The 221,009-nt window shown below is 42.2% G+C and overlaps 3 protein-coding genes across 4 annotated transcripts; 2 read left to right on the top strand and 1 right to left on the bottom strand.

The window, feature by feature from the left end:
- Nucleotides 1-18,868: 18,868 nt before the first annotated feature.
- Nucleotides 18,869-130,958, top strand: ccdc186 (coiled-coil domain-containing protein 186). Its single transcript, XM_071346980.1, has 16 exons — nt 18,869-19,245; nt 28,662-29,580; nt 30,344-30,470; nt 37,465-37,593; nt 69,107-69,319; nt 69,734-69,853; nt 76,256-76,360; nt 80,302-80,400; nt 81,298-81,384; nt 82,332-82,474; nt 83,140-83,395; nt 90,494-90,683; nt 106,174-106,254; nt 121,626-121,845; nt 124,580-124,799; nt 128,199-130,958. The coding sequence occupies exons 2-16, from the start codon at nt 28,682-28,684 to the stop codon at nt 128,253-128,255; spliced, it is 2,946 nt and encodes a 981-aa protein (XP_071203081.1). The 5' UTR covers nt 18,869-19,245; nt 28,662-28,681; the 3' UTR covers nt 128,256-130,958.
- Nucleotides 130,959-140,625: 9,667 nt separating this feature from the next.
- dclre1a (DNA cross-link repair 1A (PSO2 homolog, S. cerevisiae)) lies at nt 140,626-170,735 on the bottom strand. Of its 2 annotated transcripts, none has more exons than XM_071346982.1 (9): nt 170,618-170,735; nt 162,783-164,072; nt 158,201-158,334; nt 156,979-157,097; nt 156,571-156,714; nt 156,159-156,304; nt 149,558-149,712; nt 142,502-142,643; nt 140,626-140,959 (listed from the first exon to the last, which is right to left on the bottom strand). In XM_071346982.1, exons 1-9 carry the CDS (start codon nt 170,676-170,678, stop codon nt 140,778-140,780), a joined length of 2,373 nt encoding a protein of 790 aa, XP_071203083.1. In that variant the 5' UTR covers nt 170,679-170,735; the 3' UTR covers nt 140,626-140,777. The 2 variants fall into 2 exon arrangements, with proteins under 2 accessions (XP_071203083.1, XP_071203082.1); XM_071346981.1 differs by lacking the exon at nt 170,618-170,735 and adding an exon at nt 168,755-170,038.
- On the top strand, nt 170,014-209,627 carry nhlrc2 (NHL repeat containing 2). The gene is made up of 12 exons (XM_071346983.1): nt 170,014-170,213; nt 172,973-173,125; nt 180,168-180,217; nt 180,659-181,064; nt 187,583-187,704; nt 187,909-188,038; nt 194,639-194,732; nt 195,294-195,525; nt 203,865-203,987; nt 204,274-204,483; nt 204,759-204,975; nt 208,900-209,627. Exons 1-12 carry the CDS (start codon nt 170,051-170,053, stop codon nt 209,160-209,162), a joined length of 2,163 nt encoding a protein of 720 aa, XP_071203084.1. The 5' UTR covers nt 170,014-170,050; the 3' UTR covers nt 209,163-209,627.
- Nucleotides 209,628-221,009: the final 11,382 nt, after the last annotated feature.

The raw sequence follows: 221,009 nt of genomic DNA on the forward strand, positions 1-221,009 counted from the left end.
ATGCCCAGGGTCCCTGCTCATCTGGGTGAACGTGCCTTAGGCATGCTGCAAGGAGGCATGAGGACTGCAGATGTGGCCAGAGCAATAAATTGCAATTCCCGTACTATGAGACGCCTAAGACAGCGCTACAGGGAGACAGGACGGACAGCTGATGGTCCTCGCAGTGGCAGACCACGTGTAACAACACCTGCACAGGATCGGTACATCCGAACATCACACCTGCGGGACAGGGACTTTCATAAATTAGGTGCATTACCGCCACTGAACTCATTCGTCTTTCAGTAACCTGTGTGCTAGTATTTAAACAGACAGCTCGGTGCTTTCAACATGTCAATACCTCTCATAAATACAAGTAATGATGAAGTCAATCTCTCCTCCACTTTGAGCCAGGAGAGATTGACATGCATATTATTAATGTTAGCTCTCTGTGTACATCCAAGGGCCAGCAGTGCTGCCCTGTTCTGAGCCAATTGTAATTTTCCTAAGTCCCTCTTTGTGGCACCTAACCACACGACTGAACAGTAGTCAAGGTGCGACAAAACTAGGGCCTGTAAGACCTGCCTTGTTGATAGTGTTATTAAGAAGGCAAAGCATCAATATGTATCAATGTTTTGACCATGACAGTTTACAATTTTGGGTAACTCCAAGCAGTTTAGTCATCTCAACTTTCTCAATTTCCACATTATTTATTACAAGATTTAGTTGAGGTCTGGGGTTTAGTGAGTGTTTGTCCCAAATACAATGCTTTTAGTTTTAGAAATATTTAGGACTAACTTATTCCTTGCCACCCACTCTGAAAATAACTGCCGCTCTTTGTTAAGTGTTGCAGTCATTTCAGTCACTGTAGTAGCTGACATGTATAGTGTTGATTCATCCGCATACATAGACAGTAGTCAGTAGTAAAGATTGAAAAAAATAACGGGTCTAGATGTAACAGTTTAACTTTAGTCCGTCCCCTCGCCCCGACCCGGGCGCGAACTAGGGACCCTCTGCACACATCAACAACAGTCACCCACGAAGCATCGTTACCCATCGCTCCACAAAAGCCGCGGCCCTTGCAGAGCAAGGGGAACCACTACTTCAAGGTCTCAGAGCAAGTGACGTCATCGATTGAAAGGCTATTAGCGTGCACCACCGCTAACTAGATAGCCATTTCACATCGGTTACATAGACAGCTGCCCTGGGTAATTCCTGATTTTACCTGGATTATGTTGGAGAGGCTTCCATTAAAGAACACCATCTGTGTTCAATATAGCAGGGAGTGTAAAACCATAACACAAGTTTTGCCAGTATTGAGAATTTTCCAGACCATGTGTGTTAATTATTCATTGTAGAAGAGCTAGTAAGATGGGTGCACTCTATATGTGCTCTGGGTCATTAGACAACATTAGACATGCACCTGTCTGGGGTTGTCACGCCCTGGCCTTAGTTATCTTTGTTCTCTTTATTATTTTGGTTAGGTCAGGGTGTGACGAGGGTGGTTTGTGTGTTTTTGTCTCGTCTAGGGTGTTTGTACTGTCTAGGTTTTTTTTGTAGAGTTATGGGGTTGTGTTCATTATAGGTGTTTATGTAAGTCTATGGTTGCCTAGATTGGTTCTCAATTAGAGGCAGGTGTTTATCGTTGTCTCTGATTGGGAACCATATTTAGGCAGCCATGTTCTTTGGTTATTTTGTGGGTGATTGTTTCCTGTGTCAGTGTTTGTGCCACAGGGGACTGTTACGGTTTGTTCACGTTTATTGTTTTTGTATTGGTGTTCATAGTTCAGTTTTCTATATTAAAACATGGATACCTACCACGCTGCGTATTGGTCCGATCCTTGTTACACCTCTTCAGAGGAAGAGGGGGAAGACAGCCATTACAGAATCACCCACCCAGCTCACGTCCTGACCAACTAAACAAAGACTAAACAAAGGAAATAAGGTCAGGAACGTGACAGGGGTGTGGACATGACTGGTTATTCCTGTAACTGTGTTATGGCCTACTATGTACTGTTGCTATGGTTACACCTCTTAGGTTTTTTCCAGAACATGGGTGTTCCTTTCAGAGGAGTTAGCAGGATGACATGTCTGGTTATTTATGTAAAGTACCTAAGCCTGTTGCTAGGATCCTACATGTATGCACCTGTCCTAGTCGAAAACATGTCTGTCTATTTGAACTATTTCTGTGGCTCTCTAGGTTCCGTGCTCTAATTGTTATGCAGGTGAATGAGGACCCAAAAGCGACTTAAATGAAACAGAGTCTTTATTCCAGTCTTAAACAAAAACCGATACTCCTGGATATTATCTTAGGTAAATCCAAAACAGGAAAACTGAAATCCTCTCGTCAGTAGAGAGGAACGACTGGAGACGCGGCCACAGACTGCAGGTCGCTTCGGGAAGGCACAGGCCGTAGCTGACATAGACACCTGCTCACACGCAGCATCTGAAGAAGGCAAAAACACGACAGGGCGGAACAAGGACACAGAACAGCAAACATCAAACAAGGATCCGACAAGGACAGAAGCGGAATACAGAGGGAGAAATAGGGACTCTAATCAGAGGGCAAAATAGGGGACAGGTGTGAAAGGGTAAATGAGGTAGTTAGGAGAATGAGGAACAGCTGGGAGCAGGAACGGAACGATAGAGAGAGAGAGCGAGAGAGGGAGAGAGGGAGGGGGAGAGAGAGGGATAGAAAGAGGGAAAGAACCTAATAAGACCAGCAGAGGGAAACGAATAGAAGGGAAGCACAGGGACAAGACATGATAATCAATGACAAAACATGACAGTACCCCCCCACTCACCGAGCGCCTCCTGGCGCACTCGAGGAGGAACCCTGGCGGCAACGGAGGAAATCATCAATCAACGAACGGTCCAGCACGTCCCGAGATGGAACCCAACTCCTCTCCTCAGGACCGTAACCCTCCCAATCCACTAAGTACTGGTGACCACGTCCCCGAGAACGCATGTCCATGATCTTCCGTACCTTGTAAATAGGTGCGCCCTCGACAAGGACGGGGGGGGGGGGAGGGAAGACGAACGGGGGCGCGAAGAAAAGGTTTGACACAGGAGACATGGAAGACAGGGTGGACGCGACGAAGGTGTCGCGGAAGAAGCAGTCGCACAGCGACAGGATTGACGACCTGAGAGACACGGAACGGACCAATGAACCGCGGAGTCAACTTGCGAGAAGCTGTCGTAAGGGGAAGGTTACGAGTGGAAAGCCACACTCTCTGACCGCGACAATACCTAGGACTCTTAATCCTACGTTTATTGGCGGCTCTCACAGTCTGCGCCCTGTAACGGCAAAGTGCAGACCTGACCCTCCTCCAGGTGCGCTCACAACGTTGGACAAAAGCCTGAGCGGAGGGAACGCTGGACTCGGCGAGCTGGGACGAGAACAGAGGAGGCTGGTACCCAAGACTACTCTGAAACGGAGATAGCCCGGTAGCAGACGAAGGAAGCGAGTTGTGAGCGTATTCTGCCCAGGGGAGCTGTTCTGCCCAAGACGCAGGGTTTCGAAAAGAAAGGCTGCGTAATATGCGACCAATCGACTGATTGGCCCTTTCTGCTTGACCGTTAGACTGGGGATGAAACCCGGAAGAGAGACTGACGGAAGCACCAATCAAACGACAGAACTCCCTCCAAAACTGTGACGTGAATTGCGGGCCTCTGTCTGAAACGGCGTCTAACGGGAGGCCATGAATTCTGAACACATTCTCAATGATGATTTGTGCCGTCTCCTTAGCGGAAGGAAGCTTAGCGAGGGGAATGAAATGTGCCGCCTTAGAGAACCTATCGACAACCGTAAGAATCACAGTCTTCCCCGCAGACGAAGGCAGACCGGTAATAAAGTCTAAGGCGATGTGAGACCATGGTCGAGAAGGAATGGGAAGCGGTCTGAGACGACCGGCAGGAGGAGAGTTACCTGACAAGCAGCCACGAAACGGCGCGTGTCACGCTCCTGAGTAGGCCACCAAAACCGCTGGCGAATAGAAGCAAGCGTACCCCGAACGCCGGGGTGACCCGCTAACTTGGCAGAGTGAGCCCACTGAAGAACAGCCAGACGAGTAGAGACAGGAACGAACAGAAGGTTACTAGGACAAGCGCGCGGCGACGCAGTGTGAGTGAGTGCTTGCTTTACCTGTCTCTCAATTCCCCAGACAGTCAACCCGACAACACGCCCTTCAGGGAGAATCCCCTCGGGGTCGGTAGAAGCCACAGAAGAACTAAAGAGACGGGATAAGGCATCAGGCTTGGTGTTCTTATTTCCCGGGCGATAAGAAATCACGAACTCGAAACGAGCGAAAAACAACGCCCAACGAGCTTGACGTGCATTAAGTCGTTTGGCAGAACGGATGTACTCAAGGTTCTTATGGTCAGTCCAAACGACAAAAGGAACGGTCGCCCCCTCCAACCACTGTCGCCATTCGTCTATGGCTAAGCGGATGGCGAGCAGTTCGCGGTTACCCACATCATAGTTGCGTTCCGATGGCGACAGGCGATGAGAAAAATAAGCGCAAGGATGGACCTTATCGTCAGAATGGAAGCGCTGGGACAGAATGGCTCCCACGCCCACCTCTGAAGCGTCAACCTCGACAATGAATTGTTTAGTGACGTCAGGAGTAACAAGGATAGGAGCGGATGTAAAACGCTTCTTGAGGAGATCAAAAGCTCCCTGGGCGGAACCGGACCACTAAAAGCACGTCTTGACAGAAGTCAGAGCTGTGAGAGAGGCAGCCACTTGACCGAAATTACGAATGAAACGCCGATAGAAATTAGCGAAACCGAGAAAGCGCTGCAACTCGACACGTGACTTAGGAACGGGCCAATCGCTGACAGCCTGGACCTTAGCGGGATCCATCTGAATGCCCTCAGCGGAAATAACAGAACCGAGAAATGTGACAGAGGAGACATGAAAGGCGCACTTCTCAGCCTTCACGTAGAGACAATTCTCTAAAAGGCGCTGGAGTACACGTCGAACGTGCTGAACATGAATCTCGAGTGACGGTGAAAAAAATCAGGATATCGTCAAGGTAAACGAAAACAAATATGTTCAGCATGTCTCTCAGTACATCATTAACTAATGCCTGAAAGACAGCTGGAGCATTAGCGAGACCGAACGGCAGAACCCGGTATTCAAAATGCCCTAACGGAGTGTTAAACGCCGTTTTCCACTCGTCCCCCTCTCTGATGCGCACGAGATGGTAAGCGTTACGAAGGTCCAACTTAGTAAAGAACCTGGCTCCCTGCAGAATCTCGAAGGCTGACGACATAAGGGGAAGCGGATAACGATTCTTAACCGTTATGTCATTCAGCCCTCGATAATCCACGCAGGGGCGCAGAGTACCGTCCTTCTTCTTAACAAAAAAAAACCCTGCTCCGGCGGGAGAGGAAGAAGGCACCACGGTACCGGCGTCGAGAGAAACAGACAGATAATCCTCGAGAGCCTTACGTTCGGGAGCCGACAGAGAGTATAGTCTACCCCGAGGGGGAGTGGTCCCCGGAAGGAGATCAATACAACAATCATACGACCGGTGAGGAGGAAGAGAGTTGGCTCTGGACCGACTGAAGACCGTGCGCAGATCATGATATTCCTCCGGCACTCCTGTCAAATCACCAGGTTCCTCCTGAGAAGAGGGGACAGAAGAAACAGGAGGGATAGCAGACATTAAACACTTCACATGACAAGAAACGTTCCAGGATAGGATAGAATTACTAGACCAATTAATAGAAGGATTATGACATACTAGCCAGGGATGACCCAAAACAACAGGTGTAAAAGGTGAACGAAAAATCAAAAAGGAAATGGTCTCACTGTGGTTACCAGATACTGTGAGGGTTAAAGGTAGTGTCTCACATCTGATACTGGGGAGAAGACTACCATCTAAGGCGAACATGGGCGTGGGCTTCCCTAACTGTCTGAGAGGAATGTCATGTTTCCGAGCCCATGCTTCGTCCATAAAACAACCCTCAGCCCCAGAGTCTATCAAGGCACTGCAGGAAGCAGCCGAACCGGTCCAGCGTAGATGGACCGACAAGGTAGTACAGGATCTTGATGGAGAGACCTGAGTAGTAGCGCTCACCAGTAGCCCTCCGCTTACTGATGAGCTCTGGCTTTTACTGGACATGACATGACAAAATGTCCAGCAGAACCGCAATAGAGGCAAAGGCGGTTGGTGATTCTCCGTTCCCTCTCCTTAGTCGAGATGCGAATACCTCCCAGCTGCATGGGCTCAGTCTCTGAGCCGGTGAAAGGAGATGGTTGAGATGCGGAGAGGGGGAACACCGTTAACGCGAGCTCTCTTCCACGAGCTCGGTGACGAAGATCTACCCGTCGTTCTATGCGGATGGCGAGTGCAATCAAAGAGTCCACGCTGGAAGGAACCTCCCGGGAGAGAATCTCATCCTTAACCTCAGCGTGGAGTCCCTCCAGAAAACGAGCGAGCAACGCCGGCTCGTTCCAGTCACTGGAGGCAGCAAGAGTGCGAAACTCTATAGAGTAATCCGTTATGGATCGATCACCTTGACATAGGGAAGCCAGGGCCCTGGAAGCCTCCTTCCCAAAAACTGAACGATCAAAAACCCGTATCATCTCCTCTTTAAAGTTCTGATAATCGTTAGAACACTCAGCCCTTGCCTCCCAGATAGCTGTGCCCCACTCCCGAGCCCGACCAGTAAGGAGTGATATGACGTAAGCGATCCGAGCTCTCTCTCTTGAGTATGTGTTGGGCTGGAGAGAGAACACAATATCACACTGGGTGAGAAAGGAGCGACACTCAGTGGGCTGCCCAGAGTAACATGGTGGGTTATTAACCCTAGGTTCCGGAGACTCGGAAGACCAGGAAGTAGCTGGTGGCATGAGACGAAGACTCTGAAACTGTCCTGAGAGGTCGGAGACCTGAGCGGCCAGGTTCTCAACGGCATGACGAGCAGCAGACAATTCCTGCTCGTGTCTGCCGAGCATTGCTCCCTGGAACTCGACGGCAGGGTTGCGAGAATCCGTAGTCGCTGGGTCCATTCTTGGTCGGATCCTTCTGTTATGCAGGTGAATGAGGACCCAAAAGCGACTTAAATGAAACAGAGTCTTTATTCCAGTCTTAAACAAAAACCGATACTCCTGGATATTATCTTAGGTAAATCCAAAACAGGAAAACTGAAATCCTCTCGTCAGTAGAGAGGAACGACTGGAGACGCGGCCACAGACTGCAGGTCGCTTCGGGAAGGCACAGGCCGTAGCTGACATAGACACCTGCTCACACGCAGCATCTGAAGAAGGCAAAAACACGACAGGGCGGAACAAGGACACAGAACAGCAAACATCAAACAAGGATCCGACAAGGACAGAAGCGGAAAACAGAGGGAGAAATAGGGACTCTAATCAGAGGGCAAAATAGGGGACAGGTGTGAAAGGGTAAATGAGGTAGTTAGGAGAATGAGGAACAGCTGGGAGCAGGAACGGAACGATAGAGAGAGAGAGCGAGAGAGGGAGAGAGGGAGGGGGAGAGAGAGGGATAGAAAGAGGGAAAGAACCTAATAAGACCAGCAGAGGGAAACGAATAGAAGGGAAGCACAGGGACAAGACATGATAATCAATGACAAAACATGACACTAATGTGAAACCAAACTAATCTTAGTGCAAGGCAATAAGATAATGGTGTCTAAATGCCAGAGGGGATGAGTCATTAAGAGAAGTTACTATGGGTATGACGTAAGGAGAAAAAATGTATAAGAATTCTGTGCCAAGATTGGAGAGGGAGTTGCTTCATGAATCAGCTCGGCCTTTGTTATATTGTAATAAAAGTCTATTTGAACGTGTCTGTGTCAAGGAGGAGAATCAGGAAAGTGCTGTATAATCAGGTGTTTGATAATGGGACTGCATAGACGGATAGTCATATCCGTGAATACCGCCATATAAATGGATTGATAGAGGTCTGCTCGGACAGGAAATGAAATCTGTAGTTACCACTCTATAAATAGATGAATAGAGGACTGTGCAGACAGGAAAATAAATCTGTGGATACTGCTCTGAAATAAATGTACCCATCGAAGGAATATGATACCAGATGTTTGAATAGTAAGGATAAATTGGAAAAATACATGAACATTATAGTAACTTAGTAATAAATGTTAAAACGACATCAGCGAATGCCCGGTGAGGCCATTAAAAATTGTATACTGTATTGAAAGGTGGAAGAATATACATTATATAGAAATTTGAATATTTAAAGTCAGAATATATTCAGAAAGAGAGAACAATCTAAGTTGATTAGTTATTCTAATAGTTTTTTAAATTTAACTTGTTATTTTTGAATCACGTGTTCACAGGGAAAATGACAAGTTCCCTGGGGGTTATGGTCTTTGGGTAAATATACAGAGGTACTGTGTAAAATATATGGTATTAATGTCACGCCCTGACCATAGTTTGCTTTGTATGTTTCTATGTTTTGTTTGGTCAGGGTGTGATGTGGGTGGGCATTCTATGTTGTCTAGGTTGTCTGTTTCTATGTGTTTGGCCTAGTATGGTTCTCAATCAGAGGCAGGTGTCAGTCGTTGTCTCTGATTGGGAGCCATATTTAGGTAGCCTGTTTTCCTTTGGGTTTTGTGGGTGGTTGTTTCCTGTGTCTGTTTTTTCACCATATGGGACTGTTTCGTTTTCGTTTTGTATTTCACGTTGTTATTTTGTTTCTTAGTGTTCAGTTAATAAATTGAATATGGACACTTACCACGCTGCGCATTGGTCCTCCTCTTCTCATTCCAACGACGAGCGTTACAATTAAGGGATGACAGTTACTTTGAATGGATTGTGGTATATGTATTGATGATTTCATTTTTGTTTTTGTTTCAATATAAAATTCACCAGATTAGGATACTGGAGTGTGGCATTCTGCGAGGGTTAGGTTGATTACTTCATGTTCTGGTAACTCGTCCGAGAAGTCACCAGTAGAATAAGGGAGTTATCATGGAAGGTGACGTCAGATCGTGTCTTAATGCATGGTAGGGATAATTTGTCCACAGATAGTGTGAATGAACCTCAAAACCCTCCCTAACTGGCTGAAGAGTGAGGGACAAATGTGTGTTATGTGACAGTGACTTCTAACACTTCTAACTGTGTCCGTTGGGAAGATGACCTGTGAACTATATCTGAAATAGACATGTTGGAATGATATGTGCCGGGAGAAGGAAGACTAAAGGGGAACGGGGGTCTATTCACTATGAATAAGTAGACTAAGAATGCATAGTGATAACTGGTCTTTTATTTCTAGGCCACTTGCGAAAGGAAACCAGGAACGAAGGGTGGTTGTAACGTGAAGAGTTATGAACGACAATAAAAGGTTCCGTTTACAAATGTACATTCTAACCAGGATGATGTGTGCTAAGTTAAGAAGCAGAAATTTGAGTCATCGTCTCAAAGTAAGCACCGAGGACTGTTATTCTGATTTTGGGTTGGATAATTTATACAATGTTGTAGTTGTGATTCGAATATAAAGAAAGAGTTTCTTTCAAACGGTGAAGGCTCTACTCAAATATATTAGGCTGGGGGAGGCTCCTGATAGATTATTTCTAAGTCCTCCGACAGGGAGGTTGTTAGAGTACTCACAGCTAGGGGTTAACCATGAGGGTGTATGTTATCTTTTGTTTTACAATGTATTCAGACTTTTAATGTTGGTCACATCCATGGGTGATGTGCAGATATATTACATTTTTGTTTTCTCTCTTTTCTTGTTTTGTCAATTTGTTTTTCGTTATGTGGAACATACGTGTCTTTATTGTTCCTGACGAGGGACTGTTATATATTGACTAAATTGATTTGAGAATGTTTTAGTATGTTTCTAACTGTGGTAGTAAATTAGGAGTAGTGACTAATGTGTTATGGGTTAGATGGACTGGGTTAGGGGATCTGAGGGGGGCTCATCAATTAAGGTTGTGGTAGTAGAGGGGTGTCATTTCCAGAGACTATGTATATTGTTACAGGAGATTGCTCATAGGAGAGGGAGGACAGCTGGCTGTGTAAAATATGGGGAAAATTATGAGTAAATGGAATATTACACATACCTAGATTATGGTGAGAGTAAAAGTGATAGTGGTGGCATTTTGAACACTATGGTAAAAGCTTAAGAAACTTATGACTTAGAGTTTTGTTAGGTTAGATATTCTTCCAACTCATTGGTATTTTTCTTAATTTTTAACAGCTGGAAGACACTTGACAGATTACATGCAGTAGTTATTCTTATGGCTGTTGCTGTAGAGACCGTAATTAAAGAAGGCTATAGTTATGTGCAAATGTATCTGTAGCAGGAGGTGAGGTGTTTGAGACAGAATGTTTACATTGGGCTGTTATTTAAATGTAACAAATGAGTGATCTTGCCATAAGAAGAGAGTCTGTTGTCAGGAAATGACCCATGTGTTGCAGTGTGTATGTTCTCAGATGAAAGCAGCACATAAGACGACAGAGATAAGCAAGGGCATGGGCTGAATTCTGGAGATTGAGTGTACATCAAGATACACCAGGCTGGGGGTGTTGGGACAGCGTTGGTCTGGTCCACACACAGTGCTCCATACAGCACCTGCAGCGGTAAAGATCGTCATGTCTCTCTTCGGTGGGTGCATTGTTCTCACGAGAAGTAAGGTCCAGCTGCATAATGGGTGAGCTTGGAGACACCATGACAGAGGAAGTGGAGCTAAAGAGAGAGAGAGACTAGATTCCACTGTAGACATGCAGATGGGTTGGGTCTGGGAGCTACTTTACCATCATAGTTGGGTTGGCTGCTTTATTGGTTAATGCATCATATGGAAGAGGATAGATGTTGGGGTAATTGTACTCAAGAGGATGTAGCGTTGATTAGGGATACGCACTTGCATATCAGGTGATGTCCCTATCAGGTGAAATGGAGGAGATGGGGAACAAAGTGATAATGACATGACTTGGGAACACCTCTCGGAACCTGGGGCCGAAAGGGGAAGACTGGGCGAAGCATGAGGAGGCTTTTTAGGTCCTTAATTTTTGTGGAGTCCAGCAGAAAGTATCCTAGAGGCATAGAGTCAGGTGAAGAGAGGTTGGGAATTGTCATGGTCTCATACTTTGGTTTTCATGCATCTATACTTATAAGCATAACTTATCACATTGTTAATATTGTTATGTTTTGTGTTTTTTGTTGCTTTCCAAGTCTTGTGCTATCAGTCTCTTAGGAACCAGAAGGAGAAAGTGGAGAAACTAAAAGCAGCTCAGCTGAAGTGAAGGAAGTCACCAGCTTCAGCTGGAATGTCATTCTGTTGTGTGATGAGAGATGGAAATAAGATTGTATATGGTGTGATCATCGAACAGAGGCCATAAGTCTCTGAGTTTGAAAGCCTCACGGAAAGAAGGCAAAAACCTGAACCAGGACCAGAGGTTCCAGGTCCGGTGATCCCAGGGGACCAGGTCTACATCCGTGTGTTCCGGGGGAAGTGGAACAAGCCAAGGCGAGAGGGTCCCTACAAGGTGGTCCTAGCAACACAAACAGCCGTCCAGGTGGAAGGAAGCACCACGTGGTACCATCTAAACCACTGCACCAAAGCTCCAAGGGTGATCGAACAACCATTGAGCCCGGAGGGAACGGAAGGAGAGGATGCTGATACTCCAGGCAGGAGTCCGGAGGGAACGGAGGAGAGGATGCTGATACTCCAGGCAGGAGTCTGGTGGGAACGGAGGAGAGGATGCTGATACTCCAGGCAGGAGTCCGGTGGGAATGGAAGGAGAGGATGCTGATACTCCAGGCAGGAGTCCGGTGGGAACAGAGGAGAGGATGCTGATACTCCAGGCAGGAGTCCGGTGGGAACGGAGGAGAGGATGCTGATACTCCAGGCAGGAGTCCGGAGGGAACGGAAGGAGAGGATGCTGATACTCCAGGCAGGAGTCCGGAGGGAACGGAGGAGAGGATGCTGATACTCCAGGCAGGAGTCCGTGTAACGGATGTGAAATGGCTAGCTAGTTAGCGGGTACGCGCTACTAGCGTTTCAATCAGTTACGTCACTTGCTCTGAGACTTAAGTAGGGTTTCCCCTTGCTCTGCAAGGGCCGCGGCTTTTGTGGAGCGATGGGTAACGACGCTTCGTGGGTGTCAGTTGTTGATGTGTGCAGAGGGTCCCTGGTTCGCGCCCGTGTCGGGGCGAGGGGACGACATAAAGTTATACTGTTACATTGATGCTGTTGACCCGGATCACCTGGTTGCTGCGGAAAAGGAGGAGGTTGAAAGGGGGGTGAGTGTAACGGATGTGAAATGGCTAGCTAGTTAGCGGGTACGCGCTACTAGCGTTTCAATCAGTTACGTCACTTGCTCTGAGACTTAAGTAGGGTTTCCCCTTGCTCTGCAAGGGCCGCGGCTTTTGTGGAGCGATGGGTAACGACGCTTCGTGGGTGTCAGCTGTTGATGTGTGCAGAGGGTCCCTGGTTCGCGCCCGTGTCGGGGCGAGGAGACGACATAAAGTTATACTGTTACATCCGGAGGGAACGGAAGAAGAGGATGCTTATACTCCAGGCAGGAGTCCGGAGGGAACGGAAGGAGAGGATGTTGATACTCCAGGCAGGAGTCCGGAGGGAACGGAGGAGAGGATGCTGATACTCCAGGCAGGAGTCCGGAGGGAACGGAAGGAGAGGATGCCGATACTCCAGGCAGGAGTCCGGAGGAAACAGAAGAAGAGAAGAATCACGGCGCAACTCCCAATAGTCAACAGATACACTCGCCTGAAGATCCGGAGAGTTCAGGGATTAGGAGGAGTGACATGCCTGTTGCTCCTGATGACACACCTACTCTGGCAGATACCCCTGACGGAGGCGCTGTCCTCACATGGTCTGTCTGACAGACAGTGGAAATCAAAACAACTGAAGAATGGTAAAATGGCCTTGACAGCAACAGCAGCAAACCTAGGAAACATGGTAATAGATCCACTTATAACTACAGAGTATGTCAGAAGTAGGGTAAGAAAACAAGTTTCAATTAAATCTCCTTTGGATAAAAGTAGGATTAGCATCCCCATTCCATCACAAATAATAACGGATGCAGAAGTTCAGAGGTCCCTCTCAATTAGGAGAATCAGACCTCTACCAGAAATAGCACTCTGTGGATGGACCCATCATCAGACGATGGGAGAAGCCATCTGGGACAAAAGGATGTAATATAAAAATAAACAAAGGAGAAGCTAATTGGCTGATTACCATGGACAAGTGTGTTCAAAAGGAAGGTGAAGAATATATGATAGAAATAGTTAGCACTAAATGGTCTGAAGGGAATAGTGTGTCTATTATCCAGCTTGACCCCAACCTAGAGCCTCTGACAAGACAGACAGCAGTAATGTAGTAAAAACAACAGCAGCAACGGCTGTAGTAAAACAACAGCAGTAACAACCCAGCTACCGCCCACTGCCATTAGAGATAGGTCAGAAACGCCAGTGTCAGTTGGGTACCTCCAAAACATTTGGAACCCTCCAATCAATCCCAGTAGTTTACGTCAAGAAATGGTGACTGTAATTCCAATTGGTGATTCAACCCCAGAACAATACAAGGACAAAATAGTAAAGAAAGTAGCAAGTAATGAATGATATGAATGGGCTCAATATACAGCGTCTAAATTAAGATTGACAAATTGCTTATTGTGTGCACCTTCTCCACGAAAAGAGTTAGTGGTGGTACCTAATCCTTCTGATTATAGGGACTGTGCTGACTTTAATAAAAACTTTTGTTATTTGAGGGAGTCAGAAAGGCCTTATTGTCCAGCTGAATGTTTGTCATATTTAGGAAATCGACACTATCACAGATATTACAACCCAACAGGCTGGGGAAAATGGTGTCAAGACTTGGATGTACGGGTGGAAGCACAGAAGTCAGAGACCCCATATAAATGTTGAATAGATTATAAACAACCATATGAATGTTTTAACAGCACAGAAGGACAGCATGAGATGGGGAAGTTTAGAGGCACATGTGAGACCACATGGCACTAAGAACACCAATTGGAATGCAGACACACCAAAAAGGGCTACGTATCAATCAGCTGGAAGTTGGGTGGGAACAGTAATTACTCCTGATAGTTCAATCGAACTCTAGCACTACCATTAATTGCACCATATGAAGAACAGACAGTGGTAGTGGCAGATTTCTTCTGGATATGTGAAGGGAAGAGATTAAGGGCAGCATTACCAAAAGGATGGACAGGGCTTTGTGCAAGAGTTAGGTTGATTCAACAGATAACTATCATTAAATGGAAACCCAGTAATGCTAAGCCACAAAGTACAAAACATAGAGAAAGGAGAGAATATAAGTCTGACCACAAGGTCTATTTGAATGCAATAGGCCAACCTAGAGCAATACAAAAGGATTACAAAGCCAGAGATGAGTTAAGTCAGGATTTGAATCAATATTTCTTTGGACATCCCCAAACAAAAACCTTGAATGGATAAATGACATTTACTATAACCAACAAAGATTCATTAACTATACAGACTCTGCATTGACCGCTTTGGGAGAACAAGTACAGGCCACTAGCAAAATAACATGGCAGAACAGGCAAGCTTTAAAATGGCTCTTCGCAGAGAAAGGTGGGGTTTGTGTTATGTTTGGAGATGAATGCTGCACCTTAATCCCCAATAACACTGCCCCAGATGGTTCTTTCACAAAAGCAATGATCAAGCTGAAAGGACTACGACAGTAAGTTAAGGACAATGCTGGACATGATCCCCATGCCTGGGACTGGTTGGACTCAATCCTGGGAAAATGGAGTGCAATGTTTACAAAAATGTCAATCATGATAGGCATAGCACTAGTGGTGATGGGTGTTGTATTCTGTTATGTTTGACCTTTACTAAAATCTCTCCTCATTCAAACCACAGTAAAACAGATGACTGTACAAACTGTCATTACCGACCCAGTCGTGGAGGTGTACCCTGTTTTTGGAGCTCCTGGACAATACACTGACTAAAGTGGAAAACCATGCAATACTTAAAGGTGGACCGTTGCACTGTCCATTTGGTAATCCTGAATGCCTATGGGGTGTAGCTACAGGGGGAGGATGGAGTTGTCGTACCTATCAAGAACGACATCAATTGTTATAGAATGTAATAGATGTTGAACTTCCTGACATATATCCAGTTCCGGACTATGTCAGGATAATGAGGATCCTAATCCTGATCACAGGTGTCAACCAATGTAAGTGGTGCTCAAAAGACTGAACAAAAGGGGATGGACATTATCATCATATTGAACCTTTGTGCATTGTATCAAAGGGGTGATTGCCCATTGTGTTGTGGTAAAGAGTGTGTTTAGTAAATATGGATGATACTATAAATGAAGTTTGACCTTCTGTTAATATGATCTCCTAGACATGTGACAGGGTTTTCCGGTTACAAGAGTCCACGGACCATGCCCTTATTCCTTTAACAGGTCTTTTCATTATAGACCAAATAGTTGTTAGAGAGTTGTCTGTGTGGGAGGGCCGTATGTTTAGGTGTCATATTAAGAACAACATTATACGGGTTGATGAGGTTTGGATTAGTATTTTCTATGTTTTTATTGTTTTTATTTTACATAACTAAAACTCTCGGGCAAGGCTGAGAAATGCATGCATATGCTTTTACACTGTATGTTAAAGGATAATGGGCTTGAGGAGGGATCTTATACTTCTTTCTAGCTTTGGGAGGAGATTTGTTTGGTCCTGCCTCCTCTTGTACGAATGAGAAAGGGGGGGCTGAGGTGCTTCCTTTCTCACTTGTACTGGGGTAAATTATAAGGTATGGGGCTTTTTAGCTCCAGAGGAGGGATATATTGAGAATTTTCTGGACCATGTGTGTTAATTATTAATTGTAGAAGAGCTAGTAAGATGGGTGCACTCTATATGTGCTCGGTCATTAGACACCATTAAACATGCACCTGAGTGGGGTGTGGACATGACTGGTTATTCCTGTAACTGTGTTATGGCCTACTATGTATTGTTGCTATGGTTACACCTCTTAGGTTTTTTCAGAACATGGGTGTCCCTTTCAGAGGAGATAACAGGATGACATGTCTGGTTATTTCTGTAAAGTACCTAAGACTGTTGCTAGGATCCTACATGTATGCACCTGTCTTAGTCGAAAACATGTCTGTCTATTTGAACTATTTCTGTGGCTCTCTGGGTTCCGTGCTCTAATGTGAAACCAAACTAATCTTAGTGCAAGGCAATAAGATAATGGTGGCTAAATGCCAGAGGGGATGAGTCATTAAGAGGAGTTACTATAGGTATGACGTAAGGAGGAAAAAATGTATAAGAAGTCTGTGCCAAGATTGGAGAGGGAGTTGCTTCATGAATCAACGCGGCTTTTGTTATATTGTAATAAAAGTCTATTTGAGCGCACATGCTCCGCTATTTGAGAATTATTATTGACTGAATATTTCCACGACACCAGCAGCAGACTATGATCGATAATGTCAAAAGCTTCACTGAAGTCTAACAAAACAGCCCCCCACAATCTTTTTATCATAAATTTCTCTCAGCCAATCATCAGTCATTTGTGTAAGTGCTGTGCTTGTTGAATGTCCTTCTCTATAAGCATGCTGAAAGTTTGTTGTCAATTTGTTTACTGTGAAATAGCATTGTATCTGCTCAAACACCATTTTTTCCAAACGTTTACTAAGGGGTTGGTAAAGGGGGCTTAACTATTCTTAGGTAGAGGATTGACTTTTGCTTCCTTCCAAGCCTGGTGGCACACACATTCTAGTAGGATTAAATTGAAGATATGGCAAATAAGAGTGGCAATATCGTCCCCTATTATCCTCAGTAACATTCCATCTAAGTTGTCAGACCCCGGTGGCTTGTCATTGTTGATAGACAACAATGATTTGCTCACCTCTTTCACACTAACTTTTGGAATTTAAAATTACAATGCTTGTCTTTCATAATTTGGTCCGATATACTTGGATGTGTAGTGTCAGCATTTGTTGCTGGCATGTCATGCCTAAGTTTGCTAATCTTGCCAATGAAAAAATCATTAAAGTAGTTGGAAATATCAGTTGGTTTTGTGATGAATGAGCCATCTGATTCAATGAATGATGGAGCTGAGTTTGCCTTTTTTCCCAGAACTTAATTTAAGGTGTTCCATAGCTTTTTACTAGCATTCTTTATTTAATTTATCTTTGTTTCATAGTGTAGTTTCTTATTTTTTTTATTCAGCTTAGTCAGATGATTTCTCAATTTGCAAAAGGTTGGCCAATCGGTTGAGCAGCCAGACTTATTTGCCATTCATTTTGCCTCATCCCTCAACCATACAATTTTTCAATTCCAGTATTTACAGTCATTTTATTAGTGGGTGCATGCTTATTAGCAACTGGAATAAGCAATTTCATAAATGTGTCAAGTGCAGTGTGTTTGCTCCTCACTACACACCACGGACCAACAGATATTGTTACATATTGTTTACATCAATAACATATTAGATCTGAGTAATCAATTATGTCTTGTACTAATCTGATATTGTTAGAGATATGACTCTGTTTCATCAATGATTGAATCCAGGACTTCTTTATTCTCTTTGCAAGTAGGCTAATATCTTATAGTCATTACTAAGAAGACAAATTGGACAGCAGTTATCAATGAGAAGCATTTATTTTTTAGGCTTAGGGATCAGTGTTACTAAACCCTGATTCATTGTAGACGGGAGAACATTGTTTTTAAGTCTCTCTAAAAATACCTTGCAAATTTCTGATGTAATTCCATCAATACCTGGGTATTTATTGTTCTTTAGATGTTTAATACTCAATAATCACTGCAACGATGATGGGTTCATCACACTGTTCACTTCACATGTGTAGGTATTTGCTCTTTATAAAAAAAACAACAGGACCGACAGACTTTCTTATTTGTCTCCTTTCAACCACCGGGTCAGACACTGGGCACCAACCTCACCAGGAATTATTTTCAGTTATTCAACCCGAACATATGTCGTCAACCCGGAGATGACTAATTTGACGTGTGCAGTGGTGGGAAAAAAGTACCCAATTGTCATACTTGAGGAAATGTAAAGATAGCGTAATAGAAAATGACTCAAGTAAAAGTTTGTCACCCAGTAAATTACTACTCGATTAAAAGTCTAAATGTATTTGGTTTTAAATATACTTAAGTATCAAAATTACAAATAATTTCAAATTCTTTGTATTAAGCAAACCAGACAACACAAATCTTTATAAAAAAAACTAAACATTTACAGATAGCCAGGGGGCACACTCCAACACTCAGACATAATTTACAAACAAAGCATTTGTGTTTAGTCAGTCCGCCAGATCAGATGCAGTAGGGATGACCAGGTAGTTTGTGTTTAAGTGCATGAATTCCTGTCCTGCTAAGCATTCAAAATGTAACTAGTACTTTTGGGTGTCAGGGAAAATGTATGCAGTAGAAAGTACATTATTTTCTTAAGGAATGTAGTGGAGTAAAAGTTGTAAGAAATATAAATAGTAAAGTAAAATACAGATACCCCAAAAAACGACTTAAGTAGTACTTTCAAGTATTTTTACACCACTGGACGGGTGCTCTCTTCCGAAGTTCAAAACACAACTTCTGTTTTCAAGATTCTTTTGCCCAATGCAATCTTCCTCTGTTCTTCATGAATACAGTTAATCAAAATAAGACCACTCCTGGTCACTCTGATAGACTCCACTTTTCCATACTTCACCATTTGACACCTCAAACGGGTTTCCCACATATGCATCCTTACTCAACAAACGCATCGCAACAAGAAGCGATTCAATATCATTTAGACACGTATCCTCTAATCCAATTTTAGACAATTTCCTTTTAGTTCCAGTTTTCGCTACTTCTGTTGGCGATTCACAACATTCGTCTTCACCAAATTCACTCGACGCGCTGCTTAATTCGAACTCAGCATCCACTTCCGCCATCTTCCCGTTCACTTCAATCTAGCAAGGATCTTTCCTGCAGTGGCCATATTTGTTGATGTGTCACCAAAGATGGTGGACTAATGAAGATAGGACCTTCACGTGGTCGTAGTATAGTGGTCAATAGTTCCCTCAGGACTTTTACGATTGTCACTTCCGGGTTGGTCTACTTAGTTCATTGACTTTCATTCAACCAGAAAAAAAACTGGGGGGAAAGCGTGAGGGGTGTCTCGTTATCTTTTCCGTCTCTGGTGCTACTGTCACCTTAGCGACTTGTTGGGGGTAACCAGCTGAGCTGGATCAGCTGTCAAGGAAAGTGTCGATTTTTTTGGAACATCGGAACCTTACAAAATGGATATATCATATAAGGTGGGTATTTGCAATGCAAACTATCAATGTATCTTATTTTCTGTCTACTTAACAGAATACATTTTAGTGGTAGCTAACGCGTTGTTTAGCTAGCTATCGTTAGCTAACGTTAGCTAGGTAACGTAAGCTAACTTGCTAGATGTTTTTAGCTAGCTATTTCTATTGGTCGTTGTATTATTACTAGATATAAAATGACTTCAACATCAATATTCAATAGATATGGCATTCAATATGACTTGCGCTAGCCAGAATACCAGCTATGCATCATATTGCCACATTCAAAACAACTGGGAACTCGGGGAAAAAAAGAACTCCGACTAGGAAAAATCTTTTGAACGTTAACCCAACTCGGGCCAATTTCTAGAGCTCCGACTCTCCGACCTGAAGATCACCGACGTCATGATTTCGTATGTTTCCGAGTTCCCAGTTGTTCTTAACGCAGCATATGAGCTAGCTAACGTAAGCTGTCTATCCACCTGCAGCTTTTTAAGGTAGATAGGCTTGTATACAAACGTTGGTTGTACTTGTTATATAGGGTATGTAGCTAAGTTACGTTATTGACTTTTGACACAGGCAGAGTAATTACAAGAATCCTAGTTATATGGAACTCGTGCCATCTTGAATTAACACTGCCCACATCCTTTTCTAGAGGACCTTCAGTCATGGGGTTCCAAAATACTTATGTTGTGTTCGAATACTCATACTAACCATACTATTTGTGACGTAAATTGAGTATATAGTATGCTTATTGGTCATAGTATGGATATAGTTAGTATACAAAAAGTTCCCGGATGTACTAAATTCGCCAAAATACGAAGTATATCAGCAGTGGACACTTTCCGTGCTTTTAGGGCCCATAATGCAATGCTTAAGAAAATGGGCGTGCCTTCACAACGTTTTCAGATTTGAAGAAAACGGAGGACAATATGCAGCGGAAGTACTACAAGAGGGGACACATTCATTGCTTTAACCTATTATAAGAAATGTTAAGAAAATGTTGAGCAATGTAATAAATTAATGACTTTAACAATAATTTACCTTTCACGTTATATTGGCTGACAATTTGTTAGCTACGCTGTCCTTATGAACAACATAGCGTATCATTACAGCAGTATGTACCGGTATGTTGTTAGCTAAAGTTAGTTGGCTACTTATACATCAAACTTGCCAGTATATTAACTATCTAACTAACTACCCAATGTTTATTGACTTCATTATTCCTGTCATTCTTAGCTGGACACTCGGGTGCTTTCGTAAATTCGCTCTGGCTATCTACTCTGATTTCAGGGCACTCTCGTCTGAGTGTACCAGAGTGCAGAATAATGAATTTACGAGTGCTCAACACCCATTGAATGTGACTGGTGTCAGTAAAATGGTCAGAGTGAGGTGTTCTCTCATTTGTCTGGAAATAGCTAGCCAGCGTTGGCCAGTTAGCTTTGGTGCTGTTGTGAGTATAGGTCGACCGATTATGATTTTTCAACACCGATACCGATTTATTGGAGGACCAAAAAAAGTCGATACCGATTAATCGGCCGATTTTTTTTATTTTTATATTTTTTTATTTTAGTTTTTGTAATAATGACAATTACAACAATACTGAATGAACAGTTATTTTTACTTAATATAATACATCAATAAAATCAATTTAGCCACAAATAAATAATGAAACATGTTCAATTTGGTTTAAATAATGCAAAAACAAAGTGTTGGAGAAGAAAGTAAAAGTGCAATATGTGCCATAAAGTGCAATATGTGCCATGTAAGAAAGCTAACGTTTAAGTTCCTTGCTCAGAACATGAGAACATATGAAAGCTGGTGGTTCCTTTTAACATGAGTCTTCAATATTCCCAGGTAAGAAGTTTTAGGTTGTAGTTATTATAGGAATTATAGGACTATTTCTCTCTATACGATTTGTATTTGATATACCTTTGACTATTGGATGTTCTTATAGGCACTTTAGTATTGCCAGTGTAACAGTATAGCTTCCATCCCTCTCCTCGCCGCTACCTGGGCTCGAACCAGGAACACATCGACAACAGCCACCCTCGAAGCAGCGTTACCCATGCAGAGCAAGGGGAACAACTACTCCAAGTCTCAGAGCGAGTGACGTTTGAAACGCTATTAGCACGCACCCCGCTAACTAGCTAGCCATTTCTCATCGGTTACACCAGCCTAATCTCGGGAGTTGATAGGCTTGAAGTCATAAACAGCGCAATGCTTGAAGCATTGCGAAGAGCTGCTGGCAAACGCAGTAAAGTGCTGTTTGAATGAACGCTTACGAGCCTGCTGGTGCCTACCATCGCTCAGTCAGACTGCTCTATCAAATCATAGACTTAATTATAACATAATAACACACAGAAATACGAGCCTTATGTCATTAATATGGTCGAATCCGGAAACTATCATCTCAAAAACAAAACGTTTATTCTTTCAGTGAAATACGGAACCGTTCCGTATTTTATCTAACGGGTGGCATCCATAAGTCTAAATATTGCTGTTACATTGCACAACCTTCAATGTAATGTCATAATTACGTAAAATTCTGGCAAATTAGTTCGCAATGAGCCAGGCAACCCAAACTGTCGCATATACCCTGACTCTGCGTGCAATGAACGCAAGAGAAGTGACACAATTTCACCTGATTAATATTGCCTGCTAACCTGGATTTCTTTTAGCTAAATATGCAGGTTTAAAAATATATACTTCTGTGTATTGATTTTAAGAAAGGCATTGATGTTTATGGTTAGGTACATGTTGGAGCAACTACAGTCCTTTTTCGCAAATGCGCACTGCATCGATTATTTCCAACGCAGGACACGCTAGATAAACTAGTAATATCATCAACCATGTGTAGTTATAACTAGTGATTATGATTGATTGATTGTTTTTTCTAAAATATAAGTTTAATGCTAGCTAGCAACTTACCTTGGCTTCTTACTGCATTCGCGTAACAGGCGGGCTCCTCGTGAGGCAGGTGGTTAGAGCATTGGAATAGTTAACCGTAATGTTGCAAGATTGAATCCCTGAGCTGACAAGGTAAAAATCTGTCGTTCTGCCCCTGAACAAGGCAGTTAACCCACCGTTCCTAGGCCGTCATTGAAAATAAGAATGTGTTCTTAACTGACTTGCCTAGTTAATTAAAGGTGTAAAAAAATTTAATAATAATAATATTATCGTCAAAATCGGCGTCCAAAATCGGCCCTAATTATTCGGACATTCCGATTAATCGGTCGACCTCTACTTGTAATTATACTTCAGTATTCCATAGTAACATCTGACAAAAATATCTAAAGACACTGAAGCAGCAAACTTTGTGGAAATTAATATTTGTGTCATTCTCAAAACTTTTGGCCACGACTGTAGTAGTGTGGGCTCAATAGCATCTCATTAGTGTGCAAGATCTTGAGAATCAGCTGTACATGAGATGGAAGAATGCACTGTGCATGCAGAGGGTTGCAATTACTTTGAATAGTGGATAGTTTAACCAAAATATGCTAGAAGACCTAGAATTGCCTTGTGTATTCCACAAAAAAGGTTCAATGTTGTAATCTAACTTTTTAAAATGAATTTAAGTAAAATTCCCCAAATTCCCGGGCTTAACTAAAATAATATATAATAATAGAAATATTCAGAAAATTTACCGGAAAGTTTCTGACCCTTTGCAACCCTAGTTGTTATCGATTCGTTGTAGAGACGCCACACTGCTGCTTTTGTCACATGGGATGGCAGCAGCTTTCCACCAAAGTGTTTGTCCTGGGTGGCGTCCTGGTAACATTATTGCATTATCTAATATATAAACTCAGCAAAAAAAGAATTATCCTCTCACTGTCAACTGCGTTTACTGTCAGCAAACTATTTGAACATAACAAGATTCAACAACTGAGACATAAAGTGAACAAGTTCCAAAGACATGTGACTAACAGAAATTGAATGTCTCCCTGAACAAAGGTCAAAAGTAAGTCACTATCTGGTGTGGCCACCAGCTGCATTAAATACTGCAGTACATGTCCTCCTCATGGACTGCACCATATTTTCCAGTTCTTGTAGTGAGATGTACCTGCAAGTTCCCACTAATGCACCTGCAAGTTCCCGGACATTTCTGGGTGGAATGGCCCTAGTCCTCACCCTCCGATCCAACAGGTCCCAGATGTGCTCAATGTGATTGAGATCCGGGGTCTTCGCTGGCCATGGCAGAACACTGTCATTCCTGTCTTGCAGGAATTCACGCACAGAATGAGCAGTATGGCTGGTGGCATTGTCATGCTGGAGATTCACGTCAGGATGAGCCTGCAGGAAGGATTCCACATGAGGGAGGAGGATGTCTTCCCTGTAACGCACAGTGTTGGGATTGCCTGCAATGACAACAAGCTCAGTCCGATGATGCTGTGACACACCGCCCCAGACCATGACGGACCCTCCACCTCCAAATCGATCCCGCTCCAGAGTACAGGCCTCGGTGTAACGTTCATTCCTTCGACGATACACGCAAATCCGACCATTCCTGGTGTAACTCGGGCAGTTGTTGTTGCCATCCTGTACCCGTCCTGCAGGTGTGAATTTCGGATGTACCGATCCTGTGCAGGTGTTTGTTACATGTGGTCTGCCACTGCGAGGACGATCAGCTTCCGTCCTGTCTCCCTGTAGCTCTGTCTTAGGCGTCTCACAATACGGACATGGCAATTTATTGCCCTGGCCACATCTGCAGTCCTCATCTTTCTTTTGGTGTTTTTCAGAGTCAGTAGAAAGGCCTCTTTGGTGTCCTAAGTTTTCATAACTGTGACCTTTTAATTGCCTACCGTCTGTAAGCTGTTTGTGTCTTAATGACCGTTCCACAGGTGCATGTTAATTAATTGTTTCCCATGCTTGTTCAATGAACCATAAACAGTGTTTAAACCCTTTACAATGATTTGTGAAGGTATTAGGATTTTTACAAATTATCTTTGAAAGACAGGGTCCTGAAAAGGGACGTTTCTTTTGTTGCTGAGTTTAGTTGTTTGATGGGAGGCATTAGACCATTCTCCTTGTATGATTTGTGAAGGAGAGTCCGGCGTGTTCTACGGATGCTGAAAGACATTCCAGATCGCTGTAATCACCGTCATACACACCTGGCTAACTTGATGGGTCATGTAATCATCTGGCGAAGTGGAGTCTTTCGTTTAGACATGCTAGCTGAACAATGAACCATAATCCTAATCCATAGAGTACTAGCAATACAAACTGATTGTCATAGCTAGCTAAAGTTAACCAAATAGGTTCAATGTTAGCTAGCTAACATTCCCGCAACAATTTAATTATGCTTTTTTGCCGACGTTTACTGACACACACAATATTCAACTGGTGTTGAGTGTTCTTAAATTCATCAGTTATTCTGTACTCTGGCATACTCAGACAAGAGTGCTCTGAAACAGTTGTTGCAGTGACATTCTATTGAAATGGATACTTGCATAGTGGAGTCTTTTATTTTATTTTTTTACTACGCAATACATTTAAAAAAAAAAGTTGCGTTAGACCGGATTAATTATACATACTGACCAGCTCAAATAGACAGAAGCGCCCTAAATGGCAGACCAATCCAAACTCATCCCTCGGCATTTCCAGCCCACTCATTATCTGAGCCAATCATGGCTAGCGGGAAGATTGTTGTCTTTTTCTGTGGCTTAACCAACTAGGCTCGTAATTTTACAATGTATTTGTATTTTCAGATTGCATACACGTTTGTTATTAAGGCACATGAAAGTTCACATGTTCGAGAAGGTATTTCTGCCCCAAAAAACATTTTGATAAAAATAAAATTTACGTTTCATAAGCCTAGTTTCCTGAATCGGGTCACGTGTTATTTCATAGTTTTGATGTCTTCACTATTATTCTACAATGTAGAAAATAGTACAAATAAAGAAAAACCCTTTAAATAGTAGGTGTGTTTAGTTTTTGACTGGTACTGTATATTCATTATAATGCCATTATTTATTTTGTGTTGAGTTTCACTATTTATCAAGGCCACTTAGTGCTTATAATAATGTTTAAGCTGCTGATGTTTTCATCATTTGACTGCCCGAATTTTGACCGTGGTTGTTTTTTAAAAATGTTATTTTGTCGTTATTAAAAATAAGTTGTTACCATCTTCCAACACATGCTTTCTGTTTCATAGTTGTAACAAAGGCACTCCATGAATAATTTTCCTCATAAAGCCTACAGTAACATAAACTAATAAATGCTGTTGTGTTATTGGAAATAACATACAAATCGTATTCTGTTACTCAAGGCCTTCATAAACGCAACCAAATTATTGTTTTTGCTATAGCATATTTGAAATATATTAATTACACTGTTATAATGTTGCAGTCAGAATGACTGCTCATTAGTTTGACACCCATCGGTTGTAGGGTTAAGTGCTTTAAAGAATATATTGTAAGTGCGTGAATTTGACTTGCAAATGACTGTATGAACCCTGTATAGGCTACTTTCTCAGCCCTCAAATGAAAGACAAAATCACCTGCTATTGAAATGATGAATGCATTATTGGCTTTCCTGTCAGATCTTGACCCGTGTCAGTATTTTTTTTGTCATTTGTGCCAGTAGCTTTCTTTTGGCATTGGCCCGGTGTGCCACTGGCAAATTTACCTGAATGTCAAGCCATGCTGTGTGCGGTGCGTGTAGGGCCTATATGTGACCCGATTCAGGAAACTAGGCGTATGTCGCAAGTCACGACTTCCATGGAGAGCCGTTTGAACGTAAAAACATATTTTTTTAATCAAAATGCAGTTTTTTGTAGAAATGCCTTCTGGAACATGTGAACTTTCAAGTGCCTTAAATACGAATACAATTGATAAATTACGAGCCTTGTTGGTTTAGCCACAGAAAAAGTCAGCAACCTTCCCACTAGCCATGATTGGCTGAGATAATGAGTGGGCTGGACATGCCGAGAGAGGAGTTCGGATTGGTCTGCCGTAGATGGCTTTTGTCTATTTGAGTTTGTCAGTCTGTGTTGGTAATCCTGTCGAACGCGGCTTTAAAAAAGCTGCAGTGAAGCTGCATAAGTGTTGCTTTCCTCTTTCTGGAGAATCAAGTTTTGAAATCAGTGGAATTTCAGTACGATGGCAAAAGAGATGGAGAAAACACCTGTCTCCGGATTACATCTTCAAACTAAGGGCGACCGTGGCATGGCATCCGTGACAGGGAGACACGTCCATCATGCATGATGATGTATACGGTTAAGATAGTCCTGCGTTAGCTAGCTACATTTTCAGACATTTTCAGATATTACACGTTTTCTAATTTTGACAGAAAGTGGTTTCCCATCAAGCTAAAGTGTACTGTTAGCTAGCTAGCTGACATTATTATTTGTTTCCCAGAGCCGTTTGCTGTTCTAGATAGAGCCTAATGTTAGCTAGTTAACATTGAACATGGTTGGTTAGCTCCCAGCACTCTGGCATTGTTGTGGCAATACCAAAAATATTATATTCGCAATGTCACTAAGCAAAAAACAAACAACCAAAACAGCGATAGCCACTACAATGTCAAATCAGATTTTTTTGTCATGAGTAGAGTACCATTCGATTGATTTTGTGGACCCATGACTATGGTGTGTTGACATTAACCTGTTGACGTTAGCTAGCTAGCTATGTATGGAATGCAGGCACATCAGGTTCTGTATGGAATGCAGGCACATCAGGTTCTGTATGGAGTGCAGGCACATTATGGGACACAGGCCAAGTCATTATCAATTGTATTTGTATTTATTTTTTAAATGGTGTGACCAAATCATGTGCTGTGGAAAAAGTTAGTGTAGAACCCCTGATTTGCCCAGCTGGGTTAATGGTAAGAAGGAAATTAAAGTGGCATCATTATCACTGTCTGTTACTGTAAAAGGAAGTGGTGTTAGTCCCATTTAAAGCAAAAGTCCCATTAAAACTATTAGCCTACCTCCTGCCCTGTCAAATTCCAAAGGGTATCCTCTAGAGGTCGACCGATTATGATTTTTCAACGCCGATACCGATTATTGGAGGACAAAAAAAGCCGATAACGATTAATCGGCCGATTTATAAAAAAATGAAAAAAAATAAAAGTTTTATATATATATCATACACACACACACATTTTTGTAATAATGACAATTGCAACAATACTCAATGAACACTTATTTTAACTTAATTTAATACACACACACACACACACACAGCTCTGAAGTGACAATGATACTGAAGAGTCTGCTTAGGAGACAAATACTCTCAACTGTTTGAATAAAAATAGAGTTTAAGTTACCTGTGATGAATGTTGAAAACAAAAACTGTAATTTCTATATGCAGGAAATCCTATTTTAATAATGGGCATGGTAAGAATTGACAACCAAAGTGCGAGTCATAATTCCCATGACACCTTCTAGCAAAATCTGAAAAGCAGTTCCTTCATTTATTCCATAGGATATTTTTAGATTCACTTAAAATAAGGTCTGTGTTTCGTGTAGGCTTACACCACCTTGCCAATTTTATAACTGTGTAGATATCAATAGGACAAGGTAACTCTGATCAATATTGGCTAAATATAAGCGAAGATTTAAAAAAAAATTGTAGAGTGGATTTATGAAAATATGTTGACAAACGTTACCTTATCCTAGTGAGATTTACACGGGTATCAAAACGTTGAGGCGGTTTAAGCCTGCACGAAACACAGACCTTATTTGAAGTAGATCAAGACATTCTCTATGGAAGACATGAACGGTAAAATAACGAAGGAACCCCTTTCAAGTTCAGCCGCAAGTTATTACAGGAATTATAACGCGTCGACTAACCTGAATTTATTTTAGCTAAATATGCAGGTTTAAAAATATATACTTGTGTATTGATTTTAAGAAAGGCATTGATGTTTATGGTTAAGTACACATTGGAGCAATGACAGTCATTGATTGATTGTTTTTTATAAGATACATTTAATGCTAGCTAGCAACTTACCTTAGCTTACTGCATTCGCGTGACAGGCAGGCTCCTCGTGGAGTGCAATGTAATCAGGTGTTAGAGCATTGGACTAGTTAACTGTAAGGTTGCAAGATTGGATCCCCCGAGCTGACAAGGTTAAAAGTCTGTCGTTCTGCCTCGTTCCTAGGCCGTCATTGAAAATAAGAATGTGTTCTTAACTGACTTGCCTAGTTAAATAAAGATTAGATTAAGGTGTTAAAAAAAAAAAGAATATCGGCAAATCGGTGCCCAAAAATACCGATTTCCGATTGTTATGAAAACTCGAAATCGGCCCCGGTTTAATCGGCCATTCCGATTAATCGGTCGACCTCTAGTATCCTCTAGGCCTAGGCTATATGTGCAATTTATGCTGGAAGTGTTTCATATTACTTAGTTAGTGATGTCAGACTTTCATTCCCATTCATCTCTCTCTACCCATCATCCCTCTCTGTCTCTGTCTGTCAGGTGTGAAGCTGAAGAAAACCATGGAGCAGTCTGACCCAGCCTCTGCCTCAGACCTGACCCAGGGGTCAGAGGTCAACTCCCTGCCGAAGGGGTTATCAGGGAGCAACAGGAGTGACACAACGATGGAGGAAAATGAGGTCTGTGCAGAAAGGGGGAATGACGTCGAACAGGAGAGTCTGGAGGGAGATGGGATACAACACAAGAAGAAGAAAAAGTGCCAGCAAGAGGGTGGAGAGGAGTCTGTCAATGTGGACATTAGCTGTGACATTGGGACAGCCTCAATGGAAGACGCAAGAACTCTTGTAGATGGGACAACTGAACGTCCATTCTCGGTCTTGGATGAGGTAATGGAAAGCACCAACTCGGTTTTGGAGGTGACGATAGAAAGCTTGTCGTCGCTTCCGGGCAAGGCAGTGGAATCTCCACCCGCTATTCTAGTTGGAGTGGGTGACTGCTCAACCTCTATTCCGAACAGAGACGCAGAATCTCAACCAGCTGTTGTCGATGGCCTCCTCAAATGCTCCGTGGAACCCTCCCCCACAAAGGAAAACGTCATTCAAGGTTCAGTAGTCACCAATAGCCCAGCCACGCCCTCCACACCCAGCTCTGCCTTTGCAGACCCTGGATTTTCCAGTCCACGAACGATGGCCCGCACGAACACCAACTCTTCGCCCAGCCCCTACGACACGGACTGCAGCCGCAAGCTCATGACTCAGATCCAGCGGTCGGTCTCCCAGGAGTCCCTATTGGATGAGCTGGAGCAGGAGTTGTTCTCCTGCCAGCTGCCCGAGAGAGGGGGAGGGGGGCGCAAGGGTGGATCCCATGTAAATGGCATGCAGTCTGACCAGGACGGCTCCCCAATGGTTTTCGAGAAGTGCATCCAGTACAAGTATGTGCAGCAGGAAAAGGCCATCAAAAGGTAATAAATACCATGGGGATGTGTAACAAAGTCATGAAGTTTGTTAGCAGTTTATGTTACTCTTCAATAACACAGACCCCAAAGCAAATCAGGGGGAGAAAAATGGGTTTATTCAAAGGGGACAAATCATAGATGTTATACTGAGAGGTAGATGTTCATTCTCCCCTGTCCTCAGTGATTCTCTCTACAGAACAAAGGGACAGGACGTAGTTTTATAACCCAACCCTAGCCTGTGGTTGACCAATTAGAATTCCTTGCAATAAAACTTGGCCAATGGCGAGATAACAAGTATCTTGTTTCAGGCTTAATGCCTAGACAAATTCCTCCCATGTCTCTGACCCATTGATCATTAATTCCCTTTTACAGAAAAAACACTATTTCCATTGATCGTTAATTCCCTCTTGACCTTTAGTATTTGTGGTGTATTTATCTTAAAAATATTCTTACAAGTTGTATGTCGCTATAATTTGGTATATTATGTGCCAAGTAAACATTCACATGATACCAGTGTAGGTCTACTGTATATCCCTGCCTTTTTTGTGGATAGATGAATTATCCTATGATATTTTTATGCACGTTCTGCAATCACAAGCTGAAATATCCCAAACTTGTTCTGTAGAAGATGCCCTCTTGTCTATTTGAAAAGTTAGGCTAAGTTATGCTTTTAAATAGAGATCTTGTACTTTTGAAGGACATAAACATACTTCATATACAATTTCCATCTCTGTTCATGCGTCTGTGTGGCTGTACCCTTACCTTATAGGCTACTGGATGAAAACAACAAGCACCAGGAGCTGGTCCTGGGTATCTGCTCAGAGAAGGACACCATGAGGGAAGAACTGAAGAGGAGGGTGGAGACTGAGAAAAAGCACATGGGCACCGTGAAGAAGGTGAGCACTCCATCTCCAGACTGGTGTCACGTCCATCAAGCTGCCTCATGGCTGTTCCCTTATGGGCTGTCTGGCTCGCACAAGGCTGGCTTACTTCTCACTCCAACGGTTTCCATTTAGACATGAGTGAAGAGCTCTCTTCTCACCTGAGTTTCCCATTTGAATCATTTAGTCGGTAATGCAAATAACTGCCGGTCTGATGGTAATCGACTGTTAATAAACACTTTTAGCATCTCCGGGCTTCCATGCATAGCCTAAAAGCCACTGATGCAGACCTTTTGGAACATCTACATTTTAAAATGTCTAATAAATCTATTTAATATAGCCTACACCATCACAGTAAATCTATTTATTTTAGGCAGGTCTAAAGAAACATGATATGAAGAAAATGTAGCCTATTTCAGAAGAACCGAATAGCATATTCTGAGTCGTCCTTATGTTAGGCCTTGATCTGGCAATGTGGGCTACACTTGTTCATTTAGCAGAAAGGTGTGCTTGTAATTCCCGTGGCATTATTTTATAGTAAGAAGTATACAATTGAACATAGCTGAATAAAATACAAAGTATATTGTTCCCAACCGATTTCCAAGGGACTATTCTGTATTGAGCGGTTAAAGTTTATAATTTGAAACGGGTCCTCCTATACAATGCATTTGGAAAGTATTCAGACCCCTAGACTTTTTACATTTTGTTATGTTACAGCCTTATTCTAAAATTGATTAAATCGTTTTCCCCCCTCATCAATCTACCCACAATACCCCATAATAACAAAGCAAAAACAGGTCATTTTCTGGGGGGGTAATGTAATTTCACTTTTTTAAATTTAAATACATTACCATAAGTATTCAGACCCTTTACTCGGTACTTTGAAGCACCTTTGCCAGCGATTACAACCTTGAGTCTTCTTGGGTATGATGCTATACAAGCTTGGCACATCTGTATTTGGGGTGTTTCTCCCATTCTTCTCTGCAGATCCTCTCAAGCTCTGTCAGGTTGTGTGGGGAGGGCCACTGCCACATTTTCAGGTCTCTCCAGAGATGTTCGATCGGGTTCAAGTCTGGGCTCTGGCTGAGCCACTCAAGGACATTGAGACTTGTCCCAAAGCAACTCCTGCGTTATCTTTGTTGTGTGCTAAGTGTCGTTATCTTGTTGAAAGGTGAACCAAAGTGTTCAATCTTGGTTTCATCAGACCAGAGAATCTTGTTTCTCATGGTTTTGAGTCCTTTAGGTGCCTTTTGGCAAAATCCAAGCGGGCTGTCGTGCCTTTTACTGAGGAGTGGCTTCTGTCTGGCCACTCGGCCGGATTGGTAGAATGCTGCAGGAGATGGTTGTCCTTCTGGAAGGTTCTCCCAGAGGAACTCTGGAGTTCTGTCAGAGTGACTATCGGGTTCTTGGTCACCTCCCTGATCAAGGCCCTTTTCCCTTGACTGCTCAATTTGGCCGGAAGAGTCTTGGTGGTCCACTGTGTTCTTAGGGACCTTCAATGCTGCAGAAATGTTTTGGTACCCTTCCCCAGATCTGTGCCTCGACACAATCCTGTCTCGGAGCTCTACGTTCTATTCCTTGGACCTCATGGCTTGGTTTTTCCTCTGACATGCACTGTCAACCTTTTATATAGACAGGTGTGCGCCTTTCCAAATCATGTCCAATCAAATGAATTTACCACAGGTGGACTCCAATCAAGTTGTAGAAACATCTCAAGGATTATCAATGGCAGCAGGATGCACCTGAGCTCAATTTCGAGTCTTTTAGCAAACGGTTTCAATACTTATGTAAATAAGGTATTTCTGTTTTTTATTTTTAATAAATTAGACAAATTCAAAAAAATTGTTTTTGCTTTGTCATTATGGGGCTATTTTGTGTAGATAAAATCCTCTATTTTTAAAATCCATTTTAGAGTAAGGCTGTAATGTAACAATGTGCAACAAGGGAAGTGGTCTGAATACTTTCTGAATGCACTGTGTGCTTAATTTAGATTTATTTGTGTGACTTTGATTAAAAACCTTTTTATTTTAAGAATGTGAAATGTCAGAATAATAGTAGAGGGAATGATTTATTTATTTAAGCTTTTATTTCTTTCATCACATTCCCAGTGGTTTAGAAGTTTACATACACTCAATTAGTATTTGGTAGCATTGCCTTAAACAATTTAAACTTGGGTCAAATGTTTCGGCTAGCCTTCCACAAGCTACCCACACCACAATAAGTTATGTGAATTTTGGCCCATTCCTCCTGACAGAGCTGGTGTAACTGAGAGGTTTGTAGGCCTCCTTGCTCGCACACACTTTTTTAGTTCTTCCCACACATTTTCTATATGATTGAGGTCAGGGCTTTGTGATGGCCACTCCAATACCTTGACTTTGTTTTCTTTAAGCCATTTTGCCACAACTTTGGAAGTATGCTTGGGGTCATTGTCCATTTGGAAGACCCATTTGCGACCAAGCTTTAACTTCCTGACTGATGTCTTGAGATGTTGCTTCAATATATCCACATAATTTTCCTCTCTCATGATGCCATCTATTTTGTGAAGTGCACCAGTCCCTCCTGCCGCAAAGCACCCCCACAACATGATGCTGCTACCCCGTGCTTCACGTTTGTGATGGTGTTCTTCAGCTTGCAATCCTCCCCCTTTTACCTCCAAACATAACGATGGTCATTTTTTTTCAGACCAGAGGACATTTCTCCAAAAAGTACGATCTTTGTCCCCATGTGCAGTTGCAAACCGTAGTCTGGCTTTTGTATGGCTGTTTTAGAACAGTGGCTTCTTCCTTGCTGAGCGGCCTTTCAGGTTATGTCGATATAGGACTCGTTTTACTGTGGATATAGATACTTTTGTACCTGTTTCCTCCAGCATCTTCACAGGGTCCTTTGCTGTTGTTCTGGGATTGATTTGCACTTTTCGCACCAAAGTACGTTCATTTCTAGGAGGCAGAAAGCGTCTCCTTCCTGACCGGTATGACGGCTGCGTCGTCCCATGGTGTTTATACTTGCGTACTATTGTTTGTACAGATGAACGTGGTACCTTCAGGCGTTTGGACATTTCTCCCAAGGATGAACCAGACTTGTGGAGGTCTACCATTTTTCTTCTGAGGTCTTTGCTGATTTCTTTTGATATTCCCATGATATCAAGCAAAGAGGTACTGAGTTTGAAGGTAGGCCTTGAAATACATCCACAGGTACACCTCCAATTGACTCAGGCTAATTGACATCATTTATCAGAAGCTGCTAAAGCCATTTACAAGTTGTTTAAAGGCACAGTCAACTTAGTGCATGTAAACTTCTGACCAACTGGAATTGTGATTATGTGAAATTATCTGTCTGTAAACAATTGTTGGAAAAATTACTTGTGTCATGCACAAAGTAGATGTCCTAACCGACTTGCCAAAACTATAGTTTGTTAACAAGAAATGTGTGGAGTGGTTGAAAAACGAGTTTTAATGACTCCAACCTAAGTGCATGTAAACTAACGACTTCGACTGTATATTTTTCACCCCTTTCCTCTGACAGCGCTAAATTGAGCTCAGGTGCATCCAATTTCCTTTGATTTAGAATAACTCACCGGTCTTAAGTTCCAACTGTTCACAGTGCCTGTCAGAGCACAAACTATACCATGAAGTCCAAGGAAATGTCCGTAGATCTCAGAGATTTGTGCTCTGGTATTTACAGTTATTTACAGTACATTCGGAAACTATTCAGACCCCTTTTTTCACGTTTTGTTACGTTTACAGCCTTATTCTGAAATGTATTAAATAATTGTTTTTCCTCATGAATCTACAGACAATACCCCATCATGACAAAGGGAAAAAAAACTCTTTTTTTTCAAAATGTAAAAAACCTAAAAATTAAATACATTAAGTATAAGTATTCAGACCTTTTGCTATGAGACTCAAAATGTAATTTAAGAGTAAATGAATTTTTTGGTCGGAACAGGGGAAAAAAAGACATGTCATCCGTATGCACTTGATTTGCGAAAAGAACCATGGCTCATTTTCATTCCAGCCAGGTAGGCTACTCTGGTTGTAAAAACGATGCAATGTGCATAATTTTAGGAACGTTTCAAAATAAATATAGTAGGTCTAGCCTATAGAATCCTGATGGGGTCCTCTGCTTTTTAATTGAGGCCATCAAAACTCTGTTTTCTCACTCAATTGTATAAGCCTATAGAAATGTTGCGCAACATGGGTTTATAAGAACACTTATTTAATTCCAGGCGTCAACCAGCTATGAGAAGTTGGCTCTCGCTGTGCAACGTGATGCGCTCAAACTCTGAATGCCAGGGCTGTCATGAAGTGTTTGATTTGGTAGGTTACTAATGACCATTGGCGGCATCAGATCGCAGTTTTGGAGAAGCCTAGTTACTGTGACTCAACGGTCATGTGGAATTTGACTGCGGTCATTATTTGTGACTGCTGGTGTGGCGGTAAACCGGTCACCGTAACAGCCCTATCCAGGGCCTGTATTTTTCAAAGCATCTCAGAATTGGAGTGCTGATCTAGGATAAATGTTGCTCTTTAGATCATAATTATATGGACAAGGGTGACCTAATCCTAGATCAGCTCTTCTACTCTGAGACGCTTTATGAACACGGGCCCTGGTAGAAGTTCAGTCCTCCTATAACCTGCCCAGGGACTGCGGTTGAAAATTAGCCGGCTGGCTAAAACCGGCACTTTTACTGAAACGTTGATTAATGTGCACTGTCCCTGTAAAAATAAACTCGAACTCATGATATGACCGGTTGACCTTCAAAGCCAGGTGGAGTTAACTTAGTAGGCATAGTCATAGCAGGGCCAGGACTAAACAAAGAGTGCATTCTAGATGCTCAAATTCAGTGAAGATCTCTGCAGATTATATGCTTCATTGTAAAAATCTGATAATATTAGCAGAATCGGTGTATCCAGAACGCACAAAAATTGTATGCCAACTAAACTCATGTCTTGTAGTTCTTGATGTTGCTCCGAGTGTCGCACAATTGGCCCAGCGTCGTCCGGGTTAGGGTTTGGCCGGGGTAGGCCGTCATTGTAAATAAGAATTTGTTTTTAACTGACTTGACTAGTTAAAGAATAAATAAATAAATAATGTAGACTAGCTTTTATACTGCACCAGATTCCAGTGAATCTTGAGTCGTGATTGGTGATTTTCAGTACACCTTGACTCTTCATTTGAGAATGCCAAAATAGGTGATATGATTTTTTATCTCGACCGCTTTTTAAACATGGGTCAGCTTGAATGGAAACCAGGGAACCTTTATAGCCCAACTGGGACATTAATTTCAAATCTCTGTAATCCTTCAGTTTGTCTTTTCAGAGCATTGTCGAGACGTATTGCTGTCTGTCTGTCTGTCTGTCCTTCATTTTGTTGTCTTTTCAGAGCATTGACGAGACGTATTGCTGTCTGTCCGTCCTTCAGTTTGTCTTTTCAGAGCATTGACGAGACGTATTGCTGTCTGTCCGTCCTTCAGTTTGTCTTTTCAGAGCATTGACGAGACGTATTGCTGTCTGTGCGTGTGCATTTTAGATAGACCAAGTCTTCTCAACTACCCATCGCCATGAAAGAGCTAAAAATATTAAAAAACAATTGTTGTCATTTACCGCTGTTATTATAAAAAAATCTGTATTAAACTTTTTAAATATTTCCTGTCTGTAGCCTTTTGGAGGTACAGTGCCTTCAGAAAGTATTTATACCCCTTGATCTATTCCACATTTTGTTATGTTGTAGCTTGAATTTAAATTAATTAAATACATTTATTTCTCACCCATCTGCAAGCTCTGTCAAATTGGTTGTTGATCATTGCTAGACAACCATTTTCAGGTCTTGCCATAGATGTTCAAGTAGGTTTAACTGTAACTCGGCCACTCAGGAACAATCACTGTTTTCTTGGTAAGCATCTCCAATGACATTTTGGCCTTTTGGAAAAACTACGCAGTCCTTAATGATTACAAGCGTACCCATAACATGATCCACTATGCTTGTAAATATGGAGAGTGGTACTCGGTAATGGATTTGCCCCATACATACGTTTTTGTCCGGAATACCAAGTGTTAACTGCTTTGCCACATTTTTTGCAGTATTACTTTAGTGCCTTGTTACAAACCGGATGCATGTTTTGGAATATTTTTATTCTGTACAGGCTTCCTAATTTTCACTCTGTCAATTAGGTTAGTATTGTGGAGTAACTACAATGTTGTTGATCCATCCTCAGTTTTCTCCTATCAAAGCCTCGGGGTGAATTCCCTGAGCGGTTTCCTTCTTCTCCGGCAACACCTGTTTCTTTGTAGTGCTTGGTTGTATTAATATACCATCCAAAGTGTAATTAATAACTTCACCATGCTCAAAGGGATATTCAATGTCTGCTTTTTTCTTCACCCTACTAATATGTGCCCTTCTTGGAGAGGCATTGGAAAACCTCCCTGGTCTTTGTGGTTGAATCTGTGTTAGAAATTCACTGCTCGACTGAGGGACCTTACATTTGTCTGTATGTGTGGGGTACAGAGATGAGGTAATCACAGATTGATTTCTGCTCCAGAATTTGTTATTGCAAATGTAAATAAGGAGGTTGAAAACTTATTGACTACAAATATTTCAGCTTTTAATTTTAAAATAATTTGTAAACATTTTGAAAAATGTGATTACACTTTGACATTATGGGGTATTGTGTGTAGGCCAGTGACAAAAAAAATCTAAATTTAATACATTTTAAATTCAGGCTGTAACACAGATAAATGTGGATAGAGTGAAGGGTTTTGAATACTTTCTGTAGCACTGTTATGTATGTTTGCATGCTTGTCAGTCAGGCAGGTTAAGCCAGGTCTATCCCTGTCTAACCTGACGGACCTGTCCTCTACTCTTTGCTGCTCCTGGGTGATGTTTCTCCTAGATACAGCTCTAGGATCGGTTTCCCCTCCAAATCTTAGCAATTAGTGCTAAATGCAAAACAGTCCTAAGATCAGTGTCTAGGGGCAACTTCACCCTACAATGTCTTTTGTGTCTCTCCCAGTTGGAGGGCCGGGTGGAGGAGCTTCTGAGGGAGTTGAAGGAGTCCAGGGACAAACTGGTTTACCAGGATGGCGCCGCGAAGAACGCCCTGCAGCAGTTGCACAGAGAGACTGCCTACCGGCTGGAGCAGGTAAGCTCCCGGAGAAAGAGGATGTCAAGAAGACCCTTGCATAGCAGTGCACGACAGTCCGAGACAGGTAGAAAAAATTGTCGGACAAGCAGTATAATAGATTTAAATTAGCTCAATGTGTCTTCAGCATGCAATGAGTTTCACACTGTCAACTCCCTATCTCTGCCATTCCATTACACCTATCACTATGGAAATATGTCACCCGTTTTAGGAAACTACGCATATGTCACGGGTCACTACTTCACATGTTCGTGAAGGCATTTCTGCCCCAAAAAACATTTTGATAAAAATGTAAAGTCTACGTTCAAAAGGCTCTCCTGTGAACTTTCATGTGCGTTTATAACAAACTTGTATGCCATCTGTAAATACGAATACAATTGTTAAATGACGAGCCTAGTTGGTTTAGCCACAGAAAAAGGAAGCAACCTTACAGCTAGCCATGATTGGCTCAGATAGTGAGTGGGCTAGTCATGCTGAGAGATGAGTTCGGATTGGCTTGCCATATAGCACGCTTGTGTCTTTGAGCTGGTCAGTATGTCTTGGTAATCCTGTCTAACACTGCGTTTTTTGAATGTATCGTGTATTAAAACTCCACTTTCTGGAGGACTGAGTTTTGAAATCAGTGGAATTCGAGTATAATAGCTAAGGAGTTACATCTTCAAACTAAGGGCAACCATGGCATCCGACATGAGACGCATCCAACCATGAATGATGTATAGGGGCAAGAAAGTCTAGCTAGCTACATTATCAGATATTACATGTTTCTAATTTTGACAGAAAGAGCCATTTGCTTGGCTAGCTGTAGCCTAATGTTAGCTAGCTAACATTGCACCTGGTTGGTTAGCTACCTAAAGATTAATGCGGGATAGTAATGTTGTGATTGGTTCATTGTTTACCTCGCTAGCTAGCTAACGTTAGCTGGCTGGCTCGCTAGCTAACGTTACGTGTATGACCTTATTCGTATCTCAGAGCTATTTGCTTAGCTAGCTATAGCCTAATGTTAGCTAGCTAACATTGAACCTGATTGGTTAGCTACCGGCAGATTCATGCAGGGTAGTATCGTCATGAGTTGTGATTATGGTTCGTTGTTTACCTAGATAACTACATGTCTTTACAAAAGATTATACAAGTAACCATTTTGAGTGCGTTCGTAAATTCAGTCTGGCCATCTACTCCGATTTCAGAGCACTCTCGTCTGAGTGTGCCAGAGAGCGCAGATTAATTTACGAACGCTCAACACACGTTGAATATGGCTGGTGTCAGTAAATGTTGGCAAAAAAGCTAATTAAAATGTTGCCAGCAGCGCAGTTACAGTCCCCAACGCTCTGGATAACATGAAAACAGCCTAACCAGCTCTGCTAGTGTGAGTAAAAGGGTCAGAGTGGGGTGTTTTCTCATTATTTGTCTGGAAGTAGCTAGCCAATGTTAGCCAGTTAGCTTTGGTTCTTGACTGTCGTTGTGAGTTCAGACTGTTCGGATCAACCCTACTCATCGTTTACAATCCAGGGTTACTACCAGCAGTTTAGTCATCTCAATTTGCTCAATTTCCACATGATATATTACAATATTTAGTAAAGGTTTAGTGAATGATTTGTACCAAATACAATGCTTTTAGTTTTAGACATTTTAGGGCTAACTTATTCCAGCCAGTGGCATGTCGTTAGTAAAGACAGGAAAAATTAAGGGTCCTAGACAGCTGGGGAATTCCTGATTTTACCTGGATTATGTTGGAGGCTTCCATTGAAAAACACCCTCTGTATTCTGTTATACAGGTAACTATTTATCCACAATATAGCAGGGTGTGTAAAGCCATAACACATTTTTCCAGCAGCAGACAATGATCGATAATAAAACACTGAAGGCCATTCCTTTTGCCTCAACCTTCTCAACCATACCATTATTCATTTCCTCATCAACCCAAGGGGATTTAACAGTTTTACAGTCATTTTCTTAATGGTTGCGTGCTTATTAGTAACTGGAATAAGCAATCATATAAATGTGTCAAGTGCAGCGTCTGGTTGCCCCTCATTACACACCACGGACCAATAAATATTCTTTACATCAACAACATAGGAATCACCACAAAACGTATTGTATTACTTCTTATACACTATATTAGGCCCAGCCTAACTTTGGTGTTCCTAGAAATGGCTTCTATATTGTGATCACTACATCCGATGGATCTGGATACTGCTTTCAAGCTAATTTCTGCAGCATTAGTAAAGATGTGATCAATACATGTTGATGATATCATTCCTGTGCTGTTTGTAACTATCCTGATAGGTTGACTGATAACCTGAACCAGGTTGCAGGCACTGGTTACAGTTTGACGTTTTTTCCTGAGTGGGCAGCTTGATGAGAGCCAGTGAATATTTAAACCACCCAGAAAATATACTTCTCTGTTGATATCACATACATTATCAAGCATTTCACACATGTTTTCCAGATACTTACCGTTAGCACTTGGTGGTCTATAGCAGCTTCCCACCGGAATGGGCTTTAGATCAAATCAGGCAGATGAACCTGTAGCCATATTACTTCATCAGTATTTAACATAAGATCCTGTGTAATATTTACAGGAATTTGGTTCTGAATATAAACAGCAACACCTCCACCATCGGAATTTCTATATTTTTTGTAAATGTTATAAGCTTGTATTGCTTCCACTGTATCATCAAAGGTATGGGGGTGGCAGGTAGCCTAGTGGGTAGAGTGTTGGACTTGTAACAGAAAGGTTGCAAGATTGAATCCCCGAGCTGACACGGTAAGAATCTGTTCTGCCCCTGAACAAGGCAGTTAACCCACTGTTCCTAGGCCGTCATTGAAAATAAGAATGTGTTCTTTACTGACTTGCCTAGTTAAATAAAGGGAAAATAAGTGAGTTTCAGAGATAGTCAAAATATGAATGTCATCTGTTACTAGCAAATTATTGATTTCATGGACCTTGTTTCTTAAGCTATATATGTGAACGTGGGCTATTTTGAGCACTTTTCTTGTGGGATTCTTACTTTTCATTTCTTTACTGGGAAGCTTAGCAGAATGTGCTCATGTTATTCATGTTAGTGCACGGTGAGCTGCTCACAGTGGACCTCCTACTAGGGCACACCGCCTCAGTGCTAACAGTATTAATCTGGTTCATAGGCACATGATTACTGCATGCAATAGCTGTAGGATCAGTAGAGGCATTCAGGGCATTTAGAGGGTGTCACAAGAATTTTGCTATCTCAATGGTTGAACTCAACTATCACTCAAGCTTTGACCAATTCCCAGAGGTTGTAAGGCTCTGGTTAACCTCTCTAGGGTATGTGGGACGGTAGCGTCTCACCTCGTCAACAGCCAGTGAAACTGCAGGGCGCCAAATTCAAAACAACAGAAATCCTATAATTAAAATTCCTCAAACATACAAGTATTTTACACCATTTTAAAGATACACTTGTTGTAAATCCAGCCACAGTGTCCGATTTCAAAAAGGCTTTACGACGAAAGCACACCAAACGATTATGTTAGGTCAGAGCCATGTCACAGAAAAACACCAGCCAAAGAGAGGAGTCACAAAAAGCAGAAATATAGATAAAATGAATCACTAACCTTTGATGATCTTCATCAGATGACACTCATAGGACTTCATGTTACACAATACATATGTTTTGTTCGGTAAAGATCATATTTATATCCAAAAATCTAAGTTTACATTGGTGCGTTATGTTCAGTAGTTCCAAAACATCCGGTGATTTTGCAGAGAGCCACATCAATTTACAGAAATAGTCATCATAAATGTTGCTAAAAGATACAACTGTTATGCATGGAATTTTAGATCCACTTCTCCTTAATGCAACCGCTGTGTCAGATTTAAAAAATAAAACTTTACGGAAAAAGCACACCATGCAATAATCTGAGTACAGCACTCAGAGACCAACACAATCCAAAGAGATATCCGCCATGTTCTGTAGTCAACAGATGTCAGAATAGCATTATAAATATTCACTTACCTTTGCTGATCTTCATCAGAATGCACTCCCAGGAATCCCAGTTCCACAATATATGTTTGTTTTGTTCGATGAAGTACATAATTTATGTTCAAATACCTCCTTTTTGTTAGCGCGTTCAGCCCAGTAATCAAAATTCATGACTCGCGATCACTAGGTGCAGACGAAAAGTCAAAAAGTTCCGTTACAGTTCGTAGAAACATTTCAAACGTTGTATAGAATCCATCTTTAGGATGTTTTTAACATAAATCTTCAATAATGTTCCAACCGGGGAATTCCTTTGTCTTCAGAAATGCAATGGTATGCAAGCTAACTCTCTCACGTGAACGCGCCTGGTCAGCTCGTGGCTCTCTGGCAGACCTCTGACTCATTCCCCTCTCATTCGCCCCCACTTCACAGTAGAAGCCTCAAACAAGGTTCTAAAGACTGTTGACATCTAGTGGAAGCCTAAGGAAGTGCAATATGACCCCATTTCCACTGTATCTTGGATAAGCAAGAGTTGAAAAACTACAAACCTCAGATTTTCCACTTCCTGGTAGGAATTTTTCAGGTTATTTGCCTGCCATATGAGTTCTGTTATACTCACAGACATCATTCAACAGTTTTAGAAACTTCAGAGTGTTTTCTATCCAGATCTACTAATATGCATATTCTAGCTTTTATTGCTGAGTAGCAGGCCGTTTACTCTGGGTACGACTTTACGAAAGCAAACCATGCGATTATCTGAGACAAATCATTACAAACCAGCCAAGTAGATAAGTCAGAAATAGCGATAAAATGTATCGCTTACCTTTGATGATCTTCATATGGTTGCACTCCCAAGACTCCATGTTACATAACAAATGTTTGTTTTGTTCAATAAAGACCCTCTTTATATTCAAAAACCTCAGTTTTGTTGGTGCGTTCTGTTCAGTAATCCATTGGAACAAAGCGCGGTCACAGCACGCAGACAAAAAATCTAAAAAAGTACTGTAAAAGTTCGTAGAAACATGTCAAACAATGTTTATAATCAATCCTCAGGTTGTTTTTGTCATAAATAATCGATCATATTTCAACCGGACAATGGCTTCGTCAATAGAAAAGGAAAAACAAGAAAGGCACGCTCCTGGTCATGCGCAGGACTCATGTCTGGAAATTTCCACTGTCCTCTCATTGAAAGTGGTGTTTCTCCCTCATTTTTCAGAGTAAAAGCCTGAAACAATGCCTAAAGACTGGCCACATGTAGTGGAAGCCATAGGGATCGTGAACTTGGTCCTAAGTCTTTGTATGGTGGATAGGCTTTCAATGGAAAAACAGGCATTTCAAAATAATAGCACTTCCTGGATGGATTTTCCTCAGGTTTTCGCCTGCCATATCAGTTCTGTTATACTCACAGACATTATTTTAACAGTTTTGGAAACTTTATAGTGTTTTCTTCCGTAGCCTGCATAGTCACCCATTGAACATGTTAGGGTTGCTCTGGATCGATGTGTATGACAGCATGTTCCATTTCCCGCCAATATCCAGCGAGTTCGCACAGCCATTGAAGAGGACAACATTCCACAGGCCACAATCAACAGCCTGATCAACTCTATGCGAAGGAGATGTGTTGCGTAGCACGATGCAAATGGTGGTCACACCAGCTACTGACTAGTTTTCTGATACACGCCAGTACCTTTTAAAAAAAAAAAAAGCTCCCTTTAATGTATCTTTATTCTCAGTCAGGTGAAATCCATAGATTAGGGCCTAATGAATTTACTTCCCTTAATTTGATGCACATACCACTACCCACCGCCAGTTACAAACACAAACAAACTCATCCACATCAAACAGGAATATTCATACATTGAGTAACCTTGTGTGAGACTTGAAGACTTGTGTTAGTTCCCCTGAGATAAAGAAGATTTCACATTGTAATGGTTTTGTGGTTGTGCCTTGCTCATGGGCACAATAGCGTCTTGGTCTACCCCTTGTCTAACCTGTAGGCTTATATGCTGCCCATAGATCAGCAAGGTAACAAGAGACCTAGGTTTTAACAACAGCAACTGTCTGGCTCAAACCTGCAAGATTTGTTGTCAGCACTGGGATTTAAACTTTAAACTTTCCATTTACTGGCCTGCCACTCTAACCTCTTTAGTTATCAAAAAAGGTTACTCAACATGCAATCATGGTTTACAGAACTACATTCGTTACACCACCACCCATTTGACCTCCTCACAGATCCCGGTCACGGCACCAATGGTACAGACTGGTTTCTAACCTAGGTCTCCTGCAGGCCACAAGACTGTGTTACCCTGCTAAGCTTAAGCGTAGACATTAGCTCAGGAAGTGTACACAAGTCTCCAGGTCTCAGACAAGTTTACTACACACCTATATCACCTTTTCAAGTGCCATTCCCTACTGCCTCTGTGTCTTTGAGTAAGGCACTTTGTCCCTAAACTGCTACAAGGGCAATACTGTAGTGCTCCAAGCCTGTTCTGTGTTTGGTGTGTCATGGAGTGGGTACTGGGACAGCAAAAACACGTTTCCATTATGCAATAGACTTTTATTTATATTTTTTAATTTTTTGTGTGTGATTTTGTCATGCTCCCCGTAGCCAATGTGAGTAAGACCTTTAAACAGGTTAACAGTCAGTCAGATTACCAGGACGCTTACTCTGAGCATGCGCTGACCAGCTAGCAAGTGTCTTCAATTACATTTTCAACTTCTCCCTGACCGAGTCTCTAATACCTACATGTTTCAAGCAGACCACCATAGTCCATGTGCCCTAGAACACCAAGGTAACCTGTCGTCTAAATTATTTTTGCTGTTCACCCACAACTGCGTGGCCGCGCAAGACTCCAGCACCATCATTTAGTTTTCCAATGACACAATGGTAATAGGCTTGACAATGAGACAGCCTATAGGGAGGAGTTCAGAGACCTAGCAGTGTGGTGCCAGGACAACAACCTCTCCCTCAATGTCAGCAAGACAAAGGTGCTGATTGTGGACTATAGGGAACAGAGGGCCTAGCACGCCCCCATTCACAGCTGTAGTGGAGCAGGTCAAGAGTTTCAAGTTCCTCTGTGTCCACATCACTAAGGATCTATCATGTTCCAAACACACCAACACCGCCATGAAGAGGGCACGACAATTCCTCTTCTCCCTCAGGGGGCTGAACCGATTTGGCCCTCAGATCCTCAAAAAGTTCTACAGCTACACCTTTGAGATCATCTTGACTGGCTGCATCACTGCTTTGTGTGGCAACTGCTTGGCGAAACGACCGTAAGGCGCTACAGAGGGCAGTTTGTACGGCCCAGTACATCACTGGGGCCCACGCTCCCTGCCATCCAGGACCTCTATACCAGGCGGTGTCAGAGGAAGGCCCTAAGAATTTTCAGACTCCAGCCACCCAAGTCATACTGTTCTCTCTGCTACCGCATGGCAAGCGGTACAGGAGCGCCAAGTCTGGGACTAAAAGGCTCCTGAGCAGCTTCTAGCCCCAAGGCATAAGACTGCTAAATACAGTAGTTTGTCCGGGTAACTATTTGGTTAACTATTTAACGATCTGCATTGAACCTTTTTGCACTTTTTTGACTCATCACATACGCTGCTGCTACCGTTTACTATCTGTCACTTTATTCCTAGTTACAGTGCATTCAGAAAGTATTCAGACTCCTTGACTTGTTCCACATTTTGTTACGTTTCACCGTTACTCAGGCTATTTTCAGGTCTCTCCAGAGATGTTTGATCGGGTTGAAGTCCCAGCTCTGGTTGGGCCACTCAAGGACATTCAGAGACTTGTCCCGAAGCCACTCCTGCGTTGTCTTTGCTGTGTGCTTAGGGCCATTATCCTGTTGGAAGGTGAACCTTCACCCCAGTCTGAGGCCCTGAGCACTCTGGAGCAGATTTTCATCAAGGATCTCTCTGTACTTTGCTTCGTTCATCTTTCCCTCGATCCTGACTAGTCTCCCAGTCCCTGCCGCTGAAAAATATCCCCACAGCATGATGTTGCCACCACCATGCTTCACCGTAGGGATGGGGCCAGGTTTCCTCCAGACGTGATGCTTGGCATTCAGGCCAAAGAGTTCAATCTTGGTTTTCATCAGACCAGAGAATCTTGTTCTTAATGGTCTAAGAATATTTTAGGTGCCTTTTGGCCAACTCCAAGTGAGCTATCATGTGCCTTTTACGGAGGAGTGGCTTTCGTCTGGCCACTCTACCATAAAGGCCTGATTTGGTGGTGTTGCAAAGATGGTTGTCCTTCTGGAAGGTTCTCCCATCTCCACAGAGGAAATCTAGAACTCTGTCAAAGTGACCATCGGTTCTTGGTCACCTCCCTGACCAAGGCCCTTCTCCTCCGATTGCTCAGTTTGGCCAGGCGGCCAGCTCTTGGAAGAATCTTGGTAGTAACCAAACTTCTTCCATTTTAAGAATGATGGAGGCCACTGTGTGCTTGGGGAACTTCAATGCTGCAGACATTTTTTGTTACCCTTCCCCAAATCTGTGCCTCAACACAATCCTGTCTTGGAGCTCTACGGACAATTCCTTCGACCTCATGGCTTGGTTTTTGCTCTGACATGCACCGTCAACTGTGGGATCTTATATAAAGAGGTGTGTGTGCCTTTCCAAATCATGTCCAATCAATTGAATTTACCACAGGTGGATTTCAATGAAGTTGTAGAAACATCTCAAGGATTATCAATGGAAACAGGATGCACCTGAGCTCAATTTTGAGTCTCATAGCAAAGGTTCTGAATACTTATGTAAATAAGGTATTTATTTTAATTTAATTTTTACTTTTAATACATTTGCAAACATTTCTCAACCTGTTTTCGCTTTGTCATTATGGGGTATTGTGTGTAGATTGATGTGGAAAAACATTTTATTTAATCCATTTTAGAATAAGGCTGTAATGTAACAATGTGGGAAAAAGTGAAGGGGTCTGAATACTTCCCGAATGCACTGTATATGCACATGTGTACAGTATCTACATTACCTCTGTTAGGTTCTTATTTTTAAATAACTCAATTTGTAAATAACTCACGGACACTAGAGAAGCTTAACCAAGTTGAATTCTTCCCAAAGGGTCGACACAGCTGTATTCAGACATCAAAACATTTCTCACCATCACAGGTATATACAGTGGGGAGAACAAGTATTTGATACACTGCCGATTTTGCAGGTTTTCCTACTTACAAAGCATGTAGAGGTCTGTCATTTTTATCATAGGTACACTTCAACTGTGAGAGACGGAATCTAAAACAAAAATCCAGAAAATCACATTGTATGATTTTTAAGTAATTAATTTGCATTTTATTGCATGACATAAGTATTTGATCACCTACCAACCAGTAAGAATTCCGGCTCTCACAGACCTGTTAATTTTTCTTTAAGAAGCCCTCCTGTTCTCCACTCATTACCTGTATTAACTGCACCTGTTTGAACTCGTTACCTGTATAAAAGACACCTGTCCACACACTCAATCAAACAGACTCCAACCTCTCCACAATGGCCAAGACCAGAGAGCTGTGTAAGGAAATCAGGGATAAATTGTAGACCTGTACAAGGCTGGGATGGGCTACAGGACAATAGCCAAGCAGCTTGGTGAGAAGGCAACAACTGTTGGCACAATTATTAGAAAATGGAAGAAGTTCAAGATGACGGTCAATCACCCTCGGTCTGGGGCTCCATGCAAGATCTCACCTCGTGGGGCATCAATGATCATGAGGAATGTGAGGGATCAGCCCAGAACTACACGGCAGGACCTGGTCAATGACCTGAAGAGAGCTGGGACCACAGTCTCAAAGAAAACCATTAGTAACACACTACGCCGTCATGGATTAAAATCCTGCAGCGCACGCAAGGTCCCCCTGCTCAAGTCAGCGCATGTCCAGGCCCGTCTGAAGTTTGCCAATGACCATCTGGATGATCCAGAGGAGGAATGGGAGAAGGTCATGTGGTCTGATGAGACAAAAATAGAGCTTTTTGCTCTAAACTCCACTCGCCGTGTTTGGAGGAATAGAAGGATGAGTACAACCCCAAGAACACCATCCCAACCGTGAAGCATGGAGGTGGAAACATCATTCTTTGGGGATGCTTTTCTGCAAAGGGGACAGGACGACTGCACCGTATTGAGGGGAGGATGGACGGGGCCATGTATCGCGAGATCTTGACCAACAACCTCCTTCCCTCAGTAAGAGCATTGAAGATGGGTCGTGGCTGGGTCTTCCAGCATGACAACGACCCGAAACACACAGCCAGGGCAACTAAGGAGTGGCTCCGTAAGAAGCATCTCAAGGTCCTGGAGTGGCCTAGCCAGTCTCCAGACCTGAACCCAATAGAAAATCTTTGGAGGGAGCCGAAAGTCCGTATTGCCCAGCGACAGCCCCGAAACCTGAAGGATCTGGAGAAGGTCTGTATGGAGGAGTGGGCCAAAATCCCTGCTGCAGTGTGTGCAAACCTGGTCAAGAACTACAGGAAACGTATGATCTCTGTAATTGCAAACTAAGGTTTCTGTACCAAATATTCAGTTCTGCTTTTCTGATGTATCAAATACTTATGTCATGCAATAAAATGCAAATGAATTACTTAAAAATCATACAATGTGATTTTCTGGATTTTTGTTTTAGATTCCTTCTCTCACAGTTGAAGTGTACCTATGATAAAAATTACAGACCTCTACATGCTTTGTAAGTAGGAAAACCTGCAAAATTGTCAGTGTATCAAATACTTGTTCTCCCCACTGTATATCCCACTTAAGACACTCCTCCTTCGCTCCAATCCTTACATCTTATGGTTCCACAGGAAAAGGGTCGTAAAACCCTTATTACTCCCTTCAGGGGATCTGATCTCACCTCCTGACCTCAACCCCTCCTTCGCCTAATCCACAGATGTCCATCTGCTCCCCCTATCCTTTGATCTCCCCCCGTCCACCCAACACATTTCAAAGCCATCTGTGTTTCTACAGAGAACCATTAACTTCTGACATAAAACCCAGTCTCTTTCACTCCTTATATTCTATGCTTCTAATCTATAATTTATTTAATATCTCAATGTTCAAAGTTTAGCTGATTCCAACTCCTCGTACCCCTGCACTTCGACTCGGCAAACACTAGCCAAATTATTGTTACTCATTGTGTATCTATTATTACTTTCATTATTACATGTTTTTACTTTTCTATTTCTCTCTGCGTTGTTGGGACATCCCGTAAATTAACATTTCACTGTTAGTCCACACCTGTTTTATACGAAGCATGTGACAAATAAAATGTAGATTTGTAAATGTTCAAGTAACACTTCATATGAAGGGGTATACATAACCCCTTTGTGAATGTTGCAGTATCATTCATATGTAACTTTAAATAATAAAAGTCCTGTTTTCACTACAGTATTACTAGTCTCGCATTTCCATACCTCCAAAATCACATCTTTGCCACGCATCACTTGGAGGTAAGGAGAATTTTGTATTGCAAAAATGGTTTGAATGGTCGGCTGGCTCCCAGTTGCAAGATTTTGATTGAATGTTATATTTCAAGCACCCTTCTCCCACACACCCATAGAAGATGTGTTATTTGTGTCACTGTTTTCCATCCGGGAAGTTAATACGTGTGCTAGATTTCAAGTCAAGTGTGGCCTACAGTGCGATTTTATATTTTTGGAAAATGGATTATGCTGGTTAAGTGAAACGTCACAACACATTCTAAACCGTTCTGGTGACAAACACACTTTTTGCCTCGCCTGCATTCGTCCACATGGCTGCAGGCTTTGCTACCACCGGCAAGATTGCCTATTTATTTTGTTCTTTTAAGAACCCAATAAAATGGAGGCAGTGGGAGAACCTATTCAAGTAAGTAAATAATTATTGTTTTATTTGCTAGCTAGCTGGCTACAGTAGGCCACTTTGTAGGCTAACTCAACTGAGCTGCTACATAGCTAGCTAGCCAATTTGCACACTGTTTAGCTAAGTTAATTAAATGTATTCAGCTAGCTAATGTCCTATTAGCTAGCTATCTTGATGTAATCATGTAAAAAGTCTCAATGCATTTCTAGATAATGATTGCCAGTTATCAGCAAAGGGACAGTGTAGGCTACTGGATAGAGAGGTCATTTTGTGGTAGGACATTATGAAAAGATTCCACAGTTCCTAGAGGGGGAAACTTTGAGGACAGAGACAATAGCAACATAATATTCAGTGCTGTCTAATTGGAATATAATGAAGCCTGTTTCTTTGATGTTTTATGTCCTTAGATATGGAACGCCTGTTTGGAGATGAAGTGCGAGGTCCAATGAATGTCCCAAGAGACTAAAGGTATATCCTATATGCCATGGGTTATATATGTAGGCCTACCTATGTTAGCGAATGTTTTATACAGTTAAACATCACGCATAATGTATAAACCTTTAACCTTTGGAGCAGGCCAACCCTGCTGGAGGTCTGCTTGGGTGTGCAGGGTTCTGTTTCAGCCCAGCAATACACACCTGACTCAATTTAACAAACCTAATGAGTTGATAGTCAAGTGCGCTATTGTTGGGCTGGAGTAGAAGTCTGCTCACCCAGTAGATCAGGGATCAGTGGAGCAAGGTTGGCCACCACTGGTATGGAGTTTTTTACCTGCAATGATGCTTTAGTAATAATAGCTTACTTCTTACTACTCATTTATCTATTGTTGTTTAGACTAAGATGTCTAATCTTTACATATAAATTAGCTTATTTGTACATTTTGAAGCGTTGATTATTTGAAGTGAAGTGTTTAAAATTAAGAAAACTGTTATTAATAATGAACTAGTGTCAATGTTGATTAATCACTTAATCCTGCAATAAAGAGGGAGCGGGGTTCTGTCCAATGTGTCTGTGTTATATTCTCAAATGAACTTTTCCTTTTTGTCTAATTGTAAGATATACAATCTGTTTTATTTGATTCTCTCACTCACTCACTCACTCACTCACTCACTCACTCACTCACTCACTCACTCACTCACTCACTCACTCACTCACTCACTCATGTGAATCCTTTTGCATCTTATCATATGGCATGCATAGGCCTACAGTATGATGGCATTACTGGTCATTTGCCATCTGAAGCAGAGAATAGCTAAACTCGCACATTGTTTACATGTTGAACTATATGTTTTCAATTTAAAATGATACCAATAGACAATATATAGGCAAACCATATACCAGAATCTGTACATGCCCTTTAAGTGCTGACATAAAATTGTTTAGTGCAACCCTTGTACTTTAGGTACAGTATGGAGATGAAAATTAGACTACAGAAAATAAGCATTACATATTCATTTTATTTTATTCATTTTAGCAATGTTGCTTGCAAAAAGGTTGCAGTTGTTCCCATAGATAGACAGTACATGGTTGTTCTATGTATGACTGACCCTGGATAAGCTAGCGACAGGGCTAACACAGCTAAACTTTTAGGTCAATAATATGCTGTTTTATAAAAATGTTGTTGGCTTTTTAATCATAAGAGAAATTGAACTTGCTATTAGCTATCTAATTATACCTAGTTAGCGTACAAGGTTAGCTGACTTTTCCCTCAACAAACCTCAATGTCGCTAGCTACTTCTTGTCCCTCATGCTAGCTTGTGGCTATTTTACAAGATTCAGACATTTGTATAATAATCAAATCACATTTTTATTGGTCACATACACATTTAGCAGATGTTATTGTGGGTGTAGAGACATGCTTGTAAAGGAGCTAGAAACTGAGTGGCCATATTTGTTGGTGCAATCTTTAAAACCTTGCCCTATCTTAACCTAATAAGCGTGATGATCAGATATGATCATATGTCAAATTTATTTTATTGATGAATGAAAAATGAGGAGTAGATAATCGTACGAAATCGATTCGGGAGTGCCTGTTTGAATAGAAAATGTACTCTTTTAAAAAAACTATTATATATTTTTTTAGGGTTATGAGGTCGCCAGGCATCAATCCGAGAGTATATGTGACCCACCACCTTCATTCGGTCCTATGTAGCAAAATTTTTCTGACTATTTCTGGTAAACACACACTATATCAAATAAAATTAAAGTTTGCTCCATGGCAGAACATGAACTCATCTCTTGGCATGTCCATCCCACCCATTATCTTAGCCAATCATGGCTAACGGGAAACTTCCTGTCTTTTTCTGTGGCTAAACCAAATAATTTAACAATTTTATTCATATTTAAATATGGCATACAAGTTTGTTATTTAAGGCACATGAAAGTTCACGTGTTCCAGATGGCATTTCTGCCCCAAAGAAATTCTCAAATTCCTCTGCTGTGAAGTAGTGACGTGCTACATATACCTAGCTTCCTGGAACAGGTCACATACGTTGGAGAGCTTTTGGATTGTAGTTGGTCTTATTAGATTTGTCCCGCATGTCCAGAATGGCATTCATGTCTGTCTCAATAACCAGTTGGAATTAAGTTAATTCTAACACGTATAATGTTCAGAGAATCAGAAAAGAATCAGAAAACTTAGGATCATATGATTTTGGAGCATACACATTAATAAAGGCAATTTTTTTCCCATTATGGATACGTTTAAAGTGATAATGCCTTCTTGGACTTTGCTTATACCAAGGATGGTGATTTTCATTTTATTATATATCATTATGATTACACCTTTAGTTTTGTTTGGGGCTGATGAAAAAGCAGTCAATTTGTACAAATAGTACTCTATTCTAAGTGCGTCCTTTTGGAGCAGGTGTGTTTTTGGAGCATTGCTAAATCAATATGGTTTCTTGCTAGAATATCAAGACAGCTGGAATGCTTGATAGGAATATTAAGGCCTTTCAAATTCCACGAGAAATGTGAGAAAGTTCTTTAATCAGGCTTCATTTTTATTTAATCTTTATTTAACTAGGCAAGTCAGTTAAGAACAAATTCTTATTTACAATGAAGGCCTATCAAAAGGCAAAAGGTCTCCTGCGGGGACGGGGGCTGGGATTAAACATTATTTAAATATATATATATACACTGTTCAAAAAAATAAAGGGAACACTTAAACAACACAATGTAACTCCAAGTCAATCACACTTCTGTGAAATCAAACTGTCCACTTAGGAAGCAACACTGATTGACAATAAATTTCACATGCTGTTGTGCAAATGGAATAGACAAAAGGTGGAAATTAGGCAATTAGCGAGACACCCCCAATAAAGGAGTGGTTCTGCAGGTGGTGACCACAGACCACTTCTCAGTTCCTATGCTTCCTGGCTGATGTTTTTGGGGGTGTCTTGCTAATTGCCTATAATTTCCACCTTTTGTCTATTCCATTTGCACAACAGCATGTGAAATTTATTGTCAATCAGTGTTGCTTCCTAAGTGGACAGTTTGATTTCACAGAAGTGTGATTGACTTGGAGTTACATTGTGTTGTTTAAGTGTTCCCTTTATTTTTTTGAGCAGTGTATTTAGGACAAAACAGACATCATGACAAGAGAGACAACACAACACTACATAAAGAGAGACCTAAGACAACATAGCAAGGCAGCAACACATGACAACACAACATGACAACAACCCAAAACATGGTATAAACATTATTGGGCACAGACAACAGCACAAAGGGCAAGAAGGTGGAGACAACAGAACAGGTGTTGTATGTGGAGGATGAGTGCTGCAGTAGATATCTAAGATGGGGGGGGGGTGAGGCCTAAGAGGGTTTTATAAATAAGCATCAACCAGTGGGTCTTGAGACGGGGATACAGAGATGACCAGTTTACAGAGGAGAATGGAGTGCAGTGACGTGTCCTATAAGGAACATCTAACCGCTCGAGATTACCCTTACCTGCCGATCTATAAGTTATTTCTCCGTAGTCTAGCATGGGTAGGATGGTCATCTGAATCAGGGTTAGTTTGGCAGCTGGGGTGAAAGAGGAGCGATTACCATAGAGGAAAGCAAGTCTAGATTTAAATTTAGCCTGCTGCTTTGATATGTGCTGAGAGAAGGACAGTGTACTGTCTAGCCATACTACCAATTACTTGTATGAGGTGACTACCTCAAGCTCTTAACCCTCAGAGGTAGTAATCACACCTGTGGGGAGAGGGGCATTCTTCTTACCAAACCACAATACCTTTTGTTTTGGAGGAGTTAAGAGCAGAGAAAGCTTGTTGGACATTAAGAATGCTTTGTTGTAGAGCGTTTAACACAATATCCGGGGAGGGGCCAGCTGAGTATAAGACTGTATCATCCGCATATAAATGGATGAGAGAGCTACCTACTGCCTGAGCTATGTTGTGGATGTAAATTGAGAAGAGCGTGGGACCTAGGATCGAGCCTTGGGGTACTCCCTTGGTGACAGGCAGTGGCTGAGACAGCAGATGTTCTGACTTTATACACTGCACTCTTTGAGAGCGGAAGTTAGCAAACCAGGCCAAAGACCCCTCAGAGACACCAATACTCCTTAGCCGCCCCACAAGAATGGTCTACCGTATCAAAAGCTTTGGCAGCACAATATTGCTTAGAATCAAGGGCAATGGTGACATCATTGAGGACCTTTAAGGTTGCAGTGACACATCCATAAACTGAGCGGAAACTAACTTGCCAACCAGAGAGAATATGATAGACATCAAGAAAGGCAGTCAGTTGATTATTGACAAGTTTTTCCAACACTTGATAAACAGGGCAAAATAGAAATAGGCCTATAACAGTTAGGATCAGCTTGATCTCCCCCTTTAAATAAACTACGAACTGTGGCTGCCTTCCAAGCAATGGGAACCTCCCCAGAGAGGAAAGACAGGTGAAAAAGGTCAGAGATAGACTTAGCAATGATAGGGGCAGCAACCGTGACACAGATGTGTTTTTGTGGTCAAGTTTAAGGAGCTCCTTTAGCACCTCGGACTCGGTGACCCCTGCAGGGAGAAACTTTGTAGCGGGGCAGGGGAAAAAGTGGGAGGGGCATTGAGGCTAGTGACATTGAAAGGGGTGGGAGATGAGGAAATGCTGGACTGGCAAGGAGGCATGTCTGAGTCAAATAGGAATCCTGACTTAATGAAGTGGTGATTTAAAGAGCTCAGCCATGTGCTTCTTGTCAGTAATAACCACATCAACATTAAGGGACATGGGCAGCTGTGAGGAGGATGCTTTATTCTTGAGGTATTTAACCGTTTTCCAGAATTTCTTGGGATTAGACCCAGAGAGGGAGAACTGTTCCTTAAAGTAACTAACTTTGGCCTTGTGGATAACCTGAGTGCACTTATTTCTCGGGAGAGAGGGGTGAATGTGGTGGGGGTAGCTGTACCAGACGGGGAGACAGGCCAGGGTAGATGGTGAACAGATCACCAGGTGGAATCCAAGCAGCAGTGCAGCAGGCAACGGGAGTAGGTGTTGTGGTGGGTATTTTCTGTATTATCAAATGAGGAGAGACAAACTTATCACACAAGTCAGTTATACTAAATCTGTATTCACTTATTAACCTCTCTGGGATCGCGGGACGCTTGCGTCCCAACAGCCTGTTAAAATGTAGAGCGCCAGATTCAAAAAGAAAATCTATAAAATCAAACTTTATTAAATTACACATATAAGATACCAAATTAAAGCTACAGTCGTTGTGAATCCAGCCAACATGTCAGATTTCAAACAGGCTTTTCGGCGAAAGCATAAGATGCTATTATCTGATGATAGCACAATGTCAACAAAGAGAGTGTAGCATATTTCAACCATGCCGGCGCTACTCAAAACGCAGAAATAAAATCTAAAACATGCATTACCTTTGACGAGATTCTTTTGTTGGCACTCCAATATGTCCCATAAACATCACAAATGGTCCTTTAGTTCGATTAATTCCGTCCATATATATCCAAATTGTCCATTATTTGGCGCCGTTGTACCAGGAAAAACAGCGTTCAAAATCACGACAAAATATCTAAAAAATTACCTCTAAACTTTGCCAAAACATTTCAAAGTACTTTTGTAATACAACTTAAGGTATTTGTAAACGTTAATAATCGATCAAATTGAAGACGGGTCAATCTGTTTTCAATACAGGATATCAACAAACTCACGGTACTTTTCAAGTCTTGCTCAACTCTCAAACATAAACACACGACGTCACTCCACTTCCGGGTCAATATCTTTCTCAATTTACTAAGGAAAAACCTTAACCTTTTTCCATACAATGGCGACATCCAGTGGAAGCAGTAGAAACTGCGTGGACAGTGATTAGAATTCTGGTTTGCCCATGATAAACCATTAAACATACAGGAACTTAACAATAAAAAAGTTAGTCCTCAGGGTTTTGACTGCTATATAAGTTGTGTTATACTTACAGATATGATTCAAACAGTTTTAGAAACTTCAGAGTGTTTTCTATCCAAATCTACTAATAATATGCATATCTTATATTCTGGGGATGAGTAGCACGAAGTTGAAATTGCGCACGCTATTTTTCCCTAAGTGAAAACTCTGCACCCTATCCTCAAGAAGTAAGGGAGCAGGTCAATACAACACACACATACAAAGTGAATCGATTGAGTGCTCTGCGATAACGATGGCTGGTCGATGACCCACCCCCGTAGGTGATTCGTTGAAAGCCCCGACACAAAGAATACAACACCTTTTTATAGCGAAGATACACCCTCCTGAATGTTCATAACAAACAACAGATGTTTGGAATCGTCACACGGTTAGGATTCATACGAAAGATACTAATAATTCACAGCAGACAGTATCTGCTGTGAATACTGTTCTTATTGTGTAGAAACCAGGGTCTGGCCCCCAAAACAAGGTTCCTTTCATTATCCATACCCGAGCCATCTCTCCCTGGTACTTTCCAGTCAAACCGGCGCAATCTCCCTCACATGAATGGAATGCGGCCTAAGGCATCGTACATCTACTTGTCAGCATTAAGCCCCAGAGGCCCACTCTCTGTTCACACAGACACAAATAGACTTTTAAGAACCCTATTCAGTTGCATAAAACAATCAGTTGATGCTATAACGGCATTATAACAATCTTGTAATTTCACTCTCACATTCCCCCATTTTGGGAATTCTTCCAACTTAAAAGGAAATTACAAGGTTTAAAGAGACATTAATATTTGTAGAAAATGCATACATTCTTCATAAAACAAGAAGCATAAAAGCAATATTTAATTTCATGGGTTCCTGCATGTGACCGACTGCTATAGCACGGGCTAAGCCTCCTCCCAAGAATCTTAGCATCATCTCCAATTTAAACCTCCAACACATATTCTAAGCATTCTACTAATTTGTCTGGGGAGGTCATGCTACACAGTCATCTGCACGAACCCATGAAGAAAACAAAAGATGCATACAGTTTATATGATTCAAGGCTATATCTTCATAGACAGTGAAAAGCACATATTAAAAGCATAATACAGTGCATGCAACAATGGAGTTTAAGAAAATAAGCTTTAGTTATCTAGCACACTCCAATGGACCAGCATGGTGGAAATAATCCCAGAAACTAAAATTAGCATATCTTGTTGGACAAATCCAGGTAGTGACTCCTGGTTTAAGTAAAATATGTTGTGTTGGTGCCTAATGAATATGACCCAGGACAAGCATCATGATTCCACTATTTATAAGGCAACTCCTAGAGAGCAAATAGATTAGGATCAGTTTCACTCTCAGGATCAGAGTTCACCCTCTCCATTCACCAATCAAGCTATAATACATGAATTGCTTCTCTCATATAGTTATTAACATACTAAACTCAAATCAATCAGTCAGTTTAAAAAAAAATCATCAATTTTCCAAATCATAATCAAAACCTAATAAAAAAATTTAGAATGACATTCTTCAGTGATTCACATTGGTCATATCGCTCAATGTGAAAATCCTCAATTTAACACACATTGACAATGGCAGAATGTACATTTATATTGACATACAGTATAATCCATCTTATAATTTCTCTACAATCAACCTGAAACCCCAAAATAAACAATTTTAGACAAGTCTAAATCAATTATGAGCACAGTTGACCCCCCCCCCGTCAGGCACTGATTCTTCTGGCATCTTCTTCATTGTCTTCTTCAGATAGCTTTACAGTTTAAAGTGGATGGCCCATGATAATGTCCCAATTTCAATATCTCACCTGGGCCGCCAACACCTCTACCACCAATTATGTCTTGTCCATTTCCCAACCAGTATACCAGTAACATGAGCAAAGTTTTGGAACGGATCTCTCTCCATGCTCACTCCACGTGGACTCCTGTCACACTCCTGAGATAAAAAGCATGAGAGAAAAAACAGTTGACAGTCTCGATTGGAGGCTGTACACTGGTTGTTGGCTCAGACTCAGGTCTCTCGGTAGAAGTGGTGCGGACAGGGCCTTATTGAACGCCTTTGTCACTCTTCTTCAGCCGGTTAGAGGGGGTTTTGAGGTTCACACCGTTCTCGGCCAAATTATCCCTGCTATGCATCAAGGCACCATCTGACGTCACCTTTCATGATAACCTCGAGAGTGGACAGATCAGAACAACAGTTTAGTTCAGTTCATTTCTGATTCAGGAAATCCAGACAAACATTGACTATGACAAATTATTACTTCTACCATTATTCTTACTGCAAATCTCTAAACATACATGAAAGAGAATAACAACACATTCTATTGGAACAGTTTTTTTCAAGTTGGCTTATACTCCCCCCATCGCAGAGCCACAGGATCAGGAAGTTAGACCTCTAACCCACCAGGAGAAAACCCAACAATCCAGCAGACACAATCTGGGAGATTTGTATCGAAACAGAACAGAACAAGCAACACAACAATATACTCCTTCAAATAACTCAAAACACTCCTACATATCACTTGAGGTGTGTAAACTTCAATCCAAACCCCCAGAGGACTGGTAATTCCCCCATTTTGAAACGACTCACAATGTGAGTCATGTAAAAAAACACTAATGGTTAAAAATAAAACAAAACAATTTCAAATAACAAAATTGAATTAGGATCACTACCCATAATAACTCCATAAATATATATATATTTTTACCCATACGGTCATAGTAAAATAGACTTAAGACAGCCTACCCTTAATCAAAGGCAACGGCCTCTCCTTCTTCTTGATGGTCCGAATTACAAATATGGCTATGAACTATAAACTTCATCATAATTATCAGTATTCCAAATTACCTTCAAATCAGTATTGCAAATTACCTTAAATTCATCATCCAAATGGCTTTCCATTGGAGGTGATCAAACCACACTGGAAAGTCAGGACAGAGGTCATACAAACCCTTCAAAGAAGTGTTTCTCACTGTATTAGACTAATTAATGAAAAACAGTCAAACATTTCATACATTTCATATCCCAGTTGACATTAAGTTTCCAGTACATTTCTTATCAAAATAATTCACGTTTAATTAAAACTCAGAAAATAAAGACTTCAGAAAATTCTGCGTGTGTGTGTGTGCCCCTTTTAAGATACCTCGGCACTAACCCATATTCATAACCAGTAAGGGGTGTGTGTGTGTGTGTGTTGTAAACCATATGGCAAAAACAAACAAAAATAGCCATGCGTTATATAATTTGGTAAGTTCGGATACCTTTATACTAACAACACTGCAGAATTTCACTCACTGCTCTCCCAAGACCATAGCCTCAGGAAACATTTCAAAGAGAGACAAAATATATCATAAGGTTTTTATGCACTGTACTCCCCCAAATCATTAATAGTTTGTTTTAATATATCCCAATGTTTATGTGCGCTTAACTTAACAACATATATCTTGCCACCAAGTATAACAATTCACTCCCATATCATATTATATGACTGGTCTCTCTCTTACATAAACATGTACAATTATCCTGGTATTGTTACTAGGAAAGGAAAGGGGGAAACCTAGTCAGTTGTACAACTGAAATGTGTCTTCGCATTTAACCCAGCCCCTCTGAATCGGAGAGGTGCGTGGGGGGGGGGCTGCCTTAATCGACATCCACGTCTTTGGCGCCTGGGGAACAGTGGGTTAACTGCCTTGCTCAGGGGCAGAACGACAGATTTTTGCCTTGTCAGCTCAGGGATTTGATCCAGCAACCTTTCAGTTACAGGCCCAACGCTCTAACCACTAGGCTACCTGCCGCCCCCAATGTTCAATGACATATGTAATAGCTGTTTTGCCTTAGATTGTTCCTGTTATCCCCCTTAAATGTAATACTTTTTTCTGTCGAAAATGTAGTCCATTTCTCAGCATAAGGAATCAGTGATATTTGATCCCAGGCATCTATTAAAAAGTCTCCGTTAAGAGTGGACTTCCATCAATCCTGGAAGAAAGAATCCTACTCAAGACACATCAGATAATACAGTTGTGGCCAAAAGTTTTGAGAATGACACAAATATTAATTTTCACAAAGTCTGCTGCCGCAGTTTGCATAATGGCAATTTGCATATACTCCAGAATGTTATGAAGAGTGATCAGATGAATTGCAATTAATTGTGGTGGAGGTGCTTGCTGGAATGAACTGAATCCCCCCCAAAAAACATTTCCACTGCATTTCAGCCCTGCCACAAAAGGACCAGCTGACATCATGTCAGTGATACTCTCGTTAACACAGTTGTGAGTGTTGACGAGGACAAGGCTGGAGATCACTCTTGCATGCTGATTGATTTGGAATAACAGACTGGAAGCTTCAAAAGGAGGGTGGTGCTTGGAATCATTGTTCTTCGTCTGTCAACCATGGTTACCTGCAAGGAAACACGTGCCGTCATCATTGCTTTGCACAAAAGGGCTTCACAGGCAAGGATATTGCTGCCAGTGAGATTGCACCTAAATCAACCATTTATCGGATCATCAAGAACTTCAAGGAGAGCGGTTCAATTGTTGTGAAGAAGGCTTCAGGGCGCCTAAGAAAGTCCAGCAAGCGCCAGGACCGTCTCCTAAAGTTGATTCAGCTGCGATATCGGGGCACCACCAGTACAGAGCTTGCTCAGGAATGGCAGCAGGCAGGTGTGAGTGCATCTGCACGCACAGTGAGCCGAAGACTTTTGGAGGATGGCTTGGTGTCAAGAAGGGCAGCAAAGAAGCCACTTCTCTCCAGGAAAAACATCAGGGACAGACTGATATTCTGCAAAAGGTACAGGGATTGGACTGCTGAGGACTGGGGTAAAGTCATTTTCTCTGATGAATCCCCTTTCCGATTGTTTGGGGCATCCGGAATAAAGCTTGTCCGGAGAAGACAAGGTGATCGCTACCATCAGTCCTGTGTCATGCCAACAGTAAAGCATCCTGAGACCATTCATGTGTGGGGTTGCTTCTCAGCCAAGGGAGTGGGCTCACTCACAATTTTGTCTAAGAACACAGCCATGAATTTCAATCATCTTATTATGCAAATGTCTATATCCTATTATCCAAACTTAAGATTAACTCTTATTTCTACCTTCACACAGACCACGCTCCTGCAGACCGCAGCAATCCCCACTGTGATAAATTCAGTGTCAGGACGGCTCTAACATGCTGTCCACACCGTGAGCGTTGCCGAAAAATCCAAGTTTATCTAACTCCAAATCTATCCTTTAAAATTATTATTATTATTTTTTTTACCCCAATTTTCGTGGTAATAGTTACTGTCTTGTCTCATCGTTGCAACTCCCGTACGGACTCGGGAGAGGCAAAGGTCGAGAGTCATGCGTCCTCTGAAACACAACCCAACCAAGCCGCACTGCTTCTTGACACAATGCACATCCAACCCGGAAGCCAGCCGCACCAATGTGTCGGAGGAAGCACCGCACACCTCGCGACCTGGTCAGCGTGCACTGCGGCCAAACCCTCCCTAACCCGGACAGCGCTGAGCCAACTGTGCGCCGCTCGAACCCAGAATCTCTGGTGGCACAGCTAGCACTGCGATGCAGTGCCTAGTTCACTGCGCCACCCGGGAGGCCCCAAATCTATCCTTTTGTAGAAAACATGTTGCATTATGCGAAAGCCCACATGCAGCTGTGTCCCTCCCCCAGCCTCAGGAATAACCTCCCCACAATGGTAGTGGCACAATGACTCGCGCCCTGTAACACTCACCTCTGTAATCAGTGCTTTGAGAGGCTGTTAATGGCACACATTAACTCCACCATCCCAGACACCCTAGACCCACTCTAACTTGCATACCGCCCCAACAGATCCATAGCTGATGCAATCTCAATTGCTCTTCAAACTGCCCTCACCAACCTAGATAAGAGAAATACCTATGTGAGAATGGTATTCATTGACTACAGCTCAGCTTAGAACTCTGCAACTGGATACTGGACTTGCTGACAGGCCGACCCCAGGTGGTAAGGGAAGGCAACCCCGTCCCTCTGCCACACTGTGCCTCAACACAGGGTCCCACAGGGTGTGTGTTTAGTCCCTTCCTGTACTCCCTGTTCACGCACGACTTCAAAACCATCAAGTTTGCTGACGATACGACGGTGGTAGGCCTGATCACCGGCGACGATAAGTCAGCCTACAGGGAAGAGGTCAGTGACTTGGCATTGTGGTGCCAGAATAACAACCTCTCTCTCAACGTCCGTAAGGGGGGGGGGGGGGGGCTGCAGTGGAGTAGGTCGAGAGCAGCTTTAAGTTCCTTGGTGTCCAAATCACTAAAGACTTAAAATGGTCCTAACACACTCACACAGTCGTGAAGGAGTGACCGCGCCTCTTCCTCCTCAGGAGGTTGACATGGACCCTCAATTAGTATTTGGTAGCCTTGCCTTTAAATTGTTTAATTTGGGTTGAACGTTTTGGGTAGCCTTCCACAAGCTTCCCACAATAAATTGGGTGAATTTTGGCCCATTCCTCCTGACAGAGCTGGTGTAACTGAGTCAGATTTGTATGCCTCCTTGCTCGCACACGCTTTTTCAGTTCTGCCCACAAATCTTATATAGGATTGAGGTCAGGGTTCTGAGATGGCCACTCCAATACATTGACTTTGTTGTCCTTAAGCCATTTTGCCACAACTTTGGAAGTATGCTTGGGGTCATTGTCCATTTGGAAGACCCATTTGCGCCCACGCTTTAACTTCCTGACTGATGTCTTGAGATGTTGCTTCAATATATCCACATTACTTTCCCTCCTCATGATGCCATCTATTTTGTGAAGTGCACCAGTCCCTCCTGCAGCAAAGCACCCCCACAACATGATGCTGCCACCCCCGTGCTTCACGGTTGGGATGGTGTTCTTCGGCTTGCAAGCGTCCCCCTTTTTCTTCCAAACATAACGATGGTCATTTTGGCCAAACAGTTCTATTTTTGTTTCATCAAACCAGAGGACATTTCTCCAAAAGTCCGATCTTTGTCCCCATGTGCAGTTGCAAACTGTAGTCTGGCTTTTTTTGTGGAGGTTTTAGAGCAGTGGCTTCTTCCTTGCTGAGCGGCTATTAAGTTTGTCGACATAGGACTAATTTTAATGTGGATATAGATACTTTTGTACCTGTTTCCTCCAGCATCTTCACACTGTCCTTTGCTGTTGTTCTGGGATTGATTTGCACTTTTCGCACCAAAGTACGTTCATCTCTAGGAGACAGAACGAGTCTCCTTCCTGAGCGGTATGACGGCCATGGTGTTTATACTTGCGTACTATTGTTTGTACAGATGAACGTGGTACCTTCAGGATTTTGGAAATGGCTCCCAAGGATGAACCAGACTTGTCGAGGTCTACAATTTATTTTCTGAGGTCTTGGCTGATTTCTTTTGATTTCCCCATGATGTCAAGCAAAGAGGCACTGAGTTTGTAGGCCTTGAAATACATCCACAGGTACATCTCCAATTGACTCAAATGTTCTCAATTAGCCCATCAGAAGCTTCTAAAGCCATGACATAATTTTCTGGAATTTTCTAATCTGTTTAAAGGTACAGTCGACTTAGTGTATGTAAACTTTTGACCCACTGGAATTGTGATACAGTGAATTATAAGTGAAATAATCTTTCTAAACAAATGCCAAACTATAGTGTGAACAAATGTGTGGAGTGGTTGAAAAACGAGTTTTAATGACTCCAACCTAAGTGTATGAAAACTTCCAACTTCAACTGTACTTCCATCACTCCATTATCCCTGCACATTGTAAATATGGTATTGGAACTGACCCTGTATATAGTAGGCTTGCTTACTTACTTACTTACTTATTGTGTTCTTCAATCTTTCTTATTTTTTCACGTGTTATTTGTCTTGTAGTACATTGTTATTGATTATTGCCTTGTTGTGTTTTGAGTTTTCAGGAAAGGCATTTCACTGTACTTGTGCATGTGCCATTAAAACTTAACTTAGATGTATCATGTATCCAAATAGATGTCACTAGAAAACAGCCTAAAAGCAAGTGCAGGTCCTTTGCTCTTATTCTATTTGCAGAGTTTGACGTGACTGTGTTAGCTGTAGTTGGCTTGCTAGCAAGCAAGGGATAAGAACGTTGCCAGTCTGCATAGCAATCGAACAAATCAAAGTCCGCTTCTCTAGCAACATTTCAAATCGAATGAACGACCATTCCGCTTCTCGAGCAACCTAACCGATAGAAATAATGTCCAGGTTCAGTGAAAGGATGAAATAGTAGGACTTATCAAAATTAAAATATTCATGAAAACATTCAATTTCTATTGTTGAATGTGTGATTTGGTATTGTTTTCTTTGGCAACCTTGGTATAAGCGGGATAAACGCCTCCACTCTGTACATTATCTGGAACTAAGGAACTCCACGGAGGGACTCCGCTGTGCGTCGTCCCTACCACATCCTCCATTATTTCCAGACAATGTACACAACGTCTGCGTTTATCCCTTACCTATTACTTTAACCGGCAAGGTATTACATTAACCTCTCTGGGATAGATGGGACGCTTGCGTCCCAACAGCCATGTCAAAATGTAGAGCGCCAAATTCAAAAAAACTATATAAAATTAAACTTGATTAAATCACACATATAAGATATCAAATTAAAGCTACACTCGTTGTGAATCCAGCCAACATGTCAGATTTCAAAAAGGCTTTTCGGCGAAAGCAAACGATGCTATTATCTGAGGATACACCATAGTAAACAAAGAGAGAGAAGCATATTTCAACCATGCCGGCGCTACTCAAAACGCAGAAATAAAATATAAAAAACGCATTACCTTTTATGAGATTCTTTTGTTGGCACTCCAATATGTCCCATAAACATCACAAGTGGTCCTTTAGTTCGATTAATTCCGTCCATATATATCCAAATTGTCCATTTATTTGGCGCCGTTGTACCAGGAAAAACAGCGTTCAATTTGAGCAAAATCACGACACAATATCTAAAAAAAATTACCTCTAAACTTTGCCAAAACATTTCAAAGTACTTTTGTAATACAGCTTAAGGTATTTGTAAACGTTAATAATCGATCAAATTGAAGACAGGTCAATCTGTTTTCAATACAGGATATCAACAAACTCACGGAACATTTCATGTCTTGCCCAAATCTCAAACATAAACAAACTACGTCACTCCACTTCCGGGTTAATATCTTTTTCACCTCACTAAGAAAAAACCTTAACCATTTTCCATACAATGGCGACATCCAGTGGAATCAGTAGAAACTGCGCATTTACTGATTAGAATTCTGGTTTGCCCAACACAATCCATTGAACATAGAGGAACTGAACAATAAAAAAGTTAGTCCTCAGGGTTTTGACTGCTATATAAGTTCTGTTATACTTACAGATATGATTCAAATCGTTTTAGAAACTTCAGAGTGTTTTCTATCCAAATCTACTAATTATATGCATATCTTATATTCTGGGGATGAGTAGCACGAAGTTGAAATTGCGCACGCTATTTTTCCCTAAGTGAAAACTCTGCACCTATCCTAGAGAAGTTAACAGGTTTTATTACATAAAAAATTTGAAAGTTACGCTATTACATTTTATTATTACAATAACCAGTGTTATTACATGAACTGTTACAGAGCGGTGTTGTATGGTGAGGCAGGCTTGAATATACAAGGAAGCCAAGAGGTTATCCTACATTGTTGTCTGATTTTCTGTATGGTAATAATGACGATGATGATGAATTTTATTTTGTAAAGTGGTTCATTGCATAAAGCATCAACATGTTCATTCACCTTTCTAGTCCCGTCGTTCCACATGAAACCAATCAAAAAGGGGAATTTTGACCACACCCGTTTGATTTGAACAAACTGTACAAACATATTTGCCGATGGTAGAAAAGGTCAGAATGTGAATATTGGACCTGAATGAGCCCTCAAATGTATTTTTGAAGTCAATTGTCTAAAAACACGTAAATTCAGATGTCATCTTCGCATATGTTTTAGTTCACCACTTATTTCCACATCATCTGAGGAGTATGTGTTTTGCCCGCCATCGGATGAGACTAAGAATATTCTTGAATACAGGGTGGGTGTCATGTTTGGCTGATAAATGTACTAAAATGTGAAAATATTTGAAATTTCAACTTTAAAATGTTACCACAAAATGGCTGCAGGTCCAACCCATTATAAACTGTTGACTTGAATGGGAATATACATTGTTTTAAATTATATTGTCAATCTTCCATAGTAAACTTAATTGAAATCATAGAAACTCAGATGGTCGAATATCAACTTGAATGGGAATGTCTATTCTATTATCTGAGTTTCTATGATTTCAATTAAGTTTACTATGGAAGATTGACAATATAATTTAAAACAATGTATATTCCCATTCAAGTTGATATTCGACCGTGTGTGGACTATTCAATTAAAATGTCAGTTGTGTTCCAGCTAATTTACGGTGGTCTGAAGGGATTTTTCTATGATTGAAATGACACACGGGGCGGCAGGGTAGCCTAGTGGTTAGAGCGTTGGACTAGTAACCGAAAGGTTGCAAGATCAAATCCCCGGGCTGACATGGTAAAAATCTGTCGTTCTGCCCCTGAACAAGGCAGTTAACCCACTGTTCCTAGTCCGTCATTGAAAATAAGAATTTGTTCTTAACTGTTAAATAAAGGTTAAATAAAGGTAAAATGTAAAACTCACCAAAAACCCACCATTTAAAGTGTATGCTGGGTCTCAACCGATGGTAAAACCGTTGAGAATGGGCTCCCTGCCTGTGCCATCAAACCCCTACAACTCATCCAGAACGCCGCAGCCCGTCTGGTGTTCAACCTTCCCAAGTTCTCTCACGTCACCCCGCTCCTCCGCTCTCTCCACTGGCTTCCAGTTGAAGCTCGCATCCGCTACAAGACCATGGTGCTTGCCTACGGAGCTGTGAGGGGAACGGCACCTCAGTACCTTCAGGCTCTGATCAGGCCCTACACCCAAACAAGGGCTCTGCGTTCATCCACCTCTGGCCTGCTCGCCTCCCTACCACTGAGGAAGTACAGTTCCCGCTCAGCCCAGTCAAAACTGTTCGCTGCTCTGGCACCCCAATGGTGGAACAAACTCCCTCACGACGCCAGGACAGCGGAGTCAATCACCACCTTCCGGAGACACCTGAAACCCCACCTCTTCAAGGAATACCTAGGATAAAGCAATCCTTCTGCCCCCCCCCCCCTTAAAAGATTTAGATGCACTATTGTAAAGTGGCTGTTCCACTGGATGTCATTAGGTGAATGCACCAATTTGTAAGTCGCTCTGGATAAGAGCGTCTGCTAAATGACTTAAATGTAAATGTAAACACAAACACCTCAGATTATTTAAAATAGTGTCTAAACTACAACATTTGCAAGGATTTTGTTTCGTGTGGAGATTGTGGTTTTTATATTAGTTGACGTTAGTTAAAAACATTTTATATTTATACATTACTTGACAACTCTCTTTTGTAAGGCATCAACTGATATCATTCTCAACGGTTTTACCTTTTTCAGTGATGAAGAAGTTACATGGTAGCGCGTGTGGTATGCAAAATGGGTAAACTTTGAGAACCTCTATCGCCTGAATGTTTTTGCAGTCAGGTCCAAAAGGTATCTTCCTGACCACTTCTACCTTGGGTAAACGTGTATGGAAATGTTTTCTTCAAGTCAAAGGGGTGCAGTGAAAAAGGCGATTAATTTCCTATATAGTGGGTTCCAGAATTATTGGATCCCTTGATATAGATGAGCAACAAATACTCGAAAAATAAATAATACTTTTCTGAGCTATATTGTATGCAAAAAATATATAATTTTATACTAAGACAATTGCTCAGAGAAAGATATTTTGTTCAAGTAATACATTTTTCTCCTCGAAAGATAGGGGTCAAACTTATTGGAACCCCTTTTCAATACTCCAGAACCCTTTCCTTGTGAGGATAATGACACTGAGCCTTTTTCTAAAATGTTTTATGAGATTGGAGAACACATTTGGAGGGATCTTGGACCTTTCCTCGATACAGAATATTTTCAGATCCTTGAAGTCCTTCATCTACGTTTATGGACTGCCCTCTTCTATTCAAACCACAGGTTTTCAATGGGGCCATTGAATTTTTTTTTATTTTGTGGTCAATTAACCATTTCTTTGTGGATTTTGATGTATGCTTTTGGTTATTGTCATGCTAGAAGATCCACTTGCAGCCAAGTTTCAGCCTGCTGTCAGAGGCGACCAGGTTTTTGGCTAAAATGGTCTGGCTGTGACTGTCTGATAGCTTTGGAAGGATAACACATTCCATTTCACTGTTCGCTGAACAATATAAGGTCGTTTTGGGGAAGTTTATTCGCTTTTTCACGCCATCTAAATATTACTCCATATCTCAAGATGACGCCTACATTCTACCCTCACTAAATCTCTAGAAGTCTCTTAAACAATTTCTGCCATACAGACATGAACACTACTGCAATATACCACCTCTCTCTTGGTCTGTCTTTCTTTCTTTCTCTCTCTTTCTATTTCTCTTTCACTCTTTCTCACCTTCCCTCGCACATAGTTTCCCTTGTGTTTGTGTTGATGGAGATGTCAATTGAGGGAGGATGAGCAAGGTAACGTTTTGCCAATGTTGTCTGACAGATCGAGGGGAAAGCGTTCTCATGAGAAATGAACACACCTGTGTGAGAACACCCAACTGTCCTCGGGCCAGCTGGCATTTTTAACCCTGACCAATGACTGATGATCTTCCTGACTGGCAGATTACAAGCTGACCTATCAATGCACTGCCCTACCATTTGTATGGCTCTAGTTTAGATCTCACACATACTCATTGTGGATTTTTGTATTGAAACCTCAACCAAACTGCCACATTCAATTGCAGCACTATCCACTTACAACATGCAACCAGGGAGACCGTCACTACGCCCCCAGATATAATACAAGAGTTTTAATTAAGCATGAAGGAGTGTGTACTTGAGCATGCATAATTTCTGTCTATTTTTCTGCATGTCTGTGTGTAAACTTGCATAATGCATGCACCTGTGTTTCTGTGTAGATCAGTGAATGTGTGTCTGCATGTTTGTCTGTTCATGTCGGTCTTTTTCTGTCAACATAACTGCATACTAACCTGTGGTGGCTGGTGGCACTTTACATCGGAGGACAGGCTCATAGTAGGACTAATGGCTGGAACGAAATTAATGGAACATGTGTTTGATACCATTCAATCGATTCCATTCCATCCACCATTACTATGAGCCGTCTCACCAGCCTATACTGATGATGTAATCAATGTAATACATAATGATATAATCAATGTAACAGCTACTAATTCATGTGTCCCGTCCAGGCTGGGAAGAAGTGTGAGGAGGCGCGTCTGGAGAAGGAGGCCATGGTGATGAAGTATGTTCGCGGGGAGAAGGAGGCTCTGGACCTGCGCAGGGACAAGGAGGGGCTGGAAAGGAGGCTGAGGGAGGCCACCAAGGAGGTGGACCGCCAGGCCCTCAGGGGAAACCAGTTGGCTCAGGAGAAAGGTCGGCTGCAGCAGCTCCACGACGTCAAGGTAACGCAGGGTTAATGTTTAAGCGTCAAAGTTCCACATGTTCATCTGCTAAGGTGGCGCTGGCGCAATATTAGATGTACTTTCTGACACCGCTGCTTTATTTGCACTGGCTAATCTATTTTCCCATGAAGCTTTCATATTTATTGTAAGTTATTGGAAAGGGTCTGCTCGAAGGCTTTTGATGATGATGAACATGATGGTGGTGGAATGTTTTTCTTTGTCCCTGCTGCGTTTGGCACCATCACAACTTTTTCCTTTTACTGAAACTTTACTGCTGACCATAACAGTGGACTAATGCACAAAATACTGCAATATTTTTTTTGGAGTAAAGTGATCCTTTAACATGAATTACAAATGAAATGGCATACCGTGCCTGTTACATCCTAATGGAATCCCATCTCTTGTTGTCCTCAGGAGGGAGAGGTGAGCAGGCTGAATCGGGAGGTGGAGAACTTCAAGGAGGGGATCAACTCTCACCTAATCAAGGTCAAATGGGCCCAGAACAAGCTGAATAGTGAGACCGACGCCCATAAGGTAAGACCAACTGCATTTTTTACACTGTTGAATAGTAAGGCGACAGCCACAAAGAATGAACATGGATGAAATCCTATATGCGTTCTTCAATTGTCTATTTTTGTCTGATGGAAGTGGCAGAAGAATAATAGTCTACACTATTATACGCCCAAATACAGTATGATTGTGTGTGACTTAGTTTATGATTTTCAAGGTCATTATCTGAATTTGCACTATTTGTATAATGGAGATTTAAAAACAAATTTAAGATTTTAATCAAATCAAATTGTATTTGTCACATACACGTGTTTAGCAGTTGTTATTGCGGTTGTAGCGAAATGCTTGTGTTTCTAGCTCTAACAGTGGAGTAATATCTAATAGTAATACCAATCAATTTCACAACAATACACACAAATCTAAAGTAAAGGAATGAAATTAAGAACATATAAATATTTGGGCAAGCAATGTCAGAGCGGCATAGACTAAGATACAGTAGAATAGTATAGAATACAGTATATATATATACAGTGGGGAGAACAAGTATTTGATACACTGTCGATTTTGCAGGTTTTCCTACTTACAAAGCATGTAGAGGTCTGTAATTTTTATCATAGGTACACTTCAACTATGAGAGACGGAATCTAAAACAAAAATCCAGAAAATCACATTGTATGATTTTTAAGTAATTAATTTGCATTTTATTGCATGACATAAGTATTTGATACATCAGAAAAGCAGAACTTAATATTTGGTACAGAAACCTTTGTTTGCAATTACAGAGATCATACGTTTCCTGTAGTTCTTGACTAGGTTTGCACACACTGCAGCAGGGATTTTGGCCCACTCCTCCCTACAGATCTTCTCCAGATCCTTCAGGTTTTGGGGCTGTCGCTGGGCAATACGGACTTTCAGCTCCCTCCAAAGATTTTCTATTGGGTTCAGGTCTGGAGACTGGCTAGGCCACTCCAGGACCTTGAGATGCTTCTTACGGAGCCACTCCTTAGTTGCCATGGCTGTGTGCTTCGTGTCGTTGTCATGCTGGAAGACCCAGCCACGACCCATCTTCAATGCTCTTACTGAGGGAAGGAGGTTGTTGGCCAAGATCTCGCGATACATGGCCCCATCCATCCTCCCCTCAATACGGTGCAGTCGTCCTGTCCCCTTTGCAGAAAAGCATCCCCAAAGAATGATGTTTCCACCTCCATGCTTCACGGTTGGGATGGTGTTCTTGGGGTTGTACTCATACTTCTTCTTCCTCCAAACACGGCGAGTGGAGTTAGACCAAAAAGCTCTATTTTTGTCTCGTCAGACCACATGACCTTCTCCCATTCCTCCTCTGGATCATCCAGATGGTCATTGGCAAACTTCAGACGGGCCTGGACATGCACTGGCTTAAGCAGGGGGACCTTGCGTGCGCTGCAGGATTTTAATCCATGACGGCGTAGTGTGTTACTAATGGTTTTCTTTGAGACTGTGGTCCCAGCTCTCTTCAGGTCATTGACCAGGTCCTGCCGTGTAGTTCTGGGCTGATCCCTCACCTTCCTCATGATCATTGATGCCCCACGAGGTGAAATCTTGCATGGAGCCCCAGACCGAGGGTGATTGACCGTCATCTTGAACTTCTTCCATTTTCTAATAATTGCGCCAACAGTTGTTTCCTTCTCACCAAGCTGCTTGCCTATTGTCCCGTAGCCCATCCCAGCCTTGTGCAGGTCTACAATTTTATCCCTGATGTCCTTACACAGCTCTCTGGTCTTGGCCATTGTGGAGAGGTTGGAATCTGTTTGATTGAGTGTGTGGACAGGTGTCTTTTATACAGGTAACGAGTTCAAACAGGTGCAGTTAATACAGGTAATGAGTGGAGAACAGGAGGGCTTCTTAAAGAAAAACTAACAGGTCTGTGAGAGCCGGAATTCTTACTGGTTGGTAGGTGATCAAATACTTATGTCATGCAATAAAATGCAAATTAATTATTTAAAAATCATACAATGTGATTTTCTGGATTTTTGTTTTAGATTCCGTCTCTCACAGTTGAAGTGTACCTATGATAAAAAATTACAGACCTCTACATGCTTTGTAAGTAGGAAAACCTGCAAAATCGGCAGTGTATCAAATACTTGTTCTCCCCACTGTATACACTGCTCAAAAAAAATAAAGGGAACACTTAAACAACACAATGTAACTCCAAGTCAATCACACTTCTGTGAAATCAAACTGTCCACTTAGGAAGCAACACTGATTGACAATAAATTTCACATGCTGTTGTGCAAATGGAATAGACAACAGGTGGAAATTATAGGCAATTAGCAAGACACCCCCAATAAAGGAGTGGTTCTGCAGGTGGTGACCACAGACCACTTTACAGTTCCTATGCTTCCTGGCTGATGTTTTGGTCACTTTTGAATGCTGGTGGTGCTTTCACTCTAGTGGTAGCATGAGACGGAGTCTACAACCCACACAAGTGGCTCAGGTAGTGCAGCTCATCCAGGATGGCACATCAATCCGAGCTGTGGCAAGAAGGTTTGCTGTGTCTGTCAGCGTAGTGTCCAGAGCATGGAGGCGCTACCAGGAGACAGGCCAGTACATCAGGAGACGTGGAGGAGGCCGTAGGAGGGCAACAACCCAGCAGCAGGACCGCTACCTCCGCCTTTGTGCAAGAAGGAGCAGGAGGAGCACTGCCAGAGCCCTGCAAAATGATCTCCAGCAGGCCACAAATGTGCATGTGTCTCCTCAAACGGTCAGAAACAGACTCCATGAGGGTGGTATGAGGGCCCGACGTCCACAGGTGGGGGTTGTGCTTACAGCCCAACACCGTGCAGGACGTTTGGCATTTGCCAGAGAACACCAAGATTGGCAAATTCGCCCCTGGCGCCCTGTGCTCTTCACAGAAGAAAAGCAGGTTCACACTGAGCACATGTGACAGACGTGACAGAGTCTGGAGACGCCGTGGAGAACGTTCTGCTGCCTGCAACATCCTCCAGTATGACCGGTTTGGCGGTGGGTCAGTCATGGTGTGGGGTGGCATTTCTTTGGGGGGCCGCACAGCCCTCCATGGGCTCGCCAGAGGTAGCCTGACTGCCATTAGGTACCGAGATGAGATCCTCAGACCCCTTGTGAGACCATATGCTGGTGCGGTTGGCCCTGGGTTCCTCCAAATGCAAGACCTCATGTGGCTGGAGTGTGTCAGCAGTTCCTGCAAGAGGAAGGCATTGATGCTATGGACTGGCCCGCCCGTTCCCCAGACCTGAATCCAATTGAGCACATCTGGGACATCACGTCTCGCTCCATCCACCAACGCCACGTTGCACCACAGACTGTCCAGGAGTTGGCGGATGCTTTAGTCCAGGTCTGGGAGGAGATCCCTCAGGAGACCATCCGCCACCTCATCAGGAGCATGCCCAGGCGTTGTAGGGAGGTCATACAGGCACATGGAGGCCGCACACACTACTGAGCCTCATTTTGACTTGTTTTAAGGACATTACATTTTTTTATTTTTTTTATTTATTTTACCTTTATTTTACTAGGCAAGTCAGTTAAGAACAAATTCTTATTTTCAATGACGGCCTAGGAACAGTGGGTTAACTGCCTGTTCAGTGGCAGAACGACAGATTTGTACCTTGTCAGCTCGGGGATTTGAACTTGCAACCTTTCGGTTACTAGTCCAACGCTCTAACCACTAGGCTACCCTGCCGCCCCAACGTACATCAACGTTGGATCAGCCTGTAGTGTGGTTTTCCACTTTAATTTTGAGTGTGACTCCAAATCCAGACCTCCATTGATCATTTTTGTGTGATTTTGTTGTCAGCACATTCAACTATGTAAAGAGAAAAGTATTTAATAAGAATATTTCATTCATTCAGATCTAGGATGTGTTATTTTAGTGTTCCCTTTATTTTTTTGAGCAGTGTATAAAAAAAGCTCAGTTTACAACTGCGCCATGTTCAGAAATGCCTCCAAAATATCTGGAGAAATTGCAGAGAGCCACATCAAATAACAGAAATACTCATCATAAACTTTGATGAAAGATACATGTTTTACATAGAATTAAAGATACACTTGTTCTTAATGCAACCGCTGTGTCAGATTTCAAAAAAACTTTACGGAAAAAGCAAACCATGCAATAATCTGAGACGGCGCTCATAATGAAAAGAAAACTCTCCGCCATGTTGGAGTCAACAGAAATCAGAAATTACAATATAAACATTCCCTTACCTTTGATGATCTTCATCAGAATGCACTCCCAGGAGTCCTAGTTCCACAATAAATTGTTGTTTTGTTCGGTAATGTCCATTATTTATGTCCAAGTAGCTACTTTTGTTACACATATCCAAACGCTCGTGCAGGTCCAGGCGAACGTCGGACGAAAACTTAAAAAAGTTATATTACAGGTCGAATAAACTTGTCAAACTAAGTATAGAATCAATCTTTAGGATGTTGTTATCATAAATATTCAATAACGTTCCAACCGGAAAATTCCTTTGTGACTGTGGAAGTAATGGAACGCAAATCGATATCATGTGGAATGCGCGTGACCAGGACCTGGCTCTCTGCCAGACCACTGACTCAAACAGTTCCCATCCGGCTCAACATCACAGTAGAAGCGTCATTCAATGTTCTACAGACTGTTGACATCTAGTGGAAGCCGTAGGAAGTGCAAACAGATCCATATCCCAATGGGATTTCAATAGGCGATGACTTGAAAATCGACCAACCTCAAATCCAACCAGGAAGTGGGATATCTTTCTCAGGTTTGTTCCTGCCATATGAGTTCTGTTATACTCACAGACATCATTCAAACAGTTTTAGAAACTTCAGAGTGTTTTATATCCAATAATAATAATAATATGCATATATTAGCATCTGGGACAGAGTAGGAGGCAGTTCACTCTGGGCACGCTATTCATCCAAAGTGAAAATGCTGCCCCCTATCCCTAAAAAGTTTTTGAAATACAAATGGTATAGAGAGAAATAGTCCTATTATTCCTATAATAACTACAACCTAAAACCTCTTACCTGGGAATATTGAAGACTCATGTTAAAATGAACCACCAGCTTTCATATGTTCTCATGTTCTGAGCAAGGAACTTAAACATTAGCTTTCTTACATGGCACATATTGCACTTTTACTTTCTTCTCCGACACTTTGTTTTTGCATTATTTAAACCAAATTGAACATGTTTCATTATTTATTTGAGGCTACATTGATTTTATTGATGTATTATATTAAGTTAAAATAACTGGTCATTCAGTATTGTTGTAATTGTCATTATTACAATTTTTTTTTTAAAGATTGGCCGATTAATCGGTATCGGCTTTTTTTGGTCCTCCAATAATCGGTATCGGCGTTGAAAAATCATAATCGGTCGACCTCTATACTAGGCTACATTGTTTATTTTCTGTGCTGTAGCCTATCATGATAAGTCTATTTCAATATAAAAAAAACTCTATCACCAAATGTGTATATTTTCAAATACAATTGTATTTATCAATTAAAAACCTCTCAGATGTAATGGCCAAATGTAGATTTCCGTGTAATTACATAATTCTGACATGTATATAACTTGGTATATTTGGAAAGATTATGAGGACATTATCAGAAGATCAGTAGGAGTTACGTAGTTCAGAATACACAAGATCAAGCACACACAAAATATATTTTATTTTCAGAGTCATCTTTTTGTTTGCAAGCCATAAGTAAATGATTGATGCCCAGAGCTGGAAACACATGAGATGGCTTTCACAACATGTGAACAATATCAGAAAAAGAATGGGATTGATAGACCTAACAACTAGAAATGGGCAGATGTTTTAGTAAGTGGTGTCAGGTGTGGTCACGGGACGTTACCAAGTCTCCTTAAACCTCTCCAAAGTGGCGTATGTCTTATTAGATAATTCCAGTGCTATTACATATTTGCAATTCCTAAATGCTATTTGTTATAAAAACAAAATGCATACAACACCAACCTCTCTCAAACATTGTGGTGGTGTCGGGGGACATACAGGGGATATCCAAGTGTTTTCATCATATTTTTAATGCGCAAAGATATAGTCACTCGGTGGACATTCGCTGTTGCCATTAACTCATATATTATCAGATAACATTGGCAATAGCCTAGGTTTGGTAGAAACAAATATTTTCATTAATTTCATACCCCCATGTAGCTATAGCTCAAACACAGACCAAATCAAAGCTTACCTTGTAAAATGTTTGCTGTTTGGTGAAAACGTTGTGTAAAATAAACATTTTGACTTTGGTGCTGGTGATCAATAACTTTAGGTCACAGGCAGACAAATAAGACATCCTCATGATCTGTGGAGACCCGTCTTTTGGTGTGAATCAACGAAAATGTATGACATTGTTCACAAAATGCTTGTCCGTGATTGCGAAAAACTGTAACATTCACTGGCTTCTTCTCACCACAGGAGACTAAAGTTAAGCTACGAGAGACCACGGCCAAACTCACCCAGGCCAAGGAGGAGACGGAGCAGATCCGCAAGAACTGCCAGGACATGATCCGCACATATCAGGTGTGCGTCTGTGTGTTTTCAAAGATGGCAAACCTGTGTTGATGAGCTTTATTAGAAATCCAAGAAAGTATCATGTGACTTATATTCTGAAATCAGGCTTCTGTCCACTAGGGGCCAGTAGAGGGCTGTGTCCTTTCATTTGCCATCTGGTGCTGTATTATGTATCAAGCAACATGCAATAGGAGTGCAGATTTCTGCCTTTTAGAGCACAATGAATAAGATTACATGGCCATGGGGGGGACCTGATCCTAGATCAGCAATCTACTCTGAGACACTTAATACAGATGGCCCAAAATCTTTGCTTTGGAATTGATTATGTTTATTCAGTGTTTTACATTAGCGCCGGCTGTCGGCAAATCGGCCAGTTACAGACGGCTACATTTTCCACTTCATAGTAACTTAAAAGTTAATTTAAAAGTTTCAATTCGCCAGTCCGTTTTGTTCTGAACAGAATTATATATTGTTTTGTTCTATTCCACTGCTCCGACCAGCAAAGGTCTGAACTGGTTCGAACCCCCAAAAAGTACCGGTTTACATCATTCCTTTCTGTTCCTTTTTAAACCTCTGAAATATATATATTTTTTTTATGATTTAGGCTAACATTAAAAAATTAAGTGCGGATAAAGTAGCTTGCTGTGGAGCGGGTAAGCCATTTAATCTCTATAGGAAATTCATTAAGAGAAAATGTTATTTTCCCGTAACAGCGTGGTATAAGCATAATGAAAGACAAACACTGTGCTGCCAGTCACAGTGTAGGGTGCGAGAAATTTTAAGGGTGAGGAGACAGCGAGAGAGGATGGAGGAAGCTTGCTTTGAAGCGCTGGGCATCTTGTTAAGACATGCACTATCTGAATTTGGCCCACAGAATTATACCTACAGATGAGCGGCTTCTATGGAGGAAAGTTTAATGTCTTTGAACTTCCGAGTTGGTTTAACGTTGGACCAGAGCAAACTTTAGCTAGCTTGCTAACAAGCTTGTATGTGCAGAGCGCCACTACAATTAAAAACACGTCTTACCTTTTTGTTGTTAAAAAATCCAATGTGAAATGTGATGACCTTTAACTAGCATTTAAAAAAGTATATTCTTCTTTAATTAAACCTCTCCCTAATTTCGGAATTACGCTTGTAACGTCGTCAGTAGGCTACAATAACTTATGCAAAGATTTCCAGCTGGCATGCATACGTTGGAATTATGCCGCGTTCATGTGCGAGTCGGAACTCTAAAATCTCCGACATGCTAACTGGTTGTAGTTACAGTGCCTTGCAAAAGTATTCATCCTCCTTTCCTATTTTGTTGCGTTACAGCCTGGATTTTTAAATTTATTTTTATTTTTATTTCATGTAATGGACATAAACAAAATAGTCCAAATTGGTGAAGTGAAATGAAAAAAAATTGAAAATAAAAAAACAGAAAAGTGGTGCGTGCATATGTATTCACTCCCTTTGCTATGAAGCCCCTAAATAAGATCTGGTGCAACCAATTACCTTCAGAAGTCACATAATTAGATTGCACACAGGTGGACATTATTTAACTAAGTGTCACATGATCTGTCACATGATCTCAGTATATATACACCTGTTCTGAAAGGCCCCAGATTCTGCAACACCATTAAGCAAGGGGCATCACCAAGAAAGTGGCACCATGAAGACCAAGGAGCTCTCCAAACAGGTCAGGGACAAAGTTGTGGAGAAGTACAAATCAGGGTTGGGTTATAAAGAAATATCAGAAACTTTGAACATCCCATGGAGCACCATTTTAAATCCATTAAGAATATGGCACCACAACCAACCTGCCAAGAGAGGGCCGCCCACCAAAACTCAAGGACCAGGCAAGGAGGACATTAATCAGAGAGGCAACAAAGAGACCAAAGATAACCCTGAAGGAGCTGCAAAGCTCCACAGCGGAGATTGGAGTATCTGTCCATAGGACCACTTTAAGCCGTACACTCCACAGAGCTGGGCTTTACGGAAGAGTGGCCAGAAAAAAAGCCATTGCTTAAAGAAAAAAATAAGCAAACACGTTTGGTGTTCGCCAAAAGGCATGTGGGAAACTCAACAAAATATGGAAGATGAGACAAAAATTTAGCTTTTTGACCATCAAGGAAAACGCTATGTCTGGGGCAAACCCAACACCTCGCATCACCCCGAGAAAACCATCCCCACAGTGAAGCATGGTGGTGGTGGCAGCATCATGCTGTGAGGATGTTTTTCATCGGCAGGGACTGGGAAACTGGTCAGAACTGAAGGAATGATGGATGGCGCTAAATACAGGGAAATTCTTGGGGGAAACCTGTTTCAGGCTTCCAGAGATTTGAGACTGGGATGGAGGTTCACCTTCCAGCAGGACAATGGCCCTAAGCATACTGCTAAAGTAACACTCGAGTGGTTTAAGGGGAAACATTTAAATATCTTGGAATGGTCTAGTCAAAGCCCAGACCTCAATCCAATTGAGAATCTGTGGTATGACTTAAAGATTGCTCTACACCAGCGGAACCCATCCAACTTGAAGGAGCTGGAGCGGTTTTTCCTTGAAGAATGGGTAAAAATCCCAGTGGCTAGATGTGCCAAGCTTATAGAGACATACCCCAAGAGACTTGCAGCTGTAATTGCTTCATAATGTTGTTCTACAAAGTATTGACTTTGGGGGGGTGAATAGTTTTTTTGGGGTCTTATTTCTTGTTTCACCCCCAAAAAATATTTTGCATCTTCAAAGTGGTAGGCATGTTGTGTAAATCAAATGATATAAACCCTTAAATACATTTTAATTCCAGTTTGTAAGGCAAAAAAATTTGAAAAATGCCACGGGGGGTGAATACTTCCGCAAGCCTGTGTGTGTGTGTGTGTGTGTGTGTGTGTGTGTGTGTGTGTGTGTGTGTGTGTGTGTGTGTGTGTGTGTGTGTGTGTGTGTGTGTGTGTGTGTGTGTGTGTGTGTGTGTGTGTGTGTGCGCGCGCGTCTACCACTGTGTAACCGTTAGCGATGATGCTAATGGAAACAGTCTTCTGGTAGATGGAAGAGCTTTCCCAAAAACTTTTTCAATTAAATGTTAACTACGAAGTAGCCTATGATCATCTGGCAGAATGATATCATGATTATTTTCTTGAATCCAGTGGAAATTTGTTTTGCATACTCTACCTGGAAAAACAAAACCTTTTATTTTTAAAGATAATGTGGGCTATTTACTTCATTTTTCTGTTTTAAGAAAATACATTATTTGAAGAACTAATATCACTGTGGCAATTAATATTTGGCAGTAAAACTGTAAATAGACTTTAATCTCAAGAGAAGACAGGTTAAATGTTAAAAAAGGTTTAATGTTATCGTACTGTAGTAGTACTATCGTACTACTATGTTATCGAAACTATTCCTGATCATGTAGGCCTGGACCAAGACAATATCCAAAACAACGAACAGTTCACTGAATTCATACATTTACAGTCATTTCAATTGTATAGTCATGTCTTTCTACACAATACCACAACACATTTTTCCCATCTGGGAGATGAACTATAAAGTATTAAATTATTTCGCTATGTATTTGATGGAATCAAGGCATTAGAGTGTACCAGAAGCCGCCACAAATAGAGCTTTTTGGGCCAGACCCCCCCGGCATGGCATCGCTAAGCTGGCTATTTTTTCTATTTGGCTGGCTTCTCTTTCTATTTGGCTGGCTACTCTATGTTCTTGTGGAAATCACTGGTTATTCTGAAGCGATCTTTCCATTAATTCGATCTCTTTTCTCTTTACTCCTTGTTTCTTTCCTTCCTCTCTTATGATCTCTCTCCATCCTTCTTTTCTCCTCTTTCTCTTACCACATCCTTATTTATTTTTCAATTCTCTATCTCTATCCTCTCTCACTCCTTCCTCCATCTGTTGCTCCTTCCCCCTGTTCCTCTGTGCTTTCTCTCTTTACCCCCCCCCCCCCCCCCCCCCGCTTTCTCAGGAGTCAGAGGAGATCAAGTCGAACGAATTGGATGCCAAGCTGCGCGAGACCAAAGGCGAACTGGAGAAACACAAACAGGAACAGACAGACCAGCTGGAGGTCCAACACAACACACACACACACACACACACACACACACACACACACACACACACACACACACACACACACACACACACACACACACACACACACACACACACACACACACACACACACACCGACATACACTTACACACTGCCCCATTTCCACTGCCCTCTTTTAAGATTAACGCTTAAGAGATATCGCAGTGAAATTGTCAATATTTAAGCAATCGGTCAAAACAACTCAAAACACTTCATAACTGCTCTTTCTCATTTATGCAATGCCCCGTTGCCATGGAAATCAACTTAATTCAAGGGCTCATTTGTAGTATTTTGGGAAGTTTGTTTTTATGAGGTTTTAGCTTCGATTTGATTAATGTTGCTTTACTGGAAGTGTTGTTGCTGGTTCACCTCACCTATGCTCTCCAGATTCAAACCGTTCACGTATTGCTTGAGTAATATCCCAAAGTCACTTCAGGCTACTGAGAAATAGGAAAGCTTTAACATGAACAAGCTTTGACAGTGTCCAAAACAAAAGCAGATATTCTGAAATGGAAGCAAAACCATATCTCATTGGCTAAATAATTTTGAACAGTTAACGGTGGACAATCTGAATGAACATTCCAAAATGTTGTAGGAAAGCATCAGTAGTTTCAAGTTTGATTAGTCACATGGTATACACCCGTCCAATGAAATGCTTACTTGCAGGTTCCTTCTCGACAATGCAATAACAATAAGTAATAATACAATATAAAAATATTCTTAAAATGATGCTAAATGAGCTATTCTTATGACTGTACATATTCTAGAAAGCATTTCGTAACATCATCGCGTATAGGTGGCAATTGGATCTGAAACACTAGCTTTTCAGACTGTTAGCTAACCTAACGAATGCTCTGCTTTGATTGACAGATGCACCGTTCCAAGGCCAAGGAGCTAGAAGACCTAAAGAGGACATTCAATGAGGGGATGGATGAACTGACCACTCTGCGTGCAAAGGTGTGTGTTTGTATGTGTCTTGGTCTCTCTGCGTGTGTGTGTGTCTGTTTCTCTAGCCTCATTTACACCTTGCAATAACGTGGCTTTCATTATCCGATCAAGATGATCCAATCAATATCTAATTAAGTTCTGTCACGTTTACAGATGGTATTGACATGTGTCTGTTTTTCGTTCACTCTGTCAGCAGTGTGACCACATTTCCTGGCCCCATTTATTTGATATTGTTTCAAAGTAATAATTTTCTATTTGATGAGTAAATGTAATGATGATTAAAATGGTTTCCAGATCTGTGTACACCTATAAGATATCTAGATACGTGCCTTACTACGTCCAGAGACAAAACATTTTGCTGACAAAATGTTGCTATTTTAAATATAATTTCCTACAATTCTACACATTTTGTGTTTGGGCAGACAGAACATTTTACAGTTTTAAAGCAAATTTCCTGCAATTATACACATTTTACCATGGTATATGCCTTGTTCTTATGCTATCTGAGTGACTCAAACATTATAACAAAATCAATGGGGGCCATCATGACATGTCTGGAATTTTTGATTCTCTCTGACTTTCTATTTTTTGGGGGGGATGATTTGTTTGTTCTCAAAGATGATCTCATTACAAAATATATAGCTCCATTATATTTTCTACATGCTTTATATCTGGTTTTAGTTGTTTAAGTTTACACTGAAAACATTTTACGACCTGAAAATTATTGAAATTAAATCATTTGTATTATTTTTTTTTTTTAATTGCAGTGGCGGCTGCGAGTTAGCATTGGTGCTGCTAAATGCATATAGGGAAAACACTGACACCTGTCAAAAAATGTGTGGACAAGATCAGGACAAAGGACACATGTTAGCACCAGGTATAAATGGGTATTCTCTCGTGTGTGTGTGTGTGTGTGCTCGCTCGCTCGCTTGTGCATGTGCGGTGCTGGGTCCCAGGTGAAGTGTCTGGAGGATGAGAGGCCTCGCTGGGAGGATGAGCTCTCCAAGTACAGAGAGATCATCAACAGGCAGAAGGCTGAGATCGCGAGGCAGAGAGACAAGCTGGGAGAAATACACGCACTGGAGGAACAGCACCAACGGTGAGCCAACACTTGTGCACACACACAGAGACAGTCACACTCGTTTTCCCTATCACACACACACACACACACACACACACACACACACACACACACACACACACACACACACACACACACACACACACACACACACACACACAGACAGACTAGTCGGTTGATCTTGTATTGCTTGCCTCTGCACCGTTTGGCTGATTCTAGTGTGTGACCTTGTGAATGAATGCCAATTCTCCGAAGTGGCATCCTGTCCTATCTCTCCCAATCCTCATTGATTCGACAGCACTTTTTAAAGGGAAACGCAACACAGTAGAGGTTGACTTTCCATCCCATTTTTTTCACCTGTCAAAGCATTCTTTGGACAAATAAATGGGCCATAGGAAAGGGAGCAACTTGGCTGTCACTGTCCGTATTGACATCCCTGTGCACTAGTCCACACGTACACTTCTGAGGGCACACTGACTTATGGTGTGTGTGTGTGTCTTACTAGCACTGATTTTGCTGATGGCTGCTTTGAGGAATTGCAATGACTGTGATTTTGTATGAAATGTGGTTTTCTCACCTACCTTAGTTGAATGCACTGTGACTGTAAATCGCTATAAATTATTGTCTGCGAGATTATTATTATTTTTTTTAAATCTGCTGTGCGTGCAATGTGTCTTCCTCAGGGACGAGCATGAGATGGTCAGTCTACGCGAGGAGGTGGAGAGTGTGAACGTCCAGAACGGCGACCTCCAGCTGGATGTGCAAGGCAGCCGGGAGCGGGAGGCTGAGCTCTTGGGCTTCACGGAGAAGCTAAGCAGCAAGAACGCCCAGCTGCAGTCGGAGAGCAATGGCCTACAGGCCCAGTTGGACCGACTGGGAACCAACTCCATGGAGCTGCAGTGCCGTCTGGACGAGACGCAGACAGCACTGGCCGACCAGGTGAGTCGACACAACACAGACTATTGTTTTCAATGTTCTTGTCATTTTTGATTCTGAGGTTTTCAAGGTTATTTCAGGTAGTACTTTTTTCCCAGGGGAAACGAAACAATGATCAAACTGACTATAATAGAACAGAAGAAAACAGAATAGAAAGAGAAAATGCATAGTACAACACACGCACAGTACAAAAAGGACAGCAATATTCAATTACCTACAGAAAGAGCCCAAAAAGTACTGGCTCCCATTCTTTCCTTTTTTTTTGTTAAGGCCCAGTGCATTCAAAAATGTGATTTGCTTGTGTTTTATATACAGTACCAGTCAAAAGTTTGGACACACCTACTCATTCAAGTATTTTTTACTTTTTTCTACATTGTAGAATAATAGTGAAGACATCAACACTATGGAATAACACATATGGAATCATGTAGTTAACCAAAAATCAAAATATGTTTTAGATTTGAGATTGTTCAAAGTAGACACCCTTTGCCTTGATGACAGATTTGCACACTCTTGGCATTCTCTCAACCAGCTTCATGAGGTAGTCACCTGGAATGCATTTCAATTAACAGGTGTGCCTTGTTAAAAGTTAATTTGTGGAATTTCTTTCCTCCATAATGCTTCCTTCAACCAGCTTCACCTGGAATGCTTTTCCAACAGTCTTGAAGGAGTTCCCACACATGCTGAGCACTTGTTGGCTGCTTTTCCTTCACTCTGCGGTCCAACTTGTCCCAAACCATCTCAATTAAGTTGAGTTCGGGTGATTGTGGAGGCCAGGCCATCTGATGCAGCAGTCCATCACTCTCCTTCTTGGTCATATTGCTCTTACACAGCCTGGAGGTGTGTTGGGTCATTGTCCTGTTGAAAAACAAATGATAGTCCCACTAAGCGCAAACCAGATGGGATGACGTATCACTGCAGAATGCTGTGGTAGCCTTGAATTCTAAATATATCACAGACAGTGTCACCAGCAAAGCACCATCACACCTCCTCCTCCATGCTTCACGGTGAGAACCACACATGCGGAGATCATCTGTTCACCTACTCTGCATCTCACAAAGACACTGCGTTTGGAAACAAAAATCTCAAATTTGGACTCATCAGACCAAAGGACCGATTTCCACCAGTCTAATGTCCATTGCTTGTGTTTCTTGGCCCAAGCAAGTCTCTTCTTCTTCTTATTGGTGTTCTTTAGTAGTGGTTTCTTTGCAGCAATTCGACCATGAATGCCTGCTCACGCAGTCTCCTCTGAACAGTTGATGTGTCTGTTACTTGAACTCTGTGAAGCATTTATTTGGGCTGCAATCTGAGGTGCAGTTAACTCTAATTAACTTATCCTCTGCTGCAGAGGTAACTCTGGGTCTTCCCTTCCTGTGGCGGCCCTCATGAGAGCCAGTTTCATCATAGTGCCTGATTGTTTTTGCGACAGCACTTGAAGAAAATGTGAAGTTCTTAAAATTTTCCGAATTGACTGACCTTCATGTCTTAAAGTAATGATGGCCTGCCGTGTCTCTTTGCTTCAGAGCGCGACGTGTGTTGTTGTTGAACGCCGAAACCTGAACTAGAGACCTCGGTTTAAAAGCTGACAGAGTTTTTATATACTTTTATTTTATTTTGGATCCTGTGGCTCTGTTGGGGTTAGTTGCTGTGAGCGCTGCAGTCTGTCCCGGGATCCTGCCAGATTCGGCATAGGGGTAGAGACCCGAAAGCCCAGCTGGCTCGGCGGTCTCAAATGGAGGTTGCTATTGAACATTTCCAGCGCTGCGGTAGCATTGTTTACTTTGCTTTGTTCCGGGACATTGTGGACCGCTCTGACTTTCAATGTACCAACTGCTGCTTGCGGAGGACTACAGGTGCGAAGTGGCACCTCTTAACAAGCAAGTAGCAAACCTACACAAGGGTGGGGAATCCACTGGGGAACTGGGGAATCCACGCCTGCCTACCTTTTCTTTTTCTTCCACCCCAGTAGCCGGATGCCGCTCTGGTCTGGTGGAAGTTTCGCCGCCATGTTGGCTCACCACAACCGACTGGACGGTGCTCAGCAGGGTTCCATCCCCGAAGGGGTCTCCCCTTCCCTGGAGAACGGAGCTGTTCTCGACCCAACCAACCAGCCGTGGAGGTCCATCACTCGCCGTGGAAGTCGAAGAAAACATCCTCTGGCAACGGGGGATGTTGAGCCCATATCTGACACAGACCAGAAACAGCTTTGCCGCCCTGGATCCAGAGGTTCTGGCGCCTTCTTCCCTGGGGGCTTCCCATTCAAGATCAGATCTGGAGGTACCTGCATCTTTGTCCTCGGTTCTGTCTCCCTCACCGGTGGCTTCTACCTCAGGTTCAGATCTTCGGAGCTCCCACCCTCATCCCACCCTGCCTTAGAGACCGGCTCATTCAACATCACCAGCTGTCATCATAGGCAGCTCTATGGTGATAAACATCTTGCTTCCCAAGGCAAAATCCCTGTGCTACCCAGGATAACGAGTACAGGACCTCGCAAGGCTTCTTCCGATTGTTCTACGACAGATGCCGGGAGCTTACACTGTTGTAGTCCATGTGGGGTCAAACATAAGGAGGGCTAGCTCGGAAGTTTGGAAAATTGATTTTAAGGAACTGATTTTAGCATTAAAACACTCCAAAACACGGCCAATCATTTCAGGTCCAGTGCCATCGTTGGGCCACGGGTGTGAAAGATTCAGCAGACTGCTGGCATTACACATCTGGCTAAAAGAGTCCATCAAAATCATCATGGCTCCTGGACTCTGTCCACACATTTCAAGGCTGCGTTGAGACAATGACTTTTCAATAATTTATTAAGAAGCCATTTTTGTTTCATTTTTACTATTTTAATTGAAAACAGTCAAAGTAAGGTACTTAATTGTTTCCCAAAAATTATTTGATATTGAGATAAAAACGGCTGCAGTGAACCTTCAAAGGAAAGATTCACCTATTTTTATTTAATTTTTTATGTTATATAGTTTTTGTGCGTCTCTGAATGATGATCTATCGATTCCCGGTTCATTTCATGTTTTCATGTGTATCTGAGCTATTGGCCATTAAAGGAATTTCAAGCAGGCAGATATACAATTTTATCCCCGATGTCCTTACACAGCTCTCTGGTCTTGGCCATTGTGGAGAGGTTGGAGTCTGTTTGATTGAGTGTGTGGACAGGTGTCTTTTATACAGGTAACGAGTTCAAAGAGGTGCAGTTAATACAGGTAATGAGTGGAGAACAGGAGGGCTTCTTAAAGAAAAACTAACAGGTCTGTGAGAGCCGGAATTCTTACTGGTTGGTAGGTGATGAAATACTTATGTCATGCAATAAAATGCAAATTAATTACTTAAAAATCATACAGTGTGATTTTCTGGATTCCGTCTCTCACAGTTGAAGTGTACCTATGATAAGAATTACAGACCTCTACATGCTTTGTAAGTAGGAAAACCTGCAAAATCGGCAGTGTATCAAATACTTCTTCTCCCCACTGTATGTTGTGTGACAAAAGACGTTTTTCTATATTTTCATATTATGCTCTATCGTTTATTTCTTTGTGTCGCAAATTACACTCTTTACGGCAATATCTTTTGTCAATTGGACGACGCTTTGCGTTCTTCCACACCTCCCGTGTAGAAGGAAATTTGCAACACAAACAAACATTGACGAGAGTGAATGTGACACAGAGCATGGAGACACGGAAACATGGAGCTCGTACCTTAAAGAGGGGCTATTTCGGTCGCATGGATGTGGTTTGGGTATGAAAAGTCATGGACCAGAAAACCGTCCTCTGCAAAGTATGCTGCAGGCCGGTCCCGACAACAGGCTCAAACGCCACTAACCTCTTACCACCTACGCAAGTATCATGTGAAACACTACAGTCGAGTGCTCAAAACAACCCCCAACTCAGATGTTGCAAGAGTCTTTTGCCCGCGGCACACCATATGGCAAAGAATCACGAAGATGGAAGGAGATAACAGCTGCCGTTACAACTTACATCTGCAGAGACAAGGCCCCAATTTACACGGCCGAGAAACAGGGGTTTCATGAGTTGGTGCGAACACTCGACCCAAGGCACCAAATGCAAATTGATATGTGACACGTATTAATGCCAAAATAACATGCAAAACAGGCAAGCCCCCCCCCCCCCAAAAAAAATATATATTTTAGGCCTATATTTATTTTGTTTGCAACTATAGTTAAAGTGTTTTCTAATGACCTTTTTTAGATTTTATACATTCATATTTTATATTTTGCACAATGGTTCTAAATAAAGATTCTAAATAAAATGATAAATAATCAAATATGACTAAGTACCTTTTATTTGTTAAATATAATTCAAAATGTAACAAGAAATTGTCCTTTACATGTGGTCATTTTATATAAACTATTTATTCAGTGAATTTACAGAAAATGTGCTATATTGTGATATGTATCGTTATCGGGATATGAAATAACCTATATCGGGATATGAGATTTTGGCCGTATCGCCCAGCCCTACCATGTAGAATGGGGCCATGGACTCATGCTGCTTACGTCAATTCCTGACTACCATCAGAATGATGCAACAGGAACCGGGATTCGTCGGACAAGGCAATGTTTTTCCACTCAATTGTCCAGTGCTGGTGATCGCGTGACCACTGGAGCTGCTTATTCTTGTTTTTAGCTGGTAGGGGTGGAACCTTGTGAGGTCTGCAATAGCCCATCTGTGACAAGGACGAGTTGTGTGTTCCGAGATGCTGTTCTGCACACCACTGTTGTACTGGGTTGTTATTTGGCTGTTTGTGGCCTGCCTATTAGCTTCCACGATTCTTTCCATTCTCCTTAGACTGCTCATCAACAAGCTGTTTTTGTCCACAAGACTGCCGCCGACTGGCATACACACGTTTAGCATCTCCAGGCCTCTATGCATACAAGCTGCATACAAGCAGCTGATGTGCACCTTTGGAACATCTACATCTACTTGAAGGAAAACTGAAAGAGACTCTGCTTATAAACAGGGCAAGAGGACCGGGGACAATAGTTTGGTTAAACAGTACAAATATGACTTACGGAGATCGATCATGATGGAGAAATACAAGCATAGGGACAGTGGAGGAGCGATTCAGCGGATTGGACACAAGGCCTATGTGGCAGGGGCTCCTAACGATCACGGTATAAAAAAAGAAAGCCATCCACATCACGGACATGTTGAATCTCTCCCTAGCTCAGGCCGCTATAACCACCTGCATCAAGATGTCCACTATCATCCCCCTGCCCAAAAAAGGGAGAGTAACTGAACTGAATGACTACCGACCAGTAGCACGCACTTCTGTCATGAAGTGCTTCGAGAGACTAGTCAAAGATCATACCGCCTCCCTCCCCAACACACTCGACCCTCTCCAATTCGGCTACCGCACTGACAGATGCACGAACAATGCAATCGCAATTGCACTACACACTGCCCTTACCACCTGTACAAAATGAATGCATATGTAAGGATGCTGTTCATCGACTACAGCTCGGTCTTCAATACCATAGTGCCCTCCCTATAAGCTCATTACAAAGCGCACAGCCCTGGGTCTGAACTCCCTATGCAACTGGGTCCTGGACTTCCTGACGGGCCGCCCCCAGGTGGTGAATGTAGGCAATATTACCTCCGCGACACTGATTATCATCATGGGGACCCACAAGGGTGCGTCCTCAGTCCCCTCCTGTATTCCCTGTATACCCACGACTGCGTGGCCTCACACTGTTCCAACTTTATCATCAAGTTCGCTGATGACACGACAGTAGTAGGCCTGATCACCAACAATGACGAGACAGCCTAAAGGGAGGAGGTAGGCACTCTGAGTGGTGCCAGGTAAACAACCTCTTCCTCAACGTTAGCAAAACAAAGGAACTGAATGTGGACTTCAGGAGGAACCAGGCTGGACACGCCCCCATCCTCATCAACAAGGCAGCCGTGGAGACGGTCAATAACTTCAAATTCCTCGGCATACACATCTCAGAGAAGCTCAAATGCTCTAATCACACGGACACCGTTGTGAAGAAGGCACGACAGCGACTCTTCAACCTCAGGATCCTGAAGATCCTGAGGATCAAGCAACACAGCTTGCTACAGATGCTGGTTCAATACCCGTGCCGCCCGCCACACTGGCAACACTTTAAGGGGCATTGCACTAATAATGGCGCTGATCAGGGAAACGTTCCCGCAGTTCTGTTCTTAGTGCCAGTCTGCACGTTCAAACTAAAACAATGTAATGGCATCTTTATGCGTTGCGCCACTTATCTCCAATATATCGTCCATGTAAAAACCTGTCTGATCAGGATGAACAATATCTGGTAAAGCCTTTTTTATTCTATGTGCTATGCATTTCGCCAGGATTTTCGCATCACAACATTGAAGTGTAAGAGGCCTCCAGTTTTTTAAATGGACTGGATCTTTATACTTATCCTGTTTTAGTAGTTATGAAATCAGACCACCTTCTTGAGTACCTGTTGTAGGGTGGCTACTTTGAAGAATCTCAAATATAAAATATATTTTGATTTGTTTATCACTTTTTTGGTTACTACATGATTCCATGAGTTATTTCATAGTTTTTTTGTCTTCACTATTATTCTGCAATGTACAAAATTGAAAAAATAAAGAAAAAACCTTGAATGAGTAGGTGTCCAAACTTTTGACTGGTATATATTTTTTTTAAAGTTGAAAATGATTCCTGTACTGCCCGTTCCTGTGGATTGTCATTCCTATCCCGTCCTGTCCCGAAATTGACTTTAGAATTTCACTCTCATTGCTGCAGGAGTCTTAAGGGTCCCGCGGGACTCCCAAGGTAATATCAACCTTTAGCGGGAGGGCAAAGCATAATTTAACAATGCACTTATCTGTTCTACGAGTAGCCCAAGTCTTTAATTACAAGCGTTTGGGTTAGCTGCAACTTTAGTAACAATGGTTTTGAGAAACAGCTCAGATATAACAATGCTCCTATGAAGGTTTTAATGATTTAGGAAACAGGGCCCAAGGACTGCAGACCTTCAGAATTGGAGCTGAGCACCCCTGCCCTTAAAAAATGTGATTCTGTTTGTGTGTTTATCTTTTATTATCTGACTTGCATATTCACTGTATTTTGCAGACTCAGCGTCTCCGGAAGGAGGAGGCCCTGCGGCAGGATGAGGTCCAGGCTCTGCAGGCGGAGAGGGCCACACTGCAGATGGAGATGGCCCAGCTGAAGACCCGTGTGGAGGAGCAGAGGGACGAGTTGCATACCCAGAAGAGGAAACAGGCGGCCAACATCAAGGACCTGACAAAGCAGCTAACTCTAGGTCAGAAACCGTCCACAGTCTAACTACATAGTTGATGGTGCGTCAGATATCAACCACACTCAAATCAAGATGTTACCACAAGGTTAGAAACCTTCCATGTTTCAGACCTGGGTTCAATTACATGTGTAGTGAAATATTTATTATTTAAACACTTATTTTCTAATATTGTTGCCAAGTTAGCTATTTATATTTTAAAATTAAAATAAAATTCTATTGCCAATTACCGTCATCCAAAATTCCATGACCATCACAGCCCTAGTTATGGTTTGTATCCCCGGTTCTCTGAAGGAGACATCACACTATGGGAAATGGCCTTGTGCGGGTCATTCTCTGAAGACATATTCAATCTCGCCTAACTAAGGGATTTGCGGGTGTAAGCCTTGCCTGCCTATACTGTATAACACTTCCCAAGCCATGGTTCCCTCATGCAAGTCGTGCAAGAGGGTCAATCTGGTGAGAAGTCTCCCTCAGCTCTTTCGGGGGAACCGGCAGGTAGCTTAGCTTAGTGGTTAAGAGCGTTGGGCCGGTAACCAAAAGGTTGCTCGCTGGTTCAAATCCCCAAGGCGGCAAGGTGGAACACTCTGCCCTTGAGCAGTTAACAGTTCACCTCCAACAGTAACTGGTCCCTGTGCGCTGACTACGGAACACTTGCAAAACGCCCTGATTGCCAATAGCCTGTTTCCTGTGAAGCTTGTGTTGTGTTACAAGGTAATGTACCTGATCCATCCTACTCAGCTCCAGCGCCAAAGACTGTGTGCGCTAGGGAGGGCACAGTAACGCCCAGACGATAGAACCTCACAAAGGTGTGAGGGGAAGCCCAACTAGCCGCCGCACAAATCTCAGAGGAGGAGATGCCCCTGAACAGTGTCCATGAAGTAGCAATTCCAGTGGAATGCTCCCTGACGCCCAGGGAGACTGCAGTCCCCAACAACTGTACACCTTGGCCTCCACTAACCAATGGGAAAGGCGTTGTTTGGATGAAGCCCTACCCTGAGCAGGGTTGGCAAGCAATCAAACAATTGGTCAAACAATATCCCAAGTATAAATACAGTAATGTACACACACACTTAAGGGTAAAAACATTTTTTTCAGCAAAATAGTGTTTTTTAGACAACTTGGTGTTTTTTTTCTGCATAGAAAAGTATTGGGCGGACCATCTAGGTGTCAATAAAAAAAATAAAAAAAATGACAAAAAATTAACAAGGTTTCCATGTAAACATAAACAGCTAAACCAGATAGAAAGTATTTAGAAAAGTTAAAACTTTTTTGGGCGACCTGACCAAATTCACATAGAAATCGGAGTTTTAGATCTGATCTGTTGGATGTACCGCCAAATTCTCGTTGGTTATGGTAGAGAAATGAACATTCAATTCTCTGGCAACAGCTCTGGTGGACATTCCTGCAGTCAGCATGGCAATTGCACTCTTCCTCAACTTTGGCATTGTGTTGTGACATAACTACACATTTTAATCGGCTTCATGATATGCCACACCTGTCAGGTGGATGGATTATCTTGGCAAAGGAGAAATGCTCACTAACAGGGATGTAAACACATTTTTGCACAAAATTTGATTAGAAATAAGCGTATGGACATTTTCTTGGATCTTTTATTTCAGCTCATGAGACATGTCAACACTTTACATGTTGCATTTATATTTTTGTTCAGTGTAGCTTTTAAAACCACAATTCTCTCAGCTCCATGACAAAATGTGTAGAATTTGAGGAAATTAGGTTTAAAACAGCAAAATGTGTTCTTCCCTGCCAAAATGGGGGTGGGGGGGCTCTAAAATGTTATTTCCCAGGTCCCGGACTGAATTTGCAGCCCACCTCCCCACTTGAGCCCTGTCATGACATACCTGAACCACCTATTGAGATATATATTTTGTTAAGTAAATCGGTTGATAAATTAGGTGAAAAGGAGACTGGAGTGCGTCTTTAAAATCCACCGTTTCTGGGGGTTCAAAGTGATGGGGGGGGGGGGGGTCTACTAGGCTAACATGGAATAGTGAGTGTTGCACAGTATACCGAAACATGAAATAGAATTTGAAAAACGGTTCGGTACTAGAATTGCTGTAACTTTCGGTACTGCTGTCACGTCATGTACGAATTGAGTACATCGAGTCTGTCTAGTAATTTGTCTGAATGTTCTCATGGGAGCAGTAGCTAGCCAGGCTACTTGCAGATGATAGCGTGAGACACTTTTGAGAAGCAAGGAGAGAGGAGAGATAAATTGCGAACAGCATGGCTTCTTCTAATGAAAACATCGTGCCTTTATGTCCGAAGTTTGACAAAACTGGCTGCAGAAGCGAACTATGGGATTACATTGATTACAGAGCTGATGAGGGCCAGCCCACAGAAACAACAAAGTAAAAACTGAACAACGCAGTGCGGTGCACGGACGGTTTAGTTCCAAAATGACATAGAAATCAATTTCACACATATGCATTGTAACATGTTATTCTACTAAATTATAATCCTTTTTGAGTGACAATAGCTAGGTTTCCGTCCAATTGGCGACAGATTGTTATGTAAATATTCTAAAATCTGCATAAAAAAACAGTGCGTGATGACGTAGTGCATACAAATAACTTTTGCGGTTAAATTCCCATGTACCAAATAAAAAATTTTGTAAGTTTGTAAGTTTTGTAAGTTTACTTCGATATGATGGTTATTATATCAATATTTGTACATAAAAGTGTTTCCACCTATATTTCTCGCATAATTCATTTTAATGACACAAAAGATCCCATCTTGTCTAGCGTATTTTGTTTTGTCGACTTTTGGAAAGTTTACAGAATAGTGTTCTGTTTCCATCAGGCCTGTCATAAAATGTTTTATCTGATATGTAGTTTACTCGCATAAAAAGTTTGGATGGAAAGCTGGTTATAGTCATGAACGTACATTCAGCATCACATTCATGTGAGAATTATAATGTGATTACACAACCCAAAGTAATGGGAAGTGCACTCATAACTTGACAGCAATATATTTAGACTACTTTGCATTTGTCTGGGCTTGCTAGCAGTAGCCACTAGCCAGCCAGCAGCCATGGGAGGAGCATTGCACCCTGGGAAGTGAAATGCACTCTGGGAATTATAGTATACTGTGTAAAATCGATTATATTTATATGGTGTGTAGACCATTGCAATATAGAAGCTTCAGAAATGAGCTTCAGTGTTGTCGTTTTGGAAGTAAACTATTCCTTTAATACATTAATTAGCTGAAATGAATCATAGGTCTAATTAAATGTAATTTGACCCAATATTATGGCCATCGATTAGCAAATGAACCCTGATATGTATCAAATTACATTTTAAACCGTTTCGATGTAATTGTACCATTATTTTGTCTGCTCTGAGTCTCCGATATGGTTTTGCATAAGGAAAATTTAAGGGCTTCTTCATTTATTTAATATGTTTGTTTTTTTTTGCAATAAATTTCATATAGAATAGAAATTATATATATATATTTTTTCCCTACCTGTTATCAACATACACTGAGTATACAAAACAAACTGTTCTTTACATGACAGACTGACCAGGTGAATTCAGGTGAAAGATATGAACCCTTATTGATGTCACTTGTTAAATCCACTTCAATCAGTGTAGATGAAGGGGAAGAGACAGGTTAAAGAAGGATGTTTAAGCCTGGAGATAATTGAGACATGTGAATGGGCAAGACAAAAGATTTAAGTGCCTTTGAATGGGGTATGGTAGTAGGATCCAGGCACACCGGTTTGTGTCAAGAACGGGAACGCTGCTGGGTTTTTCACACTCAACAGTTTCTCGTGTGTATCAAGAATGGTCCACCACCCAAAGGACATCCAGCCAACTTGACACAGCTGTGGGAAGCAATGGCATCAACATGGGCCAGCATCCCTATGGAATGCTTTTGACACCTTGTAAAGGCATATTTTGGCTGCAGTTGACAGGCCTCAGTGGATAGGGTCAAAAGCTTCAAGTTTCTTGGCGTGCACATTACTGAGGTCCTGAAATGGTCTCGCCACACCAACATCTTTGTGAAGAAGGCGCAACAGCACCTCTACAACCTCAGGCAGCTGAAGAAATTTGGCATGGCCCTAGACCGTCACGAACTTCTACAGATGCACCATTGAGAGTATTCTACAGGCTGCATCACCGCCTGGAATGGTTAACAGCTCCGCTCTCAACCGTATGGCTCTCCAGAGGATGGTGCAGGCAGTCCAACTCATCACCGGTGGTACTGCTTACCCTCCAGGTCATCTACAGCACCCGATGTCAAAGAAAGGCCAAGAAGATCATTAAGGACCTCAACCACCCAAGCCAAGGCCTGTTCACTCGGCTACCGTCCGACAGAAGGAGACGGTACAGGTGCATCAGAACTAAGACAGAGAGATAAAAAAACATATTCTATTACCAGGACTTCAGACAGTTTAACAGTCACCACTAGCCGGCCTCCGCCCAGTACCGTGCCCTGTGATGCACACTCACTCACACAAAACACACACACAAGCTATCACACACACACACGTCAAACTCAGAAACCTGTGCACACACACTTACATACACACTCACACTCGTGCGCACACACAGCCATTCCTGCGGTCTCATGATATAGAGACATTGAACCACTGGTCACTTCTGGTGTACATACGTATAGATTGCATTTGAGTACTGTTACAGTGTTATTTGGCTTGTTGATTGCATTTGTCCCGGCGTTCTTGATTTCTTGTATTTTTGTATATTTTTTTCTCCATATTTTAATTGTTTGACATTTTATTGCATTGTTAGGAGCTAGTAATATAAGTATTTCACTGCACCCTCCATAGCACCTGCTGAACTGCGTACTCATGTGATAACTTTTGATTTGATTAGTTGGCTACTAATACATCAAACTTGACAGTATATTAACTATATTCTATCTAACTAACTACCCAACGTTTATTGACTTGATTATTCACGTCATTCTTAGTTTAGCTGAGTGGGATAGTCGTTGTAGTTTTCAATGGACATTCGGGTGCTTTCGTAAATTGGCTCTGTTTATCTACTCCGATTTCAATGTACTAGACTAGAGCGCAGAACAACTGATGAATTTACGAGCGCTCAACACCTGATGAATATGGCCGGTGTCAGTAAACGTCGGCAAAAATGTGTAATTAAATTGTTGCCAGCAGTACAGTTTGTCACCAACGCTTTGGATAATATGAAAACTGCCTATCCAGCTTTGCTAGGCCGAGTAAAATGGTCAGAGTGCAAGCTAGCCAACATGAGCCAGTTAGCTTGGGTGCTTGACTGCTGTTGTTAGGTCAGAACGCTGGAATCAACCCTACTCCTTGGCTAGAGCGTCCAGTGTGCGCTCTGAGAGCGAAATGCTCAGAATTTACAAACGGACAATCTGACAACGCTCTGAATTTACAAACGCCCAGAGCGTACTCTGAGCGCACTCTGGCACTCCAGATTGAATTTAAGAACACACCCGAAGTTGTAAAATGTCTAGCTAGTAATTTGTTACCCTAACAAGCTAGCGAGATGTTGCATAGCAACAGCATGAACTTCCTGTAGACGGGCAAAGCGCTAGCACGCTCAACTGAAAGGATACTGTTCGTTTACAGTATACTAAAATTAACTAATAATATATAGTATGCAGTATATACTCATTAAGTATGTAGTATACACAGTGGTGGGCCGTCAGGGCCTGCAAGGCCTTCTCTGCTGGCCTAAACATCATCAGAATATATATATTTTTTTAAATATATTTTCCCACAAATATGTATTAAATTATTCCCCAGAGTAAGAGTTATACTCTTCATTTCATAGCTTTCCTCTTGGTTGCACTGCTTCCAGCCCCAGGTTGAGATTTGGAGGGCTGGTCTTTATGTTAGATCTTTTATCCAATCATATTCAGCCATCATGTGTTGCCAGGGGTCTAAAATCTGCCCTCGGGCCTTCAGAATCAACAGTGCGGGCGCTTGTAGCTTAAAGTGAATGGAAATTAAAATTTTGTGTCAACCAATCAGCTTTAGAGTTGGCTATTGTACGCCTGCTGGCTGGCTCCAGTGTTACACAGGAGCCAGCTAGCAGGCGTAGTGCGTCCACGTCTTTTGATTGGATTACCAATATTGAGAGGCAGGTCCTATGGGCAGGTCTATGCAGATCTAGGAAACTGAATTTGATAAACGAATTAATTCGCCTTCTACTAAGCTGTTTTTTCAACCCACAATGGCGGAAGGAGGAGAAGATATCGATTTGGTCGAGGATATAATTATAACGCCATTCTCAAGACGAACTTTTCAAGAAAAGTTAGACATTGTAAGGAGAGGTCGCCCGACGCCACAAAGCCTGTCACAGGCGGGAAAGGGGTTCGTTCGCTCGCCACTTTCAAAGTTTCAACTACGAGCGCTATGGCTCCGAGAAGCACTGCAAACTGTACAGCTGGGAATGCCTATTATTTGCAAGTGATCGATTTGGTGTTTGGAACCACACTGGCTTTGCAAACTTGAGTTGTCTGTTAAACACTGTTTACCCAAAAATGTCAATTTGTCAATTTCAAGGTGACGCAACGCCTGGTTATACTGCGTTTCTGTCTAAATGTATAGTGTCTAGAGCCATGGCATAATGATGGTAATAAGAGGTGGATTAATTCGGGTGGGACTGTGTAGTACCTCACTGAAGGCCTAGGCCCCAGGCCCACGGCACGCCACTGAGTATACAGTATGTTAGTATGGGTTTTCGAACACAGCTTTTGATTTGATTTGACTTACGGCTCCCTTGTGCATGTGAGCAACTTGTCCCGGGAAGGGACGGGGAACTGTCCGGCCTGGTGATGTTGTACCCACAATAAAAATCTGGATATACCCCTACCAAAAACCCCTCGATGATCAGAGGTATCCATACAATGCTGTGAGAGCCTGTACTGCAGCATTCAATGTCAGCAGAACAAACCCCGACGACTCAGTGGCGCGCTACGCATGCAAGGCAAGCAGGTGCAAGCTCCACAGTCCATTAGGGACGCAAAAAGACAACACAGACCCAAACTTGAATTGATGTTCGACAACTCAGACTCGTGAACACTATTGTTCCCTCCAAGCTTGACACCAAGCTCAGAGCCCTAGGTCTGGACACCACCCTTTGCAACTGGATCCAGGACTGCCTGACGGGCAGACAACAGGCGGTGAGGATTGCAACACCTCCTCCACACTGACTCTTAATACAGGGGCACCCCAGGAGTGTCCTCAGCCCTCTGCTGTACTCATTGTTCACCCACGACTGCGTGGCTTTGCACAACATCAAGTTTGCTGGCGACACCACGGTTGTAAGCCTGATAACCAACAACGACGAGTCAGCCTATAGGGAGGAGGTAGGTGAATTGGCATTGTTGTTCCAGGACTACAACCTCTCCTTTAACATCAGCATAACAAAAGTTTTGATTGTTGACTTCAGGAAGCAGAGGAGGGAACATGCTCCGATCCACATCAATGGGACTGCAGTAGAGAATCAGCAGTTTTAAGTTCCTCTGCGTCCACATCACCGAGGACTTAACATGTACCAACAACACCACCGCTCTTGTTAAGAGAGTGCAACAGTGTCGCTACTTCCTAAAGTGGCTGAATTGCTCGTCCAGGACGACATGGCCCTCCAGCGGGTGGTGAAAACGGCCAAGTACATCACTGGGACCGTGCTCCCACCCTTCCAGGACATCTTCTCGAAATGTTGCCTGAGGAAGGCCCGCAGCATCAAGGACCCCACACACCCCAGCCACGAGCTGTTCACTCCCTTACTGTCGGGCAGACGGTATCGGAGCATGATGTCTGATACCAACAGGCTCAGAGACAGTTTTTATCTACAAGTCACCTCAACTTGCTCAGACTGCTGAACAATTGAACTGGACTGACCACCTGCTCTGATTTTCTGTACCTTAGCACACATGCAATCACTCATGCACACACCCACACAGACACACTCAGACATACACACCCACTCAGACATACACACACACCCACACAGACATATACACACACACCCACACAGACATATACCCACACAGACATATACACCCACACCCACACCCCCACACCCACACCCACACCCACACACACACACACACACACACAGACATACACACACACACACATACACACACACACACACACCCACACACACACACACACATATACAGTGCCTTCGGAAAGTATTGACTTTTTCAGCAACAACAAAAATACTTTACAGACCCATTCAAAAATTGATTCTTTTTTTTCTCATCAATCTACAAACAATACCCCATAATGACAAAGCAAAAACAGGGTTTTAGGAACTTTTGCAAAAGTATTAAAAATAAATAACTGATATACCTTATTTACACAAGTATTCAGACCCTTTGCTATGAGACTCGAAATTGAGCTCAGGTGCATCTTGTTTCCATTGATCATCCTTGAGATGTTTCTACAACTTGATTGGAGTCCATCTGTGGTAAATTAAATTGATTGGACATGATTTGGAAAGGCACACACCTGTATATATAAGGTCCCACAGTTGACAGTGCATGTCAGAGCAAAAACCAAACCATGAGGTCCAAGGAATTGTCTGTAGAACTCCAAGACAGGATTGTGTCGAGTCACAGATCTGGGGAGGGAAGGGTAACAAAAAATGTCTGCAGTATTGAAGGTCCCCAAGAACACAGTGGCCTCCATCATTCTTAAATGGAAGAAGTTTGGAACAACCAAGACTCTTCCCAGAGCTGGCCACCCGGCCAAACTGAACAATCGGGGGAGAAGGGCCTTTGTCAGGGAGGTGACCAAGAACCTGATGGTCACTCTGACAGAGCTTCAGAGTTCCTCTGTGGAGATGGGAGAAACTTCCAGAAGGACAACTGTTTCTACAGCACTCCAGGAATCAGGCCAGACGGAAGCCACTCCTCAGTAAAAGGAACATGACAGCCTGCTTGGAGTTTGCCAAAAGGCACCTAAAGACCTAAAGGTCTGATGAAACAAAGATTGAACTCTGGCCTGCATGCCAAGTGTCACGTCTGGAAGAAACCTGGCACCATCCCTACGGTGAAGCATGGTGGTGGAAGCATCATGCTGTGGGAATGTTTTTCAGCAGAAGGGACTGGGAGACTAGTCAGGATCGAGGGAAAGATGAATGGAGCAAAGTACAGCGATATCCTTGCTGAAAACCTGCTCCAGAGCACTCAGGACCTCAGGCTGGGGTGAAGGTTCACCTTCCAACAGGTCAACAACCCCTAAGCACACAACCAAGACAACACAGGAGTAGCTGAAAATAGCTGTGTAGCGACGCTCCCCATCCCACCTGACAGAGCTTGAGAGGATCTGCAGAGAGGAATGGGAGAAACTCCCCAAATACAGGTGTGCCAAGCTTGTGGCGTCATAAACTTGCAAACATTTCCAAAGAATTGTTTTTGCTTTTTCATTATGGGGTATTGTTTTTAGATTGATGAGGGAAAAACAGTTTATTCAATTTTAGAATAAGGCTGTAATGTAACAAAATGTGAAAAAGTCAAAGGGTCTGAATTCTACCCATGCATCAAAACTGCTGCTTACAGACTCATTATGATTGCTAAGTACTGCACAATTTAAACACCAATTGCCCCTTCCCCAAAACATGTGTTAAAATGGACTGTAAATTATGCCTTCCTGTAGTAAACTTATGCTTCAAAATGTATTCTATTCTACTGATCCATTTACTTTATGTATGTATTCTTATTTTATTTGTTTTTGTTGCATTGTTGAGACGGAAACCTGCAAGTAAGTATTTTGTTCGACGGTGTATACCATATGATTCCCATACATACGACTAATACATCTTGAAACTTGTAACCCAAACAGAATGGAACAGTAAAGTTGAGAGCTACTTTTTCTGAAGAAAGCTGCTAAACAGGCTCAAAAGCAAACAGACAAGCAATCAGAAGAATGAGGGAACCAGGGCTTACGGCCCGTTATATAGGAAGGTGGGTGCTTACACCCGCAAAGACCTGATTGGCCTGTTGGGCATGATTGAATAAGGCTTCAGCGAATGACCCGCACGAGGGCGTGTCCCATATTGAGATGTCGACTGAAAGAACGTAATTTTTTTGTGCATTGTTTAATGTAGTCAGGGCAAGCAAATTGGCTTGTCCCAGTGGTGATGATTAGAGTTGTAGTGACATATTTTGGGGATTTAGGGATATCTATCTATTATTTTGAATGCTAGAAAGTATACAAAATATTTAATATATAGTATAGAACAATAAAAACAAAGGCTATTAAAATACCTTTTCTATTTTTTTATATAATGGGGCTCCCAACTTGCCTAGTTAAATGAAGGTTAAATAAAAATAAAACAATTTTAAGATTTGTAATTGGTGTAACCGCCTTGAAAATCACTAATTACAAAGATAGACAAGGACCTTGACCATTTCCTCCAGTGGGAAACCATAATCGTGGGAGGGGTCTATATTAAAGTAAATGATTAGTTCATCATAAATTTGTGCTTCCCAGTGATAATTTGGTGGTATTCTGTCAAAATGAAAAGCTTCATTACTGTGTTACTCAATTTAAATTAAATGAAATTACATTGTGAGCAAAATGATTAATCAAATGACTTTACTAAATATTATAATTTTTTACCCCTTTTTCTCCCCAATTTCGTGGTATCCAATGGGTAGTTAGTCTTGTCCCATCGCTGCAATTCCCATACGGACTCATATGAGGCGAAGGTCGAGGGGTGTGCATCCTCCGAAACACAACCCAAACAAGCCGCACTGCTTCTTGACGCAATGCCCGCTTAACCCGGAAGCCAGCCGCACCAATGTGTCGGAGGAAACACTACTCCTGGCGACTGTGTCAGCGTGCACTGCTCCCGGCCCGCCACAGGATTCGCTAGTGTGCAATGGGACAGGAACATCCCTGCCACCTCCCCTAACCCGGACGATGCTGGGCCAATTGTGCAGTGCCCCATGGGTCTCCCGGTCGCCGCCGGCTGCGACAGAGCCTGGACTCGAACCAGGATCTCTTGTGGCACAGCTCGCACTGCGCCACTCGAGAGGCCACTAAATACATTTTTTACTAATTAATGTCCATAGATTCTGTGGCTTCCATTTATGAAAATCCTCAATTACCAAAATATGTCCTTGGTGTTACTAATCCTACCGGTGGCACAATTATCAAAGTGGTAAATGTTATGTAAGTCATTAAGCGCCCATATTTGTTGATTTGGAGTCGGAAGATGTACCCAAATACATTTAAATAAATACAAAATCTAGAAACGTACTTAATTTTTTTCAAAATGCCATGCCCAAATACCACTGCTATTCAAGAGCGAACTTAACGTTAGGTCAGAAATGTATCACATTTGAACAAACAATGAAGTTGCAGACTAGCGTTGGGCTAAGCAGGTTGGAAGGTAAGGATTTTGCTCCAGATACGCTGTGAGATGGAGTGAGAAAGAGAGAGAGAGCAGGAGCTAGAACATTACATTACATTACATTTAAGTCATTTAGCAGACGCTCTTATCCAGAGCGACCTACAAACTGGTGCATTCACCCCACGATATCCAGTGGAACAACCACTTCACAATAGTGCATCCAACTCTTCCAAGGGGGGGGGGGCCAGAAGGACCACTCCATCCCATCCTAGGTATTCCTTAAAGAGGTGGGGTTTCAGGTGTCTCCGGAAGGTGGTGATTGACTCCGCTGACCTGGCGTCGTGAGGGAGTTTGTTCCACCATTGGGGTGCCAGAGCAGCGAACAGTTTTGACTGGGCTGAGCGGGAACTGTACTTCCTCAGAGGTAGGGAGGCGAGCAGGCCAGAGGTGGATGAACGCAGTGCCCTTGTTTGGGTGTAGGGCCTGATCAGAGCCTGAAGGTACGGAGGTGCCGTTCCCCTCACAGCTCCGTAGGCAAGCACCATGGTCTTGTAGCGGATGCGAGCTTCAACTGGAAGCCAGTGGAGAGAGCGGAGGAGCGGGGTGACGTGAGAGAACTTGGGAAAGTTGAACACCAGACGGGCTGCGGCGTTCTGGATGAGTTGTAGGGGTTTAATGGCACAGGCAGGGAGCCCAGCCAACAGCGAGTTGCAGTAATCCAGACGGGAGATGACAAGTGCCTGGATTAGGACCTGCGCCGCTTCCTGCGTGAGGCAGGGTCGTACTCTGCGAATGTTGTAGAGCATGAACCTACAGGAACGGGTCACCGCCTTGATGTTAGTTGAGAACGACAGGGTGTTGTCCAGGATCACGCCAAGGTTCTTAGCACTCTGGGAGGAGGACACAATGGAGTTGTCAACCGTGATGGCGAGATCATGGAACGGGCAGTCCTTCCCCGGGAGGAAGAGCAGCTCCGTCTTGCCGAGGTTCAGCTTGAGGTGGTGATCCGTCATCCACACTGATATGTCTGCCAGACATGCAGAGATGCGATTCACCACCTGGTTATCAGAGGGGGGAAAGGAGAAGATTAATTGTGTGTCGTCTGCATAGCAATGATAGGAGAGACCATGTGAGGATATGACAGAGCCAAGTGACTTGGTGTATAGCGAGAATAGGAGAGGGCCTAGAACAGAGCCCTGGGGGACACCAGTGGTGAGAGCACATGGTGCGGAGACAGATTCTCGCCACGCCACCTGGTAGGAGCGACCTGTCAGGTAGGACGCAATCCAAGCGTGGGCCGCGCCGGAGATGCCCAGCTCGGAGAGGGTGGAGAGGAGGATCTGATGGTTCACAGTATCAAAGGCAGCCGATAGGTCTAGAAGGATGAGAGCAGAGGAGAGAGAGTTAGCTTTAGCAGTGCGGAGCGCCTCCGTGACACAGAGAAGAGCAGTCTCAGTTGAATGACTAGTCTTGAAACCTGACTGATTTGGATCAAGAAGGTCATTCTGAGAGAGATAGCAGGAGAGCTGGCCAAGGACGGCACGTTCAAGAGTTTTGGAGAGAAAAGAAAGAAGGGATACTGGTCTGTAGTTGTTGACATCGGAGGGATCGAGTGTAGGTTTTTTCAGAAGGGGTGCAACTCTCGCTCTCTTGAAGACGGAAGGGACGTAGCCAGCGGTCAAGGATGAGTTGATGAGCGAGGTGAGGTAAGGGAGAAGGTCTCCGGAAATGGTCTGGAGAAGAGAGGAGGGGATAGGGTCAAGCGGGCAGGTTGTTGGGCGGCCGGCCGTCACAAGACGCGAGATTTCATCTGGAGAGAGAGGGGAGAAAGAGGTCAAAGCACAGGGTAGGGCAGTGTGAGCAGAACCAGCGGTGTCGTTTGACTTAGCAAACGAGGATCGGATGTCGTCGACCTTCTTTTCAAAATGGTTGACGAAGTCATCAGCAGAGAGGGAGGAGGGGGGAGGAGGGGGAGGAGGATTCAGGAGGGAGGAGAAGGTGGCAAAGAGCTTCCTAGGGTTAGAGGCAGATGCTTGGAATTTAGAGTGGTAGAAATTGGCTTTAGCAGCAGAGACAGAAGAGGAGAATGTAGAGAGGAGGGAGTGAAAGGATGCCAGGTCCGCAGGGAGGCGAGTTTTCCTCCATTTCCGCTCGGCTGCCCGGAGCCCTGTTCTGTGAGCTCGCAATGAGTCGTCGAGCCACGGAGCAGGAGGGGAGGACCGAGCCGGCCTGGAGGATAGGGGACATAGAGAGTCAAAGGATGCAGAAAGGGAGGAGAGGAGGGTTGAGGAGGCAGAATCAGGAGATAGGTTGGAGAAGGTTTGAGCAGAGGGAAGAGATGATAGGATGGAAGAGGAGAGAGTAGCGGGGGAGAGAGAGCGAAGGTTGGGACGGCGCGATACCATCCGAGTAGGGGCAGTGTGGGAAGTGTTGGATGAGAGCGAGAGGGAAAAGGATACAAGGTAGTGGTCGGAGACTTGGAGGGGAGTTGCAATGAGATTAGTGGAAGAACAGCATCTAGTAAAGATGAGGTCAAGCGTATTGCCTGCCTTGTGAGTAGGGGGGGAAGGTGAGAGGGTGAGGTCAAAAGAGGAGAGGAGTGGAAAGAAGGAGGCAGAGAGGAATGAGTCAAAGGTAGACGTGGGGAGGTTAAAGTCACCCAGAACTGTGAGAGGTGAGCCATCCTCAGGAAAGGAACTTATCAGGGCGTCAAGCTCATTGATGAACTCTCCAAGGGAACCTGGAGGGCGATAAATGATAAGGATGTTAAGCTTGAAAGGGCTGGTAACTGTGACAGCATGGAATTCAAAGGAGGCGATAGACAGATGGGTCAGGGGAGAAAGAGAGAATGTCCACTTGGGAGAGATGAGGATCCCAGTGCCACCACCCCGCTGACCAGAAGCTCTCGGGGTGTGCGAGAACACGTGGGCAGACGAGGAGAGAGCAGTAGGAGTAGCAGTGTTATCAGTGGTAATCCATGTTTCCGTCAGTGCCAAGAAGTCGAGGGACTGGAGGGAAGCATAGGCTGAGATGAACTCTGCCTTGTTGGCCGCAGATCGGCAGTTCCAGAGGCTGCCTGAGACCTGGAACTCCACGTGGGTCGTGCGCGCTGGGACCACCAGGTTAGAGTAGCAGCGGCCACGCGGTGTGAAGCGTTTGTATGGTCTGTGCAGAGAGGAGAGAACAGGGATAGACAGACACATAGTTGACAGGCTACAGAAGAGGCTACGCTAATGCAAAGGAGATTGGAATGACAAGTGGACTACACGTCTCGAATGTTCAGAAAGTTAAGCTTACGTTGCAAAAAATCTTATTGACTAAAATGATATAGTACTGCTGGCTGGTGAAATAGGCTAGCTAGCAGTGGCTGCATTGTTGACTTTGTTTGAAAGTGTAGCTGGCTAGGTAACCTCTAACTGGCTAGGTAACCTCGACAATTACTCTAGACTACACAATTATCTTGGATACAAAGACGGCTATGTAGCCAGCTAAGATCAAACAAATCAAACTGTTGTACTGTAATGAAATGAAATGTAATACTACCTGTAATACTACCTGTGGAGCAAAGCGGAATGCAACTACTCGCTCCAAACCAAACCGGAAGTGCGTATCGTAGAGGGAGAGGCAATAGAAGTGTTGTTTCTTGTATTATTGTCTTTTGTGTCTTTAGAGGACTGCTTCACCTTAATGTCCCCTTTCCCTAGAACGCTCAGGGACCAACTCTTAGGACGTTGAGATAGACGAAGGTGGGGATATTTTTAAAGAGCCACACTGCTGCTTCTCTATAGGTGCTAATAGAAATTAATTCATGTCAGCTGCTCCCCTACCTCAGCTGGAGAAGCCCTTAGTTTAAGGTATTTTGACATGCAGTGCAGGCAGACTTTCTCACTGGACGAAGTACTATCATTGGTCGTAAGCCTTTGCCATCACTCTGGAATGACATATACTGATTCAAATCGAGGTGTGTGTGTGTGATCGCAACTGTGTGTGATCATGAGCATGTGAGGATGCATCTTTGTGTGTTTGTGCATGTGATTGGGAGCATTCAAGGATGCATCTTTATACCGTATGTTTATGCGCTGAGTGTTTTAGTGAGTGTCCCTTTCTGTGTGTATCAGTTTAATTGACCCGTGTGTTTCTCTGACTGTGAGCAGCCCGTAAGAGGCTGGAGCAGGTGGAGAATGGTGGCTGTGACCGGGATGTCAGCAGCATGGGAAGTCGCTCCAGCTCCTCAGGTATGTTCACTTGGCACCTGTTCATCTCTGACTACATTACCCACAAGACCTCAGTATACACATTTGGCAGAAATAGGTTGAATCAATGTTCAATGCACAACTCTAGATTTATTTCATATTATCATTAGGTGGGACAAAGAAATAGTCCCGACTTTAGATCTTCGTCGTACTTCTTCTTCTTATTGTTCTTCACGCTACTCTTACATCATTTAAGCTGGAAACGCCATTCCAACTTTATAACGTGTAGACTGTGGATTTGATTGCTTGCATACAACGTTTTGATATCTTTTAAACTAATACACTTTGTCTTTCTTTTGTCCGTCTTCATTCACTGTAATGGGAGTTTTTTCAGCATTCTAAAGCTCCCCACTTTGCAGTCAACTTAGACAAGTTGGGGCATATTAAATCTTCCTGTACTTCTCTGCTATTCAAAGCTGAAATAATAGCATATCATGTCATTGAGCAGCCCAAATGGAGACGTTGCTATGGACACCAATACATTTCAATGCCAAAAAAGTGCCATAGACTAGAATGGTAAAAAACGCTGAGATATTTAGACTGACCATACTTAGATTACTCGTCGAAAGATTTTAGAAACCAAACATACTTTTTAACTATATAAAATACAATTTTATTTCTCACATTTGTACTTGCTAAGGCAGCAGCAACCCTTCCTGGGATCCAAACATATTAAAGCACTTACATATAAAACAAAAGATAAAACAGTACATCATATAACATCCCCACACCACCACATATCTACAATACAAAATGTTTAATACCAACATACAACAATATCACAACGTGTGCGTATGAATAGGTCTGTACCTTTTTGTGTGTGTCTCTTCACAGTCCCCGTTGTTCCATAAGGTGTATATTTACCTGCTTTTTAAATCTGATTTTACTGCTTGCATCAGTTACCTGATGTGGAATAGAGTTCCATGTAGTCATGGCTCTGTGTAGTACTGTGCGTCTCCCATAGTCTGTTCTGGACTTGGGGACTGTGAAGAGACCTCTGGTGGCATGTCTTGTGGGGTATGCATGGGTGTCCGAGCTGTGTGTACATTCAGCTTGTCAACATCTCTCACAAAAACAAGTAATGAGGAAGTCAATCTCTCTTCCACTTTGAGCCATGAGAGATTGACATGCATATCATTAATGTTAGCTCTCGGTGTACTTTTAAGGGCCAGCCGTGCTGCCCTGTTCTGAGCCAATTGCAATTTTCCTAAAGTCCCTCTTTGTGGCACCTGACCACACTACTGAACAGTAGTCTAGCTGCAACAAAATGAAGGCCTGTAGGACCTGCCTTGTTGATAGTGTTGTTAAGGCAGAGCAACACTTTATTATGGACAGACTTCTCCCCCATCTTATCTACTGGTGTATCAATATGTTTTGACCATGACAGTTTACAATCCAGGGTTGCTCCAAGCAGTTTAGTCATCTCAACTTGCTCAATTTCCACATTATTTATTACGAGATGTGGTTGAGGTTTAGGGTTTAGTGAATGATTACTCCCAAATACAATGCTTTTAGTTTTGGAAATATTTAGGACAAACGTATCCCTTGCTACCCATTCTGGTCTTCCTACTAGGGCACGCTGCCTCAGTACTAACAGTATAACTCTGGTTTATAGGCTCATGATTACTGCATACAATAGCTGTGGGATCAACCGAGGTATTCAGGGCAATTAGGGGGACATAAATGAAGTTACTTACATTGTGTCTGCCAACGCCCCTAGGATAATGTACATTTAATGCAGCATTATGACGACTCATTGTCACAATGGTCGGGATTAACTGAGCTGGTCTTGGGTCATTGATAAATCATTGTTTCAACGCAGCCTTGAAATGCGTGGATGGAGTCCAGGAGCCAAGCTGCGTCGAATACAACAGGTGTAGACCTTCCCGAGAAATGCTTACTTACAAGCCCTTAACCAACAAGAAATAGTTAACAAAATATTTACTAAATAAACTAAATTAGAAAAAAAGAAAAATAATTAACACAATAAAATAATAGTAACGAGGCTATATACAGGGAGTACCGATACCGAGTCAATGTGGGGGGTACAGGTTGGGGGCGTTTAATATAAATAGTTTGGGTGGCCATTTGATTAATATAACCATTTAAAATTTGCCTAAATTAACATGGGTTTGAATGAGAACCATGGGGATACAGAAATAGGCATTAAAAATGGTCCTGCTCCTTGGACAATTAAGCTACAAGACCAACTTTAAAATATTCAGGCTATCAAATTCTTTAACACTTTTATAAACTATAACTATATACATTATACATATTCAAGCTAGAGATTCTAAACTACTTTGCTCATGTTCAGGCTATCATAAGTACATTTTCTTAAACACTTATCAACTAATAAGTATACACATTTGCACAAATTAGCGTAACACGACTTACCAACAGTAACTCTTGAACCGTTCAAGCTAGAGGCACCAAACCAAAAATTCACATATTCAGGCTATACTAACTTCAAATTCTTAAAAATGTTTATCAACCATCCATCAATTCTTGAGTAGGAAGTATCTTCGCTGAATAGTCTTGTTGATACATTTCAATGTTAAGCAAATTACTTTAAACATTAACACTACAATTAAAATGGCTGCTGTAGTTGTGGCTATTTCCAGCCATGCAAAAACTGATGTCAAGGAAAATGAGACCTTGAGCAAGGTTGTGGGACGAAATGTCAAAAAAGGAGACTGTTTTACTTATTTTTATCATGAGAGAGAAATCCTGACAGAGGAGGCCGTAGCCAACCCCATTAAGGAGGAGAATCTCTACCACAGTCTCATACATGAAACTCATCCAAACCACTTCAAATAAAATCTAACTTTATTTGTTCATGCGCCGAATACAACAAGTGTAGACCTTATCGTGAAATACTTACAAGCCCTTAACTCTTCTTGAACTGCACTGTTGGTTAAGAAAATATTTACCAAATAAACTCAAGTTAAAAATTATCAACAAGTAACACAATAACATAACAATAACGAAGCTATATACAGGGGGTACCGGTACCGAGTCAGTGTGCGGGGGTACAGGTTAGAGGTCATTTGTACATGTAGGTAGGGGTGAAGTGACTATGCATAGATAATAAACAACGAGCAGCAGCAGTGTACAAAACAAATGGAGGGGGGGGTCAATGTAATAGTCCGGTGGCCCTTTGATTAGTTGCTCAGCAGTCTTATGGCTTAGGGGTAGAAGCTGTTAAGGAGCCTTTTGGTCCAAGACTTGGTGCTCCGGTACCGCTTGCCGTACGGTAGCAGAGAAAACCGTCTATGTTTTGGAGTGTCTGACAATTTTATGGGAATTTCTCTGACACCGCCTATTATATACAGTTGAAGTCGGAAGTTTACATACACCTTAGCCAAATACATTTAAACTCAGTTTTTCACAATTCCTGACATTTAATCCTAGTAAAAATTCTCTGTCTTAGGTCAGTTAGGATCACCACCTTATTTTAAGAATGTGAAATGTCAGAATAATAGTAGAGAGAATGATTTATTTCAGCTTTTATTTCTTTCATCACATTTCCAGTGGGTCAGAAGTTTACATACACTCAATTAGTATTTAAATTGTTTAACTTGGGTCAAACGTTTCGGGTAGCCTTCCACAAGCTTCCCACAATAAGTTGGGTGAATTTTGGCCCATTCCTCCTGACAGAGCTGGTGTAACTGAGTCAGGTTTGTAGGCCTCTTTGCTTGCACATGCCTTTTCAGTTCTGCCAACAAATGTTTTATGGGATTGAGGTCAGGGCTTTGTGATAGCCACTCCAATACCTTGACTTTGTTGTCCTTAAGCCATTTTGCCACAACTTTGGAAGTATGCTTGGGGTCATTATCCATTTGGAAGACCCATTTGCGACCAATCTTTAATTTCCTGACTGATGTCTTGAGATGTTGCTTCAATATATCCACATAATTTTCCTCTCTCATGATGCCATCTATTTTGTGAAGTGCACCAGTCCCTCCTGCAGCAAAGCACCCCCACAACATGATCCTGCCACCGCTGTGCTTCACGGTTGGGATGGTGTTCTTCTGCTTGCAAGCATCCCCCTTTTTCCTCCAAACATAATTTTTGGCCAAACAGTTCTATTTTTGTTTCATCAGACCAGAGGACATTTCTCCAAAAAGTACGATCTTTGTCCCCATGTGCAGTTGCAAACCGTAGTCTGGCTTTTTTATTGCGGTTTTGGAGCAGTGGCTTCTTCCTTGCTGAGATGCCTTTCAGGTTATGTCGATATAGGACTTGTTTTACTGTGGATATAGATACGTTTGTATGTGTTTCCTTCAGCATCTTCACAAGGTCCTTTGCTGTTGCTCTGGGATTGATTTGCACTTTTTGCACCAAGTACGTTCATCTCTAGGAGACAGAACGCGTCTCCTTCCTGAGCGGTATGACGGCTGCGTGGTCCCATGGTGTTTATACTTGCGTCCTATTGTTTGTACAGATGAACGTGGTACCTTCAGGCGTTTGGAAATTGCTCCCAAGGATGAACCAGACTTGTGGAGGTCTACAATTTTTTTATTGGCTGATTTCTTTTGATTTTTCCATGATGTCAAGCAAAGAGGCACTGAGTTTGAAGGTAGGCCTTGAAATACATCCACAGGTACACCTCCAATTGACTGAAATTATGTCAATTAGCCAACCAGAAGCTTCTAAAGCCATGACATCATTTTCTGGAATTTTCCAAGCTGTTTAAAGGCACAGTCAACTTAGTGTATGTAATCTTCTGACCCACTGGAATTGTGATACAGTGAAATAATCTGTAGTCTGCAAACAATTGTTGGAAAAATTACTTGTCATAGATGACCTAACTGGCTTAACAAAACTATAGTTTGTCAACAAGAAATTTGTGGAGTGGTTGAAAAATGAGTTTTAATGACTCCAACCTAAGTGTATGTAAACTTCCGACTTCTTTAACTGTAGGTCCTGGATTGCAGGAAGCTTGGCCCCAGTGATGTACTTGGCCGTACGCACTACCCTCAGTAGCACCTTACAGTCAGATGCCGAGCAGTTGCCATACTGAAATGATTTGGCATGGGTCCCCAGATGCTCAAAAAGTTCTATAGCTGCACCAAACGACACGTCAGGATGCTCTCGATTGGTGCAGCTGTAGAACTTTTTGAGGATCTGGGGACCCATGCCAAATCCTTTCAGTCTCCTGAGGGGGAAAAGGTTTTGTCGTTGCCCTCTTCACGACTGTCTTGGTGTGTTTGGACCATGATAGATCGTTGGTGATGTGGACACCAAGGAACTCTCGATCCGCTCCACTACAGCCCCGTTGATGTTAATGGCGGCTTGTTCGACCCGCCTTTTCCTGTAGTCCACGATCAGCTCCTTTGTCAGATGATAGCGTTGTGACTGAGTTTCTCACTAAAGCTGGATGTAAGGTGGTGGGGAGATTGTTGAGGCGCATGATAAGATACAAGGGTCAACTCACAAACTGCTCCTATGAAGATAGTTTTGTATATGTTGAAGCACCACCCATCACTCCCATGACACGGTCTGTGAAGGTAGACCCTCACTGGATCAAAGTATTTTACAATGGACAAGGCCATGCGTGTGGACAGGACTGGCAGACACAATCCCACTCTAGAGGGGGTCAGGAGCTGTTAGGGTACAGTCCTACTACACTGGACAACATAAGGTGCATAGAGGAACCTTTTTCACACTATGTGCAGGACAACAATCCAGTCCCCATGAGTAGGGCAGACGTATCACATATCCCAGCTGAAATGACAGAAAGTGAGACAGGTTGAAGAACAGAACTTCTCGGCTCCCGAGGACAAAGGTGAAGTAAATTAATTATTTGATTTGGTATCTGGTGAGCCAGAGTCTACAGCAATGACCTCTCATTCCAAGAAAAAGAAGAAGAAGAGGGAAGATGTTTAAAATGAAGCTGGTAAAGTGGCTACTGAGACCAGTGACAATCATAACCCAACAACTCTGAGGATAATAAGGGACCCCGAAGGCGGTGCAACTCTCTGGGGAATACAATATAAGGCAGCCAAAAATCAATACTGGCCTTCATTCAAACAATCCGGAATCAACAAACACCCAAGCAGCCCAGGGTAACACGCTCCCAGTCTGGAGTTAGGACACCTGCAGAAAAAATAGCTGATATGGAGGATGCAATTCTGGGAGAAGTGGCAAAGTCCACCTAATTAGCCGTCCAGACCCGAAATCATTGATGAATGGTGGAACATGCATGATTTGAAATTATCTATATTTGAGTAGCCTATATGACCTGGTTCAGAGAAGGACATTCTGTGTATGTGAGCTTAACCTCTGTCACTAACATGGCTTTTCAAGAGAATGAGCAATCTGCAGATAATTTCATTTTAATGCCAACTCTTGATACGTGTCCCAAACAAAATCCGCCTTCGAGACAGAAACTCAGTTCCCTTAACCCAGCTCTTAGAAAACATTGTACCATGAACCTTTTTCAAACCGTTAATCAGGCTAAAATACTCTGGGACCCTCGTTCCAAGCCTAGAGAAATATTAGGAGGTCATCTGAAAATTCCTCACATTATTTCTAATCTTGATTTTTTTCTGTTTCTTTGAAACATGGCTGAATAAATCCTCTCCTATTTTTGCCTTTACTGTCCCTGGATATCCCATATTCCGGAGGGAGAGGGCAGAGGGGGTTAGATTCGTTATTTACATGAACGATAACTTTAAATGCAATCGTATCATATGTAAACATGCCAATGACCTTGAATGTATGGGGCTGAATGTCTTCCTCTCCCCTAATGTCTTAAACTATTATTGGATTATATCGACCACCAACATCTGATATCTAATTTGTTCACCATGTTATTGCCATGCTTAAAGAATGTCATCACAAGAAGGAGATCATCTTCATGGGTGATTTCAATATAAACTGGAAAAACAAAACTGGCAGGAAAAAACTTAGATCACAGAGCATTTCAACCTGAGTCAAATAATACAAGGATCAACCAGAGTAACACAGACATCCCAGACTATAATTGATCTGGTGTTCACTAACAGACCTGATTGAATAACTAAATCCATTGACTTACTAACTGGCATGTCTGAAAATCCCGAAAGGTGAAGAAGCTATAAGTCAAGTTGACTGGTCTGATCTATTACGCAATGAAGACCCAGAGTCTGGATACACAACATTTCTGTCAGCTATTGACAAAGTGGATACCTCTTTTACCAGGAAATTTCACGTAAGCCAAGACGGAAAACCTCTCTACCATGGCTCAACAAGGACCTCTGGAGGCAGATGAGAGAAGGGATCTTTCCTTGACAAAAGCACTGAAGTCTGGTAAGAATGATGACAGACGTATATTTAACATCACTAAGAAGTACGGTGGTAAGGCATATAAAAAAAATCCTCAGTTCTTCCTGATCAATGAAGCAAAAGGAAATGGCAAAGTGATTTGGGAAATCTCAACAAACTAACAGGGAGAGGAGCTGAAAAGTCCAAAAAGCATCCTGAATTAAAGATGAATGGGATTCTAATTCAAGACTCCAATTTCATATCCACCACCTTTAACAATTTTTTGTTGACTCTGTCAGCGAACTGGCTCAAAGATTTTCAACCAAGACCACAGTTGTCACTCCCATAGATAATAATAAACCAATATTCAGAACTCTTGAAATTTCAGCATCAGCAGTGGACAGTATTATTAGCTTCTTCAGGAACTCTAGAACAAAATATGTATTTGGTCTATACACTGTATTCCTGAAGAGACACAAATATTCTCGGATTGCCCCTATTGTACATCTAGTTAATCTGTCCATCAAATATGGGTTCTTCCCCAATGCTTGGAAGTCTGCTGCAGTGATACCCGTTTTAAAATCTGGTGACCCAACACTGGTGGAAAATGACCGACCTATAAGCATTCTTCCAGGGCTATCAAAAGTATCTGAAAAATGGGTGGCTGATCATCTGACTGATCACCTCAATCAGGGCAACTCCATACATCAAATGCAATTTGGATTCAGAACTAACCATTCTACTGAAACAGCCAATTGCTTTTTTCTGGAGTGCATTAAATGTAAACTGGACATAGGTTGTGAATTCGGCGCAGTCTTTTTGGATCTTTAAAATTGGTCTTTGATACTGTGAATCATGAGGTCCTCCTATCCAAACTATCCTCCCTTAATGTGTCCACTAAAGCCACTAATTGGATGACAAACCGAAGTCAAAGGGTTCGTCTGGGGGACACTCAGTTGGACTCTCTTTACTATAACATTGGCGTCCCACAAGGGTCAAAATTAGGCCCCCTTCTGTTTACCATCTACAGTTGAAGTCGGATGTTTACATACACCTTAGCCAACTACATTTAAACTCAGTTTTTCACAATTCCTGACATTTAATCCTAGTAACAATTCCCGGTCTAGAAAACCGTCGTTCAGTGAGGAGATCCCTTTTTCAGACCAGATATGAAACACCCGGTCTAATAATGATGGAGAGAATGTATGGTTCTTTAATAATGGGGCACACGTTGAAAATTCACTGAGACCAAACGATGGCCTGAACTGTTTCCAGATTTTTTGTGAATGTTTCACAATAGGGTTTTTAGTGTATTTGGAAACTACTAATGCAAGTTTTGAGCAGAGTAAGACTGCTAAGGAGGTGGGGCCACAGGATGAGATCTCCAACGTCAACAATTATGGGCCTGTAACATCAGGGATTTCTGTCATCCAATATAGAATGATTCTTATATTAGCTGCCCAGTAATAATGTTGGAAGTTTGGAAGTGCTAGACCACCCTGGGGACGAGATCTCTGTAATACGCTGTTACGTATCCAATGGTTTTTCTTGTTCCAGATAAAAGCAGATATCAGTTTATCTATGGAGATTAAAAAAAAGATTTTGTCCGAAAGATAGGAATACATTGAACAACTTATGTAATATATTAATTTTAACAGTGTTAATTCTTCCACCCAAAGAAAGTAAATCCCAGCGTTCAAGATCCTGTTTCAGGCGGAGTATCAAGGGAGGGAAATTGGCTTTGTAGAGATCTTTTGAAATTGTGTGTGACCCAAATTCACAAATATATACATTTCTGTGTCGTCACATGACTAAAAGAAGTTTGCATGGCAGAAGGATTAATAGGCATCAATTCACTTTTTTGTAGATTAACTTTATACCCGGATATTTTACCAAATGTCTTTAGTAGAACCATTCACATAGTGAAACTTTATGCTCTATGCCCCCTCTTTGAATACCTTTGATAATGATGTTATTACATATTGCTATGGCTAAAGACTCAATTGTGATTGCAAACAGCTGAGGGGATAGAAGACAACACTGTCTTGGCCCACGTTGAAGTTGGAAAATAGGAAGGTCAATATTTGGGCGCACTGCAGCCATAGGGGAAGAGTAAAGGACTTTGAACCAGGACATAAAATTGGGACCGAATCCAAATTGTTTTTCGAGTATAAAATAGATAATCCCACTCCACCCGATCAAACGCCTTCTCAGCATCAAGTGATTACATTATCTCTGTCAGATGAAGAGGGATTATAACATATATTGTGAAGACGTCTGATGTTGAAAAAAGAATGACGATTTGTAAGATAATGGAGGGAAGGACTGACTCAACAGCAGGCAATCTTAGAAAGTATCCTTACATCGCAATTCAGTAAAGAAATTAGCCTATATGAACCACATTCAAGTTTTTTCCCCTTTTTTCAGAATAACTTAAATACATGCTTGTCTCATTGTGGAGGGTAAAGAGTTTGAGGAGAATAATTCCTCAAATACGCAAAGCAAGAGAAGAGAGAGTTGATCGGATAATTTAAAAAATATATTTTTTCGGAAATCCATCGGGTCCAGGGGATTTGCCACACTGCATAGATTTAATTGCTAAAACAATCTCTTCTACAGATAGCTGCTGAATTAGAAAAACAGTTATCTCAGGTTCAACTGTAGGAATATCTAAGTTCTCAAAGAAGATGTCGAGTAAGGTAGGATTACCAGCAGATTCTGAAGTGTATAATTGTGAGTAAAAGTTACGAAGCATGAATTTACCTCTAAATCATCAATACATTTGTTACCCAGCTCGTCAGTTATCTCAGGTATGGTTTGATTTGCGGTTCTCTGACGCAGCTAGTGCACTAAGTTTTTTTGCTCTGCAAGTGTGTGACTAAAAGCATTTTCATGAATAAACATTTTCAGTCATCAGCACATGCCATTTACAATTGAAATACAGTGAGGTCCAAAAGTATTTAGACAGTGACACATTTGTTTGTATCTTGGCTCTGTACTCCAGCAGATTTTTAATGATACAATGACTATGAAGTTAAACTGCAGATAGGGCTGTGGCTGTCACTAAATGTTGTGAGCCGGTGATTGTCAAGCTCTCGGTAATTGACCATTAATGAACATAAATGAACATAAACACATTTATCTCCTGGCTTCCACACAACACTTCATCAGTCTCTCATTCACAATTTGATAATGCCTCAAATTTCCCGTTGGCATCCCCTTTGTGTGGCTGTAATGCCCCCTAAAAAAATCCATGCCTTTTGGGGCCAGTGGTCTTTGTGCCCTTGGGCTAAATATAATAATTATAATTGCCTTCTTCCTGAGTGCTGCATGCTCCGAAGCACCTCTCACTTACAAGACAGACACATCAGGGACGCAACTGTGCGCGTCCTTATCCAATTCCGAGGTGCATATTGAAGATATTGGGAGAAGTCCACATTTACTTTTCGTCAGCCAACAAGATGACTAAGCCTAACGAACAGCGAAAGCACTAGCCTATGTCAATATACACTGCTCAAAAAAATAAAGGGAACACTTAAACAACACAATGTAACTCCAAGTCAATCACACTTCTGTGAAATCAAATTGTCCACTTAGGAAGCAACACTGATTGACAATAAATTTCACATGCTGTTGTGTAAATGGAATAGACAACAGGTGTAAATTATAGGCAATTAGCAAGACACCCCCAATAAAGGAGTGGTTCTGCAGGTGGTGACCACAGACCACTTCTTAGTTCCTATGCTTCCTGGCTGATGTTTTGGTCACTTTTGAATGCTGGCGGTGCTTTCACTCTAGTGGTAGCATGAGACGGAGTCTACAACCCACACAAGTGGCTCAGGTAGTGCAGCTCATCCAGGATGGCACATCAATGCGAGCTGTGGCAAGAAGGTTTGCTGTGTCTGTCAGCGTAGTGTCCAGAGCATGGAGGCGCTACCAGGAGACAGGCCAGTACATCAGGAGACGTGGAGGAGGCCGTAGGAGGGCAACAACCCAGCAGCAGGACCACTACCTCTGCCTTTGTGCAAGAAGGAGCAGAAGGAGCACTGCCAGAGCCCTGCAAAATGACCTCCAGCAGGCCACAAATGTGCATGTGTCTGCTCAAACGGTCAGAAACAGACTCCATGAGGGTGGTATGAGGGCCCGACGTCCACAGGTGGGGGTTGTGCTTACAGCCCAACACCGTGCAGGACGTTTGGCATTTGCCAGAGAACACCAAGATTGGCAAATTCGCCACTGGCGCCCTGTGCTCTTCACAGTTGAAAGCAGGTTCACACTGAGCACATGTGACAGTCTGGAGACGCCGTGGAGAACGTTCTGCTGCCTGCAACATCCTCCAGCATGACTGGTTTGGCGGTGGGTCAGTCATGGTGGGGGTGGCATTTCTTTGGGGGGCCGCACAGCCCTCCAGTTAGGCTCTACACCCCTTGTAAAGCGGATTAATGTGCTTCATTTTAAGAAGTTTTTAGGCCACTTTAGTTGTGATACAAACCTTATCAAATATACAGTGGGGAGAACAAGTATTTGATACACTGCCGATTTTGCAGGTTTTCCTACTTACAAAGCATGTAGAGGTCTGTAATTTTTATCATAGGTACACTTCAACTGTGAGAGACGGAATCTAAAACAAAAATCCAGAAAATCACATTGTATGATTTTTAAGTAATTAATTTGCATTTTATTGCAAGACATAAGTATTTGATCACCTTCCAACCAGTAAGAATTCCGGCTCTCACAGACCTGTTAGTTTTTCTTTAAGAAGCCATCCTGTTCTCCACTCATTACCTGTATTAACTGCACCTGTTTGAACTCGTTACCTGTATAAAAGACACCTGTCCACACACTCAATCAAACAGACTCCAACCTCTCCACAATGGCCAAGACCAGAGAGCTGTGTAAGGACATCAGGGATACAATTGTAGACCTGCACAAGGCTGGGATGGGCTACAGGACAATAGGCAAGCAGCTTGGTGAGAAGGCAACAACTGTTGGCGCAATTATTAGAAAATGGAAGAAGTTCAAGATGACGGTCAATCATCCTCGGTCTGGGGCTCCATGCAAGATCTCACCTCGTGGGGCATCAATGATCATGAGGAAGGTGAGGGATCAGCCCAGAACTACACGGCAGGACCTGGTCAATGACCTGAAGAGAGCTGGGACCACAGTCTCAAAGAAAACCATTAGTAACACACTATGCCGTCATGGATTAAAATACTGCAGCGCACGCAAGGTCCCCCTGCTCAAGCCAGGGCATGTCCAGGCCCGTCTGAAGTTTGCCAATGACCATCTGGATGATCCAGAGGAAGAATGGGAGAAGGTCATGTGGTCTGATGAGACAAGAATTGAGCTTTTTGGTCTAAACTCCACTCGACGTGTTTGGAGGAAGAAGAAGGATGAGTACAACCCCAAGAACACCATCCCAACCGTGAAGCGTGGAGGTGGAAACATAATTCTTTGGGGATGCTTTTCTGCAAAGGGGACAGGACGACTGCACCGTATTGAGGGGAGGATGGATGGGGCCATGTATCGCGAGATCTTGGCCAACGACCTCCTTCCCTCAGTAAGAGCATTGAAGATGGGTCGTGGCTGGGTCTTCCAGCATGACAACGACCCGAAACACACAGCCAGGGAAACTAAGGAGTGGCTCCGTAAGAAGCATCTCAAGGTCCTGGAGTGGCCTAGCCAGTCTCCAGACATGAACCCAATAGAAAATCTTTGGAGGGAGCTGAAAGTCCGTATTGCCCAGCGACAGCCCCGAAACCTGAAGGATCTGGAGAAGGTCTGTATGGAGGAGTGGGACAAAATCCCTGCTGCAGTGTGTGCAAACCTGGTCAAGAACTCCAGGAAACGTATGATCTCTGTAATTGCAAACAAAGGTTTCTGTACCAAATATTAAGTTCTGCTTTTCTGATGTATCAAATACTTATGTCATGCAATAAAATGCAAATTAATTACTTAAAAATCATACAATGTGATTTTCTGGATTTTTGTTTTAGATTCCGTGTCTCACAGTTGAAGTGTACCTATGATAAATATTACAGACCTCTACATGCTTTGTAAGTAGGAAAACCTGCAAAATCGGCAGTGTATCAAATACTTGTTCTCCCCACTGTATAGGCCTATGGGCTAGACTACATGAGGTGTGCGACTATGATTCGAAAAAGTGCTGGGCATCATTCACAAGTGATAATATATAATTAATAAGTGATAGACTAATATTGTCACCCATCACACTATTCTTGATTTAATCTTGTCTTTACATATACTAAATAATATATGTGTGAAATTTGTTTTGATTTCGAATGGACCATTATCATGCACCTGTATCTAAACGGGCAGCGGGAAAAAAATACATGTCATCTATACACTTAAATAGCGAATGGAGGACGCTTTTCCCGTGTCATTTTTATGCCAGTCAGGTAGGCTATATACTCCTGTTGTAAATATAAGCAAAGTGCTAAATATTAGGAACGTTGAGAAATAAATATAGTAGACCTGGCCTATAGAAAGCTGATGGGATCCTCCTCTTTTTACTGTAATAGAGGCCATCACTGTTTTCTCACGCAATTCCATAGCCTATAGAAGTGTTAGATTAGATTTTAGATTTAGATTTTTATTGATGTCAGAGTGATTAGAGGGACAATAGAGTGCTGAGTACCAGGCAGTTAGCACGTTTGGTAGGCTATCAGCCGCATCAGAGCTTGAAGAAGCCTGATTACCGTGACTAAACGGTCAAGTGGATTTTTCCGGCCTTCGTGACTCGTGACCGCCGGTGTGGCGTTAATATGGTCACCATAACAGATCTAACTGCAGACTGTCAGTTTTAATCGTGTATTTTCATGCATATCGGGTGAACCGTTTAGAAATCAGAACAATTTCTGTACATATTTATGACACCAAAAGTATTTGGGGAAAATGTGTTTTAAAGTAGCATAAAGTTTTCTATTTGGTTCCATATTCCTTGCATTTGCAGTTTGTTTTGGTTGTGTTTCAGATTATTTTGTGCCCAATAGAAATGAATAGTAAATCATGTATTATAAACTGGGTGGTTCGAGGCCTGAATTGTGATTGGCTGACATCCGTGGTATATCAGACTGTATACCACGGGTATGACAAAACATGTATTTTTACTGCTCTAATTACGTTGGTAACCAGTTAATAAGGCACCTCGGGGGTTTGTGGTATATTTATTTTATTTAACCTTTATTTAACTAGGCAAGTCAGTTAAGAACAAATTCTTTCTAAACGCTTTATGCGATATGGATGAAAATGCCCTCAAATTAAAGCTGACAGTCTGCACTTTAACCTTGTAGTCGTTGTATCATTGTATATTCCTCACTGTATATAGCCAATACATTTTGTATTGAATATCATAGTGTACTGCACATAAGGTTTAAATGAGAAAACATTGTCATAATGAACAGCTAGCTAGCGTGTGCTAGGGAAGATCTCAATTGCATACTCCTCACGTCCTCTTTCCTCATTGCTTTCTCACAGCCCATTGGAGGGAAAGGTCAGGGGGAGGGACCTCTGGCTTTCTTATCCAATGGGTTTTAAGGAGATGAGGAGAGAGGATGCGAGGAGTAGGGCTAATACTAATAACTCCAGACCTGAAGAACTGCAGTATGTGCTTTTGTTCCAGCCCTTCGCTAACACACTTGATTCAAACAATCCTCAATGTAGACCAGGATGAGTTGAATCAGGTGTGTTAGTGCTAAACTGGAAAAAAGCCTGCTCTTCAGAACCAGGGTTGGTGCACTGCTGCAGACGTAATCTACAGAAGTAGTATTACTAGCCCCACGTTGCCTAAATCCTATGCTCTCCCACATCCCTCTCGTTCAAATCCCAGGGCTGATGGGGTAAATCTGGGGGAATGAGCCGGGAACCAGGCTCAGAATCTCTGGTGCCACCTACTGAAAAAGAATTATATTTCTATGTTTGTGCCCTTGAGGCACTTAACACCTAACCTGCTGCACGGACGCTCCTCTGTGGCTGAGCCTGTGCCGCTCCAGCCTCTTTGTGTGTGTGTGTGTATGCATGCATGGGGTTGGGAATTTAAGATAGGAAAACGTTTCGATGAAGTTGTATGTTATGTTCTCCAGGCTCCCTGAATGCGCGGCACGGCGGCAGCAGCATGGAGGAGCGCCCACTGGAGAGCCAGTCGGGCCCGACGGTGGTGGACAGCTACCCCGAGGTGGACAAGGCCATGCTTGTGGAGCGTATTGTGCGTCTGCAGAAGTCCCACGCCCGCAAGCAGGAGAAGATAGAGTTCATGGAGGACCACATCAAGCAGCTGGTGGAGGAGATCCGCAAGAAGACAAAGTGAGTGAGAGAAGTGGTAACACTCCCAGAAGAAAGCACACATGTACTACTCCTATTTTGACTTTTTCTCCTTGCCGCAAAAGAAAGATGATGGAGCTGGATAAGGATTTTTTTTACTGGCAGGAGTTGGCTTGCCATTGGATTTAATTTTTTTTTGTTCTACAAAACTGTTTGGTCTACTTGCGCTGTTGGCATGGTTTGTGTTTTGCCACACTGGATGCTTGGGAAAGTATGGCTATAACAGCTAATACAAGCAGCCTAGAAATACATGATGCTAATGGTTAGAATATTCAGCAAACTAATGCTAATGTAAGGCTTAGCAGAGGTCTAACCAAAGTGTATGCTAATGACGAGCAGAGAGTCTACCATGGGAGCTAATAACTTTAATTTAGCCATAACCTGGCTTTAGCCTCCGCTAACTCACTCTTCTCTTACAAACTCTGCTTTGATTTGCTGACACCGTCACAGAGTCAGGTGGTGTCACGTGACGTCATTCCTTTTAGAGTGCTTGGTGGATTCTTGAAGGCTGTGTTTGAGTGATTTTTGGCAGGTGATTGGCACGTCATCTGTTTATCAGTGTCTTGTCAGCCAGTAAGCATTTCACTTGCTCGCTCTCTCTCACAAACACACATACACTTGTCCACCCCCTCTTCTGACAGACAAGACTATCGGATATTTATAGCTGCTTGGTCCATGATGCGTCAGTGTCGATCACAAACGATGGCATATCCATATTCATGCCCACCTCCAAAGCCAAACAGACAGTATGGAACACATCACAAGCTAGGGGGACACGCCACTCCTTACCATGTTTAATCACATTAAACACGTTATCAGCAGCCAGACTATTGAGTGATAGCTGGAGAGAAGAGTTAGGGTTATGCAATCGTTTTTTTAGGGACACAATTTTCTGTCAATTTTGCTGTCGACCAACTGACTCCGTTAACTAGTAAACAACCGTTTAAATGAATTCTAAATAGTAAAATGACGTAACCAACAGAATATACTTGCATGCTTTTGGAACGGACTTTTTCATCAAAAGCTTAATTGAAACTTGTGACAATAGCAAGTAGGGATTTTAATGGTTAACTGTTAATCGGTTAGCCAGCGAAAATACATTTGACCAGTCATGCTTATCGGTCTATAGGTTAAATTGGTCCGTGTGTCTGTTCGTTAGTCGTCATGTATCTACGATACACACTCACAGCATACAGAGCGTAGTTTTAGGAGCGGAATGGCCAATAACCCGTCAGCTCCTCAAAAAGCTGGTATTGGAGTGAAACATGCTTTCATAATCCCAGTCATTGTGCAACAAATAACAATTCTAAATGTAATCTTGTATATAAAAAAAACGATCTAAATATCAACTCGTAATTAAAGCTTGCCTCCCATTCGCCATTTGAGGGCATAGGCTCTAGACAACGGTAGGCAGGATATCTGTGCATCACCCACTTTATTTGTATTGTAAATTATTATAATATTTTTTTTTACTTTTCCCCCTTTTTCGCCCCTATTTTGTGGTATCCAATTGGTAGTTAAAGTCTTGTCCCATCGCTGCTTCTTGACACACTGCTCGCTTAACCCAGAAGCCAGCCACACCAATGTGTCTGTCGGAGGAAACACCGTCCAGCTGGCGACCGTATTCAGCTTGTAGGTGCCCAGCCCGCCACAAGGAGTCACTAGGGCGTGATGGGTCAAGGAAATCTCTGGTGTTTCAACACTTGTAGCTAGCTAGGGAAACAATGAACCTAGCTAGGTAAACAACTTGTAAGATCACACACATCACGTAACGTTAGCTAACGAGCAGGCCAGCTAACGTTAGGTAGTTAAACAACAATGAACATAGTGCCAAATCATGTCATTGCTACCCTGCATGAATCTGCTGGGAGCTAACCAACCAGGTTCAATGTTAGCTAGTTAACATTAGGCTCTAACTAGCAAAGCAAACAGCTCTGGGATACAAATAATAACGTCTGCTAGGGAGCCAGCCAGCTAATGTTAGCTAGCTAGCTAACAGTACACTTTAGCTTGAAATGAAACCACTTTCTGTCAAAATTAGAAACGTGTAATATCTGAAAAGGTAGCTAGCTAAAGCTAGACTATCTTACCCATATACATCATCATGCATGATGGACGCGTCTCCCTGTCACGGATGCCATGCCATGGTTGCCCTTAGTTTGAAGATGTAATCCGGAGACAGGTGTTTTCCCATTCTCTTTAGCTATCACACTCATACTTTAGCTATCATAGACCGCTGTGCCACTCGGGAGGCCCCCCTATTTATAAATTTTTTTAAGGTATCTGTGACCAACCGGTGCATATCTGTATTCCCAATCATGCGAAATCCATAGATTAGGACCTAATGAATTTATATCAATTGACTGATTTCTGAAATAGTTGAAGTTGTTGCATTTATTTTTGTTCGTAGACTATGATTTGGAGCTGATGCTAAGAAAATGAACAAGTGAAACATTGAAGCGTTATAGCCTACACACGCGCACACACACATACTGATTAGATGGGTGATTTTGATTAATAGGGTCTTGGCAACCCTCTCTCCTGTGGTGACCTGCTTAAGTAACTCTTATGGGCACAACTACTGCCATTAGGGCTCTGATTGAATGTGCCCAACAGTTTAAAATGGCAGCCCTTTGAGTATTGCGTGTGGATGGCACCTGAAATGGTAGTCTAATGTGCGCAACTGACTGGACTATTGTTTCTCTGCCCCCTACAGGATCATCCAGAGCTATGTGCTGAGAGAGGAGTCGGGCGCCCTCTCTTCAGAGGCCTCAGACTTTAACAAAGCCCAATTAGGCAGGCGGGGGGGCATCATGGCCTCCCTATACACCTCCCACCCGGCTGACAGCGGCCTGACCCTTGACCTCTCGCTGGAGATCAACAGGAAGCTGCAGGCCGTGCTGGAGGACACGTTGCTCAAGAACATCACACTCAAGGTGGGTCCCCCAAACACACTGTCTCACCTTGTGTTGCGGGGATTAAAAGCCCCAGAGTTCAGTTTATTAAGCTATACAATTAACTTCTGCTCACACTACATACCCCTGCACTGTTTTTACGGTTGACATATCAGTCAGTAACCATGTTTCCATCCAACCATTTTATGCAGATGAATTACCTGACACATAAAACAACAGGCATGATGCAAACTAGAAAAATGTACAGTACATTTTTTTGTCTGGAATAAAGATTAAGTAACAAATTGCAGTGGAAATGCTTTTATGCACACACAGGGACGGCCCGCTCATTAACTTCTTGGCGCTACGGATCCCGTTACCGGGATCATTTTCTTAAACAACCACTGAATTGCAGAGCGCCAAATTCAAAAATAATCCTAAAAATATTTATAATCGTGGAATCACAAGTGAAATATACCAAAACACAGCTTAGGTTGTTGTTAATCCACCTATCGTGTCAGATTTTGAAAATATGCTTTACAGCGAAAGCAATCCAAGCGTTTGTGAGTGTATCAGTCAATGCTAGAACAGTTAGCCTTATATTAGCTTGGTCACGAAAGTCAGAAAAGCAATAAAATTAATCGCTTACCTTTGATAATCTTCGGATGTTTGCACTCACGAGACTCCCAGTTACACAATAAATGTTATTTTTGTTCGATAAATATTAGTTTTATAACAAAAAAACGCCATTTGGGTTGCACGTTATGGTCAGAAAACCACATGCTCGTTCCGTTCCTGAAAGGCAGACAAATTCCAAAAAGTATCCGTAATGTTCGTAGAAACATGTCAAACGTTTTTTATAATCAATCCTCAGGTTGTTTTTAACATACATAATCGATAATATTTCAACCGGACGATAACCTACTCAATAAAAGAGAGAAAGAAAATGTCGAGCTACCTCTCTCGCGCGCAGGAACTAATCAAACACCTGACTCGTTTTGAAAAATCTCGCTCATTTTTCAAAATAAAAGCCTGAAACTATGTCTAAAGCCTGGTCACAGCCTGAGGAAGCCATTGGAAAAGGAATCTGGTTGATACGCCTTTAAATGGAGGAGGGGCAGGCAACAGAACAGGGATAAAAAAAATAAAAAAGCACTTCCGGGTTGGATTTCCTCAGGTTTTCGCCTGCAGAATCAGTTTTGTTATACTCACAGACAATATTTTGACAGTTTTGGAAACTTTGGAGTGTTTTTTATCCTAATCTGTCAATTATATGCATATTCTAGCATCTGGACCTGAGAAATAGTCCGTTTACCTTGGGAACGTTATTTTTCCAAACATAAAAATTCTGCCCCCTAGCTGAAAGAAGTTAACCTTGTTTTTCACAAGCGTAGCAGGCTGGGAATTCTGCAAACAACATTTCTAGCAAGGGCTATTAGCAGGACAATATATATGTATCACATCCGACCGTGATTGATTGATTGAGTCCCATAGGGCGGCACACAATTGGCCCAGCGTCATTTGGGTTAGGGGAGGGTTTGGCCGGCCGGGATGTCCTTGTCCAAAAAATAGGCATGGCGGGCTTTTGGTTTCTCTCCCTCTATAAATAAATATTTTGGCCTTTATTCAGATTACAAACGCTCACTTTCGGTTATTTGAAAATGAAATAATCACCAAAATATTGTTATTTTTTAAACAAAGCGATTATTATTTCATTTAGAATTATATAAAAACCCTTAGATATTCTCATATATCAGATTTGCCCTAACTAAAAATGCCCCTTAGATATTAATTTAGAATCCTTCAATCCTCTAAATGTAATTATTGGTGGAGAGTCACGTCATTGAAAAATATATTTGTAGATATACTGTAGGCCTACCGTAGACAACACGAGTCTCACTAGTGTTGAGTAATGTGCTGTTAAAAGTGGTGTATGTCTAATTTATTTTGAAAGGATATTGAAGTTAGAAACAATAGGGTTTGAAGCAATAGCCTACCCGCGTGTGGTCAACTATTTCAGCATCGTTTCGCGCTGCTCTGAGACAAGCATGGGGACTGGTCTTGGGGACTGGTCTTGGTAAATCAATTAGATTTTTATTTTCACTGAATCTCTGTTTGTGTAATGGTTAGACTATAATTAGGTGGAAATGTTATGCTCTTAGTACTATAGCCTAGTCCCGACCGTCATGTTGTACAGCACCATGAGGGTTTCGCTTTTCGTTTTTCTTGTAATAGAAACACTATAATGTTAATCAAATTAATTAAGCTACATTTCTTCAAATCAATCCCATATACTATATTCTTAGAAAAAAAGGTTTTAAATTCTCTAGTACAGCCAATATTGAAGACTATCAAATGCTTCTCAAAGATGCCCTCTGGTGGTCAAACTAGCAATAACTAGCATTAAAGGCAACAATGGCTGACAATTATATAAACCGGACCAAATCTGAACCAATCATAGATGTCTGTTTCACAAGTTTGTAGAGTAGAGTACTGTACAGTAGAGTACAGTAAAACAGTATTGAGATCTATGTTTGGGTCAAATCAAGGCCGGTTCGGACCTGACCAAAAATCTACGTTTGTAGAAGTTGAAATCAAGGCCAGAGCAGACTAACCAAATTTCAACCACTTTTAACGTCCATGGATGTCCTGCGTTGGTCATTGCTCACTGGGATATTGCTATGGAAAGCCACAAATTATGGTAGCTGGCTTCACAGATATCACAACCGGCCGTGATCTGAAGTCCCATAGGGTGGCGTACAATTGGCCCAGCGTCTTCCGGGTTAGGGGAGGGTTTGGCCGGGGTAGGTCGTCATTGTAAATAAGAATTTGTTCTTAACTGACTTGCCTAGTTAAATAAAGGTAAAAATAAAATAAAAATACAAGTAAGATACTGTACCTGCGTAACAGAGCGCTGGTTTGGTGAACTATCCTCGCATTATGAGTTACCTTGACTGAAACCCAAAATCTCATGTTAGCTCCGAGAACAAATGCCTAGTGGGTTATTGTGGTTTTGAGTTGCACAGAAGACCCAGGTTTGATGCCCAATTGTTTGACCAGCAGAGCATTGCCCGTGGTAGAAGGATTAGTCTACTGGGGTGATCAGGCAATCAAACAGTCTCTGAGGAAAGCACCAAGACGATACGCATCCATCCCTGCTGCAAGCAACTTTCTGTTTTTCACTGTTTTTCTCTCTCTCCTCTCTCGTTCTTTCTTCTGTGTGTCTTCTTCACCATCTTGTTCCCTCTCTCTGTCTTGTACTCTCTCTCTCTGTCCTCATTCTCATCTTCCATTTCTCCAGTCGTCTAACCTTGATGACCTAGAAATGTGCAAGGCGAAGGACTCCAAATGACCCACGGGAAACAATGTAGTCCAGCTCAGAATATTTCACTGTTGAATGGGTTGCCTGATGTGTGTCTCTCTCTCTCTATCTCTCTGTAGGAAAATCTTCAGACGTTAGGGGCGGAGATTGAGCGACTTATCAAACAGCAACGATAGCTGGAGGACATTGCTCAGAGGAAGTGGCGCATGCTAGACGACAGTGTCTGAAGGAAATTATAGAGGACCAAGTGAAGAGGGAATGTTGAAGACCCCACCAACTATCTTGTGCCACATCAAGAATTTAACTGAGACACACACATGCGAACGCACACACGCATACACACACGCACACACATGCACACACGCAGTGTAAAGGAACAATTTGAATGTTGAATACCAGTCTCCTGTTCAAAACCCCCATGTTCTCAACTCTTCTCTCCAATGGGATGAGTACTCAGATCCTCTGACCAATGGATTGTCCTACTATTCCCCCCCCCCCCTTGCATAATCTAATACACTTTCCTGGGATGCCAAGGATGGCTTTATTTATGAATGAATTGAAAGGATTATGTTGATTAGCATTTTCTGAAGCCAGTTGCTAATGCAGGTCCGTGTGCATGCCAATCCTTATTACTCTCCCAAAAAAGTGTTTGTGCCAATTTGCTGAATATATTTTTGAATTACCGCTGTGACCCCTAACGCATACAGTAGTACTCTCACTGTGAACCAGTAACTAAAGACTACTAATGCACTCAACGCACAACCCTTCAAAGATTTGTCCACCAGGTCCACTTTCCTTTCTCACCGTAGCCCTACAAAGCACTTAAGGCAAAAATATTACTTGAGATGATCATTCGTAACTTGTATTTCTATGCATATCTCCCATTGACATCAAATGTTCTATTTATGACAAAGTATCTGGAGTCAGGATTCGCTAGTTGGCCTACATTCTGCAAACACCAATGTCAAAAAGAACTCCTGGCTTGACCCCAAATGTCCTACTATGAAGTTGTATAAATAATGAGTTCAGCTGGAGAATCTAGGGCTGGTCTTTAGTTGTTAATTTAATGTGATTTATTTATTTCTGTCGGTTTTGATTGGCATTTAATGTTGTCTTTAGCTTTTCTGGAGTTTAAAATCAAGTCCATTGCTCTCTCTCCTTTCTGTTCTTCATTTTGTCCATTCACTGAAGGAAATCTTTTAATATTATTATTTTATATTCAATTGTTTGTTTCCATCCTTTCTCACACACCCTTGTTTGTACTCTCATTAATTTGTAGGACGAAGCATTGTAGCCGCCCGCATTTGCTTCTTCACCAGTATATTCTTCAGCTGTCATAGTGAGGGGTCACCTGGCCGAGCTAGAGGCGTATGGTCCCGGGGATGGATGTTAACAACATTTACGTTTAAAGGTAGCCCGACCACTCGCTCAGAGAAGAAGAGCTGACATGCACCTGCAACACACTGGCTTCTGGCCATGCTTTTGTCAAGGACATGATAAAGAGTGACTTTTCCTCAGCCACGGCTGCCTAGTCCACAACAAACACACCACACACACACAGAAGTATGAAGTATATGGAGAATTCTGATGAAGGAATAGCTCCTAAGCTGCAGTCTTTGGTTGTAGTTATTTTCCCCCTATTTGTTTTTTGTCACCTATGTGTAACTATTTTGACTATAGTGTAAAGGAGGCCCCTCTCGATGCCTCTGGGATTTTAGTGTTTCTCCCACCATTGATTAGGTGGGATGCCTTCTCCCTCAAACAAGTCCACGTGGCCCCCCGCTATTGAACAATCACAGGATCGATTTGTTTTGATTTGTGTAATTTGATGTTTAGGGCTTGTTGGTTTGAGGGCTTTTAACTCCCGCTTAGGGGAAACACTACTGTTCTTTTTTGCACCCTTTCAACTTGGCAAACCGAAAACACAGGATTCACAACCTGGCTCTCTACTCCGCAACAATGTGTAGAGAACATGCAGCGTGGGCAAATGAGTCAATCGATCTTTCAGGAGCAGCTTGAGAGCGTATACAAGGAATTCATCTGAATAAATTCATTAACATAATGAAATGGCTTGCGGACATCTCATTATTATTCACTGAGGTACCCAAATACCCCAGAAGCAGAGCTATATACACATTGTAGAGTATCTTCAACCAATGAAGACTTTCACTAATCAATGATTTTTGTAACTTGTCATGTTACAAAGGCAACAATTAATGTTCATTTGACACAGCAAAATAATTTGCCTGAATCGTTTCATTGCTGTTTAATTTGATTGTCAAATGAACAACATACTAGATATCTTGGTAAGACAAATGTAGTGACTGTGGATAATGTGGTACTCTTATGGTTAAAGAAATGTGTCCTCCATGACAACGAAAACAAAGCTCTAGTACCCGTTTCACACTACTGAGCCATGCACTGGCCTGGTTCCACATCCACCATAGTTGCTGGAACATTTACTTTAAACGTGCTGGAAAGTACAATTTGAATTGTGAAACGGGTCAAACACTGTGGTCCAAACTAGGCCTAAATTCTCACATGAAAACATTGGAGCAATGTTTATTGAATATGTAATTTCCCTGGGAGACCAGTCCACAAAGAGAGAGAGAGTGTCAAATTTGTCTCCCGTACCAGTGAAATTAGCAATATGAACAGATGTGTTGTGAGTGTAAAATTATGACTGACTATAGCGAGATGTTGGTATTTTCTGTTGATTGTCTTGTTGTTGTTCGATGTGCTCTGTTTGATTGAATATTCAAACTGTGATTATTATACATTTGTAGATATGATCTTCTGTAAAATGGTCAAATGTTTTTACAATTCCGGATCCAATATGTATATATGGTGTTTACAGGGAATAAAAGAGATGAATCTCATTGTTTCTCTTCATTATTGTCTTGTTTGTATTGTCCCTTACACCATAGTGATTTAATGTACAGCCCAGAGGAAATTGTCTTTGTAAGCATCACTAGAAACCTGTAACATATTAATACAAAAAAGTTAAGTGAAATATTAGCTTTCGTCTGAATCCGGGAAAAAAAATTGAAATCCAAAAGCTAATTTACCCTATGCACTAACAAGGCTTTTCAGCATAAGCAGCTTGACTACTGCTAGGGTACTGTAGTTGAATGAGTAGGTGTCCAAACTTTTTGACTATTTTCTACATTGTAGAATAATAGAAGACATAAACTATGAAATAACACACATGGAATCATGTAGTAACCAAAAAGTGTTAAACAAATCAAAATATTTTATATTTCAGATTCTTCAAATAGCCAGCCTTTGCCTAGATGACAGGTTTGCACTCTCTTGGCATTCTCTCAACCAGCTTCATCTTGAATGCTTTTCCAACAGTTTGAGAAATATTATTGACTGAATATTTCCACAAGATAAATGGCAAGCTTGCCAGGAGTGGCGAAAAGGGACCATAGACGGTGAAAATCTGCAACTGCTGAAGGGCCTCTTGGATGAACAGCACAAACAAATGGCCACTTGAAAACAAAGGTAAAGTTCTTGCCTATAGTATAGAGTTTGTGTGGTTCTCTCCAGGAACGTGTCTCAGCGGTAGATCACCAAGTGGATCTCCAAATTGACGAACCAAAGAAATATTGGGAGCTTTTGAGTTCAAATGAAATGCATGCAAAATAATGAGGGGATAAAAAGCTTTGAGGGTTACAACAGTGAAAATAGAGTATAGTCATTGGTGTGTGACCAACTGCAGAAGGAGAGTTGTGTGCTTCATCTGTCTTGGCTGGCTCAGTTGTGGGGTTATTCACTAATTTGTTCGGGCAGTTCATCTGACCAGTTTTTTCATTCTGTTTGAGTTGTGACTGTGTTGTCTGATTCAGTTTGGCTGGACTTATTTGTTTAGACTTGTCTGAGTTTGTGCACAAAACGCAACCCATTCATCTTATTCAATCAGTCCGAGTCAGTGGGCCATTCAATTCATCCAGCTCGCTCAGTTGCTCATCTGGGGTGGGTGTGTTCAGTCTTATTCAGGTTGTCTGTCTGCCCTGTTGATTGTTCTGTTTGATCCAGTTTGGAGTGGCAACTGTCCATCTGCATGGTCGAATAAAATTAAATAGAAATCCTGTAATACCACTTATCGTGTTGAGGAAGTGAATCGATAAGGACTGCTTGGATGGGTCGAAATCCTGTGATACCGCCTATTGCATTGAGGAAGTGAATCGATCAATGGGGACTGCTTGGATAGGTAAAAATCCTGTAGAATACTGCCTTTTCTGTGTTGAGGAAGTGAATCAGAAAGGGTGCTGTATAATCAGGTTGCTTTGGAAAGCGTAAGAGGTGTGTAAACGTGAGTGTAAAAGTTCTCTGCTGTTGGTGGGGAAAGGTTCACGCACCTCTCCCGAACCGATGCTTAAAGTGTGACCTGGTAGGGAGGACGCACCCAGTCCCACACTAAAGGAGGGGAGTGTGAATGGTACATGAATAACCATTGAAGTAATATGATACTAGAAGTTGGAATAGTTCGAATAAATAAAAAAAAACATGAACCTTATAGTAAAATAGTAATAAATGTCAAGACGACATCAGTGATTGCCCGGTGAGGCCATTAACAATTGCATACTGTGTTGCAAGGTAGAAGAATATACAGTACAGAGAAACATAGAAATTGGAACATTTGAAGAATATACTCAAAAAGAGAGAACAATTATAAAAACCTAGAGACGGGCAATAACCAATAGACTGAGTACAATAATCTGAGAAAGAAGAAAATGAAACTAGGGCGCAAAGAATACATACAAATATCACAGGAAAATAGGGAGAGGTTTGGAAAAGAGTTAATAGAAGGTGTGTATTATAGACGGGAGTGTAGAAATCTAAAACACCCTAGACACAGTAGGGAGAGGTTTGGAAAATAGTTAATAGAAGGTGTGTATTATAGACGGGAGTGTAGAAATCTAAAACACCCTAGACACAGTAGGGAGAGGTTTGGGAATAATAACTATTCATATGTCAACAAACGGACCCGTTTCTCTTTGTAATATGAAGCTAGAAGAATTTAATAAAACCATGGAGTCGCTGAAAGAAGCGCACGAGAATTGTACCAATTTGGCTCGAATATGGGAAGAATTGAGCAAACTGGATAATATTGGGCAACATTTCTCTGCTAACAGAGAATTCAAATCAAATAAATAATTCAGGGAGGCAATTATGACTTGGCACAATCACATAAAACGAGAATCAAAATCTCAATATACCAGCGTATTGAAGTTAGTGCGTTTACGCTGATAGAACCCTATTTGAGTATGGATACTGTTGAATGAGGTACTTGGTAGAATCGCTCAGGCTATTTTGTTCGAAGTTCAAAGTGCTAGTTTGAATGTACCAGAGTGCAGAATAACTGATGAATTTACGAATGCTCAAAGCCAGGTTGAATATGGCCGGTGTCAGTAAACGTCAGGGAAATAACAATTGTAATTATTGCCAGCAGCACAGTTAGTTACCAACGTTTTTAACAAACAAGTAGAGCCTAACCAGCTCTGCGAGGTGAGTATAATGGAGAGGGAAGATGTATTTTCTTGGTTGTGTCTGGAAGTAGCGTTTAGCCAGCTTTAGCCAGTTAGCTTGGGTGCTTGACTGCCTTACGGCAAGAAAATAATTATGCATTATGAATCAGAGCGTTTGGATCAACCCTGCTTCTTAGCAGAGCAGGGTTGAGTAATCCTTGTGATAATCAAGGACAGTGGATATTAGGTAACACATTAAAATGGGCAGTATATATGGGCGAGAGCACGAATGATGTTTAAAAATGGTCGAACTTTGTATCACGCCGCATTCAAACAATCGCTAAAGGGTGTAGATTTGGGGGTTCTGTGTTGATACAATATGTAAGGTAGTGCATTTATTATTGGCGTAAAAAGACGAAGAAGCTCATATGGCAAACATTGCCACATTAGTATACTATGTGGTAGAGCAGGGTCACATGGAATTATAGCTATGGTAGAGTACAACCGGCGAAACAAGAGAACATATTTGGGGGTTTCGAGAACCATGCGACTCAAGAAGAAAACCCTGGTGGTTTTAAACTCGTGAGATTTATTGAATTGACGAAAGGGAGGAAGAGATGCGAGTAATTAAAGTGGCCTCCCTGTGAACAGAAGATATGTTGTTTTGACTATAATTAAAGAAAAATAGTTCACTTAGTAAAGTAACGTTAGCGGAAAGACAGAGGTGGAGTGTGGTTGAGATTGTAGAGAGCTTTCTGAGTTTAAGGGAAGAGATGTAGACTAGGGAAGGTAACAAAAGAGAGTTAGTCAATTGGAAATTAAGAATTTCAAAGTTGTTTTGGATTGATAAAAAATTGGCTTATGTATTTTCTACATTTGGCGCATTACAAGTTAATCTTAAAATAACAGATGTTTAATGGGTGTGAAGCAGTGGTTAGTGATAAAAAATATAGTAATTGATAAGGAGGATTGATGTAAACGTAATGAGTGTTGACAGTATGTGAATGGTAATATGTTATTAGTGTTTTTTATTGCACTCTAATGATGCGATATTTTAGTTATTTGAAAAGCTGAGGTTTCAATACAAGGTTATATGATGAGTAGAGGGATTGAGCCTTGAGATTGTAAAAACAGATTAGCCGCGGTTGAAAGCGAGCAGGTAGTGGGACATTTGAAGTAGAAGTATGAGAAACATTCTTTGACAGTTTCTGATTATTGTTGCTTGGTTTTATAGTTAGGTAACACCAGTGAATTTGAGCCAGTAGTGAATGTATTCTAAAATTATAATCTGTTTCCATTACGTGGAGCAGTGTCCAGTAATAAAAGTAGAATGAAATAAGTATTGACTATTAAGCTGATAAAACAGCGCCAACTTTTTAAAGGTTTTACATTTGTTAAACAACTGTTTTGTATTTTACTAAATTAATGCAACAGGTTACACTAATAGGATTACCGGAAAGGGGTTCTGGGATTGTATATTTTAGATGGGGTCGATTCCACTCAATGGAACACTGTATTATCTGATGGATCTTGAATAGAATTCTTGTTTCCAGGAAAAATGGAAGTTCAATACAGTGTGTATGTTAATTAAGGGGGACATAGGAGACCATGTCTCAAACTACTTTTTATTTGATGCCTGGGATCAAATATCACTGATTTCTTCAGCTGAGAAATTGAGTATAATTGTGACAGGAAAAAGTATTCCATTTAGAAAGGTCAACAGGAACAATCTAAGGTGAAACAGCTATTACAAATGTTGAATTGAACATATTGAACATTGGTCTAGTAACGATACCAGGATAATTGGACATGGTTATAGAAGAGAGAGACTAATCATATAATTGTCACACCCTGATCTGTTTCACCTATCCTTGTGATTGTCTCCACCCCCTCCAGGTGTCACTTGTTTCCCCCAGTGTATTTATCCCTGTGTTTCCTGTCTCTCTGTGCCAGTTCGTCTTGTTTTCCCCAGTGTATTTATCCCTGTGTTTCCTGTCTCTCTGTGCCAGTTCATCTCGTTTCCCCCAGTGTATTTATCCCTGTGTTTCCTGTCTCTCTGTGCCAGTTTGTCTTGTTTTCCCCAGTGTATTTATCCCTGTGTTTCCTGTCTCTCTGTGCCAGTTCGTCTTGTTTTCCCCAGTGTATTTTTCCCTGTGTTTCCTGTCTTTCTGTGCCAGTTTGTCTTGTATGTTCCAAGTCAACCAGTGGTTTTCCTGTACTCCTGCCTTTGCTATTCTCTTTTTTTTCTAGTCCTCTGTACCCGCCTGCCTGACCATTCTGCCTGCCTTGACCATGAGCCTTTCTGCAACTCTGTACCTCCTGAACTCTGATCTGGTTTTGACCTTTTGCCTGTCTATGACTATTCTCTTGCCTAATCCTTTTGGATTATTAAACATTGTAAGACTCCAAACATCTGCCTCCTGCATCTGAGTCTCGCCTTGTGTCATGATAGTACGAACTGGCCATGACGGACTAGCAGACTTGGACCAGCACCACCAAGCTGTCTCCCTGCAGGGAGCCACCATTGGGAAACATCAGGAGTTGTTACAGGGCCTTTGGAAGGGCTTAGGTCCTTGATGGAACGCCACGACCATGGGTTGACGTCAAGAGTGCCTGGAATCCGGAGTCTCTTTTCGATTTCTTTCTGCACGGATTATCTGAGGATGTCAAGGATGAGCTAGCTGCTCAGGAATTACCGGTGGACCTCGACTCCCTTATCGCCCTCACCATCAAAATCAATGGATGCCTAAGGGAACGTAGGAGTGCGAGGTCTGGTCTCGGGCACACTTGTGCACCCACTATGGCTCGTTCACCTTTGAGGGAATCCGGAAGTTTCCAAAGGCAGCTTTCCGAGAGGATTCGAAGCCACCCGAGCACTCTCGTGAATCTACGATGGGTGAGTTGGAAACACCTGAGCCTATGCAGTTGGGAAGAGCTAGGTTGTCAGTTGGGGAACGTTCAAGGAGGATGAACAGTAACTGTTGTCTGTACTGTGGAGGGGCAGGACATTTTATAGCTACCTGTCCTATTAGGAAACCCTTGTCTCTGTGGGTACCAGTGCTATGGTGAATCAGACTGTGAGTTCCCTAATTCCCATCACCCGCACACCCTTTTTTGTGCTTGTGCTAAGTCTCTCCGAGTGCTCATTGACTCTGGGGCTGATGAATGTATTATGGATGCCACGATAGCTTTGGCGTTTGGTATTCTCACTCAGCCTCTCTGTGCCCATGGATGCTAGGGCACTGGATGGCCGCTCTATAAGGGAAGTCACCCATAGTACTGTGCCCGTTCAATTACAGGTTTCTGGTAAACACAGTGAGACCATACAGTTCCTCCTCATTGCATCTCCCTATGTTCCGGTGGTGTTGGGATTTTCCTGGCTACAAATTACAATCCTGTGATTGACTGGACCACAAGCTCCATCCTGGGTTGGAGCCAATTTTGCCATTCCCACTGCCTTCAAGCAGCACAGCCTTCCCAAGTCGTCTTCCTCAGGATGTTAGCAAGACTGTGGATGTCTCTGCTATCCCCACTGAGTACCATGGCCTCCTGGAGGTCTTCAGTAAGGCATGTGCTACTTCCCTTCCCCCATACTGTCCTCATGACTGCCATTGATCTTCTCACGGGCACTACACCACCTCGGGGTCGGTTGTATTCTCTGTCCCGACCAGAGTCCAAAGCTATGGAGGAGTACATAGAGGAGTCTCTGGCCACATCTCATGCCGGAGCAGGGTTTTTCTTTGCGGAGAAGGACAAGACCCTGAGGCCGTGCATTGACTACCGGGGACTTAACATTACTGTCAAGAATCGTTACCCACTACCTCTCGTCGGCTTTTGAACTTCTCCAGGGGGCCACCATATTTTCCAAGTTCGACCTTCGAAATGCCTACCACCTGGTTCGGTTACGCGAGGGGGATGAGTGGAAGACAGCCTTCAACACAGCCAGTGGACATTGAGTACCAGGTCATGACTTACCAACTGTTTTCCAGGCTTTGGTCAATGATGTGCTTCGGGACATGCTAAACCGGTTTGTGTTTGTGTACCTTGACGACATCCTGTTTTTTCCCCCAATCTGCACAAGAACATGTTCTTCATGTCAGACACAGGTCCTTCAGCACCTCCTGGAGAACCAACTCTTCGTGAAAGCCAAGAAGTATGAGTTCCACCGCTCTATTACCTTTCTGGGATCGGTCATTGCTGAGGGCAATGTTCAGATGAATCTTGGAAAGGTGAAAGCAGTGGTGGATTGGCCTAAACTAATGTCCAGGGTGCAGTTGCAACAGTTTCTTGGTTTTGCAAACTTCTACCGCCGTTTCATTCGGGACTACAGCACCCTGGCGGCCCACCTCTCGGTACTCACCTCTCCAAAGGTACCATTCAAATGGTCTCCAGCTGTCGACAAAGCTTTTGTGGACCTGAAGCATCGGTTCACCACAGCACCCATCCTCATCCATCCGGACCCCTCGTGTCAAATTGTGGTGGAAGTGGATGCGTCAGATGTTGGAGTGGGGCCTTACTGGGTGGATAGGAACATTAGCAAGAGCTATTTAGGAGGGATATCACACCTGGCACAAATGTTTGTCTAGTTCTGTTTTTCCTGCCGAGGGGTGCCCTATACCTGCGCCCAGACGGGAGTAGTTCAAAGTCCAGATACAGGGGGTGGCTTGGGTCTAAAATGATTTTGTGAGTCTTGCGGAGGGCCCTGACTGTGACGACCCTCCCACTCTGTCTGCCGTATTCTTCCTCTTTGCTCGTCAGCGAAATGGGACACACCTGGGCTCGGGTGAGTCCCAGGGATAAATACACCTCTTCCCCATTTATTGAGGAGACTCCATGCAGACACACTTATAGATTTTGGTTGTGGAATTTGTGGCGGTTTGCTTGCTTTGGCACTTTTCAACACCTCTCATTATCACATTTATGCATGCAAACAGTCACTTACACTACTGACTACACACACCATTGTTAATTGTATTTAGTTTACTTCAGTTAATAAATATATTTTGTTATTCCTTATCTCCACGTTTTCTCCCTTTTTGTTACGAACTTCGAGCCGGTTCGTGACACTGACCTTAAAGATCTCATCCAGGCCTGTCTGACTCCAAGTGCCTTGCTTGCTGTGGTGATAATTCTCAGCATATTTCTCTGGCTAAAGTGGAAATGCCAAATCAACAAACAATACAAAAAACATCAGTCACTCTGGAACAGTGATCAGTCATGTTCCAAGAAACCTAAAAACATATTGACTTGAACAGGAAAGAGAAAGAAAGTACATGCTTAATAACTTCACACCATCTGTTTAATGCGATTTAACATTAAAATTCTGATTTACATGGTAAAACAAAAGATAACAAAAAACATGGTTGACCCAAGCGATCATCCAGTGATTTCTCTAACAACCCCCCTGTCGGAGGACACTTAGAAGGTTTCTGGAGCCTCCCTCTGCCAAATAAATTTGAGCAGCTTCCCCACCCCTCAGTGTTCTGTAGCAACTCTCTCTCGTTGTATCTGACTGTGCCATTCACTTTGAACTGAGTTTACAGCATGAGCGGTCATGAGTAGATGCGCTTGTTTTGAGATCAAAGCGAGAGCTGCATGTAGAGACGTTTGCACATTTTGTTCTTAATCTTTGCTAGTAAGTGAGATATAAGCCCAGTTAAAAATGATTTGTAGTTATCAACTTCATCGTTCATCACATAACAAAACCTTTCGATAATGCCAATCATTTCAATTACAATTTCACTAGTAAAGTTGATAAACTCAGAAGTGAAATGACAACATTGAACAGTGAATCTTCATATTTTAATAATAATGGTCAAGTTAGTGTGGGAGAGCTGTAAAATGTATTGTTATCCATCATGATAATCAACCTTGATGTGAAACTATTGAGAATGGTGGCAAACTACATTGTCACCCCTATTTGCTATATCTTTAACTACTGACTTTCAGCATGCATATAGAGGGACATTCAACTTGTACTGCACTGACTTAGATGACTGATGATAGGTTAAAATAAATGGATAAGATGCTAGTTGGAGCTGTATTGTTAGATTTCAGTGCAGCCTTTCATGTTATTGATCATACATTGTTATTGAAAGAAAACTCGCTTGCTATGGCTTTACGTCACCTGGAGAGTTATTTATCCAATATAACATCAGAGATGTACAGTGTGGTGTCCCTCAGGGCAGTTGCCTTGGGCTGTTACTCTTCTCTATTTTTACAAATGATTTGCCACTGGTCTTACAAGAAGCTAGAATTACTATGTAGGCAGATTCCACACTATGTCAGCACCCAAAGCCAGTGAGCTGACTGAAATTCTAAATAAGGACTTAGTAGTATCAGAATGGGTGATTAATAATAAACTGGTCTTAAATACATCTAAAACTAAAATCATTGTATTTGGTTCAAAACATTGTCTTAGAGATAAACCTCAACTGGAGTTGTGCATGAGGAAGTTGAGGAAGCTAAACTTGGGTAAAACATTATGTTCAGTTATCATGGGCAAAGTAATATTGACAAATTTGTGAAGATGGGTAGGGGTATGTGTTTACAAAAATCTGTTCTGCATTTCTCTACTATACTAGTTGTTCAAGAACTGGTCTTGTCCCATCGTGATTACTGTTTGTTAATATGGTCAAGTGCAGCAAAACAGAGCAGCACACCTTACCCTTAACTGCACATACCTAACTAACATCAACAACATGCATGCCAGTGTTTCCTGGATGACAAGAGATTAACTGCTTCTCTTCTAGTTATGAGGAATGAAAATCCCAGATTGCCTGCATAATCAAATAACATACAGCTCAGACAACCATACACCCCACAAAAAATGCCACCAGGGGTCACTTCACAGTCCCCAAGTCCTAAACAAATTCACGGCAATGCACCTCCCATCTCAATTACCCAAACAAACAGCAAAATTACCTTAAGAATTGATAAAATCATCATGGCACACAGACACACTAACAAACATAATTTAGACACAAATTATTCTTCAGTTGTATTGTTTGTATATCGTTGTATTTTAAATTTGTATAACTATTCTTGTCTATCAGTGTTTTGTTACTTGTCGTGTTTTAGTGTGGATCGCAGGAAGAATAGCCGCTGCTTTGGCAAAAGCAAACGGGGATCCGAATAAACCAATTAGGTAACACTCAAGTATTGTGTCATATACTGTTACTGTCATATACTGTTCACTGTGTATGAACACTGAAGTGTCCTGTTTTAGACTCCTTTAACATTATTAGCCTCGTAAGCCTCTGTTAGCCACTCGCTGAAGCACCTCTCCATGGCCTTCCGGCTAGCCCAGCTGCCCACGTTGACTGTGGGGATTATCTTCAGGGGCCGCAGCCACTGGACAAAACGCCTCAGCTCCAGGTAGCTGCTGTGCTCACTGTAGGGGATGCCTAAAGTAAGAGAGAGACAGGGAGGGGGGCAAGTGAGAAAGGAGCATCAAAATAGAAGTCAGGAGCAGCAAAATAGACCAACACCCCCCTACCCCTAGGGCCTGATATGGGGACCCACCAACCCACCAAACATTTTTGCAGATTCAAAGCAAATTTCCTGCAATTTTACATATTTTGCCATGGTTTATGACGTGTTCATATGCTATCGGGGAGCCCCCGACCTCCAGGGGGCCCCCAATCCAAATAAAGGGAGTAGTGAGTGAGGAATCAGGCCAATGGGTTTAGATTACTCAGTTTTGGATGCGTTCAGAATTATAGCTAGACAATGTCCTTCATTTTCCCCATTACGTGCTATAAAAAGGGAAGCACAGCCGGGATCTACCCAGTGACACGAGCCTACCAGACGAGCTAAATTACTTCAACAGTTTTTACCCCCAAGCCATAAGACTCCTGAACAGGTAATCAAATGGCTAACTGGACTATTTGCATTGTATGCCCCCCCCAACCCCTCTTTTACACTGCTGCTACTCTCTGTTTATCATATATGCATAGTCACTTTCACTATACATTCATGTACATACTACCTCAATCAGCCTGACTAACCAGGTGTCTGTATATAGCCTATTTCTTTACTTACCTATTGTTCACCTAATACCTTTTGTTGCACTATTGGTTAGAGCCTGTAAGTAAGCATTTCACTAAGGTCTACACCTGTTGTATTCGGCGCACGTGACAAATAAAACTTTGATCTCACACCCAAGGCAAAAAAATAAACATAATCCAGAACATAGAACACAGACAATCAAAGCTATATACAGGTGTCGTCATTAGCAGAGGTTCTTGAAACCTTTTCTGAACAGCACGTTCTTGAGCTGTGCCTTTAATAATAAGTTTGTTTAGTATTTAACATTTTAATCATTGAGTATGCTTTAAAGGGATAATGCGAGAGTCTGGTAATCATACTTACCCAGAGTCAGATGAACTCATGGATACCATTTATATGCATGCAGTTTGAAGGAAGTTAGAGGTCGTTTTGTTAGCCAATGCTAGCTAGCTGTACCGGTAGACTTCCAGTCATTGGCTCACGAAACTATCTCTAAACTTCCTTCATACTCGCACTATCCCTTTAAATGCTCAGATGTCATACTCATTCCGACTTTTCATCAAGTATACTTCGCTGCGAGCCATTGAGGAAGATTTATCAGACTGAGTGAGATTGACAGCAGTTGATAATTAGCTCAGGGGATGCTACACAAATTAACGGATGGATGGAAACAGCACAATTGAGCATACGATGACGCATTCACATAATGGGTGAGCCTAGTATGTTGATATTTGTTGCTAACTGTGTGCATTTTTACAAAAACAGTACATTCTAAATAGTATGATTCATTTTAGTAAGTAGTAGGTGTGACATGGCTAATGTGAGTCAATGTCTCCTAGTTAGCATGCTTTACATTTCATGCCTAGGACCAAAACCAGCAGTGCTCTGGGCCTCAAGGGCCAGATCTGAGCACACATGGTATAGATACTGGGCTGTACCATAGATGCTGATGTTGCCATGGACCATAGGCTTGATATCCTCCACAGCCTCCACCCTCTGACTGAAGGTCCAGCCTGTGGGCTTGAAGGCCACCAGCTGGTCATACTGCCTCGAGAACCTACTCAGATGAGCCTGCAGGTTCTGGAAAGGAAAAAAGGGCATGGGAGTACATACTTTGGTTTAGTACATGTGAGGAGTGAACAAATAGTTTGAGCCTGTTCTTTTCTGAGAGGAATGAAAAGCAAAGCGGCATTACCGACATGTGACCTAGAGTTTTTGTCATACTCTTGTATTTTAGCTCCACCCTTAACATTTTGAAATGTTGTATTATATCAGGTGCAAACTTTCCACTAGTGCAGGGGTAAGCAATCCTAGTGCTGTAATGCTGCAGGTACTCCAGAGTTTAATCCCAACCAGCAGCATACCACCCTGCATCCCACTGCTGGCTTGCCTCTGAAGCTAAACAGGGTCAGTCCTGGTCAGTCTCTGGATGGGAAACCAGATGCTGCTGGAAGTGGTGTTTAGAGTGTCAGTAGGGGGCACTCTTCCCTCTGGGGAGATCCCAGTGCAGTGAAGGGGACATTGCCCTGCGTGGACAGGATGTTAAACCGGTGTCCTGAACCTCTGTGGTCATTATAAAATCCCATGGCAATTATCATGAGAGTATTTTCTTTTCTTTAATTTAACAAGGCAAGTAGGGGTGTTTGCCAAGCTGGACATGGCTAAACTCCCAACAGGGCCCCATTCCATCATACCCCTCAATCCTAATTGGCATACAGTGCATTCGGAAAGTATTCAGACCCCTTGACATTTCCACATTTTATTACGTTCCAGCCTTATTCTAAAATATATATGCAAAAAAAACATCTACACACAATAACCCATAATGACAAAGCAAAAATGGGTTTTTAGAAATGTTTGCAAAAATAAAATAACTGAAATATTACATTTATGTAACTATTCAGACCCTTTACTCAGTACTTTGTTGAAGCACCTTTGGCAGCGATTACAGCCTCGAGTCTTCTTGGGTATGACGCTGCAAACTTGGAACACCTGTATTTCGGGAGTTTCTCCCCATTCTTCTCTGCAGATCCTCTCAAGCTCTGTCAGGTTGAATGGAGAACGGCGCTGCACAGCTATTTTCAGGTCTCTCCAGAGATATTTGATTGGGTTCAAGTCTGGGGTCTGGCTGGGCCACTCAAGGACATTCAGAGACTTGTCCCGAAGCCACTCTTGAGCTGTCTTGGCTGTGTGCTTAGGGTCATTATCCGGTTGAAAGGTGAACCTTCGTCCCGGACTGAGCGCTGGAGCAGGTTTTCATCTAGGATCTCTGTATTTTGCTCCGTTCATCTTTCCCTCGATCCTGACTAGTCTCCCAGTCCCTGCTGCTGAAAAACATCCCCACAGCATGATGCTGCCACCACCATGCTTCACAGTAAGGATGGTGCCAGATTTCCTCCGGACGTGATGCTTGGCATTCACGCTAAAGAGTTCAAATCTTGGTTTCATCAGACCAGAGAATCTTGTTTCTCAAGGTCTGAGAGTCCTTTAGGTGGCTTTTGGCAAACTCCAAGCGAGCTGTTACTGATGTTACCCATGTACCTGTTACTGAGCAGTGGCTTCTGTCTGGCCCCACTACCACAAAGGCCTGATTGGTGGAGTGCTGCAGAGATGGTTGTCCTTCTGGAAGGTTCTCATCTCCACAGAGGAACTCTGGAGCTCTGTCAGAGTGAACATCGGATTCTTAGTCACCTTCCTGACCAAGGCCCTTCTTGGTTGCTCAGTTTGGCAGGGAGGCCAGCTCTAGGAAATGTCTTGGTGGTTTCAAACTTCTTCCATTTAATAATGATGGAGGCCACTGTGTTATTGGGGACCTTCAATGCTGCACACATGTTTTGGTAACCTTCCCCAGATCTGCACACAATCCTTTCTCGAAGCTCTACAGACAATTCCTTTGACTTCATGGCTTGGTTTTTTGCTCTTTTGCCTTTCCAAATCATGTCCAATCAATTGAATTTACCACAGGTGGACTCAAATCAAGTTGTAGAAACATCAAGGATGATCAATGGAAACACGATGCACCTGAGCTCAATTTCGAGTCTCATAGCAAAGGGTCTGAATAATTATTGTACAAACTTTTATTTGTAATAAATTTGCTAACATTTCAAAAAAAATTGGTTTTCACTTCGTCATTATGGGGTATTGTTTGTAGATTGATGAGGGAAAACATTTATTTAATCCATTTTAGAATACGGCTGTTATGTAACAACATTTGGAAAAAGTCAAGGGGTCTGAATACTTTCCGAATGTACTGTATATCAATCCTCACCTCTCCACCTGATAGCTGACGTGTGGTGAGCGTTCTGGCACAAAATGGTTGCCGTGCATCGCCCAGGTGGGTTCTACAAAGTGGTGGTGGTTGAGGTGATTTTCCTCCTATGTAAAGCGCTTTGAGTACCTCAGTTATTAGTGGCTTGCGAAAGTATTCACCCCCTTGGCATTTTTCCTATTTTGTTGCCTTACAACCTGGAATTAAAATAGTTTTTTTGGGTTTTGTATAATTTGATTTACACAACATGCCTCCCACTTTGAAGATGCAAAAATGCTTTTATTGTGAAACAAATAAGAAATAAAACTTGAGCGTGCGTAACTATTCACCCCCCAAGGTCAATACTTTGTAGAGCCACCTTTTGCAGCAATTACAGCTGAAAGTCTGTTGGGATATGTCTCTATAAGCTTGGCACATCTAGCCACTGGGATTTTTGCCCATTCTTCAAGGCAAAACTTCTCCAGCTCCTTCAAGTTGGATAGGTTCCGCTGGTGTACAGATTCTCAATTGGATTGAGGTCTGGGCTTTGACTAGGCCATTCCAAGACATTTAAATGTTTCCCCTAAAACCACTCGAGTGTTGCTTTAGCAGTATGCCGCTGTCCTGCTGAAAGGAAACAGGTTTCCCTCAAGAATTTCCCTGTATTTAGCGACATCTATCATTCCTTCAATTCTGACCAGTTTCCCAGTCCCTGCCGATGGAAAAACATCCCCACAGCATGATCCTACCACCAGGATACTTCACTGTGGGGATGGTGTTCTGAGTGAGTGATGAGAGGTGTTGGGTTTGCGCCAGACATAGCGTTTTCCTTTATGGCCAAAAAGCTCAATATTAGTCTCATCTGACCAGAGTACCTTCTTCCATATGTTTGGGGAGTCTCCCACATGCCTTTAGGCGAAAACCAAACATGTTTGCTTATTTTTTTCTTTAAGCAATGGCTTTTTTCCAGCCACTCTTCCGTAAAGCCCAGCTCTGTGGCGTGTACGGCTTAAAGTGGTCCTATGGACAGATACTCCAATCTCCGCTGTGGAGCTTTGCAGCTCCTTCAGGGTTATCTTTGGTCTCTTTGTTGCCTCTCTGATTAATGCCTTCCTTGCCTGGTCTGTGAGTTTTGGTGGGCGTCCCTCTCTTGGCAGGTTTGTTGTGGTGCCATATTCTTTAAAACATTTTAATAATGGATTTAATGGTGCTCCGTGGGATGTTCAAAGTTTTGGATATTTTTTAGAACCCAACCCTGATCTGTACTTCTCCACAACGTTTTGCATGATGCTGCCACCACCATGCTTCACCGTAGGGATTGTGCCAGGTTCCTCCAGATGTGACGCTTGGCATTCAGGCCAACTTTGTCCCTGACCTGTTTGAAGAGCTCTTTGGTCTTCATGGTGCCCCTTGCTTTGTGGTGTTTCAGACTCTAGGGCCTTTTAGAACAGGTGTGTATATATACTGTGATCATGTGACACTTAAAGTCCACCTGTGTGCAATCTAACTATGTGACTTCTGAAGGTAATTGGTTGCACCAGATCTTATTTAGGGACTTCATAGCAAAGGAGGTGAATACATATGCACTTTTCTGATTTTATTTTTTCGAGAAGTTTTTGAAACAAGTAATTTACTTTCATTACACTTCACCAATTTGGACTATTTTGTGTATATCCATTACATGAAATCCAAATAAAAATCAATTTAAAATTACAGGTTGTAATGTAACAAAATAGGAAAAACGCCAAGGGGAATGAATACTTTTGCAAGGCACTGTATAATAATACTAACAACAACACTTTACTTACCTTGCCAATTCATCAATATCAGTTATTGGCTGTATTACATGAACTTGGTCTCCCAAGTGGTCTAAAGCTACATAGTTTACAAAAAAAAAACAAGTGTTTTTGGCATTCCAGGGTCTGGCACTCTGTGGTTGCCTACCCACACACACTATCAAATGCACAGAAACACCAAAAGCGCAACGAAAGTGTTAAAGCAGGAATCATGTTTTACTGCTTTAGATTGACACATTCAAAATGTATTTGCTGCTGTACAAGTTGTAAAATATAATTCATTTGAATTGCTTCTATATTCTCTTTGTAGACTTAAAGCAGAAATCTGCAGGTTGTGGGCGACCCTATGCCGCCCCACTTCTTGTGTAGTGTTTTCACTTTGAACGAAAACAAGGGGGTTGAGCCCTGAGCCGCCTTGGGCTGGCCTTCTGGGTAAAGTGTGTCTTTATGCTAATCCCACCTACCCGAATAACCCGTTGCAATGGGAGCTGGAGAGGAAGTGACTGTCACTTGCAAACTAATGTTAGAAATGCCAGAAACAAACAGAGCAGATGAAGCCAGCAAGCGTCATTCTTGGATCTCATTATTGTATGAAAATGTGGAGGAATCTCAAAAGAAAATAAACATTTTCAAAAGCTTCTCAAATTCTATTTTGGATTGCATTTTTAGATGGAAAAGATGGATTTCTTTTACGTTGTCCAGGGTATTTCAATTATATGCCCTTGTGCAGTACAGGGATTTTTATTTATAACAGTTTTGAATGAGCACTTCTGTGGAAAGTGTTTGGTAATAGATCTGACTTGTGTTATGCCAGATCCAGAATAAGAGTAATATTTATATTTTTCTGAATGTAAAAAAAATAGGCAAAGCTTGCCTTGTGTAGCAAGTTTTCTATTTATTTAGTTTTTAACCGTATCATGTTCTTTTGCAATATAGACAGCACAAAAGTGGTTGTTGTTTAAGGTAGACTCAGCAATATAAACAACAGGGAGATTACCTGATTACAAACACAATTCAAATCTGTCAAGACTTCCACTATTGTATTTTTACAATGTATGCCCTCCCTTGAAATATGTCAACATTGGGAAGAGACAACTGTGGCAGTTTGAATTTTGTTGCATTTCTGTGAGGTTGCTGCCCTGCTTTGTAGGAGAATGTTGTCTTACTAACTTCTACCTTTAAGCACTTTTGACATACAGTACCAGTCAAAGGTTTGGACACCCTACTCATCCAAGGGTTTTTCTTTATTTTTACATTGTAGAATAATAGTGAAGACAAACTATAAAACCACACATATGGAACCATGTAGTAACCAAAAAAGTATATATATATATTACATTTGAGATCCTTCAAAGTAGCCACCATTTGCCTTGATGACAACTTTGCACTCTCGACATTCTCTCAACCAGCTTCATGAGGTAGTCACTTGGAATGCATTTCAATTAACAGGTGTGCTTTGTTAAAAGTTAATTTGTGGAAGTTCTTTCCTTCTTGATATGTTTGAGCCAATCAGTTGTGTTGTGACAAGGTAGGGATGGTATACAGAAGATATCCCTATTGGTGAAAGACCAAGTCCATATTATGGGAAGAACAGCTTAAATAAGCAAAGAGAAATGACAGTCCATCATTACTTTAAGACATGAAGGTCAGTCAAAACGGAAAAAACTTTGAAACTTTCTTCAAGTGCAGTCGCACAAACCATCAAGCGCTATGATGAAACTGGCTCTCATGAGGACCGCCACAGGAAAGGAAGACCCAGAGTTAACTCTGCTGCAGAGGATAAGTTCATTAGTTACCAGCCTCAGAAATTGCAGCCCAAATAGATGCTTCAGAGACACATCAACTGTTCAGAGGAGACTGCGTGAAATCAGGCTTTCATGGTTGAATTGCTGCAAAAGAAACCACTAAAGGACACAAATAAGAGACTTTCTAGGGTCAAGAAACACGAGCAATGGACATTAGACCGGTGGAAATCTGTCCTTTGGTCTGGAGTCCAAATTTGAGATTTTTGGTTCCAACTGACGTGTCTTTGTGAGACGCAGAGTAGGTGAATGGATGATCTCCGCATGCGTGGTTCCCACCGTGAAGCATGGAGGTGGTGTGATAGTGTCACCAGCAAAGCCTCCCCACACCGTCTGTGATTTATTTAATATTCAAGGCACACTTAACCAGCATGGCTACAACAGCATTCTGCAGCGATACGCCATTCCATCTGGTTTGCGCTTATTGGGACTATCAATTGTTTTTCAACAGGACAATGACCCATCACACTTCCAGGCTGTGTAGGGGCTATTTGACCAAGAAGGAGAGTGATGGAGTGTTGCATCAGATGACCTGGACTCCACAATCAGACCTCAACCCAATTGAGATGGTTTGGGATGAGTTGAACCGCAGAGTAAAGGAAAAGCTGCCAACAAGTGCTCAGCATGTGGTAATTCCTTCAAGACTGTTGGAAAAGCATTCCAGGTGAAGCTGGTTGAGAGAATGCCAAGAGTGTGCAAAGCTTCCGTCAAGGCAAAGGGTGGCTACTTTGAAGAACCATATAACACATATTTTGAGTTGTTAAATGCTTTTTTGGTTACTACATGATTCCATATGTGTTATTTCATAGTTGATGTCTTTACTATTATTCTACAATGTCGTAAAAATAAAGAAAAACCCTTGAATTTTTACTTTCTAACATTTTTTATTTAACCTTTTTTAACTAGGCAAGTCAGTTAAGAACAAATTTTTATTTACGATGACGGCCTAGGAACGGTGGGTTAACTGCCTTGTTCAGGGGCAGAACAGATTTTTAACTTGTCAGCTCGGGATTCCATCTAGCAATCTTTCAGTTACTGGCCCAACGCTCTAACCACTAGGATACCTGTCGCCCCGAATTGAATGAGTAGGTGTGTCAGAACTTTTCATTGGTACTGTATAGGAACTGTAAAAATCACTACAGGACACACCTTGAAGTTAAGTTGCATCATGGGTAGCACATGGACCTGTGCGGCCTTCCAGTCGGTGGTGATGAGCTGGCGGATGCGCTCCGACTCCAGACAGCACATAGTGTTGAACTTGTCCCGGGACAGGCAAACTTTGGAGCCCAGTACCTCTGCCAGAGCTATGGACAGGACATAGTAAGACAGTTAAGCCAGAGTCATATATACACAGAGAGTATAGCCAATTTTTTGTCACCGATTCATGATGAGTATTGTTGGATTCTACTTCTAGTAGTTCAGTTGGCTACCCAAGATTAAAATCCTGGAAGTGGCTTTTTAAAATGGTCAATGGCCACACTCTCTCTTAAACTCTAAGCAAAGCATTTTTGTCAACCATCCAATGCATGTCAGATTTTAGCATTGTTCGCGGTTTATGTCCAAATCATCCCAAAGTGTCTCAAATTGATTGTAGCTCGGTGGACACCAACTGTTTGATCGCGATCGACTGGTAGATCTTTAAGGCATTCCTAGTCATTCACCAAACATTTCTGTAGACAAGTCAACGATAAAGCTATGGATTTTTTTTTTTTTTTAATATATCAGAATTGCGCTGTTGACGGTACATGCACTTGATTCAGAAGCCCTGCGCAGCGCACCGGGGTAGGCAAAGTGTTGCCATTTTTAACCATTTAATTTGTCAGAAAAGACAAACTCAGCCAACCCAGCGGACTGGGACATCTGTTGCAAAATCGAGTGCGCCTACAGCGCTGGCCAATCGAATACGTCAAATCACTGTGCCTATAGCTTCCACCAACCCGGCCTCAACAGCTTGATACTAGCCTATGTGAGATTTCATAACTTTTAAAACCATGACCAGAGAGAGACTGTCAAAAAATACAGCAAAGAGCTGCTGTTTTTATGAGTTTAAAGGGGAATTTCACTTTGTCTCTGCCACGGCATATAGTCACATTTCCATTTCACTGGTAGAATTGGGAAGTTCCCGACTGGTGTGCTCATAGTGAACTACAAAGTTCAGCATTCATAGCAAATCCTGATACCGCCCACAAAAACTAGAATGGCGTTGTTTACCTCGACCAACCAACACACAGTAATTTTAGAGTTTCGCTCGGCAAGATTTTTTTGAAAACTTTTGTTTTTCATCATGCCCGTGTGGTGTTCTGTGCCTGGCTGTGCTAATTACAAACAAGTGCGAAAATGCGTTATCTTTCACCATTCTAACTACCAGAGATTCACCCCGACAGTGGCTTGCGGCTATCAAGAATGATGCAGTAACCAAACGTTACAGTGCTGTATTGAACTAGCTAAATCATATAGCTATCTTTTGGTATACACACTGTCAATCAATTTCACTTCTGCCATGGTAGTCACTGCTAGAATGGTAGCTACCTTCAGCGGATTAACCATGTTTGTTCGTTCTATCTTTGACTGATGTTAGCTAACGTTACCAAATAAAAAGTATCTCAATTTGGTAGCCATCTATTCCACAGTTGTCTGGAAAACACTCAATGACTAAAAATCTAATTGTCGATTATAGCTTGTGTGTGTTGGTAGCAATGATGAGTGTGTATAAATCGTCTATGGTAAATAAAGTTAACCTTTTATTTATTTAAGTTAAAAAAATATGGTTGGTTAGTTGGTTTTCAGCCAGTCTCAGCTAGCTTGCAATCTTGCTACCAATTTAGTGATGCTAGCTAGCTGTCAGCAAGCTGGAAATATTGAAATGTCCATGTTAGGTATGCTTAGCTAGCCAGTCTAATAGAGATCAATACAATTAGTGAGGTGGTTAAATTGTGTGTATTTTGTTGTAGGTGGTACAGAATCTGATTCCACCATCATGCACTTCGAACCACTAGCTCTGCACAAGGTGAAGGTAAGTTGGCCAACATATTTACAAGCTGACAGCTAAGATAGCTCTATTTACAATAAGCATGGTATAAACATGAATTGTGTAGTGTTTGTATGGTTTATGTTTGTGTTATGGGGTGGTTAGAGGTAGCCTGAGGACCACAGCGTACCTTCCAGACTATGTAATCAATTTAATCTACCCCTCTCTTTTTACCTTTTCTTTTTGTAAAACTCAGGTGATCTGGAGTCATTCCACAGTGCCCCACTGAAAACCCCCAAAGCAGGGGCATTTTGGGTACAAAAGCATGAGGGAGCGGACACAACTTGCAGTTATGGAGCACAACAAGATTGTGGGGCAGAAACCAGCAAGGGACACAAAGGTATAAAAGCAAGACTACAACAGTAATGACACAACCACCTCATTCCCTCTGCAGATTCTCAAAACACAATACATGTCTACAAAATTCTCCTGCAAAGGGTTAATATTGACGAATGATTTGTCAAAGTCAATGGGATGGGGAAGGTTTACAGACAGTACTTTGAGATGAGGGGTTTTGGTTGTGCAGGGTTGTGCTTAGATAGTGAATGTATTGTTGCGTATGAGAGGGATTGAGGTGCCATTTCTACTCAATCTCCCATACACAACAAGTCATACTGTTAGAACTGCCTTCCTTAGACTTTTAACACCTTCTTTAGCCTCCTAGCCCATTCACTTTGTTGACTGATCTTTTCTCTCAAAAAGCAGCTCCCAATGCCCTAAAACAAATTCTGTGCCACACCAAACAGTACCTATACTGTAACTCCCAGTAATGCATACCAAAAATCTTTGGTTAAATCACATTATCTGGTGTAACAATCTATAGCTAAGAGAAATGGTGATCAGCAGATGGGAGAGGTGATAATTATGAAATTGCCATACCAAAGAAACATTCAGGGAATACTTGTAAAGCCGTGGGAGGAGTGTTGTCATGATCAAACTGCCATGCAGCTCCTCATGAGTCATCTGTTTGAAATGCAGCATAATATCTAATCGCTCGAGAGGGATACAGTTCAGAGGATACAGTTCTGCTATAATGACACACGCAGGAAAAGGAATTATGTATCTAGAATCCACTCCAGGAAGAAGCCCAGGCTCTACACAGTATTGCCTGTAAGGCAAAAACAATTATACTCTATTGTACAGTTTGAACAACAGTTGAACCGTGCCAGCATAACATCAACATTATGGTAGATTAGTTGAACATGCATACATGTGCACATGCTTTACATTTACAACAATATCTAGCCTAATAGAAAGAAATGCTGATGTTAAACGTTTGCTAACAAGTTATAAATGCAAGGAGTGGAGCATAACAAGTTAGCAGGTGCCAGGCTAACTAGCTGGCCAACTTCAGGCATGTGCTAACGTTTGCTGGTAAACCTAACTTTGTAGATTGCTGTTTGGTAGCTAGTCGTATCTACGACTAAAAAGAGAAAAGATGGTTTTACAATCGAGATACAAAAGATATCTGATTGTAAAACTTATATTTTTAGTCATGATATGGCTAACGGTAGTTGTTTAGCTAGCTACCTATGTAGCTAATTTCTGTTTGCTAACTTATCTATTTGATTTCCCCCACTGTAACACAGTAGTATGTGAGCCAGCAATACACAATATGGGTTTCAGTAGATAAACTAGAGTTAGCTAGCAGGAAAAATAACTTGCTTAGCTACGTACTGTATTTCAGATCAAATTTTATTTGTCACATGGGCCGATTACAACAGGTAATTCAGTGTGTTCATTTCAACCTTACAGTGAAATGCTTACTTAAACCCTTAACAATGCTTTAAGTTAAGAAAAAGTAGTATTAAATAAAAATAGAATAAAAAAATTTGAATAATTAAACAGCTTAAGTAAAATAACAATAGCGAGGCTATATACAGGGGGTACCGGTACAGAGTCAATGTGGGGGGCACCGGTTAGTTGAGGTAATATGTACATGTAGGTAGAGTTAATGTGAATATGCATAGATAACCAGAGAGTAGCAGCAGCGTAAAAGAGGGGTCTGGGTAGCCCTTTGATTAGCTGTTCAGGAGTCATGGCTTGGGGGTAGAAACTTGGCGCTCCGCTTGCCCTGCAGTAGCACAGAGAACAATTTTTAGGGCCTTCCTCATAGAGGTCCTGGATGGCAGGAAGCTTGGTCCCAGTGATGTACTGGTCCGTACGCACTACCCTCTGTAGTGCCTTACGGTTGGAGGCCAAGCAGTTTCCATACCAGGCAGTGATGCAACCAGTCAGGATGCGCTCGATGGTGCAACTGTAGAACCTTTTGAGGATCTGAGGACCCATGCCGAATCTTTTCAATCTCCTGAGGGGGAATAGGTTTTGTCGTGCCCTCTTCACGACTGTCTTAGTGTGTTTGGACAATGCTAGTTTGTTGGCGATGTTGACACCAAGGAACACAAAGCTCTCAACCTGCTCCACTACAGCCAGTCAATGAGAATGGGGTTCGTGCTCGGTCCTCCTTTTCCTGTAGTCCACAATCATCTCCTTAGTCTTGATCCCGTTGAGGGAGAGGTTGTTGTCCTGGCACCCACGACCAGGTCTCTGACCTCCTCCCTATAGGCTGTCTCACTGTTGTGTCATCTGAAAACTTGATGATGGTGTTGGAGTCGTGCCTGGCTAGGGAGTACAGGAGGGGACTGAGCACGCACCCCTGAGGGGCCCTCGTGTTGAGGATCAGCGTGGCGGATGTGTTACCTACCCTTACCACCTGGGGGTGGCCTGTCAGGATATCCAGGATCCAGTTGCAGAGGGAGGTGTTTAGTCCCAGGGTCCTTAGCTTAGTGATGAGCTTTGAGGGCACTATGGTGTTGAACGCTGAACTGCATTCTCACATAGGTGTTCCTTTTGTCCAGGTGGGAAAGGGCAGTGTGGAGTGCAAAAGAGATTGCATCATCTGTGGATCTGTTTGGGCGGTATGCAAATTGGAGTGGGTCTAGGGTTTCTGGTATAATGGTGTTGATGTGAGCCATGACCAGCCTTTCAAAGGACTTCACGGCTACAGACGTGAGTGCTATGGGTCGGTAGTCATTTAGGCAGATTACCTTAGTGTTCTTGGGCACAGGGACTATGGTGGTCTGCTTGAAACATTTTGCTATTACAGAAAATGACAGTGAAGACACTTCGTTGGTCAGGGCAAGCTCGGAGGACACGTCCTGGTAATTCGTCTGGCCCTGCGGCCTCGTGGATGTTGACCTGTTTAAAGGTCTAACATCGGCTACGGAGAACGTGTTCACACAGTCATCTGGAACAGCTGATGCTCTCATGCATGTTTCAGTGTTACTTGCCTCGAAGCGAGCATACAAGTAATTTAGTTCGTCTAGTAGGCTCGTGTCACTGGGCAGCTCGAGGCTGTGCTTCCCTTTGTAGTCTGTAATAATTTGCAAGCACTGCCACATCTGACGAGCTTCGTAGCCGGTGTAGTACGATTCAATCTTAGTCCTGCATTGATGCTTTGCCTGCTTGGTCCTTCGCAGGGCATAGCGAGATTTCTTATAAGCTTCCAGGTTAGTCCCGCTCTTTAAGCGGCAGCTCTACCCTTTAGCTCAGTGCGGATGTTGCCTGTAATCCATGGCTTCTGGTTGGGGTATGTACGTACGGTCACTGTGGGGACGACTTCATCGATGCACTTATTGATGAAGGCAGTGACTGATGTGGTGTACTCCTCAATGACATCGTAGGAATCAGGAACATATTCCAGTCTGTTCTAGCAAAACAGTGCTGTAGTTTAGCATCTGCTTCATCTGACCACTTTTTTATTGATCTAGTCACTGGTGCTTCCTGCTTTAGTAAGTAGGAATCAGGAGGATAGAATTATGGTCAGATTGAGGGTGAGGGAGAGCTTCGTACGCGTCTCTGTGTGTGGAGTGAAGGTGGTCTAGAGTAATTTTTTCTCCCTCTGGTTGCACATTTAACATGCAGAAATTAGGTAAAACGGGTTTAAGTTTACCTGCGTTAAAGTCCGCGGCCACCTGGAGCGCCACCTCTGAATGAGCGTTTTCCTGTTTGCTTATGGCCGTATACAACTCATTGAGTGCGGTCTTAGTGCCAGCATCAGTTTGTGGTGGTAAATAGACAGCTACGAAGAATGTAGATGAAAATTATCTTGGTAAATAGTGTGGTCTACAGCTTATCATGAGATACTCTACCTCAGGCGAGCAAAACCTTGAGACTTCCTTAGAAACGAGATCCGACTGGGGAAAATCTTTTTGAACTGTCATCCAACTCTGAATTCCAAGTCGAAAACTGGCATCTTTCTAGAGCTCCAACTTTCCAACCTGAAGATCACTGACTCGTTTTTTTTCTCGAGTTCCCAGTTGTCTTTAAAGCACCATGACCATCAGATGCATCTCTACCATAAGTCCAGTAAAGTAAAAAAGAGAATTATTTGCAATTTATGCTCAGCTGTGCCTCGTAAGTGCTACACCAACCCATGTGTTTTGTTAACAAAAGCTTGACTTTTGAAATATAATATTGTCTGAGAAGAACAATATTGGCAGGCCTATAGCCAATATGCTGTGATAAATAGGCCTACTGCACAAACCTAATTCCAACAGAATGGTTTTTATTAGGTTCGTGTAAAATAAAAGAATCTTAGCGGTAGATACCGGCTTCCTTTTTGACTGCGAAAGTAATCTTGACTCAGAAAAGGTTGGTGACCACTGGTGTAGCTCAATAAAGTTACTTTAAGGTGATCAAACACTCAAAATCAGCACTCACCCAAGAATACTTTCTCTTTGCCCACTGAATAGGAGCCACACACCACCAAAGTGCGAGGGTTGAGGGTCACACACATGAAGGCTGTGTTGGCCGCAAGGTTTATGACCTCCTGCTGCGTGGGGAAGGTGTATTCAGGACTGCAGTAGCTAGAGAGTGAAAGAGGAGACATGGTTTGAGAGGTGTTTAACAGCAGTGGTTAAATTGAGCCGTAACCCTAGCTTCATGTTCACAGCCCAGCTCAACCCTAACCCTATCTTCATGACCACACCCCGACTCAAGCCTGACCCTAGCCATAACCCTAACAGTGGCTTCATGTCAACAGCCTGGCTCAACCCTAACTCAAACCCTACACATAGTTTCATGTCCACACCATGGCTCTACCCTTAGCCTAACCCTAGCTTAAAAAACTAACGTGGTGTCTAGGTAGAGTGTCTGGACTCGGCAGCTCAGCAGCTCGTGGTAGGCCTCCATAGAAGGGTCAGCTCTAAAGTCTCCCGTGTGAAGCACAGTCTGGCCATCGGGCAGGAACAGCAGCAGCATGGCAGCTCCTGGACAGCTGTTGGCAGAGAGGAGAGGACCAGGTAACATATCACAACTCAAGACCGTTTCTGAATGCCAAATAGAATCCGACCCCCTAAGAAGACCAGTAGATGTGAAAGGAATGGATAGGTTCTGTATGGTAATTGTTTCACCGCACACTCCGATAGCCTGAGTGGAATTCTCACCATATGACATTTTTCATACTAATATAGGGAAGAAGAGGCAAGATGGGTCAACAATTCACAGTCTATTTAAAGCCCTTTGATTTCTTCATACTCACTGGTTGGCGTCAAGCAGTGTGACCTTCAACCCATCCACAGTGACCTGGGTGTTCATGGGCAGGATGTGGACGTACTGCTCAGCCACCCTCAGCTTACTCTTCACCAGGTTACCTGTGATCTGGGGAGACGCACAGCTGTGAGCGGTCAATAAATGGGCTGCAGTGCCGGACCACATATACAGTGCCTTCAGAAAGTATTCATACCCCTCGACTTTTTCCACATTTTGTTGTGTTACAGCCGGAATTTTAAATAAATTAAATTGGGATTGTTTTGTCACCGGCCTACACACAATACCTCATATTGTCAAAGTGGAATTATGTTTTTCCAAATTTATCACAAATGAAAGCTGAAATGTCTTGAGTCAATAATAAAAAAAATAATAAAAATGGTGCCATCTGGTTTGCTTAATATAAGGAATTTGATAAGATTTATAATTTTACTTTTGATACTTAAGTATATTTTAGCAATTACATTTACATTTTATACTTAAGAATATTTAAAACCCAAATACTTAGACTTTTACTCAAGTAGTATTGTTCTGGGTGACTTTCACTTTTACTTGGGTCACTTTCTATGAAGGTATCTTTACTTTTACTGAAGTAGGACATTTGGGTACTTCTTCCACCACTGCCTAAGACCCAAATCAAGTTTTACTTAATGAGGTCAAAAACTAAGGTGAAATCAGTGAGTTCAGCTGCCCTTTAAAGGGGCAATCTGCAGTTCCTACATCCATTTTTTAACTTATACATTTATGATATATACCCATTAATTCTTGACGAATATAACTTCTAAATGTCTCATGAGCTTAGTTCAACTGTTGTACCCCATCAGAACCTATAATATAAGCTTGTTTTACTCCAATGTTTGTAAACAAAGTAAATGTAAACAAATACTATATAGCCTCCAAACATGGTTAAAACTATAATATTGGTATCATGGATGGTCAGTCCTTGCATCCATAGCTCTGTCTATGAATTTGAGAGTGGTTAAGTTAAGACTGAAGACTTATCTCTTCAGTCAGTCTTATGATTGAGTCTGGCCCAGGGATGGGAAGGTGAACGGCAAGGTACTGGAGAGACAAGCCACCCTTGCCGTCTCTGCTTGGCCCCAACTCTCTATTGGGATTCCTGACGCAATCAAAATTATAAAAAAATATATAATTGATTGACAGCATGCATTGCCCCACATGTTCCATCTGTTTTAGTTGGGAAGTGCCCTTACGCTGTTACAGTAGATATGGAATGTAGAGCTCTTCTTCAGGCCTCCATAGTGGTCTGAATGGAAGTGTGTGAGGAAGTAAGTGGTGATGCCCTCAACCAGCCCATACTGAAAAGCATCCACAGCTAACTTAGTGCCTGTGCAAAAAGAGAGAAAAAAATAAAGCTGTGTTTGAATACCCATACTAACAATGTATACTACATACTATTAGTTAATTTTAGTATACTATAAACAAACGGCATCGTTTCAGTTGAGCGTACTAGCGCTTCACCTGTCTACCGGAAGTTGATGTTGTTGCTATGCAACCTCTGGCTAGCTTGTTAGCATAACAAATGACTTACTAGACATTTTACAATTCCGGGTGTGTTCGTAAATTCATTCAATCTGGAGTACCAGAGTACGCTCTGGGCGTTCGTAAATCCAGAGTGTTGTCAGATTGTTCATTTGTAAATTCAGAGCGTTGAGAGCGCACAATGGACGCTCTGGCTGAGGTGTAGGGTTGAACCGAGCATTCAACGGGAGTCAAGCACCCAAGCTAACTGGCTAACGTTGGCTAGCTACTTCCAGACAAAAAAAAATTCGAGAACACCTTACTCTGACCATTTTACTCACCCTAGTAGAGCTGGTTAGGCTGTTTTCATGTTATCCAGAGCGTTGGTGATGAACTGCTGTTGGCAACATTTTAATTACACTTTTTTGCCGAAGTTTACTGACACGGCCATATTCAACGGGTGTTAAGCGTTCAGTAAATTCATCAGTTATTCTGCGCTTAGGCAAACTCAGACGAGTGTGCTCTGAAATCGGAGTAGATAGCCAGAGTGAATTTAGGAACGCACCGAGTGTGCCAAAGCACAGAATAACTGATGCATTTACGAACGCTCAACACCCGTTCCGACGAGAGTGCTCTGAAATCAGAGTAGATAGCCAGAATTAACAATGTCCATTGAACGCACAACGACTATACCACTTAGCTAAGAATGATCAAGTCAATAAACATTGGGTAGTTATAGTTAGTTAATATACTGCCTGGCAAGTTCGATGTATTAGTAGCCAACTAACGTTACATACTGCTCTAATGTAACAAATTGTCAGCCAACAACTTATTTCAAACGGCATTATTTTATTACATTGCTCAACATTTTCTTAACTTTAGTCATAATTAGTTAAAGCAATGAATTTGTATCCGCTCTCGGACTTTGTCTGCATATTTTCCGCCATTTTCTTCAAATCTGAAAATGTTGTGAAGCAACGCCCATTTTTTTAAGAATTGCATTATGGGCCCTAAAAGCACGGAAATAGTGTCCACTGGTTGTATACTTTGTATATTGGCAAATTTAGTACGACATTCGTGAACTTTGGCATACTAACTATATCCATACTATATACTCAATTTACATCACAAATAGTACGGTTAGTGTGAGTATTACAACACAGCTTTAGACAATAAGGCCATGAGAAGGACACTAGTCACTTCCAGACATACTTGAGAAAAACATGTTGCAGAATAAAATGAGTTTTATATGTGCAGATTTCCACTAGGCGCTCTTGATTTAGCTCTCCTGGAGCTGACTGGAATTTGCACTTTTTTAAAATGTATTTTGCCTTAAACGCACGCTAAAGCCAGGTAGGCCTAAACCTTTTGCACTGTAGCATAGGGTTAGCAGGAACATCTTGATATTGCTAGCAGTATTCTAAGCTATCTACAGTCGGAGACTAAGGTATAATACAATACGTTTCATGGAAAGGCGCTAGGGGTGGCTATCTTCAAAAAGTCCCCCATAAGTCCGTTTAATAATACTTTCCTGTGAATAGCCTACGCCAGTCTCCGACTGCACATTGTTAGCAGTGTGTTAAGTGATTTCAGGAGGTTGTTCCTGCTACCAATTAGTAGCGGTCGACCGATTAAATCGGAATGGCCGATTTAATTAGGGGCGATTTCAAGTTCTCATAAAAATCGGTAATCGGCATTTTTGGACACCGATCATGGCCGATTACATTGCACTCCACGAGGAGACTGCGTGGCAGGCTGACTACCTGTTATGCGAGTGCAGCAAGAAGCCAAGGTAAGGTGCTAGCTAGCATTAAACATATCTTATAAAAAACAATCCATCTTAACATAATCACTAGTTAACTACACATGGTTGATGATATTACTAGTTTATCTAGCTCGTCCTGCGTTGCATAAAATCGATGCGGTGGCTGTTAATTTATCATTGAATCACAGCCTACGTCGCCAAACGGGTGATTTAACAAGCGCATTCGCGAAAAAAGCACTGTCGTTGCACCAATGTGTACCTAACCATAAACATCAGTGCCTTTCTTAAAATCAATACACAAGTATATATTTTTTAAACCTGCATATTTAGTTAATATTGCCTGCTAACATGAATTTATTTTTACTAGGGAAATTGTGTCACTTCTCTTGCGTTCTGTGCAACAGAGTCAGGGTATATGCAGCAGTTTGGGCCGCCTGGCTCGTTGCGAACTGTGTGAAGACTATTTCTTCCTAACAAAGACAGCCAACTTCGTCAAACTGGGGATGAATTAACAAAAGCACATTTGCGAAAAAAGTACAATCGTTGCACGAATGTATCTAACCATAAATATCAATGCCTTAAAATCAATACAATATGTGAAATTCATGTTAGCAGGCAATATTAAACTAGGGAAATTGTGTCACTTCTCTTGCGTTCATTGCACGAAGAGTCAGGGTATACGCAACAGTTTGGGCAGCCTGGCTCGTTGCGAACTAATTTGCCAGAATTTTACGTAATTATGACATAACATTGAAGGTTCTGCAATGTAACAGCAATATTTAGGCTTATGGATGCCACCCGTTAGATAAAATACGGAATGGAATAAACGTTTTGTTTTCGAGGTGATAGTTTCCGGATTAGTCAAAGGTATATGGTTTAGAGAGAAATAGTCGACGCGTTATAATTCCTGTAATAACTTGCGGCTGAACTTGAAAGGGGTTCCTTAGTTATTTTACCGTTCATGTCTTCCATAGAGAATGTCTTGATCTACTTCAAATAAGGTCTGTGTTTCGTGCAGGCTTAAACCGCCTCGGCGTTTTGATACCCGTGTAAATCTCACTAGGATAAGGTGATGTTTGTCAACATATTTTCATAAATCCACTCTACAATTTGTTTTTTTAAATCTTCGCTTATACTTAGCCAATATTGATCAGAGTTACCTTGTCCTATGGATATCTACACAGTTATAAAATTGGCAGGGTGGTGTAAGCCTACACGAAACACAGACCTTATTTTAAGTGAATCTAAAAATATCCTATGGAATAAATGAAGGAACTGCTTTTCAGATTTTGCTAGGTGTCATGGGAATTATGACTCGCACTTTGGTTGTCAATTCTTACCATGCCCATTATTAAAAAAGGATTTCCTGCATATAGAAATTACAGTTTTTGTTTTCAACATTCATCACAGGTAACTTAAACTCTATTTTTATTCAAACAGTTGAGAGTATTTGTCTCCTAAGCAGACTCTTCAGTATCATTGTCACTTCAGAGCTGTGTGTGTGTGTGTGTGTGTGTATATAAATACACACACACACAGCTCTGAAGTGACAAATTAAGTTAAAATAAAAGTGTTCATCGTTCATTCAGTATGGTTGCAATTGTCATTATTACAAAAATGTGTGTGTATGATATATATATATATTGGATTTTTTAAAATTAATCGGCATCGGTTTTTGCCCTCCAATAATCGGTATCGGCGCTGAAAAATCATAATCAGTCGACCTCTAATTTCTACAGAACGCCGTTTGGGTCTTTGCTTGTCAAAACAATACATGAAAGAATAAACGTTTTGTTTTTGAGATGATAGTTTCCGGATTTGACCATATTAATGACCTAAGGCTCGTATTTCTGTGTGTTATTATAATTAAGTCTATGATTTGATAGAGCAGTCTGACTGAGCGGTGGTAGGCAGCTGCAGGCTCGTAAGCATTCATTCAAACAGCACTTTACTGCGTTTGCCAGCAGCTCTTCGCTGTGCTTCAAGCATTGCGCTGTTTATGACTTCAAGCCTATCAACTCCCGAGATTAGGCTGGCAATACTAAAGTACCTATTAGAACATCCAATAGTCAAAGGTATATGAAATACTAGTGGTATAGAGAAATAGTCCTATAATAACTACAACCTAAAACTTCTTACATGGGAATATTGAAGACTCATGTTAAAAGGAACCAACAGCTTTCATATGTTCTCATGTTCTGAGCAAGGAATTTAAACGTTAGCTTTTTTACATGGCACATATTGCACTTTTACTTTCTCCAACACTTTGTTTTTGCATTATTTAAACTAAATTGAACATGTTTCATTTATTTGAGACAATTTATTTTATTGATGTATTATATTAAGTTAAAATAAAAGTGTTCATTGTTCATTCAGTATTGTTGTAATTGTCATTATTACAAATAGGGATATAAAAATCGGCATCGGCTTTTTTGGTCCTCCAATAATCGGTATCAGTGTTGAAAAATCATAAAATCGGTCGACCTCTACCAATTAGCCATCCACAGGGCACACTGCATGCTACTTACACTAGTCACCGACCAACTCACCTGGAATCTTTTTATAAAACGGGCATCGCTTGGACTCCCTTTGCTCTCCATCGGTTCTCCCCCTGTTCCACCTCTTCCTACCTCCCTCACTTGGAGTCTGTGTACTTCCACCGTCTGATCTCACTCCAACTTTAGGGGTCTCCGTGGCATTTGCACTTCTGCCTTTCCTCTGACGTCCTCCATGGTCCCCTTTGCGCTCTTCAAGTACAGGACCCTGATGGAGACTCACCCCAGGTAAAACGTTCCCAGCCTCTTGCTCCTTCCCTTTGTCCTTCAGGGGCTTGAGCCCAAAAAACACCCCAATGTCTGTCTGTTTGAGCCCAGAGGCCTTGCCCTTGCCCTTCCTAGTTGTCATGGTTGCCTGAAATTGTTGGGTGGGGGAAGCTTGGGAAGATGGAGGCACTTGAGGTAATGACATGTTCAACTCCGTGTTTGTGTGAGCGGGGCACTGATCCAAGCTTTTGGAATGTAGGCTGCAATTGCTGCTTGGGCTGAACAGGCTCTCCCGTAAGCTTTCTAATACTATACTTTTTGCAGACTGGAGTGGAGGCTTAGCACTGAAGGCATTACAGTTATCCTCTGTATGCTCTTCTCTTGACAAGCTAGGTAGGTGATTGCTATGCACTAATGAGCCAATCGATACCACCTGGCTGTCGCTGAATACTGGAGAACCTACAACTTCATTCGTTTCAGAATGAGCCACAAGGTTGGAAAATAACTCATCACTTGAGACTCCATCACTGAACAACAACATTGAGTCATTATTTTCCCCATCTTCTAACATACTGCTTGGAAATAGAGCTTTTTTTGGTTGTGTCCCATTAACTTCTATATCTTGGGGAAACTCAGACATGGGGGAATAGGAGATCTCATCATCACTAGAAGCTGAGGGCTCTGCTTTGACAAAACCACCCTCAAGGCCTTCAACCCCACTATTGTCCTTATGGGGGGTTAATACTTTTGTTTTATTGTCTTGGAGGGTAGACTTCATGCCTTTGGTAGAAGGTGACCAGCCTTTCTTTTTTCGGATTACCTCTGGAGCAGGAGACCGGAGCAGCAGAAGGGCATTTGGCTTTGTGGGGGATGTAGCTCCACTGTGTCTGTTAATAGGAGAAGAACTTTGGCTGTCCTGTGAGCTTTCCAAGCTTAAATTGGCCCCGCCATTGGTTACCAACTCCAAGCTGAGGCAGGGCGCCTCATTGGTTGCTCGGCTGTGGGCAAGCAGGGAGTGGCTGTATCTCTGGTAGTGGCTCAGAATGGTGGAGTAGCACTGGATACCATTGGGACATTCTGCACACATGACATAAAACACAAAGACAGAGCAGGATTAGGAATTACAAGGGATATGAGATTATGGTTAAGAATGGCATTTGCATGTAATATAAAATAGACATGGGACATCATGAAACTGGAAAAAAAGGACATGCTTTTTTGGAACTTTCTGAAATTCAATACAATAATTTATTGAAGTTGGAATTGTTGGGTTATAACTTGAAATATACTTACTCCTGTTGCTATATTAGACATGATTGATTATGTTATCTGCATAATGAATGTATGTTGCTCTCTGCAAAATCACCGGATGTTTTGGAAGCAAAACATTACTGAACATAACACGCCAATGTAAACTAAGATTTTTGGATATAAATATGAACTTTATCAAACAAAACACATGTATTGTGTAACATGAAGTCCTATGAGTGTCATCTGATGAAGATCATCAAAGGTTAGTGATTCATTTTCTCTATTTCTGCTTTTTGTGACTCCTCTCTTTGGCTGGAAAAATGGCTGTGTTTTTCTGTGACTAGGTACTGACCTAACATAATCAGATGGTGTGCTTTCGTCGTAAAGCTTTTTTGAAATCGGACACTGTGGTGGGATTAACAACAAGTTTATCTTTAAAATGGTGTAAAATACTTGTATGTTTGAGGAATTTTAATTATGAGATTTCTGTTGTTTGAATTTGGCGCCCTGCACTTCCACTGGCTGTTGTCAAGTCGATCCTGTTAACGGGATCTCAGCCGTAAGAATTTAACAAACACACACAGGTCTAAAGCACTGCATCTCAGTGCAAGAGGCGTCACTACAGTCCCTGGTTCGAATCTAGGCTGTATCACATCCGGCCGTGATTGGGAGTCCCATAGGGCGGCGCACAATTGGCCCAGCGTCGTACGGGTTGGGCCGGGGTAGCCGTAATTTTAAATAAGAATTTGTTCTCAACTGACATGCCGAGTTAAATAAAAATCACACACACAAGCTATTTTATTTGCATTTACTGTCCCCGTTACCAGTAAAACATAATCAAAACCTCAATTTATTTCACTTACTTGCTTGCTGTTTCGATGTTCAGTCATTTTCAAACAGGATTTCTACAGAACGCCGTTTGGGTCTTTGCGTGTCAAAAAAATACACGTCAAATAACAGTATTTAACGTGTCAAATAACCTTGTTGACCAAGGTTATTCACCTGAATATTACTATTCACCTGAATATGACTGCACGTCACATAATAATTTAACGCGTTCATACATTTTTTTAACGTAGTTATTACACCATCACTCATACGTCACAACGATTGATCGATACGTATGCTATGATGCTGGAAAAGTTGTCTCACGCACCTACAGTGCTGGTCATAAAAAATAATCTAGCTAGCTCATGGATGCAAACAATGTTCTTCCCCCAAAGACATAGCAAAACGACACCTGTTACTATATAGCTAGGTGTCATCTTCTAAAACAAGCATAATTTATAAGACAGTTCTTATTTGGTGGTCGGACCCATCTGTTAAGCTACCCACAATAAGGATTAGCCACAAGTGGACTATGCGGTTAGCCTTCAAAATAAAAGTATGACATAATTCTACTATTTGTATTAATTTGCTACACTGTCAATGTCATACTTTTATTTTGAAGGCAAACCGCAACTTACACTATTGTGCCTAATCCTTATTGTGGCTAGCTTCACAACACATAATGCAGTCCGGTCGAGCGTCACTAGCCAGATAAAGCTAACTGGCTGCTTATAACGTTAGCTTTGTGCAACAGGGTTAAGTAGCTGGCTAGCTATTTATTTTCATGAACTGAAGTTCAATTTCAATAGGTGAACAACAAGTGGCAACCTAGCTAAAACTAGAATAATGAAAATGACTGCAGTTTCTACTGGTCATTGTTTTCAGGCTGGTTGTATTGGTGCTAAAGCTAGCTACCCCATAAGTTGCGGTCGAACAAATTATGCTTTATTACCAACGCAGTATTGTAAACACATCGTTCGTGGCCGGTGTTTGCACAGCTTTGACAGTGCTACTGTATCTTTTTTGACAAGCAAAGTCCCAAACGGCGTTCCATAGTATGTATGTCGTGAAGCTAATAGCAGTGACGTTATTACTGTGTAACTCTAGTAGGGCAACATCTGAAAAATAGGGCACTTGCAAGTGTGTACCGGTGCACGACTAGTAGGCGAAAGCCAACATCACCCACGACAGAGAACGGTTGATTGTCAAGGGCAATGAATTCCATTATCTTGGCTTTAATGGATTTCGCCTTTGAGTTGTCTCGCTGAAATTGTCTTACTCTTTCAAATGACTGCTCGACTTCTTGACTGCTCGATCCACACAGCAGACATTGTGTGGGCTAGGTTAGGAATGTTGTGTTGCATGTGTAGCGCAAAACTTTACGTGGCGTTATTACGTCATGTACCTACGTTATATACGTATGCACGGTAGCTTTGCACCGATATGTTCATCCCTACTAAGAATATTAGTAATTGACTGACCAGGTCTCTCCAGATCTCCCAACAATGCTATTTCTAGTGTCAATTTTAGATTAATATTATGCTCTTTCAGCCATTCCTGAACCGGAGACCAGAAACAGACTACCTGAGGGCAATATCAGAACAAATGGTCTATTCTGTATCCTCACAACAAAATCTGCAGAGCTGCGATGATTTTATGCCCCAAATATTCAACATTTTGTTGGTGGCAAGAATTCTGTACAATCATTTTAGCTGAAAAGCACGAAATGTTGAATCTTGCGTCATTTTATATATCAACTCAGACACCCTGTGCCATGGAATCGGTATATCAAAAATCTCTTCCCAGTTATTTTGCAATCTGTATGGCACAGCTGTCAACATCCTGGTCCTCAAATGAAACTTGTATTCTTTCCTATTTATGCTATTCTGTTCCTCTGCCAAATTTGATATTTTATATTGGGCAAACAGACCAGTTCCTAACCTCTTCCATCTGCCTCCTCCATTTTTGGGGTAGTGCTGTTATCAGTTGTTTGTAATCTTGGATTGAGCAGACCTTCCCATAGAATTCCAATACCTCCATGGAGGACATACAGTACCAGTCAAAAAGGGTTTATCATTATTTTCTCCATCGTAAAATAACAGTGAAGACATCAAAACTACATGTAATCATGTAAGCAAAAAAGTGTTAAATCCAAATGTATTTTAGATTCTTCAAAGGGTCATTGCATTCTGCAGCGATACGCCATCCCTTCTGGTTTGCACTTAGTGGGAGTATCATTTGTTTTCAAACAGGACAATGACCCAAAACACACCTCCAGGCTGTGTAAGGGCTATTTGGCCAAGGAGAGTGATGGAGTGCTGCATCAGATGACCTGGCCTCCACAATCACCCAACCTCAACCCAATTCAAATGGTTTGGGATGAGTTGGACCACCGAGTGAAGGAAAAGCAGCCAACAAGTGCACAGCATATGTGGGAACTCCTTCAAGACTGTTGGAAAAGCATTCATCATGAAGTTGGTTGAGAAGAGTGTGCAAAGCTGTCATGAAGGTAAAAGGTGGCTACTTTGAGGAATCTCAAATATACTTTTGACTGGTACTGTATATACAGTTGAAGTCGGAAGTTTACATACACTTAGGTTGGAGTCATTAAAACTCGTTTTTCAACCACATCTTGTGAAGATACTGGAGGAAACAGGTACAAACGTATCTGTATCCACAGTAAAAACGAATCCTATATCAACATAACCTGAAAGTCCGCTCAGCAAGAAAGAAGCAACTGCTCCAAAACCGCCATAAAAAAGCCAGACTACGGTTTGCAACTGTACATGGGGACAAAGACTGTACTTTTTGGAGAAATGTCCTCTGGTCTGATGAAACAAAAATAGAACTGTTTGGCCAGTAAATAAAGGTAAATAAATAAAGGTAAATAAGCCGAAGAACACCATCCCAACCGTGAAGCACGGGGGTGGCTGCATCATGTTGTGGGGGTGCTTTGCTGCAGGAGGGACTGGTGCACTTCACAAAATAGATGGCATCATGAGGTAGGAAAATTATGTGGATATATTGAAGCATCATCTCAAGACATCAGTCAGGAAGTTAAAGCTTGGTCGCAAATGGGTCTTCCAAATGGACAATGACCCAAGCATACTTCCAATGTTGTGGCAAAATGGCTTAAGGACAAAGTCCTTTGTGGCCATCACAAAGCCCTGACCTCAACCCTATAGACAAATTGTGGGCAGAACTGAAAAAGCATGTGCGAGCAAGGAGGCCTACAAACCTGACTCAGTTACACAAGCTCTGTCAGGAGGAATGGGCCAAAATTCACCCAACTTATTGTGGGAAGCCTGTGGAAGGCTACACGAAACGTTTGACCCAAGTTAAACAATTTAAAAGACAATGCTACCAGATACTAATTTAGTGTATGTAAACTTCTGACCCACTGGGAATGTGATGAAATAAATAAAAGCTTCACAACTGGTCAATTCCCACCTGGTTAAGAACGCAGCACTAAAGGAGGCCGGGTAAGGGGAAAATGTTACAAATATTCCTGTTAAAGATTTTTTTTCTAAACAATACTTTTACATACAAATGTCAAATATATACCAAACATCCAACTCTAAATAAAGCCCTTTCATGTAGGCCTGTCGAATTTCAGAAAAATCCAGTTCCAGTTTATTGAGGAACGTCTCACGTCGCAACCTGAAACAACAATACTGTACCTTTGCGGTCATCCCCAGGAGTGTCAAGACATTCTGCGACATGCCATCTTTGCGATTGCACCACCAATATAGAGAATGGCATCTGACAGATCGGACAGTAACTTCCTCCAGTGGAAGATGCCTGGTGCACGTTCTCTCCAGCAGTAAGTGTACTATCATTATCCTGTGTTGACTGTGGAAAGGCGACATTTTGAGTTGAAAGTTTATTTTGAATAGACTCATTTGCCTTCACACCGAGGGCTTTATTTGGAGCTACTTTGGTGAGCTTCACATCTCTGACTTGGACAGAAGTGTCTCCTTTGGTTAAACTTTTTGAGGCTTGTCTGTACTTAGTCATGGGTCCATTAAAAGTTTCAGGTGTGTCTTTGTCCTTTCTTTTCTTCTTCTTCTTGAGAGGCTTATATTCCCATATGTCATCTTCCAAATCTTTCTTTGACATTTGAAGCAGCAGAAAAAAATGACACTGTTTTAAAACACCTCGTTGTAGCTACAATATAGCCTGTTTAACCGCGTTTTTCTGTAACATCCTGCAAAAAGTCAAATGATGTCATTCCATACCGTTTTGGAAAAGTTGCATCCCCTCCAATCACCAAATCAAAACCGAAAACAGCTAATTGTGTTAGCATTTTTTTCTAAATAATAACCTGTCAACAAGAAACTCTAGCAACCAGACCTAAAGCCAATGCAATGCTAAACATTTGCTATTTCGTAAAAATGTATGAAACGTATCGACTAAAGGCGATTCAAGACTGACTGATCTATACATCACCGTGCATCATGAATAACTACTAAATATTATTTGTACATCAGTCAGTCACAATTTACCCATGATACATCACGGTGATGCTCTCGCCCTGGTTTTCCACTAGTTACCACAGCCACAAAGTCAAAACATTTATGAAAAAAACCTACGTATTTTTGTTCTTAACTTGTGCTTACGGTTAAGCATAACGTTAACCACACTGCCAAGGTTAGGTTTAAAATATATATATTTGTTGAAGATACATTACAGAAAATAGGTGGGGTTTATGACTTTGTGGCTGTGGTAACTATTGACGACACCCTCGTCTATTGTTAGGAATTACAACAGCAGTTTCCAAACAATTACATAGTTATTTTTTTAAATATAAATGCACTTTTAAAATAAATATGTATCCAAGATATCCTATATTAATGAGAGCACCATTTTTGAATGAATGAATTCCATATACTAAATATTGCTAATTTTGTCACGGTTGAAAAATACTGGTGCAGAATGTAGCATTGGCTTTACCCAATGAAATTGTGGTTGGAAAGATGGCGTCCAAGTGCAACCTTTCTGCTTTATTTCCAATCCAGAGCCAGTTGGACAACGCCCTGGACAACGCTACGAACCAACAAGAGAAAGAAAACCTTGTCTACCAGTACTTGAGAAAACTAGACGACAACGATGACTTGAGGATTCCCGATTTTGACGAAGGTTAGGAAAATGTACATTAATGACAGCAAGCTGGGTGTTATTTCAAATTAGAATTGTCGAGCGTCGGCTGGCGCAGCATTTGCGCAGTCTGAAGATATACATTGTTGTGTGTTTGGAGATTACAAGTCAAACGTTTAGACACACCTACTCATTCAAGGGTTTTTCTTCAGTTGGACTTTTCTACATTGTAGAGTAATTGTGAATACGTCAAAACTATGAAATAACACATATGGCATCATGTAGTAACAAAAAAAGTGAACTTATCCTCTGCAGCAAATGTAACTCTGGGTCTTCCTTTCCTGTGGTAGTCCTCATGAAAGCCAGTTTCATCATAGCACTTCATGGTTTTTGTGACTGCACTTGAAGAAACATCAAAGTTCTTGAAATGATCCAGATTGACTTACCATGTCTTAAAGTAATGATGGACTGTTGTTTCTCTTTGCTTATTTGAGCTGTTCTTGCCATAATATGGACTTGGTCTTTTACCAAACAAGGGCCATCTTCTGTATACCACCCCTACCTTGTCACAACACAACTGATTGGCTCAAACATATCAAGAAGTAAATAAATTCAAAAAAAAATATTTTAACAAGGCACACCTGTTAATTGAATTGCATTCCAGATGACTACCCCATGAAGCTGGTTGAGAGAATGCCAAGAGTGTGAAGCTGTCATCAAGGCAAAGGCTGGCTACTTTGAAGAATCTAAAATATATAATATATTTTGATTTGGTTACTACATGATGTGTTATATTATAGTTTTTTTTGTCTTCACTATTATTCTACAATGTAGAAAACCGTAGAAAAACCCTTGAATGAGTAGGTGTGTCCAATTTTTGACTAGTACTGTATGTACAGTTGAAGTTGGGAAGTTTACATACACCTTAGTCAAATACATTTAAACTCAGTTTTTAAAAATTCCTGACATTTAATCCTAGAAAAAATTCCTTGTCTTAGGTCAGTTAGGATCACCACTTCATTTTAATAATGTGAAATGTCAGAATAATAATATAGAGAATGATTTATCTAAGCTTTTATTTCTTTCATCACATTCCCAGTGGGTCAAAAGTTTACATACACTCAATTAGTATTTGGTAGCATTGCTTTTAAATTGTTTAACTTGGGTCAAATGTTTCAGGTAGCCTTCCACAAGCTTCCCACAATATGTTGGGTGAATTTTGTCCCATTCCTCCTGACAAAGCTGGTGTAACTGAGTCAGGTTTGTAGGCCTTCTTGCTCGCACATGCTTTTTCAGTTCTGCCCACAAATATTCTATAAGTATGAGGTCAGGGCTTTTTGATGGCCACTCCATTACCTTCATTTTTTTGTCCTTAAGCCATTTTGCCACAACTTTGGAAGTATGCTTGGGGGTCATTGTCCATTTGGAAGACCCATTTGCGACCAAGCTTTAACCTCCTGACTGATGTCTTGAGATGATGCTTCAATATATCCACATAATTTTCCTCCCTCATGATGCAATCTATTTTGTGAAGTGCACCAGTCCCTCCTGCAGCAAAGCACCCCCACAACATGATGCTGCCACCCCCGTGCTTTACGGTTGGGATGGTGTTCTTCGGCTTGCAAGCTTCCCCTTTTTCCTCCAAACATAACGATGGTCATTATGGCCAAACAGTTATATTTTTGTTTCATCAGACCAGAGGACATTTCTCCAAAAAGTCTGATATTTGTTGCCATGTGCAGTTGCAAACCGTAGTCTGGCTTTTTCATGGCGGTTTTGGAGCAGTGGCTTCTTCCTTGCTGAGCGGCCTTTCAGGTTATGTCGACATAGGACTAATTTTACTATGGATATTGATACTTTTGTACTTGTTACCTCCAGCATCTTTCCAAGGTCCTTTGCTGTTCTGGGAATGTTTTGCACTTTTCGCACCAAAGTACGTTCATCTCTAGGAGACAGAACGCGTCTACTTCCTGAGCGGTATGACGGCTGCGTGATCCCATGGTGTTTATACTTGCGTACTATTGTTTGTACAGATGAACGTGGTACCTTCAGGCGTTTGGAAATTGCTCCCAAGGATGAACCAGACTTGTGGAGGTCAACAATTAATTTTCTGAGGTCTTGGCTGATTTCTTTAGATTTTCTCATGATGTCAAGCAAAGAGGCACTGAGTTTGAAGGTAGGCCTTGAAATACATCCACAGGTACACCTCCAATTGACTCAAATGATGTCATTTAGCCTATCAGAAGCTTCTAAAGCCATGACATAATTTTCTGGAATTTTCCAAGCTGTTTAAAGGCACAGTCAACTTAGTGTATGTAAACTTCTGACCCACTGGAATTATGATACAGTGAAATAATCTGTATGTAAACTGAAAATTTACTTGTGTCATGAACAAAGTAGATGTCCTAACCGACTTGCCAAAGCTATAGTTTGTTAACAAGAAATTTTGGAGTCATTGAAAAACAAGTTTTAATGACTCCAACCTAATTCTATGTAAACTTCCGACTTCAACTGTATATGGGCAGGCAGTTGCTGCACATTTTGTAATCAGTGTTGAATGGTCTGCATATTTTGACATGAAGCAATATGCATAGGTTTTGCTCTTCTTGCAACATTGTAGCCTAAAATAGAATGTGGCCTCAGACGATGTTTGCTGTATTTTCATTCTCTCACTGTCGTCTAGTATGCAAACACTGCGACTACAGGATCTTTCTTGATTTAATATTTAACAGCTCAATGTCATTATACCATTGGTTGTGAAATGGTAATGATACTGTTTGGTAATGCATATTTTTCTGCAGGTCTCGAATGGCTGAACACAGAAGGTCCCCTTTCTTTCACCAGAGAGCTTGCTGGTAAAGTGGTGGTGTTGGACTTCTTTACTTACTGCTGCATAAACTGCATCCATATCCTACCTGACCTGCATCAGCTGGAGAAAAAGCACTCTGTCAAAGGTATACGCACACATATACACACACACACACTATTTGAATCCACAAATCCTGTTACATCAAGAAGGATTAAAACATGTCGAAGTTCTTGGACACTTAAGGATACAAAGCACATCTGTACCAAATGTGTCCAAAACATCGTCAGACCTTTACTGCATTAACGACAGTACTTACACCAGGTGTGCTGAAGTTATGTTAGTAGATTGCCATGTTTTGGCACAGAGCTGCAGCACTCATGTCTGCTGCTGGTGGACACACACACACACACACACACACACACTGGTTCTTGCCCCCTCTTTTTACAATGCACAATAATGACCCCATATATTGAGTTTAGAATATTATCCTATTGGCACGGTATGCTATTACAAGCTTTTTAGGCAATGTCACTGCTACCAACTCCTAATGGCACTGAATCTTTAAACAGGCTATATATATTTTTGGACCAAGTTCCAAAGCACGTTGTGCTTACTCCCTTGTGCTATAATGTGATACATTTCTAAACAATAATAAACCATGATAGATTGGAAATTATTTTCCCACTGTAGCTACTGGCTTTCGGTGGCTTTACACTACACAATTCCACATTTTATGATTGGATCCCCCCGCCGCCAGTTATGCTTGGTTTGTCCCGGATCTCAAGAGGCCGTGGTTTGTAAAGGGGAAAAAGTTGCACAGGTCTTGTAAGGAGAACAGAGCAATATCTCCTCTCTTTCTCTCCTCTCTCTTCTGAACAAAACCCTTAATTTTGTGAGCTAACTTGTAAGCAATGAAGAGGTACAGTCACATTTAACATTGTAAATTCACGAATAAGAATGATATAGAAAAATTGTATTTTTCAAATGGAGAGGGTTTCTATTGCAAAGTGACGAATGTGACAAATGAGTGATAATTGGTAAATTTTGTAAGTTCAAAGACAACTTTGGTAATATTATAAACTTTGAAACAACTGGTTTGTAGTAGGCTACAGAATTAGAGAAGCGCTGTTTGTCTGAACCTCAGGCAGTAGGCTCAAGCAAGCCTGTTTCTCTCCCCAGTCAGAGGCAACCTGCCTGAATAAAAATAAATATAACACCAGCCTGATATGAACCAGTTTGTTGTTACGTTTATTTTTGCAGGGGTAAATAATATTTGAATGGTTTCACCATTTTATTTAAATAAATGTTGGAGTAAGAAAGTCACCAGAGATGCGTTCAGTTAGAAAATAAAAAAGTAATTAAACAGAAACGGTTATGAACAACCAGTTGGGTAGACCCGTTTCAAAAAGGCCAGTGGAAAAACAGACCCGTGCCGGTTCGGATCCGAGAGTAGAAAGAGACCTCCTACTGGGCGCTGTAAGCGCCATCAATACACAAACGATATTGGCCAAATTATCCACAATTACGTGTCCTTAAACTGCCTTTAACAAATTACCAAAAAAACAATTTGTTTTATTTCGATGTGTTGTATATTCAAAAACAATTGTCCACCTCACGGTTCAGCTGTCGGAGATTTGAACACAAATGCATTGAGGCATTGCATGCATATAGGCCTGTAGACGTCCATTGTATGATATTAATATCCCAAAAATGTCTATAACGGAATGGAAGCTTAGGCCTAGCCCGGCCTAGAGAGACCGAGAGAAAGAATGCCGGCGCCATGTTCCTGACACTGACATACATTTCTTTATCGTTGTCAGACTACTATTGCTATACAGATATAGGCGTACAGAAGGAGGCTAATTCATACATTTTCAATCAGCATTATATTGTTAGATTAAAGGAGTAGCTCTGGTAGGCCTAAAACATAATTCTTCAAGTTCAACTGTCGGAGACAGTTGGAGCGCTGGTTTCACTGCCTTCATAGGCCTGCAATAGCTAAGGCAAAAAATTGCCATACCAAAGTTTCTTAACTTTTATTATTTTTTATTTTTTTCACCTTTATTTAACCAGGTAGGCCAGTAGAGAACAAGTTCTCATTTACAACTGTGACCTGGCCAAGATAAAGCAAAGCAGTGTGACAAAAACAACATAGTTACACATAAACAAACGTACAGTCAATAACACAAAAGAAAAATAGAAAAATCTATGTACAGTGTGTGCAAATGTAGGGAGGAAGGCAATAAATAGGCCCTACAGGCGAAAATAATACAAATGTATCATTAATACTGGAGTGATAGATGTGCAGATGGTGATGTGCAAGTAGAGATACTGGGGTGCAAAAGGGTAAGTAATAATATGGGGATGAGGTAGTCAGGTGTGCTATTTTACAGATTGGCTGTGTACAGGTACAGTGATTGGTAAGCTGCTCTGGCAGCTGATGCTTAAAGTTAGAGAGGGAGATATAAGACTCTAGCTTCAAAGATTTTTGCAATCCGTTCCAGTCATTGGCAGCAGTGAACTGGATGGAAAGGCGGCCAAAGGAAGTGTTGGCTTTGGGGAGGACCAGTAAAATATACCTACTGGAGCGCGTGCTACGGGTGGGTGTTGCTATGGTGACCAGTGAGCTAAGGCGGGGCTTTACCTAGCAAAGACTTATAGATGACATGGAGCCAGTGGGTTTGGTGACGGATATGTAGTGAGGGCCAGCAGACGAGAGCATACAGGTCGCAGTGGTGGGTAGTATATGGGGCTCTGGTGATAAAACGGATGGCACTGTGATAGACTACATCCAGTTTGCTGAGTAGAGTGTTGGGGGCTATTTTGTAAATGACATTGCCGAAGTCAAGGATCGGTAGGATAGTCAGTTTTACAAGGGTATGTTTGGCGGCATGAGTGAAGGAGGCTTTGTTGCGAAATAGGAAGCCGATTCCAGATTTCATTTTGGATTGGAGATGTGTGAGTCTGGAAGGAGAGTTTACAGTCTAACCAGACACCTAGGTATATGTAGTTGTCCACATATTCTAGGACAGAACCGTCCAGAGTAGTGATGCTAGTCGGGCGGGAGGGTGCGGGCAGCAATCGGTTGACGAGCATGCACTTAGTTTTACTAGCATTTAAAAGCAGTTGGAGGCGTGTTGGAGTGTTGTATAGCGTTGAAGCTCATTTGGAGGTTTGTTAGCACAGTATCCAAAGAAGGGCCAGATGTATACAGAATGGTGTCGTCTGTGTATACAGAATGGTGTCGTCTGTGTAGAGGTGTATCAGAGAATCACCAGCAGCAAGAGCGACTTCATTGATATATATACAGAGAAAAGAGTCGGCCCGAGAATATAACCCTGTGGCACCCCCATAGAGACTGCCAGACGTCCGGACAACAGGCCCTCCGATTTGACACTGTAAACTCGATCTGAGAAGTAGTTGGTGAACCAGGCGAGACAGTCATTTGAGATGTCAAATCTATTGAGTCTGCCGATAAGAATGCGGTGATTGATAGAGTCGAAAGCCTGGGCCAGGTCGATGAAGACGGCTGCACAGTACTGTCTTTTATCGATAGAGGTTATGATATCGTTTAGGAACTCGAGCGTGGCTGCGGTGCATCCATGACCAGCTCGGAAACCAGATTGCATATAGTGGAGAAGGTACGGTGGGATTCGAAATGGTCGGTGATCTGTAGTGATCCAGATTTTGCAGTTCTTTCAGAACATCAGCTGTCTGGATTTGGGTGAAGGAGAAGTGGGGGGATTTGGACACGTTGCTGCAGGGGGTGCTGAGATGTTGGCCAGGGTAGGGGTAGCCAGGTGGAAAGCTTGGTCAGCTATGGAAAAATGCTTATTGAAATCATTGATTATCAGGCCTCCCAGGTGGCGCAGTGGACTAAGGCACTGCATCGCAGTGCTAGCTGTGCCACCAGAGATTCTGGGTGGCACAGAATCTAGCGACTCCTGTGGCGGGCCGGGGCGCAGTGCACGCTGGCCAGGTTGCCAGGTGTACGGGGTTTCCTCCGACACATTGGTGCGGCTGGCTTCCGGGTTGGATGTGCATTGTGTCAAGAAGCAGTGCGGCTAGGTTGGGTATTGTTTCGGAGGATGCATGGCTCTCGACCTTCGCCTCTCCCGAGTTCGTACGGGAGTTGCAGCGATGAGACAAGACTGTAACTACTACCAATAACACGAAATTGGGGAGAAAAAAGGGGTCAAATAAAAAAATAAAAACATTAAATTAGCGATTATCGTAGATTTATCGGTGGTGACAGTGTTTCCTATCCTCAGTGCAGTGGGCAGCTGGGAGGAGGTGCTCTTATTCTCCATGGACTTTACAGTGTCCCAAAACGTTTTGGAATTAGTGCTACAGGAAGCAAATTTCTGTTTGGAAAAAGTTAGCCTTAGCTTTCCTAACTGACTGAGTATATTGGTTCCTGACTTCCCTGAAAAGTTTCATATCGCGGGGGCTATTCGATGCTATTGCAGAACGCCACAGGATGTTTTTGTGCTCGTCAAGAGCAGTCAAGTCTGGGGTGAACCAGGGGCTATATCTGTTCCTGGCTCTACATTTATTGAATGGGGCATGCTTATTTAAGATGGAGAGGAAAGCACTTTTGAAGAGCAACCAGGCATCCTCTACTGACGGGATGAGGTCAATATCCTTCCAAGATATCCAGGCCATGTCGATTAGAAAGTGTTTTAGGGAGCGTCTGACAGTGATGAGTGGTGGTCGTTTGACCGCGGACCCATTACGCACGCAGGCAATGAGGCAGTGATCGCTGAGATCCTGGTTGAAGACAGCAGAGGTGTATTTAGAGGGCAAGTTGGTCAGGATAATATCTATGAGGGTGCCCAAGGTTACGGATTTAGGGTTGTACCTGTTAGGTTCCTTGATGATTTGTGTGAGATTGAGGGCATCTAGCTTAGATTGTAGGACGGCCGGGGTGTTAAGCATGTCCCAGTTTAGGTCACCTAACAGTATGAACTCTGAAGATAGATGGGGGGCGATCAATTCACATATGGTGTCCAGGGCACAGCTGGGGGCTGACGGGGGTCTATAACAAGCGGCAACGGTGAGAGACTTGTTTCTGGAAAGGTGGATTTTTAAAAGTAGAAGCTCAAATTGTTTGGGCACAGACCTGGATAGTAAGCCTGCAGAGTTCTGTCAATCTCTGCAGTAGATTGCAACTCCGCCCCCTTTCGCAGTTCTATCTTGTCGGGAAATGATATAGTTAGGGATGGAAATGTCAGGATTTTTGTTGGCTTTCCTAAGCCAGGATTCAGACACGGCTAGGATATCCAGGTTGGCAGATTGTGCTAAAGCGGTGAGTAAAACAAACTTAGAGAGGAGGCTTCTAATGTTAACATGCATGAAACCAATGCTTTTACGGTTACAGAAGTCAACAAATGAGAGCACCTGGGGAATGGGAGTGATGCTGGGGGCTGCAGGGCCTGGGTTAACCTCTACATCACCAGAGGAACAAAGGAGGAGTAGGATAAGAGTACGGCTAAAGGCTATAAGAACTGGTTGTCTAGTGCATTCGGAACAGAGAGTTAAAGGAGCAGGTTTCTGGGCGCGGAAGAATAGCTTCAAGGCATAATGTACAGACAAGGGTATGGTAGGATGTGAGTACAGTGGAGGTAATCCTAGGCATTGAGTGACGATGAGAGAGGTTTTGTCTCTAGAGGCACCATTTAAGCCAGGTGCGGTCACCGAATGTGTGGGGGGTGGAACATAAGGTATATTGAGCAGGGCTGGAGGCTCTACAGTGAAATAAGACAAAAATACTAACCAAAACAGCAATAGACAAGGCATATTGACATTAGGGAGAGGCATGTGTAGCTGAGTGATCATAAGGTCACAGCTAGCAGGCCAGGGCTAGCAGCAGGCTAGCAGATGGCCCTCAGGGGGACGTCGCAATGGGAGAGCCTGTTGAAACCCCCTTAGACGGTTACGTCGGCAGACTAGTCGTGATGGATCGGCGGGGCTCCGTGTAGGCAGAAAAGGGACCAGGCCAATTGGCAAAAGAGGTAATTGAAGCCTAGGAATTGCTTCATGGATCTCTTCGGCTAGCCGGGAGATGGGCCTAGTTCGAGGCTAGCTCCAGGCTAACTGGTGCTTGCTTCGGGACAGAGACGTTAGCCAGGAGTAGCCACTCGGATAGCAGCTAGCTAGCTGCGATGATCCGGAGTAAAGGTACAGAACTTGTGGTGGGAATCAGGAGATGTGGTAGAGAAAAAGCAGTCCGATATGCTCTTGGTTGATATCGCGCTGTGCAGGCTGGCAAGAGTTGACCTGGCTGGCAGATGTCCGAGTTAACGGTGATGACCGCTAGCAGTGGCTAACTGACTACGAGCTAGTTAGCTGGCTAGCGTCTGAACGGGGTTCCGGTTCTAAAGTGTTAAAAATAGCAGATCCCAGATACCACATTGGGTGAGGCGGGTTGCAAGAGAGTATGTGCAGTCCGTAGATACAAAGAAAAAAAAGATAAATAAACTCAGAAAAAAAAAGAAACGTCCTCACTGTTAACTGCGTTTATTTTCAGCAAACTTAACATGTGTAAATATTTGTATGACCATAACAAGGTTCAACAACTGAGACATAAACTGAACAAGTTTAACAGTCAGTATCTGGTGTGTACTTAATGCAGCTGGGGGCCACACCAGATACTGACTGTTACTTTAGATTTTGATCCCCCCTTTTTTCAGGGACACATTATTCAATTTCTGTTAGTCACATGTTTGTGGAACTTGTTCAGTTTATGTTTCAGTTGTGGAATCTAGCTATGTTCATACAAATATTTACACATGTTAAGTTTGCTGAAAATAAACGCAGTTGACAGTGAGAGGACGTTTCTTTTTTTGATGAGTTTACATTTAAAAGGAGAGATTAAATTCATTAAAAGCATTTCTGTGAAGCTTTGTGATTGGCTCACAATTGAGCGTCGTCCCAAAGCCTAGAAATGTTTTTAAGGCTCGGTTTTCAGAGCCGTTGGCGGAATTTAATGTACCGCGTTGGTTCCCGGCTACACCTTTCAGATATAAAGAAAAGGCGTTATAAGGAAGACGTTATGATAAAGATTGCGGGATTTTGTTTCAGTATAAAAGGCATATAACTGTTCATGACCAATCCTGATATGATTTTATTTTTCCTCTGTTTCTCATTCTCTCTTTCCCCCCCTCCATCTGTTTCTCTCTTTTAAGATGGGCTTGTTATCGTGGGTGTCCACTCTGCCAAGTTCCCCAACGAAAAGGTAAGCCGTTGTCATGTTTTATTTGAAATGTGATCTAAATAATTCCATTCTTCATTAATATTGCAACACAGCTTCTCCATTATTAAAGGGATAGTTTACACACATTATTTAAGTCATGGTACTTAAAAAATTCCATGCCTCGAAACTACTCTGGAACAGGACCAAGCCAGATTGCAATCCACACTCTGGGTGTGTATGCATAGTCACAAGTACTATTTGCTAACATTGGCACTGAACAAAAACAATAAAAGTGAATGGTAGAAAAATCTTATTTTCATAACATTGAAATGTTAGTTGTTGGAGGTAGTAGCTAAGTAGGTAAACAAATCCAAAGTCTGTGTGTGTGTATGGAAACGGCAAGTATTATTGTAATTCAAGTCAACTATACCATTAACCATAAAATGTTTTACTAAGTGGAATGGATTTTACCTCCTGTTCAAGGTGCTGCAGAACGTGCGGAGCGCTGTGCTCCGCTACAACATCACCCACCCGGTGGTGAATGATGGAGACGCTCGGCTGTGGCATGAGCTGGAGGTGACCTGTTGGCCCACCCTGGTGCTCGTTGGGCCCAGGGGCAACCTGCTCTTCTCGCTGGTGGGAGAGGGCCACCGTGAGCGCCTAGCGCTCTTCACCAACACCTCCCTTCGACACTACAGGGACCAGGTCCTGCTCAGTGGCCACCTCGTGGGGACCAAGCTTTACAGGGACTCTCTGCCCCCATCGCTTCTTTCCTTTCCTGGGAAGGTAGCAGTGGATTCCAGTAGGAAGAGACTGGCTATAGCAGATACGGGCCATCATCGGGTACTGGTGGTGTCCAGCATTGGGCTGGTGCTTTACTCTATAGGAGGTAAGGGCTGGATGAGCATCGCCTCAAAATAAATCAGATGAATGGGGATGCCTGTTTTACACATCCTAATTCTATGATCGCCTCAAGGCTTGACAGAGCTTGTGGTGAGAAATCCAAATATACCAGTGAGGAATAGAACTGTATTTTCTGACCCAGTTGAAGGGTGGGGTGTCAGAAGAATCTTAGACATATTTATGTAGCCAACCTATTAGGGGATTTTTATGTCCAACAACACCTTAACCCCTGCTTTGAAATCAGGAATAAGAAATGGAGCAGTATTAAAGAATTGTTAACCCCCTAGAGTCGAATGACGCACTGGTGTGTCAATCTACGTAACATAAAAAATCAAAATCCATCAATTTAAGCTATAGATATGTTTTTTTTTTTTTGCATTGGATGCGGTTCAATTCACCGCATCTGCCGATGTTGCACTTCCGCGGTAAAAGATTCAGCTACAGCGGTGTTAATAAGACCATGAGACATCCCAAAAATCGGTGTTCTCACAAAAAATTGCTCCACGACTCCCACAAGTGGACAAGTGTGGCATATCAAGAAGCTGATTAAACAGCATGATCATTACACAGGTGCATCTTGTGCTGCAGACAATAAAAGCCCCCTCTAAAATGTTTTGTCACACAACACAATGCTACAAATGTCTCAAGTTTTGAGGGAGTGTGCAATTGGCATGCTGACTGCAGGAATGTCCACTAGAGCTGTTGCCAGAGAATTGAATGTTAATTTCTCTACCATAATCCGCCTTCAATGTCATTTTAGTGAATTTAGCAGTATGTCCAACCGGCCTCACAACCGTGTGTTGTGTATGGCGTCATGTGGGCGAGCGGTTTGTTGATGTCAACGTTGTGGACAGAGTGCCCCATTTGGCAGTGGGGTCATGGTATTTGTATTTATTATGGATCCCCATTAGCTGCTGCCAAAGCAAATGCTACTCTTCCTGGGGTCGAAACACACCAAAGAATCCACATTACATATAAAACGGTGAACTATGTTTGTACTGAATGAGCTAAAGGTAAAACGGTACATCATATAACATCCCCACACCACCACATATCCACAACACAAAATGTTCAATACCAACATACAACAATATCACAATGTATGCGTGTGTCTTCACAGTCCCCGATGTTCCATAAGGTGTATATTTACCTGCTTTTTAAATCGGATGTGGAATAGAGTTCCATGTAGTCATGGCTCTATGTAGTACTGTGCATCTCCCATAGTCTGTTCTGGAGTTGGGGACTGTGAAGAGACCTCTGGTGGCATGTCTTGTGGGATTTGCATGGGCGTCTGAGCTGTGTGCTAGTATTTAAACAGACAGCTCGGTACCTTCAGCTTGTCAACACCTCTTAAGAAAACAAGTAATGATGAAGTCAATCTCTCTTCCACTTTGAGCCATGAGAGATTGACATGCATATCATTAATGTTAGCTCTCTGTGTACTTTTAAGGTATGGCAGGCATAGCTATGGACAGCGAACACAATTGCATTTTATTTGTTGGCAATTTGAATGCACAGAGATACCGTGAAGAGATCCTGAAGCCCATTGTCGTGCCATTCATCCACTGCCATAACCTCATATTTCAGCATGATAATGTACACAATCTGTGGCATTGTGTTATGTGACAAAAATGCACATTTTAAAGTGGCTTTTTATGTCCCCAGCACAAGGTGCACCTGTGTAATGATCAAGCTGTTTAATCAGCTTTTTGATATGCCACACCTGTCAGGTGGATGGGTTATATTAGCAAAGAAATGCTCACTAACAGGGATGTAAACAAATTCGTGCACAAAATTTGAGAGAAATCAGCTCTTTGTGCCTTTGGAAAATCTGAGATTTTTTATTTCAGCTCATGAAACATGGGACCAACACATTATATGTTGCGTTTATATTTTTGTTCAGTGTAGAAAGTACTGATTTGTAAAGGAAGAAATGATTAACACAACATCCTAAGTTTTAGGAGAAAGCTCCAAATCTACCCTCTGCTGCAAGTAGAATCGAGACGGTCTGCCTCTCCCTAAATCCCAACATCTCAGCTATAGTCTCTTGCATATTGCTAAATAATCTTTGTCAGAAACATTTTGATACGGTAATTGCATAGTCTTATTATGGGACGCATGTGAGGTGTATATAATTGTTTAACAAGTCACATCATAAGTTGCATGGACACCCTCTGTGTGTAATAAGTGTTTAACAGGATTTTTGAATGACTACCTTATCTCTCAGTGAAAAGAAGGAAGCCTGTAAAGAATAAAAATATCTCAAAACATGCATCCTGTTTGCAACAAAACACAAAAGCAATACTGCAAACAAATTGGCAAAGCAATTTGCCAAATTGCCAATCACTTTTTGTCCTGAATACAAAGTGTTATGTTTGGGGCAAATCCAATACAACCCATTATTGAGTACCACTCTCCATATTTTCAAGCATAGTGGTGGATGCATCATGTTATGGGTATACTTGTAATCATTAAGGACTGGGGATTTTTTCAGAATAGAAAAGAAACAGACTGGAACTAAGCACATGCTAAATCCTAGAGGAAAATCTGGTTCAGTCTGCTTTCCACCAGACACAGAGATTAATTTAACTTTCAAATATCCTAAAACACAAGGCCAAATCTACGCTGGAGTTGCTTACCAAGACGACACTGAATGTTCCTGAGTGGCCGAGTTACAGTTATGATTTAACTTAACTTTTTCCACATTTTTTTTACAGCCTTATTTTAAAATTCATTAAATTGTTTGTCATCAATCTACACACAAAAACCCATAATGACAAAGCAAAACATGATTATTATAATTTTCTTTGCAAATATATAAAAAATACAGATACCTTATTTACACAAGTATTCAGATGCTTTACTCAGTACTTTGTTGAAGCACCTCAAGTCTTCTTGAGTATGACGCTACAAGCTTGGTACACCTGTATTTGGGGAGTTTTTCCCATTCTGCTCTGCAGATTCTCTCAAGCTCTGTCAGGTTGGATGGGGAGCGTTGCTGCAGAGCTATTTTCAGGTTTCTCCAGAAATGTTCAAGTCCGGGCTCTGGCTGGCCCACTCAAGGACATTCAGAGACTTGTCCCGAAGCCACTCCTGCGTTGTCTCGGTTGTGTGCTGAGGGTCGTTATCTGGTTGCGTTGTCTCGGTTGTGTGCTGAGGGTCGTTATCTGGTTGCGTTGTCTCGGTTGTGTGCTGAGGGTCGTTATCTGGTTGGAAGGTGTACCTTTGCCCCAGTCTGAGGCCCTGGGCGCTCTAGAGCAGGTTTTCATCAAGGATCTCTCTGTACTTTGCTCTGTCCATCTTTCTCGCAATCTCTGCCACTGAAAAGCATCGCCACAGCTTGATGCTGCCACCACCATGCTTCACCGTAGGGATGGTGCCAGGTTTCCTCCAAACGTGATGCTTGTCATTCAGGCCAAATAGTTCAATTTTGGTTTCATCAGACCAGAGAATCTTGTTTCTCATGGTCTGAGAGTCCTTTAGGTGCCTTTTTGCAAGCTCCAAGCGGGCTGTCATGTGCCTTTTTACAAAGGAGTGGCTTCCGTCTGGCCAGTCCTACCATAAAGGCCTAATTGGTGAAGTGCTGCTGAGATGATTGTCCTTCTGGAAGGTTCTCTGTGTACTCGGACATACAGTATTTCTCCTGCCTCTAGTCAAGCATCCAACTGTTTCTGGATAATGGTGGTTCGGAGGCAGTGGTTTGTGCTCCCAAGTGGCGCAGCGGTCTAAAGCACTGCATCTACGTGTCACTACAGACCCTGATTCGATCCCGGGCTGTATCACAATCACAATGTTCAACATAGGAGGGCCAAGCACAGGAAGCAGCTATTTCAGTAATTTAGTTGGAATAGGGTCCAGTATGCAGCTTGACGGTTTAGAGGCCATGACTATTTTCATGAATGTGTAAAGAGATATAGTACTAAAACACTTGAGTGTCTCCCTTGATCCTAGGTCCTGGCAGTGTTGTGCAGACTCAGGACAACATACCCTGTAGTGATGGCAGATAATATAAAACATTTTGGTGACTAATATTCACATGGAAAAGTCCACAGACCCACTCAAAGACCAATATGACAGAGCTGAGTGACTTGGTGTGTAGAGAAAAGGCCTAGAACCGAGCCGTGGGGGACACCAGTAGTGAGAGTAAGTGGTGCAGACACAGACCCTCTCCACGTCACCTGTGCAGAGTCTAAGACGCCCAGCCCTGAGAGGAGGACCTGATGGTTTATGGTGTCGAAGGCAGCGGATAGATCTAGGAGGATGAGAACAGAAGAGAGAGAGTTAGCTTTGGCAGTGCAGAGAGCCTCCCTGACAGAGAAGAGCGATCTCGGTTGAGTGACCCGTCTTGAAGCCTGACTGGTTAGGGTTCTGAGAGAGATAACAAGAAAATTCAGAGCCAGAGCTCTCAAGTGTTTGAATGAAAAGAAAGGGATACAGGTCTATAGTTTTTGATGTCAGTGTTGATTTCTAGAGGAGGGGAGCGACTCAGGCCATGTTGAAGTCGTCAGAGTGGACGCAGCCAGGGGTCAGGGATGAGCTGATGAGGAATGGAAGGTCCGTATAGATGGTCTGGAGAAGGGAGGAGAAGATGGAGCAGGTTGTCGGGCAGCTAGAACTTACTAGTCGCAAGATTTCATCTGAAGAAAGAGCGGAAAAAGAGGTCAAGGCATAGGGTAGTTCTGTGTGAGTGAGACCAGTGGACTGAACACTTTTTTAAAGTGTTTGACAAAGTTGTCCGCAGGGAGGAAAGAGGTTTAAGGAGGGATGAGAAGGTGGAAAAGAGTTTACTTGGGTTAGAGGCAGAAGCTTGACATTTAGAGTGGTTAAAAATGGCTTTAGCAGCGGTCACAGAGGAAGAGAAGGTAGAGGGAGTGAAATAATGATATTGTAGGTCCTCGAAGTTTAGTTTTCCTCCATTTCTTTCCTCAGCTGCCCGCAGCCCTGTTCTGTAAGGTCGCAGTGAGTTACTCAGCCATGTAGCAAGAGGGGAGGGCCGAGCCGGGAGAAAAGGGGACAGTGTAAGTCATAGGATGTGGAAAGGGAGGAGAGTAGGGTCGCGGAGGCAGAATCAGGAGACTGGGGAGAAGGATTTAGCGGAAGGGAGAGATGATAGGATAGAGGAGAGAGTAGCGGGAGAGAGAGAGCGAAGATTGTGACAGCACATGACTATCTGGGTAGGGGCTGAGTGGTACAGGGACTTGTTTCCATGCTGCTGTGCAGTTTGTTGCTACTTTGCTACCTGCCAACTTTTCGTTTTTTACTTTTTATTTTTCCCCTCGCTCTACTTTTTTCATTAAACTGTTTCACCCCGGATTATATTTTGGGCCTCCCGAGTGGCGCAGCAGTCTAACGCACTACAGACCTGGGTTCGATCCCAGGCTGTGTCGTAGCCGGCCGCGACCGGGAGACCCATGAGGTAGCGCACAATGGGCCCAGTGTCGTCTGGGTTAGGGGAGGGATTTGGCCGGCCGGGATGTCCTTGTCCCATCGCACTCTAGCGACTCCTGTGGCGGGCCGGGTGCATGCATGCTGACACGGTCGCCAGTTGTACGGTGTTTCCTCCGACACATTGGTGCGGCTGGCTTCCGGGTTAAGCGAGCAGTGTGTCAAGAAGCAGTGCGGCTTGGCAGGGTTGTGTTTCGGAGCACGCATGGCTCTCGACCTTTGCGCCTCCCGTGTCCATATGGGAGTTGCAGCAATGGGACAAGACTGTAACTACCAATTGGATATCACGAAATTGGGGAGAAAAAAGGAGTCAAGAAATATTATTCAATAAATAAACACACTCAGTGATTGATTAGACATACAGGGATGAGTTAAAATTGCAATAAAAAAAGATCTCATGGGGGCTTTAAAGATATATGTGGGGTTTTGGTAATGAAATGACAAGACACTAGTTTCTTTAAACTTACAGAAGGCAAATAATTTCTCCAAAACTAACGATTGAGTGTTGATATTGTTTTGCACGGGTTTATACTTCAATGTTATTGTGTTTTAATATGCATTTCTAATACATTTTAAGAATGTCTGGTAGATGTTGTCTTAGATCAAAGCCTTTACTTATTCCTATTTTCTAAAATGGAAAATGGTTGGAAAATGTATATATGCCTTAATTTCCCCAAAATATAGACTCTTGGCTTTCATTTTGACACCCAATCTGATATTATATGTTGGTCCTAATGGGTCATTTACGTGTAAGTGCCATTTGTCTATTTATTGGTAATATTCAATTTTGTTAACCTTGTGTTTTAGTAGACTGCTACCTAATGAAAGATGTGATGGCAACGCACGTTTATCCAGAATTCTAGATGCTGTGTTTGTATAGAAATGTAATCGTATGTATAGTCTTAGCTAGGAGGCAAGGGTCTGTCCAACCTGCCCAGGTCTTTGACATATTGACATGTCAATGCAAATGAAAGAAATACTAACTTAAAAGGCCTCTTTAGACTATTGACATGCACCCCAAATGAAGTCTTCCATACCTGTCATCCTGTGACATCACAGGGCCTGAGAGTGGTAGGAAAGACGGTAATCTCGACGAAGCAACCTTCTGCTCCCCACAGGGGATTGTCATCAAAGGAGATACTGTCTTTGTGGCCGACACTGAAAACCATCTGATCAGAAAGGTAAGAAAGAGGCTGCCCAATTATGGTCTTTTGCCTTTTTATTGGCAAAAGATCTGATCTGATTGGTCAAAAGACCAATAAATGGCCCAAAAAAATCGCAGTTGGGCTGCCTGTGTAAACGGATCCTAAGTACTTCTAAATAGAACCTCCTCAGACTCTTTAATCTTTATTACTTTCCAATCTCTCGCTCACTCTCGCTCTCAGATTGACTTGTTGAAGGGACAGGTCAGCACCCTGGCAGGAGTGGGATTTCAAGGCACAGACATGGAGGGAGGGGCCATGGGACCCCAGCAGCCTATCAGCTCACCCTGGGACTTGGCCCTTGGGACTGCAGGTATGTCTAGAGCCAACTTACTGGTAGGTCTCCACTTAGAATGGATTTAAATTGATCCAACTTGGGGTGACTAAGTACCAAATTAAATACAACAGAATCAGAACCACTGGGTCTATACTTGTGAACATTAGGTATTTTTTTTTTCATCTCAAAATGCGCATCAAACCAATCACAATCATTGGACGTATTTGCACATGATAAAATACTACATGTTAGCTGTTCCCATTACATAACCTGGCTCATTTAGCCTTATGCTAACCTGACCAGATGGCAGTGATTATGTCTGGTAACACATTCTGCGTCATTTAATTACAAATGTGGACGTGATCAAATACCTTTTAATGAAAATGGCCTCAACAGAAGTCAAACGGCACGATATGCTATTCAAAGTTACTAAAACGCGCCAAATTTCAACTGAACCAATAGCTCACAGCCTGGCTCCAGGTACTTTTCGCCGTTTGCGGCCCAGGTGAGATATAGTTTTTTTCCAGTGAAATGTACAATTATATTTATTGTGATAGTGTGTTGCGAAAGGAAGTGCAGCCAAACCTTGAAAATGGAGATTACAAATATATTTCATGAGGAGCCGACACAGGCTATTGCTACAGGTTAACGTTAGTGGTACCGGAGCGACACTCCACCACTTAGAATGGTGCTTGTTTAATAAAGTTTAGATCAAAACTGAATCAATGTCTAGCAATATCACTTGATGATTAATTAGTATTCTACATAGGCCTAACATACCGAATACAATAGCATAGTATAACGTTACTGTTAGAACAAAAACACCACTTAGGCTATCTGTTATACTTACATGTACTACGTTTCATGTACTTTATTATAATCATCCACTTTGTCACATTGTGTTATTTGAATCGCGCATCCACGACTAGCAGTGAACAGTTTTTTTCCCTTAATAAAAAAGCTTGAAGCAAGGGGGGCCTCAAACCCACTGTTTCTGTGTCATGAAGACTCAGTCAACCGGTTTAGCGGTATGCCACCTGGCAGCGATTTATAATGGCCGTATATGACAGCTATTTGACAAGATGGAATATATAAATGGAATATAGTTGAACATTTTTTGTTTATCCATGCTTGTCTCAGAGCAGCGCGAAATGGTGCTGAAATAGACATTCACAGCGGGAAGGCTATATATAACGATATTTTAGAGATGATTTCGTTTTCAAAAAAACGACTTGTTTGATTGTTATCTGAATAAAGGCCAAAATAATATTTCTGAAGTCCAAAATATAGCCCTGCTAATAGCCATAATGACGCTGTACAACGTGACCATGTGTGTTTGAAAGAGTATTTTCCAGTAAGCAACAATTTGTTTGTCTTTATTAGACAACTTTGTTCCAATATTTCTGTAATTCAGTGATATTTATTCCCATAGTAAATCGTTATGAATCCATAACTAAATCAACATCTGCATTTTGAAAGAGTATTTTTATCAATGAAAGCATAAAGATGCTTTACATTTGGATAATAAAGCATTTTGAATATATAAGCCACCTGCATTTGTTTATTAGGCTACTGTGCAGTCTAACAAGTAAACATATTTACTGCAGTTAACATGGGAAAGTGCCTAATTCCTTACATAAGGGAGAGCAGGCCATGTCCAGACTTTCTCGTGACCTCAAGTACCTTCAATAATGGCTGTCCTAGAGAATGCGGGCACGCGGGAGACCGGGGTTCAATTCCCCGACGGAGAGGAAGGAGTAGGCTGTCCTTGTAAATAAGAATTTGACTAGTTAAATGAAGGTACACTAAGTGCATAACATTTGTACATCCTAATTTTCCAATTCTAGTCTAACCAATACCCAAACGGAGATTAAGTGAAAATAAAATCTCATTGATTTATCAAGACCAGTCCCCATGCTTGTCTCAGAGCGGCGCGAAACGGTGCTTAAATAGTTGTAGGCTATTGCTTCAAATCCAATTGCTTCTAACTTCAATATACTCTTTAAATAAATAAGACCTACACCACTTTTAACATCACATTACTCAACACTAGTGAGACTCATGTCGCCTACGGTAGGTCTACAATATATCGAAAAATATGACTTGACTCTCTGCCAATATTGGAGGATTGGAGGATATTTCTGTAATTCAGTGATATTTATTCCCATGGTAATTCGTTATCGATCCATAACTAAATAAATATTGGCATTTTGAAAGAGTATTTTTATCATTATTTTATTAATGAATGCATAAAGATGCCATTATTAGTTACATTGTTTTAGTTTGAACGTGCAGACTGGCACTAAGAACAGCGCCATTATTAGTGCAATGCCCCTTACATATTTTGGAGATTTCATTTTCAGATAATGTAAAATGAGCCATTCTTGAACATGTTGTGAGACAATGTTACTCATTTGTAAATAAAGCCCGTTTGTTATTTTGAATGATTTATTTCTATTTTTAACCAAAAACCTACAGTCATCTCATGGGTCTCCCAGTCGAGGCCGGCACGGGTATTGAACCATCATCTGTAGCAACACAGCTTGCACTGCAATGCATTGTGCCACTCAGGCGCTGTCCAACGTAACCGGTCGGGAGTGGCCTACAGTACTTCAGTAAGAGCAAAATAATCCTAATAAAATAATAAAAACATTAGTGTAACAACAGTTAGTAAGTAATACTGAAGTCGTGCACAATTATCAGTTCCTGTTTAGGTTTATGTTGCCCATTCATTGTCAGTTAGAGACACAGTAGGACCCAAAAGCATAATCAGTGCTCTAACTTCCCCTTCCGCTGGTCTGGAGCAATGAAGTGGTCACGCAGGTCACCGTATTAAACCACAAATTACCTCTTAGCCTCTTGGCATAATCTCAAAATGTTTAAAGGAGGAACCACTGTACTCGTTCAAGGTTTTTTCTTTATTTTCACTATTTTCTTCATTAGAATAATAGTGAAACAGCGAAACTATGAAATAACACATATGGAATCATGTATTAACCAAAAAAGTGTTTATTTGAGATTCTTTAAATAGCCACCGTTTGCCTTAATGACAGCTTTGCGCACTCTTGGCATTTTCTCAACCAGCTTCACTGGAATGCTTTTCCAACCGTCTTGAATGAGTTTCAACATATGCTGAGCACTTGTTGGCTGCTTTTCCTTCACTCTGTGGTCCAATTCATCCCAAACCATCTCAATTTGGTTGAGGTTGGGGGATTGTGGAGGTTAAGTCATCTGATGCAGCACTTCATCACTCTCCTTTTTGGTAAAATAGCCCTTACACAGCCTGGAAGTGTGTTTGGTCACTGTCCTGTTGAACCAGACGGGAGGGCGTATCGCTGCAGAATGCTGTTGTAGCCATGCTGGTTAAGTGTGACTTGAATTCTAAACAAATCACAGTGTCACCAGAAAAGCTGCTAGTGTTTCTTGACCCGAGCAAATCTCTTCTTCTTATTGGTGTCCTTTAGTAGTGGTTTCTTTGCAGCAATTCGAGCATGAATGCCTGATTCACACAGTCTCCTCTGAACAGTTGATGTTGAGAGGTGTCTGTTACTTGAACTCTGTGAAGTATTTATTTGGGCTGCAATTTCTGTTACTGGTAACTCTAATGAACTTATCCTCTGCAGCAGAGGTAACTCTGGGTCTTCCATTCCTGTGGCGGTCCTCATGAGAGCTAGTTTCATCATAGCGCTTGATGGTTTTTGCGACTGCACTTGAAGAAACTTTCAAAGTTATTGAAATTTTCCAGATTGACTGACCTTCATGTCTTAAAGTAATGATGGACTGTCGTTTCTCTTTGCTTATTTGAGCTGTTCTTGCCATAATATGGACTTTGTCTTTTACCAAATAGGGTTATCTTCTGTATACCCCCCTACCTTATTACAACACCACTGAATGGCTCGAACGCATTAAGAAGAAAATAAATTCCACAAATTAACTTTTAACAAGGCACACTTCTTAATTGAAATGCATTCCTGGTGACTACCTCATGAAGCTGGTTGAAAGAATGCCAAGAGTGTGCAAAGCTGTCATCAAGGCAAAGGGTGGCTACTTTGTTTGCTCATTATTATTATTTGCATAATCTGTTTTGATTTGTTTGACACTTTCTTTGGTTACTACATGAATCCATATGTGTTATTTCATAGTTTTGGTGTCTTCACCATTATTCTACAATGTAGAAAACAGTAAAAATAATAACCCTTGAATGAGTAGGTGTTCTAAAACTTTTGACCGGTAGTGTGTATATAGTGGGTAAAACAGTATGTAAATATTATTAAAGTGACCAGTGTTCAATGACACTATGTACAGTACATAGGGTAGCAGTCCTGGTGCTGGGTAGCCAGCTAGTAACAGTTGACTAAGGTTCACGGCAGGGTACTGGGCGGAGGCCGACTAGTGATGACTGTTTAACAAACAGTTTGATGGCCTGGAGATAGAAGCTGTTTATCAGTCTCTCCGTCCCAGATTTGACACACCTGTACAGTCTCCGCCTTCTAGATGGTAGCGGGGTGAACAGGCCATGACTCCAACAGTGCCATTGTAGATGAAGGACGTAAATGTGAGATGTGGGTGTAGTTCAAGTTTAGTGGGGATTTGGCACATAGTCAATCTACAACTTCTAATTTAGTCACTCCCTTCCTTAAATTTGTTTAAGTAGTCTCAAAAAATGGTATACCTCGCATAATACTTTGCTTTCATTATTCTCCTTGAGGCAAGTTAAGTTCCTTTTTATTTTTTATAATTTGCATCAAGTTCACCATATCTAGGTTATCAATATGAAGTTTGTATCTCCCTTTTCTTTTGAAGTTCTTAGATCCTTCATCTTGTTAAATATGTTTTCATGTGGGTTTTGATTTACACACTTATGATAGACACTAGACAATTTGGCGCTTTGTTTAGTAGAAAATTGTCTAATTGTTGGTTGTCAATGGCCATTATGTTAATGGTGACGTTGGTCGCTTGCTAGCCTTACCTGAGTGGAATCAAACAAAGGCTTCTGGGACAGAACTACTTGTACCGTTTCCACTGATGGCCTGAATTAGTCTGCATATCCCTTTTCGATTGCAGCATAGTTCATTTTACAATGCATGTTAGAAGCATCCCTAGGTGTCGGAGTCTGGTCGAGCGGTAATGATCCCTTGGCGACAGAGGTTCGAGTCTTGGTTCGGCCAGCTGTCCCTGTCCTTATTTACCGTATTACCCGTATGTCCTCCTACGTTGTCGTTCTTCCTTGCAACTATTCTATCAACAAAAAAAGCACATGAGTTCGGAACTCAGTTGTCCTAAATAATTACGAAAAAATAATCATCCCTAGAAGTAACTTGAAGTTAAATAGAGCTTGTCAGCTTGTGTTCCTAAAAAATGGAAATTAGTTTATTTTTAAAATGCATTGGGTGCGTAACCCATTAGGGGATCCACCCACACAGCCAGCGCCGTCAATAAACAAGGGATATTGGCCAAATGAGCCCCATTTTCTTTTCCTTAATGGCCTATAACAAATTACAAAAATACTTTTTTGTTTCAATGTGTAGCATATGTTAAACTTTATAGACTATTGTTTTGTTGGTTTTTACTTTCCTAAAACAATAATTGTCCATGTCCTGGTTCAGCTGTCGGAGATTTGAGCACTAAATGCATCAGGGCATTGCATGCATAGACTTAGGCGTGCACTATATGATATTAATGTTTAAAAAATAAATATAAAGGAAGAGAAGCTTCCAGAGAGGAAGAGATGGAGATATGCCGGCGGCATGCTCCGACACCGACATGCATTTCTTTATCCTTGTCAGATAGGCTATTGCTAAACAGATATAGGCGTAGGCTACAAAAGGAGGCTAATTCATTCATTTTCAATCTGATAGGAAAAATACAAACTGGATAGTATATTGTGACAAATACAACATTACAGTTGAACTTCATTTGGCCAAAGAAAATGGCTCAACAGAATGAAACACAACACTTGGGAACTGGTTTAAACCTTCACAAAGTTTTGAACAGGCTATATTGCAGCAATTATCAAGAAATTGCTAGTGCCTCTACCATTTAGCCAACCAAAAGGTATAAAGAGAATGAAACAAAACACATTTAGCATCTTTAAAGAACTGGTTTGATTAATAAAGGGCTCCCGAGTGGCGCAGCGGTCTAAGGCACTGCATCTCAGTGCTAGAGGTGTCATTACAGACACCCTGGTTTGAATCCAGGCTGTATTTTGAATTCAATACTTAAGGTGTGAAATTGACCCCATAGAGATTTGCTAGCAAAATATTACTCTGTTTAAGCTGATATGGGTAGCATAGTCAGTATAGGGGAGATGTTTTGCTTGAATATAAAGGATTTATTTTGGACTGTATCCAATGACTAATAGCATCTGTACGAGCTCTGAAATATTTGGGTCCTGTGTACTCAATGTTTCGTTGCAGATCTAAAGTATTCAAGTGTATGGTCCAGGTATATGCCCTGAAAAACTTTTTAAAATCCATCCGTCCTTCCTGGTTATTTGAGGTAATCTCAGATCAAGTCAATGGATCTGGTAAAGAGAGGTGGATGTGTGATCAGGCCAGAGCAGTACAGTATGGCACGGCTTTGCTCGATCCGGCTCGCTCAGTAGTGTGAAAGGGGTATTTCTGTGTTACTTTCCAGGTGGTGAGGAGGATAACATGCTGTGGGTGGCCATGGCAGGGACACACCAGATCTGGGCTCTGTTCCTGGAAAATGGGAAGCTGCCTAAAAGAAGGTGAGTGACTGGCACATAATTGCTTTGTGCACTGGCAACTGTTTCAGGGCCAGATAATGTTGTTCTTCCATATATTCAGTCTAGAATCAAGTAGGCTATTAGCTTCTATCTACCCTTTTAGAGTTTTCAAATCTGAACGAGAACCCAATAATGTGACAGATCCACTGTCAGGGGAGCTTTCACCATATTGCTTAAGTACACCAATCCAGTTCCTTAGGATCAAACGATGGGGCTCCTGAGGCTAGGATTGGTTTACAGACCAATGTTGTGATATTTCACCATTCCATAGATTTGACTGTAAGCTTTAGTGCCTATCAATTTGCGTCCAATGCTGTGATGGATGATCATTTTATTTTGGAGGGTTTTATGTATTCATTGAGAGAGGACGGTGAAGAGGGGACAGGAAAGTTAGGCGATATTATGTGTCAGAAGGGCATGGGTCGGATTCGAACCCATGCCGACTGGTATACATGTGTGCCAGGTTCCGCGGAACTAACCACTGGATCACATAGGCTACATTCACACAGATGACAATATTAACAACATGACAACTCCCTCCAGCGAGTTCAAAGCGGGGACGTGTGTACGCTTCGCCGGCAGTGGCAACGAGGAGAATCGCAACAACGCCTACCCCCACAAGGCCGGCTTTGCCCAGCCCTCGGGCCTGGCCCCAGCTCCAGAGGAGCCCTGGGGGTGTCTGTACGTGGCCGACAGTGAGAGCAGCACTGTGCGCTCCCTGGCGCTGAAGGACGGCGCCGTCAAACTGCTGGTGGGGGGCGAGAGAGACCCCCTGGTGAGTCAGTCCTGTGATAGAATGGGGAGGGGGGGTTCAAGGTAAAAGATTCCCCTAACCACACATCACAATACCATAACCCCAATCTTAACCTTAACCTTTAGGAGGAAAACATATCTGAGCCCGTATCAGTGGTTAGGGGTAACCCATAGACAATATAGAAAGAACAATAGTCTTCTATATCTATGAGGTAACATCTACTTATTCTTAGAGGTATTTCTGAGTGTCAAGGATTGGGACACTGGGTTGTATGTTGTTTGTTTGCTCATGAATCCAAAATTAAATCCAAACCAATGTTTCTGGGCACAATCTAGTTGCAACCCCAAAGGAATCCGCTGTACATTTTCATCTCAATATATTAGTATCAATGTCAACTGGGGACTCTCAATGGTTCAAGTGTTGCAGTTCCAGTTCCCCACACTTAGTAGAATGACGCCACCCCTAGACACTGATCCAGGGTCAGAGCAGTTTTGACCCCCTTTCACCTAAAGATGAAGATTTATACTTTTAAGCTGATCCTTGATGTTAGGCTGTTCTCTCCTGAGCCCGACAAACACTATACAGTAGGGGTGCATCCCAAATGGCACCTATGGGCCTTGTTCTCTCTAAATAGGGCGAGGGTGCAGGGGGCTGGTGGAGGGAGAACTTGATTACAGGCTCAGCGCTCGCTCAGCGCTCTGTGAGGCAGTGTTCTCTCTCAGCACTTTGTCTTCCTCCCCACAGATCTGGTTCTTTATAAAGGAAGGACAAACCATATCATTGTGCCGTAGGGGCTACAAAAAACAAGCAACTAGGGAGTTTTTTTACGATTTAATTGGAGCAGTGACTGAATTATTACAGCATCTGTCGTGACAAGATTTGAAAAGCATTACTAGCGCCATGTAACATTTGTTGTAAGTTTAGTTGACAGTCGTGGCAAGTTTCCAAACCTTTTGAAATTGAATATTTTTATAATGGGAGCATGCTCACAAGGAGATATGGCTATTTATTTAAATTCCCCAAATTCCACTACAGTCAAACCAATAGGATTTCTTTGTTGCGTCACTCTTGTTTTCTGAAGCAGGAGATGAAAATAAATTTTTGCATAAAATGACATACCCAAATCTACCCAAAGCTCAGGATCTGAAGCAAGGATATGCATATTCTTGATACCATTTGAATGGAAACACTTTGAAGTTTGTGGAAATGTGAAATGAATGTAGGAGAATATAACACATTAGATCTTGTACAAGATAATACAAAGCAAAAACCATGCGTTTAAAAATATATATATATATTTTTTTTTTGTACCATCTTTGAAATGCAAGAGAACGGCCATAATGTATTATTCCAGCCAAGGCGCAATTTAGATTTTGGCCACTAGATGGCAGCAGTGTATGTGCAAAGTTTTAGACTGATCCAGTGAACCTTTGCATTTCTGTTCAAAATGTTGTATTAAGACTGCTCAAATGTGCCTAATTGGTTTATTAATAACTTCAAGTTCATAACTGTACACTCTTCTCAAACAATAGCATTGTATTCTTTCACTGTAATAGCTACTGTAAATTGGACAGTGCAGTTAGATTAACAAGAATTTAAGCTTTCTGCCAATATCAGATATGTCTATGTTACTTACAACCTCATGCTAATCGCATTAGCCTACGTTAGCTCAACTGTCCCATGGGGGACCCACCGATCCTGTAGAGGATTTATTAATTAATAATTAACTTCTTATGGCTTGGGGGCAGTATTTCGATGTCTGGATGAGAAGTGTGCCCAAAGTAAACTGCCTGTTACTCAGGCCCAGAAGCTAGGATATGCATATAATTGGTAGATTTGGATAGAAAACACTCTTGTTTTTGTTTTTAATGTTTGTTTTTAAAATTGTATAACTGCCTTAATTCTGCTGGACACAAGGAAGAGTATCTGAGTATCTGATAATTGAGATGGTTTGGGATGAGTTGGACCACAGAGTGAAGGAAAAGCAGCCAAAAAGTGCTCAGCATATGTGGGAATTCCTTCAAGACTGTTGGAAAAGCCTTCCAGGTGAAGCTGGTTGAGAGAATGCCTTGATGCCTGTCATCAAGGCAAAGGGTGGCTACTTCGAAAAATCTAAAATATATTTGGATTAGTTTAACACCTTTTTGGTTATGATTCCATATCTGTTATTTCATAGTTGTGATGTCTTCACTATTATTCTACAATGTAGAAAATAGTAAAAATAAATAAAAACCCTTGAATGAGTAGGTGCAGACAAACGTTTGACTGGTACTGTAAGTATTCACACCCCTGAGTCAGTACTCTGTAAAAGGACCTTTCGCAGCGATGACAGCAGTGATTCTTTATGGTTAATAAAGCAAGATGGGGCTCCCGAGTGGCGCAGCGGTCTAAGGCACTGCATCTCAGTGCTAGAGGCGACACTACAGACCCTGTATCACAACCGGCCGTGATTGGGAGTCCCATAGGGCGGCGCACAATTGGCCCATCGTCGTCCGGGTTAAGCCGTCATTGTAAAGAAGAACTTGATCTTAACTGACTTGCCTAGTTAAATAAACATTTAAATATAAAGATGGCGCTGACAGATACTTTGCAGTATTTCGTTTTTGTGTGTGTTATTTCTTACATTATTAGTCCAGGGAATTGTTTGTGTTATTACATACTGCCGGAAAGACATTTTGGATATCAGAGCGGTGGTAACTCACCAGCATTATGACTGGGAATACGAACTGATTCCAATACACCGCCGGGGGAGAAGAGGTATTCAGAGTGGACTTCTAGTCCAACTAACGAGACGCGCACACCATCCACTGCTTCCGAGTATATTACTAGTTAATGTTCAGTCTCTGGATAAAAATGTAGACAAGCTCAGGGCGAGAATCTCCTTCCAGGGATTGTAACATACTTTATTGTCACGACTTCTACCGAAGATAACTCCTCTCCCTGTTCGGGCGGCGCTCGGCGTCGCCGGTTTACTAGCCACCACCGATCCCTTTTTCCTTTTCTGGTTGTTTTGTCTGTGTTCCTTTTCACACCTGGTTTCAATTGTGTTTATTTCTGTGTGTATATAGGGCACCTGTTACCTGCCTTATTTCGTGCGGGATTAAGCTTGTGTGTATTTGCGCTCGATTATCTTTGATGTTTCTTGTTTTCGTTATTACGTACGTGCAGTTAAGTTTCGGAACTGTGTTTGTTCCTCCGTGCGAGTTACGAGTTTCTGTATTTTTTTTTCACTATTTAGGCACTTGTATGTAGTGTCGGAATTGTGGTTGTTCCTCCGTGTGTTGGCACGAGTTTCTGTTCCTTCGAGAGCGTAGTTTTGGATTTTCGTCTGTGCCAATTTTGTATTGGTGGACTATGTATATATAATTATATATTAAACATGCTTCTCAGAAATCCCTGCTCTCCTGCGCCTGACTCCTCCACCTCTCACCGAGACGCACCTTATCACACTTTATTTCATGAGAACATGGCTCTCTGGGTATATACTGTCTTTGTCTATACAGCCAGCTGGGTTCTCAGTATATCGTGCACACAAGAATAAAGAACTCTCCGTGAAGAAGAAAAGCAGGGGTGTATGTTTCACGATTAGCCACTCATGGTCAAGTCCTTCTGTTCATCCGACCTAGAATACGTCACAATCAAATGCCGACCGTATTACCTCCCAAGCGATTTCTCTTCGGTTATAGTCACAGCCGTGTATACTTCACTGGACTTTATGCAAACTGGAAACCACATCCTGAGGCGACATTTATTGTAGCTGGGGTTTTTAACAAAGCAAATTTAAGGAAAACGCTACTGAAGTTCTATCAACACATTGACTGTAGTATTTGCGCTGCTAAAACACTCGACCACTGCTACTCCAACTTTTGGGATGCCTACAAGGCCCTCCCCCGCCCCCCCTTCGGCAAATCTGATCACAGCTCCCTTTTGCTTCTCCCTTCCTATAGGCAGAAACTCAAACAGGAAGTACCCGTGCTCAGAACGATTCAACGCTGGTCTGATCAATCGGAATCTACGCTTTAAGATTATTTTGATCATGCGTACTGGGATATGTTCCGGGTAGCCTCTGATAATAACATCAACGAATACATGGATACACTGACTGAGTTTATCAGGAAGTGTATAGGAGATGTTGTACCCACTGTGACTATTAACCTACCCTAACCAAAAACCGTGGATAGATGGCAGTATTCGTGCAAATCTGAAAGTGCGAACCACCGCATTTAACCATGGCAAGGTGACTGGGAATATGGCAGAATACAAACCGTGTCGCTATTCCTTCCGTAAGGCAATCAAACAGGCAAAAGGTCAGTATAGAGACAAAGTAGAGTCGCAATTCTTCGGCCCAGACACGAGACGTATGTGGCAGGGTCTACAGACGATCACGGACCACAAAAGGAAAACCAGCCACGTCGGGGACACTGAGGTCTTGCTTCCGGACAAGCTAAATGCCCGCTTTGAGGATAACAGTGCCACCATCGCGGCCCGCTTGTGGGCTCTCCTTCTCCGTGGCCGACGTGAGTAAGACATTTAAGAGTGTTAACCCTCGCAAGGCTTCCGGCCCAGACTGCATCCCTAGCCGCGTTCTCAGAGCATGCGCAGACCAGCTGGCTGGAGTGTTTATGGACATATTCAATCTCTCCCTATCCCAGTCTGCTGTCCCCACTTGCTTCAAGATGTCCACCATTGTTCCTGTACCCAAGAAAGCAAAGGTAGCTAAACTAAATGACCATCGCCCCGTAGCACTCACTTACGTCATCATGAAGTGCTTTGAGAGGCTAGTTAAGGATCAAATCACCTCTACCTTACCTGACACCCTAGACCCACTTAGGGGCTTACCGCCCCAATAGGTCCACAGACGATGCAATCGCCATTGCACTGCACACTGACCTATCCCATCTGGACAAGAGGAATACCTATGTAAGAATGCTGTTCATTGACTATAGCTCAGCATTCAACACCATATTACCCTCCAAGCTCATCTTTAAGCTCGGGGCCCTGCGACTGAACCCCACCGTGTGCAACTGGGTCCTGGACTTCCTGATGTGCCGCCCCCAGGTGGTGAAGGTAGAAAACAACACCAACCACTTTGTTGATCGTCAACACAGGGGCCTCACAAGGGTGAGTGCTCAGCCCCCTCCTGTATTCCCTGTTCACCCATGACTGTGTGGCTACGCACGCCTCCAACTCAATCATCAAGTTGGCAGACAACTAAACAGTAGTAGGTCTGATTACCAACAATGATGAGGCCGCCTACAGAGAGGTGAGGACCCTGGGAGTGTGGTGCCAGGAAAATAACCTCTCACTCAATGTCGACAAAACAAAGGAGTGGAGTGGACTTCAGGAAACGACAGAGGGAGCACCTCGCCATCCACATCGACGCTATCAATGATAGCTCTTTAAAAAGGATCCCCTCGGAAACATGACAGATGTACACAATGCGGACGTACAGTTGAAGACGGAAGTTTACATACACCTTAGCCAACTACATTTAAACTCAGGTTTTCACAATTCCTGACATTTAATCCTAGTAAAAGTTCCCTGTTTTAGGTCAGTTAGGATCACCACTTTATTTTAAGAATGTGAAACGTCAGAATGATAGTAGAGAGAATGATTTATTTCAGCTTTTATTTCTTTCATCACATTCCCAGTGGGTCAGAAGTTTACATACGCTCAATTAGTATTTGGTAGCATTCCCTTTAAATTGTTTAACTTGGGTCAAACGTTTCGGGTAGCCTTCCACAAGCTTCCCACAATAAGTTGGGTGAATTTTGGCCCATTCCTCCTGACAGAGCTGGTGTAACTGAGTCAGGTTCGTAGTCCTCATTGCTCGCACAAGCTTTTTCAGTTCTGCCCACAAATTTTCTATGGGATTGAGGTCAGGACTTTGTGATGGCCACTCCAATACCTTGACTTTGTTGTCTTTAAGCCATTTTGCCACAACTTTGGAAGTATGCCATTGTCATTGTCCATTTGGAAGACATATTTGCGACCAAGCTTTAACTTCCTGACTGATGTCTTGAGATGTTGCTTCAATATATCAACATAATTTCCCTCCTGCAGCAAAGTACCCCCACAACATGATGCTGCCACCCCCGTGCTTCACGGTTGGGATGGTGTTCTTTGGCTTGCAAGCCTCCCCCTTTTTCCTCCAAACATAATGATGGTCATTATGGCCAAACAGTTCTATTTTTGTTTCATCAGACTAGAGGACATTTCTCCAGAAAGTACGATCTTTGTCCCCATGTGCAGTTGCAAACCGTAGTCTGGCTTTTTTATGGCGGTTTTGGAGCAGTGGCTTCTTCCTTGCTGAGCGGCCTTTCAGGTTATGTTGATATAGGACTCATTTTACTGTGGATATATAGATACTTTTGTACCTGTTTCCTCCAGCATCTTCACAAGGTCCTTTGCTGTTGTTCTGGGATTGATTCGCACTTTTCGCACCAAAGTACGTTCATCTCCTTCCTAAGCGGTATGACGTCTGTGTGGTCCCATGGTGTTTATACTTACTACTATTTTTTTGTACAGATGAACGTGGTACCTTCAGGCATTTGGAAATTGCTCCCAAGGATGAACCAGACTTGTGGAGGTCTACAATTTATTTTCTGAGGTCTTTGCTGATTTCTTTTGATTTTCCCATGATGTCAGGCAAAGAGGCACCGAGTTTGAAGGTAGGCCTTGAAATACATCCACAGTTGACTCAAATGATTGACTCAAATGATGCCAGGGGCGGCAGCGTAACCTAGTGGTTAGAGCGTGGGACTTGTAACCGAAAGGTTGCAAGATCGAATCCCCGAGCTGACAAGGTAAAAATCTGTCGTTCTGCCCCTGAACAAGGCAGTTAACCCACTGTTCCTAGGCCTTCATTGAAAATAAGAATTTGTTCTTAACTGACTTGCCTAGTTAAATAAAGGTAAAATAAAAAAATAAAATAATTAGCCTATCAGAAGCCATGACATAATTTTCTGGAATTTTCCAAGCTCGTTGCAGTGATGTTCATAGACGTCCAACAATCTTTTGTTGATGGCTCGCGCTTTGTACATGCAGAACAATCATTGTACAATTTCTCCATCATGGCCGTCACGGTTTTTCAACATGGCATCTTGTATTCTGGTTCTAGATATGCCATTAGGGTATTGAAGCCGACATCCTCTACCATTGACAATGGCTGCATATTAACTGCAATCATTTCTCACTCTGTCCCTTATCGCACTGCTGCCGGCAACGGGTTGGGTCTCCCTTTAACAAGAGCAAAGTATTGTGTTTCATTTGAAAACAGCATAACATTTTGTAGGATATTTCTGAAAAGACTGCCTGAAATTTCAACCTGTTTTGGTGGGATGGACTTTTGGCATTCCATGGTGACATCACCATGTGGTAAATTAGTTAATAGACCAATAAGAAAGAATTCCACCTCTCTGCCGATAACAGCTAATTTTCGCCTCCCCACTCCCAGACAATCCTAGACAAATTCTTGCTAGAGAAATTGCCCTTTGCCAAAAAGCTATTTTTATTTATTTTTGACAATTTTAATTGAAAACAATCACAGTAAAGTACTTAATTGTTGCCCAGAAAGGATTTGATATTGATATAAAAACATCTGCATTGGACCTTTTTAAGAAACACTCGTTTTCATTGCAAACTGTTTTACATGGTGTGTACAATGAATACACACCTCCCTCAAGCAGAGCATTGTTTTCAATGTTGTTTTTCTTCAGTTTTATACATATGAGAGTAATCTGTCTTTAGAAACTTCAGATGATTCGTCGAGGAAAGGCTTAATGTAGTACCACTTTGAAATACAATCAAGTACCACTTTGAAATCCTTCATCATCAAGTCAATCTTTATACTCTGGCCAATCAGAAGGCTTCATTTAACAAATAGTTGACTCAGTTCAGATTCCTAATACTCTGAGAAATGGCAAGGCTGCTGAATCGAAATTGGCCCTAGATCAGGGGTGCCAAACAAATTTTGCCCCAGGGGCCGCATTCACTCTTCAACGAGGTTCACACTGAAAATTGGGCTACATTTCCTCTATCCATAGTTTGGTGACTTTTCAATGCTTTCATTTGAGTAATTTATTAAGCGAGCTGGACAGTCAAGAAACGGTATGAATGTAGGTCTATTATTCTTCCTACACAGTTTAAATTTTGGTTTAGTTATTTGAAAGTATATTGAGTCGTCCCCCTCCCCCCAAAAACAAAATATCCCCAAAAATCTGTGGCCCGGATTGGAACCCCTCCAATTGGGCCGTATGTTTGACACCCCTTCCCTAGATGGATGGATGACTAGTGGCATTGAAATGAATTGAAACATGTAACGTGACTCATGTTGTTCATGTGGTGTTTTTTGGGGACAGAACCTGTTTGCGTTTGGGGACGTGGACGGGAAAGGAGTGGACGCAAAGCTCCAGCACCCTCTCGGTCTGGCCTGGGCTCCTGACCAAGGCCTCCTCTATGTGGCGGATTCCTACAACCACAAGGTCCGTTTTTCAGACGTCATGTTTACACTGTATTTTATGGACATGTGGTTTCACATCAGTATCCGGTGACAAAGGAAGAGCTTGTGGGGTGTCATTGGATGTTTTTGCTGAAACAGCCAATAGACAATTCATATGTAAAGCCTTCATATTCTCTGCTGTGAGATTGGAGATTGCTTCTTGAGAAGACAGTAGGCCTCCAGGGCAGAGTGTATGCATGTTTGGACTGGTTGTATAGAGTACTCACAAATCAAATCCCTCTTAGCCTGGCTGTGTTTGTTTGTTTCAGATCAAAGTGGTGGACCCAAAAACCAGGCAGTGTCTGGTTGTGGCTGGGACAGGGGAAGCTGGTGACGTGTTAGGGCCAAGCTTGACTGAGTCCAGCTTCAATGAGCCTGGTGGCCTGTGTGTCGGGGAGGGGGGCAGGGTGCTGTATGTAGCTGACACCAACAACCACCACCTCAAAGTCTTGGACCTGGACACCAAGACCGTGTCACTGGTGAGGGGTGTGTGTGACAGAAAGAGCATGATTGTGCGTGTGTGTGTGTGTGAATAAACATTTATCTATCTGTTTCAGAAGCCTTCATATTAAAAAAAGTACAGTTTGCCCGAAAACATTTTGGTTTGAAATTACCGGACCTCTTTGGTTTGAAATTACCGGACAAGTGGAAAGCCATAGATGTTATGGGGCTTGCTTTTCCTTTGACTCTTTAATACAGCTTCTCTTTTAGAAACACCAAAGAAACGTGTTTCTCTTCTCTCCCTCTCTTGTAGTTCCCCATTTCAGTGGAGGACGCGGTAGACTCTGCACCAACTAAGTCCTCTGGACCTTGTAAAGTCCCCAAGCTCCCCAAATCTGCTTCTAGGGTGAAGATGCCACCACTGGCAGTGTCACCAGGACAGACTGTCAACTTGGAGCTGGTGCTATCGCTACCAGAGGGCACCAAGCTCACTGAAGACGCACCCAGCTTTTGGACCCTGTCAGCAGAAGGTAATGAAAATTACACCAGTGTAACGTTCAGTAGAGCACAATGTTGTCAACATTTTGAAACATAACCTTGTTCACGTGACTGTGAAGCTGTTCCCATTCATGCCTCAAGCTGGAAAAAGTTAGTGTTATTAAAACATTCCCTGTCAATTGAATGTTCTGTAATGGGCTCCAGTGAATGTTCTGGTTAAATTGCTGTGGTTTGAGGGGCATTATAGTTTCCACTCCCCCATTCAAGGTCAAAGCAAACCTGGATATGAAATAAACCTTACATCGGGGGTCGTAGGGGCATCCCAATCCCTAGGCCCTTTTTGCCGTGCCTTCTCAATAGCTCCACCTAACCCACTGGCAGGCGACACCCATCTTTTTAAAATGGTTTAACAACAGCCTAGCCCTTGGGATAGGAGTGAAGGATATTTTAGAAATGGTGCCAGATTGTCCCAGGCAGCAGACACACACACACTCTCACACCATATGTTGAAATACAAATTGACATGCTGACTGATGTAGTTGCATCTTTTCTCTCGCTTTGTTCCCTCTTTCCAGACATGCCCTTAGCTTCAAACACTCCTGTTCTCAGTCTCTCTCTAAATCAAATCAAATGTATTTATATAGCCCTTCTTAGATCAGCTGATATCTCAAAGTGCTGTACAGAAACCCAGCCTAAAACCCCAAACAGCAAGCAATGCAGGTGTAGAAGCACGGTGGCTAGGTAAAAACTCCCTAGGAAGGCCAAAACCTAGGAAGAAACCTAGAGCGGAACCAGGCTATGAGGGGTGGCCAGTCCTCTTCTGGCTGTGCCGGGTGGAGATTATAACAGAATATGGCCAATATGGCCAATAATAATAATCACAGTAGTTGTCGAGGGTGCAACAGGTCAGCACCTCAGGAGTATATGTCAGTTGGCTTTTCATAGCCGATCATTGAGAGTATCTCTACCGCTCCTGCTGTCTCTAACCAGGCATTTGTTTAGCTTATGTTCAATGGCCCCGTCCCTTACAATGAATGATGCCTAAACTCCAATCTTTTATATTTGGAATGTGCCACTGGGCAAAATAGCCTAACGTGGCTATGCCTTGACGCGTTCACAGCATCGGTGAATGGCCTTATTGACTCCCATCGTCAGTTCTCTGAGTTGAAGTGATGTTCTACCAGCGTTAGTGGGGTTTTGTGTCAATGATATTCTATCCTGTTGGATTGACAGGACACCTCACTTTGTCAATTACTTGATCAATTATTTCCACTATTTGTGAAGTTCAATAATTTGTGCTTTGATCAAAAGTAATAAAGTAATTGAGGTTGTGTGGCCCTCAGTTGATTGCAAATGCCACCTCAGGTTCTAATGATTTAAATGCATACATTTACTTCATTCACGACCACAAGAATACAAGGGACCACATAATTAAATTGAATTCAACAATGACATCAAGGCTCATTTTGATAAGAGGAGAAGCCTTGCTGTCTATGAGATATACGATCTAGGTTTAAAAAAACAACAACTATTTATTGGATCAATGAAGGAACAGGAATCACAATCGGTCAAGTTAGCCATGCACAGCGTCAAAACTAGTATTTTAGATCCCATTTTCCTCTAAATGTCTCCACTGGGAGCCTGAGGACATTTAAAAGCACAACCTGTATGAACACGGTTAACTTGAAATGACAAATGAAAGAACACAGCACCTATAAGTTGTTAGCTGCTGCAGGAACCTGTGGGTAGAATGCTACCACCACAGATTCTGCTTGAGTCCCCAGGGACTATGGGAGCGTCCCAAATAGCATCCTATTCCCTACATAAAGTGCATTCGGGAAAGTATTCAGACCCCTTTTCCACATTTTGTTACGTTACAGCCTTATTCTAAAATGGATTACATTGATTTCTTTCCTCATCAATCTACACACAATACAAAGAGAACCGTATTTTAGACATTTTTGCAAATGTATTTTGTTTTACTCAGTACTTTTGTTGAAGCACCTTTGGCAGTGATTACAGCCTCAGGTATTCTAGGGTATGACGCTACATGCTTGGCACACCTGTATTTGGGGAGTTTCTCCCATTCTCTTCTGCAGATCCTCTCGACCTCTGTCAGGTTGGATGGGGAGCGTTGCTGCACAGCTATTTTCAGGTCTCTCCAGAGATGTTCGATCGGTTTCAAGTCCGGGTTCTGGCTGGGCCCCTCAAGGACATTCAGAGACTTATCCTGAAGCCACTTCTGCGTTGTCTTGGCTCTGTGCTTAGGGTCATTGTCCTGTTGGAAGGTGAACGTTTGCCCCAGTCTGAAGTCTTGAGCACTCTGGAGCAGGTTTTCATCAAGGATCTCTCTGTACTTTGCTCCGTTCATCTTTCCCTCGATCCCAGTCCCTGCCACTGAAATACATCCACACAGCATGATGCTGCCACCACCATACTTCACCGTAGGGATGGTGCTAGGTTTCCTCCAGACGTGAAGCTTGGCATTCAGGCCATAAATGTGCTTGGCATTCAGGCCAAGGAGTTCAATCTTGGTTTCATCAGACCAGATAATCTTGTTTCTCATGGTCTGAGAGTCCTTTAGGTGCCTTTTGGCAAACTCCAAGCGGGCTGTCATGTTCCTTTTATTGAGGAGTGGCTTCCCTCTGGCCACTCTACCATAAAGGTCTGATTGGTGGAGTGCTGCATTGTTGTCCTTCTGGAAGGTTCTTCCATCTCCACAGAGGAACTCTGTCAGTGACCATGGGGTAGTTGGTCACCTCCCTGACCAAGGTCCTTCTCCCCCATTGCTCAGTTTGGCCGGGCGGCTATCTCTAGGAAGAGTCTTGGTGGTTCCAAACTTCTTCCATTTAAGAATGATGGCGGCCATTGCGTTCTTGGGGACCTTCAATGCTCCAGAAATGTTTTGATACCCTTCCCAGATCTGTGCCTCGACACAATCCTGTCTCGGAGCTCTAAGGACAATTCCTTTGACCTCATGGCTTGGTTTTTGCTTTGACATGCACTGTCAACTGTAAGACCTTATATAGACAGGTGTGTGCCTTTCCAAATCATGTCCAATCAATTGGATTTACCACAGGTGGACTCCAATCAAATTGTAGAAACCTCTCAAGGATGATCAATGGAAACAGAATGCACCTGAGCTCAATTTTGAGTCTCATAGTAAAGCCTCAATACTTTGCAAACATTTCTAAAAAAAAAAAAAACATGTTTGTTCACAATGTCATTATGCAGTATTGTGTGTAGATTGATGAATAAGGCTGTAAAGTAACATTGGAGAAAAAGGGAAGGGGTCTGAATACTTTGCAAATGCACTGTATACTGTAGCACTACTTTTGACCAAAGCCCTATGGGCCCTGGTCAAAAGTAATGTCATTTGGGACGCGGCCATAGTCAGTGAGCGTTCACAGTCCCAAGAAAGTAAGGATGTTTAGTTCTTTCTGTGACTCAGCCCTATAGAGTAACAGCCCACCACATTTCCTGTATATTACTCAGCAGAGCCAGCCAGCAAGTCAGGCAGCTCTCTTTATCTCTGTCACTCTGTCTCTCTCTTTGTTTCTCCCTCGCTCTCTGAGGGAATATCAGTGGATGGTAGGGCTTTTTAAATGCAGTCGTTCAATTTGATTGATAAGCCATCACAAACAGTGAGTCAACGACAGTCTTTTGACACTAACATGCTGGTTGAGGGTGAATTTGTTTAAACATGGTGGCGCATTTTAGAAGCATGACTGGTGATTCGTGATTTGTCCAAATTATTAGGGACTAAAAATTGTCGTTGCTTCCCAGTCTGTCGACAGATACTACTACCATTTATGTTGTGTTAAGATATTATGTCTTGGTAGAGTGAAATGTGTGCTTGTTATTCGTTATTTTATATATTATATTATTCTATGATGAGTTGACTGTATGTGTGCCATTAAATAGGATATTGCCTAACTATTTCCTGTGTTGTACAGGTAACGAGTGGTTGGTAGAGAACCAGGTGGTGACCGGGGACATCCCAAATCTTTCCCAGCCCCTCTCCATCCCTGCCATACTTCCAATGGCTCTCAAGGCGACAGAGGCCAGCCCCTCCCTCACCCTGAGTGTTTGGGTTTACTGCTGTCTGGCAGGAGGTGGGGCTTGTATGATGAAAGCCGCCTCCTTCACGCAACCTCTCCAGATAGCCTCTACACCCAGAAAGGGCTCGGTTACCGTGACGCTGGCTCATGCCTTCTAACTTAACAAGCCTCTAGCCCTTCCCTCTCGTTGGGGCTTTGTGTTTCAAATATGTTTCATTTTTAAATGAAGATTCAAGTTTACAAATGTACAAATCCTTTTGATAGCTCCTTTTGAACACATACAATAACAGTAACAAATCATTTATCAGATTGACATGTTTAAACAAAGTAGATATATCATAAATAGTATGGAAAGGGGAAGAAAAGGTCAAACCCGGACTTAATTCAATCAACAAACAAAGAAGTTTGGATACCCCCAAAAAGGATAAGCCCACCCACCCTACTTGCTTCCTTCCCCTTCGGGGTAAATCCTATGTAACTTTGTCTTAGATAAGTGTACTGTACAATTGGCTCATTCATCTCCCTCCTCTCCCCTGTAACTATTCCCCAATTCGTTGCTGTAAAGGAGAATGTGTTCTCAGTCAACTTACCTGGTAAAATAAATAAATAAAAAGTTTAAAGTCCTTAAATTGTATCAAACAATGCCTGTAGATTAGTAAATTATTATATATTTTTGATTTATTTAACCTTTATTTAACTAGGCAAGTCAGTTAAGAACAAATTATTATTTACAATGACAGCCTACCCCGGCCAAACCCTAACCCGGACGATAATGGGCCATTTGTGCGCCGCCCTATGGGACTCCCAATCACGGCCGGTTGTGATACAGCCTGGAATCTAACCAGGGTCTGTAGTGACGCCTCTAGCACTGAGATGCAGTGCCTTAGACCGCTGCGCCACTCAGGAGCCCTCAAATTGAATGGGTATTGATGTATTCTAAGCTAACCTCCCAGTCTGCCACAGGTATTTCGGTGTCCAGCTCTTCCTCCCACTTTGCTTTAGTAGGATCTGTGGAGGGTGGGTAGACGGACTGAAATGTGTCATATAAACGAGATATCAGTTTGTCTGATCCTGAGCACAGTTTAATGCACCCATCAAACATGGAAGGTTTGACATTCTCAAATGCAGGTAGATGTTTTCTTATACTGAACAAACATATATATATATATATATATATATATATATATATATATATATATATATATATATATATACGCAACATGTAAAGTGTTGAAATAAAAGATCCCAGAAATGTTCCATATGCAGAAAAAGCTTATTTCTCTCAAATGTTGTGCACAAATTTGTTTACATCTCTGTTAATGAGCATTTCTCCTTTGCCAAGAAAATCCATCCACCTGACAGGTGTGGCATATCAAGAAGCTGATTAAACCGCATGATTATTACGTAGGTGCACCTTGTGCTGGGGACAAGAACAGGCCACTCTAAATGTGCAGTTTTGTAACACAACGCCATGCCACAGATTGAGGGAACATACAATTGGCATGCTGCCTGCAGGAATGGTTGCCAGAGCATTAATTTTTCTACCATAATCCGCCTCCAACATAATTTTTCCGAATTTGGCAATATATCCAACCGGCCTCACAACCCCAGACCACGTGTAACCATATCAGCCCAGGACCACATACGGCTTCTTCACCTGTGGGATCGTCTGATACCAGCCACCCAGAAAGCTGATGAAACTGAGGAGTATTTCTGCCTGTAATAAAGCCCTTTTTGTAGATATAAACTCATTCTGATTGGCTGGGCCTATGGCAGAGACCCCATCTAAGTATAAATTCCCTATGTTATGGATCCTCTGCCCAGCGATAAAATTCTTGTCTAAGTTGGAGGGTGCAAAGGAAGGATTTCCCACTATTGGGAGTAGAAATTACATTAGTCTGAGGTCAAAATGTACCTTAACTTGCTTCCAGATACGGATTGTGCTATATACAACGGGATCGGGTCTATAAACCGATGTCTCAAGGCGTATAGGGGACATAATCACTGCACAAATTGGGTAGGGGTAGCAGTCCTCGCACTCCATATCAATCCAGCAGGACAATACAGCAGCGTGTGTCATCGAGCCAAAACGTGACAGAGTGGATATTTGCAGTCCAATAGTAACAATCCTTCCAATTTAGATTTTAAAAGGTTTTTACTTATCCTGTGTGCTTTGAATTCCCAAATAAATGGGTTTATAATCGAGTCCAGTTGATTATTAAAGGACTTTGTCAGAAATAAATATGTACTGTATAACAGTTGCGGGAGAAATACCATTTTAATTGCATTAACTCTTCCCAGTAAAGATATAGGGGAAGCGTTTTGTTAGGTGGGCATTAGGGGAACTAGACTTGGGGTCGAAATGGAATTGGGTCACTATTATATGTCACATGAGGGAGTGCATGGTTTTCTCTGCACAAGTATTCCCAGTCTTTATTTTACAAGATGTCAGCACCAAAGTGCATGTATGGTCTTCCTCTTCACTGTGTGTTTATGGATGGGGGAAAACAAGTGGGCTCTGAATAAGGTTTACATAATACATCCATAAGCACTCCGTAACACCTCTAGAAAACCTTTCATAGACTTATGTCCACAACAGCACTGTGTCTGCTGACTGGCTTGGATTTGTTCCAGCCAACTTGCTTACTTAAATAATACTTCAGCGCTGGCAAAACTGGTTACAATTAAATTAAATTTCAACCAATTTTGCCCTGTTGGTTTTGTCATAAGGCATTTACAAACAGTTTCCTCACACTTAGTCATTACGCCCACATTTGTAAATGTTAGTAACCTAATTATTCACACATTTATAAACTTGTATATTTTAACTGATGTATTAATGATTCATAAGATAATTAATAAGATGTTTAATATAGGTCCTTATAAACCGTTTAGTAATCATTAGTTTGTACCTAATCTAAAGTGAGGGCTTAGCGTTAGTGTTACCTTCAGCGTTAGTGTTACCAGCACTCATAATGCCTTTTATGAGGCCTACCTCCAAAGGTGGTCAGGAATATCTGATCACAATGCGTCTTTTAATCGGCTACACCTGAAAACATTTTGGGCACAATCGGAATGTGGACAAGATCAGGACAAAGGACGCATGTTAGTATCAGGTGTAAATGGGGATTCTGATTTCTCTTTCCCAGCTTCACCTCAGACCCCCAGTGCTGTCCGGCATGTGTGTTTTAATACTTTCCAAGGGAAGCGCTTTTTACAAACTGGTTTATTTTATTATGCAATGTAACAAGGACAAAGTAATAAAACCATATTTTATCAGCCTTTTGTGTGTGTTGTCCTTTCCTTTGCTGGCATCAATGACTAACAAGGCCCTTGGGATTATGTATTCTCTCAGCACACACATGGGGTGTGTTCGTAAATTCACTCTGGCTATCTACTCCGATTTCAGAGCGTTCTCGTCTGAGTGTGCGAGAGCGAAAAATAACTGACGAATTTACTAAGGCTCAGCACCCATTGAATAGAGCCGGTGTCACTAAACATCGTCAAAAAATAGTGATTCAACTGTTGCCAGCAGCACAGTTACAGTCACCAATGCTCTGGATAACATGAAAACAGCCTAACCAGCTCTGTTAGTGCGAGTAAAATGGTCAGAGTGAGGTGTTTTTTCGATTGTATCTGGAAGTAGCTAGCAAGCAAGCCAACGTTAGCCAGTTAGTTTGGGTGCTTGACTGCTGTTGTAAGGCCAGAACGCTCGGATCAACCCTACTCCTCGGCCAGAGCATCCAGTGTGCGCTATGAACGCTCCGAGAGCAAAACGCTCTGAATATACGAATGGACAAACCAATACTTTTCCCATACAAGACGACAGCCCTCCAATGTCAAGTCCCCTATACCTTTAATAACAATCCGGAGTGCCAGCTTCCAGAAGGACACACTCTGGCACTCCGGATTGTTATTAAAGGTATAGGGGACTTGACATTGGAGGGCTGTCGTCTTATATGGGAAAAGTATTGGTTCAGTGAAATATAGATAGATTATGTATATATACAGTGCCTTCGGAAAGTATTCAGACCCCTTGACTTTTTCTACATTTTGTAACGTTACAGCCTTATTCTAAAATTGATTAAATAAATATTTTTACTCATCAGTACCCCATAATAACCAAGCGAAAACAGGTTTTTAGAAATGTTAGCAAATTTATACAAAATAAACATACCTTATTTACGTAAGTATTCAGACCCTTTGCTATGAGACTCGAAATTGAGCTCCATTGATCAACTTTGAGATGTTTCTACAACTTGACTGTAGTCCACCTCTGGTAAATTCAATTCATTGGACATGATTTGGAAAGGCATACACCTGTCTATATAAGGTAACACAGTTGACAGTGCATGTTTAGAGAAACAAAACAAAAAAATTAGGTTGAAGGAATTCTCCTTCAACCTCATCTGGGGCACCGATCTGGGGAAGGGTAGCAAAACATTTCTGCAGCATTGGAGTTCTTCCAACAACACAATGGCCTCCATCATTCTTAAATGGAAGAAGTTTGGAACCACCAAAACTCTTCCTAGAGCTGGCTGTCTGGCCAAACTGAGCAATCGGGGGAGAAGGGCCTTGGTCAGGTAGGTGACCAAGAACCCGATGGTCACTGACAGAGTTCCTCTGTGGAGAGGGGAGAACCTTCCAGAAGGACAACCATCTCTGCAGCACTCCACCAATCAGGCCTTTATGGTAGAGTGGCCAGACGGAAGCCACTCATCAGTAAAAGGCACATGACAGCCCGCTTGGAGTTTGCCAAAAGGCACCTAAAGGACTCTTAGACCATGAGAAACAAGATTCTCTGGTCTGATGAAACCAAGATTGAACTCCTTGGCCTGAATGCCAAGTGTCACGTCTGGAGGAAACCTGGCACCATCCCTACGGTGAAGCATGATGTTTTTCAGCGGCAGGGATTGGGAGACTAGTCAGGGTCAAGACAAAGATAAACGGAGCAAAGTACAGATAGATCCTTGATGAAAACCTGCTCCAGAGCTCTCAGGACCTCAGACTGGGACGAAGGTTCACCTTCCAACAGGACAACGACGCTAAGCACACAGCCAAGACAGCGCAGGACTGGAGGCCGGACTTGAACCCGATCGAACATCTCTGGAGAGACCTGAAAATAGCTGTGCAGCAACGCTCCCCATCTAACCTGACAGAGTTTGAGAGGATCTGCAGAGAAGAATGGGAGTAACTCCTCAAATACAGCTGTGCCAAGCTTGTAGCGTCATTCCCAAGAAGACTCGATGCTGTAATCGCTACCAAAGGAGCTTCAACAAAGTACTGAGTAAAGGGTCTGAATACTTATGTAAATGTTTTATTTCAGTTTCTTTTTAATAAATTAGCAAACATGTCTGAACCTGTTTTTGCCTTGTCATATTGTGTGTAGAGTGGTTAGGGGGGAAAACGATGTAATACATTATTGAATAAGGCTGTAACGTAACAAAATGTGGAAAAAGTAATGGGGTCTGAATACTTTCCAAAGGCTCTGTATGTAGTGTTTTAATAAATGTTTTATATTTTCTATATTGTAGAATAATAGTGAAGACATCCAACATATAAAATAACACATATGGAACATGTAGTAACCAAAAAAGTGTTAAACAAATCAAAAAATCTTTCTATTTTAGTTTTTTCAAAGTAGCCACCCTTTGCCTTGATGACAGCTTTGCACACTCTTGGCATTCTCTCAACCAGCTTCACCTGGAATGCTCTTCCAACAGTCCTGAAGAAGTTCTGACATATGCTGAGCACTTGTTGGATGCTTTTCCTTCATTCTGCGGTCCAACTCATCCCAAACCATATTAATTGGGTTGAGGTCGGGTGATTGTGGAGGCCAGGTCATCTGATGCAGTATTCCATCACTGTCCTTCTTGGTCAAATAGCCCTTACACAGCCTGGAGGTGTGTTGGGTCATTGGCCTGTTGAAAAACAAATGATAGTCCCACTAAGCGCAAACCAGATGAGATGGCGTATCGCTGCAGAATGCTGTGGTAGCCATGCTGGTTAAGTGTGCCTTGAAATTTAAATAAATCACAGACATTGTCACCAGCAAAGCACCATCACACCTCCTCCTCCATACTTCACGGTGGGAACTACAAAGACACGGCGGTTGGAACCAAAAATCTCTCATTTGGACTCATCAGACCAAAGGACAGATTTCTACCTGTCTGATTGCTCATGCTACTTGGCCCAAGCAAGTTCTCTCTTCTTATTGGTGTCCTTTAGTAGTGGTTTCTTTGCAGGAATTTGACCATGAAGGTCTGATTCTCCTCTGAACAGTTGATGTTGAGATGTCTGTTACTTGAACTCTGTGAAGCATTTATTTTGGCAGCAAAATCTGAGGCTGGTAACTCTAATGAACTTATCCTCTGCAGCAGAGGTAACTCTGGGTCTTCCTGTCCTGTGGCGGTCCTTATGAGAGCCAGTGCATGATGTTAATTGTGACTGCACTTGAAGAAACTTTCAAAATTCTTGAGATTTTCCAGATTGACTGACCCTCATGTCTTAAAGTAATGATGGACTGTTGTTTATTTTAGCTTATTTGAGCTGTTCTTGCCATAATATAGACTTATCCATATTTGGTAAAATACCATCTTCTGTATACCACCCCTACCTTCTCACAACACAACTGATTGGCTCAAACGCACTACGAAGAAAATAATTTCCACAAATTAACTTTTTAACAAGGCACACCTGTTAATTGAAATGCATTCCAGGTGAATAGCTTATGAAGCTGGTTGAGAGAATGTCAAGAGTGTGCAAAGCTGCCATCAAGGCAAAGGGTGGATTTGTTTAACACTTTTTTGGTTACTACATGATTCCATATGTGTTATTTCATAGTTTTCATGTCTTCACTATTATTCTACAATGTGGAAAATAGTCAAATTAAGAAAAAGCCTTGAATGAGTAGGTGTGTCCAAACTTTTGACTGGTACTGACTGTAGAACAGTCTTCTCCCCTTTTTAAAATGCACCCTTCCTTGGATAATTTTGATTGGTGTCTGGTAACACTTAGGCCCCAATTCAATAAATTGCAGATAAAGGAACCACACTGCAGGTTCTCATACTTTACGCAGTATTGGAGGTTAATATTCTGATTTTAGGCAACCGGAGGGGAGTTCCCCTGGGCATCCCACTGCACAGTGAGTTCCACATTTTGTTGAACCAGCCAAATCTTCCAAACAAAGTATTTGTTGAAAGGGTGTCACAAATAGAAGTACTCTGCACTTTAAGAAAGCAGTTCTAGTTACTGACACCCTTGAAACGTTTCACAGACACTTATTTGAAGCATGTTGATCTGTTTAACAAATTAGTATCTTAACAATTAAAGAACAAATGTTACATTTTAAAGGCTTTAAAGGGGTACAGCCTATTGAACCTTTATTTTGACAGGGAAGACATAGAGACCGAGGTCTCTTTTAGCCCTGTATAATACAATATAAAATACACATTAAACACTACATACTGTATATTAAAATACAAAAACAAATAAAGCACAAATAAAACATCACAAATCATTCCTCCACAAATAAATTCCCAATCAATACTTTAAATTGCCCGAACGGCACCAGAACATCAAGATGAAATTCATTTCACATTTTGTTCCAACGGTACGCAATAAAGCTAAAAGCAGAGTCACATAGCTCGGTGGAGACCCTAGGAACCTCAAATTAACCAATCGCGTGAACGGGTGAGGCAACTCAGGTGTCTATACTTAAAACAGCAAAGTTAGATGAGACGGACGTTTATCTACCGACCTGCTAAAGTCAATAAATGGTTAATTGTGCGTACTTGAACTTGTCAGGAAAGAAATAAAGGAGATAAAGTCGAGCCTCAAAATGAATGACGAAAAAGCTGCGACAGAAACAAGCTAAAAGGTACAGTCAATACTATTGAAACGGACGTTAATGAACTTAAAAAGGTGAACATGTTTCTGAGAGAAGCCTTACTTGGAATACAGACTAGATCCATGTGAGAAAATCTGGCACTTACTGGTATTCAGTGGCGACCCGTCATTCAGGGCAGGTGGGGCTAAGCTAAACAGGTGAGCCCCACCTGTTTAGCTAAAAAAGATATACATATTTTGCATGTTATTTTGGCATTAATACATGTCACATATCAGTTTGCAGACAATGTAAAACATTTTTTTATTTAAATCATACAAACATGGTCTCTTTTTTTGCTTTCTTGAGTAAGGCCACTCACCCTAGCTCAGTGCTTTTAATGGTGGCGGGGCAGCCAGCGGAAAATACGGAGCATAAGGGTTGGTATGTGCTGTGATTGGCTCAGTGTTCTGTCACTCATCGGGACACTACATCACTGCAAAATCTACAGAATCTACATCACTGCAAAATCTACAGAATCTACATCTACAAAATCTACAATTCAAGCCCCTTGGGTGCTGCCATAGATTTAAATTAGAAGTGCCCATCCAAGAAGGCTCAAGGTCATTGGCCACAGATAAAATGACGTGAAATCACTTTATATCTACTGTAGCTTTGACTGGACTAATCATGTCAACATCATACTTTCAAAATCTTAGCTAGCAAGCTAGACAAGCAGTCATTAGACATTACACAACAAATTGGAAATCGCAAATTCAACAATGAGTGGTTTGGAAGGAATCAGTGACTAACTGCAAGTGTTGCAAAGCAATTACTAACCTGCTATTCAGTGGAGTGGGTATGTGGTCCAAGTCTGGGTTTAAGGGTCTCTTTTCCAAGCTTAAAAGGATAAACATTCACATACAACACCATGGGCCAGAAAAGGTTGAATACATTGGCCATGATATCAATCAAGCATGACTTCTGACGCCTTCAAAACAACTGCAAACCCGCAACTGGGAACTCGGAAAAAAACAAAGTTGAATCATGACGTCAGTGATCTTCAGGTCGGAGCTCTAGAAAAATGCCAAAGTTCCCGACATGGAATTCCGAGTTGGATGACCATTGAAAACTTATTTTCCCAGTCGGAGCTCGTTTTTTCAGAGTTCCCAGTTGTCTGAGATTTCCCAGTTGCGAGTTAGCAGTTGTTTTGAAGGCGTCAGAAGTCATGCTTGAAAGCATCATAAATCCAGAAAATGCCAGACTTTGTTCAAAGTTTGATGACAAAATATGCCCACAAGATGGACCACCACACCACCTTTCTGTTCAAGTGAGCACAGAACAACAAGGTGAGTCCAAACATTTATTGTATGCTGCTGCATAATGATGTAATATGCCAGGGAGATATGTACTGTATACTGTAGCTAAGAAAATAATACTAAGTGTATGTTGTGTGGTAAGCAATTAGTAGCCCATGTGCCTCACCCTAATAATTTGGTCCCTTTTCCCCTCTTAACTTAGCCTACTGTTCTGACTTGGTGGTGCACATGTAGCCTATAGCCTGTTTTAGAGACATGTAATCATTGAATATTGTAAGAGGTTTCATTGTCTGCTTATATGCCCCCTTAACTTATCCTACAGTTCTGACTTGGTGTACCGGGAGAATACTGTAAGAACAGCCCATGTTCTGAATTCTGTCGCTGTACATTTCTAAAGTGCTGAATAAATAGTTATATTGACTACGTTCGTCCTAGCTCGCTGATGACCTTGTACCTAGCCGGTGGGGATTCCGGTGGGGTGCCCCCACCCAGGGAGTGGCGGTGCTAGTAACACTAGCTGCAGTAACCCATGGGGAGTGGGTCACTCGGACAATCATTGTGGCCCTGGTGGCACAAAATAATCAAAAGGTCTGACTGCACAGAGATGCTTGGGAAAATGGTCACAACGGGGGACCAGTATGTCTGTGTCTCCGGGCAGGGGGGTGTATCTAAGCGCCATCAGCTAGGACTTGACATTGGTTAATGAAATCTCCCCATTCTTGATCAATTTTGCATGCCTTCTCTAACAGCTACAACTGTATGCATTTTCACATTAAGTCTTCTCTTGAGTTGGGCTCAGGGATGGAACAACTGTCTGAGCTGGTGGTTATTTGTGGGGAGTGTGTGTGTGTGTGTGTGTGTGTGTGTGTGTGTGTGTGTGTGTGTGTGTGTGTGTGTGTGTGTGTGTGTGTGTGTGTGTATCCTACATCTGTTGCTTTGGGGTAATGATGTTAGGGACAATACAGGATGAACCACAATAATTGTTTGCAAAAATAATAATTGCTTGCCAAAAGTGTAATTTTTGTAATGCCAATCCTGGTTATATGTAACATTCCTTTGTGTGAACTGCCAACATTACGTATATTATTTGTTAATTGTGTAAATAAATGAATATATGCAACAACACCAAAAATATTTTTTTTTTAAATGACTGTATACAATACAATCAACGTTGGAAATTCTTTGGCAGTTGATATGCTTCTGTTGTGTAGATGGCACTGTGTGCTCTTTTTAAAGGATGGGTCCCAATCTCTCATAGGCCCTAGGATACAGGTGGACAGTGGTGGTCTGCCAGTCACTGGGAAGACAACCCAACGTGGGATGGGGGGAGGTTTTGGCAGGTGGAATAGGGGAGAACAATTGAAGGTTTACTCAGTAGCAGAACAAATAACATGGTACAGCTATATGGACACTCACTCATCACGGTACTTTTTAATGGTAAGTTTACAAACACATTATGGTAAATATAATTGAAACTTGTATCTCACTATGGTAAATGGTGAAATAAGTATAAGTATATTACGTATTGGATCATAAAATAATATATTTTGCATTACTGTGTAGTTTACCAATCATGATGAAGTGGACATGCTCGGTATTCATGTCCCGAAAGAAAGAAATGATGTAATTAGAATAAATGTTAATAGATAAGATCTATCAAGAACGCCTAGTTCATCTCAGACTCTGCTGCCCTTCAGTCCCTTGACTGTTGGCCCTGATGGAGACATGGATCACCCCAGGGAACACTGCTACTCCACTGCTACTCTTCATCTAACTACGTTTTCTCTCATAGTCTGAGAGCATCTGGTCGTCGCGGAGGTGGCACATGTCTACTCATTTCTCCTAACTGGAGATCTCTTTTCTCCCTCTCTCACCTGTCCATCTCCTCATTTCAATTCCATGCCGTCACTGTCACTTCTCCTCTTAAGATTAACGTTATTGTCATCTACTTTACTTCACTGACTTTTTTGTCCCCTTGGGGAAATTTTGTTGCAGTGTCATGTACACGTTTAAAGTGCCGTTTACTGAGTGGATAAGAACATTAGCCTGCTGACCTTACTGGGTCTATAGGAACATTAGTAGGAACATTAGCCCGAGCTATTTAGGAGGGATATCACACCTGGCACAAATGTTTGTCTAGTTCTGTTTTTCCTGCTGAGGGGTGCCCTATACCTGCGCCCAGAGGGGAGTAGCTCAAAGTCCAGGTACAGGGGGTGGCTTGGGTCTAAAATGATTTTGTGAGCCTTACGGAGGGCCCTGACCTTAAAGATCTCATCCAGGCCTGTCTGTTTGACTCCAAGTACCTTGCTTGCTGTGGTGATAATCCTTCTCAGGATATTTCTCTGGCTGACAGTGGCATTGCCAAACCAACAAACAATATAAAAAATATAAATACTCTCAATGAAAGATTTGTAAAACAGAGTAAGTATAGTACAAGTAACATTAAACGATCCAAGCTTTTTGAGAAAGTACAGTCTCTGTTGGCTCTTTATGTAGATCAGGTCTGTACATTTACTCCACTGAAGCTTATTGTCCAAGAGGACACCCAGGTAGTTGTATTCCTCTACAATCTCTATATTCTGACCTCTGATAGATATTGCAGAGGTAGGTGTTGCATGCTTCTTGAAGTCTATGCACATCTCTTTGGTCTTATTGGTATTAAGGACCAAGTGTGATTCGTCACACCACTCTACAAAGTTATTTAGGACCGGGCCTTGGTGTTCCTCGTCATCATGCAACAGGCTGATCAAGGCAGTGTCATCAGCGAACTTAACGAGGTGTCTGTCAGGATGGGAACTAGTACAACTATTAGTGTACAAGATATACAGGAGTGGAGACAAAACACATCTCTGAGGAGAGCC

This window comes from Salvelinus alpinus, chromosome 17 (assembly GCF_045679555.1).
Source record: "Salvelinus alpinus chromosome 17, SLU_Salpinus.1, whole genome shotgun sequence".
Lineage (NCBI taxonomy): Eukaryota > Metazoa > Chordata > Actinopteri > Salmoniformes > Salmonidae > Salvelinus > Salvelinus alpinus.

What these genes read in the sequence shown, in the direction of transcription:
- ccdc186 (XM_071346980.1), top strand. Translation starts at nt 28,682, where the DNA reads ATGGAGCAGTCTGACCCAGCCTCTGCCTCAGACCTGACCCAGGGGTCA. An exon ending in CAGGAAAAGGCCATCAAAAG is followed by an intron (nt 29,581 to 30,343) that starts GTAATAAATACC and finishes CTTACCTTATAG; the next exon opens with GCTACTGGATGAAAACAACA. An exon ending in GAGATCCGCAAGAAGACAAA is followed by an intron (nt 121,846 to 124,579) that starts GTGAGTGAGAGA and finishes TGCCCCCTACAG; the next exon opens with GATCATCCAGAGCTATGTGC.
- dclre1a (XM_071346981.1), bottom strand. Translation starts at nt 169,193, where the DNA reads ATGTCAAAGAAAGATTTGGAAGATGACATATGGGAATATAAGCCTCTC. An exon ending in TCCTGGGGATGACCGCAAAG is followed by an intron (nt 164,073 to 168,754) that starts GTACAGTATTGT and finishes TCATGTGTGCAG; the next exon opens with AATGTCCCAATGGTATCCAG. An exon ending in TCCATATCTACTGTAACAGC is followed by an intron (nt 157,098 to 158,200) that starts GTAAGGGCACTT and finishes GCGTCTCCCCAG; the next exon opens with ATCACAGGTAACCTGGTGAA.
- nhlrc2 (XM_071346983.1), top strand. Translation starts at nt 170,051, where the DNA reads ATGGCGTCCAAGTGCAACCTTTCTGCTTTATTTCCAATCCAGAGCCAG. An exon ending in GATTCCCGATTTTGACGAAG is followed by an intron (nt 170,214 to 172,972) that starts GTTAGGAAAATG and finishes ATTTTTCTGCAG; the next exon opens with GTCTCGAATGGCTGAACACA. An exon ending in ACACCAAGACCGTGTCACTG is followed by an intron (nt 204,484 to 204,758) that starts GTGAGGGGTGTG and finishes CCTCTCTTGTAG; the next exon opens with TTCCCCATTTCAGTGGAGGA.